This window comes from Hypanus sabinus, chromosome 23 (assembly GCF_030144855.1).
Source record: "Hypanus sabinus isolate sHypSab1 chromosome 23, sHypSab1.hap1, whole genome shotgun sequence".
Lineage (NCBI taxonomy): Eukaryota > Metazoa > Chordata > Chondrichthyes > Myliobatiformes > Dasyatidae > Hypanus > Hypanus sabinus.
The window spans coordinates 38,859,600-39,147,957 of NC_082728.1; the positions used below are offsets into that span (position 1 = coordinate 38,859,600).

The 288,358-nt window shown below is 41.3% G+C and overlaps 2 protein-coding genes across 5 annotated transcripts; both read right to left on the bottom strand.

The window, feature by feature from the left end:
* Window positions 1-51,748: 51,748 nt before the first annotated feature.
* LOC132380141 (E3 ubiquitin/ISG15 ligase TRIM25-like) lies at window positions 51,749-142,141 on the bottom strand. Of its 3 annotated transcripts, XM_059948756.1 has the most exons (13): window positions 141,925-142,141; window positions 140,784-141,434; window positions 124,726-124,821; window positions 124,402-124,632; window positions 123,400-123,571; window positions 112,001-112,105; window positions 109,742-109,828; window positions 103,459-103,569; window positions 100,190-100,281; window positions 98,408-98,495; window positions 96,902-97,032; window positions 86,103-86,178; window positions 51,749-52,137 (listed from the first exon to the last, which is right to left on the bottom strand). In XM_059948756.1, exons 2-13 carry the CDS (start codon window positions 141,357-141,359, stop codon window positions 51,977-51,979), a joined length of 1,926 nt encoding a protein of 641 aa, XP_059804739.1. In that variant the 5' UTR covers window positions 141,360-141,434; window positions 141,925-142,141; the 3' UTR covers window positions 51,749-51,976. The 3 variants fall into 3 exon arrangements, with proteins under 3 accessions (XP_059804739.1, XP_059804737.1, XP_059804740.1); XM_059948754.1 differs by having other exon boundaries at window positions 140,784-142,141; XM_059948757.1 differs by lacking the exon at window positions 51,749-52,137 and adding an exon at window positions 69,351-69,412 and having other exon boundaries at window positions 140,784-142,141.
* Window positions 142,142-165,557: 23,416 nt separating this feature from the next.
* LOC132380325 (tripartite motif-containing protein 16-like protein) lies at window positions 165,558-186,640 on the bottom strand. 2 transcript variants are annotated; one of them, XM_059949074.1, is made up of 6 exons: window positions 185,873-186,640; window positions 181,666-181,761; window positions 180,430-180,663; window positions 178,411-178,582; window positions 174,097-174,192; window positions 165,558-169,778 (listed from the first exon to the last, which is right to left on the bottom strand). In XM_059949074.1, exons 1-6 carry the CDS (start codon window positions 186,638-186,640, stop codon window positions 169,216-169,218), a joined length of 1,929 nt encoding a protein of 642 aa, XP_059805057.1. In that variant the 3' UTR covers window positions 165,558-169,215. The 2 variants fall into 2 exon arrangements, with proteins under 2 accessions (XP_059805057.1, XP_059805058.1); XM_059949075.1 differs by lacking the exon at window positions 181,666-181,761 and having other exon boundaries at window positions 185,873-186,248.
* Window positions 186,641-288,358: the final 101,718 nt, after the last annotated feature.

Consider the following 288,358-nt stretch of genomic DNA (forward strand, 5'->3'; position numbering starts at 1 on the left):
AGCACTGAGGGAGGTAATAGGCAGGCGAGGAGATAGGTCAGAGAGGGAAATGGGAATGGGGAACAGTGAAGGAGGGGAGTAATTACTAGAAAAGTAGTGCGGGTAGGAGATGTAGGGGCAGGTCTTCTCCTATCCCATTCCTCCTTCTCTAATTCTTTATCTCTTTCACTGTTTGATATCCCAGCTCCTTACTTCACCCCTCCTCGTTTCACTTGCCATCTACTATCTTTTACTTCTTCCTTCCTCACCATACCTTTTTACTCAGACTTCTTTATTTTTTTTTCCAGTCCTGATGAGGGATTTTGGCCCGCATTGCCAACTGTTTACTCTTTTCCATAGATGCTGCCTGGCCTGCTGAGTTCCTCCAACATTTTATGTGTGTTGCTTTGATTTCCAGCATCTGCAGATCTTCTCTCGTTTGTGACGGATTCCATTAGCGGGTTGAAAATTTATTTCTGCAGATATGGCTCAACAGGTGACAAAAGTGTTGTTGGGCCCAAGTTTGACTGGGATCCCCTGTATCTTACAGAAGCAGGACGAATGCTGGTATAGAAATCACAGTTCTGTCACTACGTAATGTAATGTCTGTCGTTGACTCTACAGACTTCCACACATCTCTCAATTGTCAGACTTTTAAATAATCAGTCACCAGTGGAAAATGTTGGAAATACACAGCAGGTTTAAAGGTTCAAAAATGTTCTAAGATTCATTTATTATCGAAGTAAGTATGTAGTATACAACTCTGAGATTCTTCTTCTCCAGATAGCCATGAAACAATGAAAAACGATGGAAATCAGATCAGGCAGCATCTGTGAAAAGAGAACAGAGTTAATGTTTCAATTCATCTAAAACATTGATTCTATTTCTTTATCTTTCTGAATATTCAAGTACCTACTGTTTTAATTTTAGATTTCAATAATTATTAGGATTTTTATTTAAATATTTTTCAGTTGTCTCCAGGGTTCTTAATGAAACCTTTATTATCTTGCTTCAATTGCCTCCTCCACTAATGTCACTTCCTTACCCTGTTGCAACAAATAGACATTCAAAATAAGAATTATGCAAAAAGTGATAGTAAATGCACTTATGTGAGAACCAACAAGGAACTTAAATACCCTAAACTACCAATCCCTGGGGTTCTGGAGATGTATGAAGGTGGTCAAAGGTTACCTGTAGTTAACTGATTAATTGTTCCCGTAATAGAACCAGAACCATGACAATATTGGGCATCACCCTTTCACCTCATTGTCAGTTAAACTCCATATTGACTTCAGCCAGCACTATCAAGATAAAAGCAATAAACCACAGCCCTGTTAGTCTGGCTCACCCATGATGGCCTGGTTTTAAATCTAGCTTTGAAAAAGGACACATGTGTTTTCTCACAGATATGTGTAACAACTAGTGGACGAGTTCTTCCACAACATTAAATCACTTATTGAAATGTATTGTGTCTGCAGCTTTTACCTGTCAGTGCTTTGCCTGGAATAGGAATGGCGATAAAAGATCTGCTGCAGAGGGCATTTGAACCTTGTCTGCAATTGCTTAGTCTTATCCTGATGTGAGACCATCCAATAGTCACAATTAGAACCCAGAGGAGAAATCCAGTCCTCAATGTAGCTATGCTTCATGCAGTGAACATTACAAGGGAATAAAAAGATTACCATGGACAGAACCTGGAGGACTCACACCACCCGGTTCAGGAACAGGTATTAACCCCTCAGCCATCAGGCTCCTGAACCAAAGGGGATAATTTCACTCAGCTTCACCTGCCCCATTACTGAAATGTTCCCACAACCAATGCATCCACTTTCAAGGGCTCCTTATCTCACGTTATTGATATTCATTGCTTATTTATTGATTACTATTATTTCTCTCTTTTTGTATTTGCAGTTTGTTGTCTTTTGCACACTGGTTGAAGGCTCAAATTGGTGTGCTTTTTCATTGATTCTGTTAGGGTTATTATTCTATAGAATTATTGAGTATGTTTGGAAGGAAATTAATCTCAGGGTTGTATATGGTGACATATATGTGCTTTGCTGATAAATTTACTTTGAACTTTTTGAACTTTGAGATGCCATTAGTATAAGGGAAAAATAAAGAATCTTAATAAATGAAGAAGGAAACTATTATGTTGCTTTCAATTAACTGCCAAACATTTGGGTATAATAACATGTTTATACTTTGTTACTGATTCTTGTTAAAAAGCAGCTGTAAAATTACAGTGCACTTTCACATATTACATGCACAACTGAAATTCATTTACATTTTGATGAAAACTTTCATTTAGCATCTTACCTTCCATGTATATTTCTATGACATGTATCTAAAGTTAATCTAGGAAAAAAGAAACTGGCAAAATGCTATCTTATTTACCCAAAAACAAAGTCTCATTATCCATTTAAGACAGGGTTTACCCTTGGAATGTCATCAAACTGATGAGAACTTTTAGTTGCATAATCTTAAGCAGTTCTGTGTATTATTTAGATTTAAGACTTCTTTGCAGGTCTACTCAGATAAGCCTCAATACTCCAAGTCATTAATCTTCAGTAAGTACTATTTCTGGTTTAAGATTGCACAGGTGAATCTCAGTGGCTTCTGGGTGGTTGCTGATGAATCAAGGTAAACAACTAAATACTTTGTTAATCACTCTCTCTGGCAAACAATTATTGCAAGCAATAGTCTGTCACTTCACCTTGGACTTGGAGATGTTTGGACTGGTGTTGTTTGGGAGAGTGCGAGAGGGCGAGGAAAAGATTTGGTCTGTAGCATCCTTTTGTTCTGTTTTAAATTTTCAATGTAGCGGTTTATATAACCTTACAGGGGCTGCAAAGGATTTTTTTCTGGTCTATCCCTTGCTTTGGGCGACCAGTTTTTTCATCTTTGCATAAGCAGTGTACTAGCACTCACGGAAAAAGAGGCACTTTGCGTGTTTTCAACAAGAAAGCTAGCCGATAATTAGACAGTGGTGAAGTTGTGGGCCGAATGAGGTGGGACCAAAGTCACTTTGAGTTATAGTTTACCAGTGCAGAAAGTGAATTGATCAGAAAACGCAAATCTAGAAACTCCAGCAAAGTTTCAAGCACACGTTAGACATTAAGCGTTACCTGGTATATTGGGAGCAAAGCAGGGATAGTAGTATAAATAGTAGTTTACTTTTAAGAATTTAAATAAATACAATCACATAATCTTGAATAGTTCAGTAATTCTTCCCCCCCTAAAAGTATAATAATGCAGCCTCTGCAATGTGAGTCTTATTTGTTGAAAACAGACTACCAAGATTCAGGAAGAAAGTTGAGAAGCAGGACCTCAAAAGGTAGTAATCTCAGGATTACTGTCTGTGCCACGTGACAGTGAGTATAGGAGTAGAGTGAGGTGGAGGACAAATGTATGGCTGAGGGATTGGAGCAGCGGGCAGGGATTCAGATTTCTGGATCTTTGGGACCTCTTTTGGGGCAGGAGTGACCTGTACAAAAAGGGTGGGTTTCACTTGAATCCCAGGGGGACCAATATCCTGGCGGGAAGGTTTGCTAAGGCTATGGAGTAGAGTTTAAACTAGAATTGCTGGGGGGTGGGAACCGAACTGAAGAGATGGAGGAAGAGGCGGTTGGCTCACAAATAGAGAAAGCTTGGAGACAGTGCGAGAGGGAGGATAGGCAGGTGATAGAGAAGGGATGTGCTCAGACCGATGTTTGAGATGTGTCTGTTTTAGTGCAAGAAGCATCATGAACAAAGCAGATGAGCTTAGAGCGTGGATCAGGACTTGGAGCTATGATGTTATGACCATCACAGAGGCTTGGATGGCTCAGGGGCAGGAAGAGCTACTTCAAGCACCAGGCTTTAGATGTTTCAGAAAAGACAGGGATGGAAGCAAAAGAGACAGGGGCATAGCATAGAGGGATCAGAGATAGTGTCACGGCTGCAGAAAAGGAGGAAGTCATGGAGGGATTGTCTACCGATTCTCTGTGGGTGGTAGTTAGGAACAGGAAGGGGTCAATAATTCTACTGGGTGTTTTTTATAGACCACCCAATAGTAACAGGGACATTGAGGAGCAGATAGGGAGACAGATTCTGGAAAGGTGTAATAATAACGTGGTGGGAGATTTTAATTTCCCAAATATTGATTGGTATCTCTCTAGAGCAAGGGGTTTAGATGGAGTGGAGTTTGTTAGGTGTATTCAGGAAAATTTCCTGACACAATATGTAGATAAGCCTACAAGAGGAGAGGCTGTACTTGATCTGGTATTGGGAAATGAACCTGGTCAGGTGTTGGATCTGTCAGTGGGAGAGCATTTTGAAGATAATGATGACAATTCTATCTCCTTTACCATAGCATTGGAGAGGGATAGGAACAGACAAGTCAGGAAAGCGTTTAATTGGAGTAAGGGGAAATATGAAGCTATCAAGCAGGAACTTGGAAGCATAAATTGGGAACAGATGTTCTCTGGGAAATGTGCGGCAGAAATGTGGCAAATGTTCAGGGCATATTTGCATGTTGTTCTGCATTGGTATGTTCCACTGAGACAAGGAAAGGACGGTAGGGTACAGGAACTGTGGTGTACAAAGGCTGTTGAAAATCTAGTCAAGAAGGAAAGAAAAGCTTACAAAACGTTGAAAAAAATAAGGTAATGATAGAGATCTAGAAGATTATAAGGCTAGCAGGAAGGAGCTTAAGAATGAAATTAGGAGAGCCAGAAGGGGCCATGAGAAGGCTTTGGTGAGCAGGATTAAGGAAAACCTCAAGGCATTCTACAAGTATGTGAAGAGCAAGAGGATAAGACATGAGAGAATAAGACCAATCAAGTATGACAGAGAAGTATGTATGGAACGGGAAGAGATAGCAGAGGTACTTATTGAATTTTGCTTCAGTGCTCACTATGGAAAAGGATTTTGGCAATTGTAGGGATGACTTACAGTGGATTGAAAAGCTTGAACATATAGACTTTAAGAAGAGGATGTGCTGAAGCTTTTGGAAAGCATCAAGTTGGATAAGTCACCGGGACCAGACGAGATGTACCCTAGATGACTGTGGAAGGCGAAGGAGGAGACTGCTGAGCCTCTGGCAATGATATTTGCATCATCAATGGGGAAAGGAGAGGTTCCAGAGGATTGGAGGGTTGCAGATGTTGTTCCCTTCTTCAAGAAAGGGAGGAGAGATAGCTTGGGAAATTACAGACCAGTGAGTCTTACTTCAGTGGTTGGTAAACTGATGGAAAAGATCCTGAGAGGTAGGATTTATGAACATTTGGAGAGGCATAATATGATTAGGAATAGTCAGCATGGCTTTGTCAAAGGCAACTTGTGCCTTACGAGCCTGATTGAATATTTTGAAGATGTGACTAACCACATTGATCAAGGTAGAGCAGTAGTGTATATGGATTTCAGCAAGGCATTTGATGAGGTACCCCATGCAAGGCTTATTGAGAGAGTAAGGAGGCATGGGATCCATGGGGACATTGCTCTGTGGATTCAGAAGGCAAAGAGCGGTTGTAGACAGGTCATATTCTGCATGGAGGTCGGTGACCAGTGGTGTGCCTCATGGATCTGTTCTGGGACCCCTTCTCTTTGTGATTTTTTTAAATGACCTGGATGAGGAAGTGGTGGAATGGGTTAGTAAATTTGCTGATGACGTAAAGGTTGGAGGTGTTGTGAATAGTGCGGAGGGCTGTCAAAGGTTACAGTGAGACATTGATAGCAAAAATGGGCTGAGAAGTGGTAGATGGTTCACCCCAGATAAGTGTGAAGTGGTTCATTTTGGTAAGTCAAATATCATGGCAGAATATAGAATTAATGTCAAGACTCTTGGCAGTGTGGAGGATCAGAGGGATCTTGGGGTCCGTGTCCATAGGACACTCAAAGCTACTGCGCATGTTGACTCTGTGGTTAGGAAGGCATATGGTGCATTGGCCTTCATCAAGTATTGGAATTGAGTTTAAGAACCAAAAGGTAATGTTACAACTGTGTAGGACCCTGGCTGGACCCCACTTGGAGTATTGTGCTCAGTTCTGGTCACCTCACTACAGGAAGGATGTGGAAGCTATAGAAAGGGTGCAGAGGAGATTTACAAAGATGTTGCCTGGATTGGGGAGCATGCCTTATGAGAATAGGTTGAGTGAACTTGGCCTTTTCTGCTTGGAGTGACAGAGGATGAGAGGTGTATAAGATGATGAGAGGCATTGACCATGTGGATAGTCTGAGGGTTTTTCCCAGGGCTGAAATGGCTAGAGTGCATAGAATAGGCTGCCATTGACAGTGGTGGAGGAGGATACAATAGGGTCTTTTAAGAGACCCCTGAACAGGTACATGGAGCTCAGAAAAATAGAGGGATATGGGTAACCCTAGGTAATTTCCAAAGTAAGCATGTGTTTGGCACAGCATTGTGGGCTGAAAGACTTGTATTGCGCTGTAGGTTTTCTATGTTTCTATATTTTATATTCAGATTCATGGAAACTTGCTCCCTGGAGAGTTCATATGCGAGAAATTCCAGCTAATCCAACTCCACAGAAACAAGGTGGCTGACCTTGAAGAGGAGATAGCTGACCTGCAATGTTGTGGAGAATTGCCAGATGTCCTTTACAGAGACAGTGTGCACCCTCAGAGAGCCACAGGTTAATACTCCAGACCAGAAAGGAAGAAACAGGTGGGTAACTGTAGGAAGGAAACACAGGGTAAGAGGCTCACACTTTCCAGGAGCATCAACCCCAGAGTTCTGAGTGTCTAGCAATGTTCGACAATGACCGTGAAAGTTCTGAAGTGGTAGGCAGAAGAGAAGAGTCCCACAGGACCCTCTCTAATCCTAAACTTAAACCCCATAAAAAGGAAGTAGCGATAGTAGAGGACTCAATTATCAGGGGAGTTGAGGATAATGCATGTAAGGACAAGGAGATTCATACGGTGTGTTACCTACCAGGAACACCTCCCTGGACAAGTAGATAAGCTCCTGACCAGAGCTGGGGTGGATCCAGTAGTCACTGCCCACATTGGAACAAATGACCTAGGTATGGGCAGGCATTCAGTTCTGCAAGACAAATTTAAAGAGTTACGTGGAAAGTTTAGGGCATAACTGACAAAGTGGTCTTATTGGAAGTTCTGCCTGTGCCACATGCCAGTCCAGGTAAGGTGGAGGAAATTAGAAGATATAATGCGTGGCTCAAATCACGGTGTAGGTTAGACGGGCATAGGTTTGTGGGGCATTGGGGTGCCTGCTGGGGCAGATGAATCTGTACTGCCAGGATGGGTTGCATTTGAACCAGAGGGGCACCGGTGTACTGGGCAGGCATATGAATCAATTAGTTGAGGACTGTTTGAACCAGGGAATGGGGGGAGGGGCAGGGGTCAGGGAACTTAGAATAGGTTGGGCCCAACTGTTTGAACACCTTAATAGTGAATAACATATTAGGACATAAAGTGATTATAGGCTTCAAAAATATAGAAGTAGGAATAGGATGAAAAACATCAGTAATAGACTAAGCATGGCCTGTGTAAATGCAAGTATTGAGAATAAACTAAACCAGTTGGAATTATATGCAAGTGCATGTAACATGATATAATAGCGATAACAGAAATCTGGCTGGCCTCAAAGGATGGTGATGAATATAGGATTAAAGGATATACTTTACTTAGGAAAGATAGACAAGATTGTAAAGCTGGATGAGTGGTCATATACACGAGAGAATGTAAATGTGAGGTTGCTTATGGAAAGGATGAATCGAGACTTAGTGAAGAAATCTGGGTGAGAATCAAAAGCTATAAGGATAAAGGAATAATCTGGGTGTGTGTTATAGACCCCACCCCCACCCCCCATGCTGATAGTGATTTTATCGAACAACTCTATCAGAATATCTAAAAAAGCAAGTTCTGAGGGTTATGTTATAGTTATGGGTGACTTTACTTACCCAAATATTGAGTGGGAGAACCCAGTGACTAATGGTTACAGGAAAGTGAATTCACTGAGTGATTGAGTAATTGTTTTTTGACTCAGTGTGTTAATGCACCAACAAGAGAAGAGGCCTGTCTAGATCTGATAGTCTTCAACAATCAGGACAGAATTTTGAGTACAGAAATTGTTGAGCCTTTAGGAACAAGTGATCATAACATTGCTAGTCTCAGTTTTTTTTTGGGAGAGTATGTCAGTAAAAAACTGAATTTGAATTGAATCTCAGAAAGGCAAAGTTTGTGCAGATGTGCCAAAGACCTCAGCAGGTAAACTGGAAGTAACTACTTGACGTTGAATCAATTGAGGAACAATAGGGTCAATTAAGGAGGTAATACACTGAGTGCAGGAATTGTTCATACCCAAGGTTGGAAGAAGCAATAAAAAATCGATCAACTGCATGGATGAAGGAACATATACATAAAAACATTGCAGAAAAGACAGCTATATAAGGAATACAGAAGAAATAGTAATGATGTTAACCACATAGCATATGAAAATATAAGAGCTATAGTCAAGAGGGAAATTCAGATTGCCAAAAGGCAGGTTGGGAAGGATTTTGCTGATGATGCTAAGATTTCAATATTTTAGAGATAAAAGAAAAAGTCAAGGAGGAAGTTAAGTGTATTAGGAATAATAATGTGGGGTTAAATTATGCAGAGAAGGACATAGCAGACACTCTTAACTCATATTTTGCTTAACTGTTCACCTGCGAAGATGCTAGCAAAATGCCAGTAAGTGTAGAGAAAAAAAAAGTTGTTTTAAGTGACTTAGAGATCTAAGAAAGTGAAGTCCTGCTTCAGCTGAAAAGACTGAAAGTTAATAAATCTCCAGGGCCAGACAATATATATCCAAGAGTACTTAAAGAGGTCTGTGATTATATATACAAAGCTCTAACATGTTATTTTCAAAAGTCCGTGAAGACTAGTGAAATCCCTAAGGACTGGAAATGGGTTAATGTTGTCCAAGTATATAAAATGGTTGACAGTACTAATCCTGCTAACTCTAGATCAGTAAGCTTAACATGTATCGTAGGCAAGATGATGGAAACAATAACAAAAACTGAGATGTTAATGTAGATGATAAGAACAAGCCTGTTTTCAGAAAGCCAGCATGGGTTCAGAAAGGAGAAATCATGTTTTACTAATATGCTGGAGTCCTGTGAAGAGGCAACTAAAATTTATGATAACAATAGAGCGGTTGATAACATTTACTTGGACTTTCAGAAGGCTTTTGACAAGATACCCCACTAGAGACTAATAACTAAATTACAGGAGATGTGCAAATGGGCGCTGAATTAGCTCAAAAACAGAAAATAAGTCATGGTGGGAGGATTATTTTCACACCTAGAAGATGTTAAAAGTGGGGTTCTGCAGGGATCGGTTTTGGGGCCACTATTGTTTTTAATTTACATTAATGATTTGGATAAGCACATAACAAATAAACTAGTAAGTTTGCTGATGACACAAAATAGGCGGGGGGCAGACTAATAGCATTCAGGCAGCAGAATCAATACAATTAATCTAAACAAAATCCAGATGTGGGCAGATAAATGGCAGACGTACAGTATTTAAATCTAATATTTCTACTTCCTATGTGTAAAGTATACACTGGGGTCTTGAGCTACAAAGTGCACTGTGTGAGAAGGGTTTGGGTGTCCTGCTGGATGCATCACTATCAACATCCAGGCAATGCACGGAAGTGATTAGGAAGGCTAATAGAATGTTGGGCTATATAATACACTCAGTAAAGTTCACATCAAGAACTCCTTAAGCTGTATAATGCACTTGTGAGGCCTCACCTTGAATACCATGTGCGATTTTCATCTCCATATTTTGTGTGGGATGCAAAGGCACTGGAGCAAGTCCAGTGAAGGAATTAGACTCAATTCAGGTCTGCAGGGTATGAGCTATGGAGAAAGATTGAAGGAATTAAACCTTTTTAGCTTAAGTAGACATAGAATGAGAGGAGACATGAAAGAAGTGTTCAAAATCATTAAGGATATAAGTAAAGCGGATGCCAGATGCTACTTCAAAGTTAATCCATCATCAAGGACATGGGGCCATAGGTGGAGACTGGTTAAAAGATTTCAGACTAACATCAGGAAGCAATTCTTTACACAGCAAGTTATGGTCACATGGAACAAACTACCTAGTTGTGTAGTTGAGAATAGTACCTTACAGACTTTCAAATCTAAACTAGATAGTTACTTCAATACACTATGTGAATAGGAATTAACAAGCTTTGTTGAGCTGAATGGCCTGTTCTTGTCAATAACTTTCTAAGGTTCTAATCCGATGTGGCAGAACCGAGACAAGGCGAGGCAGCGGGCCCATTGACGAGAGTGAAGAAGACTGGAAGTTCAATCAATTTAAATGCGAGAGGTCAAATTGAGATAGTGGGGTCCAGGAGCAAGGTGAATCGAAGCGACTGAACCCAACGTTTGGATGGTGATTTGGGCACTGGCTGAGATTGGAAAGGACAGGATGTTGAGGCCTGAGGCAGGAGAAGGCCGGTTCAGCTCACTACACTGTGACATTTCCTCAGCTCTTCGCTGAACCATGGACCTCACTCAGACTCTGTTTGTGGACTTCAGTTCAGAACACAGTTTGCTTGTAGTTATTGTTTGCATGATTTATTCTTTTTTTTCTTTCCTCTACGCATTAGGGTGTTTGACAGACTTTTTTTACGGGTTCTTTTGGGTTTCTTTGCCTTATGGCTGCTCTTAGGAGACAAATCTCAAGGTTCATAATGTATACATACTTTGATAACAAATTTACTTCGGAATTTTTCCTCTCCATTAACATAAATTGGGTTAATTTGGTGACTTTATCAAATAAAAACTATACTGTAACTATGATCAAAGGTAGTTCAATAAAAAGTCATATATATGAGGTCAGCACATTTTGCCCCTCGTTAATTGAGAAGACAGTGTTCTTCTTGAATGAAGGCACCTTCTTGAACAGTTGCCTTCTTTCTGATGAAGATACTCCTACAGTATTGAGGGGCAGATCATTCCAGGATTTAGACCCAGAGACAATGAAGGATTAATGATACACTTCCAAGTCAGAATGGTGTGTGGAATTGGAAGAGAATCTGTAGATGAAGATGTTACTATGCACATGTTACCTTCATCTCTTTCTTTGGTAGAAGTCATGGGCTTGGGATGTGCTGCTGGAATGAACTAGATAAGAAACCGTTCTGCCATTTCTGTGGTTTAGAGGATGAATGTTGGGGATATTGGGTGAGATACCACTTAAGCAAACTGCTTTGTTCTGGATGGTGACAAACTCCTCGACAGTCACGGCGCTCATGACGACAATGAAAGATATTCTATCACGTTGTTCACAGTGACTTGTAAAGTTAGAAAGGCATAAGGGCATCAGGAGATGAGCCACTTGCCACAGGATACCCAGCCTCTGACCTGTTCTTATCGAAGGACACATTTAACTGAGAGAAGAAATTTGGTGCCAACCCTCTACCTATATTTTGCAGTTACAGAGTGCTCAAAATGAACAAGGTTGCAAACAAAATGAAACTAAATTCTCAAATATACACACTGATAGCCCTAATATTTCTCATGGCTTATTGGAGAATTACAACAAAAAGAAAAGAAAAATTTGCATTAATATAGCAATTTCCATCTTGCTTTCAGAACATCCCGAAGCACTTTCCAACCAATTATAATCATCAATAGTATTCAAAGATTCATTTATTATCAAAGCATGTATCCATATACAACTCTGAAATGTTTATTTTTCCAGATGCCCACGAAACAGAGAAAGAACATGAAATACGTTCAAAGAGAAACATCAAAACCAACCCCCCAGATGACCCCCCCCGGTCATCAACCCTCCCCAAAATCCCCCCTATGCAAAACGAACAGGAAAATAGGCCCCCCAAAAAAAACCCTCCCCCGCACAAAAAGTAACAGAACATCAACCCCCAAACACTCTTCCCCTTGCACAATTTATAATTCTTATAAGTGACTTGGATAGATGCAAAGCTTAGAAAAATAGAAGGCAATGGGTAACCCTAGGTAATTTCTAAAGTACGTACATGTTCGACACAGCATTGTGGGCCAAAGGGCCTGTATTGTGCTGTAGATTTTCTATGTTTCTATGTTAACAAAACAGAAAAGGAACGGGCGATAAGAAAACAGAATATAAAAACCAAAGGACTGAAAAAGTCCAGAACATAAACACAGGAACATCCTACAATATCATAGAGATTCATCGAAAGAGAGGGTTACCACACAAGGCAGAGAGGCCTACCCACGAACCACACAGCATTAGACCACTTACGGACTCCTCCGGCAACGATCTAAAGAAAGCCAGTCAGCACTGAAGCTCTCACCTCGATGGTTTAATTGGCAATTCATGGACGCTTTAAGCAGCGAAATGGAGTCAAACATTGGCTTGCATCGCGGCTTGAAATTTCTTTGCATTGAGGTCATCCAAGTATGCGGTCACTTCCCGGAATCTTCCAGGAGACAGCAAAGTGCTGAATCCCTCAAAAAATCTCCAAACCATAAACTGCAGGCTCTAACAGTCCCAGGAACACATTTAAGGTGAAAATCAGATGAAAAAGAAGTGATAAAGACACTTTCATAACCTATCTGGAAGATATCGACTGAGGGAGCATTGTACGCTGCCAGCATCTTGACCGGAAATTTTTATGGTTGGAACAAATCTAGCTTTGTATGCTATTTGAAAGGGCTAACATAAGAGAAGATCATTTTAAGGTGATTGGAGAACTGACTGTGGGGGATGTCAGAAGTAAGTTCTTTTCACAGAGTGGTGGGTGCGTGGGATGATCTACCAGGGGTGGTGATAGAGGCAGATATAATAGGGGCATTTAAGAAACTCTTAGATAGATGCAAGTCTGATAGAAAACTGGAGGATTATGTAAGAAAGAATGGATATATTGATATTCGAGTAGGCTATAAGGTCGACACAACATTGTGGGCTGAAGGGCCTGTCCTGTGCTGTACTGTTGTACGTTTTATGAACTCCAGTAAAAGTGAGCAGTTTCTAGATTTGTCATAATTTTGGGTGGAAGTGAACCAAATCACAAGCACTGAAGTGTGGTGAGATAGAATTTTCACATGATGATGTGGATCCTGAACTGACAGAACATACTAGGACATGCTGTCTACCCTTAAGGTTTAATTGGATAGAGTTTCAGGTTGCTTCTGTAAGGAATGGTAAACTAGTCCTCCACATTATTGTCACTGGTCTGCATAATAGATCTCTGCTCGTTATGTAAGAAATGCCAGTTCAGGATATCACATTTACCCTCAAAACTGACACTGCCTTCAATATGCTGACATTAGAGACAGGCCAAAAGAGATTCTTACTGAAAACTGGTCATCCTGCCCTGAGTAGCTAAGACATTGGATCTATTTTTTTGAGAGTTTAGAAGACGGAGGGATGATCTTATTTAAACAAGATTGTGGGGGTGGAACAAGATAAGGTATATCTTCAGATGTTCCTACCTATTGGAGAATTTTCAGAGAAAAAATGACACGGTTTCAAGATTAGGTAGCAGGCAATTGAAACTGACATGCATAGGAACAAATTCTCACAAGGATGCTGAATGTCTGGAATTCTGTAACCTCCTTGTCGAAGCTGAATCATTGGCAGTATTTAAAGTGAAAGCAGATACATTTTGAAAAATCAGGAAATTGGGTTCTTTGGCACAGAAGAAGAGATAGAGACAGGGTCAAACAAGATCATAATTAATGGCAGGGAAAGCTTGAGGAGCTGGGGAGCTCACTCCTTTTCTATTTGCTAATGTTCGTTCAAGTTACTGTATTTTCAGACCGTTCATTATTTCCTCACACAACTTGCCAACTGCTTTAATTCCAGTCTGGTGTTTCTTTAAAACCCAAATCAGATGTTTTGCAACACCTTAAGAGACCACCTAATAACACCTCAAGGAACCACATATTTTTCTCCGAGGCAAAGAGTTTTGAAAAGATAAACATGGCAGCCATTTTGGACAATTCCAGATTACCTAAGCAGCCCTGAGTTAATTAACCTGTTTTTATCAAGTAAACAAGATTCTTAAACTCACTCCACTTGACTATTATCATCAACATCCTTAACACTAAAGAGCAAGCAACCAATACAGATCCTTGTCCTTGGATGGAATCTGCAGCATTACAATACAGACACTGCTTCTGTTCTACACACAGGAATCAGCCTAGATTTTGCATTTAAACCTCGGAATGCAATGAAACCACAACATCAGATTAAGAGTTGAGTATGATCCAGACTTACATAATAAAAGCACTCATTTAAGCATTAGCCTCAGTTTTATGTGAAAATAATGGCATTTGTCCTAGAACTTGCTGGCCTAGATTTAGGAGCTCTTGTGTGAGTGTACAAATCCTAAAAGCTAATTTATACTTGTGCATCACATCTACACCGTAGGCACCATGTACCCTACGCCATACCTACACTGCGCCCTTTCGCCGTAGGGTGATGTGCACCTCTCCAAAAAAGTTACTTATCCATGGCGGCAATGCAGACCACAACAATTGTGATTGGTCCACTTGTTAGCATTGCAATTCCTCCTACGCATTTCCAGTTGCTTCTTCTCCGCCATGTTTGCAGGCTGTGAGTACATGGATGCGAAATAGACGAACCAAATCGTCAAACCTACCTGCCGACATGTGCAAATGTTTGAAATGCATTGCCTCATCCATGTCTCTCATGAAGAAACTCAACACAGTGGCATAGAAACCCCACCGCCAACTGGCGTTTTGGCGCACATCAACGCATGCTCGTTACGTTGTAGAGCAACGAAGAAGTGAAAATCAAAGCTACAGCGTAGGCTGCGGTGTAGCCCATACATACAGGTATAAATCAGCCTTAAAGCTACTATCAGCTATTAGTGGTTTGTTTCACAGATGCATTCTAATATTGGGCTGCTGAAGGAATCCAAGAAGCATGATGTGGAGCCTGTTCCTCATCCCTAAGTCAAGGGTTCAAAGTGATCATTTTGCACCTGGCAAGAAATGGCATAGATGAGTTTGCCCATTGATTTCAATCGAGGAGAATGGCAGCAAGAACAAGATTAGTTAAACTCATTGATGTTTTGAGAACTTTCCCGGTCCTTTCTAAGTACTGAAAGAACTAATCACTTTTCATACTTTTTAAATGTTTCAAAAACATTCGGAGATTTGACAGCTTTAACTAACTGGGCCTAACATTGCCCCATCTGTGCCAGTTGTCAATTCTTCTCTCTGGCAATCTTGTTCTCCTCCAAACAAGTGATCCTCATATTTCACCAAGGATTTGGGTGCAAGACAAAGGCCTCGCTGCTGGCTGTTTGAGTCAGCTGCAGTCTACATTTTCCTAAGTGGGTGAAGTGCAATAGGAAATTCTGAAACCTCTTTGGAACTTTGCAACAAGGGAAAGCTGCTCAGATCAGACCAAATAGTCTTTGACTCTGCCTCATGGATTCTCAGTGCAAAAATATGCCTGGAAACTGACTTCAGTTAAGATTCTAAGAAAGCTGTAGTCACCCCAGTGCACTAGAGCTGCTAAAAAAAACATTCCACTCAAGCAGGATAATGAATGCTTTAGAACACTTTCAGCAATTTGGTAGGTATTTTATAATATGTTTTTATAAGCGCACTATTTGCAATAAAACTACACTTACCTCAACAGTGAATGAAAAGTTAATGCAGCAATATATTTCCTCTTAATACACTGAAGTTATGGAAAGCTTCTTCATGCAACTATTAACCTAGCAGTCTTTTAAAAGCACAGATGTCCCTGTCAGTATAATACTTCGACAGAGCCTTGAATCAATCTTGTTTATTCAACATCAAGACTGAATTACATTGGAAAATTGCAAGTTTAATTTTAGCATTCCAAACCTTAAATAATATTCCCGATCTTCCAGTTGAAGTTCTTGTTTTAGTGGAGAGTTCCATAGCATAACTCATATTCCTCACCTCTAGCTCGGTGTCATGTTCATAGTTTGTTAACAATTAGAACTGGAGTCAATTCACTAATTTACTCAATGAGAAACTAACCCGTAGTTTTTGTTGGCCTATCAGATCCATCATAAGTACATTGAAGATGATATTGTTCTACGCTGCGGGGGTTAACATTTGTCGGACTACTCTGTTTCGAAGTAGAGGGGAGTCCCTTGAACTGGAGGGAGTGGAGGTCCTGAAATATATTGAATTAGGATACGTGTAGAGCAAAACAAATGGCCTTCTGTTTATGATACCCAGCAGAAACAAGATATCTTTCTCAGTTGGTTTTTCGATAAATGCAGTTACTTGTTCAGTATTAATCAATCTCCCACTCTCCTCTTCCACCCCCACCCCAGCCTTCCAGATCTAAATGAACATTAATCCAAACAAAACTGAAGCCAGCTTTATTCTGAATTTTTTTTGCTAATTTAAAAAAGGTGTTTAACCACAACATTCAGGGACACTTAGTTGGTGTTCAGTACATTTCTGAAGCTGGACTCATTCTCAGGGAATAATTGCTTCAGCTTTGGCAAAGACTTTCCATGAACCAAGTTCACTGTTTATCCATGAGGAAACATCAGCTGAAATAAAGTATATAGGTGCAGTCAAACTGTTGGACACTGGGCACATGACACATCCTCAGCTATTCTGGAAAAGGTACACCTCCTAAAATAGGAAACCAACTTGCTTTTTTTCAGTCCTGACAAATTCCTAGCCTGAACTTGATTATCCCTTCCTGTTCTGCCTCCATTTTGTAGCCAAGACCATAAATTAATACACTTTAGCACCACTGACGAGTGCAGGTCTATGCTTTTGCAGCCATAAGGGAATTGGTTGATGCCGTGTGAATGATAGTGCCTGGGTGAAAGATTTACTGGAGGCCATGTTGCTCAGAGATTTAGAAAATATATGTGCTAATTATAGAATGGAAGGAAATTGTTGAAGCAAATGTCTATGGATAGGTTTCTTTTCTCCACTTCAGTGAACACTTCAATGGAAATAAAAAAATGATTTTCTCAAGTATAAAATGTGCAAAATGAGGAAGCATTTATTAACTAATTATTACTTGCTGCTTCATTGTTCCCTCTTCAGACACTAGAAAATGACCCAATGAGAAAGAAGAGCCTTCAGCAGGAGAAAATCCTAATATTTATATGGAGACACAATGGTCATTGAAATAACAGAACCAGGTATCTTGTGGTTTGATGGCTTTCCTTTAAATTGCACAGTAATAAAATCATTTTCTTAAAGATCCTGGTATTAAATTATATGTCAAATAGGCATGATTGAAATGTAATATCTCCTCGGCCTAGTTCACCAGCATTGTTGCTTAAGATTTGCAAAGGTATTAGTGGCTAGCCAAAGTGATGAGCAGCCTTCAGTTTAGGAACTCCAGTCTGATGCAATCCCCCTGTTTCAGAATAATCCAGCCTGACTCCCACATCAGTCCCAAAATGAATTTCCAGACGAGCTGGGGGGAATATAGGAGGGCAAAGGAAAATGTAGTGGGAACATACTTTCAGTTTTATTTTTGGCAGATCCTTAAGCAATCTCTTACAGCTGTTCCAAATGGGACCCTTGTTTTGTGTTTGGTCTGGTGACGACAATGGGGTTTTTCATGACCCCTGCACCCATCCCTTCTTCAACTCCCTCAACTACCACAGTGTTGAGCGTGAAGGTCACACGCCAACAGATTGAGAGAATCTATGTGAATAGCTAAAGAAAATCTGGATCCACTTTACAGGAAACTTCATCAAGTGCAGCAAAAATCTTGGATGCACTTGCATTTTTTACTGGCATTGTTGCTGCTATTGAAAGCAGAAAGCCAACACAATGTTTTGAATAAAGGTGGTTTAGTCTACTTCAGCGGGTTAAGTGCCTGATGGAATTCATACTCTGTCATATTGTTTCTTTGGTCAGAAAAATTACTAAATCCAAAATTCAAAGTTGGAACAATTCAATGTGATCTGTGAATAGACTTCTATTTCTCCCCAGAAAAATATGCTTATGAACGCAAATGAATCTGCAGATGCTGGAAATCCAGAGCAGCCGCACAAAATGCTGGAAGAACCCAGCAAGTCATGCAGATTTACGGGAATGAATAAACTGTCCACGTTTTGAGCTGAGACCCTTCATCAGGATTGGAAAGGAAGGGGGAAAGTGCCAGAATAAAAAGATAGGGGAGGGGAAGGAGATCAAACTAGATGGTGATAGGTGAGGCAAGTTGGGTGGGAAAGGTGAAAGTCTGGAGAAGAATGAATCTGATAGGAAAAGAGAGCAGACTATGGGAGAAAGGAAGAAGGAGGGAGGTGATAAGCAGGTGACGAGAACAGGTATGAGGCCAGACTAGGGAACAGAAGAAGAGAGAAGGGGAGGGGAAAGAATAAAAAAGAAGAAAAAGAAGAAAATAAATTACCAGAAGGTGAAATTGATGTTCATGCCATCGAGTTGGAGGCCAGGTAGAAGATGACATTTTGCTCCTCCACCCTGAGAGTGGCTTCATTGTGGCAGAGGAGGAAGACCTGGATTGGCATGCCACAACGGGATTGGGAATAGGATTTAAAATGGTTGGACATTGGTACATTCTGCTTTTGGTGGATGGAGCGAAGGTACCTGTGGTGAACTACATATACCTGTCTGGACACGCCCCCCGCCCCCGCTGACTGCTCCTGTGGCTCCTCCCACAGACCCCGGTATAAAGGCGATTGAGGCCTGAGCCTGGCCTCTCAGTCTCCAGGATGTAGTATGGTGGTCAACCGCTGCTTGTTCCTTCTTCCAGTCAATAAAAGCCTATATCTCGCCTCACGTCTCAGAGTTATTGATGGTGCATCAGTATCCCACAAAGTGGTCCTTCGATTTACATCGGGTCTCACCAATATGGAAGAGGCTGCATCGGGAGCACTGGTGACCTCAGCTGATTGAAAAGTGAAAAGTTGCCTCACCAAGAAGAACAGCTTGGGGCCATGAATGGAAGTGAGGGAGGAAGTGAATGGGAAGGTGTAACATTTCCGTTACTTGCAGGAATATGGGTCAGGAGAGTGATTAGTGGGAAAGGACTAATGGACAAGGGAATCACAGAGGGAGCAATCCTTGCAGAAAGCAGAGAATGCAGAGGGGGAGGTAAAGGCTTGCTTGGTGGTAGGATCCCGTTGAAGAAGGTGGAAGTTGTGAAGAATGATGTGTTGGGTTCAGAAGCTCATGGAATGGTAGGTGAGGAGAAGAAGAATTCTACCCCTGGGAAAGCAGCAGGAAGATGGGGTGAATGAGGATATTGGATGAGTGCAGTTATCTGGGAAATGGAGGAGAAGCAGGGAAGAGCAGCATCGAAGATAGAGGAAGAATTAGATCATCTCTGATGTCCCATAAGTGATAGCCCCACCCTCACCAGATGTGGTGGAGACAAAGGAATAGGATTTTTACAAGAGGCAGGGTGAGAAGAGATATACTAGTCAAGATAGCCCTGGGAATCAGTAGGTTTATAAATGACATCAGTAGAAAGTTTGTCTCCAGAGATGGAGACAGAGAAATCAAGAAAGGGGAGAGAGGTGTCCCCAAGTAAACCAATGGATCAAGTGAATTTAAAGGCAGGGTGGAAGTTGGAGGTAAATTGATTACATTAATGAGTTCAGCATGGGCATATGAAGCTGTACCAATGCAGTCATCGATGCAGCTCAGAAAGAGTTAAGGAACGTTACCAGGAAAGCTTGCAACATGGACTGTTCCACTTAGCCAATGAAAAGGCAGGCAGAGCTGGAACCCATGCGGGTGCCTATAACAGCCCTTTGAGTTTGGAGAAAGTGGGAGGATCTGAAGAAGGAATTGTTGAAGGCGAGGACCAGTTCTGCCTAATGGAGGAGGGTGGTGATGGAGGGGAACTGACTGGATATTTTTCAAGAAAGAAGCAGATAACTTTAAGGCATTCCTGATTGCAGATAGAAGTGTATGGGGACTGGACATCCACTGTGAAAATGAGGCTATCAGGGCCAGGGATTTCAAAGTTGTTGAGGAAATCGAGAGCATGTGAAGTTTCACCAATGTGGGCGGGAAGGAACTGGACCAAGGGGAATAGAATGGAGTCGAGGTAAGTGGACATGAGTTCAAAGGGGCCAGAGCAGGCAGAGATAATGGCCCTAACCAAACAGTCAGGTTTGTGGATCTTGGGTAGGAGGTAGAAGTGAGCAGTGCAGGGTAAGGGAACTATGATGTTGGTAGCAGAGGATGGGAGATCTCCAGAGCTCATGGGGTTAGTGATGACATGGGAGACAGTGGTCTGATGGTTCAGACTAGGGTGCTTTTCAAGGGGTAAGCAGGATGAGCTGTCTGAGAGTTGCCATCTGGCCTCAGCAATGTAAAGGTCAGTCCGCCACACTACAATAGCACCCCCTTTGTCTGTAGGTTTGAAGGTAAGTTTGAGATTGGTGCAGAGAGATTGGAAGGCACTGCACTTAGATTTGATATGGTTCAAGGAAGAGAGAGAGAGGCGTAGTGAAGTTGAGCCAGTTGATGTCTTGACAGCAATTAGAGATGAAAAAATCCAAAGCAGGCAGATAACCAGAGTGGGCTGCTGAAGAAGAGGAGGTGGGTTGGAAATGGGATTAAGAGTCATCGGTGCGGGGTTGGAGAATTCTTGACCCACAAGCAATTCTTGCCCCATAATCAATATGTTTATTACCACAGCTAACTCCATAAAAATGTGGTTTAGATATACAGCATACATTGAATTTTCACTTAATGTAAGTTCAGAGAATTACATCCTGATGTAGGAGAATTAAATATACATCTGAGGATATTCTTCTAAAACAGTGCATATTATATGACTGTTCTCTTTCTAATAATCTTAAGTGAATTCGTCAATAGAAACATTTGGTTGATCATTTCTTTACTGAATGAATTGTGAGATTTTGGATTTTGTTGCTCCAAAGGGCTGAAAATGTTCTATGGGTAAGTGTTTGATAAGATCAGCACTAATCATAAGATACATGAGCAGAATTAGGCCATTTAGTCCATTGATTCTGCTTTGTTATTCCATCATGTCTGATTTATTACTCTTTTCAATTTCATTCTCCTGCCTTCTCCCCATAACCTTTGATACCCTAACAAATCAAGAACCTATCAACATCCACTTTAAATATGATCTGATGGAAATTAATTTACAATCTGATCAACCGTAATCATATTGAAGAGCTTACCAGGTTTGTGAGTCTAGCAGCTAATCATGTTCTTAATTTGCATGTTTGAATGTACTTTCAATGATAGATTTTTGAGCATTAAGAGAAACAAAGGATATGTTAACCTACTGAGAAACTTTATTTGTAGGGCAATATCAGTTTAAAGGTGGAAGCAGGCTGGGGGACTTGATAGCCCACACTTCTTCTTATGAAATATTTTGGCCTAAAAATACTCCCAGACCAATATGTATGCGCTAACAATACAGGGTGAGAGCTCCAATGTCACTTTTGTCTGAGGCTCAGAATTATAACAGTCCAGAATGCACTCAATTCTTGTGGTGCCCATGAGTCCCAGAAAGCCTTCATTGTAACCAGAGATACCTCGTGCTTCTTCTCCTGGGTCACCTTGGCATCGATATAACCCTGGAAGAAGGGTTAATTTTAAATTATTGACAGTAAGTAGCATGAATAGTGGAATACAATAGTGGTGTAATAATATGATGGTGTAAGCACTGAATAAACTTCCTCTGGAAAAGGGAAAAACAGAAAAAAAAACAAGAATTCTTCCATTCATGAGACCCATGTAATGACAGATTGACCATGTTCACGTATATGCATACAAACATTCTTTTCCTGCCACCTTCCCCATTGTGGAACCAACGTGGAAGGTTGAGGTTAAGAGGATAAAGCCTGTAACTGGATGATCAGTGACAGAGGGAGATACCAAAAGAAAAGAATGAATGTCAGACATGAGATCAAGCAGCTTTAAGGATGGAGAATAGGTAGGAGACATGAGCAAACCAATGAGGTGACCAGGACAGATGGACAAATGATTGGGCTCACAGAAGACAAGAGGGAAACCTGAGAGGAAAAATGGTGTGTACAGACATTTAAAAAATATGTTTAAACATGAACGTTTCAACAAGTTTTCCACTGCATCAAAACAAGCTAGTTTATCGTTACCTAGTGCCAAAGGAGAGCTCCATTCCAGTAACTGTTAGTTTCAGCAGGAATGGCCTTACCATTCATCAATGTCAATACAAAAAAAAAACAACACTCTGCCCTTTGATAACTATGCCATGTATGAAGATCTGAAAATAAATTTTCAAAGGAGTATTATACATGCACCACAGACTTTGTGCAACTTAACATCAAGTTTCAAATAAAATTCTTCATGACCTTCACAAAATTACGTATGTTAAATGCTTCTTGATTGAATAATTTAAGAACATATGAAAAGGGGACTGAATAGGCTGCCCCTCTAACTTACCTTGTCCTTCTTCAGAAATCATAGCTATTCCTCTTGCTCAACACCACTTTCCAGCACTACCCCTATATCATTTGATTCCTTTAATACTCTGAAAACTATCACCTCTTATTTTGACTGGACTTAGCGGCTGAGAGTTCCAAGACCACCAATCTTTGCATGATTTTTGTGTCAATCCTGAATGGCATACACCTCTCCCTGCAACAGCCTGTTGGTCTGTCTTTGAATTCTGTAAGTTTTGGTAAGATCTCTGCTTGTTCTTCTAAATTCCAGAGCATAAAGGAATAGTCTACTCAATTTCTCCCCACATACCACAACCATCATCTGAATATTCAATTACCTCTATGATGTATTTCTCTTTTTTAGGTAAAGAAACCAAACCTATGCACAAAAATCTACATGCAGCCAATGCTGGATATAATTATAGTTAAATCTCTTTACTACTTTAGTCAAGTTCTCTCTTAATAAAAATCAACAGACTATTTGCATTCCTAATCATTGGCACATTGGCTTTCAGTGATACCTAAATTGCTTTAAACATCAACTATACCAATTATATCACCATTTAAAAATAGCTCTGCTTCTCTGTTTTGTACATCAAGCTGCATAATTTCACATTTCTCCACATTATATTCTTGGCTACTTACTCAGATTGCCTATCCTTTGAAGCTCTTTAACATTATCTTCCCAAGTCACAGTCCCATGTGACTTTGTGTCATGAGCAAACATGGAATTATGACATTTGGTCACCTCAGCTAAATGAACAGCTGGTTCCTGTGGTACTCCACTGGTCACAGCTGACGAGCCTGTGGAAGATCTACAGTATATACAATATTTCTGTTCTATTTCTTTTACATCTATTAACCAACTTTCAGTTCATTTCAGTATGGTTACTCCAAATTTAAGTGCACAAATCTTCGTGACTAACCTCTGGCATGGTTGTCTACGTATCCATTTGGAAGTTACGTCCCAAAGCATGCAAGCAGGTGACCTAAATGTAAATTTCCTAAGATATAGTCAGTGCTGATTTTGCTCATTTTCAGATTTTCTCATTTTAGATATTTAGCTAACAGGTCAACAGTTCCCTGTTACATCTGCCTTTTAAAAAGAAATGAAGGGTCAAATTTGCTGCCCTTCAATCCACAGAACCATTTCCAGAATTGATAGAATTTTAGAAGCTGATAACCACTTTCTTTAGAAGTCTTTCAAAACACTGAAGTAGGATTCGATGTAGGTAATCAAATCCTTGGGATATGTTAGTTTATAGCCTTACCAACTTTGGACGAAGTAGCATTTAGCAAGATCACAAATTACATGGGAATTCATTTTACAAAACTCCACATCAAAACTGATTATTTTCCATGACTTAATTGAGGAGTAACATGCATTATTTTGCAGTAGCAAAATTATGACCTTAATCCTTCAGTGGAGGCATTATCCGTTTGACAGTGTGTAGAACATATAGCGACAGGTGCTGGTATTCATGTGGAGACCCCTTAAAATAATGAAACACATCATAAATGTCAAAGAAGTAGAGAATGCACTGATACCCTGTTTGATACCACTCCACAGATCCATTACAGTACTTGGCTTTACAGTACTCAAAATTATTTTACTTAAAAAATGTCAGTCAGGAAAAAAATTAAAACCTTATAAATCACCAGTTTGCCAAATGCATCCAAGCAGTTTACTGAGTATTGCCATTTTGCTCATACTTGCTTGGCCAGTGAGAGAGCTTTACATCACCATTGCTCAGCCAATGAGAATGCAGTTTGAAATAACACCTTAGGAGGCTTGCTACAAATAGAAATAAAAATCAAAAATAACTGAGATGCTGGAAATCTGAAATGAAAGCCAATAATGCTAGTAAGACTCAGATCAGTTAGATCAGATCTGTGGAAAGAGGAATGGTCTATGGTCTTTTATCATAATTCGAAAAGAAAACAGGTCAGTTTTAATCAAAGAGAAAGAAGAGCAGGGATGGATAGAATGATGAGAGTATCTAATACTGGAGGAAAATTTATTATTTTGAACTTAAAAGTGTTGCACTAAATGTCTATCTCATTAAGTCTAATAATGCAAGATTCTTTTACGTTTGCTCTAAATCCTGACATAGGTTATAATCTCAAAGTCATTAGTTGAACTGAAACCCACAATCTTCTAACACCGAAGACATTAAGCAATAATAATAAAACTTCACTGAATGACCAGCTTTACTTTCACATCACTATGTAGTAATTCAGTTCTTTTATTTTCTTTTATACTTGCTATTTGACATCAGAGATTTCAAACATTTTGATTGTTACTTTCTTATTTAGGGAAAAAAACAATCATTGTTAGGTTCCCACACAAAATGCTGGTGGAACCCAGCAGGCCAGGCAGCATCTATAGGAAGAAGCGCGGTCGACGTCTCAGCCCGAAATGTCGACAACGCTTCTCCCTATAGATGCTGTCTGGCCTGCTGTGTTCAACCAGCATTTTGTGTGTGTTGCTTGAATTTCCAGCATCTGCAGATTTCCTTGTGTCTGCATTGTTAGGTTCTCCTGATTTAATTCTTTTTTCAGAAAACCTAAGCAATTACTCACTGGCCGCTTTCCATTTTCCATTCTATACTGTTCTGAGTACCTTCAGTTAGTCAACAGAGTACAAGCAAATCCGTGACGCCACGAGGTAAGTGGGGTGACCATGAGTGGTAGCTGGTTCCAAAGCCATCAGACCCGAAGACCAAGAGACATTGAAGCAGAACTAGACCATCGAGTCTGCTCCGTCCTTCCATCATGGCTGATTCATTATCCCTCTCAACCCCATTCTCCTGCTTTCTCTCTGTAACATTTGATGCCCTAACTGATCCAGAACCTATCAACCTGGACTTGGATATAATCAGTGACTTGGACTCCACAGCCATCCATCGCAATAAATTTCATAGACTCACCACACTCTGGTTAAAGAAATTCCTCTTCACCTCTGTTCTAAATGGACATCCCTCAATTCTGAGGCTGTGCGTTCTGGTCCTGGACATACCAACTATAGGAAATACCCTCTCCACATCCACTCTCTCTAGGGCTTTCAATATTTGATATGATTATTTTTTTATAATTTATTTTTTATTGAAGTTCATCATCAAACACTTCCATAAGGTTTATTTCAGATACTATACATATATATCATATAGTCATATTTGCCACAAATCTCCACTTAATATTTATCTGAGGTATACACCTATAGAAAAGAGAGGAAAGAAAAAACAAGGAAAAGGAAAGAACTATGCACAAGTAGGGAGTGATCTTTATTTTACAACATATTCATTGATTTGTGAGAATAAAATCAGGCCTATGTATTATGTAAATAAACCGTTTTTCCCAGTATGAATCAAATCATTACAACTTATGGTTAACAAATGCTATTATCTTCTCCATTTTGTAAATGTCCATTGTAATTTCCATCCATGTATTTAAAGTTGGGCTCGCCTGTGATAAACATTTCCTGGTAAGAGTCTTTTACCAGCCACCAACGGGAGATTCATTAAATATTTATCTCTTTTCAACCTTTCTTGAAGTACATATCCAAAATATACAGTCGTACTTTCTAAGGGTATTTCACAGTTAAAGATGTCTTGTAGGGCATTATGTATCCAACTCCAATAGTCTTTGATAACGGTTTGCATTTTGACTTCCACAACTTCTCCGGCAAGCAGGGTTACTATAATAATGGGATTTCTGAGAGGGTGTAATAAAATATCTTATCAAGTTTTTCCATCCAAACTCCCTTCATTTCTGTGAACTGATACACTTCCATTGATACCTCCATATTGCTATCCATTCTTCCTCAGATATAATTATCCCTCCTTTCCTCTCCCGTTTTGTTTTATTGTATGAAGTTAAATGTGTTGTGAGATTTGACAAACTCTTATACACCCTTGAAATAGATCCCAATGCCCAGAATGACAGATGACAGAGCTGCTGTAATATTGGTCAGGATATCCTCTTCTGTTTGACAAAATCAAGAGCAATATTGGCTAAAAAAAATTATAATTTCATATCTCCTTTTATTTAAATGGCACAAAATGTAATTTACATATTAGTAGAGACTATGCATGGGATTCACATCAGCTGTTAAACCAAACATAATTTTTGTATTCTCTAATTGATTTCATAGCCTCCTATTTGTCCCTGAAATTATTCTGAATGGTATCTTAAAAATTCTGCTAAAATGAATATGAGCAATGGAAGATGCTTGGCAGATAGATGATCTATGACATTTAAAATAAATTGACAAACAAATATGGTTAGATGTAACAACAGTTTAACCAAGCCGAAGAACTGACACATCCATCAGGGATGGGCTTTTGCTTTAATTTAGGGAAGGCAGAATTTATTATTTATACTTTCGATACAATCAACCACAATAGGAACAAATATCAGTGCAGTGACCTATTGAAAGATGGCTCCTATGTCATAATTGTAGATTTAATAAGCACAGCATCAAACATAACAAGATATCAGAGGACATGCAGATCAGCAATTACACGTGATTATATTTCTTGTACAATAATGTCATTAAGTTATATACATAACTCATTTACATTTATACATAATTCATGACATACCCAATCTGCTGAAATGGAAGATAGATCTAAAGCTCTCTGGTATTGCTTTTTGACCTTGTGACAACAAAATCAGACAAATTTGCTCTTTCTATCCTCTTTCCATGAGTAGGACATCTCTATTGTTAACCAGGAATAAAGGAGGGGAGAAATATTTTAGGAGCAACTTTGATGGGCAGCCAAAGAAAGACAGATGCAACTGTGACCTTCTTACTGCGATCTCCGCTACCAGGTACCTTGGATACACAGGGGGGAAAACAGACCGAATTTAGGCCCAAGCAAGGTCTATGCAATTGTGTTTTTACAGTAAAAGAATATTTTATGTAAAGGTACTGTTCAGGCTATTCAAAAGGCATATCCTCCTGTAGCTGATTCCAGGCCAGGGTTGCAAGTGTTGAATTTTCCAGATCTTGTCTATTCGTAATCAAGAACAGAAATGAATGGGTATTTGGCTCAGATGGTGAATGGGGTGTAGGACGTGGTTTTCTCAAATATTAGAACTAACCAGATCGAATGCATATTCCTATGTAATTCAATCCATCCATTACCCAACTATATACCAGGATCAACTCAAAGTCCTTAGCTTTCATGGTATTTTAAAGATTAGATAAATGCATAAAGCATGAGTTTCATACATCTTAGCTGTATAATATTGCAGGTTAATGACAAACCAGATGAGAATTATTAGCCCCCTTCATCACATGATGCTCACACAATAAGAAGCATAATGGAATGTACAATGCTGTGCATTTAAAGAGACTTGGATATTTTGTTTGAAATTATGTTGATTTGGTTGAAAACTGATCCAACCATTCATTTGAATACTTACTTTATAAAATAATTTAGAGAATGAAAATTAATCTTCCAGTCTGCTTGAAAGATAGATGTTTACAAAAATTTTCAGACTATATCTATTTCTAACAGTTGTTCATATATTCATAGCATGTTACATGCAATGTATTTGGTGGAATGTACAACACATATATCGGAAAGTTATGTTGTAAAATATCCCATTTTGTATCATTAAAGCATCTTCAAAACTGAGTCATAATAGAATATGTTAAGGTATAATCTTAATCAAAGACTACGATTTAATTAATATCTTAAAGGAGGCAAATGAAGCAGAGAGGTGAAGATTTGGGTAAGGGAATCTACAGCTTTTGATCTCAATGTGATTGTCAAAAGATGTTGCAATTAAATTCATGAATGTTCAAAATGTCAGAATGGGAATAACTTAGGGTATATATTTTTCCCTGTAGAATAGTTAGTTGTTGTTGGCAGGAATTTGAGAAGTAATGTTGTTATGGTTCTTTGGAAAAACTAAGAGTGAGTTCATTATTCTACAATAATCGTGGCAAACTATTATTTCTCGCTGAGTCAAACAAACGTGCTGTAATATTTTTAATGCGTGAATTTACTATATATTGTGTAAAATATATATGTTTCACTTTTGTCCTTATACAGTAAAGAACAGTATCAAGAAAATTATTTGAAAGAAATATATGGAAAAGTTAAACATTAGGCTGAATGTATGCTGGCTTTTCCCCTCAGGTTTGATGAGACTAGAACCAAACGTCATAGGTTTAGAGTAAAAAGTGAACTACTTAAGAGGAATCTTGGGGGCTGGGGGGGAGAACTTCTTCACTCAGAGGATGGAGCAAGTGTGGAACATTAACATTAAGAGAAGTTTAGATACTCTAGGTACATAGATGAGGGAGTTATGGAGAGCCATGGTCCAGGTTCAAGTGGATGGACGAGATAGAAGAATGGTAAGCATGGACTCCATAGGCCAAAGAGTCTGTGCTGTGGTACATTATGATTCTATGACTCTACAATATAGCTCAACTTATTGGATTTATCATATCTCCAGAAATACTCAGAATGCTGTGTAAAGAAGCTTTAAATTTATTACTTTTTAAACAGCAAAACAATTATTAATATTAGATTTTTTCATTTATAATCTTCTACAACAGGTATTTATTCTACAAGATGTCAATTCAGTAAAGAACAATGGATAATGACTCTCATAGAAACTATACAGGTCCTCCCTAGATTATGAACTCCCAATTTATGGACACACCATACATATGAATATTATTAAATTCAAACGAGAACCAATCTTGGAAAAAATTTATTTAGATATAACCTCCCCACTATATTCAGATACCATTAACTCATAAGAAGAGCACAGGCCGCCAGTTTCATTGGAGGAGGCTACATAAGAGAGTTGCTTTGGATATTGACAATTAAATGATACTTGTGCAATGATACTCCTTTATCAATATAACAGTCGCAAAAGCTTCAAGCCCATCAAAGCTAGCCACTGAGTGTGGGACATCCTGATTCTGTACCATGGTAACTAGGCAGGAGAAGTTGATAAATAAATACTTAGGTTAATTGTCTCCCAACAACGCAATTCCTTATTAACTATAAAGGCTTGGTTACCATAGGGAGTGATTATGTGTATTTTCTAATTATGGACAACTGCAATAATGGAACCAGTTGCAAATATCATTAGTTCCTTGATTCATGGAAGATCTCTACCATGGTTTTAGTTTTGGGTTGAGGAGTCTGATCCCAGAACCACAGGCTTGCCCACACTAGATACAGACATCTCCTCGCTGGTGAGCTGCCTGCTAGTAGACTTTCTTTCCAATACCTTGTTCTTCCCTGTCTTTTCACTTTCAAAGGCAGAGTGCTTCACTTCCATATGGCCCACAGCCTGAGGATGAAGTACCTTGAGGTAATTTAATGCCAGCACCTCCCATCCTGTGATAATGATATCTGTTTCCCTCCAGCCTGCTATTGTCATTTATTTTTTCTCCTCTCTTATGGTGAGCTGACAGTAGAGGGGACTTGTTCAGAGGGATAAAGCTGTGAAAGCAATATCCAATCTCATCGTCTAGGGGCATGGGGAATTTTATCTCCTGGTTGATGACATTGGTTTTAGTACGGAGGCTGGCATCAGAGTGGTGACATCTCCACATGTCCCTGATTACTACACCTATAAGAAGTGCATCCGGCTTCAGCACCTTACAGACTGTGTTAGTAAACTGGAACTGAAGCTGGATGATCTATGATGAGGACAATGAGGAGTTGTCCTCATTGAGCCGGCTGGTGGCATAGGCATCGGCGCTGGACTTCGGAGCGTGAAGTCCCGAGTTCGAATCTGGCCGACTCCCTTGCACGCTCTCCATCCGTGCCTGGGTTGAGTGTCGAGCTAGCAATTTGACCTCGTAAAAAAAAAACCTGGAGAGGGATGGGCTCCACCAGTTTTCAGATGCCCAAGATATGCCGTACAATGAGCATTCACCAAAAAGATCTGTGCAAGAAGCTTGTCAGGATGGTGCCCTGACGACTCCACCAGGAGTTAAGGGCACGCACACACAATGAGGAGTTGATAGACAAGAGCTACAGAGAGGCAGTCACACCTGAATTGCAGGAGGTAGGTAGCTAGGTTACTGTCAAGAGAGGGAAAGGGAACAGGCAGATAGTGCAGAATACTTCTGTGGTATTCCCCACATATCAGGTATACATACCACTCTGGATACTGTTGGGAGGGAAGGGGGGAATGACCTACCAGGGTTAACCACAGGGAGAAAATGGCAGAGTGATGGTGATAGTGGATTCAATAGTTCAAGGAACAGACAGGAGATTCTGTGGATGTGAAAGAGACTCTCAGGTAGTGTGTTGCCTCCCAGGTGGCAGAGTCAGGGACGTCTCAGATCAGGTCCAAGCATTCTCAAGGGGGAGAGTGAGCAGCCAGAAGACATGGTACATATAGGTACGGAAGGGGTTGAGGTCCTGAAGAATAAATAATAAGGCAGTGAGGAAGGAATCTAGAAAGAAGGGTAGTAATCTCTGGATTGCTGCCTATACCAAGCACCAGTGAGGATAAGAATAGGGTGATATGTCCCATGAACGTGTATCTGAAGAGTGGGTGCAATGGGCAGGGTTTCTGTGTGTTTTCTGTCTCGTTTTTTAATTCAACTGTCTCCGTCTTCTCTTGCAAAGAAACAAAATGTGCTACATTTTTTTTACTTGATTGTTGTGCTGTGCTTTTCTTAAAAATCTCAAAAATGTCACTACACTTCACCAGGTAGGTATTTATCTCAAATTCATTTAAAACTCTTCGTTGCAACTGTTATGTTTTGTAGCTTCAAAACATAGAATTAATTTAAAAGAAAAGTCTAACTGAAAGAAAAATGGGAATAGCATGTGTACTGTAGTTTCATTTTTATTTTAGTGAGGCACGTACATATGACATGTTGGTGTAACAATGTATGTAACAATATATTACTCAAATATTATCAAAATATTAAATACATAACAAAGATAGCAGAGTCTTCAGTTTGCTGATGCTCAGTCATGTGTTCCTTGAAGACTATTCCTCGTGTGTGGATGCTGGGATTAAGGAGCCATTCATCCATTCTGCACCGAGGTCAATTCCAATGGGAAGCAATCTTTAAAAAGACACGGAGTAACTCCTATGAGAACAGGACTGGGACAGTAACAGAACCTTGCTTAACCCCCGTTTGGGGGATGGAGTGTCTGCATCCCAGCCAAATGGTCACAGTTATAGACAATAGACAATAGGTGCAGAAGTAGACCATTCGGCCCCTCGAGTCTGTGCAGAAGCTGGAGGGCTGTGATAAATTTTGTCATACAGCCAGATCCGGCTAGTTCCTTCCACTCCACAATTGAAGACACCACAAACCTTGTCAGATCTGTGAATCCTGCATACAGGCCCTGGTCACTTCAGTTGTTCTCTGGAAGTTCCTGGGCGTCAAGATCTCTGAGGATCTAACCTGGTCCCAACATATCAATGTAGTTATAAAGAAGGCAAGATAGCGGCTATACTTTATTAGGAGATTGAAGAGATCTGGCATGTAAACAAATACACTCAAAATCTTCTATAGTTTTACTGAGGAGAGTATTCTGACAGGCTGCATCACTGTCTGGTATGCAGAGGATACTGCACAGAACTGAAAGAATGTTGTAAATCTAGTCAGCTCCATCTAGGAGACTAGCTTATATGGTACCCAGGACATCTTCAGGGACCGGTGTCTCAGAAAGGCAAAGTCCATTATTAAGGACCTCCAGCACCCAGGGTATGCCTTTTTCTCACTGTTACCATCAGGTAGGAGGTACAGAAGCCTGAAGGCACACACTCAGCGATTCAGGAACAGCTTCTTCCCCTCCGCCATCTGATTCCTAAATGGACATTGAATCTTCGGACACTACCTCACTTTTTTTAAAAATATACAGTATTTCTGTTTATGCATTTTTTAAAATCTATTCAATATATATAATTGATTTGCTTGTTTATTTATAATTTTTAATGTATTTTTTTTCTCTGCTAGATTATGTATTTCATTGAACTGCTGCTAAGTTAACAAATTTCACGTCACATGCCGGTGATAATAAACCTGAATAGTCTGAATCTATGGTGAGATTTGGGCAGAATGTCCTTTAATTTGAAGCATACAGGGAGGGATTGTCCCTGCTGGGAAGGGCAAAGCAATATCAAAGCAAAGTCAATAACTTACACTTCCTACTGTCCTTTTGTTCCCGGTTTTACTGGTGCATCTTACTTCAAGGATGGGAGGCTGAATCAACAAGGAATTCTTGGATTCTTGGTTTCATCCTCATTGAAAAGAATGTTGCCTACGTCAAGACAATAATCCTCATGCACCTGGTCTGACGGACTGGAAATACCCAGGATTGAACCTGGGTAACAGGAGCTGAGACAGATGATCTACCAGTTGCTGCCAGAATGTACGGCATAAGAGAAGCAGCACCCACCATCTCTTCTCATACCCACCATCATCTGTTTGAGTCACAAATAACTTTAGCAAAACTGGTGAAGGAAAGAATATATATTCTCCCAAGGTAGAAAGTTAGTGTTCAGATGTGGTTGGCATCAAAGCATCAAACCACAGCCTGGGTGTAATGCTAGGACATGTTTAATGGTCTTACCAGGATTGTTAAGATAAGACTGCTAGAACCTATCTCACAATACTCTCTGCTCAGTCCTCCTTACACTTTTGCTCCTTACAATTATAAACCTTTCTTCCCAATGAGAACTCTCTCTAGTAAGCAATATACCGTATTATCCGGCCTCCTCTGCTCCAATTGCCACATTCTACTGCAGCTGCTCACCTTAATTTTATTACCTTGACCTTATCCATGTTTTACACAGCAGCACTAGTATACTTGGAAGCATAACAAAGCAAATACTTCTCATGATCACAGATGAGCCAATTTCTTTACCAGTATAGGGTGCTATCATGCATTAAATTTAAGAATCAAATCAGAATGCTTATTATCATGGCTTCTATTAAATATATGTTTAATAACAATTCCTGCCTCTTTTTTCCCCCTAACAAGTCATGTAACAGAACTGGAACTCTTCAATTAGCCAAATATGCCTGCTTTTGATCTCAGTCAGGTCCTGGTGGATAGGTGTGATAGTTTGCTATTTTTCTCAATGTTTGTGGCACAGTTTTGCTCTCCTACTTCTTGGGAACCTGTTCTGAACTTAAAACTTTATGGGTATCAAGTTTCATCCGCAGCATTGCTAAGTAGTTAATAAATTTAACTAGCATTTTTAAAACCAGAAAGTCACAAGCTTTTTTAACTTTGGGTTGTTTTTGTGTGATTAGAAACTCTATATGGCTGTGCTAGAAACAAACACAGAATCTGTCATTTTCATTGAATCCTTACTGAATTCTTCTTATATCAGCAAATTTCTCAACAGCTATTTTTTCCTGAAGGCATTAATTTACTGTTAACAAGAAGATAAAACAAGACTGTTTCTTTATACCATACTTCTTTTCAGAAGCCCAATAAGATGTTCTTGCACACAGTGAATAACTTCGAAATGCGAAGCCTGTTATTATGCAATCTAAACATTGTTTCATCAATTCTCTTCCTTCCCTTTTTGAGACATGTGATTCCATGGGTCTCAAACAATGTCTAGATATTTACCAATAAATCCTGGATAAGCAATGACAAGAAGTCAGCATAATTCCAGTAAGGGGGAACATTCAATCCAGCCCTGAATCTGTCCTCACTCAACATACACACACATATACATTCAGTTGCGACTTTACTATGTACCTCCTGTTCCTAATCAAGTGGCGACCGAGCGTATGCTGATGATCTTCTACTGCTGTAGCTTAGCGACTTCAAAGTTTGACGTGTTGTGCATTCACAGATGCTTTTGTGCACACTATTGTTGTAACGCGTGGTTATTTGAGTTACTAACACCTTCCTGTCAGCTTGAATCAGTCTGACCATTGAACTCTCTCATTTCAAGGCATTTTCACCCAAAGAACTGCTGCTCAAGGGATGCTTTTTGTTTCTTGCACCATCCTTTGTAAACTGTGGAGGCTCTTGGGTGTGAAAATCCTGGGAGATCAGCAGTTTCTGAGATACTCAAACTTGGCATCTACAGCCTAAGTCATTCAGATCATATTTCTTCTCCATTCTGATGTTTGGCCTGAAAAATAACTGAAGCTCTTGACCATGCTTTGCTTTGAGTTGCTGCCACATGATTGGCTGATTAGATATTTGCATTAATAAGCAGGTGTACAGGTTCACTAAATAAAGTGAACACTGAGTGTAGACTTTAACAATGGTTGGTCTTCTCTTCAATAATCCTCACAGAAAAAAATGGCAGCCCACAGCTATGCCAGTAGAGCTCAGTCTACCTACCCAGCAATGGAACCGCAAAAAAAACGCACTGACTTCTTCACAAATTTCAAAAATACTAAGTTCAAAGGTCTGCTGTGTATCGGGCACAATGATTTAGCCAGCATTAACCACCAAAATACCTTCTTATGTGAGATTTAGTAGTTCCATTTAGTCAGTCTGGTATAAGAAAAGAGAGATGGAGGAACTCAAACACAAGAGATTCTGCAGGTGTTGGAGATCCAGAGTACCACACGAAAAGTGCTGGAGGAACTCAGCAAGTCAGGCATTATCTATGGAGAGGAATAAACAGTCTTTATCAGGACTGACCTGCTGAGCTCATTTGTGTGTGTAATGGAGAAAAGAAGAATATTCTTTTTAGATAATGAGAGACAGAAAGATGTAAATGTTCAGAGTAAGCTTGTTGCCCACGATGTGAATCATTGGAAGTTCATAAGCAGGTACAGCAAGCAATTTGGGGTGGCACGGCACAGAGGTTAGTGCAACACTTTACAGTACCAGTGACTTGGGATCAAATCACACTGCTGCCTATAGGGACGTTTTATGTTGTCCCCGTGACCACATGGGTTTGCTCCATGTGCTCCAGTTTCCTCCCACAGTCCAAAGATCTACCTGTTAGTAGGTTAATTGATCATTGCAAATCAAATCGCACGTTGCTTGCTGGCGCAGCTCGAATGGCCAGAAGGGTCTACTCTACATTATATCTCAATAGGTAAAAATAAATTAATATGTCAAGGAGTACGTCGCCTTTGCTGTAAGAGATTAATCACAACAATCAACTGAGTACATGGTTAGGAAAGGGTTGTTCCCATGATAAAGATCCCCTTGCTGAGGCCACATGTGAAATATTGTGAATCGGTTAGTCTCTCTCAGAAGGATAGAGAGAATACAGTGAATCTCCACTTGGCTGATTCCCAGAACGGTGGTATTGACATATGAGGAGAGATTAAACAGACTCACTCTGTATTCTCTTGGGTTTAGGAAAATTATCTAATTGAAACATCCAACACTCTTACAGGATGTGACATGTACAATGTGTTGATTTTTACCCTGATTGGGCCTTCACGACCCAGTGGATCAGCAGTTCAGGACAGAGATGGGAACATATGACTTCATTCAGAGGATAGTTAATCTTTGGAATTCTCTACCCAAGATTGCTGTAATGTCTGAGCATATTCAAGACAAAGATACTTAGATGTTAAGGGAAAGAGGGTTAGTGCTGTGGTAAAAGATCAGCCATGATCTTATTGTGTGGTGAAGCAAGGCATATTCCAGCTTCTAGTTCATAAGTTCACCTTCAAAAAATATCCTGAGTGCAAAGGGCACATTCTTGCCATGACCTAAGCCATTTTTTCCCAATATAACAGAATTTTTGGTAACAATGGAGACCAAGCATTTCAAGTACAATAAGTTCAATCTAGCTGACCATTCCACCTACCCAAAAATGCTGCTTTCGGTCTGCTACACCTGCGCTTCCTGATCCAGATGTGGAGGGTCAAGCTCTCTGGCTTGAAGTGCCATGGTATCCGGGGGTGTGGTTTAACCAACAACTGGTCTCTGATTGGGCAGTGAATAAGTCTAAGGCTAAAAACCTTTGACATTCAAAGACTTTTAAAAGCAATTCACATTGAATAAATTGATTGTCACAGTTTTAGGAAAAACTAAAGGACTTAGACATAAATCATTTTAAAGGACATAAATAGTGTGATCTAGATTGAGGACATATTGTGTCATTTACACCTGGAGCTTCATTCTAACTATATGAACATCATCTTGATCTTGACCTATTGGGTACAGACATAGCACTGAGAGGACTTGCTGTCACAGTAACAATCCGAATCACTCTTTGCTGAATGCTAATGCTGACCATATGTTACATTAATCATATTGTTAAAATGGATCTGATTCCTGCTTTTTGAGCCCATGTTTATACAGACAGTATATACATACTGTACATCAAGCTCTCTCAAGGCATGTTAGTTGGTTACAATGCATAAAACGGTTAGGAAAATGAACAATTGATCTCCACACATTATGCTCTATATTTCTTAAGCAATAAAAGATTTAAATTGAACTCTGTTGTTTTAAAGGGAATGTTGCTCAATGCTGAACATAACGTTAAAGATATTGATGTCTCTATTTAACTGCTCTTGATTTTCTGTGTGGGCTTCAGTAATCACTGCTGAAACAACAGACTACAGGAATAATTTGGATTATGAAGCACCATTTCATATCACTTAGTACGTGACAGGTAAATGAAATTGGATATCCCCCAGCAGATTAACTGATCTTCCTGTCCAATTACTGTGAGGCTGAACCTGTCAAATTTACCCTGCAAAACAACAAAAATTAAGTTTAAAAGTAATTATTAGACCATTAAGGCCACTGGGAAATGTCCTGAAAATATGGAAAGTATCTTTAAATTCAATTCCTTTGCTATATTAAGAAGAATAGCCAACCATGACTAATTTCTGTAAACTCACTGGCATTTTGAGGTATGTTTTCTTCTCACCAAAAATATAAATTTATCCTTTTTATTTAATTGATAACCCAGGATATGAGACAGCAAATTTCAACACCTATGTTCAGTTAATTGGACATTCTTATCTACATACTTTGTGCATTTTGCTTTTGAAGCAGGAGCTGCTGCTCACATGAAGATAATTCAAAGATTAATTTTTTTCTGGGAAGATTAAATTACCCAACTTTGCAAATTATGAAAGTTAGTAAATACCTACAAGGTAAGACAAAACAATATGTTAAGGTGAATCCCAGAAATTAACACAAATGACTATCATGATAATTTTTCATAGATCTTTCATGTTTTCTGGGTATATTGAAGGGAAATTGGAAAACAACTGATGCAGAATTTCAAATCTGATTACATAAAGGTTATCAAGCATAACAACAAGTACAAAAGATTACCTAAAGAAAAACTTAAGACTAAAAGTTTTAGATACAGATGCTGAAATCCAGAATGCAAAACTTTTCTAACTTAATTTCTGATTCATTCATTCATTGTGATTCATTCACTTTTTCACTGTTATATTGAGTTTTGTTATGTATAAGAAAGAAAACCACATTGATCTGTGATTGGCCTTTTAAAAAATGCATTTCAGGGTGGGCTAAAGGCAAGCCTTCTTACAACTTGCAGCATGACAAAAGATAAAAGACATCAACCAGAACAGAATGTCTGAAAATGAATTATTGGTAACACTTTGTACGAGCAGCAGTAAAACTACATAAACGTGTGGAAATAGAATGGGTTGGCCAACTATTTTCAAGTGAGATACAAGCCGTATTGGTCCTCCAGGGCTGGAGGTTCAGTTCAGGGCTAATAGCCTCGACTGGTAAAGCAAAACTGTTACGGAAATAGCAATGAAGGATCCTTCTACATCTGAGTGTGACAGTTCTCCTGAGTCTCCACTGGGATGTAAATGACTGACAGTAGTGAATGAGAAGCTACTAACACAAAGAAGGAAGCTCTGCACACTGCCAGAGATGGAGAATCTTCATTGCTGCCCTAAATCCCAGCGGTATAACGGGCAGTAAGTACAAGCTACACAATGCACATAATCAAATCTCTCAAGTAGGTTTGAAGCAGTGTGTCAATTCCCATTCCAGAAAGTAAGGCAAAGGTAGAGTAGACCGGGAGTATCTTCCTCCAAGGTAAAAGTGTCTAATACTAGGGGGCATGCATTGAAGGTGAGAGGGGATAGGTTCAAAAGGGATGTGATGGTTTTTACTCAGAGAGTTGTGGATGCCTGGACTGCACTGTCCGGTATGATGGTAGAGGTAAACACTTCTGAGGCTCTTAAGTGGTGTTTAGGCAGGTACATGAACATGAGGAAGATGGAAGGACATGAATCATGTAGGTAGGAGGGATTCGTATTTTGGAGTTTATTGATATATTTTTTAGTTGGTTTGTGCTGTACCCCTCTATATTCTATGTTCTGTTCACAGTGGATGCAGTGAGAGACTTAATCTGCCTCATCTCTTCAGAGGAACAACATTTAGCTTAGAAACATAAAAGAATCAAAGTTTTGGCGTACCAGTAAACCTTAGTTTCTGTATTTTATTACTTCAATAAGCTTCAGAAAGCTTTAAAGTCATGTTAGGTTCCACAGTTCAATGGTTATTTCTTAATATATAAGAGCCACAAGGATTATAAATGTAATATTGTGATGTGTAATTCTACTTATAATCCTAATTCCCGTGGCAACTGTGACAAAAGGCAATAACCAGTGAATTAAATAGTGTTTTTTTGTTGTTTGTTTTTAAATAATGAAAGGTTACATTATAATATTTTTTGAATTTTGTAGTCAGAAAATCCCAAATACGTCTTGAATTGAAGTTGACAGAATAATTCGAACACATTTTCTATGATTTTGTAATTTCCTTCTAATTATTTCCTGCTAGTTTCTAAATAGCATTTTTTAAATTGCCTTAAAAAATTCAATATATCTATTGGCTCCAAAGTAATAGTTTTTCCAATGTCTTAGCGAACCTTAGATTTACAATCAGCTGCAGGGGAAATCCTGTCTTATTTATCTATGTATTTTAGGTTCCTAGATAATCAGGAAGTTTCGGTGATAAGATTATTAAAAAGTATTGGAATTGATTTAATTAATGTACAGTAATACCAATTTGCAAAATAAAAAACAAAAAAATATTAACACTACTTACAAATGTGCCTTATCACTGTTTAACTGACATTCATTTTTAAGTTCACAATGGTTTACTTTCTTCTATCACTTTGGGTAACGGAATCTCTAAGTAAAAATTTAGGGCGATTTTATTGTCCAGCTAGTGACAGATCTGTAAATTGACATGCCAGATTCACAGTCCAACTTTTGACATAAAAATTGGATCCAAACCCAAGATCATCAGAGTTGACAACCTTTGCAGTTTAATGGTCTCTACATCAGGAAGTTCTTTCACAGTGCTTGCCAGTTTATATATGGATTGGTTTCCTAACATTTTCAAAGGGTTACCAGTTCAAACAAATTAGATTGTCAGATAAACATCAGCACTTTTGTCTTTTAACCTCTCTACAGCTCTTGCTTTTCTCTAATTGTTACAAATAATTAGAACGTTAAATATTAAATTGACTGGGAGGGGCTGCAGGGTTGACAGAGCACAGGAGATAAATTAACATCAGCAGAAACAGACTGGATAACAGATAATGCTTCAGGGATTGTGGTTGCTTCAAATACATATGCTAATTCTCCTTCCTTGCACAGTCAACTCCATACATCTCCCCAATTAGTCCCCCCAGCAATATATCATCAGCGACTAATATTGAGGCAAATTATTATTTCAGAAGAGAATTATTTTAAATCACAATCTCCAGGAGGGTTACTAACAAAAAAGACAATTCTTAAAGCTAAGTGTAGTCCACATAAGGCAATGGTGTGAATATTATTGGTATGTCAGAAAAAGGCTGAGCAACATTAATATTGCAGACTGCCACATTTGTTATGGCATTCTCACTTCCGAGACATGCACATCAATGCTCCTAGCCTCAGGGGAGTTTAATTAACTCTAGCACTAACATAGTAGTAGCTGTGAAAGAGCTCCTTTTCTATTTTTGTACTTGAGCACAATTTCCTATTTATTAGTCTTCACATCACAAAAAAACCATTAACTCGTAAACAAGATCCATAATTGTGCCAGGTGATGTACGATTACAGCAGGCAAGTGTGACACACAAATATCAGTATACATCTTTTTGGCTAGTTAAACAATCCATTCCTCTGCTGTCAACCCCATAGAACTTTCTGAATGAAGAGTCACTGGGGATTATAAAGCAACGAAGAGGATGAGACTTGAGCTAAGGAAAGGGAGTTTATGAGTTTCTTTATTGGCAAGGTTATTACAAATATGTTTTCTGAACTGGTTGCTAGAGATTATTCAAAGAAAACTCCACATAGAGTGGCAACCCCAAATGTCTGGGGTCACTGAGAACTGCCAACAGTTCCATGTCTGTCACTGCAAGAGTGTCACATGAACATGGTGGTCACTAATCTGCGGGCCAAATTTCACTGAAGTATTGTCAACTGCAGATCTCTTGGAGACCCAAGTTCGAGTATAGGTGCAGCCTCTTCTCAATACTTACATTTGGGGAATTGGCACACTGAACTTCTTCAGCAGAAATACTTCTGTCATATGAGGGGTTCCATTATGAGGAACAAAGGAACATTATAGGTGAATTACATTTTCAATTTATTAGTTTACTTGAATGGTTTAATTAATTTTTTGTAGATTTTACGTGTTAATAATTTTACTTGTCCTCAAAATGTTACAAATATATATAATAGTTTTTGAAAACAAGAACCCTCAGAAACATCAAAAATAATCTCACAGGTTTGCATAATGGAAGACGATGCTTGGCCATTGCTAAGATTATTCTTGGCTTCCTCATGTGACTGTACTATTCTACTGGGATAAGAAAGGCACTTACCAGCTGGATGGTATTAGCTGTCCTATCAAAGCAAAACGAGAATGGTCATGCTGGTGAGCAGCAACTGTGGGTGGCTTCTCATTGGCAGTGAATTCTGGCCCAAAAATATTCTCAAAGGGCCTTAGGATGAAAGGTTGAAAGATAAGCAGCTGAAAGGGAAGTCACTGAGGAATATCCATCAGAATTGTGTTGATAATGTTAGAACCAAATTAGCACTTTGTTTCAGTAGTTTCCATAGTAAATTATTTCAGGATGTAACTATCAGATTTTGTTTGAATAAATACACTGCAAAATTGTCTGAATTGATACACTCCAGTCTGTTTAAGGTGGCATCTCAAACCAACCCATAAAGATCTGAAGGAATAATGTCCCTTGGAACTTAAGGTTTGCTTTTAAGAACTTGGCAGTATCTGCTCATTATTGAAATCAGCTATTTAAAATAAACAAAACAAAACACAACTTCACATAAATGTATTTTTGACTAACTTTGCCAATATTTATAATAGTATTAAAATAATTTTTCATAACTTTGATAAATATTTTATAGATATTAATTTAATGTTAGTATGAGAATGTTGTCATAAACATGTTGCTTCTTGCTCTGCAGAATTCTAAATGTTTCCATTACTACTGACAGAAGTTTTTAAAAAGAGCTTTTCTTTCCCTTTGCTCTTGAGAGCATTGTACTTAAAATGTTTCAGTCATCTTTTTGTGCAAAATCCATGTGAACAAGTAAGGAAAAGAGTATCCCCAGTACATTTATAATTAAGTCCAGTCATATTCTCCTTTGAAACTTAGACAAGTCTCACAAGATAGAGATCAAGAACTTGGTCTTGATTTCTTCTATTTAAGCGAATGGCAATTGGACTGATTGCTCTGTAAACTAAAGATTAAATCAGGAATTATATACATCTGCCTGATGCAAATACTCACTAGATATATTCATTGATCTATTAACAGTGTACTCTTCTGACTTGAGAACACCATGTTTTGTAAGTTCCTGTTCTCAGGCTTAACCAGGCCTTTGATTTCTGGAATAAAGTTTCCGAAAATAGAGTATTCTCCAGAGCACACTTCATTATTACATATCCATTCAAGGAATACATTAAAATCCATTGATTTCAGATCTTTTGTTCGTGTAAACTGCCATCTGTAAACTGGCCTTTTAAGAAATGTTTTGCTCACACAGAAGCAATGAAATACTTGGATTATTTTACAAGACTCCTTTATGTTCATAGAAAATATTGTGCACTATTTTCTGGCAATGAATTCTCCTATCCCCTTAACTTCCAAGTTCTCTGGGTTGGCAGATACTATGTATGAAACAGGTGACCTGTATTTTAGTAAGTAAGGTTAAGGCATGATATTTCTCTTCAGCACTATACTCTGAAAGATTTATTCCATTAGGGGTGTAAGCAAGGTAAAATGTTTCCATTTAAATTTGATGCTGGTCAGAAGTTTTATGCTAGAACAGGGATTCCCTGAGGTCCACAGGCCTCAATGGTAGGTGTCCATAGCATAAAAAAGTTGGAAACACCTGTGCTAGAAGAAAAGAGATATCGTTACTATTTCTATCTAAAAGGATTGATGTTTTTAAAGTTTTAAAATTAAATTTCGAAACACAATCCCCTGAAGAGTAAGTAGCTTAGTTTGGAAATCTTCCTATGTAATCTGGAAGTACTAAAAACATCAGATTCATTTTTATGTCTTATCTAAAATGGATAAGACGGCATAGGCAGGGTGATTAATGTGGCTGCATCTCCAGAGTATATATGTCACACCCAATTAGTTCTCAACCACAATCAGCACCTTGTGTCTGCCTTCCTTTTATTTGGTTTGCAAGTGCAGAGAGGCTGGTAGTTCACCCAATGTGTACTTAAACCCAATTCTGAAAAACTGCTGGATTTGAGATGGAAGTATTAGAAGAGGGAGGGGTAAAGCAGAAGTCTGATGTTGAATCTTAAAATCCTATTTAATATTTCAAAAAACAAAAGGAAAATCAAAGTAAAAGAACAATATTTCTATGTCTCTTGCAGACAAGAATTACCAATAACAACATTAACTATCTTTAAATACAGGCAGGTTCACTTTAAAATTTCACAGAATAAATGGAGGCTAGAAATATCACTTGGGCCATATTTGACAGCAACCACACAGCGTTAAATGTTTTCATTTTGGATACTACAACTGATTCCACCATGGTTGGCATTCTGATCTGGTCCCTCTAAAACAAAATTTTTGGTCATTTTCACCATTGGTGTGGAGAACTCATCTACTAATTTAATACTTAACCCTATCAACAATCTTTACAGGGAAGGGAGGTTACAATCTGCAGAATTTTTAAAAAATAATCAGCTATAACTACTTAATCCAATGTCAATACAATAAATGTCTTTGCTGTCTTATAAGGCAGTAAAAATAACTAATCAACTTAAATACTGAATTTAATTTCAACCTAGAATTTACCATTCATCTCATACCTGTGTATGTCTAATGGCCACTCTAATTTTACCTGTAAACATGTCCAGAGAACAACATTATATATTTCCTCTTCATGACACAGTCCATGGAAAATAAACAAACAGTCATAGTGACCTTCCCCGCGGATGACACAACCTTGGACCCATTTCAGATGCATGCATTCTCTGGGAAAATATTAACTTGAACCCTTGTTTTCAGAAGGCTCAATTGATTTCAATTTTGCTGGCAATAAAGTGCCAGGGATAGCCTGGAGTAGTAACAAGAATGATGAATAAGACCCCATACTCCTGGCTGATGCACAGTAACTTGTTGGAAATTGAACAGGTTGGTGAAAATATAGACCCACTCTGCTATGTGTCCTGATGTGTCCCAATAAACATTCTCCCAATGTTTAATTATATCAAATAGCCAAATGGGCAAGGATTTGTAGAATGCTGACTACAGGAAGCTTGTTGTAAGCATGATCTAACATTTTCAGAAGACAAGTGAGTTGAATCGAGATGCTAAGACAATGCAGAAAATACAATTGTTATTAGTTTCCCTGATACATTTCTCTGGATAAAACCCTAGCAACCTGAAAAAGAATAATTGCAGGAAAGATGGAGCCCATTTTATTGATGTTACTGATTCTACAAATTCCTCTCAAGTTTAAGCATTCCTTCTCCCTTGATGGGAGAAAGCAGTGTGAGACTTTTCACTAATACAAATTTGTTTCTTGGCAGTCTTTGAGTTCAAAGATATAGAGTGTGTGAAGTCATCCCACTGGTGTAATATAATGTGTTACTTATGATGTCAAGTTTCTGTTTAAATTGTCAGGGGAGGACTGTTTTCCATTTCAAGTGCACAGATCTGATCCAACTATATGAAAAGAATATTCAATTTCCTAGCATTCCCATCAATAAGCATTATTTGCATAGCAAAGCATTGTTAAACAATATAAAATTTGGGCTGGCTCACCTTGATTTTAAAGTTTTCAATAAACACAAATGTTTCATTTTATTACATCCAGAAAAAGTATATCTGCTCAGACCCTACACCTTATTATTTACTGCAAGGCTTAAGATGTCACTCTTCTGGTTTTTGTCTACTTTTAAATTATCAGACCATTTTTCAAATGTTCAGCATTGAGAAACTAGTAAAGCAGATCAGAGGCTCTGAACTACAGCCCACGGATATCCTCTCCATAAATTAATTTTATTTTATTAGATGGAGAAGGCATTACAGTCACTGGGGCCAGGAGTTGGGGAGGGTTGAATTGTGTGTAAAGGCTCCAGCAGAGAAATAAGCATCAGAAACATTGGTGTGGATGAACATTGTTACTTCGTTGGATTACGTTTGGACTCTGGGGTATATTTATGCAGGGTCATCACATGGCACATGAAATGAATGGGCTGATAGTCAGGAGACATTAGAGAGATTTCTGTGGAAGATGAAGCTATTTTTTGGATAAATAGCCTCCATTTTTTTCTGTGCTTCCTGATATCATCAATCCAAAAAGTCCACATGGAATACCAGCAACAAAGCTTCACAAGCTCTCTTCCAGACCTCTCAATGGGAACTCTTCCTCAATTCTACAGGAATTCAGAAGGAGGATTAAGCATTACATGTGGCATCAAACATGAGCACTAGGACCATGCAAAGAGTCCAGTCTTACCTCTGCTATTCTAAAACAATTACCCAGAGTCTCTGATGCTCTTAGTAACAATCAGGATCAACGCTTCAGTTCAAATTTGCTGTGTTCAAATTCTGCCCCACATAAATATTTAAAGTTATGAAATATGAATACAGATCTTCAGCCGAAGAATGAAGCCTTTTTTCGTTTTAACTGAGCTAATCACATTTTTTTCCATTTAGAATGAGCTGAACAATCGGCATTGACAGAATTTTTCTTCCTCATAATTCTCCTCTGCTCACTCATGCTTCAGTTTCAATCTCAGCTCTGCCTCTTGTAGAATGGAAGTGGCTTGCTAAATAAAATTATAGTGAGAGATTAAAGATTAAACATTAGTTTTATTTTGTCACATGCACATTGAAAAATCGAAACATATATCGAAATGCATTGTTTACATCAAAGACCTATGCAGTCCGAGGATGTGCTGGGATCAGCCCAAGGAGCATTCCCACAGCTTACTACCTAACCCTCACATCTTTGGAATGCAGAAGGAAACCAGAACATCCGGAGGAATCCCACATGGTCATGGGAGAAAATACCAACTCCTTACAGACTGCAGCAGGAACTAGTGCTGTAAAGTGTTGTGCTAACTACCCCATTATTGTGCTGCCCAACAAGCTCTTCTCAAGCACTATATTTTTGTGTTCTCTGTATTCTTGCTTCTAGGAATAATAAAATACCCATTTAAGATTGAATGTCTGAGACTGCATGGATCGTGAATTCCAGGACATTTGTTTTGGCTCTGCGCAGGACCAGCACTCAGGAAGAGTGTGGACACTTGCCAAGAGGCACAGAGGTGTGAAACACACTCTTTGGAAGCCAGCACTATAATTTTCAATGCCATCTGTGAGCCATTCACGCAGAAGTCATTCTTCATAGTGCTTGTTAAGGGTGAATTACTGAGGCCTCTCTGAGCAGATTACTGTTGGGAAACTTTCTCCACTTCTCCTCACTCCAGCCCCCATTTTAGCAAGGTACTTCTTCATCCAAGCATGTGTACTTCACCCAGAACCCAATCCAATGATCTTCCACCTAGAGTAACCCAACGTAATCCCTACACTAACGCCCCCTCACACTGTCCCACCCCATCCCTTAAAAAATGACCATACCTTGTCAACAGCAAACCCTAACTAATAGCCTGTCCAGAGTAACCCACCATCACTGGCAGTCACACACCCTGTATCCCACCACCATTTGTTGGAGCCAGCCCTCACTCTAACTTCACAAACACAAGGAAATCTGCCAGATGCTGGAAATTCAAGCAACACACTCAAAATACTGGTGGAACGCAGCAGGCCAGGCAACATCTATAGGAAGAAGTACAGTTGACACTTCAGGCCAAGACCCTTCGTCAGAATATGAAGACGGAGGGTCTCAGCCCAAAACTTGGGGCAATTTAATCGGCCAATTAAAGCACCAGTCAACATGTCTCTTGCAATTGGGAGGGAACCCATAGTGTCCCAGGGGAAACGTGCGAACTCCACACAGAGGACACTGGGCATTAGTTTTGAATCGGGGCTTTTGGAGCTATGAGATCCGGCTGCTTTGTTGGTGTGGCATTTGCAGAAGTGAAAATGTTAAAGATGCAAGGTTTCAAGCCAATACATCGACAGCTCCTTTTCTTCCCACAGATGCTAAGGTCCAACATATTCCTCCATCAGAGCATTCGCTGCTCCAGTATGTTAAAACTGGGCATCCGAAAGCAAGGACAAGGCGTTCTCTCTGTCACAGGGTGAATGTGCTGTTGGAGGGAATCATTACTGAGGGAGAAAGTAGATGAGGCTCTGAAGCTTCCTGTGTGCTCAGGAGAGAAGTCCTTTCATTCTTGGGCCAGAGCAAAATAAAGCCAAAACTAATTACCTCATTTCCACTTATCCCGACTGCTGTTCATGGGGTGGCCACATCAACTCCATCCATAGGTGGGTGTTGCATAGATGATGTCATATTCAAAGAGAGCTCCACCATTTCATGACCATGGGTAGTTAAGTTGCCTATTCAGTTCTAACATAGTTTCCCCATGCCCGCACCAAAATTTCTCCAGCTTTTTTCTCCAGGACCCCCCAACCATTAAAATAAAATCTTTTCACATATTTTTGTGATTTGTTTTTCTCTCTTTCCCACTATTATCCACCTCCACCCTAAATGCAAGTCCAATAACTCTTTCCTCCTTAGTCTCTCCCCTATCTGGTGAAAGTTAAAATGAAGCATGATGTAACCATATAATAATCACAGCACGGAAACAGGCCATCTCGGCCCTCCTAGTCCATGCCGAACTCTTAATCTCACCTAGTCCCACCTACCCGCACTCAGCCCATAACCCTCCACTCCTTTCCTGTCCATATACCTATCCAATTTTACCTTAAATGACACAACTGAACTGGCCTCTACTACTTCTACAGGAAGCTCATTCCACACAGCTATCACTCTCTGAGTAAAGAAATACCCTTAAACTTCTGCCCCCTAACTCTCAAATCATGTCCTCTCATTTGAATCTCCCCTATTCTCAATGGAAACAGCCTATTCACGTCAACTCTATCTATCCCTCTCAAAATTTTAAATACCTCAATCAAATCCCCCCTCAACCTTCTACGCTCCAATGAATAGAGACCTAACTTGTTCAACCTTTCTCTGTAAGTTAAGTGCTGAAACCCAGGTAACATCCTAGTAAATCGTCTCTGCACTCTCTCTAATTTATTGATATCTTTCCTATAATTCGGTGACCAGAACTGTACACAATATTCCAAATTTGGCCTTACCAATGCCTTGTACAATTTTAACATTACATCCCAACTTCTGTACTCAATGCTTTGATATAAAAAGGCCAGCATTCCAAAAGCCTTCTTCACCACCCTATCTACATGACACTCCACCTTCAGGGAACTATGCACTGTTATTCCTAGATCTCTCTGTTCCTCTGCATTCCTCAATGCCCTACCATTTACCCTGTATGTTCTATTTGGATTATTCCTGCCAAAATGTAGAACCTCACACTTCTCAGCATTAAACTCCATCTGCCAACGTTCAGCCCATTCTTCTAACTGGCATAAATCTCCCTGCAAGCTTTGAAAACCCACCTCATTATCCACAACACCTGCTACCTTAGTATCATCGGCATACTTACTAATCCAATTTACCACCCCATCATCCAGATCATTTATGTATATTACAAACAACATTGGGCCCAAAACAGATCCCTGAGGCACCCCGCTAGTCACCGGCCTCCATCCCGATAAACAATTATCCACCACTACTCTCTGGCATCTCCCATCTAGCCACTGCTAAATCCATTTTATTACTCCAGCATTAATACCTAACGACTGAACCTTCTTAACTAACCTTCCATGTGGAACTTTGTCAAAGGCCTTGCTGAAGTCCATATAGACTACATCCACTGCCTTACCCTCATCAACATTCCTCGTAACTTCTTCAAAAAATTCAATAAGGTTTGTCAAACATGACCTTCTACGCACAAATCCATGCTGGCTACTCCTAATCAGATCCTGTCTATCCAGATAATTATTAATACTATCTCTAAGAATACTTTCCATTAATTTACCCACCACTGATGTCAAACTGACAGGTCTATAATTGCTAGGCTTACTTCTAGAACCCTTTTTAAACAATGGAACCACATGAGCAATACGTCAATCCTCCGGCACAATCCCTGTTTCTAATGACATCTTAAAGATCTCCGTCAGAGCTCCTGCTATTTCTACACAAACTTCCCTCAAGGTCCTGGGGAATATCCTGTCAGGATCCGGAGATTTATCCACTTTTAAATTTCTTAAAAGCGCCAGTACTTCCACCTCTTTAATTGTCATAGGTTCCTTACTTGTTTCCCACACCTTACACAATTCAATATCCTTCTCCTTAGTGAATACCGAAGAGAAGAAATCGTTCAAAATCTCTCCCATCTCCCTCAGCTCCACACATAGCTGACCACTCTGATTCTCTAAGGGGCCAATTTTATCCCTCACTATCCTCTTGCTTTTAATATAACTGTAGAAATCTTTTGGATTTACTTTCACCTTATTTGCCAAACCAACCTCGTATCTTCTTTTAGCTTTTCTAATCTCTTTCTTAAGATTCCTTTTATATTCTTTATATTCCTCGAGCAATTCCTTTACTCCATGCTGCCTATATCTATTGTAGACATCCCTCTTTTTCCAAACCAAATTTCTAATATCCCTTGAAAACCATGGTGCTTTCAAACCTTTAACCTTTCCTTTCAACCTAACAGGAACATAAAGATTCTGTACCCTCATAATTTCACCCTTAAATGACCTCCATTTCTCTATTACATCCTTCCCATAAAACAACTTGACCCAATCCACTCTCTCTAAATCCCTTCGCATCTCCTCAAAGTTAGCCTTTCTCCAATCAAAAATCTCAACTCTAGGTCCTGTCCTGTCCTTCTCCATAATTATATTGAAGCTAATGCTATTGTGATCACTGGACCCAAAGTGCTCCCCAACACATACATCTGTCAGCTGACCTATCGCATTCCCTAACAGGAGATCCAACACTGCCCCATCTCTAGTCGGTACTTCTATGTATTGTTGCAAAAAACTATCCTGCACACATTTCACAAACTCTAAACCATCCAGTCCTTTTACAGAATGAGCTTCCCAGTCTATGTGTGGAAAATTAAAATCTCCCACAATCACCACCTTGTGTTTACTACAAATATCTGCTATCTCCTTACACATTTGCTCTTCCAACTCACGCTCCCCATTAGGTGGCCTATAATACACTCCTATCAGTGTTACTACACCTTTCCCATTCCTCAATTCCACCCAAATAGTCTCCCTAGAGGAGCTCTCTAATCTATCCTTCCAAAGCACTGCCATAAGATTTTCTCGGACAAGCAATGCAACACCTCCTCCTCTGGCCCCTCCTACTCTATCACACCTGAAGCAACTAAATCCAGGAATATTTAGTTGCCAATCACACCCTTCCTGCAACCATGTTTCACTAATAGCTACAACATCATAACTTCCAGGTATCAATCCACGCTTTAAGCTCATCCACCTTTCTTACAATGCTCCTAGCATTAAAATAGATACATTTAAGATACTCTCCACCTCCTCCTCTCTTTTCATCCCTAACAATGCATTTAAGTTTATTATCCTTTTCTTTCTTCTCCCCTACATCTTCGGGCTGAGCGCATCCCTTCTCCATCACCTGCCTTTCCTCCCTCACACACTGTCTACTTACTTGCTCTACTGGTGAACTAACCTCCTCTCCCATAGTTTCCTCAAATTGATTCCCGCCCCCCCCCCACCTTACTAGTTTAAAGTCTGCCCTGTAGCCCTAGCAAACCTCCCCGCTAGGATATTGGTCCCCCCAGGATTCAAGTGTAACCCGTCCTTCTTGAACAGGTCACGCCTGCCCTAGAAGAGGTCCCAATGATCCAGAAACTTGAATCCCTGCCCCCTGCTCCAATCCCACAGCCACACATTCATCCTCCACCTAATTCCATTCCTACTCTCACTGTCGCGTGGCACAGGCAGTAATCCCAAGATTACTACCTTTGCGGTCTTTCTTCTTAACTGCCTTTCTAACTCCCTATACTCTCGTTTCAGGACCTCTTCCCCTTTCCTACCTATGTCATTGGTACCTACATGTACCACGACCTCTGGCTCCTCACCCTCCCACTTTAGGATATCTTGGACATGATCAGAAACTCGCAGTACTCAGAGGAGTACTGCAATCAAAGCACAGATTTTGTTCTATCAGTAGTAATTGTTTTCTCTTGCTATAATTACCCTTCTTATACCCAGAATTGAGGTTATTTCATTTATTGTTGATGCAATAAAATGTCTCCAGAAAACACTGCACAGACCCATTCCACACATAAAACTTATCTCTGTAATTGCTCGAGGGAAAGGTGCATCCCATGCAGATTTATCAAAGAGCTTCCACTCTCTTCAGTTCTTCATATCAGCACCGATAAATTGGAAGCTGCCTAGGAAAAATAATTACTTCGTTTGCAGATAAATGTTAAACTCCCACCTTCTGGTGATAGTGCTGTTCGTATTAACTACTTTCATTTCAGGCAACAACAAAAAAGACGAAGAGCACACAGCACGTTAAAATCCATGAACAGTATTATCATTAACAGAGTGTATCATACTGTCCCAGCTGAAGAATGGGTGCTCAATGAATTTACTTCACCTTTCTTCAAATGGGAAATACGTAGACAAATCATACTTTTATTCCACCTTTGACCACAGTTTTTGTCTTGCAGAAAATCACCTCAAATTTCAGAGTGAGAAAAGTATCTGTAGTTCTGAGTGTATCTGTAAAGAATCATCAAACAAGTATCCCAGAGAATGAGTATTTTAATGTTAAATAGTCCTCCATCTATACTTTGTGTGTCTGCAAAATTTCATTATGGAAGTGTAACGCTCACTCAATCGGCTGGGGAAATTCCGTCCACCCGCCAAACCATGTCTCCCGTATACGTGGATGCTGTGAAATGCACATTAGCAAGCTCTCACACACACAATATCTAACCACATACCAGGTACGTTTACGGAATACACTTTACATATCTCACTAGAACTAAGTGATTAATAGTGAGACAATATATATGAAAGAAAAGGCGCCAGCACTTATCAGGGTTCAGTCAATTAGTGCACAATCGTTGGAGCTCAACCATCGAAGTCTTCGGTCCACTATTTGATCTTCTCCGACCTCCATGACCCACGCACCTGGGACCACCCACAGTGATTGACCACAGCTCCTCCAGCACTGTCCACCTTCCTTGCGATCTCCTCTCCAACCCTCCAAAAGTCCACGAAACCACAGCTCACAGACCCGCAAGAAAGAAAAACATCTATCCCAATTGGTTAACAAATGAATACAATTCCCATTATCAGTAACTAGAACCCAAACAAGCTGTGAGAGAAAACGCTCTCTCTCTCTGCAGTTACATAACAAAGAAGCATTCCTACTGTTAACATAACAAAGAAGCCATTTTCATTAACATACGCAGTAACATACAAAACCCTCTACAGACGCATTCCGTTTCCAAGAATTCTTGTGCATCATTAATTTAGTGGACAGGAGGAATTATAATTGTTTCATCTTTTTCTTTTCCATTTCTCTGCCAGGGAAAAACATGCATAAAAATTGGATCCATCTCAGTTACATGAAACGATTGAATTGTTGCTTGGCTTCGCCCTCTTCAATTATGCCATAGGACTGAGTTGGAAACACCCTCAGCAACTAACAAGATGCTGGAGGTACTCAATGGCTCAGACAGCGTCTTTGGAGGAAAATGGACAATTAGCATTTTGGGTCTTGATTACTTAATTATTTAGATATTATCTTTGGAAGAACAGATCCAGCAACCAGACTGTACCAAAGTCTCTGACCTTAGCTAAGGAAGTCATGAGAATCAGAATCAAGTTTAATATCATTAACATGTCGTGAAATTTGTTGTTTTGTGGAAGCTGTTCAATACAACACACAAAAGTTATGTATGTATGTGTATGTATATATATATATATCGGGTTGGTTCACTGTCCATTTAGAAATCTTATGGTACAAGGAAGAATATGTTACTAAAACATTGCGTGTGCTTCTTCAGGCTCCTGTCCCTCCTCCCCAATGAGAAGAAGGCATGTTATTATGATAGATGCCACCTTTTTTGACATATTTTTGAAGATATCCTTGACGCTGGGGAGACGAGTGTCAATGATGGAGCTGTCTGAATATGGAACTCACTACAATTGTTTCCAATCCTGTGCAATGGCCCCTCCATATCAGTAAGTGATTCAACCAGGTGCATGCTCTCTGTGGTATAGTACATATGCAGAAATATGCACTCTTTTGTTTTCATTCCATGTCTCCTCAATCTCCTAATAGAATATAGCCGCTGATGTGCCTTCTTTGTAACTGAATCAATTTACTAGGCACAGGATAATTCTTCAGCGACATTGAAACCCAGGAACTTGAACATACTCATCCTTTCCACTGCTGATTCCTCATTGACTAGTATGTGTTCCCTCAACTTCCCCTTCCTGAAGTCCACAATCAGTTCCTTGGTCTTACTGTTGTTGAGTGCAAGGTTGTTGTTCCAATGCCACTCAACCAACTGATCTAACTCACTATGAGTTGTTACATTTAGCACTGTTATTACTGGAATGTGATATTGGCATGGAGGAAGACAACACGACAAATCACATCTCATCCCTGATAACAATTCATTGATGTCTACTTACAAAATCATGCAGCTTTCAGTAGGAGACAAAATTGGACTGGGTTTGATGTGCCGAGGCTACTGTGTTAGTTATTTGTGATCAGAATGAAGCTAAGAGAATCTGGAGAGGATGTTTAAGATAGTACAGTCAAAAGGGAGAATATCCTGGTAAGAAATTATTTGAATTTCAAAGGCAACATGGGCTTCGGCCCGAAACGTCATCACTACCTCCTCCCATAGATGCTGTCTGGCCTGCTGAGTTCTGCCAGCATTTTGTGTTTTTATTTGAATTTCAATCTGTTTTAAATCATATTTGAATTTAAGGCTTGGGTTGCAAACACCTTTGTTTGATCAGTGTTGAAGAACATCTATTTGGATTTTAAACCAATTTTACAAATGATGCAATCGCATTTGTTAATTCCAAAACCCTTAATGGAAAACTAAAATAATTCTCAAATCCCATCCAACATTTCGTATTGTAGATGGTACAACTTAAATTATATCATCATAATGATGAAACTAGTATCCAGAATCTTGGATGAGAATCTGGAAGCATTAACTCAAATCCTACTATGGCAGATAAAGAATTTAAAATTTAAAAAAAAGATAAATCTACATTTAGAAGCCATTTAATGGGAATTATGGCCTTGAAAATAGCATTTTGTTGTGAAGACACAAGAAGCTTAGTCTTCATAAACAGAATCAGAATCAGAATCCAGTTTAATGTCATCAGCATACGTCGTGAAATTTGTTAACTGGGCGGCAACAGTACAATAAAATACATAATAATATAGGGGACAAAAAGTAAATCAATTACAGTAAGTGTGTGTGTATATATAGTTTTAATATGTGTGTGTATTAAATAGTTATATTAAAAATAGTGCAAAAACAAAATAAAAAAGTAATGAGTTTGCGTTCGTGGGTTTAATGTCCATTTAGGAATTGGATAGCAGAAGGGATGAAATTGTTCCTGAATCACTGAGTGTGTACTTTCCAGCTTCTGTACATCCTTCCTGATGGTAACAATGAGAAGAGGCATGTCTTGAGTAATGGGGGAAAAGGAAAATTTCAAACTTTTCTCAGATGTTCTCTGTATGACGCCAGACCCACAACAATGTAACTAAAGCTTAATTGCCTTCAAAGTGGATTAACAATCCATTTAAATTCAGGGCAATGAGGAGTTTACAAGAAATACTGACCAGCCAATCTAGTCCACATGCTATGAATGAATGAATGAATAAAGTCTTTCTATTGTTGACTCTCTTTGTCAATAAAGTAAATTCATCAATCAAATTCCCTTCTTTTAGTAACACGTTCACAGTCTCAGCAAGTTCAATTTTCCATGGAAAAGTATTACGCAGCTCTGAAATCATTGCTTTTAATTCCATAAACAGTACAGGAGGGACGGGCAGTCTGTGAAGTTTACAACTTCAAAACCACATTGACTCAAACTCTGTTATTTACTTTCCCAATATTTCCCAATATTATTGAGATTTCTGTTATTTTACTATTAAATGGGGCCCTGTATAATATTATGATGAAAGTACAGTTGATTTGAGTCTACTCATACTTTGTACTTCACAATACTCCAAAGATTAATAAATCTTCAATGAATTGAAATTATTTAAACTTGTAATTCAATATTTTATCCCTTTTATGATTTCAATCTAAGAATATACCAAACAAGCACATGGTATGTTTATATAGAACTGTTACATTATTGCCCAAGTAATAATGCAAACTCCCAGTGCTGGCCTGGAAATTTGTACTCTGAAACATTCAACAGTGTTGGAGAAACTAATCATCAGCTGTTTATGTGCAATTACAAGTAACTTGTTGGAGCAAAAAGTCCAACTGGGTTCTATTTCTTTTCACATTATTAACAAATGTAGGTATTTGCTCTCAGCTTCTGCTTGGGTGTGCTACCAAGAGGTCCATGGTCCAATACTTGCAGTACTCATCAGTGCACTGTGCAATATTATTCTTCAGTCAACGTCATAAAAACAGGTTATTTGAACATGAACATATTGCTATTTTAAGGGACTTGCTGTGGGAAAACTTGCAGCTGGATTTCCTTCACTATAACAGTTTTTAACTTCCTTTGTTGTGAACTGTTTGATGTTTATTGACGTGAATGGCCTGCATTAACGCAACCTCCTCCTTTCTTTCAATATGCTGAAATCCTGGTGAGGGGAATAAAATGATGAAAGAGATTCCCTGCAGTTTTAAAATGTATAAATATTGTCCTAAGGCTCAAATGGTCAACATGATGCTTTGGCAAGCCTATCAAAATGAGAAAATAATGATTTATCCTAGGTGATTATGGAGTTATTGAAATAAGTAGAGGCATAACCATAGTTCCAATAACTTCCTTTATGCAGTCATCTCAGCCAAGGTCCTTTCATACACTCGGGGAAATGAGATTCTATAATCAACATGAAAATGATTTGAATAATAAAAGCTACAAATGTTTTCAGCACTAAACCTCGTCGTTATCCGTACTAGTTTTTCATTAAAATTTCCTGTACAAGTTCAGATCCTCAAAGGAACAACAAAACCTAGAACGTGTTCCTCATCCAGTCTAGTCCAGCATCACTGGCTATACCTTTTAAATCAGAAATAATTAAATCAGTCTGTCAAAAGGATTGTCTGAGAATACAGCTTCATTTTATGCTTTGATTATCTCAATCATACAGTGCCACGTGCCTGTGCCTGCTTCTAGGAACTTTATTTTGTTTATTCACAGAACGTTGTCACCACTAGCAATGACAACATCTATTGTCTATCTTTCAGGGCGTCTGAACTGGGAGCAGAATTAAGAGTCAATCACACTGATGAGCTTAGAATCACAAGTAGACTGGAACACCTATGGATTTCCTTCTCCGAAGGGTATTTGTGAACCAGTAGCTTTTTTTAAAAAAATTTCAGTATTGCTTCATATCTTTTACTAAATGAGACAAGTGCTTTAAAAAAGCTACAATTATGCTTAATTATTTTAATTTAAATTCTTATGTTGCCATGGTGGGATTCAAACATAGGTTTTTGGAATAATGGTCCAAAACTCTAGTTATTAGCCCAGTAGCTAAACTATATCTTTTTTCTGAATTGTCCTACTTGCCTGTCTTACAAATCGTATTCTGAAACCAATCCAAGGCATGCAAACTTCCTCCTCATTTCCATTGCCAGATCTTTCAATTTAATTATGAGTTCCATTGGACTAGAGTCATGTCCGACCACATTGTTGCATTCTTGGTATTTTTTAAATGTTTCTTGGCCTGGGAAGATATGATAGTTTTATTTAAATGGCTTCAAATAACTGGAACAGGCCAGATAATACCGTGAAATGAGCACCACTTCTTTGACTTGACTGTTACCCTTTGTAGCTACAGTTCGGTGCCATTGCATACACCATGGCTTTATTCAAGTCTCACTCCCAATGCAGAACACAGGTCATTTTTCACTGAACCTCCTCAGAAAAGAAAGGTTTTTTCTTTTGGCCAGGAACTTCATACACATAAATTTTGCCGACCTCAATGACATAAAACTGTTAGTACCCACTGGATGCTGATAAAACACAATTAATTGCCAGAAAAAAAATGCTACAGTGAACAACCTTTAATGTTAATCTTTTTTTAAACACACAGTAAACTTTACTCCAAGCTTCTCAGCTTTGCTTATGTTCAACATCTGCTTATGCAATTTACTGAGCTCTTTCTTTCAAGTATTTTATTTAAGCTAAAGCTTAAATTACAACAAGGATCTACCATCATTCCACATTTTATAAAGAAAACACCACACTTTATATTTCTAAGCAGAATCAACTTGCCTGTATATCTGAATATAGTGCCTGTAAGAACAGGGAATGAAGAAACTGTATTTGACATTGAACTATACAGATAGATTTTGCGATCATCAACAAAATGCTGCTTTACAGAAAATCCAAAAAAAAACTACAGATCCTAGAAGTCTGAACTAAAGACATAAAAATGCTAGAAGAATTTCGCAAATAAGACAGTATTTTTTTTAATTTTTTTTATTAGTTTTTCAAAACATTTTACAAATTAAAAACCCCAAATCCCAATGAGGAACATTAAAACAGTGCAAAATTAAGCATACAATAACAATATGCTACAAAGGAAGAGAATTTAGCAAAAAAAAAGCACCTGAATTAAAGACAAGTAAGCTTAGTGTCCTCCCCAAGCCCCACAACAAAAGAAAAAACAACAACAACTCCAGACCAACCACAACCAATATAGAGAGTATAAGTCAGGACAGCCAAACTCCCAGACTGTGAATACACTCAGCAACAGAGGGTAATAATGCCTTCTACCAGAAAAAAAGGGAGCTGAAAGCAAGGGACCGAAAAGAAAAAAAAACCCTAGTCAAGAGGAACGTTATGAAAGTACTTGATAAAAGGTCCCCAGACCTTATGGAACTTTAGATCCGAATTGAGAACTGAATAATGAATTTTTTCGAGGTCCAAACAGGCCATGATGTCGTTAAGCCATTGAGCATGAGTGGGCGGGGCAACATCTCTCCATCTGAGGAGGATCAAGCGTCTAGCCAGGAGAGAGGCAAAGGATAATATTCGGCATTTGGTCGGACCCAGACATAAATCTGTCTCGCCCCAAAAACCGAACCAAGCAATTAAGGGGTTTGGTTCTAGGTGCTGATTCTGAATACACGATAACATAGTGAAGACATCTTTCCAGAATTTCTCCAAGCTAGGACAGAACCAGTACATATGGATGAGAGAGGCCACGCCCCTCTTGCATTTATCACAGAGCGGACTAACACTAGGGTAGAATCGAGATAGTTTAGATTTAGACAAATGGGCTCTATGAACAATCTTAAACTGTAAAAGGCAGTGGCGAGCACAAAGAGAGGTTGAGTTAACCGATTTGAGAACTGAATCCCAGCTCTCCTCAGATAAGGAGATATTTAAATCCTGTTCCCAGGCCATTTTGATTTTATCCATGGGGGCCCGTCGTAAGGCTGCTAGTTTATCTCGGATGATTGATATTAAGCCTTTACCTAGTGGATTCATGGAAAGAAATAGGTCCATAGCATTTTTCGCAGGCACTTCAGGAAAGTTAGGAATTAAAGGAGCAATTAAGTGTCGGATTTGGAGATATCTGAAAAAATGAGCATTGGGCAGATTGAACTTAACAGAGAGCTGCTGAAAAGAAGCGAAGCGATTATCAATGAAAAGATCTTCAAAATGTCTAATGCCCTTCCTGTACCAAACCTGGAATGCTGAATCGTATGTAGTAGGTAGAAAAAGGTGATTATGAGCAATAGGGCTGGAAACGGAAAACCCCTGGAAACCATAGCATTTCCTGATCTGAGCCCATATACGCAAAGTGTGTCTAACAAGAGGATTAGCTATTGATCTGGGCAGACTACTCGGGAGTGCAGAGCCAAGAAGTGCAGAGATAGATAATTCTTTAGTGGAGCTCAGCTCCATCGCCACCCAGTTAGGGCACTCGGGTTGGCCATGGAAGAAAGACCAGAAGGTAGCACAATGTATATTAGCTGCCCAATAATATAAACGAAAGTTAGGTAAAGCCATGCCACCTTCTTTTTTAGATTTTTGGAGATGGATTTTATTAATTCTAGAGCACTTATTCTGCCACAGATATGACAAAATAATAGAGTCTAAGGAATCAAAAAAAGATTTAGGAATAAAAATTGGGATAGATTGAAATAGGTATAAATATCTAGGGAGAACATACATTTTAACAACATTAATACGACCTACCAAAGACATAGATAGAGGTGACCATTGTACCAGACTCTGTTTTATAGCATATGAGAGATTGGCAAAGTTTTCACGAAAGAGATCTTTAAACTTCCTTGTGACTATAATTCCAAGATAAGTAAATTGATTATGGACTACTTTAAAAGGGAGATCATGAAATGTTAGTTCTTGTGCTTCTTTATTAATTGGGAGAAGTTCACTCTTATGTCAATTAAGTTTATAGCCAGAGATCTGGCTAAACTGGTCAAGAAGTGAAAACATTAGAGATAAGGATGTAGACGGATTTGAGAGAAAGAGTAATAAGTCATCAGCATAGAGAGAAACTTTATGCTCAACACCCCCTCTCTAAATCTCAGTCAATTCAGGGCAGTTTCGAAATGCTATCGCCAGAGGTTCCATAGCCAAATCAAAGAGAAAGGGACTTAAGGGGCATCCCTGGCGGGTGCCACGTTTGAGATTAAATACTTGGGATTTCTGAAAATTGGTTAAAACAGAGGCAGTAGGACACAGGTACAGCAATTGGATCCAAGAGATGAAACTTTGGCCAAGGTCAAATTTTTCTAAAGCTGCAAAAAGGTAGTTCCACTCTATACGATCAAATGCTTTCTCCACATCGAGGGAAATAACACATTCAGGAATCCCAGTTGGAGGTGAGTATAAGATATTAAATAAACGCCGAATGTTAAAAAAGGGGAAACGGTTTTTAATAAAGCCTGTTTGGTCATCAGAGATAATGGAGGGAATGACAGTTTCTAATCTATGAGCCAAAATTTTGGCTAAGATCTTTACATCAACATTGAGCAGAGAGATCGGCCTATACGAGGAACACTCTGTTGGGTCTTTGCCCTTTTTTAAAAGAAGAATAATAGATGCCTCACTGAAAGAGGGTGGCAATTTGCCATAATTAAACGAGTCAGATAATACTGAAAGTAACTGAGGAGAAAGAAGAGAAGAGAATGATTTATAAAATTCTACAGGGAACCCATCAGGTCCAGGAGATTTCCCTGAGGACAGTGCAGAAATTGCAGTAGATATTTCTTCTAGTGACATAGGCGCATTGAGTTTGGCTTTGAAATCAGATGAAAGTGAGGGGATATTCAGATTCTGTAAAAATTGATCAACAGAGATATTGTCATTCAGAGATTCAGAGGAATAAAGCCGAGAATAAAAATTTTTAAATGCGTCATTAATTTCTAAATGATCCGATGTAAAGTCTCCGTTCTCCTTCCGGATCTTTGTAATATGTTGTTTGGCTTTGGAATGCCTCAGCTGATTGGCTAGGAATTTACCAGACTTATCCCCATGAATGTAAAAGCGACTCTTGCTTTCAAGAAGTTGGCATTCGACAGGTTGAGTGGACAGAAGGTTAAATTTAGTTTGGAGTTCAACACGCTTCTTGTATAATTCAGGGTTCTTATTTTGGGCATATATTTGATCCAATCCTTTAATCTGGTTAATGAGGTCTAATCGATCTGCACGGGATCTTCTGTTGAGATTTGCTATGTAAGAGATTATTTGCCCTCTCAGATATGCTTTCATGGCATCCCAGACAAACTGGGATGGCACTTCAGGTGATGTATTAGTGTTAAAATAAAAGGTTATCTGATCCTTAATAAATTTTTAAAAATCATCATCCGATAGTAAAGTTGAATCAAACCGCCAGTGTTTATTCCTCTGAGGGAGACCAGGCAAATTCAGAGAGAGAGTAATTGGGGCATGGTCAGAGATCAGTATACTCTGATAGTCACAAGAGTGGGCAAATGGAATAAGTTGGTTATCGAGTAAGAAATAATCAATTCTAGTGAAGGTATGGTGAACATGTGAGAAAAAAGAATAATCTCTCTCCGTAGGATGGAGGAAACGCCATATATCAGAGATACCATAATTAGAGAGAAACGATTGGATAGCTAAGGCAGATTTAGAAGGTGGTCTAGTAACAGAGGACGATTGATCCAAATTGAGATCTAACGCAAATAAGACAGTATGTGTAGAAAATGATTCTGAAATCAGAAGAGCAAAAGGGTGCTAGTGCAGGACTCCCTGAAGGTTAGCTTGCATGTTGAGTTGCAAATATAATGTTAGCATTCATTTTAAGAGGACAATACTGTATGAGTATACTGTATACTGTAAGAGCAAGGATGTAACTAATCTATTAGAGTTTTTCAAGGATGTAACCAGGAAGTTAGACAAGGGAGATCCAGTGGATGTAGTGTACCTCGATTTTCAGAAGGCATTTGATAAGGTCCCACCTAGGAGATTAGTGGATAAAATCAGAGCTCATGGCATCAGGGGGAAGATATTGACATGGATAGAAAACCAGTTGGCAGATAGAAAGCAAAGGGTAACGGTGAATGGGTGTTTCTCAGAATGGCAGGTGGTGACTAGTGGGGTGCCACAGGGCTCGGTATTGGGACCACAGCTGTTTATGATTTACATCAACGATTTAGATGAAGGCATTGAGAATAACATCAGCAAGTTTGCTGATGATACTAAGCTGGGTGGCAGTGTGACATGTGATGAGGATGTTAGGAGAATTCAGGGTGACTTGGATAGGCTAAGTGTGTGGGCAGATACTTGGCAGATGACGTTTAATGTGAATAAGTGTGAGGTTATCCACTTTGGGAGTAAGAACAGGAAGGCAGATTATTATCTGAATTGTGTAGAGTTAGGTAAGGGAGAAATACAAAGAGATCTGGGGGTCCTTGTTCATCAGTCACTGAAGGTGAATGTGCAAGTGCAGCAGGCAGTGAAGAAGGCTAATGGAATGTTGACCTTTATTACAAAGGGAATTGTGTACAAGAGCAAGGAAATTCTTCTGCATTTGTACAGGGCCCTGGTGAGACCATACCTGGAGTATTGTGTATAGTTTCGGTCTCCAGGGTTAAGGACATCCTGGCGATAGAGGAAGTGCAGCGTAGATTCACGAGGTTAATCCCTGGGATGTCCGGACTGTCTTATGCAGAGAGGTTAGAGAGACTGGGCTTGTACACACTGGAATTAAGGAGATTGAGAGGGGATCTGATTGCAACATATAAGATTATTAAGGGATTGGACAAGATAGAGGCAGGAAATATGATCTAGATGCTGGGAGAGTCCAGTACCAGACGGCATGGTTTGAGAATAAGGGGTAGGTCATTTAGGGCAGAGTTAAGGAAAAACTTCTTCTCCCAGAGAGTTGTGGGGGTCTGGAATGCACTGCCTCGGAAGGCAGTGGAGGCCAATTCTCTGGATGCTTTCAAGAAGGAGCTAGATAGGTATCTTATGGATAGGGGAATCAAGGGATATGGGGACAAGGCAGGAACTGGGTATTGATAGTAGTTGATCAGCCATTATCTCAAAATGGCGGTGCAGGCTCAAAGGGCCAAATGGTCTACTTCTGCACCTATTGTCTATTGTAATGCTGAGGCTTTATAAGGTGTTGGTCAGATGACAGTTAGAGTATTGTGAGCTGTTTTGGTCCTCATACCTAGGAACAGATATGCTGACACTGGAGAGGTTTACGAGAGTGATCACAACTATGTAAGGGTTACATATGGGGAGCATTTGACGGCTCAGGGTTTGTGCTCACTGGAGTTTAGAAGGATGGGGGTGTGGGGGAGGGGGGGAAATCTCATTGAAGCCTACCGAAATACTGAAAGGTCCAGATTGTGTGGATGTGGAGAGGATGTTTCCGGTAGTGGGAGAGTCGAGAACCAGAAGGTACAGAGGTAAGGATGAATTTCTTTAGCCAGAGAGTGGTGAAGCTAAGAAATATATTGTCACAGAGGCTGTAGAGGTCAATTCATTGGATATATTTAAAGCAGAGTTTGATAGATTCTTGATTAGTAAGGGCATCAAAAATGACAGGGAGGTGGCAGGAGATTGAAGTTGAGAAGGAAAATACTTGATGGGCTGAATGGCCTAATTCTGCTCCTATATTTAATGGTCTTTGGTCTTAAAAGAAACTGAGTTAAAGTTTCTGATCAAAGACACTCATTTTAAATTGAGAAAGAGAGGAAACAAATTGGTTTTAAGTTACAGTGAGTGCTAGGGGTGGATGAGAAGAGATGGATAAAACATTGAGAACGTCTCAGATAAGGTGAGCCCATGGTTGTGAAAATTGACAACACCCCGTCAACAGGTTAACAAAATACAAGAGACTTCTGATGCTGGAATCTGGAGCATCATATAAAACTCCAGAGGGTTGTCAATTTCCCTCCATAGATGGTGCCTGGCCCACTAAATTCCTCCAGGGTTTTGAGTGGTGTAATGGGTTAATGAGGGCAGTTGGAGAAAGAGAACATAGCAGGGCTGTAGTACATATCCAGTTGTTCAGTCTGTGGTGACGGAGAAAGGAAAACTGAATCAATTACACAGGAGGACTAGCCAATTCAGAGAGAGGCAGAGAAAGCAAGATTAGTATAGTCTAACATCCTGGTCATGTGCAATGCAGATAAACCGATCAGTTCAAATACAAAGCAAGATTAGCATAGTCTGACCTGCTGGACATAACTTACACCTCTGCATTTCACAACTTTTACATTACTTCACTTCTGTTCTTGCCTTTTGAAACCTTGACTTTATTGCTTATAGTTTCCTTTACTCAACCCCTTTTCTCTCTTTCCCAATTCTAATGAAAGGTCTTTGACCAGAATCACTTTTCTCTTTCCACAGATACTATCTAACACACTGAGAGTTTCCAGCATTTTCTAATTTTATTCATTTTTTTAAAAAGTAAAAAAAAATCAATTGCAATGTGAGTGAGGTGTAGAAGCAAGGAGAGGTCCAAGGAGAGAATAACGTTGATTGTGATTCTGCGGAACGAAAGTTTAGTTGTTAATGGTGGAGCAGACTTAACCAGAATGTAGAAAAAGATAAACCCAGAGATTTTGACAGGATATCAATTCTTGCAGAGTTCTAAAAATGGAGAAGGATAAACTTGTGGGATTTGATGGAAGTTTTTACACGATCTGAAAGGTACTCAGTTTACCATCTCGCCTGACAGAGCATTATTCCCTCACCAGTTTCCTGCATTGCATGCTTAAGTCACTGCAGCAGGACTTCAGGCAATAACCTTTTGAGGAGGGTGATATCAATAAGCTTACACTATGCTGCAGAAGGTCCAGGGGCACCTAATATTTTCCAAGTAAAACACTCCTCACCCATTAGAGGAATGGATGTTCTATTTTGAAGGAACTTTACACCTAGTGAGAAGTTTTATAATAACCCCAGTCTCCAGGATTATCAATGTAGGTCTCAGCCTTTTGCCCATAACACAGCCCCAACATACTGGTTTTCATATCCACTGGAGTGCCTAATGTTCACCGGGCCACTACCTGATTTTTCACCAACTTGCGCAAGATCTTAGAATATTTATATAAATCAGTACTGAAAGCATCAACGTGTCTGAAGTATTTCAGTTTTTGTTAGATCTAAAACCACCTGTTAGAATACTACAACCACATAAAATAACTGCATCTTTAAAGAGGAAACATATCCACACCACAGCCTCTGCCATTTTATACTCAAAACATAGAGTTTGTACTTGAAGGATGCTGTGAGTTTGAAAGGCCCACCCCTGTCCCTCACCTCTAAACCTGTCTGCTATTCCTAAAGCAGTAAATTAGACCAATTTTCCTAAACAAAATTGCATTTAGTTCTATAGATTGCAATCAGGACATTAATGACACTTCAACGATTTATTGTATCATAAATACACATCATAAAAATAAAAATTGTTGGAGTGTTGTCACTCCCGATTTATTTATTGTCTCATTAGGTTTGGATGCCTTTGTTCTTGACATTGCTCTCTGGATCTTGTGGAAATCTGATAGTTCTCACCCGTCACTTAACCATATAAATGCTTTTGAATAAAATAAGTGCCACCCGCTGTGTAGGAGGTGATTTCAGATATCAGTTCAATGTGTTGTTTCTATTCACTGTGCAAGGTGTCCCCACTTAAAAAGAATCACCGCATGAGGTAGAGTTCAGCTATCAAGAAAACATCCAGTTCTAGTTGACACTGGTAGCTGCTCTGTGCTTGTCTCCTGAATTACTAAAGCTGCAACTAATCCTTCTTTCTTAGAAATTGTAAATCTGACTCTTGTGACAGTGGAAGTTACTGGAAACCTCCAATCAACAGTCTACCTGGCACTAGTGGTCACTTGCTAATTCTATGTCCAGGGTAATTTGCTTCTGAACCTTCAAGCTCTCTTGTCAATAATGTATGTCACACCTTCTATATTCACTTACTGTAAGCCAGATCCATTTGGAAGCAATTTTACTTCCGACTCAGGAGACACAAGAGACTGTAGATGCTGAAATATGGAGCAAAATCTATCTTTCAATCCAGATCTCGACCCAAAATGTCGACAGTCCATCTTTCTCCACAGATGCTGCCTGACCAGCTGAGTTCCTCCAACTGGTATTTTGTATTTCCGGCAGACTGCTTCAGACCTCAGAGAAGAAAAACTCATGTTAAAGCCAAAATAAAAAAAACAGCACAATGTCTATAATGGTGGATCTATGAACAGATTAGTGTGGTTCCAAGCGTTCTACACACTTCTTCTCTGCTCCAGTCAGCACCTGTCCACTCGATTCATTATCATCATTATTTGATATGTCCTAAGATGAGAGCAATCACGGTCTTCCATCTGTCTTTAATCTGAGGTTCTAATAAAATCTTCAAACATTTTGCCTGTCCAACCCTTAATGCAACTCATGAATATGCACCGTCCACTGTGACTTTTTCTTTCATCAGTTTTTCCCATCACAGCAAAGTGTTCAAGCTTCTCTTTTCTCAGTACATGTCCCAGAAATTCCAGCCGCCTTTTGCTGATTGATATCAGCTCTCTACTTATTCTGGATTTTCACAACACTTCCTCATTTGTTACCGTCCTTCCAGATATTTGCAACATTCTTCTCAAAAGACACATTTCTGCAGTTTCGAGTCTTCCTTCATTTTGCTTTGATATTGTCCAACATTTGCTCCCATATATTGGTGTGGCATGAACGTAGCACCCCAACACTCTGTGTTTCGTACGCACAGTAATGGCGTTATTCATTAATATCTTAATCAAATGCTCATGTATTCATCAATCCTGATCCTTCTATTTTCATCATTAACCCCACCGTCAGATGTTATCGTGCACCCTGAGTAATTGAACTTCATTGCCTACTTTCAGTTTGCATTTTGGTATTTCTTTTGTCTTTCTGATAACCATACATTCGGTGTTTTTGGAGTTGATGGTCAATCCTCTCTTTGCACTTTCTTTGATGACTTTATCTAGTATTTCCTGGAGCATCTAAGTAGAAGTAGCTATCCGCACTGTTTTCTGCATATCGTAGGTTATTCAAATTGTATCCACCAATTATCATGCCAAAAATATTGCTAATTTCTCTTAGAATCTTCTCGCGATAAAGATTGAATAGGTCGGACGAGAGAACACCGCCCTGTCTGACTCCCCTCTTAATCTGGCCACTCTATTACCATGTACAAAATATACTGATCAAGGGGCATTAATGAAGCATTGGAAAGCTACATCAAGGTGGAGTCACTCTTTTGCACTGTGTAACTGTGGGCCAGGCTTTGATACCTTACTTTCGGTTTTGCATGCTGTTTGTCTTAACCAAAAAAAAAACAATCATTTCCAACATGTGCTACGACATGAGCATACATAGTCAGTCTCAAGGCATGAGAACTGCAGAGGCAAAAGGACTTGCATCCACAGATTCTGCTTGACCCAATGAGTTTTTCCAACATTCTACTTTCAGTGTCAAGGCTTTAATTCAAGGTTGATGCAAACCATTAGAATGTTAACTCCACCTCCCCTTGGCTACTTCTTTACTGCCCCAATCTTGGGATTCTCCATTCCTAACTTTATTTAAGTTTACTTACAATTGTGAACTGAACACATATGCAGCCAAATTAATGGTAGGGTACTCGGGGCTTCAGGATCCTTTCAGAAAACAGGGCAAGAAACAGATGTTTCATCAACTCAAAGAGTAAAGCCAATTACTAAGTCAGCTAAGCCTTGAGACTGGATTAAATTCAAACCTGATATGCACTTTGATACGGTTTACATCTTTGGAATTCAGCTCTTTCATTACCACTGCTAATCACTACCATTATGCCTGTTATGTTCTCTTATGCAGTTGTGTGGTAGCTGGCAATAATAGACGCACAATGCAACATGCTGCAAGGTACAACAAACAGGGTCAGATGCCAAGAAGGCGGAGTGGATGGGGGATGGGAGGGTGGGGGCTGGTGACTGGTGTTGGCCTTGCCTGAAAAATAATTAATTTTTTTCCAAAGATCTCTGCATTGCTTATAACCCTGCAGCCAAGAAGGGATTCAAATATAGCAGATTATTTGTGTTTTCAAACAACGTGGATCCAGTTTTCTTTTTTCTTTTTTTTTGGCTTTTAAAGTTACAAAGAAAAGAAGACTTTAACCTTGCTATTAATGCTGTAAATACAGTTGCAACGATCATAAAAGGTAACTTAATGACAAGAGCAGCTCTGGTAGCTAGAAAAAAAATCTGGCGGTGTTACAAGACAGCTGTCATCTTAAACCCAAGCTAATCCTGCAGTGTTGGCCGAGTGCTGACTACACTGGAAAGAGCGCTGAACGCCACATGGAGCAACTGCGCCACCTACAGGTAATGGCTGTGAAGGAGGAATAAAATGTCTAACCAACAGGAATAACAATGCATCATAATGCTGAAGGGAAAAGAAAACAGGAGGGGTGGGGGGGAATATACATAAAAAGGAAGATAAATAATGGCTGTATTAAAAAGACAATGATTATGCTCAGAAGTGGGAGAAGTAATTGCTATATCAAAACACCGGATGAGATAACCCCAGCCCCAACCCCAATTGTTCTGGGAACATAAGAGACCACAGATGTTGGATTTTGGACCTACAAACAATCTGCTGGAAGAACTCAATGGTTCGGACAGCATCTGGGGAGGAAATGAATTGTCAACATTTCAGATCAAAACTGTGAATCAATCCTTTGCTCCCACAAATGCTGCCCGGCCTACTGGGATTCTCCAGCAGATTGTTTGCTACTCTATCAAGTACTCCAATCATTTTGTGAATTATGCATTTCAACTTGATCAAAAAACAGTCATGATACGTGTATAGCTAATGGAAATCAGGAAGTATGTCAAAGGTGCACTGTATTTACAACATACATGTAGACAGAAGATGCCAGGCGTGTATACTGTCAATACATGTGCAGCTGGTATGAGCCAGAATGTAATTGACAGGGTTGATTTGACAGTAGTCTAAAGAATTGCAATCTTATCTGGCCTGCTGAGGAATCTCATCAGTTCCTTCCTGATTTTCTCAGTTCACAACCAGCAACTCCATCAGCATTTAAAGTCCCCAGCCAACACTCCCACCACAGTGGTCTTCCCAGCCAATCTCTACCCCTGTTCTGGACCCTGAACCTATTCGGCAACCTAATTCAGCACTGCTAACACACCACGCCACCCAAACCTCTTAGCACAATACCAAAATTTGATCAGTCGTCAAGACACCCGGCCCCACTAATGTTCATTTCTCTGCCAATGCCCCACTTCAGTCCACTCAGTGAACCCTTCAACTCCCTCCCCCATTCTTCCCCTCCCCCAGCTGACATGGAGCTCAGTTTGTTTTCCTCCTTTGGGTTTGGACTGGGAGAGATGGTGAAGGAAGGGCCTTTGTAAGCTCAGAAGCTGCAGAACCCATTCCTTAATAGCTGATTTCTTCAACTTCTTATCTGATTTAGCCTGTCCAGGGCAGTCACACAAAAGTGACAGAGGCCTCCTTATGTGTTCAGGCATTGTACAGTTCCCAGCCTGCTGAATGTTGTTTCCCTTTCTGAGAAAGGGAAGGAAAAAGATGTAAAAAAATCTGAAACACAAAAAGTAAAAGGCTGGAACAAGGTCTACAAAATCTGAAAGGCACATTCAAACTCCCAGAGGAGCTTATAAACAACCTGATGGTCCATGACAGCCACGTTGCCAATATAACATACAAGTGCAGCAACTAACACAAAACAGATCACTCACTTCATAATACCTGTATCACTCCTAGGTCTTCAACTCTTGCACTGTATTTTAGTCCAAACCCCTCAAATTTTTCCATTAAATTTACAGGCCAATTTCCAAACAGATTTTCCTGGGGAAAGGAAACATTAGCTGAGATCTCTCAGGTTCACAACCCATGATTTTTCCAAATATTTCAATTAATCAACGGAAAATTAAGTTACTTGGGCTGACAATATCCTAAAATAGGGCTTACTTATATGTACCACTCCGTAGTGCAAGCAGCCAATCAGAAATCAATGTTACATTCTTCTCTTTTTCCAAAGCCGAGTGAACTCAATTTGAAGTTATGTTTTTGACCTGGGATTTGCTGGCAGGGGCAAAGGCATTCTGTTACAAACTGCCAGCATTTACCCACATTAACAATGAAGTTTGAGACTTCAAAGTATATGTGGCTTAATACAAAAGTCCTGAACTTCTGACAGATTGCTGTCAGATTGCTGTTGGACAAATAGTTTATTGCAATTAAAGTTCAAAGATCAGAGTAAACTTATTATCAGAGAACATATATGTCACAGCGTACAACCCTGAGATTCTTTCTCCTGCAGGCATACTCAGCAAATCTATAGAATAGTAGCTGTAACAGGATCAATGAAAGATCAATTAGAGCATAGAAGAAAACAAACTTTGCAAATGCAAATATAAATAAATAGCAATAAACAACCAGAGCAAGAAGTAACAAAATAAGGAGTCCTTAAGTGATGTTCCTACAAGCAGATCATTTGTTGTGAGAACATCTCAATAGATGGGCAAGTGAGTGAGTGTAGTTATCTGCCTTTGTTCAGGAGCTTGATGGTTGAGGGGTAGTAATTTTTCTTGAACCTGGTGGGATGAGTCCTGAGGCTCTTGTGCCTTTGACCTGACAGCAGCAGTGAGAAAAGAAAATTGCCTGGGTGGTCAGGATCTTTGATAATGGATGCTACTCTCCCACAGCAATGTTTCATGTAGATGTGTTCAGTGGTTGGGAGGGCTTTACCCGTGATGTACTGGGCTGAATCCACTACCTTGTGTAGGATTTTCTGTTCAAAGACATTAGTGTTTAAATGCCAGGCTGTGATGCAGCCAGTCAATATACTCTCCACCACACATCTATAGAAGTTTATCAAAGTTTTTGATGTTATGCCAAACATCTGCAGACTCCTAAGGAAGTAGAGGCGCTGTTGAGCTTTCTTTGCAATTATATTATATGATGGGTCTAGAACAGATCTTCTGAGATAGTAACTCCCAGGAATTTAAAGTTACTGATCCTCTCCAACTCCGATCCTCCGATGATTTCTGGCTCATAGACCTCTGGTTTCCCTCTCCTGAAGCCTGCAATCAGTTCCTCAGTCTTACTGACAACGAGTGAGAGGTTGTTGTTATGATACCACTCAGCCAAATTTTCAACCTCCCACCTGTATGGTCATTCATCATCACCTTAAATACATGGATTTGTGAAAGGAAAATCAAGTTTGATACAGTTCCCGGATAGAAGTACAGGGTTGATAGAAGGGAACCTGTAGACATTGTCCACTTAGGTTTCCAGAAGGCATTTGATAAGGTAGCTCATAAAAGACTGTTGCAAAAGAGCCCATGCTATCAGTGACGATTGTTAACATAATTGAAGACTTGTTATCATGCAGATGACTCAGAATAAAAGGGTCATCTTCAGACTGTTAAAAACTGGCTAGTAGAGTGCCACTTTGATTGTCAATTATTAAATAACCATATTTACTGATGAGGAAGAGGAAGTTCATGATAATACCAAAATAAATGAGAGGGGGCATACTGCTTTGAGGAAATTTGGGCACACATCAAGGTGTAAGTAGGTTGAGTGGAAAAGGTTTTGGCAAAAGGAACTTAATGTAGGAAAGTGTGAGGTCATGCATTTTGGTAAGAGAAATCAGAAATCTATTATCTAAATGGAGATATATTGCAGAGGTATGGAGTGCAGATGGATCTAAGTGTTCTTACGCATGAAGCACTAAACATTAGCAGGCAGATACAGCAGGAAATTAAGAATGCAAATTTCAAATCGGCCTTTATCACTAGGGGCTGGATTATAAAATTAGAGGAGTATTGCTACAATTACATGGTACATTGTGTGGTCACATTTGGAGTCTGTGAAGAAAATATATACTAGCATTGGAGGCAGTCTGAAAGATTTTTGAGTAATTTCTGAGAGGATTATCTTACCGTAAATGGCTTTAAAAGTACTATCTATATTCTATGGGTTCGTTCCTCAGGGTTGTTATAGCTGGAAGTGCTTGTGGGGACAAGCTCCCACTACCTTTTAAATGCTGCCAATGGCGTGAACCTCAAATAGCCTCTGACAATCAAGTCCAGCTCCTGGCCTTCACGTGTGGCTTAGCTACTAAGCCCGGCGGAACCGTTTCAATTGACAGAAAGATGGGTTACTGGCACCTTAAAACCAGTCACCTGGAGCAGATGGAACTCGTCAGCTGTGGTTGGCAGCTCATCTAGAAGGGAAGCTCTGATCCCAAACCTCCGCTGCCTTGAGCCTATACCCAAACATGGGGAAGGCTGCAGGAGTACACCCCAAGGGAAAAATTCAGAGTTGGTGTGTCTAAAGCAGTCTTACACTGAGTGCAATGCTGACGGGCAACTCCCGCAACGCTGCTGCTCACAAACTGTATTGGTGTCTGCCATTCCTTTGGGTTCATCAGATGCATGGAGAGGGGGAGAATGCTACACAGGCAACAGCTTGCTCTCCGTATCGTACTGCCTAGGTTTACATATCTAGACAGCTAGCATGCAATATCCACGATCAAATCTGACCGATAGAGGCAGTTATATTCTATGGATTTCAGAAAAAAAAATTAAGAATGATTCAGAAATTATAAATAATTCTCAGAGGACACGAGAGAGCGGATGTTATGGTGATTCATTCATGAAAAGTTACTCAAAGAAGGGGCATAGTTGCAAAGTCAATATTGTAAAAAAATCAAATGGGAATTTTTCTCAGTGGGTAGTGAATCTCTGAAATGTTCTGCATTACTAGGTTGTGAGGTATATAAAAGGGAAAATATGTTTTTGAAAAATGTGAGAATTGAGAACTACATGGAATAAGCATGTAGAGGAAGAGGAATTGCAATATGGGACATATTGAATGGCAGGATGAACTTGAGAAAGTCAGATGGTCTGGTCCTGCTCTGATCTTCATGTGTACACTCAACAATGGAGTCCAGCAGGGAAGAATAAACCTGTTGAAAATTCCCAGGAATTTGACTGGGAATTTCTGTCACGTTAGACCAGGCTCAGAAACTACAATTCAATTTTTTTTTGTTTAATTGCAGGCTACTTTCCCATTTGACTTTTATGCCATAATCAAAAATGTAACTCAGGAGCCATCAGGGCAGGCCTTCATTTATTTCCTTTTGAAGCCATTCATCTCTCATAGATTTCTGCACTAATGGACAAAATGCAAAACCCACAAATAGGTGCAGTGTCCTCATCCTCCAGTGGAAGGCAGGTTAAAAGTTGTGGGCCATTCTGTCTCTCTCTGCAGGTTTCAGGTGTTGCAATGCTGCCCTGTTTCATTATGTCAGAGCAACAGCAAAGGTACAAAACTGATTTAGGTTTTCCAGGTGATAATTTTACCTCCATTCATGCAGGAAGCTGCTTGTCAAAAAGCAAACATCTACAGACACTGGAAATCTAAAGTAAAAACCAAAAATGGTGGAACTACATAACAGCTCATCTCCACACTGACCACACCATCAAGGATGGTACACTGTGTCTGTTGTAGTCCTTCTGGGTGGTCATGGTGGCAGTACTGTGTGTCTGTGTTTTCATTGAGATGCAGCATTTTCAGTGCTTACTGCTTGGTTGGTCACAACTCCCCAGCTGTTGGTGATACTCTTCTGGCAAAGACATAGTCAATGATGTTTGTATCTATTTATTCATTGAGATAACTGCACAGAATAGGCCATTTCAGCCCTTCGAGCCACACTGCCCAGCAATCTCCCAATTTAATCCCAGGCGAATCATGGAACAATTTACAATGACCAACAAGTACATCTTTGGACTGTGGGAGGAAACCTGGAGAAAAGCCACACTGTCACGTGAAGATGTACATACTCCTTACAGACAGCAGTGGGAATGAACTCAGATCACCTATGCTGTAAAGCATTGTGCTAACCACTATGCTACCTTAAGCGATACATAATGTGAAGGCTGTTAAAGATTGGGTTTCCAAAATCAAGATAAAATTTAACTTCAGAGTTCCAGAAGAAAATAATCGAGGAAATGAAATCTCACATCTGCAGAAGGTAAATTACACCAGAAGATTAAAAAAAAACACTAACATTTCCTGACCTTATTTAACTCAATAAATAACTTGATTATACCTTCCTTGCCATTCATTCATATTTTTCTCTCTCTCCATATGGGCTGCAAATTTAAGCGATCAATTAATGAATCCGATGTCGCTGAGCTCCTATACATTCTGTCTTTGAGTTACACTTCCAACAAAGTTTAGAACAAACAATGCAATCTAAATAATGAGGGGAAGAAAATCAAACCTAAAGAATTCCACCAAATCCCCATTCACTTCAACAAATTCCAAGCCAGTGCTAAGAAATTTATGTTCCCAATATGGAGACACAAAAACTATCTTCTTCTTCCTTTGGATATTTAAACTGAGGTCCTGGCAGATGTCTAAGGTCATTGTATATGATGGCGTTCCACAGTTTCAAAGAAGAGCTGGAAAGTTGTCACTGGTATCCTTGTCAATGATTATTGCCCAACTAACATTATCTAAACTATTATTGAGACCTTATTGCAGTCAGTGAGAGTCTTCCCTGCAGAGACTGTTTGTGGATTTTCCTACACTATAATAGTAGCTACAATTCATAAGTACAAAATTGATCATAGAACCTTTAAAGATAATATGAAAGGGATGTCAACGGTGATAAATAATTACATGCTTTCTTCCTTGATGCACCATCAATAACTCTCTCTGAGACGTAAAGGCGAGATATCGGCTTTTATTGACTAGAAGAAGCAGTGGTTGACCACCATACTACATCCTGGAGACAGAGAGGCCGGGCTCAGACCTCAATCGCCTTTATACTGGGGTCTGTGGGAGGAGCCACAGGAGCAGTCAGCAGGGGGTGTGTCCAGACAGGTATATGCACTTCACCACATTCCTTCCCCTCCCAACTTCCCTAATCATCTTTCAATAAGCAAGCTAAAAACTCTCAATCACTGAACCTGGCAGCCCCAAGGGTTTAAAAAAATATAAAATGAGATCATTACATTCCAAATGACAAATACATTTTTGTTTGTTTAGAGCAGCACTTACTGAAAAGTAGTTGGGATATAAGAGGTGGAAGAGTTGTTTAATTTCAAATCATTGGACTGGAGCCAAAACAAATTGATTGGCTCAAAACCATCAACAGAAAAATTCAACTGCCAAAAATTTGAATGTTTTGAACATATAATATTAATAAATTCTGTATTTACTTTCAATTAACCTGATAAAAGGTTCTGTGTCTTAAACTGTAAATCAAGGATATGGTAGTAAACAAGGACTGGGGATTTCTATCCAACTTTTCCTGTGGAGTTGCCTATTGAGATAGTCAAGCCAAGTCCTGAAGTCATCGCACAAGAAAGATGAATGTCTTGCACAGGTTAATAATAACAGACCTGCCAGGAAGAAATTATGTTACATAATATTTGACTCAAAGTAAAGTATATCGAACAATGTGCAGTTGAAACATGAAGAGGATTGAAGTTTAATTGAATGCAAATAAGAAGCCTGGCCCAAATGTATTGCCAGATCAAAATGAGGCTATAAACTGTCACTTTCTGTTCAGTCTGTCTATTTGCACTCTGATTTATATCATGGTGGTTACAACATGTGTTAGCACTTACCCTAAATAAATCATTCCAGGGAGCAAACTGTATTTACTAGCCTGCTCCCAAAACTGGGATATTTTTCACCTACAACCTGCCAAGTTTTTTTTAAATTTGATGTTTTGTCTTCCAACTATCTTACATTATTGAGACCACGCAGGCATTTTGTGTGAGCAAAAAGGAAAATGACCGATTGCAAAACAAGTTGTTTGCTTGTGACTTCATGTGAATTCCAGTCAGCTTTCCACACTTCAACGGCATTGAAGTTGCAATTGCAAAGGCTAACTGTGGATTCATAAGTTTATGTGACTTCAGGTGGCCAAGCATCGCATTGAGGACCTGGTCAGTGAGATGGCATTTGACTTCATCCAACTCACTGAACCTCCTGAGGGACAGTAACAGAGCAGGGAAGCGAGGTGTGGCAGCTCAGCCAGGCAAGGAACTGGAATCAAGGAGTATTGAGGTGGAATTCATTCAAAATGGGTGCAATTGGGCAGTACAGGCTCATTGAGCTGGAAGGAACTGTAACCATGCTGTACCTCTAAATAAAAATTAAGACTAGCTATGTTAGTGCAAAACAACCAACGACAGAGTACACAGAGGCCACCACTGATGGCTGAAGCTGATATTCTGCTGCTTGTACTATCATTTTTTAGTCTAGATTCATGTTGGCAGGAACCTCCAGAATGCTTATTTTTAAGCTCTTTTCTTAATGTTATTCATAAAATACCATTATATGCACACAACATGGGGTTAACTTCATTCACTGTGCCAAGCATATCATGAGATTCATGTACAATATATCAACATGCCTAATGTACCAATCCCAAACATTCCACCAGCTTTAAGTTTCCAAGATTATTTCCCAGGATCCAGTCTCTCAGCACTGTTTGGCAGGACTCTTCAATATTGCCTTCCCCATGGAAACCTTGTGATGGCTGCAATGAGCTTCAGTAGAAGGGTACCAATCGGCAGCATTCAGTTACAAACAACTGAACAACTGGAAGACTAAAATCCATTCTTTGTCGAGCTGATCATCTTCCAGCAGCAAATGTTTGTTTCAGTCTGTATCACTAGGAACAGCCCACAGAACCATGTTACTCAGCTGCTTGTTATGAACAAGCAAGGCTCTTTGCACCTCTTTTCAGTCTACAAAGAGATTGACGAACGCAAGGTATTCTGCAGATGCTGGAAACCCAGCGCAAGATACAAAATGCTGGAGGAACTCAGGTCAGGCAGCTCCTACAAAGGAGAACAAACAATCAATGTTTTGGGCCAAGACACTTCGGCAGGACTAGAACAGAAGGCGGAAGAAGCCAGAAAAAGATTGTGGGAGAAAGAGGAGTACAAACTGCCAGGTGATAGGTGAAGCCAGGTAAGAGGGAAGGATGGTGAATGGGAGCAGGGGGTGAAATGAGAAGTTGGGAGGTGATAGGTGGAAGAGGTAAAGGGCTGAAGAAAAAATATGACAGGATAGAGGAGTGGACCATGAGTGAAAAAAGAAGGGACACCAGAGAGAGGAGATTGGCTGATGAGAAGAGGAGGGGTAAGCAGGGAGCTAGAATGGGGAATTGAAAATGAGAGAAAAGGAAGAAGAAAAAATTACCAGAAATTAGAGAAATTAATGGTCATGCACTCATGTTAAAGGTTATCCCGCACACTTTGAGGTGTTTTTCCTCCAACTTGAGAGTGGCCTCATTATGGCAGTAGAGGAGGCCATGGATCGAATGGGAATGGGAAGAATTAAAATGGGTGGCAACAGGACAATTTTTCCTATTGTGACAGAGTGAAGGTTTCTTGACGAAGCCATCTCGCAATCTACGATAGGTGTCACTAATGTAGAGGAGTATTGAATATAGTAGGTGACCCTAACAACCTCACAGGTGAAGTGTTGCTTCACCTGAAGGAACATTTTGGAGCCCTGAATGTGGTCAGGGAGGAGGTGTAGGGGCAGGTGCAGATCTTGTCTTGCTTGCTAGGATAAATGGCAGGAGAGAGATTGGTAGGGAGGAGCCATATGGATAAGGGAGTCATGAAGACAGCAATCCCTGCAGAAAGTGGTATGTTGGTGGGGGAAGAGGGGCAGGGAAAGATGTGTTTAGTGGTAGGATCCTGTTGAAGATAGCAGAAGTTACAGAGAATGATATGCTAGATGCAGAGTTTCATGGAGTGATAGGTAAGGACAAGAGAAACTCAATCCCCTGTTGGAACCTCAGGGAGATGGGGTGGGGGCAGGTATCTGGGAAGAGATTGATGACTGTTTTATCGACATCACAGTCACTTCAAGGGCAGCATGTAATGAAAATTCCATCTATGCAAAAGATTTGAAATGGACTGTCCTTCTGCCCAACAGACAAGTCAGATCTTAGTGCTTGTTTGAAAGTTTAGTGGCATTCTACCAAATAACTTCAGTAAGTTGCTTAAAGAACCACCTGGCAGAATCCTATCCCTTTGGTTCTTGAGAAAGTTCTGTACAGACCACTGACAAACTGGCATGTGGGAAAAGGGCCACCATTTCTACAAGGGGCAGATGATAGGGCACAGTAGAACTGAATGGAATACTTGTTGTGGTATGGACCTCAGCATGTAGGAATGTTTGGTGTTCATGTATACAGACTTCAGGTATACGATCATACACCAAAAGGTGGCCGTCATAATGATGGTGACCCTGCATATATTTTTCCCTCCATTCTCTGGAGTTGAAAGGATGGGTGGGGGATACTATAGAACCATAAGACGTAGGAGCAGAAATGGATGCTGGACACTTACCCTAGACAAGGGCCCTTTCCTAGTCACAAAACTAGAACCAGCTTTTAGGGAGGAACCTTTTGGATACAACTGCTCTACATGGTCATCAGTTATGCAGAACAAATTAATGTGAGGAAATGGAAAACCTCCTGATCCAATCTGATACGGGTGAAGGCCCCTGTATTGGTTGTGTGCTGCGTTAGGCCTTTTGCCTAGTCCATCAGGAAGACATGGGCACAACAGGATGTCATTGTGGGAGTCTGTCCTGACATTCAAATTCTAGAAATATTCCTCCTTAAAGTTAGAACTCCATTCACTGTGGAAATGTCACAAGTAGCCTTTTGCAACACTAATCAGCAATGAAGAAACACACAATACTAACTCTGATAAATAGAACACATGCTCACATTAACTAGTTTCAATCAAAAGACTATAAATCCTGCAAAAAGAAACTTACATGGACCCTCAAGGCACAAATCCGCACTAAAATGGTGCTAAAATGAGGCACATGTTTGATTTATTTATTAATGATCACAGGAGTCCATTATATTTATTAAAGTCCATTCCCCCCATAGTGAGAATCAACTTAATAAAGTGCAGTTTCTCAGCCTTAAAGATGCACCTCCAAATGAGGCTGACAGACCCATAGAAGTTCAGGGACTTCTTAAAATAACCAGACACAAAGGTGACCAAATTTCTGATGGCCTAGTGTACCATTAAACACGAACAGGATCAACAGCTGGATTGCATCAGGAGGAGCCCTTGAATCCACTTCACAAAAGGGGACGCTCCTTCAACTGTTTCTTGAGGAAACAATTCAGTACTAATCCCACCCATGTGTTTTGTGGCTGAAATAGTCCACTCTTCAAAAAAACTTTTCACTTGATGAGTAAAATGGAAAATTAATCAATGATATTACTTTTAATAAGAGACAATCAGCACCTACACCCCAAGTTTCACTAAAGACTAGAATCTTAATTGGAATAGTTGGCAATGTGACAGCAGCTTCCGGGACTTCCAGGACCGGGTCACTTCCTAAAAGATTGTCACGTACAATACACAATAAAGTCCACTGCTCTACTTTCTCTACAACCATGACTCTGTGGCTAGGCACTGCTCAAAAGCCATCTATAGATTTGCTGATAATGTAACTTCTGTTGGCAGAATTTCAGATAGTGATGAGAGGGCCCACAGAAGTAAGATAAATCAGCTAGTTGAGTGGTGTTGGAAGACTCAACATCAGCAAGATCAAAGAACTGACTGTGGACTTCAGAAAGGGTAAGATGAGGGAGCACACAGCAGTCCTCATAGAAGGATCAGAAGTGAAAAGTGTAAGTAATTTCAAGTTTCTGGGTGTTAATATCCCTGTGGATTGATCCTGGGCCCAAAATATCAATGGAACTACAAAGGCAGCTATACTCTGTAGTATACTAAGCTATACTTCAATACAAATTTGAGGAGATTTGGTAAGTCACCAAAGACACTAATTTCTAGATGTACTGTACAGAGAATTTTAACTGGCAGCATCACCATCTGGTATGGAAGGGCTACTGCACAGGATCAAAATAAGCTACACAGAGTTGGAAACTTAGTCAGCTCCATCATGGGCACTAGTGTTCATAGTATCCAGGACACCTTCAATGAGCAATGCTTCTAAGAGGCAGCTTCCATCATTAATAGTTGCAGTTCCTTGGCCTTAACATGCACCTCAGAATAATGGCTACAGACGAAGTTAGATTCCTCAATAGTGAAATCATAATCAGTCCACTTGGCCAATGGTGGTCATCCTCAGTATCCAACAATGACAGGAAACCTGTGCACATCTTAAAAGCAGAAAAGCCATTGCACAGGGGCAGTTCCACTCTCTTAACCCTGGAAATCCAAGTCCAGTGGTATGGGTAGCCATCACAAACTGGAGTCTTCCTTGGTTGCTGTGGATGGCCATGATTTCTTCTGTATCTCATCGTGCCCTTCACTCTCCAAAGAACATTGTAGAGCTGCTTTCCAGGCCATGGTACCTCACTATTGAGCTGCTTAGGCAGTATTCTATCCAGATCAATAATTGGATTCTACATTTCAGTGGTATGCAGTTAAACAAGTTGCTTCAGCAGCACCTCTTAAACCTATAGGTAAGAGCACCAAATTCTCTACCAAGTTATGCACTAATCCAACTTAATTATACATTACCATTCCCCCTTTGCCAAAGGATCAAAGTCCTGGAGTTCTCTACCTGAAGCTTTGTTCGGGTGTTTTCACCACATGGACTGCAGTGGTACAAGATGGCTCATTTGGCTCTTTGTCACCTATCTTATAAAATTCCATAATCTGCAGCTCATATGTCACCCCATCAACTCCCAGAATCTGTAGGCATCTCCACCCTTCCTTCCCCACCTGACTGTACTTATCAAACACTCTCCTGGCTCCGCCCATCACTTGCCAGCTATTTCCACCACCCCCACCTACCTTTTCATGCTGGCTATCTCTCCTTTGTAAAGATGAAGCATCTCAACATAAAACATTGTCTGTCCATTTCCTTCCACAGATGCTGCCTGATTTTCCATGTTCCTCCAGCAGCTCGCTTATGTTTGCACGCAGGAAGATGGCTCAGTTCAACTTCTCCAAGTATACAGACATTAACCAGCTTTACAATGACAAAATCCTCAGAATAGCTGGGGCTAAAGGGATGAAGTGTTATGCCTTGTAATTGGAAGTTATCCTCTCAGCTTATAGTAAATGACAACTTGAAATTTTAAAACGCAGATTTAATTTCAAATTAAATGACAATTCATATAAACACCCCACAACAGACAATTTACAATTAAATAAACACAGTTTGCTTTATGATTTTCCCTATCATTAGCCCTTTCCCTGACCATACCATTGTACAAATTTTTATGGTTCAAGTTGGTTACTGAAACTTCCCTTTACTAGAAAGATTTTGTCTGATATTTTAAGTGAAGGTAAGAGACATAGTAATAGCATACAAAAATTTCAAACATTCTTTTAAAAATGAACTATTCCATGTTTTTGTAAAGATAATAAATGATGGCTTATTATTCAAAACTATAAAGTGTCAAGTCAATAAGTGAGTTGCATGTTGCAGTCACCCAGAAGAGTCAATGGAATGATAGACTGCTTATCTGGAACTCATGAAACAGAGTTACGAGACTTCCATTAAGTTCTTAGTCCACGTACAGATATTCACAAAAAAAAGCATTTACAGATGTCCTGCACGAAAAAGCAGATAAGGTGCCTGATACAAGGAAATATCCAAATGAAATTGGGTGAGTTTGTTTTTAAAAATGGAAATCAGAAAATGAACAATTCTTACAGCTCCCACCTTCACTCCATATCAGAGTTGTTGAGAACTGAACTGGCAGTGATGCAGGACGCAAAACTCAAATGGAAAAAGCCGAGATTCTTACCCAAGGCTAATCTATAAAATATCTTGAAGTCATAATATTGTAGCTGAGGTAGCAGAGTTACAAGTAGTTCACTTATGTTTCTAATTCACATTAGCAAACAGATTCAGAAGTAATGAATAGGCAAAATGATAAAAGTTAGAACTTGTGCGAGTTAACTTTAACAAGTACAGCACCAAGGGAAAGGAAACACATAGTATTATTATTCAATAGATCTCATAACAGCTGAACATTACTCAAAATACAATTTTGAGATGTTAGAAATTCTCAGCATATTAGACAGCAATAGAATTAACACTTCTGGTCAATAGGGTAGAGACTAGGATAAACTAATGACTATGTGAACAGATCAAATCTAATTAACAATCCTTCACGCCCTCTTTGAGAAACCACCACCAAATTTTCTTCCTAAAAGGTTGCTAGCTGTGCTACCAGTTGTGTCAGGATAGAGGGACCTATAGAATGTGTCAGTAATTAAATTCTAGAGCAAGCATAGCCTATAAACTCTGTGGACTATGTACTGTGATCAGTCTTCAGTACTTTTAGAAGCTACCTAGTCATGTTTTCAGAATGTGTTGCTTTAGATAATGTTAAAAGTGCTATGTATTCCTTTTGCACAGATTAGCCAATTGAAGCATGGGTGAGGGAGAAAATGAGTATTGTATGACAAGTACCATACTGGACGTGCATCTGATACTGGAAAATGACTAGTGGATCAACACAATTGGATACTAATGTGCCTTGGACAGTTTACCTGGAAATAAGCTTCAATACAACTTAGACTGTGTTAAATAGACTGTTCCATGGTCTCTGCTTAAAAATAGCATTAAATCAATTTGTAAGCTTCTGTGTACTGCAGAGTGATACAATCAATTAAGCCAACAGTTTAAAATAAATAATTTGTCTTACAGTTTTCAAAAACTATGTACAGGTCCCATTTTGAAAATAGATTCCTTGGAGAGATGAATGCCAATATGGGGAAATATAAAAGATGTTGGTTTATTTTTTATTAAATTCCAACAGCGGCCTTGCTCTCTTCTCGCTGCTGCCATCAGGACTCACAGGACCAGAATCAAGAACAGTTACTACCCCTCAACCATCGTGCTCTTGAATAAAAGGGGACAACTACACTCACCTGTCCCATCATTACCAATCACTTTAAGGACTCTTTTTTGCATTAACTGATGTTTCATTATTTATTGCTATTTATTTATATTTGCATTTGCACAGTTTGCTGTATTCTGCATTCTGGTTGATCTTTCATTGATCCTGTTATAGCTACTACTCCATAGATTTGCCGAGTAAGCTCACAGGAAAGTGAATCTCGGGTTTGTACTGTATATGGTGACATATATACTTAGACAGTAACATTGAATTTTGAACGATTCTATTTTAATGCTCTAAATAAGAATGAAGGTTTTTTAAAAACCCTCCTCTGAGCCACATTAATTGTCAAGAATGACCCTGGTGTGTTGCCTGCCAGGTGCCAGGGTCAGAGATGTCTCAGATCAGACCCACGGCATTCTGAAGGGGAAGTGTGAGCAGACTGAAGTTTTGGTAAATATTGGCACCGATCACAATCTCCTGAAGGGAGATTTTAGGAAGCAAGGAAAAACATGAATAGCAATACCTCCAAAGTAGTAATCTATGGATAGCTGCCTGTGTCACGTGCCAACAAGGGTAAGAATAGGATGATCAGGCACATGAATACGTGGCTGAGGAACTGGTGTAGGGGACAAGGGTTCAGATTTCTGAATGATTGGGATCACTTCTGGGAAAAGTATAAACTGTACAAAAGGGATAGATTACACCTGAACCTGAGGATGACCAATATCCTTGTGGACAGGTTTGCTAGAGCTATTCGCGAAGGTTTAAACTAATTTGTCAGGGAAATTGGAACTAGTGATAAGGCTGAGGATGGGGTAGTTGGTTTACAAACAGAAGAAGTGTGTAGTGAGACTGCTAGCAAGGGGAGGCTGATGATAGGGCAAAATTGCAGTCAATGGGATGAGCTGCAATGCAAAAGGGGGACAAAATCCAAAAAGCGTGATGAATATAGCACTGAAGGTATTATAGCTGAATGCACACAGAATACAGAATAAGGTACATGAACTTGTAGCACAGTTACAGATTGGTATGTATGACATTGTGGGTGTCACTGAATCATGGCTGAAAGTAGATTATAGCTAGGAGCTTAACATCCATGGATACATATTGTATCAAACAGACAGGCAGGTAGGCAGAGGGAATTGAGTGGCTCTGTTGGTAAAAAGAAATCAAATCCTTAGGAAGAGGTGACGTAGGATCAGAAGGTGCAAAATTGTTGTAGGTAGAGTTAAGAAGTTGCAAGAGTAAAAAGACCCTGATGTGAGATATATAGACCTCTGAATAGTAGCAAAGATATGGTCTACAAATTACAACAGAAGATAGAAAATGCATGTCAAAAGGGCAATGTTATGATAACCATGTTGGGATTTCAATATGCAGGTATATTGTGAAAATCAGGTTAGTGGGATCCCAAGAAGGGGAATTTGTAGAATGCCTGCAGGAATTTTGGAATAGGTGTTGTGCAAGGAACTGGAATTAATTATAGAGCTTAAGGTAAAGGAACTCTTAGAGGCCAGTGATAGAACTTACCTTGCAATTTCAGAAGCAGCAGCTAAAATCAGATATATCAGTATTACAGTGGAGTAAAGGAAATTACAGAATTGAGAGAGTAGCTATTTAAAGTTGATTATAAGGGGACACTAGCAGTAATGATGGCAGAGCAACATGACTGGAATTTTTTGGAAACAATTCGGAAGCCACAGGATTGATACATCTTAACAAAGAATTCTAAATGCAGGATGATGCAACCGTGGCCGACAAGGTAAGTCAAAGCCAGCATAAAAACCAAAAAAGAGGGCATATAAAGGAGCAAATATTTGTGAGAAGTTAGAGGATTGGGAAGCTTTTAAAAATCAACAGAAGGCAACTAAAAAGTCATAAAGAGGCAAACAAGAATATCAAAAGATTTTTCAGATTTATGAAGTGTAAAAGAAAGGCGAGAATAGATATAAATTGTAAATGTCACACCACACTTCAAGAAGGGAGAGAGGCAGAAGAAAGTAAAATATAGGCCAACTAGTCTGACCTCAGTGGTTGGGAAGGTGTTGGACTCGATTGCTTAGGGTGTTGTTTCGGGGTACTTGGAGGCACATGATAAAATAGGCTAAAGTTACATGGCTTCCTTAAGAGAAAATCTTGCCTGACAAATCTGTTAGAATTCTTTAAAGTAATAATAAGGATAGACAAATCAGAATCGATGGATGTTGTGTATTTGGATTTTCAGAAGGCCTTTGCAAAGGTGCCACACATGAGGCTGCTTAACACGTTAAGGGCTTATGGTATTACAGGACAGATACCAACATGGATAGAGCATTGGCTGATTGGCAGGAGGCAAAGTTGTGGAATAAAGGGAGCTTTTTCTGGTTGGCTGCTGGTGACCAGCGGTGTTCCATGGGGCACGGTGTTGGGATTGTTTCTTTTTACATTATGTCAATGATTTGGATGGTGGAATAGATGGCTCTGTGGCCAGATTTACAGGTGATATGAAGATAGGTGGAGGGGCAAGCAGTGCTGAAGAAGTAGACAGGCAACAGAAGGACTTAAAACAGATTAGGAGAATGGGCAAAGAAGTGGCAGTTGGAATACGGACTCCGGAAGTGTATGGTCATGCACCTTGGCAGAAGAAATAAAAACATAGACTATTCTCTAAGTGGAGAGAAGATTCAAAAATCTGAATTGCAAAGGGAGTTGGGAATCCTTGTGCAGGATCCCTTAAAGGTTAATTTGCAGGTTGAATTGGTGGTGAGGCAGGCAAATGTAATGTTAGCATTCATTTCAAGAGGACTTGAATATAAGAGCAAGACTGCAATGTTGAGGCTCTATAAGGCACTGGTGAGGCCTTACTTGGAGTACTGTGAATAGTTTTAAGTCCTTGCCTGAGAATAGATGTGCTGACATTAGAGACTGTTTAAAGGAGGTTCACAAAAATGATGCCAGGATTGAAAGGGTTATCATATGAGGAGCATTTGATGGCTCTGGGCCTGTACTCACTGGAATTCAGAAAAATGAGGGGGGGTCTCATTGAGGGAATTCTTTAGCCAGAGAGTGGTGAATCTGTGGAATTTGTTGCCACAGGCAGCTGTGAAGGCCGTCATTGAGTATACTTAAGGCAGAGGTTGACAGATTCTTGACTAATCAGAGTATGAAGGGATACAGGGAGAAGGCAGGAGATTGGGGCTGAGAGAAATGAACAGCCATGATGAAATGTCAGAACAGGCTCAATGGGCCAAATGGCCTAATTTTTCTCCTATGTTTTATTGCCTTATGAATAGGAGATCCAGAAAATAAATACTCGCTGGTGCATCACATCAACAATTCCATTATAAGTCCTTCTTGCAGTTTTTTCTCTGCACGAAACAGTTCTAGACTATGGGCAACTTTTGTTGGAGTGCTGGCCAAAATCATCTGGCTTCAGACTTCACTTAAACCCTCCCTGAACTATCCAGTATCTGTCCATGCTGGTTTCAAAATGAGTCCTAGCAATAAACCACCAATGTGATCATCAATTCTTTCATGCAGACCTTACTGCAAACTGAACAGACAGCAGCTATTTGATACAGATTGGGCCACTGTAATTGGTGATGTAAGTCCCGTCTGCTGCTTCTTACTTCTTCTGATTTGTGGTACCTTTAACCATTCTTTTTTTCTGAAGGAAGTCCTTCCGAGCCTGATGTCTCTGTAGAACAGCTATAGCTTCATCAACCTATTTAGAGCCAGAGACCACAGAGAAAGTAAATAAGGCGAGCACAGCAATAAACTGATCGCAGTTACATAATTTTCACTTAAGTACTTCAATCATTACAGCATGTATCTATCTGTGCATAAATATAAAAATCTGAATACAATAATTTCAAAAAACCTGAGTGCACAGCCAGCTGGCAGGACACTAACCACTACGTTTAGCAACACTACCACCACATTGATCACTTTGCACTACATGGCACTCTTTTGTTCTATTTGTCTTCCTTCTTGTAAAAAGAAGCATATAATTTATGGTTAATTGATGACTGTTCTGCAAGCACTGCTTTTATTACTCTGACTCTGTAATGCTGATGCAAGTAACCTTTTCACATGTGCATATGACAATAAATTCAACTTTGATCATCACTGCTGATCTTCAAAAAGAGTTAACATACTCTGAAGTTCTTGGAGTCTCCTGGAGTTTACTTCAGCTCTACAACAGTGATTCACAGCTCACTTCCCAATAAACTGCAAATGTTGACCAAACTTTGGGCAACAAAGATCTTGCTTTCTGAATACTTTTGGGTGTATCTTATGGATTTTGGACTGCTGATCATGAAAATCGCTATGAAATTTCCCTATCACACACCACTTTTTTGAAATCACCTAAATTTGTTATTTCAATTCATAATTCAAGTAAGAATAACTGATGCCAGGATTAAGGAAGACATTTTTGTTGGTCTACAAATCACCCAATTCATCATCAACAGGTGATTAGAAGAACTTCTAGTGGGAATGAAGAAGTTCATGTGGAAGGCACTCAAGGATTTTGTTGGCAACTACAGAGCATCAAACTATGTGCAGATTGTTAACAACATGCTTCAAGCATGTTAGAACCATGAAATCACTAAAGATTCATTTTCTGCATTCCCATTTAGGCTTTTTCCTTGAAAGTCTTGGCATTGTCAGTGGTGAGCATGGTGAAAAATTTCTCTAGGACATTGTGGTCATGGAAAAATGGTATCAAGGCAACTGGAATCCATTAATGCTGGCTGATTATTGTTGGACACTTCAGCAAGGAGCCACAGGCACTAAGAACAAATGAAAATAATCAGCACGAGGAAATCTGCAGTTGCTGGAAATTTAAGCAACACACACAAAATGCCAGTGGAATGCAGCAGGCTAGGCAGCATCTACAGGGAGAAGCACTGTCGACGTTTCGGGCCGATACCCTTCGTCAGGACTAACTGAAAGGAAAGATAGTAAGAGATTTGAAAGTAGGAGGGGGAGGGGGAAATGTGAAATGATAGGAGAAGACCAGAGAGGGTGGGGTGAAGCTGAGAGCTGGAAAGGTGATTGGCAAAAGGGATACAGAGCTAGAGAAGGGAAAGGATCATGAGACACGAGGCCTAGGGAGAAAGAAAGAGGGAAGGGAGCACCAGAGGGAGATGGAAAATAGCCAGAGTGAAGGGCAGAGAGAGAACAAAAAGGGGAGGGGGGAAATAAATAAATCAGGGATGGGATAAGAAGGGGACGAGGGGCATTAATGGAAGTTAGAGAAGTCAATGTTCATGCCATCAGGTTGGAGGCTACCCATCTGGTATTTAAGGTGTTCCTCCAACCAGAGTGTGGCTTCATCTCGATAGTAGAGGAGGCAATGGATAGACATATCAGAATGGGAATGGGACGTAGAATTAAAATGTGTGGCCACTGGGAGATCCTGCTTTCTCTGGTGGATAGAGTGTAGGTGTTCAGCGAAACGGTCTCCCAGTCTGCGTCGGGTCTCACCAATATATAAAAGGCCGCACCGGGAGCACCGTACGCAGTATACCACAGCAGCCGACTCACAGGTGAAGTGTCACCTCACCTGGAAGGACTGTCTGGGGCCCTGAATGGTGGTGAGGGAGGAAGCGTAAGGGCAGGTGTAATACTTGTTCTGCTTACAAGGATAAGTGCCAGGAGGGAGATCGGTGGGAAGGAATGGGGAGAAGGAATGGACAAGGGAGTCGCGTAGGGCACAATCCCTGCAGAAAGCAGAAAGAGGGAGGAGGGAAAGATGTGCTTGGTAGTGGGATCCCATTGGAGGTGGCGGAAGTTACGGAGAATTATACATTGGACCTAGAGCCTAGTGGGGTGGTAGGTGAGGACAAGGGGAACCCTATCCCAAGCAGGGTGGCAGGAGGATGGGGTGAGGGCAGATGCGTTTGAGAGCAGAGTTGATGGTGGAAGAATTTTCTTCGGCAGTTTAAAGGGGGCACGAGTGTGCAAGCGCGTGTAAGTCGGACTGTGAGGCAGCGGGAGTATTTAAAGAGAGCAGTTAGATGGAGCGGGTGACGGAGTAGAGGGAGACAGAGTAGGAAGGCTTTGTCTCGAGAGGTTTCGGCCAGCAGTGGCTGAGGATGAGCTTCACTCCAAGTGAGGTAAGGCCGGGTAAGTTCTTTAAAAGGAGAATGTTTCAAAAGTTGAGGCAACGTATTGGGTAGGTCATGGCAGCTGAGATTGGCCCCGTGGTTTGTTCATCCTGTAGCATGTGGGAAATCAGGGATACTTCCAGTGACCCTAACCACTATGTGTGCAGGAAGTGTGTCGGGCTGCAGCTTCTGGCAGACCGCATTGAGCAGCTGAAGCTGCGATTGGATTCATACTGGAGCATCCGCGATGCTGAGTAAGTCGTGAATAGCACGTTCAGTGAGTTGGCCACACCGCAGGTAAAGGCTACACAGGCAGAAAGGGAATGGGTGGCCACTAGACAGCATAGCAGTAGGCAGGTAGTGCAGGAGTCCCCTGAGGTCATCTCCCTCCTAAACAGATACACTGTTTTGGATCCTGTTGGGGGAGATGTCTCATCAGGGGAAGACAGCAGCAGCCAAGTTCATGGCACCATGGGTGGCTCTGTGGCACAGGAGGGAAGGAAAAGGAGTGGGAGAGCTATAGTGATAGAGGATTCAATTGTAAAGGGAATAGATAGGCATTTCTGCGGCGCAAATGAGACTCCAGGAGGGTATGTTGCCTCCCTGGTGCAAGGGTCAAGGTTGTCTTTGAGCAGCTGCAGGATATTCTGGAATGGGAGGGTGAACAGCCAGTGGTCGTGGTGCACGTAGGTACCAACGATATAGGTAAAAAACAGGATGAGGTCCTACAAGGTGAATTTAGGGAGTTAGGAGATAAACTAAAAAGTAGGACCACAAAGGTAATAATCTCTAGATTACTACCAGTGCCACGTGCTAGTCAGAGCAGAAATAGGAGGATATTTCAGATGAATACGTGGCTGGAAAAATGGTGCAAGGGGGAGGGATTCAAATTTCTGGGGCATTGGAACCAGTTCTGGGGGAGCTGGGACCGGTACGAACAGGACAGTCTGCCCCTGGGCTGGACTGGAACTAATGTCCTAGGGGGAGCGTTTGCTACTGCTGTTCAGGAGGATTTAAACTAAAGCGGCAGGGGGATGGGAACAAGTGCAGAGAGACAGAGAGGTGTAAAATGAGGGTAGAAGCAAAAAGTAGTAAGGTGAAAAGTAAAAGTGGCAGGCAGGCAAATCCAGGGCAAAAGTCAAACAGGGCCACTTTTCAACATAATTGTATAAGGGCTAAGAGCGTTGTAAAAAAAAAACCTGAAGGCTTTGTGTGCCAATGCGAGGAGTATTCGTAACAAGGTGGATGAATTGAATGTGCAGATAGTTATTAATGAATATGATATAGTTGGGATCACAGAGACATGGCTCCAGGATGAGCAAGGATGGGAGCTCAACATCCAGGGATATTCAATATCCAGGAGGGATAGACAGGAAAGAAAAGGAGGTGGGGTAGCATTGCTGATTAGAGGGTAGGTTCATGCAATAGAAAGGAAGGACATTTGCCTGGAGGATGTGCAATCGATATGGGTAGAGCTGCATAACACTAAGGGGCAGAAAACGCTGGTGGGAGTTGTGTACAGGCCACCTAACAGTAGTAGTGAGGTTGGGGATGACATTAAACAGGAAATTAGAAATGCATGCAATAAAGGACCAGTAGTTATAATGGGTGACTTCAATCTACATACAGATTGGGTGAACCAAATTGGTAAGGGTGTTGAGGAAGAGGATTTCTTGGAATGCCTTTTTGCGAAGGCTGAGGAAAGTCCATCTCCCACCCACCATCCTCATCACATTCTACAGGGGTTGTATTGAGAGCATCCTGAGCAGCTGCATCACTGCCTGGTTCAGAAATTGCACCATCTCGGATCGCAAGACCCTGCAGCGGATAGTGAGGTCAGCTGAGAAGATCAGTAGGGTCTCTCTTCCCACCATCACGGACATTTACACTGCACACTGCATCCGCAAAGGAAACAGCATTATGAAGGACACCATGCACCCCTCATACAATCTCTTCTCCCTTCTGCCACCTGGGAAAAGACTCTGAAGCATTCGGGCTCTCACGACCAGACTATGTAACAGTTTCTTCCCCCAAGCGATCAGACTCCTCAATACCCGAAGCCTGGACTGACACCTTGCCCTACTGTCCTGTTTATTATTTATTGTAATGCCTGCGCTGTTTTTGTGCACTTTATGCAGTCCAGTGTAGGTCTGTAGTCGAGTATAGCTTTCTCTGTATTTTTTTTTATTACGTAGTTCAGTCTAGTTTTTAGACTACACTGTGTCATGTAAACCATGGTCTTGAAAAACGTTGTCTCATTTTTACTATGCACTGTACCAGCAGTTATGGTCGAAAATGACAATAAAAGTTGACTTGACTTGAATGTGGGATGGTTTTCTGAACCAACATGTCGAGGAACCAACTAGAGAGCAGGCTATTCTAGATTGGGTATTGAGCAATGAGGAAGGGTTAGTTAGCAATCTTGTCGTGCGAGGCCCCTTCGGTAAGAGTGACCATAATATGGTGGAATTCATTAAGATGGAGAGTGACATAGTTAATTCAGAAACAAAGGTGCTGAACTTAAAGAAGAGTAACTTTGAAGGTATGAGACGTGAACTAGCTAAGATAGACTGGCAAATGATACTTAAGGGGTTGACGGTGGATATGCAATGGCAAGCATTTAAAGATCGCATGGATGAACCACAACAATTGTTCATCTCAGTTTGGCAAAAGAATAAACCAGGGAAGGTAGTGCACCCATGGCTGACAAGGGAAATTAGGGATAGTATCAAGTCCAAAGAAAAAACATACAAATTAGCCAGAAAAAGCTGCACACCAGAGGACTGGGAGAAATTCAGAGACCAGCAGAGGAGGACAAAGGGCTTAATTAGGAAAGGGAAAAAAGATTATGAGAGAAAGCTGGCAGGGAACATAAAAACTGACTGTAAAAGCTTTTATAGATATATGAAAAGAAAAAGATTGGTTAAGACAAATGTAGGTCCCTTACAGTCAGAAACAGGTGAATTGATCACGGGGAACAAGGACATGGCAGACCAATTGAATAACTACCTTGGTTCTGTCTTCATTGAGGAGGACATAAATAATCTTCTGGAAATAGTAGGGGACTGAGGATCTAGTGAGATGGAGGAACTGAGGGAAATACATGTTAGTAGGGAAGTGGTGTTAGGTAAATTGAAGGGATTAAAGGCAGATAAATCCCCAGGGTCAGATGGTCTGCATCCCAGAGTGCTTAAGGAAGTAGCCCAAGAAATAGTGGATGCATTAGTGATCATTTTTCAAAACTCCTTAGATTCTGGATTAGTTCCTGAGGATTGGAGGGTGGCTAATGTATCCCCACTTTCTAAAAAAGGAGGGAGAGAGAAACCGGGGAATTGTAGACCAGTTAGTCTGACATCGGTGGTGGGGAAAATGTTTGAGTCGGTTATCAAAGATGTGATAACAGCACATTTGGAAAGCGGTGAAATCATCGGACAAAGTCAGCATAGATTTGTGAAAGGAAAATCATGTCTGACAAAGTGAAGATGTAACGAGTAGAGTGGATAGGGGAGAGCCAGTGGATGTGGTATATTTGGATTTTCAAAAGGCTTTTGACAAGGTCCCACACAGGAGATTAGTGTGCAAACTTAAAGCACATGGTATTGGGGGCATGGTATTGATGTGGATAGAGAATTGGTTGGCAGACAGGAAGCAAAGAGTGGGAGTTAACGGGACCTTTTCAGAATGGCAGGCAGTGACTAGTGGGGTACCACAAGGCTCAGTGCTGGGACCCCACTTGTTTACAATATATATTAATGATTTAGACGAGAGAATTAAATGCAGCATCTCCAAATTTGTGGATGACATGAAGCTGGGCGGCAGTGTTAGCTTTGAGGAGGATGCTAAGAGGATACAGGGTGACTTGGATAGGTTAGTGAGTGGGCAAATTCATGGCAGATGCAACTTAATGTGGATAAATGTGAGGTTATCCACTTTGGTGGCAAGAATAGGAAAACAGATTATCTGAATGGTGGCCGATTAGGAAAAGGGGAGGTACAACGAGACCTGGATGTCATTGTACACCAGTCATTGAAGGTGGGCATGCAGGTACAGCAGGTGGTGAAAAAGGCAAATGGTATGTTGGCATTCATAGCAAAAGGATTTGAGTACAGGAGCAGAGAGGTTCTACTGCAGCGGTACAAGGCCTTAGTGAGACTTCACCTAGAGTATTAGACAGACTGACAGACAGACATACTTTGCTGATCCCAAGGGAAATTGGATTTCGTTACAGCTGCACCAACCAAGAATAGTGAAGAAATATAGCAATATAAAATCATAAATAGTTAAATAATAATAGTTTAATCATGCCGTGGAAATAAGTCCAGAACTAGCCTATTGGCTCAGGGTGTCTAACACTCCAAGGGAGGAGCTTTAAAGTTTGATGGCCACAGGTAGGAATTGTGTGCAGTTTTTGTCCCCTAATCTGAGGAAAGACATTCTTGCCATAGAGGGAGTACAAAGAAGGTTCACCAGATTGATTCCTGAGATGGCAGGACTTTCATATGAAGAAAGACTGGATCAACTAGGCTTATACTCACTGGAATTTAGAAGATTGAGGGGGGATCTTATTGAAACGTATAAAATTCTAAAGGGATTGGACAGGCTAGATGCAGGAAGATTGTTTCCGATGTTGGGGAAGTCCAGAACGAGGGGTCACAGTTTAAAGATAAAGGGGAAGCCTTTTAGGACCGAGATGAGGAAAAACTTCTTCACACAGAGAGTGGTGAATCTGTGGAATTCTCTGCCACAGGAAACAGTTGAGGCCAGTTCATTGGCTATACTTAAGAGGAAGTTAGATATGGCCCTTTTGGCTAAAGGGATTGGGAGTATGGAGAGAAAGCAGGTACAGGATTCTGAGTTGGATGATCAGCCATGATCATACTGAATGGCGGTGCAGGCTTGAAGGGCTGAATGGCCTACTCCTGCACCTATTTTCTATGTTTGTAAGAAGGGAAGCCCCTTTGTTTAAAAAAGGAAGACATCTCGTTCATCCTGGAATGAAAAGCCTCATCCTGAGAGCAGATGCGGCAGAGACGGAGAAATTGTGAGAAGGGGATAGCATTTATGCAAGAGACAAGGAGGGAAGAGGAATAGTCCAGGTAGCTGTGAGAGTCAGTGGGCTTATAGTAGATATCAGTAGATAAGCTGTCTCCAGAGATGGAGACAGAAAGAGCAAGAGAGAGTAGGGAGGTGTCGGAAATGGACCAGGTAAATTTGAGGGCAGGATGAAAGTTGGAGGCAAAGTTAATGAAGTCAACAAGCTCAGCATGTGTGCAGGAAGCAGCGACAATGCAGTCGTTGATGTATGTAGTGAAGGAAAAGAGGGCTTGGAACATGGACTGTTCCACAAAGCCAACAAAAAGGCAGACATAGCTGGGACCCATACGGGTGCCCATGGCTACACCTTTGGTTTGGAGGAAATGGGAAGAGCCAAAGGAGAAATTATTGAGAGTAAGAACTAATTCCGCTAGACAGAGGAGAGTGGTGGTAGAGGGGAATTGGTTAGATCTGGAATCCAAAAAGAAGCGGAGAGCTTTGAGACCTAAGCCTGCCTTTTTGGCCTCCTCTACTGTCAAGATGAAGCCACACTCAGGTTGGAGGAACAACACCTTATATACCGTCTGAGTAGCCTCCAACCTGATGGCATAAACATTGACTTCTCTAACTTCAGTTAATGCCCCTCCTCCCCTTCTTACCCCATCCCTGATTTATTTATTTTTCCCTCCCCTTTTTGTTCTCTCTCTGCCCTTCACTCTGCCTGTTCTCCATCTCCCTCTGGTGCTCACCTCCCCTTTTCTTTCTCCCTAGGCCTCCCGTCTCATGATCCTTTCCCTTCTCCAGCTCTGTATCCCTTTTGCCAATCACCTTTCCAGCTCTTAGCTTTACCCCATCGCCTTCGGTCTTCTCCTATCATTTCACATTTCCCCCTCCCACTCCTACTTTCAAATCTCTTACTATCTTTTCTTTCAGTTAGTCCTGACGAAGGGTTTCAGCTGGAAACGTCGACAGTGCTTCTTCCTATACATGCTGCCTGGCCTGCTGTGTGCGTGTTGCTTGAAAATCATCAGCACCGTTTTGCAATTAAATGCATTATATTCACTAAATTTAATTTCTTGTTCTCCAAATTCCTATGAGACACAAGTAGTCTGAAATATTATTTGTATTCAGCTTCAGGTAGTCTATCATAAACAAAAAAAATTCCTGAGGCAGCAACACTTTAGAAAAAAAATGTCCAGTGTAATCAATAAAATAATCAAAATGTTCTTCCCAATAAGGTTCTTAAGCCAGGCTAAATATTCACTTCATCACTAAATATTCATATATAAATTTCCTTCATTTGAAACATTATAATGTGCATTGAGCCTATCAAAGTTCATTTTTTCACATGCCATATTATGTATATTTAAGCATACCTGTGTATATTAAAAGTAAAATTACCATGGTAACCAATGCTGAAGTAGGTTTAATGGTTTTTAATATTTAAGATGCAACTTGGCTGAAAATCTCAAACAATCTATTGCACAGGTTATTTTTCCCCCTATCAAAGTACTTTATGCTTTAAATGAGGTCTTGGGCTAGACATTATATTAAAATTCTTATGCTGGGAGTCAAGGTACATACACTTAGTGGCCAATTTATTAGGCGCCCATTGTACCTAATAAAGTGACCACTGAGTGTACACTCATGGTCTTCAGCTGCTATGGCCCATCCACTTCAGTTCAGCGTGTTGTACATTCAGAGATGCTCTTCTGTACATTATTTCAGTTAGTGAAGTTATATATTCATAGTTATATTCATGAAGTTATTATATATAGCTGATAAGAACATTTTCTAGTTTCTGCTTCCCTAATTTTTTTTAAGAATGCTTTTAATGCAGATACAAGTATGTGATGGAAGCAATAAGAAATTTCTTTATCCAGGCATCTAAATGGAAAGAGAAGGAAATCCGAAGCTTGAGAGTTCTTGGTTCAGGATTCCCTGAAAAGTTAGCTTGCAGATTAAATTGGTAGTGAGAAAGGCAAATGCAATGTTAGCATTCTTTTTGAGAGGACTAAAATATAAAAGAGCTCTGCAGTGCAAGAGTGATAGATCCGTGATTGGTAATGGGATTGAGGGTTACAGGCAGAAGCCAAGAGAATAGAATTGAAAAACTCTGCTGTGATGAAATGGTAGAGGAAATGGATGCATTTTAGCTATGACAGGGTTTGCAAACATTTACTTCCTGTAAGGTGAAACCTAACATCATTAATGATTATGGTGCTTCACTCCCCGATGAGCTGAATGCCTTTTAAGCAAACATAGGAAAGGAGAACAAAAATATACCCGTGCAGCGGACAGAAAATGAACCCGGGTCACCTGCACTAACCACCTTGCTACCGTGCCACCCCACCTTGACAAAGAGGGAGAGAGAGAGAGGAATAAGAAAGACAAAAATTGGCATGTTGGGAAATTGGAAAACTTGTCTCTTCATCAACTCCTTGGGAAAGCATTTTATAAGATACAGGACCAGAATTATTCCATTTGGCCCAAAGAGTCTGCTTCAGTTCAAGTCTGAAATACTTAATGATACTTTCTTCAAACTGCAGGATTGGCATTTATCCACTGTAATATACTAGAACAATAAATGATGTTAAGTTTATTGGAGAAGTGAACCAACAATCATTGATTTTTAAAAAAACAAGTCACAGAACTGAGTCAAGACATCGCCTCCAGATCAATCCGAAACATAGACCAAGACGGAGTAAAAAAAGGTTCAAGTGTCTCAAAGTAAGCAGTTACTGATGGAACCTGTAATACCCGTGGACCTCCGCATACATGTAAAACAGTCCTTCAAAGAGGGAACCCAGTTTGGTGTACGATGTTACCAGACTTCAATAAAGAGATTATACATAATTTGTAGCTGCTGCTGTTTCAGAGTTTATTTACTATAAATTCACAAACCAGCTTTGGGTCATTTGGGCACAATGGGCCTAGAAATACTTACACTAGAAAATCTGCAAATACTGGTTGCTATAATATACTTACCTCGTTTAGTCTTAAATCCTAAGATTATTATTCCTGTCATCCTACTCTAAAACATGCTAAGAATCACATGCTTTATAACATGCTCTCAAGTTGGCTACAAGTTCATTTCATTATCATTCTTAAAATAAAATATTTCTTTGCTTTGAAATGTTATTTTCTGTATCTTCAAGTCCAAATTTGATTTTCTCATACAATGTTGCACAAAATTACTAACAATTTCTTTATTTTGGTAATACTTTCTCGATTGCAGATTCTGAGTAAAAGGATTTTGCCTTTTAGATTTCAAGTTTTAAAAATCCATTCCAGCATTACCTTTGAGCGGAGAGAATCTGAGCTTTCCAAGTAATGCAGCAGTTCTAAGTTACCCATCTCCAACAACATCCCAGTGAGCTTTCCCGCCAGGGAAGGGTGCATAACATGGATTAACTTGTAAAGCCGTTCGCCTGAAAATAAATGCACAGAAAAGAATGCTAAAGGATGTTAGCTTAAACAAGTTAGACTGTCCAAAGGGCAAATAACTTGCTCGTTTTCACATAAGAGTTCTATCAGCTGATAATTAACAAATAAGGGTGCATGGTGTTAAGGTAAAACGAGGCAGAATTCAGATTTGGAAGCAGCTGAAGACAGTTGATCTAGGTCAATATGGCAAGGAACTCTTGCAACAATATCAAAAGGCTGAGATAACTGATCCCCGACATTTACCAACAGACATTTTCCTCATGAAAGACACAACTCCAACTCATGTTTATCAACATTAGTTCTACTAGGGCTTCCTGGCACTAGATCCAGTCAAATGCTCCCTTGGTAAAGAACAGTTACTCTAACCTCATTCAAAGAATTCATTTCTTTGCTCCATGTTTGGAGAAAAAAACTGAAATGAAAACTAAAACCAAGTGTCTTGTAAAATCCAAGCTAAACATTAGTGGGAAGATTTTGATGAGTGGATTCAATGAGCCGAATGGCCTAATTCTATTCCTGTGTCTTATAGACAATAGACAATAGACAATAGGTGCAGAAGTAGACCATTCAGCCCCTCGAGTCTGCACCGCCATTCTGAGATCATGGCTGATCATTCACTATCAATACCCAGTCCCTGCCTTGTCTTATGAGTAAGTTGATGGTCCTGTCTATAACACTGGGACCAGGTTGAATCTGACCTTTTCATAGAATGAGCAATATTTCATCCTGTTGGATACATTTTCATATCATAACTGTAGTGTAAAACCTTGGCTGGAGATATTATTAAAATTTAAGCTTAGGTCTTCAGTGTTACAGAGTATTCTGGAGATATTCAATATAGCACATATTAATTTCAACAGCAACCACTCTTCAGATCTGCATATGGATTGTAGGATGAATTTAAAATGCAACTCAGCACAATGATCTTCCTGAAGCTGCATTTTAGAGTAAACTGCAGAGCAGGAAACAGCCAATTAGCTGAAATGTCTGCATATGCATGAATGTAATCAACACCCATTGACCAAAGATTCTGTACAGACATGAACAAAATTTGGAGACAACAATTAACAATACTTTTGGATGTGTTGGTGGGAAAACCCAGATATCTGAAAAATTACATGCAACTGAAAAGAAGAATTATGAAGGCATTGTAACTACAGAAATTGTCTTGCTACTTTGTTTTTTTTAACAGAGGAAAATGTGCTGTAATGTTGGATCATTTTCCCTCTGGTATAGTCTAAAGTTTAGTGAGGTTAGGGGATAAACTGACATGGAGGTTAATGGCATAGGACCTATCTAAATGATATTTTTTTGTCTTATAAACAAAGCTTAATCTATGAATAACAAAATTTCACATACCCAAGAGTTGCTTCTGTTCCTTCATGGGAAGTCCTGAAAGCATTGTGGCTGTGAGAGGCTCATCTTCCTTAGCAGACGTGCTTGGATACTGTGTGAAAATTCAGTGAGAAAATACAGTTGAAGTTAGAAGTTTATATACACTTAGGTTGAAGTCATTAAAACTCATTGTTTAACCACTCCACAGATTTCATATTAGCAAACTACAGTTTTGGCAAGACATTGAGGACATCTACTTTGTGCATGACACGAGTAATTTTTCCAACAATTGTTTACAGACAGATTATTTCACTTTTAATTGACTATATCACAATTACAGTGGGTCAGAAGTTTACAAACAAAATCAAAAGAAATCAGCCAAGACCTCAGAGAGAAAAAATATTGTGGACCTCCACAGGTCTGGTTCATCCTTGGGAGCAATTTCCATACGCCTGAAGGTACCACGTTCATCTGTACAAACAATAGTATGCAAGTATAAACACAATGGGACTACACAGCCGTCATACCCCTCAGGAAGGAGATGCATTCTGTCTCCTAGAGATGAATGTACTTTGACACGAAAAGTGCAAATCAATCCCAGAACAACTAATTGACCTAAGACAGGGTATGTTTTCTAGGATTAAATGTCAGGAATTGTGAAAAACTGAGTTTAAATGTATTTGGCTAAGGTGTATGTAAACTTCTGACTTCAACTGTACAAGCAATAGAAATCTGGGGTTATGGACCCACTCCACAACAGAGATCTTTCCTTTAGCAAATACCCTTTGTGTGGGGATGCACCTTCATCAAAAAGCAAGATGTTTTTTTTCTTTAAGTAACACTTTTTGGAACATATTTAACAACAGGTGATACATCTTGTTAATGTATAACACTCCGTAGTATCCAGGGAATCTTCACGGAGCAATGCCTCAAAAGGTGGTGTCCATCATTAAGGACCCCCAATACCCAGGTCATGCATTGTTCTCATTGTACCATCAGGAAGGAGGTACAGAAGCCTGAAGGCACACACTTGATGATTCAGGAACAGCTTCTTCCCCTCTGCCATCCGATTTCTGAATGGACATTGAACCAATGAACACTACCTCACTACATTATAATTTCCATTTCTGTACTACTTAACTATTTAATATCTATATTAACTCCGATTCTGAATTGGATTCTTCTTGTGTCTGTAAAGACACTGTTTATCAACAAAGACCCATTTCTTGTTATAATGTTTCTATGTGCTACCCTAAACTCAAATGTATGTTTACAACATTGTCATGTATAACATTATGCTGTAATACACCCTCTACCAGGAGCAGACTGTACCACTTCAATTTGTTTAACTCTGTAGTTCTTCAGATTACATTGTTAGACATACCAAAGTAATTGTTGTGTTTATCACGTAGATAAAGTAGTAAAATTAGGGTTAAATGAACCAATTTTAAAAGGTGCTGGAAAAACCCTAATCAACAATGGCCTTAATAAAATGTTTAAAGGTGACTCTCCTTTTTAGAACTGGTGATCGATCAGCAATGAGGGGAAATAAAAGGTACACCTTAAGAGCTTGTATCATTGCCGGCAGTTTGACCCATCATAGATATCCTAGATTATATGGCAATTTCTTACTGACATAAATCCACGTTGCACCATTGGTCAACAAACTAATTTCAAAACAAAGGCAAATGGGAGCACTCAAGGACTGCAGTTCCAAGTAAAGAAGTTAATAACTATTATGGTAATAGTAGAATAAAACTAAAATATTTGTATTTCAGTAGCATGCTTAAAAGATACTGTTCATACCTGATATCTAACCCGATTTAATGCTGGCATTGATGGTATAATTGGAGGAGCACCGCATGGAGCAATGGCACATCGGCTACCCATTGTGACACCTGAAATTTCAAATGTTTGCACTATTATATTCTATTTAACTAATTTTTTTTCTTTTTATGATTCATGGGACTATTTCTGAGAGTTATTAATACTTGCTTAATTTTATATCTTGCGTCACTAAGCATGGCATGAACTTCAAGCATAAATAACGTTTTCAGAGATCTATTTACATCACTGGATAATACCTGACTGCCAAATGCAATGTTCCTTTAATTTTCAGGTACAAGCAGACTGTCCCACGTGTGACTATTCTTCAGAAAAGTTAGGTATTTACACTCAGTGGCCACTTTATTAGATATACCTAATATCTGTTCGTTAATGCAAATATCTAATCAGCCAATCATGTGGCAGCAACTTAATGCATAAAAGCATGCAGACATGGTCAAGAGGTTCAGTTGTTGCTCAGACCAACAATAGTCTGAGAATGGAGAAGAAATGTGATCGAAGTGACTTCGTCTGTGGATTGATTCTTAGTGCAAATGGGGTAGTTTGAGTATCTCAGAAACTACTGATCATCTGAGATTTTCATGCACAACAGTCCCTAGAGTTTACAGAGAATGGTGTGAGAATCAACAAAACATCCAGTGAGCGGCAGTTCTGTGGGCAAAAACGTCTTGTTAATGAGAGAGGTCAGAGAAGAATGGCCAGACTGGTTCAGGCTGACAGAAAGGCAACAGTAACTCAAACAACCACCTGTTAACTAAAATAACCATGTTACAACAGTGGATGAGCTACACCAGCAGAAGACCATGAACATATAGAAGGTACATAATAAATTTGCCACTGAGTGTATTTTTATGGCAAGTATTCCCCTAAACAATTCAAGCACATACTTGCAACGAAGTTCATCAAAGCCTGAGAAATATTGTGAATTGATATAACATCATTAGCATAAGAACTTCTGCAAGGTGCTTCATGTGATTTAAGAAAGGGCAAATTTTCTGAAACCCAAAAATTATTAGCCATTTGCCTCAGTGTCAATAGTGTCTCTACAGCCCAGCTACACTGGAGTACAGGCAGAAGGTTTGTCACCCAGTATGAGTGGATAGCCAGGTTCTCAACATTCAGGCTCGTTTGCTGTCATTGTAATTTAATGTTTGTAAATGCCTAACATTTACAAAGGACCTGGCAAAATATTAATGTTAAGATATATAAAATATTCTGAATATCAATTTACAACACTGAAAATAATTAAGTGACAACGTTATTGTTCTGCTGGCATGGACTTCATCAATCTATACGAATTGAGGTTGCTTTGTTTCAGCTAGATTTAACTAGAATTCAGACAGCCACAACAGAGGGGAGAGCAGTTAATATTTCAGGTATGGGCCTCTTTCTCAGCTCTGATGGAGGGCCCCAGACCCGAAACATTAACTGTTTCTCCTCCCAAAGATGTTGTCTGGCCTGCTGAGTTTTTTCCCAATGTTTTATATTTATTTCAGCATTTGTATTTTTGCTCACTTTTTATAGAAGTTGGTCATTTATTCTAGCCATATTTTTTTCCATTAGATATTTATGAAATTCAAATTCCCCTTCAAAGCTTACTATTTAATCCGACATGTTGTCAGACTATAGATTTCAACTTATAATCACTCTTCTTAAAAAAAAAAATTCCCTTCATTTTGATTCTGATTCTTTACCAATCATCTTAAAAATCTGCTAATTTCAGCCCCACAGCTTTGGTATCTTGAAAGACCACGCTTAGCAAGTAGAGGAATTCTAAATCAAGCAGTTGCTGCAATCTTGTTCCAAGATTCTATTCTTTAGTATTAGAGCTAAACATGAGTTTTGAAATGTTTGCTAAAGAATCACTAGGATGTTCCATTAGCAAAATAGTCAACTGCAGTTGCACCACAGCTCCACAGTGAAATAAACCCTGTACAAATTCACTGAACAATGTAGCAGATGCCAGTCAGCCCATGGTTCCCCTAGCACTGCTCACTAAGGAAACTACTCAATGCTCTGGCATCATTTCCCTACCCTGCCCCCAAGGTCTTGCAAACATTGACTTTCAAATAGTTATCCAGTTTAGCTCTAGACCTGATGGCATTACTCTGATGCACAGTACATTCCACATCAAAACAACCTCTTAGGCAAAACTACTCTCTTCATCTTGCCCCTGTACAGTACTTCAATTTTCTCTCATTAGATCTTCCCATCAATTGAATTAATTCCATTCATCTGAAGGTTTTCAATGCTCTGCAAGATTTTGAATACCTCTATGAATTCTCCTTTCTCTGCTCTGGAAGAGCAGCTCCATAGTTAAGGACATGTGAAGAGAAGTACATTGGGAACATACAAAAAGAAACAACTTCAATGCAAGGATCTCAGTGGGTTGGGGAGATCTTCAGAAATAGAGATGGGTACTTTTCAGTCACATATACTTTCCATTTAATTTTTTTCCTATTAGATTTTTTTTTCCTCTTGTCAGCAAGGACAACATGACAAGGTGACATTTGTACCTCAAGAAGATTTTGAGTTTTAATCCGACTCAAGATACTTAAGGACATAAACTGATAACTCAATGCAATACTGAAAAGGATCAGCACTGCAGAAAGTATTAATTTTACATGAATATTTAAAATCAAAGCTGCAACTCTTATGTGTATGCAAAAAACCATAGGACCACCACTTCAAGGAATAGCAGAGAAGGACCAATCAGCCACCATCCCTCTAACCTCACTATGATCAGATTAGCTTATTATCACATACTCAGGTGCAATTAAATATCTTGCTCACTTGAAGCTTACAGAGTAAATGGGATACTGCATGTGGTAATGATAAACACAGAGACGAGCGAAGAACAGATTGGTGGATAGGAATGCAATCTGTCGTAGTGCAAAAAAAACCTCCAAGTAATTACAATAGAAGAGGTAAAACTAAGAATTGAAGAAAGCAGGGAGGAGATGTGAAAGCGATGATACCAGTTGGAAAAAAGCTGTTCCTGAGTCTGAGTTGGGGGTCCTCACCATTACAGGAATTATCAATAATATTTATATGGTCATTAAATGGGAGTACAAATGGGTTGCTGTCATTCTTGAGTTATATAAGCAACTACATTTTAGTAGTATTTCATTAGGGTGTTTAAGATGTTGAGAAAGGTGTTATATAAATGCAAGTCTTTCATTGTGTGTTCGTTGTGCTTCACTCCCCACACCAAACACTTCCACCCTTACCCTTTTGCTGATTGGCCGAGAGTCCTCTGAGACCGAAAACGTTTGTAGCCAAGGCTGGAGGTGGCCAAGACATGAGCCTGTCAGCATTGTTTGGCAAGGGCTGGAAAGATGCTGAGAAACGAAAAACATGTACTATTAGCAATGCTTCCCTTAAATAATTTAGAGACAAAAATAATTTTCAACATTGGCAAAGTATAGTCAAGTACATTTAAGAAAAAAAATACAAGAAGTGGTTAAAATCTGTTAATCAAGCTTCCTCATCAACAGTAGCAAACACTCCTTGATATCTGTCAAAACGATGGAAAATACTGTTCACTGCATTCTAGTTCTTTAGAATTGCAAAGCAACTTTGACAGATATGTGCTTGTGTAATTTCCAAAAAAATTATACCAAAATGCTGCATTTCACATTAAAACAACTTTGTCTCCCAGGAGAATGTCAATTTGCTGTATTTACATAAGTGCTAGGCAGGTTATAAATCTGTATGTAAAATTTTCAACCCAAAGCACATTTCTGGCCGTGTATGGAGATTTTAAGGCTTTTTTCTCCATTTACAAAGAAGAGAAAATCTGCAAGTGCTGGAAATCCGAGCAAAACAAAGAAAATGCTGGAGGAACTTGGCATTCACTGGAAAAAGAGACAGAAGGCCACGGAAGAAAGAAAAAGGGGAAAGGAGCACCAGAGAGAGAGCATGGGCAGGCAAGGAGATAAGGTGGCCACCCATTTTAATTCCACTTCCCATTCCCATTCTGATAAGTCCATCCATGGCCTTCTCTACTGTCATGATGAGGCCACATTTAGGTTGGAGGAACAACACCTTATATTCTGTTTGGGTAGCCTCCAACCTGATGGCATGAATATCGATTTCTCAAACTTCCAGTAATGCTCCCCAACCATACCCTCTCCATTTCCCATCCCCTTTTCCCTCTCTCACCTCATCTCCTTGCCCTACCACCCATTACCTCCCTCTGGTGCTCCTTCCCTCTTTCCCTTTCTTCCATGGCCTTCTGTCACTTTCACCAATCAACTTCCTAGCTCTTCATCCCTACCCCTGCAGGTTTCACCCACCACCTAGTGGTTCTCTCTCCCATCCTCCACCTTTTAAATCTACTCCTCAGTTTCTTTTCTCCAGCCCTGCCGAAGGGTTTCGGCACGAAACGACTGCATTTTTTCCACAGATGCTGCCTGGCCTGCAGAGTTCCTCCAGCATTTTGTGTTTTCAGTTCCCTTTATTAGGAATTGCACTGTAGCTTTGGTAAGTTGATAAATTTATTGCATCAGAGTACACGACTTGATAGATGAAAACCTGTAGCAATTTCAATCAAATATTCTGAAATGCGTGTTTAGATGGTTTAACGTTTGTTTGTTTATTTAGATACAGCACTGCACAGGCCCTTACGGCCCTTTGAGCCATGCCACCCAGCAATCCCCAATCACAGGACAGTTTACAATGACCAATTAACCTACCAACTGGAACGTCTTTGGGCTGTGGGAGGAAACCAGAGTACCCAGAGGAAACCCATGTGGTCACGAAGAGAACATACAAACTCCTTACAGGCAGCGGTGGGAAATGAACCAGTGTCGCCTGCACTGTAAAGCGTTGTGCTAACCCCTATGTTACCACACCAAGATTTTAAGTAATCCTCAGGTATAAAGTACTCGATGGTTGAAAAAGTACATTTTAAAAACACGCAATATATGGAAGCCAGGTTATTAGTTATACTTAAGGCAGAGGTTGATAGGTTCTTGATGAGTCAGGGCATGAAGGGGTATGGGGAGAAGGCAGGAGATTAGGGCTGATAGGAAAAGTGGATCAGCCATGAAGTAATAGCAGAGTAGTCTTGATGGGCCAAATGGCCTAATTCTGTTCCTCTATCTTCTGGTCATATATCCACTTTCAAAGTAGGGTCCAGGTTCAAAAGTTTGTCCATCTTAAAGGTACAGTGAATTCTGGTTAATTGGGCCATTGTTAATCAGGGCAGCCACTTATTTAGAGAAACCCCTGAAGAACAAAAACTAATTAAGAAAACAGCCAGGATTGAAGGTAGCCAGATGAGGGTAGTGCAGTGGATGTGATCTACATGGATTTTAGTAAGGCATTTGACAAGGTTCCACACGGTAGGCTTATTCAGAAAGTCAGAAGGCATGGGATCCAGGGAAGAATCTGTTCTGGGACCTCTACTTTTTGTGATTTTTATTAACGACCTGGATGTGGGGGTAGAAGGGTGGGTTGGCAAGTTTGCAGACGACACAAAGGTTGGTGGTGTTGTAGATAGTGTAGAGGATTGTCCAAGATTGCAGAGACATTGATAGGATGCAGAAGTGGGCTGAGAAGTGGCAGATGGGAGTTCAACCCGGAGAAGTGTGAGGTGGTACACTTTGGAAGGACAAACTCCAAGGCAGAGTACAAAGTAAATGGCAGGATACCTGGTAGCATGGAGGAGCAGAGGGATCTGGGGGTACATGTCCACAGATCCCTGAAAGTTGCCTCACGGGTAGATAGGATAGTTAAGAAAGCTTATGGAGTGTTAGCTTTCATAAGTCGAGGGACAGAGTTTAAGAGACGTGATGTAATGATGCAGCTCTATAAAACTCTAGTTAGGCCACACTTGGAGTACTGTGTCCAGTTCTGGTCACTTCAGTATAGGAAGGATGTGGAAGCATTGGAAAGGGTACAGAGGAGATTTACCAGGATGCCACCTGATTTAGAGAGTATGCATCAGGATCAGAGATTAAGGGAGCTAGGGCTTTACTCTTTGGAGAGAAGGAGGATGAGAGGAGACATGATAGAGCTGTACAAGATATTAAGAGGAACAGACAGAGCGGACAGCCAGTACCTCTCCCCAGGGCACCACTGCTCAGTACAAGAGGACGTGGCTTTAAGGTAAGGGGAGGGAAGTTCAAGGGGGATATTAAAGGAAGGTTTTTCACTCAGAGAGTGGTTGGTGCGTGGAATGCACTGCCTGAGTCAGTGGTGGAGGCAGATACACTAGTGAAGTTTAAGAGACTACTAGACAGGTATATGGAGGAATTTAAGGTGGGGGGTTATATGGGAGGCAGGGTTTGAGGGTAGCACAACATTGTGGGCCAAAGGGCCTGTAATGTGCTGTACTATTCTATGTTCTATTCCCTTTGTTTATTTAGGACAATGCTTAATTGGAACAGGAGATTATTGACGAACAGATTCTAACTAGAGTCAATCCTGTACACTTGGGCATGGCCATTAGACACAGCACCACGCTTCAAGCAAACAGTTTTTAAATACCATATGTTTGTGTTCAAAAAGCAGGGATTCGTGTCATTGATTGTTGGTGAGAAATAAACAGTAAGACAATTTAGAACTGTTTTGCTCACTGTAGTTTCAAGCATTCATTCTTGAAAATGCCAGAAATGGCCGGGAACGAAAAGAAAACAATTTCACTACTTCAACAAGTTAGAAACTATGAAGGTATCGAAAATCGTCTTGAATGTAACAATGAAAGTGAAGATTTGGAGGATGCGATCATTGACAGCTTTGTTTGATAGCAACCCATTATCTGCACTAGGTGTCTGTACTGATTTTGTTCATTTACAGTCAAAAGAACACAACATGGATGAATTCCTTTTGTTGATACCTCTTAGGAACTAATGCACAGTTTTATGGTCCTGGTAGTGCTCTAATTTGTTCTGTATTTTATTTAAATGCATAATCTGTTACTCTGTTTCTCTTTTTTATACCCTCTTAACTATTTCCATGAAATGTTGACTAATTGGGGCAGCCACTTAATTAGCCAAAATATACTAGTTCCTTTGTGTCTCAGTTAACCGGAAACCACTATATATCCCCATAACACACTATCATTGATTGAACAGGGGGCAGTATTCTTTTTCAATCAAGGGATGTAGGCTTCGCAGGCTGAGCCACTATTTAATTGCCCTATCCTAGTTGCCCTTAAGGAGGTGGTGGTGAGCTGCCTCCTTGAAAAGCTGCAGTGCTTGAGTTGTGTGTGCTGTATGCCTACAATACAGTTAGCGAGTTCCAAGATTTTGGTAATAACCATGAAGGAACAGCAAGTTATAAACAAGTGAGATACAGTGTAGCTTGGATGACTACATCAACGTGAATGTGGGAATGTGGGTATTTAAAGGAAAACCAGTACTGATATCCAGATCAAGACCCGGTGTCTGATGGTGGTGTCTGAAAAGGGGATGCTGTCCAAGTTGCATGCCATCTTGGACAATGTCTCCCATCCACTCCATAATGTACTGGTTAGGCACAGGAGTACATTCAGCCAGAGACTCATTCCACCGAGATGCAATACTGAGCGTCATAGGAAGTCATTCTTGCCTGTGGCCATCAAATTTACAACACCCTGAGTCAATAGGCTGGTCCTGGACTTATTTCCACTTGGCATAATTTACTTGTTATTATTTAATTATTTATGGGTTTTATTGCTATATTTCTACGCTATTCTTGGTTGGTGTGACTGTAATGAAACCCAATTTCCCTCAGGATCAATAAAGTATGTCTATCTGTAATTCAAAAATAATTCAAAGGTTTTTTTTAAAAATACCATGATAGAAAGCTATTGTGCCAAATCTGCTAGATAGCAAATTTTAAGGATGATATATTGTTAGAAACAGGGAGAATTAACAACTTTTAGAACTCAGGTTCAATATAAATCATATTATTGCATTGTTTCAATAATTACATTTATTTTATAAAAATAAAGCTAATTATTTAATTGAAATGACACCTTTCAGTCTCTACACAAACAAGAGAGAAGGTACTTGAACAATTACAGAATACTTTCTTTCTTCATTTGATACTGTATGTCATGCTCCCCCTTAAGACTCATTCTTTCCAAGCTAAATCTCTCTTCAGGTTCTAACGGGAACAGTGATACACGGGAGCTATTAAGCACTCTCTGAAATCTGAAAAACTCATTATAAAGCTGCATTTAAATTCTCTTATGAGGTTCCATATGAAAAGCATTGGACACATTGGTGTTGTTTGTGTATGAACCCACTATGCAATGATGTATGTTATGTCCAATACCTCATACAATAACATCACATAAAGTGATGGAAAGAATAATTCTTCCCTGCTCCTTGGGATCATATATCAACATTTTTAATCAATACTTTAACACTTCGGTGTTATTGTGCAGAAAGTCACAAGTGACAGTAGATAAACAAATGAGAGTATAAAATAAGTGTGTACTGCTGCATAAAATGAAAAATTCAAGTAAATTATTAATCTTTTGATTTTGATATGTAAACTTTTTTATTTGAATATATTATGCTTTAATTGGGTTCTATATTCAGCAATATTGTTTGCAGATTTGTAAATAAAGGTACATTTTATTGAAGAGAATAGAGTATGTAACCGTAAACCATCAGATAAATCATGTCTGTAGTAAATAGTTAAGAGACAATATGCTATATTGGAGGCAGGACAGAAAAGTGTCATAACTTTGGTTCCCAGGTTGTCTTATGAGGAAAGATTAAGCATGTTGGGTCAATACCTGTTGAAGTTTAAAACACGGAAGGTGATCTTACTGAAATGTAAAAATTTCTGATGGGTGTTGACAGGATAGTGCTGAGAAAATGCTTCCCTCATAGCAGAAAGTGAAAATGGAGGACAGTGCTGCAAAATAAAAAGATGACCACTGAATATAGAGACAAGGAAGAATTTCTTCATAGAGGGTTAATGAATCATTGGAATTCTGTACCCAGAGAGCTGTGGCAACTGTAAGTCTCTATCTAATTAAGACTGAGATGAAGAGATGCTTTACCCATTGGGGTGGAAAAGGATGGTTCACAGGATAGGAAAAATCTCCTGAATAGGACAAGAGGACAAATGACCACACCTGTTTTTCATTTTAAGTTTATATGCCTTGATGTTTTTATACAATTAGCTCCTTTCATTTTCTGTTTCACTATTGCTCTCAAAGTAAAGCTAAATGCCAATTTGACATTTTCCACACTAACAATTATGTTGTCCATGACAGTGAGCCAATTTAATTCAGAAATAAAAATGGTTGTTCAAGTATAAATTTCATACTCATCAGGGAATAAACCAAGATTACTGAAAATCAAATGAGATTGAGATTGCAATAATGAAAGCAAACTTCGTATTCACCGTGATAATTTGGATTCAAACCCACTTCCCATAAGAGAAAGGCTAACATTTTGCTGTTAGCATGACTCAGGATCATCCATCTCCACACTTGCTCCATAACTTTGCTAACAGGATACATGTATTTAATTTACACCCAATAATAAATGAAGACTTTCTTACCATTTAGCTGTGAAGTGCCCACTGCCCAAAGATCTGGTGAGAGCATTAATGACTGTTGAATAGGATTCACCAAGGACTGGAAATCAGCTACAACAGAGAAAGATATCCCTGTCTATTACTGCTTATAAGGCTTCAAACAAAAATCTTCACATTCAATTTAAAAGAAACATAATTCTTGAATCAGTGATGAGGAATACAGCAGTTTGGTTTTTAAGTATTTTAATGTTATACCTGCAAGTTCTCAACAAGTTTTTGGCCACTGGGATTTGCTATTTACTAGTTTTGGCACTCCAGTGAAGGATGAAGAAACAAGATTTATTGAAGCAGTTCACTGCAGGTGGAATGAAGGCAGCATTTTAAATCCATAAATTATGGACTTACAGTCTACTATCTATCTCGAATACTATGACAAAATTGACATGGTATGAAAAATGAAGCTGAAATATTGATGCTCCATATTGCAAGTCAAGAGGTCAGTAGATATAAAACTAAGTTGATACACTACCATTACACTATGAAAGGTAATCATTGTTTGATTGCTTCAATCTAATGGAAGGTAAACATCTGAAGTTCTTTCATACTTTTTTGGATGCTGGCAGCACACAATCGTTTCTATCGCGTCCTGTTTTAGTGCCATTTACCTGCTGGTGACCGGTCTCTCCCTCACTGCTCCAGAGGATGGTGCCTGCATTTGATCGGCCTTACTCTCCCTCTCGCTCATTGCTGCCAGGGTGTTGGGCTTAGGGCAAGGGTTAAGTGATGCGGTTTGTGGACTGAACTCTGTAATTCATGCTATGGTTCATTTCTGGTTTCGGGTGGCTCCTTTTTTACTTGCTATTTTGTTTGATTTTGATCAGAGCAGAAAGGCTCTGCGGACTGCAATCAACCAACAATAGTGTCGGATTGAACTGAACTGAGCTGAAGCTGAACATTCCTGGACTCTTTCACTGACTTTATGGTTTGATGTTTTATATTCTGTGTTTTGTGCTTTTGTTGCCATTTGCGTGATCTGCTCTTTTTTTTGCACATTGGGGGTTTCAAGTTTTCCTCTGAACAGGTTCCATGGCTTTCTTTGCTTCATGGCTGTCTGTGGGAAGGCGAATCTCAGGGTTGTATACTGCATACATACTCTGATAATAAATGTTCTTTGAATCTTGAATTTTTTAACTCCTTGTTACATCATCACCAAGAGGTACAATAAATGGGCTATGACATAGTAACTGGAAAAAAAAGGAAAACTAAAAACAAAATTAAGGAAAAGCCAAGGAATTGATTGTAGACTTCAGGGAGGGTAAGTCGAGAGAATCCACACCAGACCACTCAACATTTTAGGAGCAGCTTCATCCCCTCTGCCATCTAGTTTCTGAATGGACAATGAACCCATGTACACTACCTCAATAATTATTTTCAGATCCTTTTTGCTCTCCTTTTGCACTTAGTTAACTTTTTAAAAGTATAATTCTTATTGTAACTTATACTTTTTCTTAATTATTATGTATTACAATGTGTGTGTGTAGGCCTCCATTAGTCTCGATAGACCACGGATTTGCACCTTGGAAAGTTTCCAGGGCGCCAGCCTAGGCAAGGTTTTTTTTTTAATGGAAGACCGGCACTTGCCCAAGCTGCAAGTCTCCCCTCTCCACGCCACCAATGTTGTCCAAGCGAAGGGCATTAGGACCCATACAGCTTGACACCAGTGTTGTCGCATAGCAATGTGTGATTAAGTGCCTTGCTCAAGGACACACACACAAGCCTCAGCCAAGGCTCAAAGTAGTGACCTTCAGATAACCAGACAAATGCCTTAACCACTTGGCCACACACCAACACGTTACAATGTACTGCTGCAACAAAATGACAAACTTCACGACATAAACCAGTAATATTAAACCTGATTCATATTCTGAGTAATTTCACAAGCTGTGATAAATAAATTTCTAAAATCATCCACAACAATAAGGCAGAGAGATCATTAAAGTTGGATGGGTTTGTTGAACATAGGTGCACTTTTGAAATAAACGAAATGGCATATCCACCACATAAAAGACAAATATTACTCTCAATAGTTCAAACCAGTAAAACAATACACTTTTAACAACCTGCTGAGTTCTTCCAGCACTTTGTCTGTTGCTTCACACTTTTACGAAACAGTGTGTTGCTTCACACTGCTAAGAAGTAGACGTGCACATGTTCTCACGATATTCATCCTCTTGTATAATATTGTGCTATTCAGTGTCACATATTCCATAATAGCTTTCTTACCAGTTATTAAGGAGTTCGGAATTGGACAAAAGCTCTGAGGACAAGATGACATTAGAGGTTGAGAAGTGCTGCAAGGGGTAGCAGTTGGCATCGACTGAAGATCAACTGGAACAGGAAATATGAGTTAAATGGGAAACAGGCAAATTATTATTTTACATAAAAAATACTCCAAAATAGCACAGAATACCTATTAAATGCCAGTAAGTTGGAAAACACTGTACTCTGGCTCCTCAGTGGGCAGGCCCATGAACTGGCATGAATTAAAACTTCATACTTGAACTGAATGATATCGTGCAAGCTTGAAAGCCCACAATATATGCATTATGCTGGAGGAACTCAGCAGGCCAGCAGCATCTATGGAAAAAAAGTACAGCTGAGCTTTGAAAAGTCGACTGACCTTTTTTTCCATAGATGCTGCCTGGCCTAATGTGTTCCTCCAACATTTCCAGCATCTACAGATTCTCTCGTTTGTGATTTGAATACACTCATTATGTTGCTGGTAAATGGAAACAGCTCCACATATGTACTGAATATTACTGATCAGAAGATCACTACAGATAAAGGAAACTAATTTGCTCAATACCATTTAATTAAACAATCAAGAATAAAAGAGAAGATCCACCATTTTGTAGCGCATGGTGTAAGACATGTTTTACAGCAGCTCCACTTTTCTTTATATTTTACGTCCCACTGACAGATTCCTTTTAAGTTCGATGATTTATTACTTCTGCTGAAGGATTTACGATTTAATTACGATGGCAGGAAGTCAATCTGGTATTGAATTGAGAAGTGGCAAGACTTTTCTTGAAACGGAGCAAATTGAACAAATAAAGAAATCAGAGGAACCTGTTACTTTAGCAGGAATATTTTCTTCAATACAAGATATGAAGTTTGAATTTGGATCACTCAATACTAAGATTGATAAGCTGATGGATACCAACGGGAAGCTTAAAAAAATCTATCTTTAATGTCCAAGAATCTCTGAAGAATTTGGACTTTCAATTTCAGATGCTTAAGCAGACTACAAATCGAATTGAGAACGAACATGAACAATTCAGGCAAACTATGAAAGAACAAGGAGTGAAGATGTCTTCGATGGAAAAGAAAATTAATGAAAATACCTCAGAACTACTTAAAACGAAGAAAAAAATGATTGATTTACAAACCCCATTTCCAGAAAAGTTGGGATATTTTCCCAAATGCAATACAAAACAAAAATCTGTGATATGTTAATTCACATGAACCTTTATTTAACTGACAAAAGTACAAAGAAAAGATTTTCAATAGTTTTACTGACCAACTTAATTGTATTTTGTAAATATACACAAATTTAGAATTTGCTGGCTGCAACACACTCAACAAAAGTTGGGACAGAGTTCAAATAAGATTGAAAAGTGCACAGAATATTCAAGTAACACTGGTTTGGAAGACTCCACATTAAGCAAGCTAATTGGCACCAGGTGAGGTATCATGACTGGGTATAAAAGTAGTGTCCATCAAAGGCTCAGACTTTGCAAGCAAGGATGGGTCGTGGCTCACCCCTTTGTGCCAAAATTCATGAGAGAATTATTAGTCAGTTCAAAAGGAACATTTCCCAATGCAAGATTGCAGAGAATTTAGGTCTTTCAACATCTACAGTACATAATATTGTGAAAAGATTCAGAGAATTCAGAGACATCTCAGTGCATAAAGGGCAAGGTCAAAAACCACTGTTGAATGCGTGTGATCTTCGAGCTCTCAGGCGGCACTGCCTAAGAAACCGTCATGCTACTGTGACAATTATAGCCACCTGGGCTCGGGAGTACTTTGGAAAACCATTGTCACTAACACAGTCCGTCGCTGCATCCAGAAATGCAACTTGAAACTGTATTACGCAAGGAGGAAACCAACATCAACTCTCTGCAGAAACGCCGGCGAGTTCTCTGGGCCCTGAGCTCATCTCAGATGGACCGAAAGACTGTGGGACCATGTGCTGTGGTCAGATGAGTCCACATTTCAGCTAGTTTTCGGAAAAAAACGGGCATCGAGTTCTCCGTGCCAAAGATGAAAACGACCATCCTGATTGTTATCAGCAAAAGGTGCAAAAGCCAGCATCAGTGATGGTATGGGGGCGCATCAGTGCCCACGGCATGGGTGAGTTGCATGTATGTGAAGGTACCATTGACTCTGAGGCGTATATTAGGATTTTAGAGAGACATATGTTGCCATGAAGGCGACGTCTCTTCCTGGGACATCCATGCTTATTTCAGCAGGACAATACCAGACCACATTCTGCATGGGCTACAACAGCGTGGCTTTGTAGACACAGTGCGTGTGTTTGACTGGCCTGTTGCCAGTCCAGATCTATCTATTATTGAAAATGTATGGCGCATCATGAAGAGGAGAATCAGACAACGGAGACCAGACTGTTGAGCAGCTGAAGTCTTATATCAAGCAAGAATGGACAAAATTTCCAATTGCAAATCTACTACAATTAGTATCCTCAGTTCCAAAACGATTAAAAAGAATTATTAAAAGGAAAGGTGATGTAACACAATGGTAAACATGCCTCTGTCCCAACTTTTGTTGACTGTGTTGCAGCCATCAAATTCTAAATTTGTGTATATTTACAAAATACAATTAAGTTAGTCAGTAAAACTATTGAAAATCTTTTCTTTGTACTTTTGTCAGTTAAATAAAGGTTCACGTGAATTAACATATCACAAATTTTTGTTTTTATTGCATTTTGGAAATATCCCAATTTTTCTGGAAATGGGGTTTGTAGATAGTAAAGCACGTCGGAGGAATTTGCGTATACTAGGATTGCCTGAAAATACTGAAGCTGGTGATCTGTTAAAGTTCTTCTCAGATATGCTGTATTCACTTTTTAATGAGACCCTGGAAGCTAGCCCTTTACTCAATAGAGTCCATAGAGTTCCAAGGTTTCAGCGTTCATCTGAACTACACCCTCGGCCAATCGTACTTTGTTTGCGTTATTATACAACCAAAGAAGCCATACTTCGAGAGGCCAGAAGGAAGCGAAAGATAATCTTCAAATCAACAGAGATTCGTATAGTCGAAGATTTTCCTCCTAAGATTTTTGCCGAAAGAAGGAAATACCAAGAGGTCATGAGCGAGATGTATAAGCTAAATTTACATCCATCTCTTCAGTATCCAGTGCGGCTGATAATCTTTCCTGCGGGGTCTCAGTCACAGAATCTACTCCCGACAGGAAGGATGGGAGTACATTAAAAATCTTAAAGTTAAGCCGATTGCTGAATAGGTAATTCTGATGTATGAGATGTTTATAGATACCCTGAGTAATGTTTATTCTATGCTTTTTGAATCTCTGGTATGGGATGTGGCAGATTAATTTTTTTTTACTCATTAATAATTAGTATATACTTATCATTGTTTTGTAGGGAACTCTTATACTATAGAGGTCCGTATAGGACCTGCCGTGAACTACTCTTTTTATTTTTTTGTTTGTTTCAACATTAATATAGTTTTAGGTTTATTATATATATATTCATTTATTTTGTTCTTTTTGAAAGAAAGAACTTCAGTTGCAGTATTATTTGCTTGGATTTACTTTTCTTTGAATATGTGATTAATATACTTCAGATGAATTTAAGATGGCCATCATCACCAGTTATGTTTTTATTACTGTTAGACATAACATTGCAGTATTTCAAATTTGTTTGCCCCTTTTATTATGGCTAAATTGGATGGGATTAATATTTTAATTTTAATATATGCAGCTGCAAATTAGAGGATAGGGTCAAGGATCACTAGGTTAGCATGTGACCAGCTTATTGGTTGCTGTTTTTCTGGCTTTGTGGGGGGGAGGGGCCTATTAGAATAGGTTTTCTTTCTCGACTGGGCAGTTCTTTTGATGGATATTTTATTTGTAAATACGTCATTCCTTCTAGTCATATCCGTACTTTTAGATTAATCTGTGCTTGTGCAATAGTTTTCTTCATAAAATATTAAATTAAATTTTAAACATGGATGTTAATAAAATTAATATAATCTCTTGGAATCGGAATGGTGTGAATCATCCTATTAAGCATAAAAAAATTTATTTTTATGCTTAATTATGTTTCATTTTTAAGAAATTAAAAACACTTAATGCAGATATTATTTTTGCACAAGAAAATCATATATGGAGACAGGATGAGGACTGTTTTTTTCAAATTTTGGGAAGAACCTTTATTTCATTCTTTATAGACTAATAAAGTTAGAAGGGTATCTATTTTTGTTAACTCCAAAATCCCTTTTGTACATTTTAATACTATTACTGATTCAATTGGAAGATATTTAATTGTTACTGGTTTATTATGCAATCAAAAGGTAGCCTTGGTGTGTGAATACGCACCTAATGTAGATAGTCCTGAATTTTTTAAGAAGTTTTTTTTCTGAGCTACCGAATTTGAATGAATATAAGTTGATCATGGGCGGTGACTTTAATTGTTGTCTGAACCTGGCAATTGACAGGTCATCAACCAATCCGTCACTTCCTAATAAAGCAGTGGCTTCTATTAATTCTTTTCTACTAGAATATGGCCTGGTCAATATCTGGAGATATAAACACCCTAACAACAAAGATTTTTCTTTTTTTTCCCTACACGTTCATCATAAATACTCTAGAATTGATTACTTTTTTCTAGACACACATTTGTTACACTCCGTTGTTGAGTGTGCATATGACATCATTGTGTTGTCGGATCACGCGTCGTTGAAAGTAACTCTGAAGCTTTCTGATAGCTTTTTGAAAATGTCACAGTGGAGATTGAATGCCGTATTGTTACAGGATCCAGCTTTTGGTTTCAGTTTCGTAGATTTTTTGAATTAAATAACTTTGTGCTCTCTAGTAATATCTATTCTAATTTTTTCTTTAAACCATCAAGTCTGGATAAGGCTTTTTTAATATGGAAAACTAAGGGAATAAAAACTTTTTCAGATTTGTTTTCAGAGGATTGTTTAATGTCTTTTTCACAGCTAATGGATAAGTATCTAGCACACATTTTTTTAGATATTTACAAGTTAGGAATTTTTTACGTGATTTTTTAAACGAAATATCCATTGGCTTATTCACCAAATTTGGTTTATGCTATTTTCCAGCTTAAACCATTTCAAAAACGATTAATAACTATTATATATAAACAGTTAATGAATGCACGTATGAAGCCTAATGATAAGGTTAAACGTACTTGGGAAATAGAACTTCAACATTCACTTTCAGGTGATCAATGGAGTACACTTTATTCTAGTTAATAATTCATCTATCTGTGCACATCACTCCCTAAATCAGTTTAAGATAGTGCATAGGGCCCATATGTTAAAGATAAAATAGCGCATATTTTTTCTAATATAAGCCCCACCTGTGACAGATGCAACGCTGAGGTGGCTACTTTAACTCATATGTTTTGGTCCTGTGTAAAGTTAAATAATTTGAGGGATGTGTTTAGAATATTACCAAAAGTTATAGGTGTGGATTTACAACCCAATTCACTTACGGCAATCTTTGGAATTATTTCAGAGGAAACAGGTAGAGTTCCTGTTTCCACTCAACATGTGATAGCCTTTTCAACTTTACTGGACAGGAGAGCTATCTTGTTATACTGGAAAGATTCTAATCCACCTACTGTTTTTAACTGGCTCTCCTCCATTATGTCCTGTTTAAGTTTGAAGAAAATTAGAAGCCAGACATTTGACACATCTTTTAACTTTGAGCAAGTCTGGCGACCCTTTATTCAATATTTTCATATGATTTAATTTTTTTAAAAAATTTTTTTAAGGGATTTTTTTTTTTCTTTTTTTTGTTCCTCCTTATCCGCGAAGGTTCGGAGATGACTGGAGGGATGTTTTCTTTCTTCTTTTTTTCTAATTTTATCCTCAAATGAACTGCCCATTCTTTTTTTTTGTTTGTTTTAGGTTCGTTTAGCGGGGTTTTTTTCCTCCTTATTAATAAAATATCCAATTTTTTTTTCTCTTTACGATTTGTCAAGAGGAGTTGTGGTTTCTTGTTTATATACTATATACAACAGCTTAACATTATATTTAATTGACCTCGACAGTATTTTTTTTATTTCTACGTTTTTTGTGTTATGTGTTTGCTAAAACTTCTCCTCTGATTTGTATTTTTTTCTCTGTTGAAAAATTAATTTAAAAAATTGAAAATGAAACTAAAAGAATAAAAGATGATTACTTAGGTTCCTTTAATATCAGAGAATGTATACTGTATACATCCTGAAACTCATACTCTTCATAAACATCCATGACTCAAGAGATCCATAAAATGAACGCTAGAACATCGAAACCATGAATCCCACTTCCATTACCCTAATTATGAAACTAATATCCTATCTGGTACAGCAATCATCCTTCAGAAAAATCTAGTACCTTTACCCTGTTTGTCCTTTATCAATCTAGGCCAACATTAATTTGGTTGACTCAAAACTGCCCTCTAAAATGACCTAGCAAGTCAGCATGACAAATATAACAGGATTTTAACCACAAGGACAATAGTTCAATGCAATGGTTTATTTCCACGTACTCAAAGTCTAATTAGATAATAAATAACTGGATTTCAAATAAACACTCAATTCAATCAACGTACTGAAATTCACCACTTAAATTATTTTTTCTCTTAAATGATACCAATGTTTTGCCTTTTTATTTTCTGTTTTATCTGACCTACTCTATCTCAGCTTCCACCTGCTAGCTTGCCAGCTTGTACTCCTTCCTGTCTCTCCACCTTCTTTTTCTGGCTTCTGCCCCCTTCCTTTCTAGCTCCGATGAAGGGTCTCAGCCCAACACGTCAGCTCTCAATGTTAAGTATTTACATATATGAACTTCCAATATTTCAATTCTCATTTAAACCCTTGTCCAAACAAAAATGGGGTGGGGGGGGGGGGGAATCTCATTGAAACCTGTTGAATATTGAAAGGCCTAGATAGAGTGAATTCGAAGAGGTTGCTTCCTGTGGTGGGGAGTCCAGGACCAGAGGGCACAGCCTCAGAACAGAAAGACATCCAATTAGAAAAGAGATGAGGAGGAATTTCTTTAGTCAAAGGATGCTAAATCTGCATTGCCACCGATAGCTGTGGAAGCCAAGTCATTGAGCATATTTAAAGCAGAGGTTGATTGGTTCTTGATTAGTAAGGATGTCAAAGGTTAGGAAGAGAAGGTGGAAGAATGGGTTTTAGAGGGATAATAAATCAGCCATATCGGAATGGCAGAGCACACTCAACTGGTAGAATGACCTAATTCTATTCTCAATCCTTATGGTTCTTCTGCCTTTCCTTTTGATTTAAACCCTGATAAATGTGAGGTGGTTCATTTTGGTAGGTCAATTACAATAACAGAATATAGTCATTACAGAATATAGTATTCTATATAGTAATATAGTCATCACAGAATATAGTATTAATGGCAAGACTCTTGGCAGAGTGGAGGATCAGAGGGATCTTTGGGGTCTGAGTCCATAGGACTCTCAAGCCTGCTGCACAAGGTGACTCTGTGGTTAAGAAAGCATATGGTGCATTGGCCTTCATCAATCATGAGATTGAGCTTAGGAGCTGAGAGGTAATGTTACAGCTATATAGGACCCTGGTCAGACCTCACTTGGGAGTGCCATGCTCAGTTCTGGTCACCTCACTACAGGAAGGATGTGGAAGCCATAGAAAGGGTGCAGAGAAGATTTACAAGGATGTTGCCTGGATTGGGGAGCATGCCTTATGAGAATAGGTTGAGTGAACTCGACCTTTTATTCTTGGAGCAACAGAGGATGAGAGGTGATCTGATAGAGGTGTATAAAATGATGACAGGCATTGATTGGGTGGATAGTCAGAGGCTTTTTCCAGGGCTGAAATGACTAGCACAAGAGGGCACAGTTTTAAGGTGCTTGAAAGTAGGTACAGAGGAGATGTCGGGGTAAGTTTTTTTTATGCGGAGTAGTGAGTGCGTGGAATGGGCTGCCGGCAACGGTGGTGGAGGCGGATACAATGGGGTCTTTTAAGAGACTCCTGGACAGGTACATGGAGCTCAGAAAAATAGAGGGCTATGGGTAACCCTAGGTAATTTCTCAGGTAAGGACATGTTTGGCATAGCTTTGTGGGCCGAAGGGCCTGTATTGTGCTGTAGGTTTTCTATGTTTCTATTCTATGTTAATGTCATATCCAGTTTATGATTTCCATAAACCAGCCTCTTGCAAATTTTTCACAACAGCCCCATGAGTCCTAATGGAATGAAAATATGAGTCTATTGTTGCTTTTGCTATATTGCCATCATTGTTCAGTACACTTGTTTAGTACAGATTTTTTCCTGTACTTTTGGGGGCACTAAACGGTGAAATCACCGCTCTATAGACTACTCAAAAAAAGTCATTGAAAGTGCACTTTCCATCTTACAACCATTACTGAAATCAGGTTATTATCATAATTCTCTATACTGCAGATCAACTAATTTCTCTTCTCTGCTCTTCTGTTTGTGCACAAACGTTGCAATCCTTTCTCAGAATTAGGACTGGTAGCATAGGTGACTGAGCTGACTGCTGCACTTGATCTCTTCAATAAATGTAACATGACTAGATCAATAATTGTGGTAGAGCCAGATACCATAAACCCATGTAACTATTAAATTTATGGAACTATTTCCAATTAGGTTTTGAAATTGACTAATTCAGTCATCAGAAATCCCAATGCACATTAACAGAGATAAATCACTAGTTACTAAACCTGCCAAGAACTACCTAATAAATATTAGCCATTTAACACTCAAGAGATTTTAATGACTTAAGACAAAGCTAACACTTTCAAAATTCTTCCATTCATTTTTCAATGTCCTTTTCATTACTTTGTATCTAAATGACTTCAGTTGTATCCCAGGCCCCTTCATTGAATTGAAATTAAAAATCTCATCAAGCGCAATTGAGACAGGATACTGGTCTGTAAACCAGCCAAAAATTAAACATATAGTTTCTATTCAATTCAATTTTGTGCACCAGTGTTGCTTGTCAATGAGGAGACGTTATTTCTGATCTGCACTGACTGCAGTTTCCTGATGAGAAAGTCAGTTGCAGAGAGAGATACAGAAACCCAGGTTTTAGAGCATGCTGATTAGTACTGAGGATATGACGGTGTTGAGCACGGAGTTGTAATCAACAAACTGCAGCATGCCGTAGGAATTGTGATTGTCCAGGTGATTCAAGGCCAGTGAGATCTGCTGTAGACCTATTCAAGGTTCTTTTGAAAAACCTGACTTGGAGTTACACTCTGACTTCGGGAATGGGACCCAGTCTCAGGGCCTCACAACTGGCCGCATTTTGATATCCCAAGGACGAGACCTGGAAGGCAAGCATGTCTTCAGGGTTCTGGATTTTCGTGGTTCTGAAGACGTTCTGATTCTAGGCCGGTGCCCCTGACTGAAATGTTGTGGGTGGACACAGAACATCAGGAGCAGCGGGTTAGCTGCTGGGGGTTGTGTGTCCGGACAGCTGTGCCTTTCTGGTGCCGTCTCTCTGGGTGCAGAACTCGGAAAAAGTGATGAAACAGACTTTTAACATCATAAATCAGCGAGTTGTTTGTTATGTCTCCCCTCTCACTGTGAAACGGGGACACCTCTCTTTCCCATTTTAGGGAGAGAGAGAGAGAGCTGTGGTATGTCAAGTTATCAGGTGATAGACTCAGTTGCAGAGGGAGATACAGAAACCCAGGTTTTAGAGCATGCTGATTAGTACCGAGGATATGACGGTGTTGAGCACGGAGTTGTAATCAATAAACAGCAGCATGCCGTAGGAATTGTGATTGTCCAGGTGATTCAAGGCCAGTGAGATCTGCTGTAGACCTATTCAAGGTTCTTTTGAAAAACCTGACCTGGAGTTACACTCTGACTTCGGGAATGGGACCCAGTCTTGAGTACTTCTTGGGGTACTGCAAGTCAGTGTCTTTATTGATGCTTGCTGCATACTTGAATGCTCAGTGGAGGGTGCAGATGCTTTCTTGCTGGTGGGGTGGGGGAGGCATTGCCTTGCTGCTGGTTGTGCGTGGGAGGGGGAAGCTTTGGGGTTCTTACGTTTTAACTGTCATTCATTCTTTGGGCCACTCCTCTTTTTATAGATGCAAAGAAGAATTATTTCAGGATGTATATTGTATACATTTCTCTGACATTAAATGTATCTGTTGACCTATTGTGATAGGCAAATTGCACATCCTTGAGCACGCAGGAACTGATTGTGGCTTCGACCAACCTCTCAGAGCACTTCATCACAGTAGATGCGACTGTAACTGGGCAAAAGTCATTGCGGTCGCTCACGTTGTTCTTCCTACACAGTGGTATGATTGTCGTCCTTTTGAGGCAGATGAGAAACTCGGCTACAGCAGTGAGATTGAAAATGTCCTTGAACACTACCACCAGTTGGCCAGCGCAGATTTTCAGTGCCCTACCAGGTACACCATCAGGCCCTAACATCTTGCAAGGGTTCACTCTCATGAAAAATATTCTGATGTGATAGAGATCACAGGGTCACCAGACGTTGCAGGAACTCACACAGGTGTAGTTTTATTCTCCTTTTCAAAGAATGCATAAAAGGTGCTTAGCTCATCTAGGAGTGAGGCATCACAACCATTCTTGATGTTAGATTTCATACTTTATATGAAGTAACGGTCTGTAAACCCTGCCAGAGTTGCTGTGCATCCGATTCCATCTCTCACTTCAATCAGAATTGTTTTCTCACTCTTAAAAAAGCCTTTCGAAGGTTGTATCTGGATTTCTTGTATAGTTCTGGATCACCTGTCTTGAATGCTACAGATCTAGCCCTCAGCAGACTACAAATCTCCTGACTCATACACGGCTTTTGTTGTGGGTCCGTCCAAAATATTCTGGAAGCCTCACACTCATCCACATAGGTCTTAATGAAGTTGGTGATAACTGTGGCGTATTAATTCAGATTAGAGACGAATCTCTGAATATTGTCTAGTCCACTAACTCAAAGCAGTACTGTTGTACTCCTTTGCCTCCCTTGACCATACCTTCTTGGTCCTCACTACTGGTGCTGTGGTCTTTAACATATTAAAGCAAGACATCTGCCTTGTTTGATCTGTTGGCACCAATTCCCAATTGATGGGATGAGTAAATGTTCACAACAGTTTTATCCCACTACAATGATTTAATTTTTAAAACACTTTAGAACGCACCAGAATTTCCAGACAGACACCTTCAGGAATAATATACAAGAGAAGGAGAGAGGTTCCAAGGGTGCGGGATTGAAAGATCACTGGGAACAAAATCAGATTTGACTGTAATCTGCCAAGATTCAACATGAGGACTGATCATCCTTATTGGAAGGCTCATGGAATGCCATCAACACCTTCCGAGTAGAAAGAGATTGGGAAAATATGAGAATAAAAAGGTAATACCATTTTCTTTACTTGCAGGCAGCTTCTCATGACAGGCTCTGTGCAGTTGTGCCATAATATCTTTAGTCAGCTCGACAATTATGCACTTTAAATTGGAGAGCTGTTTATCAATATCAGTGTCCAACGTGGGTAAAACCTGATCTGTCTCCATTTCTTCCAGAGTTTGAAACTCCTACAAAGCAAAGCATCACAAGATTTAGGACATCACTTACTCTTATATAAATTGCACAATTTACAGTTGTGAATAATGAATGCTTCTTTTTCTCCACAGATTCATTACCAACTAAAAGTGATCACCACATGGGCTAACTGGTTTGTCTTGTTGCTCCACTCATTTTCCCATCCATGATGATAGAAAGTGGACCTCCCATTAATGAGAGGTGTGGACGCTAGCTCAATAAATCAGTAGTAACATTATTGCATATGCTGCCTGGACAGAATTCCTTAAAGCACAAGATTTTCCAATCATAGGAGAATTCTAGATGACAATTAAAGGGTATTTTCTAACAGACAGACAGGAACAACTTGATTCAGGATCGAAGGGCATGCAACAAACATCTACTTAATCAGAAATAAGACTCACTTCTCTCTCAACACACATAAAATGCTGTAGGATCTCAACAGGTTAGGCAGCATAGTTAACATTTGGTTACACAAGATGACATCCAACCAAATTCCATTATGTGATCTAATGAGACCAACAGAGCAAACTTCCTGAATATGGAGTGGGGGAAGGAACTTTGTATGAGGAGTTCCAGCAATCTATAAGTGCTTTGTAACTTAAGAGGCTAGAAGGTATCCAAGCTTCTATAAAGCCATCTGGAAATCAGGGAATGAACATAATACACAAGAAGCTTCCCCATCAGACTAGTGATACAGGCATGCACTCAAATGCATGCCCTTCAAAAAGGCATTTGCCTTCAGATTCCTTAGGGCTTTCAGTCACTGACATTCATTTCAGATCATTGTTACACAATATTCATTGTTCAGGATTTTGCCTACCTTTAAGAGTTGAATGCCATCAGATTTCAAGAGCTGGTCTATTTCATCAGTTTTCCGCTTTAGTCCAATGCATCTCCGGCTCAGCCAGCTCTGGATGCTGTCAGTTTGTGCCAAGGCAACAGCCTCCTCACTGTCGATGATGTTTGTTACAATGTTCTGCGACTCTTTAATGCAGTTGATCAGATCATCAAAGTGTTTATCAATGTCAGATCTCACCTGACACGTTGTTTCCTGATTAAGGAAGGGAAGATTGCAAATACAAACACTCAGAACAGAACTACTACTATACTTCTAAAAACACATAAAGGTAGGATTGATACTCACTTTGATAGAAGTGATATTGTCCTTTAATTTAAGAATTGCTATATTAATATCTTCAATTTGGTTTAGCCTTCTTAGTTTTTCTTCCTGAAGAAGATTCTGAATAGAGAACATAATCACATTTTTAGTATTTATCCAAACGCAATAAATGTGCCAAAAGATGTCAATTTAAATATATTAGTCTTAAATCACAATGAACTTCTACATATAAGAGCTGCAATCACCCTTTGTTTTTCTTTTGAACCATGCAGCTTTCAATGATCTAATTACCAAATGAGTCACACAAAGTGCATGGAAACTGTCATTTGAAGGAAACATCGGTCAAAATTCTTACTGTACTGGGTTAGGCCATTTGCTCACTCAGTGAAGGGCTTTAAGTGACTAAGCACTGTACTTTTTTGCTAGTGAAAATTAGTGATCCAAACCTGTTTTCAAGGCTGGTATTAGGATGCTGGAGACATGAGCAGCTGCAGATGCTGGAAACTGAAGCAAAAACAAAGTGGTGGAAGAACTCAGAGAAGCAAGCAGCAGAACGGATAACCTATACCACAGGTTGAGACCCTGCATCAAGGCCTCCTCTCCGAGGCACGATACCCAGAATATACAAGTGAGAAGTAGTGCTGAGAAAGAGACTCATAGTGGATAACTAGAAATAAAAGAGAGGAAAAAACTAGGCAAACAGAGCTGAGTTAGGGAAAGGGAAGGGTAGAGAGAGGGTGCTTGGTGATAAGGGAAGGCTAATGGGCAATGGAGCCAGCTCAGAGAGGTGTTAGGAGAGTGGCATCTGCAGGTCCAAAGAAGCCTCTGTTGTAGCCAGGAGAAGGGAGTGGTGGAGGAGTCAGAGCTCAGAAGGTAGGGATGTAGAATGGATGAAAGCAAATAGCTTATGATGGTGGAGACACAGAAAGAGACATGAATGAGGAACACAAATGGTCACAGACGTCCATGTTGTGTGTGTATTTCTTTAATGGCAAAGGAAGCCACTAAGCCCATCAAATCTACATTAGCTCTGAGCAATCTCATCTTTATGTAGTTTTTCATAAACTCTGTTGTATTTCTTTATCTGTAAATACTTATGTATGTCGATAATAAATTTTACTTTTACTTTTACCAATCTAATTCCCCACCAATTTCTCTGTAACCTAGAGTGTCTATAAAAAGTATTAACCCCCCGGAAGTTTTCATTTTTTATTGTTTTACAACACTGAATCATGGTGGATTTAATTTGGCTTTTTTGACACTACTCAACAGAAATGACTGTTTTGTATCAAAGTGAAAACAAATTTCTACAAATAGATCTAAATTACAATTAATAAACACAAAATAATTGATTGCTTAATTACTTACCCCCTTCAAGTCAGGATTTAGTAGATGCACCTTTGGCAGCAATTACAGCCTTGAGTCTGTGTGAATAGGTCTCTATCAGCTTTGCACATCTGGACACTGCAATTTTTCCCCATTCTTCTTTACAAAACTGCTCAAGCTCTGTCAGATTGCATGGGGATCATGAGTGAATGGTCATTTTCAAGTCCAGCCACAAATTCTCAATTGGATTGAGGTCTGGACTCTGACTTGGCCATTCCAGGATATTACTTTTTTAAGCCATTCCTGTGTAGCTTTGGCTTTATGCTTGGAGTCATTGTCTTGCTGGAAAACAAGTTTTCTCTGAACTTGCAGTTCTCTTGCAGACTGCATCAGGTTTTCCTCCAGGATTTCCCTGTATTTTCCTCTATTTATTTTACCTTCTACCTTCACATACTTTGCAGAGCCTGCTGCAGTGAAACATCCCCACAGTATGATGTAGCCACCGCCATACTTCACAATAGAGATGTTGTATTTTTGATGACGTGCGGTGCTTGGCTTACATCAAACATAGCGTTTAGTTTGATGGCTAAAAAGCTCAATTTTGGCTTCATCAAACCATAGATCCTTCTTCCAGCTGACTTCAGAGTCTCCCGCATGCCTTCTGGCAAACGCTAGCCAAGATTTCATGTGAGTTTCTTTCAATAGTGGCTTTCTCCTTCCCACTTTCCCCATAAAGCTGTGACTGGTGAAGCACCTGAGCAACAGTAGTTGTATGCGCAGTCTCTCCCATCTCAGCCACTGAAGCTTGTCATAGGTCTCCTGATGGACTACCTCACTATTCCCCTTCTTGCACATTCATTCAGTTTTTTGAGGCTGGCTTGCTCTAGGCAATCAATTATTTTGTGTTCTATGTTTGTAATTAATTCAGATCACTTTGTAGGGATCTGTTTTCACTTAATACAAAAGTCTTTTTCTGATTAGTGACAAAAATAGACATTAAATCCACTGTCTTTTTTTTAATCTTTTTATTGATTTTCAAACAAACAGAAGAAAAACAGCAAATACAGAGAGCTTGAGAGTACATAGTTAATAAGGTTGGAATGCAAATACAAACAGTCAATAACACAAATATAATAACCTCCCAAACTCATACTGTATTACAAAAGTAAACCCCCCCCCAAAAAAAAACCAACTAACTTAACCAACATGGGCTATTGTATCATATCAGGTATACACAGTACAGTCAATAACTCCACACCTCTATCCAAATAACTAAAGATGATAAAAAAAAGGTTCGGGAAAGGTCAGTTTAGTTCATATGAAAATGTTGAATAAATGATCTCCAGGTTTCTTCAAATCTGACCGAAGGGTCAAGAATGACACTTCTGATTTTGTCTAAACTCAGACAAGATATAGTTTGGGAAAACCATTGAAATGTAGTCGGGGGATTAATTTCTTTCCAGTTCAGTAGAATGGATCTTCTAGCCATTAGTGTGACAAACGCAATCATCCGCCGAGCTGAGGGGGATAAGTAACTGTTATCCACCCTTGGTAAGCCAAAAATTGCAGTAATAGGATGAGGTTGCAAATTAAAACTCAGAACTGTTGAAATGATACCAAAAATATCTTTCCAGTATTTTTGCAAGCAAAGGCAAGACCAAAACATGTGGGTCAAAGAGGCTACTTCAGAATGGCATCTATCACAGATTGGATTAACGTGAGAATAAAATCGAGCAAGTTTGTCCTTAGACTATGTACCACCTTGAATTGTATTAGAACATGTTTGGCACAAATAGGAGTTAACTAACTGTAAAATTTTCTCCCATTGCTCTGTAGGTAAGGGACATTGAAGTTCTTTTTCCAATTCATTCTTAATTTTATCTGACAACCCTGACTGTATTTTCATGATCATATTATAAATGATGGCTGTTAAACCCTTCTGATAGGGATTTAAACCTAGAATTTTTTCTGTAATGTCAATTGGGCATGAATTCGGAAAGGACTGCAACATATTATTCAAGAAGTTCCTAATTTGTAAATATCTAAAGAAATGGGCTCTAAGCAAATTATATTTATTAGACAGCTGTTTAAAGGACATGAAACAATTATCTAAGAATAAGTCATGAAAACATGTTATACCCCTCATTTTCCATGGCACAAAGGCTTGGTCCATAACAGAGGGCTGAAAAAGAAAGTTAGATATAATACAGCTTGATAAGATGAACTTATTCAAACCAAAAAATTTACGGAATTGAAACCACATTCATAGTATATATTTAACTATGGGGTTAGTCATTTGTTTATTCGGTTAAGAAAAGACAAAGGGGAGTGAAGATCCTAAGATAGAGACCAATGAAAAACCTTGTATAGATTTACACTCCAGATTTACCCATTGAAGGCTTTGTATTGCCAACAAGTCCTGTGTCCAAAATATTAAATATCAGGTATTAACTGCCCAATAATAAAGTCTTAGGTCTGGCAAAGCCAAACCACCTTCTTTCTTTCTTAGACTTCTGTAAATATTTTTTACTTAATCTAGGATTTTTATTCTGCCATACATATGAAGATATTTTAGAGTCAATAATATCAAAAAAGGATTTAGGAGTAAAAATTGGTAATGCTTGAAATAAGTATAAAAATTTAGGTAAAACTATCATCTTAATAGCATTGATTCGACCAACCAATGACAAAGACAATGGGGACCATCTAGTAATGATTTGCTTAATCTGGTCAATTAAAGGTAAAAAATTAACTTTAAGTAAATCCTTATGTTTCTTGGTAATTTTAATATCCAAATAGATAAAGTTATCTGTAACTACTTTAAATGGTAGAGGTTTATAAATTGAAATTTGCGTATTTAATGGGAATAATTCACTCTTATTAAGATTCAGTTTATGGCCAGAAAAGCTACTAAACTGAGCAAGCAAAGATAAAACAGGAATAGATTTCTCAGGATCAGAGATATATAGTAACAAATCATCGGCATATAATGATAGCTTATATGTCCCTTCCCCATGGGTAATACCAAAAATGTTAGGTGAATCACGAATAGCAATAGCTGAGGGTTCCAAAGCAATATCAAATAGTAGAGGGCTTAAAGGGCAGCCTTGCCTCATGCCACGAAACAACTGAAAAAAGGGAGAACTTTGATTACTGGTAAGAACCGAAACCAAAGGCTTATAATATATTAATTTAATCCACGATATAAATGTCGGGCTAAAATTAAAATTCTGAAGCGTATTAAATAAATACGGCCATTCAACTCTGTCAAACGCTTTCTCAGCATCTAAGGAAATGACACATTCTGGGATTCTAGATGGAGTATAAGCTATATTAATTAATTTTCTAATGTTAAAAGATGAATAACGATTTTTAATAAATCCGGTCTGGTCCTCAAATGATTTGAGGTAGCATGTTTTCCAATCTGGGTGGCCAAAATTTTGATGAAAAAATCCACTGTTATTCAATGTAGTAAAACAATAAAACTCGAAAACTTTTAAGGAAGATGAATACTTTTTATAAGCACTGTGTTCACTTACATATCTCTATAAATGCCTTGTAATTCCCTGGCACCCACCATCACTGAGAATAATTTACAGTCACCTGTTAATTTAACAAAGGGCATATTTCTGGGTTATGGAAGGAGATGGAGAGAGTTCCTAGTGGACTTTACAGGCCAGTTTTAAAAAGCACTTGGGGCCTGTTGGGACATTCTGCGGACTGGGAGATTGCAGAGAGTTGGAGACAGTTCCTTGTGGGCTTTGTGCGTCAATTTTAAAAAGCAAGCACGGCTTCTCGATACCTTCTGCAAAGCAGGAGATAGGGAATGTGCTGGAGCCAGTTCTTTTTGGATTTTACACAATGGTTTTAAAAAGCAAGGTGGACATGCCGGGACTTTCTGTGCAGCAGCAGATTGCTTGGGTTATTAGTAACTCAGCAAGGCTCAATAGACAGTACTTAGGATTAAACAGTTCAACTATTGTGGAAATGGCAATTGCTGAAATGGAAGGCTTTGGCTCAACAGGCAAGAACAGTCGGAGGCTAAAGGTGCTGAGTTGTCTGGAATCATGTATTTGATTGAAAAACTTCTACTTGAAAAGTTAGAACCAAAGGTTCTTTTAGGAACCAAAGCTCGGAGAGAAAAAGCTGAGAAAGTGACCTAGGTCAGTGGTTATCAATTGGGCCCCAGGGAGCCATGACAGATTTCGTAAGGGCCATGGGAACTAATGAATGGGCCATAAGTTTACAGTTTTAATGAAATGTTACTGAAATATACAAGAAATAAATGAACAAATTTAATTTAGTTGGAACCCTGAATGAAACGAATGGGAAAATATGCTAGATGATGTTAAAGGCAGAAAAACAGCTTAGCCTATGTATGTGGGGGAGGGGTGGTGCATGTCAACTGTTATCTCTGCACCTACTTGACCAGACAAATCACCACTCACACCCTCCAGAATAGCTTACCGAGACCCGCTCCACATCCACCCCCACATCACTGATTAGACAGTGAACAGCCAGGCGTGACCCAACAGGACAACCCGTAACGTACTTCATCAGCTCGTGATTATGATTACTTTGTTATAGATAACTACATCCACGTCTAATTTCAACTGAAAAGATGTCAGAAGTTACCATGTTTCCATATCAAAGACTTTATCAGAAGGGATTATACGGAAAGCCTGGCATGGCCCATGCTGTAGTTTTAATCTAATTAAAACCATTATGAATATCATAAAAAGACTGAAGGTCGGGCAAGGTCAATCAGCAAGTGTGCAGCAGGAGGCTGGTTCTGTCTGCCTTCCACTGACCCATGCATGTTAAGACTTACAAAACGCGAAGGCTACAGTTACTGCAGTGGGGTTACTGCCAGAAATGGCTAGGCTGTAGAGGTGAGAACCCAATACAACTTCTATTAAATCCCTGATATTTATCATATTTTGAAGGGAGTTCAATTCACAGTACTTGGTGAGTACACACTCTTTATGGTGGCCACATAGAATTCATAGATTCTAAGTACATTTATTATCAAAGAATGTAAAAATTATACAACTTTGAGTCTTGACTCTTATAGGCAGCTACAAAGGAAAAAACCTAAAAGAACCTAATAAAAAAAATAAAGTCCAAACCCCAATGCACAGAGAAAGAGGGGGAAAAAAAGCACAAAACATGCAAACAACAGAAGCAAGTACTTGCAGTGTTCCAAACCAAATTGAATAGATCCAGATTCCCGGAGCAGCCTGGACTAGGCCCAAAGCCTCACATACTGGCAGGGCAAATCGCCAGAAAGTTTGCAGACACAAACCACAGCAGCCGGGTCCAGTCTCACAGCATCAACATCATGAAGAGAGGAGCCCCCAGTCTATCCACGCCAGAGCTTAAATTGTCCGAACAGTAAATCATACCTCGTGTCAAGACCTGTGCGTCACCATGGCAAATCTCTCCAAGCCTAGAGTACACTGCCCAGCAATTTGCTTCAGGCCTAGATTTCGCTGCCAAAGAAACCATTCTCCAAATCAGCTTGGTGCCTAGAGTGGTCCAACCTCACTCAGCTCTTAACGCCCTGTCTTTCCAATCTATCTGGGCCAGTGTTTACATTTGCATATATAATATTTTTTTTAAACAGATTTTTTTTTAACATTTATGACATGTATCTAAGAGCTACCTAAAAAGGTAGTTTTATTTTCACATGCATATTCAATACAGATATATTTTCACGTGAGATTGCACTTATTACAATTCTTAAATGTTTACTAGGTTTCGGTACTCACGTAATTGTGTTGTTGTTACTATGTATGTATACACACATGCGCACAAACATTTTTTTAATATCAGATTACTCATGGATACTCCAGCAAAGAAAAATATTGGCAATATTCCATTGATCACCTTACCCATGGTTTTATTCCATCCCCACAGGACAAAAGGATGCTACTGTGTCTGATTTGTATGACTGCACTTTCAAATGAAAGCATGCAGTCATGTAAACTGAGGAAGCACATAAGCTCAAGAAAGACAACTTCAAAAAACCACTTGATAATTTTCAATCAAGGCTGACGGTAAAGCAAATGTTTAGTGAAAATGCAGCCAAGATAGAGGTTTACTTGCATCCGATGAGATTTCAAACAGAATTGCGAAAGCTGGCAATCCACATAATATAAATATATAATATCATATAAGTAATCAATATATTGATTCTGCCTGCAGCCTCTGTTGTAATTTCTACTGTTAGGAATCTGAGCACAAATCAAACTATGCAAGCTGCCCCTTTGAGCAACTCATCAGTATCGAGGAGTATTGATAAAATGTCAGATTGGAGAAACAATGTGGAGAAACAACTAGTTACACAACTGTAAGAAGTTTGCCCTGCAAATTGACAAAATCACATAACGTGATACTGAAACCTGACTGAGGCTAAGTCGCAGCAAGAGGCAGAGAGGGAAGAGGTAAAAGAAGCTCAGAGAGAAGCTGTTTTTTTTTAAAAACTGATCGCAGCAAAGTCTAGACTGCGCAGGCGTGTAACATAGCGTGCCAAAGGTTTAAAAAGAAAGACCACCATATACAGCGGCCAACATCGTAGCGGCCATCGTCGGAGTGGACTGAGGCAGTGTGGGATGGCTTTGGCTCAATCGGGCTTCAGTGAGAACAGGCAGAGGCGAGGTTTGAATGGGGCACAACTGCGGAAGCGCGTGAGGCAGCGGGAGAATTTAAATAGCAAGCAGAGGCTGAGTACGAGCTTCACTCCAGGTGAGGTAAGGCCGGGTAAGCTCCTTTAATCAATCTAATTAGCTTAGGAGTAGGTAATGGAGGCAGCAGTTAGGGCAGTTGAGTGCTCCATTTGCAGTATGTGGGAATTCAGGGCGAGCACAGCTGTCCCTGATGACTACACCTGCAAAAGGTGCATCCAGCTGCAGCTCCTGACAAACCGTGTTAGGGAACTGGAGCTGGAGCTGGATGAACTTCAGAACATTCCGGAGGCAGAGGCAGAAATGGACAGGAGTTTCATGGAGATAGTCACCCCTACGAGCCAGGAGACAGGTAATTGGCTGACTGTCAGGAGAGGGAAGGGGAATAGACAGGAAGAGCAGAGCACCCCTGTGGCCGTTCCCATCAACAATAAGCATACAGTTTTGGATACTGTTGGTGGGGACGACCTACCAGGGACAAGTTGCAGTGGTTGTGTCTCTGGCACCGAGACTGGACCCTCTGCTCAGAAGGGAAGGAGCGAAAAGAGGAGAGCAGTAGTGATAGGGGATTTGATAGTTAGGGGGACAGATAGGAGGTTCTGTGGAAGAGATCAAGAATCCTGGATGGTCTGTTGCCTCCCTGGTGCCAGGGTCCATGATATCTCGGATCGACTTCTCAGTATTCTCAAGAGGGAAGGTGAGCAGCCAGATGTCATGGTCCATGTAGGGACCAATGACGGGAGTAGGAAGAGTGAGGAGGTCCAGAAAGGTGAGTTTAAAGGACAGGACCTATAGGATAGCAATCTCAGGATTGCTACCAGTGCCACGTGCAGGTGGGTTTAGAAATAGTAAGATAGTGCAGATCAACACGTGGCTGAAGACATGGTGCAGGAGGGAGGGCTTCAGATTTATAGATAATTGGGCAGTTTTCCAGGGAAGTTGGGACCTGTTCCGGCGGGACGGTTTACATCTGAACTGGAGGGGGACAAATATTCTTGCAGGTAGGTTTGCTAGAGAGGCTCCGGTGGATTTAAACTAGATATGAGGGGGGAGGGGAACCAGAGTGTAGGAACAGATGTCTGGGAGAAGGAAGAAAAAGAAGACAGTAAAGTTCTTTGTAATGTTCGAGATAAACAGAGAGGAGGAGGTGGAGAATTTCTTAAATGCATTTATTTTAATGCTAGGAGCATTGTAAGAAAGGTGGATGAGCTTAGAGCATGGATTGATACCTGGAAATATGATGTTGTAGCTATTAGTGAAACATGATTGCAGGAGGGGTATGATTGGCAACTAAATATTCCTGGATTTCATTGCTTCAGGTTTGATAGAATCGGAGGGACATGAGGGGTAGGTGTTGCATTGCTTGTCAGAGAAAATATTACAGCGGTGCTCTGGCAGGATAGATTAGAGGACTTGTCTAGGGAGACTATTTGGGTGGAATTGAGGAAAGGGAAAGGTGTAGTAACACTTACAGGGGTGTATTACAGACCACCTAATGGGGAGCGAGAATTGGAGGAGCAAATTTGCAAGGAGACAGCAGATAGTTGTAGTAAGTACATGATTGTGATCGTGGGAGATTTTAATTTTCCATACATAGACTGGGAAGCCTATACTGTAAAAGGGATGGATGGTTTGGAGTTTGTAAATGTGTGCAGGATAGTTTTTTGCAGCAATACATAGAGGTACCAACTAGAGAAGGGGCATTGGTGAATCTTCTGTTAGGGAATGAAATAGGTCAGGTGACGGAGGGAGCACTTCGGGTCCAGTGATCACAATGCCATTAGTTTCAATATAATTATGGAGGATAGGACTGGACCCAGGGTTGAGATTTTTGATTGGAGAAAGGCTAACTTTGAGGCAATGCGAAAGGATTTAGGAGGAGTGGATTGGGACAATTTGTTTTATGGGAAGGATGTAATAGAAAAATGGCGATAATTTAAAGGTGAAATTTTGAGGGTACAGAATCTTTATGTTCCTGTTAGGTTGAAAGGAAAGATTTAAAGTTTGAGAGAGCTATGGTTTTCAAGAGATAGTGGAAACTTGGTTAGAAAAAAGAGAGATATCTGCAATAAATATAGGCAGCATGGAATTAATGAGATACTCGAGGAATATAAAGAATGTAAGAAGAATCTTAAGAAAGAAATTAGAAAAGCTAAAAGAAGATACGAGGTTGCTTTGGCAAGTAAGGTGAAAATAAATCCAAAGGGGTTCTACAGTTATATTAATAGCAAAAGGATAGTGAGGGATAAAATTGGTCCCTTAGAGAATCAGAGTGGACAGCTATGTGTGGAGCCGAAAGAGATGGGGGCAATTTTGAACAATTTCTTTTCTTCGTTATTCACAAAGGAGAAGGATATTGAATTGTGTAAGGTAAGGGAAACAAGTAGGAAAGTTATGGAAACTACGACGATTAAAGAGAAGGAAGTATTGGCGCTTTTAAGGAATATAAAAGTGGATAAATCTCCAGGTCCTGACAGGATATTCCCTGGGACCTTGAGGGAGGTTAGTGTAGAAATAGCAGGGGCTCTGACAGAAATATTTCAAATGTCATTAGAAACGGGGATGGTGCCGGAGGATTGGCGTATTGCTCATGTGGTTCCATTGTTTAAAAAGGGTTCTACGAGTAAACCTAGCAATTATAGGCCTGTCAGTTTGACGTCAGTGGTGGGTAAATTAATGGAAAGTATTCTTAGAGTTGGTATATATAATTATCTGGATAGACAGGGTCTGATTAGGAACAGTCAACATGGATTTGTGCGTGGAAGGTCATGTTTGACAACTCGTATTGAATTTTTTAAGAGGTTACGAGGAAAGTTGATGAGGGTAAAGCAGTGGATGTTGTCTATATGGACCTCAGTAAGGCCTTTGACAAGGTTCCGCATGGAAGGTTAGTTAGGAAGATTCAATCGTTAGGTATTAATATTGAAGTAGTAAAATGGATTCAACAGTGGCTGGATGGGAGATACCAGAGAGTAGTGGTGGATAACTATTTGTCAGGTTGGAGGCTGGTGACTAGTGGTGTGCCTCAGGGATCTGTACTGGGTCCAATATTGTTTGTCATATACATTATTGATCTGGATGATGGGGTGGTAAATTCGATTAGTAAGTATGCAGATGATACTAAGGTAGGTGGCGTTGTGGATAATGAAGTAGGTTTTCAAAGTTTGCAGAGATTTAGCCCAGTTAGAAGAGTGGGCTGAGCGATGGCAGATGGAGTTTAATACTGATAAGTGTGAAGTGCTACATTTTGGTAGGAATAATCCAAATAGGACATGCATGGTAAATGGTAGGGCATTGAAGAATACAGTAGAACAGAGTGATCTAGGAATAAAGGTGCATAGTTCCCTGAAGGTGGAATCTCATGTGGATAGGGTGGTGAAGAAAGCTTTTGGTACGTTGGCCTTTATAAATCACAACATTAAGCACAGGAGTTGGGATGTAATGTTGAAATTGTACAAGGCATTGGTAAGGCCGAATTTGAAGTATTGTGTACAGTTCTGGTCACCGGATTATAGGAAAGATGTCAACAAAATAGAGAGAGTACAGAGAAGATTTACTAAAATGTTACCTGGGTTTCAGCACCTAAGTTACAGGGAAAGATTGAACGAGTTATTCTTTGGAGCGTAGAAGGTTGAGGGGGGACTTGATTGATAGAGGTATTTAAAATTATGAGGGGGATAGATAGAGTTGACGTGGATAGGCTTTTTCCACTGAGAGTAGGGGAAATTCAAACAAGAGGACATGAGTTAAGATTTAGGGAGCAGAAGTTTAAGGGTAATATGAGGGGGAATTTCTTTACTCAGAGAGTGGTAGCTATGTGGAACGAGCTTCCAGTAGAAGTGGTAGAGGCAGGTTCGGTATTGTCATTTAGAGCAAAATTGGATAGGTATATGGACAGGAAAGGAATGGAGGGTTATGGGCTGAGTGAGGGTCAGTGGGACTAGGTGAGAGTAAGCGTTCGGCATGGACTAGAAGGGCCGAAATGGCCTGTTTCCATGCTGTAATTGTTATATGGTTATATGATGACTTATGTTCAGCTTCTGAATGATGATCTGGCCAGTGAGGAAATGCCTTTAACCTTAAAGCTTAAGACAGATACCAAAGGTCTAAAGATTTTTGAAGAAATCAAGAGCTATTTCTCAGAAAACAATATTCTGCTGGAAAATATAACAGCTTGTTGAAGGAAGGAGAGCAGTCAGTGCAGGGTTCCCCTATGTCGGTTCCCCTCAGCAGAAAGTATACCCCTTTGGATACTGCTGGGGGGGGAGGGTAGATGACCAATGAGCACACAGCAACAGCAGCCAGCCCTGTGGCACTATGGCCGACTCTTGAGGCTCAGCAGGGTTGGGTAAAGTCAAGCAGAGCAATATTAATAGGAGACTTGATAGTAACAGGGACGGTCAATAGATCCCGTGGCCACAAAAGAGAAGCCAGATTGGTGTATTGCCTCCCATGTGCAAGGGTCCAGGATGCCTCAGAGCGGCTGCAAAAGATTCTCAAGAAGAAAGATGAGCAGCCAGAAGTCATGGTGCACATTGGCAGTAATGACAATAGGTAGAAAGAGGGAAGAGGTCCTGTGCAGTAAGAGTTGGGAGCTAGCAAAGAGGTCAAACAGCAGGACCTTCAAGGTAGTAATCTCTGGATTATTTCCTTGGCACGTGCTAGTCAGGGCAGGAACAGGATGACAATACAGATGAATGAGTGGCTGAGGGACTGGTACAGGGGACAGGGTTTCAGGTTCTCGGATCATTGAAACCTCCTCTCGTGCAGGGAGGCCTATACAAGAAGGACGGGTTAAACCTGAACTGGAGAGGAACCAATATCCAGGAAGGTTCGCAGTGCTACTCAGGAAGGTTTAAACTAGTTTGGCAGGGGGATGGGACCAGAGCATCAGGTCAGAAAGTGGAGGGATGGAGAGGAAGGTAGATGTCAGGACCAGTAAAAACAGGCAGGAGCAAAGTAATAGATAAGATGAGATGGATAGCTTATAGTTTGTCTATTTTAATGCTAGGAGTTTTATGGATAAAGGTAATGAACTTATGAGCATGGATCAGTACGCAGAACTATGATGTTGTGGCCATTAAGAGACTTGGTTGAGGGCGACAGGAATGGGTCCCAGGGTTTTAATGTTTTAGAAAAGACAGAGGGGCAGGTAAAAGGAATGGGGGGATAGAATTACACTACTAATCAGGAACAACATCACAGCTGAACTCAGAGGGGACATACCATTAAGTCTGCAAAAATTTAACTTATTAGGAAGAGCGCAATCACTCTGTTGGGATTGTACTACAGATCCTAACCCCCCACCACCACCTCCCGATAGCCACAGGGACATTGAGGAAGAGATGTGCAGGCAGATTAAGGGAAGGTTTAAAAAAAGTGTACTTGTCATGGAGCACTTCAATTTCTCTACAATAAACTGGAATCTTCTTAGTGCAAGAGGTTGAGATGGGGCAGAATTTGTTAGATGCATCAAAGAGGGTTTCTTAAATTAGTGTAGATAGTCCAACAAGACGAGGGCTGTACTGGACCTGGTCCTGGGTAATAAGCCTGGCCAGCTGACTAACAGCTCAGTGGCTGAACAGTTAGGGAATAGTGACCACACTCCTTGAGGTTTAAGAAAGCTATAGATGAGGATAAGTATAGATCTTGTGGGATAGTATTAAATTGGAGCAGGGCAAATTACAAGAGCATTAGGCAGTAAGTAGGGAGAGTTAACTGGGATCAGCTTATTTTGGGCAAGTCCACATGTGACATGTGGAGGGCGTTTGAAGACCAGATGCAGAGTGCAGGACAGGTATGTTCCAAACAGAAGGAAGAACAAGGATGGCAATGTAAGAGAACTCTGGATGTCGAGAGAGGTGATGAATTTAATCAAGGGAAAGGAAAACTATGTAAAACATGAATGATGTTGTAGGCATCACTGAATCGTGGCTGAAAGACTATTATAGCTGCAAATCAATGTCCAAGGATACATACTGTGTTGAAAAGACAGACAGGAAGGCAGAGGGGGTAGTGTTGTTCTGTTGGTGAAAAAGTGAAATCAAATCATTAGAAATAAGTGACATGGGGTCAGAAGATATTGAATCATTGTGGTTAGAGCTAAGAAACTGCAGAGGTAAAAAGACCTGATGGGAGTTATATACAAACCCTCAAACAGTAGTAAGGATATAGCCTACAAATTACAGGAGAGAAAATACATGCAATGTTTCAATAGTCATGGAGGACTTCAATATGAAGGTGAATTGGGAAAATCAGGTTGGTGCTGGATTCCAAGAGCAAGGATCTCTGGAACGCCTACCAGCTGGCTTTTCAGAGCAGCTTGTGGTTGAGCCCAGGAGAGAATCAGTGATTCTAGATTGGATGTTGTGCAATGAACCAGAATTGATTAGACAGCTGAATTTAAAAGAAGCCTTAGGGGAAAGGGATCATAATATTATTGAATTCACCATGCAATTTGAAGAGAAGCTGAAGACAGACGTATCAGTAAAACAGTGGAGTAAAAGGGATTACAGAGACATAAGGAAGAAATTGGCCAGGTTGACTGGAAAAGAACACTGTCAGGGATGATGGCAAAGCAGCAATGGCTAGAATTTCTGGAAGTAATTCAGAAGGCACAGGATATATACATTCCAAAGAGGAAGTATTCTAAAGGCAATATGACACAACTGTGGCCAACATAAAAGCCAGAGGGGGCATTTAATAAGGCAAAAATTGTGAAAAGTTAGAGGATTGCGAAGCTTTTAAAAACAAAAGAGAACGAAAAAATTCATTAAGGTAAAGATGGAATACAAAAGTAAGCTAGCCAGTAACATTAAAGAAGATGCCAAAAGTTGGAGATAGCAAAAGTTTCTTCAGATACGTAAAATGTATAAAAGAGGCAAGAGTTGATACTGAACCGCTGGAAAACAAAGATGGAGATGTAGTAATGGGGGACAAGAAAATGGTGGACAAAATGAATAAGTATTTTGCATCAGTCTTCAATGTGGAAGACACTAGCAGCATGGTGAAAGTTCCAGGTCTCAAGGGTCATGAAATGTGTGAAGTTACCATTATTAGAGAGAAGATTCTTGGGAAACTGCAAGGTCTGAATGTAGATAAGTCACCTGGACCAGATGGTATACATCCCAAAGTTCTGAAAGAGATGACTGAAGAGATCTTGGAGGCATTAGTAATGATCTTTCAAGAATCACTAGAATCTCAAATGGTTTCGGAAGACTGCAAATGTCACTCCACGCTTCAAGAGCGGACAGAGGCAGAAGAAAGGAAACTATAGGCCAATTAGTCTGAGCTCAGTGGCTGGGAAGATGCTGGGAGTCGATAGTTAAGGATGTGGTTTCGGGGTACCTGGAGGCACACATTAAAATAGCCCATGGTTTCCTCAAGGGAAAATCTTGCCTGACAAATCTTTTTGAATTCTTTGAAAGAATAACTTTTAGGATTGACAAAGGAGAGTTAGTTGATGGTGTGTACTTGGATTTTCTGAAGGCCTTTGATAGTCCAAAGACTTTGCCTGTTTACATTTCATGATCCAATCCTCATTATTTCTTGAGACAAACCTTTTTATTTATTTATTGAGATAAAGCGTGGAACAGGCCCTTCAAGCCACACTAGTGAGCAACCCTCTATTTAATCCTGGCCTAATCACAGGACAATTTACAATGATCAATTAACCTAACAACTATTTGGACTGTGGGAGGAAACTGGAGCACCCAGGGGAAACCTATGCAGTCACGATAGTGTACAAAGTCCTTACAGGCAGTGGTGAGAATTGAACCTAGGTCAGCAGTACTGTAAAGTGCTTGCCACTACACTACCACACTGTCCTAACCCTGTTTGACTTATTGGTCTTTCAGCATTACAGGATCATGTTAGTCTTAAACTTTTTCGCTTTTTTTTTGGCAGCATCCCTGTATATGGATGAAAGGAAATGGGAAGGTTATGGGCTGTGTAGGAGAGAGGGGTTAGATCGATCATGGAGAAGATTTATATAGGTCAGCACAATATCATGGGCTGAAGGGCCCATAATATACTGTTCTACATATTAAATGGGGTATAAGTGGGGCTTACCTTTTTCTCACTGGTCTCCTCTTCCAGGGTAACAATTTTGTGATCCCGATGTGCATGCAGGATGCAAAGACTACAGATGCACATCTGATCAGTCTTGCAGAAGAACTCAAGGAACTTTGAGTGCATTTTGCATTTTCTCTTGTCCAAATCCCTGACCGGGTCAGTGAGCTGGTGGTCCCGAAGGGCTTTATCCTCAAGATGTGGCCTGAGATGAACCTCACAAAATGTAGACAAGCAGACTAAACAGGACTTTGCTGCCTTGGACCCGTTGAGGCAAGAATCACATGGGATGTCCTCCACCAAGGTCAGCCTGGCTGCTTTCTGGCCCATCTTGTGGAACTCATCCACAATCCCACATAGGACAATGTTTTTCTGCAGATTGGGCCTGGTGGTGAAGGCAGCCCGGCATTGTGGGCACAAGTTGACCAAGCCAATGGGATTCTGATCCCAAGTTTTCTGGATGCAGTCCAGGCAAAATGTGTGTCCACATGGAAGATTGACAGGATTGCTGAAGATCTCCAGGCAGATGGAGCAGGACAGCTGTTGCTCCAGGGAGAAGAGGTTTGCTACAGCCATGGTGTGGCCAGACTAGGGCTGAGGCCAAAGGTTCTCAGCTTGACTCCCAGCCCATTCTTGGCTGCAGGTTGTCCCCTGCCCAAAAGAAAAGACAGCAATTACCACCTCCTGTCCCTCAAACACCCGGATCTGCTCTCCTCAACCGTCAATCCGAGATCTCTCCCTCAAACACCAGTGTTTGCTCTGTCCTCAGCACCTGGATCCTTTCTCAGTTCAAACACCAGGACCGGCACACACCCGGTCCCCCGGCACCGGGACCGGCACACACCCGGTCACCCTTGGCCCACTGACACCAGGATTTGCAGCCCCTCGCCACTCGGACACCAGAATCAATCCTCCAAGAAAAAAACAAACACCAGGCTTTCCTGCAACGCCCGCCCCTCAGACACCCGGCTATCTCTCCCCTCAGACACCGGGATATCTCTCCCCTCAAACACCGGGATATCTCTCCCCTCAAACACCAGGATATCTCCCCCCTCAGATACCGGGATACCTCTCCCCTCAGACACCGGGATATCTCTCCCCTCAAACACCAGGATATCTCCCCCCTCAGATACCGGGATACCTCTCCCCTCAGACACCAAGATGTCTCTCCCGTCGGACGCCGGAATAATCCTCAGACACCGGGATATTTCAGGGATGCTGGGATCCGTAAAAACCGGTGTGTCTCGCTTGTCGGGTGCCGGAATCCTCGGCCTCTCGCCCGGCAGGAACCTTGACCCCTTGATTCACGAAAACGCCAACTCTTTCTCTGTGAAGTTTAATGGCGGTTGACAGGCCGGCATTGGGAGCATTACCGCCACCTACTGAGGTGGAGTACGGAGCAAGGAGACTGAACTTCCCCCCGACAAAAGAACTCAAACGATATCAAAAAGTCCAATGCTTTTCAGATAATCATTATATATACATTACGATACGATTTGTAAATGGAGATTGAACTCACGTTACACACAAAATGCTGGAGGAACTCAGCAGGCCAGGCAGCATCTATGGAAAAGAGTGCAGCTGACGCTTCAGGCTGAGACCCTTCATCGGGACTGGAGAGAAAAAAAACTTCCAGTAATACCCCCCCCCCTCACCATTCCTCTCTCCCACCCCATCCCTGTACCCGCCCATTACCTCCCTCAGGTGCTGCTCCCACCTCCTCAGTCCTGCATCCCCCTCAGTTTTCCACCCCATATCTCCCCCCCCCCCCCCCAGCCCCACATGCCACCCCGTGCCTCGTCCTCCCCACTCTTCTCCTCAGTCCAGCCTTCATGATTGGTCTAGGCTGGGGATTTTGACTCCATAGGTCACAGTTTCCCAATCTTTTTTTTATGTCATGGACCCTTAATATTAGCCAAGGGTTCTGTGGGCCCCAGGTTGGGAAGCCCTTGACACAGATGCTGCCTGACCTGCTGAGTTCCTCCAGCATTTTGTGTCAGGGGTTCCCAACCTGGGATCCACAGAACCCTTCTTGGTTAATCCAGGATTGCCAGCATCTGCAGAGTCTCAGCAGGCCAGGCAGCATCCATAGAGGGTCGTGTAGTCAATATTTCAGGCCGGGATACTACATCGGCACTGAGGAGGAGAGGATGGGGAGTCAGAGTTGGAGAGGGATGGGGAGGAAAAAGCATGGGGTGGTGGGTGGGGCCTGGGGGGAGGGGTGGGGTAGAGAGCTGGGGAGGGAGATGCAGGGCTGGAGGAGGGGGGAGTCTGATTGGTGGGGGAGAGATCGGAGGTCTGGGGGAGTGAGCACAGGAGGGAGGTAATAGGCAGTTACAGGAATGGGGTGGGGGGGGGGGGGAGAAGCATTACCAGGTTTTTTGTTCTCCTGGCCTGATAAAGGGTCTCAGCCCGAAACGTCAACTGTACTCATCTCCATAGATGCTGCCCGGCCTGCTGAGTTCCTCCAGCATTTTGTGTGTGTCACTTGGATTTCCATCGTCTGCAAGTTTCCTCTTGTTTCTGATCGTACCCATGCACACAATCTCATATTTATATATATTATGCTCTTTTGGTCTTAAAATTTCTGTTTTGCTCTATTATAATCTAACTATTTAATATACATATATATGTATGTACATATATGTGTGTGTGTGTATTTACTGTAACTGATTTACAGTACAGTACTTATTTTTTTCTTTCCATATTATCATGTATTGCATTGTACTGTACTGCTGCTAAGTTAACAAATTTCACAACACATACTGGTGATAATAAACCTGATTCTGATATCCCAGCAAACTTTCCATGTTAAACTGTGTCTTCCCCGAAGATCTCAGGCTACATCCACACTAGACTGGTTAGTTTTGAAAACGCCGGTTTCGCGTAAAAACGATAGGCGTCCACACTATGCATTTTTTAAAATATCTCTATCCACATTGAAATGGAGATTTCGTCAAATCTCTTCCTACTGCGCATGCACAGGACACACCTACCGAAAACAAGCAACATGTTTGGTGTTGAATCTCGCTGTGAAAGACGGTGTGTGTTTGTTCAGTTACAGACTAGAAAAACTTAAACGACGGGCAGCTGTTGGCTCCCACGCAGGAAGATTTAAATGTAAAACAAAACAAATACTGAAGCGTACAAAGGCAACCGACAGGGAGTTCACGGACAGATTGACCCGGCTGACAACGAACATTGAAAAACTGACTAACTCTGTTGCATTAGTAAAGCACCTTGTTAAATGTGTAAAACATGTCAGCATCAGTATTATCTTGTATTTCCATACAATGTTACATTAAGTGTTACACATCTATTGTCAGAGAAGTACTTGCATAAATAGGTAAACCACCTTCATACGAGCAAGAACAGAAAACAGGGCAAAGTGAGCACAGTATACTTATTTATTCAGTAAGTTATGGGTCAAAGTATTTGTTGAGTACATTTCTAACTCTTCCGGCTTCACTCTCATTGCCGTCTGTTTTGAAATTGTTAGGTTGTGTTCAGGAAAACAATGAAATGGTGCGCTGCCATCTAATAACGTTTTCAGAAGTCTCCAGTCACCCCGTCCACACTGATCTGCCCGAGCAGCGTTTTCAAAAATACCCACCCTGGAAAGCATTTCTGAAAAGCTCTGGTTTTGGGGGATGAAAACACCGTTTTAGTGTGGATGGAGGGTAAAAGAGAAGAGAAAGAGCTTCGGTTACGGATTTTTCTGGTGTAGTGTGGACATAGCCTCAATTTAGCAATTGGATCACAAACAAGAGAAAATCTACAGATGCTGGATATCGAAGCAACAGTACAAAATGCTGGATGAACTCAGCAGGCAGACAGCACCTACGGGAAAAAGTACAGTCGACGTTTTGGGCCGACACCCTTCAGCAGGATTGGAGATAAAAAGCTGAGCAGTAGATTTAAAAGGTGGGAAGAAAGGAGAGAGAAACACAAAGAGATAGGTGAAACCAGGAGGGGGTGGGTGAAGTGAAGAGCTGGGAAGTTGATTGGTGAAAAAGATACAAGGTTGGAGAAGGGGGAGTCTGATTGGAGAGAACAGAAAGCCATGGGAAAAAGAAAAGAGGGGGAGGAGTGCCAGAAGGAGGCGATGGGCAGGCAAGGAGATAAGGTGAGAGAGGGAAATGGCATGGGGAATAGTGAGGGGGGGCATTACTGGAAATTCGAAAAATCATTGTTCATGCCATCAGGTTGGAGGCTACCCAGCGGAATGTAAGGTGTTGTTCCTCCAACTTGAGTGTGGCCTCATCGTGGCAGTAGAGGAGGCCATGGATTAACATCTCAGAATGGGAATGGGAAGTTAAATTAAAATGGGTTGCCACAGGGTGATCCCACTTACAATTTTTTTTGTAATATGCATATTATGAATATTGAAAAATCACATACTTTGATTTTATTTATTAACTGAAGGGTACAATAAAATACAGCACAAATGAAAATCTTAGACATTTTCCAACGATGCAAAAAAATTGAGTTCCTCAAATTCTTCATTTCTAAGCACACATGTAGTTCAACATAACACTCAGCCACTAAATTGAACCAGTCTTAACTTTCTCAGAAAAGACAAATTTGACATCACAGTATTGTTACGATGTTTTAAGGCAACGCTTTTGTTATAGTTTGTAATAGTAGTTGAGTATTTTTTGTCAGTCATACAAAGTTCTCATTTCCTAATTCAGAATTGGTTGCATTCACAATAACAACAGGGTCAAAAGCTTGCCATTCTATAAACTTGTCATCAGGAAATCTATTATCAAAATGATTACACACATTTTGAATGAATTGAATAATAGATGCGGTATCTTATGTCAGAACTTAAGAAATGTCAGCAGATCTTTCAATTCGTCACCCCAGTGTTAAACATGTTAAACATGGGACTTCATCCTGGCCTGGCTAAAGTGGCTAGACCACTGCTCAGTGCAGATCTCATGTGTGCCCAAGGACTGTTCGTTTATCTTAAGAACTGCTGGCTTGTGGATGTCAAGAGCTTTGGGTCATTCCCCTACTCCCCTAGTAAGTTTCCACAATGACTGTCAAGCACATGCACCTCTGCATGTGATTTGACTCGACCGCTGGGCGAATTCTCAAACCTCATTAACCCCACATTTTCCACTGCAGATTAAAAACATGGGGTTGAGCACCACGTTCCCACAACTGGCCCACCAGTCCATGCCCGCATGCATAGACTGGACAGAGAAAAGCTGGCAACCGTGAAGGCTGAGTTTGCCAACATAGATACCCGTCCATATTGTCCCTTAGTCTGATGGAGGATGTCGCCCATGTGGTGATTACTGACGTCTTATTGAAGCTACCACCCCCAAGACCATAAGACATAGGAGCAGAATTAGACCATTTGACCCATCAAGTCTCCTCCTCAACCCCACTCCCCAGCCTTCTACTCGTAACCTTATGAGTCCAGTCAAGGACCTATCATCTTTTCTTTTTCAATCTTTTTATTAATATCAACATGATAAGATTAATACATAGATAATGGGATTACAGACTTACAAAATTAAAATGAACATAAAAGGATACACAAGCAATAAGTACAATATAGGTAAGTCTTCCCAAATCATGAATGATACAAATATCATATAAACAAAACAAACAACAAAAAAATACTACGTATATCATGTTGGAAAAAAACAGAAAAGAGAAAAAAGAGAAAATAAATATTAATACCCTAAGAAAAACTAATCTAACAAACTGATCACTAACTAATAAAGAGAAAAAAAGGAAAAGAAGAAGAAGGGGGAAAAAGGGCTGTTTATAATATCTATAAAAAGATACAAAATCATCAGTGTCCCCAACTCCGATCCTCTCAATATATATATAATCAAAACCGGAAGAACAAATAGAATTGCAACAGGGTCAAATTACATCATGTGAAAATATTGAATAAATGGCCTCCAAATCTTTTCAAATTTAATAGAAGGGTCATATACGACCCTTCTAATTTTTTCCAAATTTAGACATAACATAGTTTGAGAAAACCAATGGAATATGATAAGGGGATTAATTTCTTTCCAATTCAACAAAACAGATCTTCTAGCCATTAATGTAAGAAATGCAATCATCCGACAAGCAGAAGAAGATAAATGAATTGACTTCAGCATTGGTAAATCAAAGATTGCAGTAATAGGATGAGGTTGTAAATCAATGTTCAATACCGTGGAAATAATATTGAAAATATCTTTCCAATATTTTTTTTAAAAGTGGACATGACCAAAACATATGAGTTAAAGAAGCTATCTCAAAATGACATCTGTCACATATAGGATTTATATGGGAATAAAAACGAGCCAATTTATCCTTGGACATGTGAGTCCTGTGCACAACTTTAAACTGTATCAATGAATGTTTTGCACATAGAGGATAAATTAACTAATTGAAGAATTTTATCCCAATTCTCAATAGGGATAGTAAGGTTAAGTTCTCTTTCCCAATCATTTTTAATCTTATAAAAGGCCTCTGAACGTATTTTCATAATTATATTGTAAACATTTGATATTACACCTTTCTGAAAAGGATTTAATTCTAACAATTTCTCCAAAATACCCAAAGAATCAAGATTTGGAAAGATAGGAAGTACAGTGTTTAAAAAATTCCTAATCTGTAAATATCTAAAAAAAATTAGATCTAGGCAAATTATATTTATTAGATAATTGTTCAAAAGACATGAAACAATTATGCAAAAATAAATCAGAAAATCGTAGTATACCTTTAGTCTTCCAAGCTGAATAAGCTTGGTCCATAATAGAGGGATGAAAAAAGAAATTGGATACAATAGGAATAGTTAAAACAAATTGGTTCAACCCAAAGAATTTCCGAAATTGAAACCATATACGTAAAGTGTGTTTGACTATCGGATTGTCAATTCGTTTATGCAATTTAGAAAGAGAAAAGGGAAGAGAAGTCCCTAAAATACAAACCAATGAAAATCCTTGTACAGATTTAGTTTCCAGTGTTACGAAGGTGAAGCAACTCTGAGAGCTCAAAGGGTACAAAGTCGCCCCCTCCTATGTGAGAATCGCAAGATCGCTATTATTTCGGGTCTGGGACCCAGGAAATGAGCGAGAGACACCTAGAATACACAACCAGGTGGAATGTCCCCTGACATCAGTGAAACGGAACCACTGACTACTGCTATTGTCTCTTGGAGAAGGAATTGTGTATTGAGTACTGTACTATTCATTGAAACCCCTCAGGGGACAACCAGAGTGGTCTGGTTGAGGGATTGCATCATCCCAACCTGATTGATATCTGAGACCCCGTGAGTAAGGATAAAAGAGGGGTCTGGGGAACACCCCTTCAGACACACCAGGAGAAACGCTAGAAATCCCGTGATAGCGTTTTATAGCAAAAGCCGGTGAGAGCTCGTGTGCATCCTCCCTTGCCGGGGTGACGGCTCATCACAGAAGAACGGTTTAGCTAAAGGAAAGGTCACACTCAAACGGCCACGACAATGAGACCCCTGATGGATCGAAATCCTAAAGGAAAGCCGGCAAGTTTTTCTCTTTCTCTCTCTCTCTCCAACAATTGCAACACAGTGACAACCAAAAGACGGCAGCTTGTGGAACTGCAGTGAACTTTATATTTCCATCGGACAATACATTATCCCCTAGACAACGATAGAGCTTATTTCTTATTGATTATTATTATACCCGCACTTTTAGGTTTAGTATTGACAACATATATTATCTGTATATTTGCATTGATATTATTTTTACTAATAAATACTTTTTAAAATAGTACTGTGGCGACCCATTTCCTGGCACATCCGAACCAGCTCACAATTAGATAGCCTACGGGGGTTTGCGAGCACAGAGCTTTGGAGCCTCTGCGCCACAGGGGGCAGGTTGAGGGAGGCTTAAAAGTGAGGCTGAGGATTTTGAATAAAGTTTTTTTCCTTCGACTGCAGTTACCGACTCCGTGTCGTAATTTTAGCGCTGCGTGTAGCACACCGCTACAATTGGTGACCCCGAAGGTCCAAACGATTTTTGGACCAGAAATGACCAACGCCGCCTCTGTTCATGCGGTTTCATTGAAACTGCTGGGTTTCTGGACACAGCGACCGAACCTATGGTTCCAGCAAGCCGAAGCCCAGCCCAGGTCACGGAGTTCGTACAGTCGCCCCCGGCAGACGACAAGTACACAGAATTCAAAGCCCTGCTCCTCAGGACTTTCAGACTCTCACGGCGCGAGCGGGCTGCCCGTTTACTGCACCTGGATGGCTTGGGCAACAGACCTTCTTCGGCTTTAATGAATGAGATGTTGTCTCTGGCCGACGGACACACACCCTGCCTCATGTTTGAGCAGGCATTCCTGGAGCAGCTGCCCGAGGACATACGCCTGCTGCTGTCCGACACGGATTTCAGTGACCCCCGGAAGGTGGCAGCCCGGGCGGACTTGCTGTGGAACGCCAAAAAGGTGAGCGGGGCATCCATCGCACAGATCTCCCAGCCACGCTCCCAGCAGCAAACCAGTCCAGGCCCGGCCGCAGAGCCCGCCAACCCTCGGCCCAATGAACACTGGTGCTTCTACCACCAGCGGTGGGGCGCAGAGGCCCGCCGTTGTCGCCCGCCCTGCAAGTTCCCGGGAAACGCCAGGGCCAGCCGCCGCTGATGGCTACGGCGGCTGGCCATCGGGATAGCCGCCTGTATGTGTGGGACAGAGGATCGGGACGCCGGTTTTTGGTCGACACTGGTGCCGAGATCAGCATTTTACCTCCGACGAGTTACGACACCCGCAGCAGGGCGCCGGGGCCCCCCCTGAGGGCCCTGAACGGCAGCACAGTAAGGACCTATGGCACCCGTCAGGTGCAGCTACAGTTCGGCTCCAGCCAGTTCACGTGGGACTTTACACTGGCCGCCGTAACCCAACTGCTTCTGGGTGCGGATTTTTTGCGAGCTCACAGCCTACTGGTCAACCTGCCCAGGAAGAGACTGGTACACGCCAAGACCTTTCAGACGTTCTCCCTGGGTGCAGCCCAGTTGCCAGCCCCTCACCTCGGCTCCATCACGCTGTCCGACAACGACTTCACCAGGGTCCTGGCGGATTTCCCATCGGTTCTGGCACCGCAGTTCACAGCGGCCATGCCCCGATACGGCGTACAGCACCACATCCCGACCCAGGGACCACCCCTCCACGCCCGCGCTCGGCGGCTTCCCCCGGACAAGCTCTGGCTGGCGAAGGAGGAGTTCCAGAGGATGGAGGAATTGGGGACCATCCGGCGGTCCGACAGCCCATGGGCCTCCCCCCTGCACATGGTGCCCAAAGCGACGGGAGGCTGGAGACCATGCGGCGACTACCGCAGGCTGAACGAGGCCACCACACCGGACCGCTACCCTGTGCCGCACATTCAGGACTTTGCAGCAAACCTGCACGGTGCACGGATCTTCTCCAAGGTAGACCTCGTCTGAGGGTACCATCAAATCCCGATGCATCCTGACGACGTCCCCAAAACGGCTCTCATCACCCCGTTTGGCCTTTTCGAGTTCCTCCGCATGCCGTTCGGCCTGAAGAATGCCGCACAGATGTTCCAGCGGCTAATGGACGCGGTGGGACGGGACCTGGACCTGTTCATCTATTTGGACGACATCCTCATAGCCAGCAGCAGTCGTCAGGAGCATCTGTCCCACCTCCGTCAACTCTGCGCCCGACTGAGTGAGTACGGTCTTACAATCAACCCCGCCAAATGCCAGTTCGGACTCGATACCATTGACTTCCTGGGCCACAGGATTACTAAAGACGGGGCAACCCCTCTGCCCGCTAAGGTAGATGCGGTCCGCCACTTCCCCCAACCCACCACGATCAAAGGCCTTCAGGAATTCGTAGGTATGGTCAATTTCTACCACCGCTTCCTCCCTTCAGCTGCCCGGATCATGCGCCCCCTGTTCGCCCTGATGTCGGGTCCGAGCAAGGACATTACCTGGGACGAGGAGTCCGCCGCCGCTTTCGTTCAAACGAAGGAAGCTTTGGCGAACGCCCCAATGCTAGTACATCCCAGAATGGACGCCCCTACCGCCCTCACAGTGGACGCATCTAACATGGCAGTCGGTGGGGTGCTGGAGCAACTCATCGCTGGTCGCTGGCAACCCCTGGCGTTCTTCAGCAAACACCTGCGGCCACCTGAGCTCAAGTACAGTGCTTTCGACCGGGAACTGTTGGCGCTCTACCTGGCAATCCGGCATTTCAGGTACTTCCTAGAGGGTCGGCCCTTCACCGCGTTTACGGACCACAAACCGCTTACCTTTGCATTTACGAAAGCGTCCGACCCCTGGTCGTCCCACCAGCAACGCCACCTGTCCTACATCTCTGAATACACGACAGATGTCCGGCACGTCTCGGGTAAGGACAATGTCGTGGCGGATGCTCTCTCTCTCGCCCTACCGTTCATGCCCTTTCCCAAGGGGTAGACTTTGAGGCACTGGCAGAGGCACAGCAGACAGATAAGGAGATTCCGAGTTACAGAACCGCAGTCTCCGGTTTGCAGCTCCAGGACCTCCCCGTAGGCCGGGTGAGAGGACCCTACTCTGTGACGTCGCCACCGGCCAGCCCCGTCCCGTCGTCCCGACAGCCTGGCGGCGCCGTGTTTTCGACTCCATTCATAACTTGGCGCATCCCTCCATCCGGACGCCTGTCTGGATGGTTTCCAGCAGGTTCGTTTGGCACGGACTCCGCAAACAGGTCAGTGAATGGGCCAAAACGTGCATGCACTGCCAGACGGCCAAGGTGCAGCGGCACACCAAAGCCCCACCACAGCAGTTCCATCCCACCCACCGGCATTTTGACCACATTCATGTGGATATCGTGGGCCCCCTGCCAGTGTCGCACGGAGCGCGGCACCTCCTGACTATCGTGGATCGGTTCACAAGATGGCCAGAGGTGGTCCCGCTCACTGACACCACCTCCGAATCTTGCGCCCGAGCCCTGATCACCACCTGGATATGTCGCTTTGGTGTACCGGCCCACATTACCTCTGACAGAGGCGCCCAGTTCACCTCCAGCCTGTGGTCAGCTATGGCCAGCCTTTTGGGGACTCAGCTGCACCACACAACTGCCTACCACCCACAGTCGAACGGGCTAGTGGAGCGTTTCCACCGTCACCTGATGTCGGCCCTCATGGCCCGCCTGCGAGGAGCCAACTAGGCGGACGAGCTTCCCTGGGTCCTACTCGGCATCCGCACAGCGCCCAAGGACGACCTGCACACCTTGTCGGCCGAGTTGGTATACGGTGCGCCCCTGGTCGTCCCCGGGGAGTTCCTACCAGCCCCACGGGGGCAAGAGGAAGATCCCACAGCAGTCCTGGGCAGACTACGTGAGAAGCTCGGTAACCTGGCCCCCATACCCACTTCACAGCACGGGCGGAACCCAACCTGCGTACCCAAAGACCTGCAGAACTGTAAGTTTGTGTTTGTACGAAGGGGCGGGCATCGGCCACCGCTGCAGCGGCCATACGAGGGGCCGTTTATGGTGCTCCGGAACAACGGGTCCACGTTCGTGCTGGACGTTGGGGGGAAGAGGAGGTTTTCACGGTGGACCGCCTCAAACCGGCCCATGTGAACCTGGCGCAACCGGCCGAGTTTCCGGCACCTCGGAGCAGAGGCCGACCTCCCAAGCAGGTTCCGGCCCAGACTGTGGACATTGGGGGGTGTATCGCCGGTTCTGGGGTGGGGTTATGTGGCAACCCATTTCCTGGCACATCCGAACCGGCTCACAATTAGATAGCCTATGGGGGTTTGCGAGCACAGAGCTTTGGAGCCTCTGCGCCACGGGGGGCAGGTTGAGGGAGGCTTAAAAGTGAGGCTGAGGATTTCGAATAAAGTTTTTTCCTTCGACTGCAGTTACCGACTCCGTGTCATAATTTTAGCGCTGCATGTAGCACACCACTACAGTATCATCAGACCTCAATGGACGTCTCTATCTTTGCTGGTAAGTCACCCAGTTATGGGGTTCGTAACACCAGATTTACCCAATGAGAGCTAGGAGATAAATCCCAATCCCTTAACCAACATTTCAAATATCAAATATTAATTGCCCAATAATAAAATCTAAAATTAGGCAATGCCAATCCACCTTCCTTCCTTGCCTTCTGTAGATATCTTTTACCTAATCTAGGATTTTTATTCTGCCATATATATGAGGAAATTTTTGAATCAACATTGTCAAAAAAGGATTTTGGAATAAAAATTGGTACCGCTTGAAATATATATAAGAACTTGGGTAAAATAATCATCTTAATAGCATTAATCCGACCTATCAGAGATAAAGACAATGATGACCATTTAGTGAACAAACAGTTAATCTGATCAACTAAGGGTAAAAAATTAACCTTGAATAACTCCTTATGATTTTTTTTGTAATTTTAATCCCTAAGTATATAAAAAAGTCATTAACTAATTTAAAAGGTAAATTTCCATAAATTGGAACCTGTCTATTTAAGGGGAACAATTCACTCTTATTAAGATTCAATTTATACCCAGAAAAGTTACTAAACTGAGCCAACAATGATATAACTGCAGGAATGGATTTCTCAGGATCAGAAATGTATAATAACAAATCATCTGCGTATAATGATAACTTGCGTATATCCATCCCGCAAGTAATGCCAAAAATGTTAGGTGATTCTCTAATAGCAATTGCCAAAGATTCCAAAGCAATATCAAATAATAATGGACGAAGAGGACAGCCTTGCCTGGTACCCTGAAATAAACAAAAAAAAGGGAGATCTTTGATTGTTAGTAAAAACCGAGGCTACTGGAGTATAATATAACAATTTAATCCAGGATATAAATGTCGGACTAAAATTAAACTTCTCAAGCACAGTAAATAAATATGGCCATTCAACTCTATCAAATACTTTCTCCGCATCTAATGAAATGACACATTCTGAGGCGCTGCATGAAGGAATATAAACAATATTCAATAATCTAATTTTGAAAAAAGAATAGTGATTTTTAATAAAACCAGTTTGATCCTCTGAGATAATTTGAGGTAATACCTTCTCCAGCCTGGTTGCCAGTAACTTGGAAAAGATCTTGGAATCTACATTCAATAAGGATATTGGTCTATAGGATGCACAGTCAGTAGGGTTTTTATCTTTCTTAAATATTAAAGAAATGGAAGCTCTATCAGAAGGTTATGGTAATTCACCTAGTCTAATTGCTTCTTCAAAAACCCTGCATAACCAAGGAGAAAGAGTAGAGGAAAAAAACTTTAAAAATTCTGCTGTATACCCATCTGGACCCGGTGCTTTCCCCGAATTCATAGAGGAAATAACACCTTTAATTTCTACATCACTAATAGGAGTTTCTAATATTAAAAGATCTTTTGATGATAATTTTGGAAAATTCAATTTCCCAAAAAAATCATGCATGGTATTATGATCATGAGGAAATTCAGAAAGATACAGGGAGGTATAAAAATCTTGAAAAGATTTGTTTATCTCATCATGATTAACTGTCAGTTCACCATTCTGTTGGCAAATCTTAATAATTTGATGTTTAACCGAAGCATTCTTCAATTGATTAGCTAACAGTTTACCCGATTTATCATTATGTATATAAAAATCACTTCTGTTTTTTGATTAATTGATTTTCAATCGAAGATGTAAGTAATAAACTGTGTTCCATTTGAAGCTCAACCCTTTGTTTGTAAAGCTCCTTACTAGGAGCAATCAAATATTTCTTGTCAATTTCTTTAATCTTATCAACCAATAAAAGAGTTTCCTTCTTAATACATTTTCTCAAACCAACAGAATAGGAGATAATCTGTCCACGTATATATGCTTTAAAAGTGTCCCAAAGTGTTCCGCAGGAAACTTCATCCATGGAATTAGTTGAAGAGAAGAAATCAATCTGTTCCTTCATAAATTTAATGAAATCCAGATCTTGCAGTAAGGTAGAATCAAATCGCCATTGCTTAGTACTAGAAGCTGTGTCCATTAATTTAATAGAAAGTTTCATTGGAGCATGATCAGAGATGGCTATAATGTCATAATTAAAACCAATTACAGATGGAATAAAACGAGAGTCAATGAAAGAATAGTCAATTCTTGAGTAAGAATGATAAACATGTAAGTGATGTAATTGATGTAAGTGGCCAACTTATTTGGTAAAGTCTGAATGGATATAGATCTATCCAGCAAAGGATTTAAACAGCAGTTGAAGTCACCAGCCATTATTAACATATATTCATTTAGATTAGATAGAGAAGTAAATAAAGACTTAAAGAAATCAGGATAATCCACATTTGGAGCATAAACATTAACCATAGCAACCTTCTTATTAAAAAGTAACCCAGTAATTAACAAAAATCTACCATTCGGATCTGAAATAATATCGTTTTGAACAAATATAATAGAGGAGTCAATAAAAATTGAAACTCCTTTTACTTTGGCATTTGAATTCGAATGGAACTGTTGACTCCCTCCAAAATCATAAAAAACATTGATTTTCCTCTTTCCCCACATGAGTTTCTTGTGCAAAAATAATATGCACGTTCAGTCTTTGGAATACTTTAAAAATCTTTTTCCGTTTAATTGGATGGTTTAAGCCATTAGTATTCCAAGAGACAAAATTAATGGTTTTAGCCATATTTCTAGAATCAACCCTTTGGTATATAAAGAGTTAACCAAAGTATGAACTCATGCACCTGGAGGAGGAACAAAAATAAGGGGAGGACCCAGAAATGACAACACAGTGGACATTTTAGTATTTTGAAATCAGCCCAAATGAAAAAACTGGAAAAACTAATAAAAAGACCAAAAGAATTAGAAAGGATTAGAAAGGACCTATCAATCTCTGCCTTAAACACACCCGATGATCTGGCCTCCACAGCTGCCTGTGCTAATAAATCCCACAAAGTGGCCACCCTCTGGCTAAAGAAATTTCTGTTTTAAATGGAGGCCTCTCTATCCTGAGGCTGTGCCCTCTCATCCTAGACTCCCCCCACCATGGAAAACATCCTTTCCACATGTACTCTGTCTAGGCCTTCCAACGTTTGAAAGGCTTCAGTGAGATACCCCCAATCCTTCTAAATTCCAGTATGTACAGACCCAGAGCTATCAAATGTTCCTTGTGTGATAACCCTTTCATTCCCAGAAGCATCCTTGTGAACTTGCTCTGAACCGTCACCAATATCAACACATCCTTTCTTAGATGAGGAGCCCAAAACTGTTCACAATACTCAAGGTGAGGCCTCACCAGTGCCTTATACAGCCACAGCATCACATCCCTGCTCTTGTATTCTAACCTCTTGAAATGAATGCTAACTTTGCATTTGCTTTCCTCACTACTGACTCTACCTACATGTTAATCTTCTGGTTGTTCTGCACAAGGACTCTCTATTTTCTATGCATCTCAGATTTTTGGATTTTCTCCCCGTTTAGAAAATGGTCCGCACATTTACTTTTACTACTAAAGTGCATGAACATGCATTTTCCAACATTGTATTTTATTTGTCACTCTCTAGCCCATTTTCCTAATGTGTCTAAGTTCTTCTGGAGCCTACCTGTTTCCTCAACACGATCTGCTCTTCCACCAATCTTTGTATCATTTGCAAATTTGGCAACAAAGCCATCTATTCCATCATCTAAATCATTGATATACAGCATAAAAAAGAAATGGTCCCAACACCGACCCCTGTAGGACACCACTGGTAGCCAACCAGAAAAGGATCCTTTTATTCCCACTCGCTGCCTCCTACCAGTCAGCCAACGCTTTAACCATGCCAGTAACTCCTGTAATACCATGGGCTCTAACTTGGTAAGCAGCCTCATGTGTGGCACCTTGTCAAAGACCTTCTGAAAGTCCAAATATGCAAAATCTACTACATCCCCTTTATCTATCCTACTTGCAATCTCTTCAAAGAATTCTAACAGATTGTTCAGACAAGAATTTCCCTTAAGGAAGCCATGATACTTTGTCCTATTTTGTCCTTAAAAATTGACTCCAACATCTGAGGTCAGGCTAACTAGTCTATAATTCCCTTTCTGCTGCCTTGCTCCTTTCTTAAAGAATGGAGCGACATTTTCAATTTTCCAGTCCTCTGGCACCATGCTAGAGTCAAATGATTTTTGAAAGATCATACTAATGCCCCCACAATCCCTACCGTTACTTCTTTCAGAACCCTGGGGTACAGTTAACCTGGTCCGGGTGACTTATCTGCCCTTAGGTCTTTCCGTTTTCCGAGCACCTTCTCCTTTTAAACAGTAACTGCACTCACTTCTCTTCCCTCATACCCTTCAACACCTGACGTACTGTGAGTGTCTTCCACAGTGAAGGCAGATGCAAAATACTAATTTAGTTCATCTGCCATCTCCTTGTCTCCCGTTATTATTTCTCTTGCCTCATTTTCTAGTGGTCCTGTATCCACTCTCATCTCTCTTTTATTTTTTACATACTTGAAAAAGCTTTCACTGTCCACTTTGATGTTGTTTGCTAGCTTGCTTTCATATTTCATCTTCCCCCCCCCCCCCAATGATTCTTTTAGTTTCAATCCTTTCCCAAAGTCGATCTAGTTATTTACTATCAGGTGCTGGTGTATTTGGAGGGTATTCCCAAAACAGCAGTGATAATCCCGTCTGGCCTTTTTGAGTTTTTGTGCATGACATTTGGACTGAAAAATGCAACACGGACTTTCCAAAGGCTAAATGACTCCATATTAAAAGACTTAGATTTTCCTTTTGTTTACCTGGTTGACATACTTGTCTCCAGCACGTCCAAATCCAAACGTGTACCTCATCTCCACATGCTTTTCAAGCACTTACGCCAACAGGGATTGATTATTAACCCTGCTAAATGCCAGTTTGGGTTGTCAGCATTGAATTTCTCAGCTGTGACATTTCTGCTGAGGGTGCGAAACCCCTCCTATGAAATGTAGCTGCTATTATGGATTTCCCACCAACCTGCACTACTAAAAAACTACATGAGTTTTTAGGCATAATGTATTTCTATCACCTCTTCATTCTGCAAACTGCTGCACTATGCTCCCCACTGTATAGTACACTTAAAGGCAATGCCCTTGATCAAGTGCTTGACTGTTCGCGGACACGACCAGAGCATTTGATGATACCAGACGAGATCTTTCTAACACGACCCTACCGGTGCACCCATTCCCCAGCTGTGCATGAACAGCTGGGCAGAGCCCTGTGCTCTCCTTCTTCAGTCGTCAACTCTGTACCCCCAAAAGCAAGTACAGCACGCTTGACCGCGAACTTCTCAGTCTCCATCTGGCAGTCTGCCATTCTGGTTTTCTCCTAGGTGGGTCGCCATTTTGCAGCGTTCGTTGACCTCAAACCCCACGTGCATTCCATAACCAAAATATCAGACCCTTAGTCTGCCTGACAGCAACACCACCTGGCTTACATATCCGAGTTCATAACGGATATACAACATATCAAGGGGGAAAATAATGCAGCGGCCGATTGCGTCTCACAGCAGTTGAGGCCGTACACATAGGGATTGATGTGCCGGTATGTTACTGACCCAGAGGCCCAGGCTTACCGAACAGCAGTCATTGGCTTGCGGTTAGCTGACATTAAGTTTTGGGAAGGTAGGTTTTCTCTCCTGAGCAATGTCTCAAACAGTCGCCCTTTCCCCATCGTGCCCACAAACTGGAGATGGACTGTTTTCGATTCCATACATGTCTTCTTGCATCCAGGCTGGAAGGCCTCACAGAAACTGGTTGCAGCGAAGTTTGTTTGGCACAGTCTCAGAAAAGGCACACGCGATTGACTGCAGCTTGTGTGGTGTGCCAGTGGGCACAAATTAACCATGGTGTTCAGGCTCCACCGGCACATTCTGAGGCCCCTGAGTGATGGTTTGACCGTGTCAATGTGGACCTTGTTTGTTCTCTTCCTCCCTTCCGTGATTTCACGCACCTCCTTACCATGGTGGAGCATACCACCAGGTGACCAGAGGTCATTCCCCTAGCATCGACAATGGCTGAGGACGTGGCTCAGGCACTCATCAGCACCTGGGTTCCTCAGTTTGGCACCCCATCTGATATTTCCTCTGACTACAGTCCTCAATTCATTTCAGACTGTAAGGATACATCACATCTATGTGAGCGGTCTCACCACTCCTCAAAGGCTGCTCTGACGGCTTCCCTGACCGATGAGTGTGTTGGCATGATTATCTCCTGTGGGCCTGCTGGGGCTCAGAGCAGCTCCAAAGGAGGAACTGCAGTCATCCACGGCTGAGCTGGTGTATGGGCAGCCATTACGAGTGCCAGGTGATTCCACTCCTGATGCCATGACCCCCTGGTCAGCCTTTCAGCAGCGTTCCATCCTCCTCAATAAATTCAATTCCTTTTCACCTATTCCAACCTCCATTATGGTGTACAGCACTCTTCTGTACCTGTTGACCTCCATTCTGCCTCATTTGTTTTCATCCACCATGACACATACCAACATCCTCGTTTAGGCCCCCATACGATGGCTCATTCTGTGTTTTTGAATGGGGAGAAAAGACTCTTACCATAGATAAGAAGAGTAAACAGGAGTGTATTTTGGTAGATCACCTTAAGCCGGCCCACCAAGATTTGGAGTATTCTGCTGCCAGGCCACTGGCGTCACAACATGATCATGAGTGTGTCAACGCATGTCTGGATGAACCTGAGGCTCCTGCAGCTCCTCCATCCATGAAACACAGGACTCAAGCTGGGCAGCTCTCTGAGCTCCAGACAGGCACACAATGCTCTGAAACCCCTTTTTACCGGGCGTTTCTGGAAATGCAGCTAGTTAGCCCATCCTTAACAGCCATGGGACTCCGCAGTGAGGAAACTGCCTTTCTCAGGCTCCGTACGTCTAGGGTATACATGTCTTTGGTCCTTCCAAAACCCGTGAGGTTGGGAAGTCTCACCCATCCAAACCCCAGTTTGTGTGAAGGCTGTGTGATTTACTGCCCCCCTGCAATTGCCCGTCGGCAGGAAATAACAGATTGTACACTGCATATAAAGGAAGTATATTTCTGACCAAAGGGTTATTAAAGAAAGAAAAGAAAAAAAACAAAAAAAAGCCCATTATAATTAAAGAGTCAAGTGTGCAAATAAGTTGGAGCTCACCTTGAAGCTGCCTGTAACTCATGCGGTGGACCCTCACACCACGTTCCGAATGTTGCTCGAAGTCCATTTCGACAAAAGGGCTCTCCCACAGGAGTATTGGTCCTTCCTCCTTGAAGCCTTTCGTCTTCACAAAGCACCTCGTGCAAAAGGGATGGCACCTTCCTTCCTGTCTTCTCCCAGCTCCCGCCAAGAAAAGACTTCAACCCACACCAGTGTCTCTCACAAAAGCTGCACCCCCCCCCCCCATTCTCTAGGACCTTCTCCCAATTCCACCATCCTGACTGGCTGACACCACATTCCTAAGTTGAAGGACAAAGGCCATTTCCTTAGCTCAAACTCGAACAGGCTAGTAGCAGAAAAGACCGCTTTTACAGAACTGCTGGAATGAAATACCTGCAGCATGACAGTAAAAATTTTAATCCGGGCGTTACAGCTGGTTTTAGTGAATTTGGGGGGAGGGGAAGAGGGGTTGTTGTGCAGGGTAACGTAGTTGAGAGAGATGGACATAATACACAACCACCGACATTGAGTTGGGGTTTCGCTTTAAGAGGCTGGGCTGACATGGTGACATTACTACGTAAAAGGTTTTTTAGCACCTTTTTGTTGTGTATCTGCCATTTCTCAGCCCATATCTGCAAATGATCTATATCAAGTTGTATTCTTTGCCAGTCTTCTATACTATCCACAAATCTATCAATCTTGGTATCATCCACTAAATTACTAACCCACCCATCTATATTTTCATCCAGATTATTTAAATACATTACAAACAGCCTAGGTCCCAGCACAGATTCCTGCAGAACTCCACTAATCACAGACCTCCTGCTCGAATAAGTCCCTTCAACCACTACCCTCTGGTTTTCATGCACAAGCTGGTTCTGAATCCAAACAGCCAATTCACTGTGGATCCCATGCATCTTAATCTTCTGGATTAGCCTGCCATGAGGGACTTTGTCAAACGCCTTACTAAAATCCATGTAGACAACATCCAACGCCTACTCTCATCACCTTGTCAAAAAACTCAGTCAGGTTGGTAAGGCACAACCTGCTACACACAAAGCCATGCTGGCTCTCCCTAATAAGGACATGGGCATCCAAATGCTGATATATCCTATCCCTAAGAAATTTCTCCAGCAATTTCCCTACAACTGATGTGAAACTATAGTTTCCAAGATTTTACCTTGTTTCCTTCTTAAGTAGAGGTACAACGTTGGCCTCTCAACAGTCCTTCAGGACCTCACCTGTGGCTATAGAGGACACAAAGATACTGGTCAAGGACTCAGCAATCTCATCTCTTGCCTCCTTCAATAACCTAGGGTAAATCCCATCAGGTCCTGGAGACTTATCCACCTTTATACTCATCAAGAGGCCCAACAATTCCTCTGCTTTGGCTTCTAAACACTCTAATGCATTTATACACTCAGCTCTGATCTCCTGGTCCTCCATATCCTTTTCCTTGGTAAATACTGAAGCAAAGTGCTCATTAAGTACCTCACTCACATTCTCTGTATCCAAGCAAATGTTCCTCCCCCCTTTATCCTTGAGTGGTCCCACCATTTCCTTAGTTATCCTCTCACTCTTTTGCATGTATATACCAGTAAATGGTGTTATGTATGTCTCTCCCAATTACATTACCCTACAAGGTGAATGCAGGAATAAGTGGCAGGATGGAAATTAGTGAAGAGGGATGAATGGACAAGGGATCCATGGAGGGAGTAATCTCAGTGGATAGTGCAGAATGGGGTGGAGCTAATGATGTGTTTGGTGATGGGGTACCGTTGAAATTTTTTTTAAACAAAATATACTTTTTTCAAAAATAAAATTTTATACAATAAACCATTCAATGACTCTCAGTCCTTTACAAATGTTTCCGTTACAGTCTTTACATTTCCACACTTTTTGCCACCCACATGGCACTCTGTTATTCCATATTTACATACCCTTGTTGAGGGGTATACACCCTGCCCCCCCCCACCCCTCAACTCCTGCGGGAGAAGAACCCTAGACTGTGGGCCTTCCCCACCGGGCCCTTGCGGCGGCTGCACCGAGTTTGAGTGCGTCCCTCAGCACGTACTCCTGCGGCCGAGAATGTGCCAATCGGCAGCATTCCCCCACGGACTTGTTCTGGTAGACCATCAAGTTTCGGGCTGACCAAAGAGCATCTTTCACCGAGTTGATGATCTGCCAGCAGCACTGGATGTTGGTCTCGGTGTGCATCCCCAGGAACAGCCCGTAGATCAGAGAGTCCTCTGTTACACAGCTGCTGGGGATGAATCTTGACACTGTCCCCTCCATCCTCCTCCACACCTTCTCCACGAACCCTCAGTGTGCAAAGAGGTGAGTCACCTCTGTGGTGGTGGAAGTTGGTGGCGGTGAAAAATGGTGGAAGTTGCGGACATTAATGTGCCAGATGCAGAAGCTCCTGGGGTGGTAGGGGAGGACAAGAGGAACTCTATCCCTATTAAGGCAATGGGAAGATAGGACAAGGTCTGTGAAGATAGGTGAGTTTAACTTTCTACATATTGACTGGGACCCCCACACTGCAAAAGGCCTGGATGGGATAGAGTTTATCTAAAGTGTTCAGGAAATTTCCCTTATCGGTACATAGAGGTCCCAACTAGAAAGAGTGTGGAGTGTGGACTAGTTCTCCCATTAGGGAATGACGTAGCATAGGTGACAGTAGTTTGTTTAGAAACACTTTGCATCTAGTGATCATATTACCATTAACTTCAAGATAGAGATGGTGAAGATCCTCGGGTTGAGATTCTAAGTTGGAGAAAGGCTAATTTTGATGATACCAGAAAGGATCGGGTTAGTGTGGATTGGGACAGGTTTTGTATGATCCTGTCAGGATAAAAGGCAAGTGTAACAGGTTTAGGGATCCTTGGTTTTCACGAGATATTGAAGCCCTAGTTAACAAAAAGAAGGAGATGACCGGAAGGAGCAAATGAAGTATTTCAGGAAGACAAAAAGAAGGCATGAGGTTACTCTAGTAGATACCGTGAAGGAGAATCCCAAGGTTGGGGTGACACATATATTATGAGAAAGAGGATAGCAAGGTATAAAATTGATACTCTGAAAGATCAGATCTATGCATGGAGCCAAAAGAGAGAAGGGAGAATTTAAACCTATTATTTGCAGCTGGATTTTCTCAGGAGATAGACACAGTCTAGAAATGAGACGAAGCAGGAGTGAGTTCATCGATCATATACAGATTATAGAGGAGGAGGTGAGGCAAGACAGGGTGGATAAATTCCCAAGGCATGACAAGGCGTTCCCTTGGTTCCTGTGGGAGGTTATTACAGGGACCCTCGCAAAGATACTTCAAATGTCCTTAGCCACAGGTGAGGTGCCGGAGGATAGATAATGTTGTTCCGTTGTTTAAGAAAGGCTCTATGAATAAACCAAGAAATCATAGTCAGTGAGCCTGACATCAGTGCTGAATAAGTTATGGGCAGGTATTCTGAGGGACCAGATATATAAGTATTCAGATAGTCAGCGGCTGATTAAGTATAGTCAATGTCATGTTGTGTGTGTTGTAGGTCATGTCTAATCAATCTTATAGAGTTTTTACAAGGAAGTTATCAGGAAAGTTGATGAATGTTGTCCACATGGGCTTTAGCAAAGCCTTTGCAAGGTTCTGCATGGGAGGTCAGTCAAAAAGGTTCAGTTACTTTGCATTCAAGATGAGGTAGTAAATTCGATTACACATTGGTTCATGGGAGAAGCCAAAGAGCAGTAATAGATGGTGGCCTTTCTGACTGGAGGCCTGTGACCAGTGGTGTGCCACAGGGATCAGTCTGGTATCTGTTTTGTTTGTCATTTATATCAACCATCTGAATGGTAATCTGGTTAACTGGATCAGCAAATTTGCAGATGACAACAAGATTATGGGTGTAGAGGACAGTGACGAAGACTATCAAAGCTTGCAGCGGGATCTGGACCACCTAGAAAAAAGAGCTGAAAAATGGCAGATGGAATTTAATGCAGTCAAGGGAGTGGTGATGCACTTTGGGAGGATAAACCAGGGTAGGACTTGCATGGTGAGTAGTAGGGCATTGAAGAGTTAGGTCGAACAGAGGGATCTGGGAATACACTTCCATAATTCCTTGAAAGTGACAATACAGGTAGGTAGATTTGTAAAGAAAGCTTTTGGCACATTGGCCTTCAGAAATCCAAGTATTGAGTACAAGAGTTGGGATTTTATGTTGAAGTTGCATAAGATATTGAAGAGGCCTAATGTGGAGTATTGTGTGTAGTTTTGGTCACCTACCTACAGGAAAGATGTAAATCAAATTGAAGGAGAGCAGACGAAAATTTACAAGGATTTTGCCGTGTCTTGAGGACCTGAGCTATAGGGAAAGGTTGAACATGTTGTGAATTTATTCCCTAGACTGTTGAACATACTGGGAGATTTGTTAGAGATCTACAAAATTATAATGGGTATAGAAAGGGTAAATGCAAGCAGACTCTTTCCATTGAGGCTGGGTGAGACTAGAACTGGGCGTCATGGGTTAAGGGTAAAAGGTGAAATGTTTAAGGAAATCATTAGGGGAAATTTATTCACTCACAGGGTGGTGAGAACAAGCTGGTAGTGCAAGTTGTAGATGTGGGTTTGATTTCAACATTTAAGGGAAATTTGGATCGCTATATGAATGGGAGAGATGTGGAGGGCTATGTTCTAGGTGCAGGTCAATGGGACTAGGCAGATTAATTGTTTGGCATGTACTAGATGGGCTGAAGGGCTTTTTTCTGTGTTGTAGCGCTCTTTAACTCTATGACTCTTAAGTTATGCTGGTTTAGGAGCCAGGTGGCTGAAGGGTAATAACTGTTACTGAACCTGACGGTTCTTTCAGTAGTCAGCTCAGGATATCAGTCACCTCAAAGACTGTGTTCAGCCTCTGCTCAAACCAAAAGGCTGCAGGTTAACTGATCTAAAAAAAATGATCTCAATGATCTGGCGGCGGTGGTGGAGGCGGAAACGATAGGGTCTTTTAAGAGACCCCTGGATGGTACATGGAGCTTAGGAAAGTAGAGGGCTATGGGTAAAGCCTAGGCAGTTCTAAGGTAGGGACATGTTCAGCACAGTTTTGTGTGTCGAAGGGCCCGTATTGTGCTGTATGTTTTCTATGTTTCTATGTTTCTAATCCAGATTGAGGGGGAGAAATCTGCTAGAATCTCATTGAAATAGAATTAGGACAGGGTCAGGCTGTGACGTCTGACGGGGTGAGATGGGGGTACAGGCTCTCACTGTCCAGGACCTTGTATGAAGACCTTGGGAATAGATAGTGATGTAACATTGGAATATATTGAAGCCGCATCCAAAGTAAAATTACTACACAGAGATAAAAGCTGTCAATGTGAATTAATGAAAGCATACAGTTTGGTTGTGTTCGGTCCAGTCCCACTGGCTGAACTGCCTCACATCTCCATCTAGATCACTGGCTGTCTGCAGCCAGTCCTGAGGTGATAGAATGCACATTGCTCCCCCCCCACCCCACCCTCAAACCTGATGGGGCTTTCACAGCCAACAAAGGTAGGCCAAGCCGTCATTGATTTTAATGACTTTTTAATGTCTCTAACTTCCATTTAAAAGCTATCAACAATGAAATAATATTATTAATTAGAATTAAATGATTCAAGATAAATAATTATATAAAAAGGTTTAAAGTATTAAATTAAATCCCTTGCCTTTGAGTTCACAGGTTAGAATCCTCATTGAGCTCTGTGGGTCAGGCAGTATAATGCTGGTTCAATGTCAGAAAGTTGATTCGTTTCCAGTAAGCACAGGTTCACCTTTGGGTAGCATGACCGAGGGCACAACGCCATCATGTGGTGAATCCCTGAATTCCGGCCGGAGAAGCACACGAGTAAAATGCTGGGACTTCTGGGTGTTTAAACACCAGCAAAGCTCAATGATATTGCCCCATCTCTTTTTAGAGTACTTTTAAATTCCAAAATACTCATTTATCAGACAGGTTTATGTGATGAAAATTACTCAGTGAATATAGTTGTTAAATAATCAGATAAATAACTGTCAGTTAAGAGCTGATTCTTCTTAAAGTTCAATAAAACTTTAAATTTCATGTTGTAACATTCTACGTGGAATTTGGTCTGGAACGATGTGAATATCAACTATGCAGTACACATGCACTTAAAAGAACAACATTCATTTGAGTAGACAGCAGCATATGGGTATGAACTTAGAATTTTGAAATTTCAGGTATCCCACATCAACTGCGTTATTTTCCCATCCTTCTGACCCACTGAGGTTCTTTCTCCCATTATTCACCTTTCCAATTTCCATCTGGCCATCATCCACATGGGTTTCTTCTCCCCCACCTACCATTCCTAACTCTTCCCCCATCTAGTTCCAATCTGCCCATTATTCCTCTCCTGACTGTTTTCACTTGGCATTTTCCAGCTCTATTTTCCACACCAACCCCACCTCCTTCCCACCTCCCAACCACCTGACTCTGTCTGCTAACTCTTTTTCTTATCTGTCTACTCCTATCACCAGTCTCTAAACTACCCCCAACTACCTATCTCCATCTACCCATCATCTCCCACATCACCGTGTTTCACTTATTATCTACCCACAACCGTCTCACCCCCCCATTCTCAAAAATTCAGAAGTTCATTTATTATCAAAGTATACAACTCTGAAATTCTTCTTCTCCAGATAGCCATGAAACCAAGAAAGAAAAGTACGGCAGTGTGATCACTAACACCCTCCCCGAATCCCTTTTCCATGCACAAAAAAAATTAACAAAAACAGAGCAGGCACATCAACCCCCAAATCCCCTCTCCCGCACAAAAGAAACTTGAAAGATCGGTGGGGGGGGGGGAGGGAATCAGAGTATAAAAACTATAATCCTGAAAAAGAAACTCTAGAGTCCAAGTCCACATCCAAAACGCAGAAAACCTGGCTAACATTCTCAAGGCCCAGTGGCAGCCTCTCCTCTCTCCGATAGCAGAGCCATCTCCCAGCAATCAAAAGGTGGATGCTCACCTTCCACGTTCACCTCTCTGTTTCAATTTCACCTTGTCGCCTCTGTATCATCTCTGTTTCAATCTCACCTCAGTATACTGGCTATCTTCCCTCTTTGTTCTCAGTACTAATGTTGGGTTATGACCTGAAATGTCAACCATCCCTTTATGTCTATAGATGCTGCTTGACACACCAAGTTTCTCCAGCAATTTAATTGTTTGCATGCAGTGCACATAGTTACCCTTCAAGAAATCATAATTATTTTAAGCAGGATAACAATCTAAAGATAGTCTTTAACAAGCAAACCTTACAGTTACTGATTTTAATTGTGTTGTTATCTTAGTTAAAGGAGAAAGGAATCTGGGGAGAAAGATGTTGATATCCAGTGGTTTAAATTCATTACCACCATGTTTTGATGCTGATCGTACTGTTAGTTCAAAGGCTGCTTCTATGCAGGGTTTAAATCTGCTAATTAAAAGCATTCCTTGACTTTTATTTCTCCACAATTTATTATTCAGCCCTTTTTCCTATCTGTTTGTCAAAAAAGATAATTTATCAAAAATGCCAGATTTTACAGCCTCAGCAAACCCACATGTGCTTCTCATTTGGGGGTCGATGAGTTCTGAAAGGCTTCCTTCCTGATTTTGATGGTTGAAAGATTGATAAGAAGTTCACTGAGTGATTGAGGAAACAAAATCAAAGATGAGATTAACATTACCTAACTCAGCTTTCCCACCCCAATCATGCATCAAATTAGCACAAGCTTACTGGGACATTTGAGGACAGATCATTTTACAAAAAATATTAGACATTTTATAAAATTTCAACAAGGATTCATTTGCATGTACCAATGCCTCCAATAGTTATTGTACTTATCCAGCAAGTATTCAGTGGATATCGGGGCTGCTACAGTGGTCCTGCTTTCCCTAGGCTGTAGATTGGAAGGTCACCCAGGTTTTAAGCACCACAGTGGTATATAGTGAATCCTGCTGAATGAACTGATACATTATGTATCACCAGAGCTAACTTGTTTTTTTTTGTGCTTTCTACATTTGATAAATAGAAAAGCAAAATATTGATGAAGAAACTGGGAAAAATCATTATGTTGATGTTAGACTGTCTAACTATTTCAAAATTATCATTATAAAACTGCTGAGACAAAGCAAACTGTATCTCCAAGTAAGAAAATGGAAACACTGATTTGACAAGTATCAAGTGCTGTGTTTCTTTATCAATATTTTCTTTTCTATGAATCAAAAGTAGAAAGTGTTGTGTATTTAATATTTCAGTAATATTTGAGTAATATTGTAAATATGCTGTTGATTAAGCTTTCATTATTTGTTAAGCTAATTCATTATGGGTTATATGTAAAAATAACATGGATTGCATGCATCATGATGCTGTCAGAACCACTCCAGTAGTCCCAGAGTCAACTCTGACAACCACCACAAGGAGGCCCTAGAATCTGAGATTGTTTCCTAGCCACAAAGCAAAGTTGTATCCCTTGTCAAGAAATGCGTTATCCCACAAGAGTAAGAAAGCCTCCACAGCATTTAAATCTTTAGACCTGAATGTGACAATTTAAAGACTTACTAAGCTGTGAATGTCTGTATGGTGGTTATATTAGATAGCATACTATATATATAGTTGAGATGCATTCTGCATTGAGTTGGAGTTTATAACTAAGCAGGGAGGAGTGTTGTATATTTAATATTTCAGTAATATTTGAGTAATGTAAGTATGCTGTTGATTAAGCATTCCTTATTTGTTCATGTAATTTATTATGGATTATACGTAAAAATACGTGAATTGCGTAATGACGTTACCACATGACTTGTGCATGCCTAAAGTAAAAACTTAAAAGTAAAAACTAAGTTAGGTTCGCATTTCAGAATCTCTGTCTTTTCCTTTTAAATTAGTTTAATGTTTTGGAGTTACAAACCATAACAAAAAGCACAAAAATCAAGTTAGCCCTGGTGGTACATAACATATCAGCTGATGCAGCATTAAGGTTAGGGTTAAATATATAGAACTGAGGTGTTTTATGAAGATGATGCATCAGGCAGAACAGCCTCAAAGTGTGAGTGGCCTACTACTGCTTCCTATTCAATTTATCTTACCTTCAGACTTTCATGTTTCATGTTAAACAAAAAAAAACCAGATCATCAGGGGCCCAAGTATCAAGAATGTGTTTTCATACCTGTCATTTGTGGCAAACTGACTTGATGGCCTTTTACACTTCCCCATCACTCATCACACTTATTAGGTGAATGAGAACCTTCAACATGGACTTGAACACAGCCTGTAATATCACCAATAAACAGCACTACAGTGTTCCATACAGTCTCAAAGATGATCTTATTCAGTTTCAATTTTCAATGCATCTTCTTCAAGTACACCCAGAGAAACTGATGCTTCTTTCTTGGGAAGATAAAATGCAGGATATAGTGGTTCTGTGAATGAAGATTCAAATTTATGTATCAAGACCATGGTGTCTGCCACTCCATAAAATGACAGAACCCTGTTTTGATAGTCCAGATATACTCCTATCCGGCTAAACTTCTCAGCCTTCCCTGGCACTTCCACGTCACCATGCCAAACTGAGAATTCCTTGCCCGTCCACTGTATGCACCAGGAAAAGTCATTCCCTGTGATGCAGCCATTGCTCTCAGCTCCTTTCCTGTCAATGCTTTTGTAAGTCATGCCAATGTAAGTTCCTTCTGCGTGGATCTCCACTTCCCAGTAGCATCGGACCATGTAAAAGCTCTCTGTGCACAACACCTGCCGCCAGTGTTCAAACCTCTCTGGGTGGTCGGGGTAGGGCTGGAGCCATGGGCAGGTGTTGGAGACTTTGCAGTTGTTGTTCACCAAGCGAAGATACCTGTGAGCCGTATTTGGGTCAAACACCAGTGTTGCAGCATCTGGAAATTAAAAGAGATATTCACAAGGAGGAAGGAATCATTTTTCCCCTTAAGTTAGTTCCACAGTTTTGCAAGACAAAGTAACATCCTTGGCACTTCTCCACATGAAGGTAAGGAAATTAAATACTTTAGTCATCATCCCCTGATGCGGTGATATTTTAGTTACATTGCCAAGTAATAAATCTAGAGATTCAAGTTCAAATTCCATCTTCCCAGGTTTTTGTTTTTCATTTCAAGGGATCTGGGGTGTTACTGGTAAACCCAGCATTTCTTGCTCATCCCTAAATGCCCCTTGGAAAATGCTGGGGAGCCATCTTCATGAACCACTGTAGTCATGGTGGCTCAGGTGCTCCAAAATTTTAGAAGCACTGACGATGGAGAGTGGCAACACGGTTTGTTTCCAAGTCAGAATGGTATGCGGTTGGAAAGGAATCTGTAGCTGGTGGAGTTCACGTCCACCTGCTGCTTTTGTCCTGTGTGGTACAGACTACGATCAGAATAAACTAGTTGAGTCTCTCTGGTACATGCTGTGATGGTGCGTGCTGCCTGTGCTTTGTTGGTGGAGAGAATGAATGTTTATGTAAGTTAATGTATGGGGCACCAATTAAGCAGGCTGCTTGTCCTGAATGGCATTAACTTCCTTGACTGTTGTTCAGCCAGTGGGGTAGTATTTCATCATGCTCCTTATAGATGGTGGAAAAACTTAGGTGTGTGACGATGTCAAATGTTAATCTGTGCTTATAACCAAAACATTTATGTGATCAGTGGTGCCCCCTATTCTATAACCCACCCACCTCACCACCACCAAAATGTTGATGGTGAGGTACTTGGAGATGTTACTGCCTGTGACAGAGAGGTGTCAGTGCACGAAGGAAGTATGCACTCCAACAGCAACTGATCGTCTTAGTCACTTTTCTCATGGTCATGTTGGACATTGATGGTGTGTAATGCAAGTCCAATTCATTGGTTTATTAGCGAACGGCAGGGGAGCTGCAGCGTCTCAGTTGTAAGGAGGACTAGGCTTCAGGCCGCGATACTGCCTGTTTGCAGACGCCCAAGCAGAGTTGTCAGAGTCAGGCGTTCCTCCGGAGTGCAGCGTCCATACTGGAGTCAGTGCTGCCCCCAGTGTTCATTTAGCAGAAGACAAACTGTATTGTGTTCGACTGTAGACTACTGCAACATTCATGGACTCAGGGATTTGGGCTACTTTCTTCCATGACTAATTTTGCTGATATCCAATATGTGCTATATGTGCCTTGTACTGTTGTACTGTGTGATTTGGTACTGTGGTTTGTGCCTTGGCCCCACTGCCAGAAAGAGAAAAAGAAATGCTTTTGGTTGCAATACATTTAAATTCAGGTCCAAGAATTGTTAATATATACCAAGTTAGAATTCAAAATTTTGCTCATGTTTGACAACACTGAACTTGCTGCCTGATAAATCTGGTCGACTAATAACCTCACTCACTAAGAATGGGAAGGAGATAGTGTCCCAATTTCCTGCATCATAAAGAAAGCTTGTTTGATTCTTCTAAACTTGGCTGACAGTACAAAAGAGAAATACATAAATGATGTGGACATACACAGCCTGTTTGATTTTATCCAAGCACAGAAATTAAGATTTAAAATAATAAATCTCAGGGGAGATGACAGTTACATTGGTCAATATGAAACAGACCTCTAGGAAAATCAATGGATGATGTATTCATGCTAAGAAAAGGGGAACAGAATAATATCCAATCTCCTTCAGTCATAGCTCTACTTTTCTTGTACATATTTCACAGGTCCTTAAATCTCCCTATTAGTAGATCAATACTAATTAGTAGTCGATGTTCAAATAATACTGTCTGCTTTTTCATGATTGCAAAATAGTTTTACACATCAGAATTAATTAGTTTACACTCAGACTGTGATGAATAACCATGTGTCAGGCTGCAAAACAGCTCATTCAGATGAGTCAGTTGATATATCTTTGGAGTGCTCCAGTAGAAGACAATATGGATTAAAGGAATGAACTGACCAAATTTATAATATTGCAATGTTCATGCACCCTCAGTAGGACGATAAGCATTTCTAATAAGCAAGTATGTATATAGGAAGAAGAATTATTTTTGAGCCATGAACACCAAACACATGTGAGTCAATGTTATTTGCTTTCTGTTCATTTTAACACCACCAAAGGCAATGGAACATGACCTCTCTATGAGGTACAATCAGTGGTCAAAATTCTCACACACATTTAGCTCTAGTGACAAAAATAATCTTAACCAATTTCAAATCCTGTTTTCTCAGATTCATTGATCTAATCAACCTAAGCACCAAAGTGTAGAGTCAAGAAAATTTCCCCATTTCCTAGCAAACTCATATCGCCCATCCCTAAAAAGGTAATTTCTAAAGTAAGTACATATTCGGCTCTGCATTGTGGGCTGAAGGGTTGACATTTTTGCTGTAGATTTTCCATGTTTCTATGTTTCTTTGACGTCACCTCTCCTGCTAACAAACATTATAAATCATACTGTTATTAGTACACCTTAAAAGGAAAGTACTAATTTCAAAAAGCTGCTGCATTTTGGAGAATTCACCCAATGAGCAGTACTGTTATGTAAGTTTAAGCAGTGAAACTGCAACTGAGCTAAACACGTTAGTGTAAGTAATGATTGGCATGAAATGCACAAAACATCAAAAGTAATCTAAGATTAATGTATCAATAATGGACTGATACTTCCAAAGTATTTAATTCTGGTTTATCCTAAAGATCAAGAATTGTAACCATTTTTTTCAAAACAAAGATTCAGAGACAAAAAATCAGAACGTTGGAAGAACTCACAGGTCAAGTAGTTTCTGTGGAGGCAGAATGTGTAAGTCGATGAAGAGAGAAGGAAAGCTAGTTACTACATGTCTGTATGAAGAGTGGGCTGGATAGAGGCAGATGGGTGATAGGCAGATTGGGAGGGGATTAGGAACTACAATATATGCAGGGAGGGAGAAAGCACCAGTGAACAAAGGGAGGAAGACTGATGGACAGGTAAGTGGACGTGGGATGAGAGCACAGAGTGCATAGATTACCTGAAATTGTAAAGTTCAATATTCACAGTTGAAATATTATTCTTCCAGTTTGCATTTGGTCTTTCCATAACAATATGCAAACAAGTGGGATTGGGAGTGTGAAGGAGAGTTAAAATGAAATCAAACCAGAAGCTCAAGATAGCCTCTACTGGCTGACTGGTGGGAAGATATAACTAGTGGTGGGATCATATTGAAACTAGTGAAAAATGGAGAAGGATTTTGGGTTTGGTGGCTGATTGGGTAAAAGGTGAGGACCAAGAACTTCTGAATGTCCTTTGCAAGGAATTTTCCAGATAGCCACCTAAAAATCAAATGTAGCTAACATCATTGTGAGTGTCCATTGATGCTTCTTTGATCTGCAGAAAGTGGAAGGATCATAAGTGAATGTGTTGAGGATAAAGACAAGTTCTTCCAGGTGGATGAAAATGTTAATGGAGGGGAACTGGTTGCTTTTGATCAATAAAGAAACAGAGGACTGTAGGACTTTCCTGATACGGGATGGAGGTGTACACAGACTGGTTAAGATGGTTCATTTGGGACTAGGGAATTGAGAGTTAATTGAAATGGTGGAGACCATGAAATGGTGGAGAGTATGAGAGATGTCTGAGGTGTGGGAAAAGATTGGATAAGGGGAGACAGAATAGAGTCCAGATATGAAGAGATAAGCTCAGGAGGCCAAAAGCAGCAAAAATAATGAGGCAGAAAGGGCAGTCTTAGGTTAGAAATAGAAGCGGGCAGCATATTGTTAGGACAATAAGAGGTTGGGGGCTGTGAAGAGGAGATGTTGTATATAATGAGATCTGTAATAGCTGAAGGGATGATGGCCTGAACTTCATTAGTGGGGGTCAAGGTCCAGAGGAATGTATGAGGAGATGTCATCACCCACCTGCCTATGTCCCACACTTTTCCCACACCTGACTCCAATTGTCCATCATCCTCTCCCCATTTGGTTCAATTTATTACCCAACATCCTCTATACCATCATTCCCATCCCTGATAATGATGCATACTGACTATCATTTCTCTTCCCTCCCAGTGCTGATCCAGGGTTTTACTGGTGACTTGCACCCTTTATTTCCACAAATATTGCCTGCCCCATTGTGTTCTTCCAGCATTCTGGCATTTTGTTCCAGATTCCAGCATCTTTGTTTTCAGTGATATCCCCTCCAATCAGCATTATGTTGTAAACAACTTTTAAAACAAGAAGAGCCAACTATTTGGTGAAAAAGCAAAGTCAAGTTTAAGGTTCTTACATTTTAGAAATTCATTTCTTGTTTTTGGTTGTTTTTTTGTAAGGCAGCGTTTTGAACCACGAATCACAGCAACTGTTGTTTTAAATCCCAGTTTATCTGAAAGGACAAAATAGAATAACCACATGGAACTTTCATGATTATTTGAAATTTCCCAATTAGATTTTCAATTCCACTGTTTGATGTTATAATTTTGCAGTTATATGAAAGCACTGTTGGTCCTAAAGCATGGCTAACGGAGAGACCGAAGCATTCAGACACAAAACCAAGAGGCTAAAGGGAATGATCTAAATAGAGATTAATTCCTACTGAGCAAAACAGTCTTTGATGACAGCTGAAAAATGAACTCATTACCAACAACCTGATCCAAAGTTTCACATCTCAATATCCGTATGCATGCCCCAAATATAAACCCCAGGTCTGACATATATCTGTACTTTTGTAAGATATAAAATAGTCTTAGAAATTCATTTACATGGTGATTATTTTTCATTGTGTTATATGAACAAAAATTGATTTGAACTAAATGATATACTGTATGTGATTGTTTTTCAGTCATATAATTCCGTATGGAAATTTCAACAAGACAAGTATGGGCATCAGTCCCCTTTCAGCTCAATCCAATTTCTGTGTCATTTCTGACATCATAGAGCATAGTACATAGAACAGTATAGCATAGTACCGTCCTTTTGGCCCACCATGTTGTGACAACATTCTAACCAACTCCAAGATCATTCTAATGCTTCCCTCCTATGTTGCCCTCCATTTTAATTTCATCCATCCTATCTAAGTGTATCTCAAATGACCCTAAAGTATCTGCCTCTTCAACCATCCCTGGTGGTGCATCCACCGCTCTGTGTAAAAAAAAAAATTACCTCTGACAACTCCCTATACTTTTCTTCAATCACACAGTAGTCGTTCCCACCTTGGGAAAAAGATGCTGGATGACCACTCTATCAATGCTTCTTATCAGCTTATACACCCTATAAGTCACTTTTCCTCTTTCACTCCAAAGAGAAAATTCCTAGTTTACTCAACCTTTAACCATGTGATATGCTCACTAGTACATACAACATCCTGGTAAATCTCCTCTGCACCCTCTCTAAAGTTCACACATCCCTCCTAAAATGAGGCAACTAAACTCCAAATGTGGTCTAACAGAGTTTTATAGAGCTATAATATTACCTTTTAGTTCTTGATCTCAATCCTCCAGCTACTGAAGGCCAACATACATACACCTTCTTAACCACACTATCAACTTGCATGGCAACTTCAAAGGATCTATAGACATGAACCCCAAGATCCTTCTGTTCCTCCACACTACTAAGAATCCTGCCATTAACCCTGTAATCTGTCTTCAAGTTCAACTAGCTAAAGTGAATTACTTAACACTTTTCCGGATTGAACTCCATCTGCCACTTCTTAAGTCACTCTGCGTCCTATCAATGTCCCATTGTAACCTACAACAACCTTCTACACTATCCATACAACCATCAACTTTTGTGTCATCTGCACCTTTCTCCTCCTCATCCAGATCATTTATAAAAATCGCAAAGAGCAGGGGTCCAAGAACAGATCCCTTTGGAACACTACTGGTCACTGACTCCAGGCAGAAAATGCTCCATCTTTTGCTGCCCTCTGGTTTCTGTGGACAAAACAATTCTGAATCCATAAAGCCAAGTTTGCCTAGCTCCTATGCTTCCTGACTTTCTGTAGGAGCATCACATATGGAACCTTGTTGAATGGCTGACTAAAATCCATGTACACCACATCAGTGTGTTTTGTCTCTTCCTTGAAGAGTTCAGTCAGGCTTTTGAAGCACAATGTGACCCTCGCAAAGTCATGCTGACTAATTTTAATGAGCCTATCCTTCCCCAAATGTTCATTAATGCTGTCTTTAAGAATAGTTTGACCACCACTGATAGTCTATAATTCCCAGGATTATCCCTATTATCTTTCTTGAAAAAGGAATGACATTTGTCACCTTCCAATTTTTTGGTGCTACTCCTGTGGCCACTGAGGATGCAAAGATCTTCTCCAAAGTCACAGCAATCTCTTCCCTCGCTTTCCATAGTAACCTGGGGTATATCCATCTGGCCCAACGGTTTATCTGTCCTAAAATTTCCAGTACATCTTTTTTAATATCAGCATGTTCCAGCATATCAGCCTGTTCTACACTGTCCTCACTTTTGTCAAAATCCCTTCCACTGGTGAATACTGAGGCAATGTATTCATTAAGAAACTTGCCAACCTTCTCTGACAACAAGCACAAGTTTCTTTTTTTATCTTTAATCACTCCTGTCATCCTCCTGTTATTCTTATATGTGTAGTACTCCTTTGTGTTCTCATTAATCATTTTTGTCAAGGCCTTCTTATGCCCCCTTCTAGATCACCTAAGTCGCTTCTTAAGGTCCTTCCTGGTTACATTATAGCTCTTCAAAGCTCTCTCTGATCCTTGCTTCCTAAACTGTAAGCATGCTCCATAGTTCCTCTTGACTAGATGTTCCATATCGCTTGTCATCACAGTTCATTCAGCCCACCATCCTTTCCTTGTCTTAATGGGACAAACCTATTTGTAACCTTATGCAAGTGCTCCCTAAACAACCTCCAGATTTCAGTTGTGCACTTCCCTGAGTACATCTATTCCCTACATCAACCCCCTTGCAATCTTTCCCTGATCGGCAGTGATTCTGCTGGCCCAATACCCACAGGACAACCTGTAATGATATCCTAACCATAGCCTCAATGAGAATACCAAGTCGGTTATTCTTGATCAAGTGCTGCACCAAATAACTTGCTACAAGTCCTTCGGGGGTATTGCTGTTCTAACATAATTTGACGGCACCCTTTGGGTTACACTGGAAATAAAACATAATGGTCTGCAATGATTCTAGACAGTAATGTATCATTAAAGAAAGCTTTATAAACATGAAAATCCTGTATGAGTTTACAAAACAAATTGTGCAAAAAAGATTACCATGAAAATTGGGCACATCCTGTGACAATGTTATTTTTCTATGAGTCCCAATAGTAAATGGCTATTGACTCCTTGCTTGTGTAAAGGAGGGAGGCCAGCTTGTCCTCTGCAACTTATGCCCAGGGCATCCTCAGTATTACCTTATCTGAGAAATTCCCTCTCTCCTAATCATCCCTTCACACCTAGCCTCTCTATGTAACTTAAAACAAACCTCAGCAACACACACAAAATGCTGCAGGAACTCAGCAAGCCAGGCAGCATCTATAGAAAGAAAGTGCTATCAACACTTCAGGTCAAAACCCTTCAGCAGGATTTCGACAGGACTTTGGGCCGAAACCAATCCTGCCGAAGGGTTTTGGCCCAAAACGTCAATTGTACTTTTTTCCATAGATTCTGCCTGGCCTGCTGAATTCCTGCAGCATTTTGTGTGTGTTACTCAGATTTCCAGCATCTGCAGATTTTCTCTTGTTTGTAGTTAAAACAAACCTATATTTTTTCTTGTTCCCAATTCTTATGAGGGTTCTCAGAGTTTGAATAGTTCCCAGGTACAATAAGGTAGGCTCTTGATCTCACAATCTACAGTACTTCATTACGATCTTGTGTTTTATTGTCTACCTTTCTAGACGTACAAAAACGGATGCCTTCTGACCTGCTGTGTTCATCCAGCTTTTTTGTACGCCTTGATTTGACCACAGCATCTGCAGTGTACTTTGTGTCTATTTTCCTAGCTGTTAAACTTTATGCTGCATTCTGTTATTGTTTTGCTTTGCACTACCTCAATGCACATAGTAATGAATTGATCTGTAGCAAAAGTATAGAAGACAAACATTTCACTGTATCTCAGTAGATCTAACAAAAATAGGGCAATTGCAAGTCCAATTCCAATTCTGTTTCTCTTTCTATGGATTCTGCCTGACCTGTTAAATGTTTCCGGCAATTTTTGTTTTTGTTTCAAGAGGAAGAACCTGATTTAGATAGGAAAGAGTGAGGGCTTTTATGGTTGGCAACTAATCTCACCCAAAGAGACAAGAGGGGTGCGGGACTTTGGTGGAGGGATGGGCTGCCAATCAATAGCTGTAGCTATAACTCTAAGAAGCCAAAGTATCAAGAGCCAAACGCTTCAGCCTAATGATGTACGATAAAGTCTAAACCTGAGATGTCCAGATCCAGCAATTTCCAGCCCATTGCTAGTGAAAGTAATTATTTATCTACTTATGACATAAATTTCATTCAGTGCTTCTTGGGTGGGGGGATTGGGAAAGAGAGTAATTTGCACACTGAGCAGTGTGGAGCAAGAAAAATATTACATGTAGCCAAAAGCAAAAGAAATAGTGACTGACCTTCTCTTGCAAATTCCTTTAGTTTCTCTTTGTAGGAGGTCTGTAGCAACTCTAAGATGGTCTCTGTCGATTCTGAAACAGCCGCACTAATTCCAGCAAGTTTGTCTATCAGTCCAATGTATACACTAGGCAGCTTATCATCTGGCACATCTTTCTTCCATTCACAAAATTCCTAAAATGAATCATTTCCACAGAACACTGAAAAAATCTTAAATATGTTAAATGCAATGAATATACAGAGAATTGTGTGATGAAGTTCAGCTGGTTTCTTTAAGGATTTTGATGTGCTTGGACTGGGAGAATCCTTGTGCTTTTTATCTGCATCTCCATGGATTTCATCAATTAGGAAGAGAGCTGTTGTACCTGACTATCTCTTATCACAGAAACATGCAAGGTGACAAGATTCCCTGCTAATTTATAAAGATGTTCTCCACAAATACTTAGCTATCACTGAAATATTGGTTTCTCCATTGTCAACAATAATTTGTCTGATGTCATCTTCAGTAGGTTTGCAGTATTCAGTCAATATGATCTCATCAAACAGACTGAGCTGCCGATCAAACTTAAGAAGTCTCTCTAATAGCGAAATAGATAAGAAAATACTCTAATTTTTATTTATGTTACCAAAGGTGACATAAAATTTAGGCCAAACCCATGAGTATCAGTTACAAGGTGAACCAATCTTACAATAAATAAAGTTCTCTTTCTAAGGTATTTTTGAATCAAGGGCCTGAAACTTATGTTAGGATGACACAGCACTGAGTACAGTTTAGTTTCATATAAGGCCGTGAGCGAGTTAGTTCAACAAGCAGGTAATCTGCTGCATGAGCACATCCTCCCACTATTGTAGTCACCAACAGCTGGTTTAGAACAGATTTGGTAGCTGAGTGACGATATTGAATACAATGATATTCTTTGATGTATATAGGCACATAGGGCAGGAACTATTGTGGTCAGAATACCCCACAAAGAGGGGTGGGAGTTGTCTTTAAAGAAGGAAAGCAGCCTGATCATCCATAAAAATCCCGTAGTCTTTCTCTCTTTGAGTCCCTGAGAGCAACTCTGTCGAGATAAGTTCTGTGAATCACTCTGCAGCTGGCCTTAGTATTTTAATCATAGTCAATTTCTCAGACTGAGGCTGATGCCTTTCACTAGGCATGCATCTGTTCTAGAGTATTGTATCAACAATATCAACCGTGCATTGGATAAGCATGGACGTGGAGGGGTCTTGGGCCAGAAGGTATGGCCTTGGAATTTAGGGACATCTCAACAGAGCTGATGAGGATTCATTTCATTAGTCAACGGTTGGGAATCTGTGGAATTCATTGCCGCAGATGGCTGTGGAGGCCAAGTCGTTGGGTATATTTAGAGCAGAGTTTGGTTGGCTCTTGATTAGAAAGGGTGTTAAAGGTTAGGGGGAGAAGGCAAGAGAATGGGGTTGAGAGGGATAATAAATCAGCTGAGAATAAATGGTGGAGACCATTTCATCACAGTTGATTTGTTTTCCCACTTGATTCCACTCTCTGATTCGATGAGCTGATTCTGCTCCTATGTTTTATATGGTCATTGCTTGACAAAAAACATATTTGCAGAAGTTGTTATAAGTTTCACTGTGTGATAGCAGTGAATTTTGGCAGTTCTGCAAACAATAGAATTATGTTGCATTTAATAATAAATAGTTTTTTACATTGAACAATAATTTTAGATTATTACTTCACGAATGACAAAAAAAAAACATTTCAGCACAGGAGCAAGACTCTTGGTTCAAAATATCATTGTTAGTGTTTAAGCAAATATATTTTATTTTTAATTGAGATGGAGAATTAACTTCATATTTCTATCCTGCCTTTCTAAATAACTGACTCATCTTTATCTACTAATGATGATTGTAGGCTATTTTTCTTCTGGTATCTCAAAGCAGGAAGAGTTAACAGCAAGTATCAGAGTGTAATAAGTGTGCAGACATAATTGCCATTGTGAATCCATGCTGACCACGAGTCTGGGCCCCCCCCCCCTCACCTGTAAAAACTGCACTGTGTTCCTCTGCTTCATCAGTGCTTCAACCTGGTCCTTTGTCCTTTGCAGCTCAGCACACTTCTGTTCCAGGTGAACGCGAATTCCATCTGCCTGCTTCAGCGAAGCACACTGCTCGTTCTCCAAAAATTTGAGCACCTCTTTCTGAGCATTTTGGACAGCTTCCATGAGGTCACTGAACTGTCTTTCAATGTTGGGTTTCACCTCTGACACTGAATTCTAGAACAGATAATGCATTTAAACAAATAAAAGATCAAAGCATTAAAATCAAGTATTGTTAACTTGCCTCATAGAATATGCCTATTCTGCACTAGAACATGAGATTTGAAAGATGGGTGCCTATTTCAAATGGACAAACAGGCTAAAATAGACCTTTAAAAAAGTTCTGCCTGTGACATGATTAGGAGAAATACCCTGCACACATTATAAATCCAAAATAAAATCTTATATTGCTGGAAACTCTCAGCAGGTGAGCTGAAACATGAATTTATTTGTCCTCTATGCTTGTGGACCAGTGATTTTATGTCACAATTAGCAGGCATTTGTCCTGATGACATTGCTCGCTGTAATTCGGTACAGAGTGGCAGGTTTTCTATGAGACAGGAATGAAACTGGTTATTATCATAATGTGAAACTGCAGTATCATCATATTAGTGTCATAAGCAGCACTCACGAGAGCATCAGGATAGCGACGGACAGAGGACACGGGCCTTGTCCTTTGATAGGATGATAGTGTTATGTGTGGCTGTAATGTTCCTAGATCAGAATGGACAGAGCGGAATTGCACATGATAAAGAAACAAACTGAGTTCCCATCCCGAACTTCTGCTTAAAGCTCTCTGCTTGGAGCTGTATATGGGTGAATATGGAGCATGAAGGGAATAAGGCTAGGCATTGTTGCTATGTAATATTCATCTTCTTAGGTCATACATGGGTCTTTGTTGAAGAATAGGGGTCAACTTGCATGTGTGCCATTCCACCACAGTAGATAACTGCACCTTTAGGAAAGGAGTTCAGAGAAAGCCCAGAAGGAAATGTGTAGATATTAATCTGGTATCTGGTAATATGGTTAAATCATTCTCAGCATTTAATGTTGGGATGGTTCTCTCTCCCTGTGAAATGAACACTTCACCACAAATGTTAATCTCCTATTATGTGCTGATGGTTAATGTCAAGTGCAGATGGTGTGAGTTATGAGATGGGAGAAAGTTTCTTGACTTACTACAATGGAGGAGGAGTTATTCTGTAGTTTCTCAATTGCATTCTTTGCAACATTAATTTTCTTGTCAATTTTAAGTTTTGCTTCCCGGAGTTCATTCTGGAATAACAATATGAGAAATAAGAAGTTATAATATGTGACAAAGGACACGGAAGACAAGGGGCATCTTAATGGGAATTTATAGCACCTAATCATATCAAATTTTTGACTAATCTGTGATTGAATTATCATATTTGGTGGGTTTTCCTACTCCACTCTTTAGACATGGCCAGCATGTAATGTCAGGGACAAAGCTCCCAAAGCATTTGGCTTCAAAGAGTGGATTTTGTCTAAGTACTATATTAAATGAAATAGCATAATATCTGTGGTTAGTAATACAAGAAAGTCAGCACAAACTATGTATCAATAATTAATCTATCCTATGTTACACAGCAGCAAGCCAACAATACCTGCCTAATTGTATGTTGTTGTGACAAAGATTCCAGAACCAGTATGGCTGACTACAGATTTCAAAATGCCTTTTTCTCGAGATTCAGCAAACAGGTTAAGAATTATGGACATCTCATGTACATTGCAGACCATGTAAGTTCTACTTATGTTCCTACCTGAAATTTTGGATGAATGAGTTTTGAATCCAAATCAGTGCAAGATGGTGATTACTCTAAAATCCAGCTAAAGTCATGGAGAGTGGGAGAAAGTGAGCAGGAAATAGTAATCTTCAGAGCAGATAATGGAGGTGATGAACAAATGAAGAATGCTATTATTGGTTAGAGTGATATAAGCTCTGAACCAATGGAGAGAGCAGAGTGGGATTGAAGTGTGAATCAATAGGTCGAGAGACAGCCAAGAGGCCTGGGCCAATAGGAAAAGGGAGAGTCAAAGGAAACGTGGTCAGTCCCTAGTTTGAATATCTAAACCAATTGAAAAGCAGTAAAGTGGGCAAATGGAAAAGTGGTTGGTTGTGGATACATAGTCATATGGCCAAACCACAACACAGCCACATTGAGATAAGGCAATATATTTTTGGCTCTTTTGAAAGGGAGATCTGCAGGCCTGGTCTGAGAAATGCCATAAGCATGAGAATTCATTTAAATTACCTCATCTATACAGAGTTGTTCTAATACTGTAATATTCCAGGGGAATAACTTAATATCTACTGAAACAGGGATCATGAAAACACTTACATGCCTATTACAAAGATTTTTCACAGAAAACTAAGATTTAATTTAATTAATGAAAATGGGCTTAAATTTATTCGCTGTCTTATGGAATTAATAATCATGAGTTTTCACTAAGATGCTTCCCGTCTTGCTTCTACACATCAGGATAATCTACTAGGTAAACCCAAGATCTTTATATTTCCTTGTCTGCATACAGTAATTAAATGCAAAATAACAACAGAATTGAAGGTGGGCATGCAAGTACAGCAGGAAGGGAAAAAGACAAATGGTATGTTGGCATTCATAGCAAAAGGATTTGAGTACAGGAGCAGGGAGGTTCTACTGCAGTTGTACAAGGCCTTGGTGAGACCGCACCTAGAATATTGTGTGCAGTTTTGGTCCCCTAATCTGAGGAAAGACATTCTTGCCATAGAGGGAGTACAAAGAAGTTTCACCAGATTGATTCCTGGGATGGCAGGACTTTCGTATGAAGAAAGACTGGATCGACTAGGCTTATACTCACTGGAATTTAGAAGATTGAGGGGCGATCTTATTGAAACATATAAAATTCTAAAGGGATTGGACAGGCTAGATGTAGGAAGATTGTTCCTGATGTTGGGGAAGTCCAGAACGAGGGGTTTAAGGATTAAGGTTTAAGGATAAAGGGGAAGCCTTTTAGGACCGAGATGAGGAAAAACTTCTTCACGTAGAGAGTGGTGAATCTGTGGAATTTGCTGCCACAGGAAACAGTTGAGGCCAGTTCATTGGCTATATTTAAGAGGAAGTTAGATATGGCCCTTGTGGCTAAAGGGATCAGTGGGTATGGAGAGAAAACAGGTACAGGGTTCTGAGTTGGATGATCAGCCATGATCATACTGAATGGCGGTGCAGGCTTGAAGGGCCGAATGGCCGACTCCTGCACCTATTTTCTATGTTTCTATGTTTCCATAGATGCTACCTGGCCTGAAATTATTGTTTAAATTTCCAGCATCTACAGTTTTTTTTTCATCTCAAGTCCAGTCAAGTCAAGTCACTTTTACCTACCTTACTGCACTTGGGTACTAAACTCTTCAGTTCAGAGACATTCCAATCATTATATGAAGCAGTTCTCTGCCCCAATAGGATTAACAGTGTGTTTGAAATCTCCCAATGATTTATGTTTGCTTTTTGTCAATACCAACATCTGCTTTAGGTGTTTTGAAATTTTGAAGGTTTAGAGCATAAGATCATGAGCAGAATTAGGCCATTCAGCCCATCAAGTCTTCTCCAATATTCCACCATGGCTGATTTATTATTCTGCTCAATTCCATTCTCCTGCTTTCTCCACATAACTTTTGACACCCTGTTCAATCAAGAATCGATCAACCTCCACTTTAAGTATACCCAATGACTTGGTCTCCACATGCGATGCCCTCTAGTCCTAGATGCACCCATTATAGAAGCATCCTATCCATATCCACTCTATCTAGGCCTTTCAATATTCAATAGGGTTCAATATGATCCCCCCCTTCCTTCTTCTGAAGTCCAGTGAGTACAGCCCCAGAACCACCAAATACTCCTCATATGTTAACCCGTTTATTCCCAGAATCATTCTCGTGAACCTGCTCTTGATCCTCTCCAATGCCAGCGCAGATTTTCTGAGATAAGGGGCGCAAAACTGCTCACAATACACCAAATGCCATCTGACCAATGCCTTATAAAGCCTCAGCATTACATCATTGCTCATAAATTCCAGTCCCCTCAGAATGATGCTAACACTGTATTTGCCTATCTTACCACTGCCTTAACTTGCAAGTTAACCTTTAGGGAATCCAGCACAAGGACTCCCAGGTCTCTTTGCACCTTTGGTATTTGAATTTTCTCCCCATTTAGAAAATACTCTACTCCATTATTCCTTCTACCAAACTGCCTGACCATACACTTCCCTGCACTATATTCCATCTGCCAATATCGTCTAGAGAAGTGTAGCATTAATTTAGCCGAAATTCACTCGGTGTTTTCTGAAGACAATTCCTTTGTCGAAGTGTCAAAAAGAATTCCAATGTATCTGATCTTTCTTAAGCATTTTTAAGTTCTTGTCAGCAAAATGTGGGACTTCGTAAAATATCTATTCAGAAGGTTAAACCTATTTATGTTTCAAACACATTGCTTCTAAGGCAGAAAGAAAATAGCTCATATTTCAAGTCCAGGCCCTTATTCAAAACAAGAAGAAACAAACCCTCCCACTGCCTTAGGTCAGATGTCCCTTAGCCCTCAGAAAATGAGGTTATAACTTGTTTTAATCAGCCCTCTTTCATTACTGTAGGACACCCCAAACTGTTTTCTGGCTGACAGTGTGCGTCACTGTTGTAGCGTTGGAGTCTTAATCGTTATTTGCATAAAATAAGTTCACTTAAAGAATAGTAAGAAAATGATAAATTATTTTTAAGGGGATTTGTGATGATTATCGGCCAAGATGGCAGAGGAATTGTCCCTTTTAAGTGGTGCGTTTGGATCTTTTGCCTCTACTGAGTTTAGCAGTCAAGCTGGAAAAAAATGGAGAAGGGAGGATGTTGGAATTAACTGATTTATATCTCCCCCACAAAATGTATTCAGCATAAACCTGTCAGATGTACATAACTTGTGTTCTAAGTCATGCCCAAACAAATACCATTAAAAAGGAAGTATTTACAAAAAATAAGAAATGAAACCTCCGGCTTCTGAATTACCATCCCAGAAACCATTGGTAAAGGAAACAACACATTTCACTGTGATCTTATTGACCGTTTAAATCCTGGTTTGATTTTGATTCAGTTCTAGATCTAGATTTCAAGTTAAATTCTTAATTAAAATTCCTTTTTATCCAACACTACAACAGGAACCTTGTGATGAGTTTGTATTGAAGTTTAAATTAAACTCATACAGAGTGTGTGTAAAAAGGCTCACTGTTAATTGATTAAATTCTTATGAAGGAGCTCATTTGCTGCGTTTTCAGTTTTCAGAAAACTGAGACGGATTAGTTTGTTCATTCCCCCTGTCCTCACTACCCTTCAAGAGTTTCTCACACTGACCTCTTTTTCGGCCTTTGCCCTTGCAACAGGAATTATTTCGTGATATGCATGCTTGTCCAGCGTGCATTCCTTACAGACACAGCTCTGATCATTTTTACAGAAGAACTCCAAATACTGGTCATGCAGACAGCATTTTCCCTGTTCGATGTCTTTCATGGGGTTGATCAGCTTGTGATTCTTGAAGGCAGTGTTTTCAAGGTGAGGTCTCAGATGAGCTTCGCAGTATGAAACCATACAGGTCAGACAAGACTTTGCAGCTTTTAATTTCTTGTCAATGCAGGAATCGCAGAGAACTTCATCAGGATCAACGAGAGGATTGTCTGCTTGCTCGTCTTTGATTGTGTTCTCACTTTCTAACTCAGCGTTTCTTCTCTCCTCATTTTCCTCCTGCGGTTTACAAGCCAACTCTTGTTGACAGCCCTCACCTCGTCGCAGTTCAGCCTGCTTCTCCTCGCACCCCGTCTGGCAGTTTTGTTTCTCGTCGGTTTCTTGTTCAGCTTTGCACTCAGTTTTCTGTGTCTCTGTGATGTCCTTTTTCCACTTTTCCACTAAGCCATTTAAAGCCGCGTTCTTCTGCAGAGGTAGATCCGGGTCGAAGGTTTCTCTACATTGCGGGCAGCTGTGAATATGGATCATTTCCCAAAAATGCTCAAGGCAGTCTTTACAAAAGTTATGTCCACAAGATGTAGTCACTGGAGATCTGAACAAATCCAAACAGATAGAGCAAGTGAGCTGCTCTTCGATTGTTGAGCAAGCGGGATCAGCCATTGAAAAGCAGTTTATGCGTCCCGTAACCTGAAAAATGTGAACCACACCTGGAATATTGTACGCAAGAAACAGAACGTCAGGACACAGTTAACTCTTTCCATTCTGGTGACTTCTTTATAAATACAGAAAATAGCTCCATCTGAATGCCTGAAATCCTGGGGGGGGGATGAAGCTTAAAAATAATAGGCACATACAAAGTAAAACTTAGGCCCCTGGTCTTTAGTACCTAGTACCCAAAGTAAGAGTTGTGTTTCTCTGACAGATTAACAGAAATAAATTAATTATTTTGTTCTGTTTCCTGAATGCATTCACATTTAGAGTTGTAAATAAAAGTAATGTTTCAAATTCAAAGCTATGATGAATACAGTGATACCCTCACTACTCTGAGGTTAGAATCCATCACTGTGCAGATAAAGAAATGGAAAGATATTGAGAAGATTGTAGACCCATCTTTCTCCTTTTCACTTTTTTGTGTGGCTCCACTTGGCTTTTCTTATTAATATTGGCATCGAAATGGTGACCTGATAGCTAGTTCTCCCCACCCCCCGCTCTCTCTCCCTCTCTCTCTCTCTCTCTCTCTCTCTCTCTCTCTCTCTCTCTCTCTCTCTCTCTCTCTCTCTCTCTCCACACACACTCTATCAACATTTCAGACTAAATTGCATTGTTAGAGTTGTAACACATTAAAATCATTTGTTTTGAATTATAACAGTAAATTTCCAGGCTCTGCTCACAAAAGAGTGCTGTGCTCGATTGGAAAGTAGACTGAAGATTCAAACTGATGTGATGTTTATTGTTTAAGCATCAAACAATCCACAGCTTTTAAAACACTCTTTTTCACTCACTCTAGGGGTTAAGCTTCATATGGTAACATTATCACCAATAATTTTGACTGAAGGCTCATGTTTTGAAGGTGGCCAAAGCTGAGATAGGAGGTATTCTGCAGGGAAACCTGTCACTACTCCCTCACACCTGGATTGCTCTCTCCACGGATGGCAATGTCGCATTGACTCTAAAGTTTCATGCCGTAGAATCTTTCCAAGTGGCTACAGAGGACCTCTCAATTTGATGCTCATCAATCGATCAGAAACATCACCCCCAGGCTCCATGTTCACAGAAAAATTAATTAATTGACGTTAATTTCAGTGAGGAACAGGTAGCATCTTTGGCACCAAAATTTTCTAAAATCAAGAAAGATTGCGGCATTAAAGCAGGTCACTCAGCCTGTCAACTTGATACTGGCTCTTTGGTGCATCTAGTCCCACTCTAATGCATTTTACCTGTCACTCTGCAAGTTTTTTTATCTACATCCCTTTTGTATTCTACATCAGAATCTGCCTCCTCTCACAGCAGGCCCTAGGCCCTTACCACAGGCAGTGTCAAAAAAGTGTTCCCTTATGTCATCTTTAATTCCTTTTTTAAATGATTTATTTATATAGAGATAGAGCATGGTGCCAGGCTCTTCTGCCCAACGATCCCATGCTGCCCCATTACACCATGTGACCAATTAACCTATTAACCCTTCTGTACATCTTTTGGAACGTGAAAGGAAACAGCGCACCTGGAGGAATCTCACACGGTTACAGGGAGAAGTACAAGCTCCTTACTGACAGTGGCAGGAATTGAACCTGCCACCGTCCCCTTTAGGGTGGTGCTATCCTCTATGCTACCATGCCACCCCTTTTCCTAATTATCTCTGTCCTATTTTCTTGATCTTTCCACCAATACAGAGTTTCTCTCCATCAACTCTGCCTTTCTCATCATGATCGCAAATACACCTATCAAACTTCCTACTTGTTCTGCTTCGAGCTGAACAACTTCCCCTTCTCCAGAGTCTATCTCCACAACTCTATTCTCTCATCCCTGGATTAATTTTAGCAACTACTCATGTCAACTCCTCCCTGCAACCTTTTTAATTAAACAGTCTCTAAACTTCTACGTCTTTTCTTGACACAGTATAGTTGATTTGAACTGTATTTTATAAATGTTCACTATGAGTTCTAAACACAAGAGATTCTACAGATGCTGGAAATCTTAAGCAATGCACACAAAATGGAGGAACTCACCAAGGCAGGCAGCATCTATGGAGGGGAATAAATAGTCAAAGTAGTCTCCACCCTAATGGCATAAACATCGACATCTCTACCCTGGTAACTTCTCTCATTTCCCAACTTCCCTCGCTTCCCCCCTCTATTTTTCCATTCCTCATTCTGGTTATCCTCTCTCCCCTTCTCTTCTCCTCACCTGCCCATCACTTCCTATGATCCACTGTCCTCTCCTGTTAGATTTCTTCCTCTTCAGCCCTTTACTTCTTCCACCTGTCTACTCCCAGATTCTTACTTCATCCCCATCCACCTTCCTCTTCACCTGGACTCACCTATCACCTACTAGCTTCCCTCCTCCCAAATCCTCATTCTGACTGCTGCCCTCTTCCTTTCCAACCCTGGTGAAGTGTCCTGGCCTGAAACATCGACTATGCATTCCCCTCCATGAATGCTACCAAACCGCTTAAGTTCCTCCAGAATTTTGTGTGTGTTGCACTATGATTTTTTCAGTCTAATACTCTTTGGTTTTGTCAATAAGGCTGAGGGTTCCCAAAACTTTTAACCACTCCCTCAACTGGTCCTGCTCCTTTCACTAAAACATGTACAAATTTCCTAGATCTCCTGATTCTTGCACCAAAACCATATTCTGTATTGTTAGCAGGACTCCTTTACCCCTAGTACCTTTTACACACCATGACTCTATTCCCACTCTTCAATTAAACTCTGCAGGATTTTGCTTCCCTGGCTGCCTTATATAGCTGGGCCATGTTTTTTGTGTTCCTTAATTCGCTGATTTTCCCTGATCCCTCTTAAGCTCACCAGATTCTCTCACTCCTTTTAAACTCGCAGCGCACCTTTGTCTACTCATCTTTTACTTACGAGTCCCTAGTCCAGGCACCTATTTAACACTTAGAGTCCCGCAGTCATAGAGCATGACAGCACAGAAACTGGCCCTTTGGCCCATCTAGTCCCATGCCAAACTGTTTTTTTTGCCTGGACTATGTATAGGTAAACGTACGGGTGAGATGTGTGGATCTGAAAAATGGATGCAGCAAGGAAATGGTTAACAATTAGGAATTTGTGGGTCTGTCCTGTTTTGAAGGTCTACCTGTCTGTTGGGAAAATTGACCCTTGATACTAAATAAGGGGAGAAACAATGTGACTCTGGTCTATCTGATTAAATGGCCTGAAAGCAAACCAAAAGTGCTGATTTGCATAAAAGTAATTAAACACCTTGTCTCTAAAGTATATTTTTTTTTACATTGTTTGGATGTAAAAATAATAGAACGCATTGTCCCTGAGGAGGCAGAGGCCAACTGCTGAAGGTCACCCAAGAGTTTAGGGTCGTGTAAACGTCGGACTGGATGCCTTCCCCCTATAGCTGGACTGGGAGGTGGCGATAGGGCTATAAAAGGTGGGCAAGTTCTTTCTTGGGCAGACCACTCGCCTGGATCCCACCTTCGGGCCGAGCAGCTGATCCGGCCCCAAGGACCTCCACCCTAGCCAGTCCACAGTCGATTGCCTGCCTCAGGGACCGTGCAGACATTGCTAAATATACTCGGCAGTGTAACTACTAGGGGTTGCCGAAGTTAGCCCTACCTATTAGTGGTGTAGGTAGTGTATAGTATAAAGCATTTCTCACAAATCTCTATTTTTCTTCTCTGTATTAACAACAAAGTGAGTCTCAGAGGAAATACCGAGTCTGGGTCCATTTGTTCGAGCGAAACCAAATTGTTGTAGCATCCACTTGTTACGGTTACACTTATTTGGGTATCAGTTTTTGTGAACAGTCTGATATACCTGTACCCAGACAATAGCCCTCTAGTCCTCCATACCCTACTTATCCATGTAACAATCCAAACTTCTCTCAAACGTTGTGACTGAGCTCACAGCCATCATTACCGCTGGCTGTTTATCCAAATACATATCATGTCCCTTAGAGTATCTTTCAATAACTTACCCATGAGTGATCACAGCCTCAGTGACCTGCAACTGACTGGGAATAGGTAATGACATTACTGTAATCATGTAACACAGCTAATAACAGGCTAGCCAGCTCCGTTCTACCTCCGGTAATTTACTTTCATGTCAGTGGGAAGAGATTAATGATCAGCCATTACCTGGCCATCACTCTCTTTCCATTATTAAGCTGTAAGGGACCATATTCATCCACCTTCCCCCCTCCATCCCCACCATCAGGTCAGTGATGCCCATACAGATTGCCACATATTTGCGAGGTTGCATCTGTGGGGAAATGTGCACAGAAGCAAGTGGCAAAATCTCAAAGACCAAGGGGTTGCACCAAGAAACAGTAAACTCCAAAAAGAAGTCAGATTTCAGTTCATATACTGTCTTTCTACGTTTCCTTCGGGACAACCCGATGAACCCTGAAATGAAACTGCATGTTGCAATGTAAAATACAGGGCAATTAACTTGCATAACAAATTAACGCAAGGAGCATTGTGGTAAAGGCCAATTAATATTATTTTAAAATAACGTTGGAGGAGAAATACACTTGGTGACTACAGGAGGAAAACCTTGTGCGGTTTTCTGTTGCTGTGAACCATTTGCTTCAAAGTTCGAGGAGCTGTGCATTCAGTTATGTTCTTCTGCACAGCATTTAGTTATTAGAGTTACTGTCACCATCTGTCATATGGGGGGGGGGGGCGCGTTGTGACTGGACCCAAATGCAGGGTGCAGACACTGAAGTACCAGTAACAGGACAGGACAAAACTAAAGGACGGGGCATGTCGCGGACAGGGCTGGGGAAGCAGGACTGGGACGAGGGACTGGGAACAAGAAGCCAAGGGTGGACTCCGAGCTCGAGACTGAACACGGACCCAGAGCCTGGGCCTTGACTCAGGCTCGGACCCCCAAACCAGGCAAAGACATGACAAGGCCTGGGTACTAGGAGTCAAAGACTTGGAGACTGGAGGGCTTGGGGTCCTTGGAGGCTAGCCTCCTGGGCAGAACGCGAGACACAACCCGACGGAGGCAAGGGACGGGAAGGGACAGAACCAACCGCAGGGTAACGGCAAACCGGACTGGAAAAGAAGAGGACAGAAGCAGAATGACTAGGTAGGGAGAGGAGGAGCAGCACGAGCCGGCAGGCTATGGGTGAATCTAGGTGAGAGGGGGAAGGTGAGCAAATGATACAAGAAGCTGGAACGTGATAATTGGAAGGGGCAAAGGGCTGAAGAAGAAGAAATCAGATGAGAAACGATAGTAGACATTAGAATCGAGGGATGAGGTAGAGATTTCTCCTCTTCCCCCTCCCTCTCCCCCTTTTATTCTGGCTTCTGTCCCCTTCCTTTCCAGTCCTGCTGAAAGGTTTTGGCTCAGAACTTTGACTGTTCATTTCCCTTCGTAGATGCCTGACCTGCCGAATTCCTCCAGCACTTCCTGTGCATAACTTCAGATCTCTAATTGAAGGCCATGTTACCACTGACCTACTGTAAATAAGACGATCTCCTCGTTTGCTTTGTGCTTGAACTGGTTTGCCTTATCCAGCGTTCAATGAGCCAGATATTCCACCACCGTCAGGTCAGCGATGCCCATACAGATTGCCACATATTGTTCCTGTGGGGGAAATGTACACCGAAACGAGTGACAAAATCTCAAAAACCATGGGGGGCGGTGGGGGGGGGGGGGACAGCAAATCAGAGCCAGGTGAATTTAAATGTTAAATTTAACTTAAGTGTGTAAGATCCACAGATTTCATGGTTATTACACATCTGCTGATTGGGCTGGAGATATTTTCTGCTATTGAGGCATGATAATGCAAGCTGATGATTGCACATGGACCCAGAGCCAAACCCCAGCCATAACTGATCGTCTGACTGCCAGGAGAAGGGGTCAAAGCAAAGAGCTGAGACCATCTCTGCCCTCTGCAAAACTTAATACAGTGTTTGTGAAGCTCTCTTGTGCTTTACTGGCTGAGGCTAATTCCAGATATGTGAATCATCAGTTCTGAGCATTGTTTTATTAATTTAATCTGTTCTGTCTTGTCACAGATTTAATGCAAATTCCAAAATTTTCTTCAGACTAAGAATTGCTACTTTCCTCCTGATTTACATTTATAAATCATTTATTGAGACTCCAAACAGACCTCTGAAAGTTATTTAAAGACTATTTTGAGATGGTCTGAGGTTTTGATTTGATGTATTATGACATCTTACAGCACTTCCTAGCCAGCTATATATAAAAATGCATTTGAAGCAATAACTCCATATATTATGTATTATGTGCGGGGACATTCACCAAGGGAATAAAATGGTTACTATGCAGAGCCATAGTGCCCTTCCCTTCCCCCACAATAATCTGAGAAGTTAATAGATGAAAGGGAGCCTTTTTCACTCAAGGAATGGTGAGCACTCAGTGTGCATGGCTAGAGAGATTGAGTCACTGACAGCCCTTAAGAACTATCTAGATAAGCACTTAAGTCACAGTTACAGAAGACGATGAGCCAAATGCTGGCAGATGGGCTCACTACGGATGAACATCCGCTGGTGGTGTGCAGGGACTCGAATGGTCCGACTCCATGTGTATGACCCTATGTGCACACCTTCCACCTGAACATTTTAAGGATGTGCATGATTATCCACCATAAGCCCGACACACATCCAACAGCATAGTCTGATGGAAATTCAGAATTTTGGATCATGGTGCAGCATGGGTACAGTGTGTGGTACCAGGAGGGAGCAAGGTATCAAGCAGACACAGACTGGTGACTGGACCATAATGCATCATTATGATCTGTGAAGCCTATGCCCACATATAAGTGTACTGTATTTGGTTTCTCGGGAACAGAAAATAAACAACCAACCACAGGAAACAAGAAGAATCACTGGAATCTAAATGCTTTAGAAGACTCAATAATCAAGGGGCAACAGAAAACACAGGTTCAAAGCATCAGAGAATCATGATGTAATGCCAATGGGAACGTGTTTTAGGAATGGAATATCTGCACATATTTCAAGATGGAAATAATCCCGAAAGTGTGTAGTCGGGTGGTTGATGGTTGGGTTGAGCCGTTCTCCAATCTTAGCAACCCAATGATATTTCAAGATTCCTAAAGTTTCATCCTACTCACCATGCTGCATTCAACTGAAGTAAGTCACCTGAAAAATGTGGAATAGTTCGCTTCAGCATAGGAATATCAAACAAATCTTTAATCCCTAGCACTGTCATGATAAAAGGACTTTGTAGTTTATAATGGTAGCCTGCAGAGGCCGGAACCTAGAAAAAACAAAGAAGCTGCTGGAGGAAGTCAACAGGTCAGGCAGCATCTGTGCAGGGAGATGGACTACTAAAGCTTTGGACCGTACCCCTTCATCTGGACTGAAAGATTAGAGGGGAAATGGCCTGGGTAAAGAGGTGAAATGAATCAGAATCGGGTTTATTATCACCAGCGTATGTTGTGAGGTGTGTTTCTGCTGCTGATTCCTCGATGGAGACTGATGTGTGTTCCCTTGACATCCCCCTCCTGAAGTCCACAGTCAAATCTTTGGTCTTACTGATGTTGAGAGCAAGGTTTTTGTTGTGGCACCACTCTCCCAGCTGACCTTTCTCACTCCTTCATCTCCATCTAAAACGATAGAGTTATAGATGGGTTTGAGCTGTGCCTAGCCATTCAGGCATGGGTGCAGAGAGAGTAGATCAGTGCGCTAAACACACACCCTTGAGTTGTGCCAGTGTCGACTGTTAGGAAGGAGGCAGTGTTACTTCTGATCTGTACTGAATGTAGTCTCATAGGTGGATGTAGTGATAGGTGGATCCAGTGGAGGAAGGGATTAAAGTTCAAAGTGCACTTATTATCAAGTATATATACTTTATACAACCTTGAGATTCATCTCCTCACAGACAGCCACAAAACAAAGAAACCCAATAGAACCCATTATAAACCACCTTTTGTATTTAGATTGGCAGGTGGAGTCAGGTTGCAAGTGAAGGTTAGAGATAGCTGGGAGGTGATAGGTGGAGACAACAAAGGAACGCAGATAATGGAATCTAATGGGAAAGGAATTTAAATAATGCTGTGACACACCATTCTGAGAAACAAAAATCAAATCAAAGCAGCTCCACCTTCCTTTGCTCTCATTTCCATCATTTGCTTTCCCCATCCTCTTCCCCACCTGTCTTCACCCTTCATCACCTGGACCTACCTGGCACTTGCCCCTCCCTTGCTCTTTATGTCCAGCTATCTTCCATCTACTCTTTCTGTCCAAATGAAAGGTTTCAATCCAAAATGGCAGCTGTCCAGTTTCCTCCACAGATGCTGCCTGACCTGATGAGTTCCTCTAGCAGGTTTTGTAATCCTGCTAATAAAGTAGGTCACGTTTCGAAACGCCTGGGGCTCATGCAATGCGCTCATATAGCATTTCCATTAAGAGGTGAATATTTCAAAGGAGGATTACCATCCTGCCAATCACCAGCTGAGCCAGACGTTCACTTGAGCACGAGTATCAGGAAGTTACAGAGCTACACCTGTCATAGGGCAGGGTTCACACATCTTACAATCGAAATCTGGAATAAACCTTCAAAGTGTTCATAATCAAATATGTGCAGATGCTGTAAATTTGAAATAAAGACAGAAAATGCTGAAAACATTCAGAATCAGAATCAGATTTAATATCACCGGTATACATTGTAAAATTTGTTAACTTTGTGATAGCGGTTCAATGCAATACATGATAAATACAGAAAAAAACTGAAATACCGTAATTATATACAGTATATGTATATTAAATAGGTAAGTTAAAATAAGTAGGGCAAAAACAGAAATAAAAGAAATTTAAACAAATTATTAAGGTGGTGTTCATGGGTTCAATGTCCATTTAGGAATCTGATGGCAGAGGGGAAGAAGCTGTTCCTGAATCTCCCAGTACGTGCCTCCAGACTCCTGTACCTTCTTCCTGATGGTAACAGTGAGAAAATGGCATGTCCTAGGTGGTGGGGTACTTAATGATGGATACCGTCTTCCTGAGGCATTTCTCTTGAAGATGATTTGGATACTACAGAGGCTAGTACCCGTGACGGTGCTCATTAATTTTACAACTTTCTGCAGCTTACTACAATCCTGTGCAGTAGCTCCCCCCACTCACCCATACCAAACAGTGAGACAGCCGGTCAGAATGCTCTCAACAGTACATCTGTAGTTTTCGAGTGGTCAGCAAATCAGCCAGCTTTAGATCTAATTATCCCAAGAATGAAAAGTAGTCACAATCTCATAGGTTAGTTTTTTGTTTTATTGTCATATACACTAGGGTTCAATGAAATTCTTTGCTCACATGAAGTGAGCAAAGTAAATAATGCACGTGATAATAATAAATACAGCCACGTTCATGTTAAATAATGTAGTGCGCTGTAAGGTTTCACTGCTGATGTAATGGTTTCTCTGTAGCAGCAATGTTTGGGTTATGATTGGAGATAACGGGGCTTTGGAATGTGGGGCTATCCAATGAGAGGGATGTTGTTCTTTCTTGTGGGTCTGGGAGCAGGGTTTTTGTGGTTTTTGCTGGGGAGAGATGAGGGGAGAAGATGCCAATGGAGAGAGCTGGTAGACAGCCGGACAGAGTGGACTGAAGGTCAGTGATGCTTGAAGGAGGGTGATAGTGGATGAACTGCCTTATCAGTGAGCTCCAACATTGCGCATTAGACTGTTTCACAAGAATGGCCCTTTTCTTTTGTTTCTTTACTAACCATATAGTCAAATTAAGAATTATACAGTTCAATTGTTTAATTGTATGTTGTGTACTGTCTGTTATTTCGGGGTATTAATTTGTAACAGAGGACACATCATGCAGGGGACACAAGATTTCTAAAGTTCAGCCGGGCCAAGGGCTGTCTTCCCCTAGATTAAGCCGCCAGCCAAAGCGAGAGTTACAAGAACAGAAAAGCTTTTCATCTGCTTCCACCTGCTTCTGTCTTCTAATTCCACCCCTTTCCCTCCCTCCCTCAGCTGGCTCCTTCTGTTTGTTATCCTTCACTCTGTCACAGTCCACCAATCACCCAATGGGCCCTGTCTCATCCGCCTCTCCTCTTTAGACCAGCTACGTTCCCGCTCCACTCAGTCCTGATACGTGTTCCTGACCAAAAACATCAACAGTTCCCTTCCCCCTACAGACACCTATGTGTGTGTGAATTCCCCCAGTAGTCTGGTGCTCCTGGAAGCAGACTGTTGTGGGATATGAGATCCGAAGCAGGTTTTATATCACTATGATATACCATGGAACTTGCTGCTTTGCGACAACAGTACCTGGCAATTCATAATAATTAAGAATACTATAAATTATGATAAGTTAAAAATAAGTCAAGCAAAAAGAGAACAAAAAAATAGTGAGGTAGCGTACATGGGTTTACTGTCCATTCAGAAATCTGATGGTGACAGGGAAATAAACTGTTCCTAAAACACTGAGTGTGTTTCTTCAAGCTCCTGTGCCTCCTCCTCGATGGTAACATCGAGAAGAGGGCAGGTCCTGGGTGACAGGGCTCCTTAATGACGGATGCCATCTTTTTGAGGCCTCACCATTTGAAGATGTTCGTGATGCTGGGGAAGGTGAGTGCCCATAATGGAGCTGGCTGAGTTTACAGCCTTCGGTAGCTTTTTCTGATCTTGTGCTGTGGATCCTCCATACCAGGTGGTGATTTAACCAGTTAAAATGCTTCCCATGGGAACCAGTAGAAATCTGTCAGTCTTTGGTGACGTATCCCATACTCAAGTCAAGTCAAGTCAAGTCAAGTCACGAGTCAAGTCAACTTCTATTGTCATTTCAACCATAACTGCTCGTACAGTGCATAGTAAAAATGAGACCATGTTTTTCAGGACCATGGTTTACACGACACAGTACAAAAAACTAGATTGAACTACGTAATTTTAAAAAAAACACAGAGAAAGCTATACTAGACTACAGAACTACACTGGACTGCATAAAGTGCACAAAAACAGTGCAGGCATTACAATAAATAATAAACAGGACAGTAGGGCAAGGTGTCAGTTCAGGCTTCGGGTATTGAGGAGTCTGATAGCTTGGGGGAAGAAACTGTTACATAGTCTGGTCGTGAGAGCCCGAATGCTTTGGAGCCTTTTCCCAGACGGCAGGAGGGAGAAGAGATTGTACGAGGGGTGCATGGGGTCCTTCATAATGCTGTTTCCTTTGCGGATGCAGTGTGTAGTGTAAATGTCCATGATGGTGGGAAGAGAGACCCCGATGATCTTCTCAGCTGACCTCACTATCCCCTGCAGGGTCTTGCAATCCGAGATGGTGCAATTTCCGAACCAGGCAGTGATGCAGCTGCTCAGGATGCTCTCAATACAACCCCTGTAGAATGTGATGAGGATGGGGGGTGGGAGATGGACTTTCCTCAGCCTTCGCAACAAGTAGAGACACTGCTGGGCTTTCTTTGCTATGGAGTTGGTGTTAAGGGACCAGGTGAGATTCTCCGTCAGGTGAACACTAAGAAATTTGGTGCTCTTTACGATCTCTACCAAGGAGCCGTCGATGTTCAGCATTAAGAGACAGGTTGTTGGCTCTGCACCAGTCCGTTAGCCACTGCACCTCCTCTCTGTAAGCTGACTTGTCATTCTTGCTGATGAGACCCACCATGGTCGTGTCATTGGCAAACTTGATGATATGGTTCGAGCTGTGTGTTACAGCACAGTCGTGGGTCAGCAGAGTGAACAGCAGTGGACTGAGCAGTGGGGAGCCCCGGTGCTCAGTGTGATGGTGTTGGAGATGCTGCTCCCGATCTGGACTGACTGAGGTCTCCCAGTCGGGAAGTCTAGTATCCAGTTGCAGAGGGAGGTGTTCAGGCCCAGTAGGCTCAGCTTTCCAACCAGTTTCTGAGGGATGATTGTGTTGAATGCTGAACTGAAGTCTATGAACAGCATTCAAACGTATGTGTCTTTTCTGGGTTAGGGCCAGGTGGTGGTGGCAATGGCGTCATCTGCTGAGCGGTTGGGACGGTACGCAAACTGCAGGGGGTCCAGTGAGGAGGGCAGCAGGGTCTTGATGTGCCTCATGACAAGCCCCTCGAAACACTTCATGATGATGGATGTAAGTGCAATGAGACGGTAGTCATTTAGGCAGGACACTGAAGACTTCTTCGGCACGGGGACGATGGTGGCGGCCTTGAAGCACGTTGGAATGGTGGCGCTGCTCAGGGAGATGTTGAAGATGTCAGTGAGAACATCTGCTAGCTGGTCTGCACATCCTCTGAGCACTCTACCAGGAATGTTGTCTGGTCCAGCAGCCTTCAGTGGGTTGACCCTGCACAGGGTTCTTCTCACATCGGCCACGGAGAGACACAGCACCTGGTCATATGCAGGAGGGGTGGACTTCCTCACTGCCATGTCATTTTCTGCCTCAAACCGGGCGTAGAAGTTATTCAGCACATTTGGGAGGGAGGCATCACCCGCACAGTCAGGTGATGTTGTCTTGTAATTGCTGATGTCCTGGATGCCCTTCCACTTGTGCTGCGTGTCGCCGCTGTCCTGGAAGTGACTGTGGATTAGCTGGGCGTGTGCACACTTTGCCCCTCTGATGGCTCGGGGCAGTTTGGCCCTTGCTGTTGTTAAAGCTGCCTTGTCGCCTGCTCTGAAGTCGGAATCGCGGGTCCTCAGCAGCGCACGCACCTTTGCGGTCATCCACGGCTTCTGGTTGGTACGTATAGTGATGATCTTGGACAGAGTAACATCATCAATGCACTTGCTGATGTAGCTGGTCACTGATGCTGTGTACTCCTCTAAGTTGGTAGAGTCACCATCGGTTGCAGCCTCCCTGAACATGTGCCAGTCAGTGTGCTCAAAGCAGTCTTGAAGAGCAGAGATGGCTCCTGCTGGCCAGGTTTTCACCTGCTTCTGAACTGGTCTGGAGTGCCTGACGAGCGGTCTGTATGCTGGGATTAACATAACAGAGATTTGGTCTGAGTATCCGAGGTGGGGGCGGGGCTCTGCCCCCCCACACGTCGGGAATGTTTGTGTAAACCAGATCCAATGCGTTCTCCCCCCTCATTGCAAAGCCCACATACTGATGGAATCTGGGGAGCACAGACTTAAGGTTCGCGTGGTTAAAATCACCGGCGACAATAAACATTCCATCAGGGTGTGTGTTCTGCAGTTCGCTAATAGCCCCGTACAGTTCACAGAGCACCTCCACATTAGCACTGGGGGGAATGTAGACACTGAATATAAGGAGAGAGGTGAATACCCCTGGCAAATAAGATGGTCTGCATTGAACTGCCACAAACTCCACTAACGATGAGCAGTGTCTGGAAACCAGCACAGAGTTCCTACACCATTCCGCGTCGATGTAAACAAAGACACTGCCACTCCGAATGAAATGTAGCTGCTGTCCTGCCTTCTGTGTAATTGCATCCATATGTTGGGCCCAGGATAGACCTTCAGAGATGTTGACACCCAATAACTTGAAACTGCTCTCCCTCTCCACTCCTGATTCCTCTATGAAGACTGGCTTGTATTCCTTCAACTTCCCCTTCCAGAAGTCCGCTATCAATTTCTTGGTCTTATTGACGATGAGTACAAGGTTAGTGTGACACACCACTCTACCAGCTGATCGATCTCACTCCTGAACACCTTCTCATCCTATCTCTGATCAATGCTGCAGTCCAAAGCAAGTATAAGCACAAGAATGCAAGAAATAGAAAGAAGAAATGTATTTAGACAGCCAAGCCTAATTCTCCATTCAATAATATAATGACTGGTCTGATCTTTGCTTCCCATTACCCTTAATTCCCTTAAAATCTAAAATATGTGTCTGCCACCATCTCAAATCTAATTAACATTGACTTTCAAAGAATCTCAATTATGATAGGTGACAAAGGAGTGAACATGTGATATGTCAACTGTTCCAGAAAGTCAATTTGAGTGACAATAACAAGTGGATAAACATTTGAAACAGAAAATAATCAGACATTTGTTTTAAATTCATTTGATGTTCATCTGTGGGTTTATGTGCACTTTGAATAAAGTCCAAATCTATTCTGGAATAACAGATACAAAGTAGATTTCCTTTACTTTTCAGTTCTACTACCTTGTTAGTTTCTATCCCTATCTACTTTTCTCAGGTGCAAAGTGCTTGGTTCTGAACAAGGAGAGCTGCCAATCCATTAACTCTGATGATTGTGCTTTTTATCAGTTTTATAATCTTATTTATTCAATCACAGAAGCAAATTGCCTGACATTTTATTCATTTTATTTTCCCTGAAAATTCAATCACTTTAATGGCTGACAAACGTAATCAAGTTGTCTCATTGAATTGGAAATAAACTTTCTGATTTCTTTTCCCCGGCAGTTTTCAACTTATTGCAGATGGGTTTATCTTCAAGGTGCAATAACACAATCAGCAGGTGTTGGGAAAGATCCTCAAAAGGTATGGCATCATTAAGTGAACCTAGCACCATCCTGTGGCAATCTGCTGCTATTGCTCTGGATTTTTGTCCATCAGCAAGAGGAGAACAGAAGCAAAAACTGAATCAGACTTCTAGTCACAGGTTAGAACCTTGATATATTCCCCAAATGCCTCCACTCCTCAGTGGAGAAGATGGAAAGTAGGATATCCATCATTCCATTCAGATCTCACAGAGTGAATTCTCCACATAAATGCTTTCACTAAATAGCAATATGTTTCCAAAGGCTTGGTGAAACCTGACAGTTGAAACATATTCTAATGGTTTCCCTGGACACAACTGTGTATGAGGAATTGAACAAACCTGCACCAACCCAGAACAGCTTTTGATATGTTTGTAAATCCCAGACTCCAGACTCCAGACAGTCCAGTATGTCAGACAGACAGACTCAGGCTCAGCCTCTTCACCTAGCTTGCAGAATTGTTGTTTATAGGCTTTGGTCTGTTTGGCAAATATTTTTGTAAACAGATTTAAAGTTTGTTTATTGTCATCTGACTGTACATATATAGAACCAAGCGAAACTATTTCCCTCCAGAATACAGTACACCTAACAAACATATATCACACACAGCACTTCAGACAAAATATTACAATAAATAAGTTAGTAAGTCAGAATTCAAAAGGCATATAGTATGCAGCACAGGTAAACAGTAAACAATAAACAGCTCACTGTCCCTGTGACGAGACCTAAGTGGGGGCAGGGTATTCATTAGTCTCACAGCCTGAGGAAAGAAGCTGTTACCCAGTCTGACAGTCCTAGTCTTAATACTTCTGTCAGCAACAATCACAAAATGCTGGTGGAACACAGCAGGCCAGGCAGCATCTATAGGGAGAAGTGCTATCGACGTTTCGGGCCGAGACCCTTCGTCAGGACTAACCGAAAGGAAAGATAGTAAGAGGTTTGAAAGCGGTGGGGGGAAGGGGAAATGTGAAATGATAGGAGAAGACCGGAGGAGGTGGGATGAAGCTAAGAACTGGAAAGGTGATTGGCGAAAGTGATACAGAGCTAGAGAAGGGAAAGGATCATGGGACGGGAGGCCTCAGGAGAAAGAAAGGAGTGGGGGAGCACCAGAGGGAGATGGAGAACAGGCAAACAACTAAATATGTCAGGGATGGGGTAAGAAGGGGAGGAGGGGCATTAACGGGAGTTAGAGAAGTCAATGTTCATGCCATCAGGTTGGAGGCTACCCAGCCGGTATATAAGGTGTTGTTCCTCCAACCAGAGTTTGGATTCATTTTGACAGTAGAGGAGGCCATGGATAGACATATCTGAATGGAAATGGGACGTGGAATTAAAATGTGTGGCCACTGGGAGATCCTGCTTTTTCTGGAGGACCGAGCGTAGGTGCCAGAAAAAGCAGGACAGATGGTTTTTCATCATAGCCACCCACAAAGGGTTTTACAAGTGTCCCCTGCTATCTGAAAGTAGAGCGTTCCTATGAAACCTTTCTTAAGCCAAAATGGCATAAAGCGAAGAAGCAATTACCGTTAATTGATATGGAAAAATACTTTTGAGCATTCCCAGACCCAAAAAAAAACCTACCAAATCATACCAAATAACACATAAAACCTAAAATAACACGAACATATAGTAAAAGCAGGAATTATATGATAAATTAACAGCCTATATAAAGTAGAAATAACGTATGTACAGTGTAGTTTCACTTACCAGAGTTGGGAAGACAGCGAGCACACTGGAAGGTTGAGAGGTGGTGGTGATGGCGATGATGGCGGTGATTACTGGATGCCGACTAAAAGAGACCACTTTGCTACCAGCAGAACCAATAGTAACGTCGGCAGCTTTCAAGATTCTTTCTCTCTGCGTGTAAATATTACGAATGGTGGACGCAGGCAAGTTCAACACACACACTATGTCTTTATTTCGTTCACCACAATCGAAACACTTAATTACGGCCTGTTTTACGCTAAGCGTAACATCCTTACGAGCTCTCTTAGGCTTTTCTGATACCTTTTCGGACACATCCTGCTAACAGATGCACAAAATAAATCGAGATAAAGCACAGATGCTCACAGACACAGTTCAAAGCCATGGCAGCTTAATGCTGAGTGTAGTTCCCGGGGATGGCACTTGGTGGCGCCACACTCGCTGCTCAGGGTGCGCGTTGCCTCTATAACAGCTCGCTACAAAACAAACGCTGAACGCTATTTTCACTTTTCGCCTTTTTTCGTAAAAGCGAAAATCCTCCGGATTTCTTTCGGTTAGCGAAAACAGGTACTAATGTAGGTCTTTCGTAAAAGCGAAGTGGCGTAAAGCAAACTTTCGAAAAGCGGGGGATACCTGTATCACTATAATAAGCTTATTTTTTGGATCAGCATCTGTACCTGCACTCTGGCAGAAAGCTATGGAACAGGCATTGCAAGGCTGCCCGGGCACTCAGAGTTACCTCAGTGTCCTTACCAGTAATGATGTCCAAAATCTCCAAAAGATCTCCGAAATCTCAAGCCTGTGTTAAAAAGATTAGATTTTGGTCTCAGAGCATGACCCAAGAAGTGTGATTCCTTTAAAACAAGTATCACTTACTGTGGTCACACCATCAACACACAAGAATTACACAAGTGCCTTAAGACAATTCAAGCAATGGTGAATGCCCCAAGGCCAAAGGACATGTCACAGTTGCGGTACTTTTTAGGGTTTGTCAATTACTGTAACAGGTTCCTACCAAACCTGGCTACTGTGCTCCACCCCTTGAACTTATTACTACAGATCAGGATGAAATGGCAAAGGACAAAGCAGTGTGAGGTGGCTTTCAGAAAGGTAAAGGAAATGATGACATTAGACACGTTACTCACACGTTATGATCCACACCATCCACTGAAGCTTGGCAGTGACGGCTCACCCTATGGTAAAGGTGCAGTCATGTCACAGACTATGAGCGATGGAAATGAACTCCCCATAGCCTTGGCATCGTGTTCCCGTACCACTGCAGGGAAAATTTATGCACAGATTGGCAGAGGCCTTGAGTCTGGTTTGGGAGGTAAAACGCTTCAACCTGTTCCTGTATGAGAGAGTTTACCGTCATTATTGATCATCAACCATTGGGTCTATTTTCAATCCACGGAAGGGTGTTCCACTGACAGCAGCAACATGAATGCACAGATGGGCTCTGTTTCTCAGAGGAGACAATTACGAGATCAAATTCAAGAAGACAACTAATCATGTAAATGCTGATGGATTGTATGTTTACACTCGGAAAAGGAAATACTTGAAAAATTTACAAAAGCAGGTGTACTCTCCCGAATGCAATTTGTAAGTCTCCCTATTACGTCAGAGATGATCCAAAGGGAAACCATAACAGTCACCTCACTGTCTCAGGTCTACGTGGCAACTCAAAATGGAACGTACAGCAGAAATCCCAGTACCCCCATTTTTACCAGCCTCAATGGAGATTGCATCTGATATTATCTGGAAATGACACATTGACCATTGAGAGCAGAGTTCATTGTTAGAAAAGAAAGGTGACCAGAGCTGTCAGAACCACTTCCCACAGTCCCAGTGTCAACCCCTACAACCACTATGGAAGAGGCCTCAGAACCTGAGATTGTTTCATGGCCGCAAGTCTCACCTGCCAAGCAGAACCATTACCAGCCGCTCAAAGCACTTCATGATAGTTGAGGTCCGTGCCACTGGGCGGCAATCAGTTAGGACAATTATCATCACTCTCTTTGGCACTGGAATAATGATAGTTGCCTTGACCCCTGTTACAAAGAGATGTTAACGATGCCTGTTACCTGGCTGCACAATCCCTCAGCACCCGGCGGGGTATGTTGTCTGGCACTGCAGCTTTGCATGGGTTTACTCTGGCTAGGATCCTCCTCACCTTGGCTACAGCCAGACAGGGTGCCTGGTCCTCAGGGGGGGAGAGGGCTTTCCTCGATGCCACATCGTTCATTCCAGCAAATCGTGCAGAGAAGGCATTCAGTGTATCAGGGAGAGAGGCATCGCTGTTGTTGACGTGCAGGGTAGACTTCAATCTGTCGTGCCATGTGTCCCTGGTGTCACAAAGGTGTCTGTAAATATTCTGTGAGTACTCTTGTTTTGCGTTCCTGATGGCACAGGAGAGTGTGGCTGTTGTTGAACTTAGAGTCGGCTTATCCCCCAATGTGAAAGTAACGTCCCTAAGCAGTGCATGAACCTCTGCAGTCAGCCAGGGTTTCTGGTTTGCCCTGACAGTGTAGGGTTTTAAAGTGGTGATGCCCTCAAAGTATTTTCCTTTGTAGCCAGTCACCAATACCTCATACTCATCAATGTTGACATGATGATCATTGGTAGCTGCATTTCTGAACTGTTCCAGTCCGTACGTTCGATACAGTCCTGCAGCACTGAGGTTGCACATTCTGGCCAGGTCCTGATCTTCCTTTAAAATGCTTTTCCTCATTTAACCAGTGAAGAATTAGCAAAATGGATATGCGGTTTAGTATCCGAGGTGAGGGCTGGGGGTAGCCTTGATGGTTCCACAAACATTGGTACACACCAGGTCTAATATATCCTCCACTCAGGTTGTGAACTTGATCTGTTGGTAGAACTTTGGCAGGATTGTTTTTAAGTTGACAAGATTGAAGTCACCAGCACCATCAGGGTGAGTGGCTCCGAGGTCACAGGCGGTACTGTAGAGTTCCCGCAGCTCTTCCCCAACACGAGCACAAGGAGGGACGTGAGCAGCAACGTTCACAATGACCGTGAGCTCCGTCAGTAAATAGAAGGGCCTGCACTTCACCATTGAAAACTCACTCTGTGAGGAGTAGTGAGCTGTCGCTACCAAGGCAATCACACACCAGTACGGACACATGGACCTCCTCCATGGGTCTTACCGGAGATCGCAGAATTTCTGTCTGCTCAAGAGGAGATTAGGACTTCTTGTCACAACCACGGACTCTGCCAAGGGCGTCTGTGCACCCTTGCAGTTGGGCTGTTTAACGGGTTCGACAAACATGCTTGTGAGTATGCATGTTCCAGCCAATTAGTGCTTCAGTGTGGTGGTACTTAACTCCCTTCCTCTCGATTCAGTCTTATTGAGACTTGACCAAGAGCACAGCAACGTCAGTGCTCCCTGCTTACTGTTGTCCTGATTCCATTCAGAATGATGCTGTTAAGGATTGGTATTTAATTAGTATTAGATTACTACTGCTGAACCAACGTATTGACATTGGCTTCAGTTTGAAAGTTCTAGTTAATGGCCTGTTGCCCTTGCGTTTATTGTTTTGTTTATTTCTGCACAATTCCTATTAAGCTCAGTGAACTCGCACTGGCCATAATGAGCACCTCGTGATGCTTTGGTCTGACCGACAGCCCCAGTGTTCTACAGGCTCTGCTCAACGATCTGATCCAGGACACGTAGAATCAACTTGTCTTCATACATTCTGATCTATTCCTGCTCTCTCCAGGAACATGTCCTGTATGTTGGAGGATTGTCAGATGGCTTCCCGAGAATAAACTTTACTCCAAGCCTGAGAAGTGTGAGTTCCATAAAGAGCAGGAGTCATTTCTGGGCAACATCCTCACCCCTTCCAGTGTTTGGACCCGTTCAAGCTGTTAAAAGTTCAACCAGTCACACTGTGGCCCGCAGCTTACATCCTATTTTTGGAAGGCCTTCTGTTCTCTTGTGGGAGCCACACACAGTCTCTCATCTGGTTTCCGTCCCCAATCTAACAGCCAGACTGAGAGAGTGAATCAGGAGCTGGAGACAACCCGGTGTCGCCATGCCTCATCCAACCCCAGGTCCCAGAGCTCCCAACGGGCTTGGGCCAAGATCGCCCACAATCACCTCCAGTTGTCCTCCACCGGTACGTCCCCCTTTGAATGCCGGCAGGGATTCCAGCCCCCACTCGGAGAATGATACGGGAATTCCTGCTGCGGAACAGTTGGGCCCATGCAACAGTGCACGTGGAGACTGCCCAGAGCTTCTCTGCTGTGTGCTCAGAAACAATGTGCCCGGCTGGCTGATCGGCTCCTTCGACAGGTGAGGCCCCTCAAGCCAGGTGTGAGCGTCTGGCTGGTTCCTAGGCATCTTCCCTTGAAAGCTGCTATTTAGCCCCACACTCTTCTCCTTGGAGCAACAGAGGATGAGAGGTGATCTGATAGAGGTGTATAAGATGATGAGAGGCACTGATCGTGTGGTTAGTGAGAGGCTTTTTCCCAGGACTGAAATGGCTAGCACGAGAGGGCACAGTTTTAAGGTGCATGAAAGTAGGTACAAAGGAGATGTCAGGGGTAAGTTTTTTACGCAGAGAGTGGTGAGTGTGTGGAATGGGCTGCCGGCAACGATGGTGGAGACGGATACGATAGGGTCTTTTAGAGACTTTTGGATAGGTACATGGAGCTTAGAAAAATAGAGGGCTATGTGTAACCCTAGTAATTTCCAAGATAGGGAAAGGTTCAGCACAATTTTGTGGGCCGAAGGGCCTGTAATGTTCTGTAGGTTTTCTATGTTTGTATGTCTCATAGATTTTGCCTACCATCATCAATAAAGATTTACCCACTGTTGCATGTTTCCCAGCTCAAGCCAAAGACTACTTCTCCCTTGCTCCAGCTACACCTCCCACTACTCCCCACTTGGTGGATGGGTCCCTGCTCTGTACTGTGTGGAGCATCCCGGCATCTTGCTGCGTGTGGCACAGAGGCCAGTATCTCGTGGATTGTGAGGAGTATGGCCCTGGAGGAACGTCCCTAGGTTCCGGCCCATGGCATGGTGGACGAGGCTCTCATCTGCGACTTCCAGCGGGCACAGGACTCTGTCGCAGTGAGAGGCAGGCCCTGTCACAACCACGGACTCTACTGCAGGGTCTGCATGCCTTTGCAGAAGGGCCGCAGAACAGGCTCGGCAACTATGCTCGTACGTTCCACCCGATTACTGCTTCATTGTGGTGGTATATAACTCCCTTCCGCTCATTTCAGTTTTGTCAAGTCTTGAGGAAAAGCACAGCAACATGAATGCTCCCTGCTTACCATTGTCCTGTTTCCAGGAAAGGAGACTACTATTTAGATTGACGCTGTTAAGGAAAGGTATATATTTAGTGTTAAGCTATTGCTGCCGAGCCATTGTATTGGCATTGGCTTTAGTCTGAAAGTTCTAGTTAATGGCCGGTTGGCCTAGCATTTATTGTTTTCCCTTTATTTCTGCAGGGTCCCTTTTAAAGTCAGTGAATTATTGATCTGCTCCAGTTTCTCTCGCTGTTGGCATTTAGGTCATAACCGCATACCTCATGTCACTTCTAGCTGGATCGCTGAGTCTGGAGTGGTGTCCTGGAGCCGACTTTCCATCAGGACGAGTGCCCCTCATCTCCCGCCGGTTCAAATGCCGACACAGGTAATCCAGCTTATATTCTAGCGGTAGGATGTTAGTGAGTAGAATTGTTGTGAGCGTGGGCCTACAGGGATCCACTTGAAGTCTCACCCAAACACCAGTATGCTTACCGCGTTTCTGTGTCCTCATGCAGCTCTTCCAATGTCCGCTTCCCCTAGCTGCAATAGGCTGCGACACCAAAATGGAGAAATGTCAGCTCATAATAAGCCAAGTTACTTCACCTCAACATGATGAGCTGTTACGAATTTAAAGAAAGGATTGTATATCTTCTACCAATAGCATAGTCATTCACACACAACAAGAACACAGCTGGGAAACAGGTTCTATCACAAGCCATTAGCAAGCATCCGGCAGCATATCAAACATCCTGAATAAAGATCTATGCTAATGATTGACTGATTTGTCCTGCTTGAAGATTTCGGGCCGAAACATCAGCTACTCTTTTCCATAGATGCTGCCTCGTCTGCTGAGTTTCTCCAGCATTTTGTGTGTGTTGCTTGGATTTTTTTCTGCATATATTGTTGAAATACTATAAACTTATTTTACATGATTTTCACACCCCAACTACCACTGAATCAAAAACTTATTATGGATTTTTCCCCACATTTTTGCTCCCGTTGCTTCCTTTATGTTGTTTTTTGCTTCAGTGTTTATGCAGTGTATCTGGTAATGTTGTACACCCCTCCCCATATCCTGTGTATTTTACGGTCATGTTTCTTTTCCATTCTCTCCGAGGATCTGGGCATCACTGAGAAAGCCAATACTGAATGTCCATCTCTGATTGCTTTTGTGACATGATAGCAGGCTGCCTTCTGGAATGGCTACAATCTGCATGGTGAAGCTGAACTGACTATGCTTTCATACCTGGCAGTAATGAAGGACCAGCATCAAATTTCCAATTCAGGACAATGTGTGGCACATTCTGAAGATAATGGGAGAGGAAAGATTTAAAAGGAACATGAGGGGTAACATTTTCCACACAGAGTTTGGTTGGTTTATGGAATAAGCTGCCAGAGGAAGATACATTTATTACATATCGAAGACATTTGGATGGATAACCGGATCGAAAAGGCTTAGAGTAATACAGACCAAATGCAGGTAAACGGCACTAGCTCAGATAACCATTTCAGCCGGTATGAAGGGGTTGTTTCACAGCCATGTAACTCTATGATGGTATCCCCAGGCACTTGCACACCTGCTGGGTGGCAAAGGTCACATCTTTAAGAAAGGGGTGAAAGAACCTTCGGCAAGTTGTCACAATGCCTTCTGTAAATGGCACACAGCATTCAGTATGCCAGTAGTGTAGTGGATGGGATTTCTAATCAAGTGAGCTTCTTCATTAAGCCTTTTGAGCACAAATGGGGCCCACATTCATCAAGGCAAGTGGAGAGTATTCCAGTATAATTCTAACATGCCTACATCCAGGAAACATCTTGGCGTATCAAGAAGTGCTTCACTAGCCACAGGCCATCTAGTTTTTGGCTTATTCATGTTACCACAGTATTTATGTGGTCGGTCCGGTGATGTATTGGGATAGTGAAGCAGTTGCCTAAACTGTCACATGGAGAATGGCCACGTGGAAGTGACCATACCTGGCACTGGTATGTCACTTTACCAATTTGCAGGATGCAGAATCACTGTCAGGCCATTCATTGCCCATTCCTAATTGTCCCCAGGCGTAGAAGGAAAGTTCAAAGAGCAATTACAAGTCAATCATATTTTTGGGTTTGAAGTCACAGGTAGATCAAACACAGAGGTATGGATGGCAGATGTCCTTCCCTGAATGTAGGTGGGTTTTTACACAGATTCATAGTTACCATTACTGACAGCAAGTCTTTTTACTTTCCACCGATTTCCATATTGCAAGCTTTCCAGAATTTGCTGTTTTTATACAGAGATTAATATACAATCTAAGGAAATGCAAACAGAATGGACCAAATTCAGCTTTCTGTAATTACCAGGAGGCATCCCCACAGATCAAGCAGTTAAACATTACTGTGCTGAGGAATTCCTGCAGCAGCAACAGCTCAGAGCTAAGGTCACATCCATAATTATTTTTCCTTGTGTGGGGTATGATTCTAGTTATGGAATGTTTCCATCAGATTCCCACCCACTTTATTAGAGGTAAGTGATATCTAATCTGTATGTCAAAAACAGTCACACCCACTTCTCTAACCATGCCTAGAACCATGATCTAAAGTCAAGAGGAGGCATTTGGGGTGGGCAGAGAGGGGATCCTGGCAAGGCTAAACTTCTATTACTTTGCAAATGACTGAGTTTGGCTAGAAACTCTGCTGGCTGTGTGTCTTATATTCAACACGTGAGCACATGTTATAGGCATCCGTTGTCAATGAATAAAGGTGGCTGAGAAAGGGGTTCTGTGATGGACAGGAGTCCTGGAGGAGGTGAAGATAGATCGTTGACTCTGCACCTCTGGATGAAGATCTAAATCATATCAGTCCTATCTACGCCACGAGGTGCTGGTTACATGGATACTCATGGAGCCTCCTCCAGTTCCCAGCTGCACAGTTGTGAATGATTATGAGGCCTCCTTGCTCTGCCTGAAACGTTCTGATTCCATTCATTAGTGTGTATGCATGAGTAATTTCATATTTTAAATACAAGAGATCCTGCAAATGCTATAAATCTTGAGCAAAACACACACAATACCGGGGGAACTCAGCATCAATGGAGGGGAATGAACAGTCGAGGTTTGGACAAAGACCCTTCATCAGGACTGCCAAGGAAGGGGTCAGAAGCAAGAATACGAAGGGAGCAGAGAAGGAGAAGGAGAACAAGCTGGCGGGAGATAGGTGAGACTACATAAGGGAGGAGGTGGGTGGGAGGGAGAGTGGAGACTAAGTAAGAAGCTGGCTGGGATAAGTGTAAGAGATAAAGGCCTGAGGAGCTGATGGGAGACAGTGCACCATGGAAGAAGGGGAAGGAAGAAGGGACCAGAGGGAGGTGATGTGCAGGTGAGGAGAAGAGAAGGACTGAGAGGGTAATGAGAATGCGGAGTAGAAAAAAGAGAGAATGGGGGTCGGGGGGGGTGAACTTACCTCAAGTTAGAGAAATTGATGTTCATGCCATTAGCTTGGAGGGTTCCCAGGCAGAATATGAGGTGTTGTTCCTCAAACCTTGAAGATGGCTTCATCATAGCAGTAGAAGAGGCCATGGACAGAAATGCCAGAATGGGAACGGGAAGTCAAATTCAAGCAGGTAGCCACCGCGAGGTAAGTTCACCAAGTTGCCAACATATTGTAGCTGTAACTAATGTGGCCCATCTACATCAGCTTTTATTGGACACCTGTATATATTGTGTCTTCTTTTTATCTCCGTTTATCTTTATGGTACTGTTTTTGTTATTATGGTATTCCTGTTTGTTGTATCCGCAATACAGGAGAATCAAAGTCAAGGTCAAAGAGAACAACAGAGTTAGGCCACTGGGCCTGTGAGGCCTACCCTAATATTTAACGTCATCACTTCTACTTCATCTTTAAATAGCTCCATTGATCCAGCTCTTCACATTTGTAATTTCTTTACAATGTTCTTACATCGTTTTCCTGAAATTTGGAACTGCTATGTATTCCAGATTTCCTACCATTTGTGGACATACTTCTAACTACCTGGATTTCGAATCCGCCACCCTAAACCTCTGCATTTGCTCTTCTGGAGTCCTTGATGATATATGCCTTAAAACTCACCTTGTTCCTATCCCAGTATCTGCGGAATAACTTGGTACAAATACAGGAGCTTGTCTTTTACCTGGTACATTTCTACCAACATGAGGTGCAAGCAAGTCCTTTCAGATGAAGCAGTGATTTACGTGAGCTTCTTTCAACTCGGTATATTGCATTCAGTGCTCACAATGTAGACCTCTCTCCACTACAAAATCTAAGCACAGACTGAGTGATCATTTTGCAGAACACCACTGAGAGATTCTGAGCCTCAGGCCTACCTGTGAAGAACGGCTCTCATCAGCAATTTCACAGCTTTTATATGTCCCATTCATTGTTTTCTTTCTTTCTGACTATTCTCATTGATTTATGAATCACTCTGCTCCATGAACAGTGGATTCACCTCAGCAACCCATTTGTCTTCAGAGCTCTTTGATCTGTTTCCCTTCAGGCACTGCCTAATCTGTTGAGTGTTTCTAGAATTGTCTGCTTTTATTTTAGATTCATCCTTGCACCTGCAATTCTTTAAGTGTCAAATTTTGCTAGTGTTTCTATTCAAGTGCTTTATGATGTTTCCATTACAGTACATTTTTTAAAAGCTCTAAATAAATACAAATAGCTATTGTGAATGCTTTATTCCTTCTTGTATTGTTATTTTTGTATAAATGGAATGCTTACAATTCTCACAAAGGAAAGCAGTGCTCTAGTGCAGGGGTTCCCAACCTTTTCATGCCATGGGTTCCGACCATTAATCGAGGGAGACCATAGACCCCTGCTTGGGAATCTCTGCTCCTGTGAACCATGTTGAAGTGTCAGGTCTGCACATGCAGGCTCCTCCTATTCTGCACATAGCTAACAGGAGTCACCTGCTGCTTGTGTCCAAACTCATCACCTGCAGCCTGTTTAAACCCAGCTTTCATCCACAATCCTTGTCCACTCATACGAACCAACCGAAGCTCTTAGTCTTCAGTTACCATGTTGCTTCACTGTGTTAAGCATCTGTTCTCTTTTGCATTGCGGCCATGTGTGGCTTGCTATTCTGCAGTTTATTAGTCAAATATAATTTACTGTTAAATTGTCTCCACTGTTTTGTGTTTGGGGTAAGCCTCCTCGACATTTCTTGACTAGATAAGTGAACCAATGACTGACACAGCAGACTTTGCTCACCCAAAGGAAGTTGTCACTTAATAGCAGCACAACATTCCAAAGCATCAGGAAGCCATTAGCCATCTGCTCACCACTCTCAACCAACTCTCCGTCTCGGTAGAGCAACCCCGCGCTTGTCAACCTTCTCCCTCAGAGCCCCAGATTCCGGCGCTCAAAAACTTCAATAGATCCCTAACCTGATGCCGCAGTTCCCAGTCCCAGGTGCATCGTAGGCCTCAGGCTCCAGCCGTCACTATTCCATGAGCCAAGTTTGCCCTCACCATTTCTCACCTGACTGGGTGAGCTCTGACCTGGGCCCTGAGAAGCACCGTTTGCAACAAATATGAAGGATTTACTACTGAACTGCACTGGATTTTCCAGGAAATCAAAGGGAGGGGGAGCAGATCGAATACTTTGCCTGCTTCAGGGCTGGCGCTCGGTGCTGGATTACACTGTGGAATTCAGTGGAGTGTGGCTGGAATGCAGAGGCACTGCGGCCCCATTACCATTACGGCCTCTCAGAGCATTTGAAAGACGAACTGTCCACCTGGGAGATGCCCGCCGTCCTCAAAAGCTTCATCATTCTGCCCTCCAAATTGTTAAGCATTTTATGGAACGACCCCCCAGATCATCAACTAGAACTTTAGCTCTGTTCCCAGAACCATTTCAGCCTGCAGGAGCCTCATCATCAATGTGACCAGAACCCACGCAGGTACGGAGAGCTCCTTTGACCAACACCCATCCTCGCCCATCACCCAGGAGCATCAGTGGAGAAACATCCTGTGCACTTTCTACGGAGCACCCACAAGTCGCATGCTCATTGTGTCTGGAAAATCAACACCACCCAGTAAAGATGAGGGGCTTTCTATCCCACCGCCTCTCATTCCAGCATCATAGCCCAGCTCACTGGTATCCTCCCCGGGCGAGGTCTGGATAGGAGGACACACACTCAAGCAAGCTGTTGTGTTGTTGTGAGAAGAACCTCGAACACCAGATTCTACACAGTGTTGTTTTGGAGTAAGAGACAGAGAGTTAATCAGTATTAACTACACCTTGGAGGAATGGAGACATTGGCTGATGGGAAACATCAAGCCCTTCCTGATCTGGACAGACCACCAGAACCTCGTATCCATACAGCAGACCTGCCGCTCAACCCACGTCAATCTCGCTGGACCTTGCCACTTGCTTTCAAGCTCATCACCTGTAGTCTATTTAAACCAAGCTCTTATCCACAGTTCAACTTCATCTCCTACCAACCCAGCTCCAAGAACACCGAGGCGGATATCCTGTCCGTGACAGTTCGGCCCAGTTGAAACAGATTAACTCTCAGCCCATCATTCCATCCTCACCGATCCGTACCCCAATCATCTGGGATCTTGGGAACCAGATCCGCCAGGCCCCACAGCATGAGCCTGCACCGGCCAACACACCAAACAATCACATGTACACACTCGCGGCTGTGCACTCTGAGGCAGTTCAGTGAACCCACTCCTCACCCCTCTCTGGCCATTTAGGCGCACAATGGATTTTCTATGGTGCTGGTTCTGGTGGCCCACCATGATTACAGACCTAGGTCAGTTCATCACTGCAGTCTGAGCAGTTCGATTCCTCCAGACAGTGGTACCCTGGGCTCCTGATGCCCTTCCTGGTCCATCTGGTTCCACGCTGTTGTGGATTTCATCACAGGTTTGCCACCTTCCAGTGAGGCCATGATGACCATCACAATATTGGACAGTTCTTCAAGGTGGCCCAATTCATTGCCCTCCCCAAGCTTCCATCAGCCACTGAGATGACAGACCTGGTTCTGAAACATGAAATTCATCACTGCATTTCCCACAGGACATTGTGTCCGGCCAGGGCCCATAATTCATCTCTTGCTGCTGACAAACTCTGCTCCTTGCTCCACACCTCAGTGAGTTTGTCCTCTGACTATCATCTGCAGACCAAAGGTCAATCGGAGAGAGCCAATCAGCAAGTGCAGAAGTTTCTGCTTTGGGCTGAACTGTCCTACAATCTTCTCACCTCCTCTGCCACAAGTATGTGTCCCCTTGAAGAGCTTCATGGTTTCCCCACGGAGGAGCCATCGGTGGAGACCCTGTCCGCCAGGTTCCTGGATCACCGTTGCTGGAATACTTGGAAATGGGCATGGAGGACCATCCTAGCTACCAACCATGCCCACTGGGGCCAGGCTAACCATCTTCAGTGCTCAGCCAGAGTACTCCAGCCTGGCAACCATGTCTGGCTAACCATCTGAGACCTCTTCCTACGCATCAACTCCCGCAAGCTCTCACCCCAGTTCATGGGTCCCTTTAATAAGATTACCCATCACATCAGTACAGTCCTTTACCACCTCCAGCTGCCACCGTCCCTCAGGATCACACCTAACTTCCACACGTCCTGTCTCAATCCTCTAATCCATGGACCTCTCAACCCACCTGCGGAATCAGAGATGGTCAAAGGTGGTCCAGTGTACACGGTTTGCTGATTGAGAGGTTCATGTCATCGGGCATGGGGTATGCAGTACCTGCTCGAATGGGATGTGGCTGGCCCAGAGGAGAGATCTTTGGTGCCGTCCAGTTACGTCTTGGATTCATCGCTCGATGAGATGTTCCACCAGATCCATCTGGATCATCCTGGGCCATTTGGGGAGGGGGGAACCTTCTGTCAGGCCTGCACATGCAGTGCATGCAGTGTCCTCCCAGTCTCCCCCCAGCTAACAGGAGTCACCCACCACTAGCTTTCAAATTCATCACCTGTAGTCTATTTAAACGCAGCTCTTATCCGCAATCCTCATTCACTCATACAAACCAGCCAGCCTCAACCAGTTGCTCCTAGCCTTCAGGTACTTTGTTGCCTTGCCGTGTTAAGTATCTGTTCTCTCTTCTTTTGTAGCCCCTTATGGCTAGTTATTTTGCAATTTATTAATAAAGTCTTGTTTACTGCTGAATCATCTCCACTGCCCTGCTTTTGGGTCAGGCCTCCTTTACATTTCTCCTCATGAAACTTAAGACATGCTTTAAAAATACATTTTATTTGAGAAGGATTGCTAGTTGTGGAGCTCACTCTGAAACTCCATACTTTTGAAAATTTTGACCAATATATTCCTAGAAATGCATTTCCATTTACACCTCAAACATACTGCTCTGGAAATGTCAACACACTGAATTTCAACAACAGAACTCACTTGTTTGGTTAATTTGGCTTTAATAGTCCAAAAAGCTCTTAAAGCACAAATGATTTAATAAACTATTCTGTGCAAAATATTTCCTACTTTAGTGTGTAGATAACAGAGCAACTCTCTCTTTAAGGCAAGGGAGCAGGAAGGGGGAATTTGACAGCACCTGTGTTCTGGCAAATATGTAAAAATAATTCCTTAGAGAAATGCAAGCTGTTCAAGGAAGGCCACAGCCAAATAGTAGGAAATAGTTCAAAGCTAAAGAAACAAAAGGTTACTTGTCATAAAGTGATGTATTTTGCCAAATTTGCACATTTTACCCTAACCCATATATTTATTTTCCTCTATGTGCATGGGTGGCACTTCAAAAAAGCCTTCAAGGAAATTTTGTGGCCATTCTATATCTTTCCAATTTGCCTCATTTCCCAGTGAATAATATATTTGGCATCGTGTATGCTGAAATCACAGCAAATCTTCTTTCTGATGAATGGAAGTTTTCCCTCGAGGACTTCAGGGGCAGATTGCGATTGGTGCAAAACGAGTGTGATGTTTGGGCTAAAGAATTGACACTTGAGGCTCTCTTCACAACACAAAAGCTGGCGATACCTGCACAAAATGATCAAACACATATTTTAGGCTTCGTCATCACTGATTGACAGGCCTGGCTCTTTAATTCTCCCCTTTTACTGTTCATTAGTTCGACAGCATGTCATTGAATCCGACAGAACAACAATCATCAGATCTCTGGGTGTAAGAGTCTGGTTTGTGAATTCACAATGATTTCCCAGTCAATGCATACCAGAACTGACCTGAATTCTCCCCAGAGTAGGGCTATATTGGCCCACATAGGCTAGGCTTATTTGGATTATGTCTGATCAAAGGCTTTTGAGACATTACAGGCTTAAACCAGATTAGTTCAGATATATGGTAGACTTGAAAGGCTTGCAATCAATAATTTCACTAAATCCTTTCAACCCAGTCAGACTTCATCAGAATTAACAATTTATAATGGTGGCCTCTTCAACACATTGGACCTTCCAAAACAACAAAGGGTTAGTTGATTCAGTAGGTTTATTGCATTCGTGGTTGCTAACCAACAGGGCATTGCACTCTCTTTTTTTGACATTTTGGATGAACTCTGGTCAGTGTAAGATCCTTGCAACTACAACTTTTCAAAGAATTGGAAACTATTTGCAATGTCCCTACAAGTAGAAGGCTTAAATGTAGTAATTTATTCCACACTGGAGCTAATTTCTCACATCTTTTTTGCTTTATTAAATCAATAGCAACTTGGTCAGTTAGACCATTTCTGGATCGATGCTCTGCTATCTAACTTGTGAGTTAACAGCGTTTATTTCAGAACACTTTTAACAAGCACTAACCACCTTGTAAAATATTTGATAACACCCTGTCAAAACTCCAAAATAAAACTTTAACAGGAATATAAAATATTACCTAAGCACAGTCATTCAAACCAGATCCAAAAACTTGATTGAATGGAAGCAATTTCTTTTATTATCAAATTGCCATTTTTTATTTGATTCTTCTGGAAATGACATCACTCAGATTACATGGAGCTAACAACAGGCTATGTTTTACTGGGGGACAACAATTTCAAAATGAAACAGAAGTGTTTGGTACAGTACTGTATCATGTCACACCATGAGGTACACAAGTTTTTAAAGTACATTATTTACATACAATTAAAAGCAGTAATGGGCCTTTGAAAACCATAAACTACCTACATATATTAAGTAATGCTGACAATATGAAATTATACAAGTTTTTGTATCCATACACAGTTACAAAATAAAGCAAATATAAATTTACTGTTTTTTAAGTCTTCCAGAGTACTAAACTTTTCATTCTGGGCTGTTCCTATCTCTCCAGCATATCGACTTTGGGCTCTATTAGTTTCAGTAAATCTGATTAAATGGATCTTAAATATTTAGTCTGGCATCCTTCTCTGTAATTGCTCAATTACCATAATTACTGAATCCCCATTTTGTTAAATACACTGCTTGTAGTATAAATCTCATCACGAATATCTAATTACGTTACCTAAAACTACCACACATAAACAATGTGTGGTACTAAATATCATGAACCCAATGGTAGCAGTCTTTACTTTGCAAACACGAGGAAATCTGCAGATGCTGGAAATTCAAACAACAACACACACAAAATGCCGGTGGAACACAGCAGGCCAGGCAGCATCTATAGGACAAGCACTGTCGACGTTTCGGGCTGAGACCCTTCGTCAGGACTAACCGAAAGGAAAGATAGTAAGAGATTTGAAAGTAGTGGGGGGGAGGGGGAAATGTGAAATGATAGGAGAAGACCGGAGGGGGTGGGATGAAGCTAAGAGCTGGAAAGGTGATTGGCGAAAGTGATACAAATTAAAATGCGTAGCCACTGGGAGATCCTGATTTTTCTGGCAGACCAAGTGTAGGTGTTCAGCGAAATGGTCTCCCAGTCTGCGTCGGGTCTCACCAATATATAAAAGGCCATACCGAGAGCACTGGACACAGTATACCACACCAGCCGACTCACAGGTGAAGTGTCGCCTCGCTGGGAGACCGTTTCGCTGAACACCTACACTCGGTCCGCCAGAAAAAGCAGGATCTCCCAGTGGCCACACATTTTAATTCCACGTCCCATTCCCATTCTGATATGTCTATCCATGGCCTCCTCTACTGTCAAGGTGAAGCCACACTCAGGTTGGAGGAACAACACCTTATATACCGGCTGGGTAGCCTCCAACCTGATGGCATGAACATTGACTTCTCTAACTTCCGTTAATGCCCCTCTTCCCCTTCTTACCCCATCCCTGACATATTTAGTTGTTTGCCTGTTCTCCATCTCCCTCTGGTGTTCCCCTCCTTTCTTTCTCCTGAGGCTTCCCGTCCCATGATCCTTTCCCTTCTTCAGCTCTGTATCACTTTCGCCAATCACCTTTCCAGCTCTTAGCTTCATCCCACCCCCTCCGGTCTTCTCCTATCATTTTGCATTTCCCCCTCCCCCCACAGCTTTCAAACCTCTTACTATCTTTCCTTTCGGTTAGTCCTGACGAAGGGTCTTGGCCCGAAACATCAACAGTGCTTCTTCCTATAGATGCTGCCTGGCCTGCTGTGTTCCACCAGCATTTTGTGTGAGTCTTTACTTTGGTTACTTTTTAGCATTGCTCTAAAAGAAATAGATGCATACATTACACTTCCTCCCTCTTTAGATTAATGCAACTGTATATGTACAAAACATTCAACTTCCCTTTCATAAACTCATATTCCAAACAAACATGCTTTCACAGTACCAGTCCAAACCAGCTTCACAGTTCTAAAGGTTCAGTCTCTTGGGTGGTGCTCTGTTGCTTTCAGGAGAGAGCCTCTGGGACTGTGGAGTGGCATCAGGTTTGGTAGGTGTCTTTTGTAAGACGACGTTCTCAGTTTCCGGTGTCACATTGCTGTCAGTGACGTGATCATCGCTGAGAGGTGAGTCTGTTGACTGTAATGTGTGTGACTTGTCGGATGAAATCAACTCCGGCGTGTTCTTCGGTTGAGCATCCAGTTTCTGGCCCAGGTGGCGTCTCCGTGCCTGATCTCCAACATCCACTGTGAACATCAGTGGCCCAGTTCTAGTAGCAGTCCTTCTGGGAATCCACCTGTCTCCTCAGTAATCACACTAGGACTTCCCGTCCAATCTCGAAGCTCCTTGCTGCCTCTCTTGGCAACTGGTTGCATTTCCCTCTGTAGATCGGTTTTCGGGGGGCTTTATGCGAAATCTCGGATTCCTGTTCACGAACAGCATTACAGGCGCTTGATCTGTCATCACATGAACAGAGTTCCACTACGCAGAAAGGAAGTTGTCCACCTTGTGTTGCAGAGCAGTGTCTTCCTTGTCCATCGCTTCAGTGGACTTCCCTGAAGATTTGGAGAAACCTTTCAGTTAACCCATTCATGGCTGGGTGGTGAAATGTCTGATACCATTTCTCTTCATGAGCAATCAGAATTCTTTTGACATGTATTGTGGCCCATTGCCACTCACAATTTGTTCTGGTAAGCCATTTCTGGTGAAGGTAGTCTTCAGAGCAGAGACAGTCATTGCTGAGGTGGTTGACTCCATTGGTATATCCTCTAGCCACTTTGAATGAGCAATCTGAAACATGGAGTGCATGACTGGCCCAGCAAGGTCAATATGTACTCTCTGCCATGGTGATGACGGCCACTCCCCTGGGTGTAATCGTGCCGGTGGGTGTGTATTTTGTACTTTTTGGCATCCTGAACAGCTTTTGGCCAAGTCTTCAATCTGTTTATCTGTTACTGGCCGCCACACGTAGCTCCGGGCGAGACTTCATCTTGACTGTACCCAGGTGTCCTTCATGCAGATCTTCCAGCACTCTGATGCGCAGTTTAGAGGGAACCACAACACGAAATCCACACATCAATGTTCTTTGACATATCAACAGTTGATCTGGTCTCGTTGAGAACTCTGGAAACATAGGGTTACCGTGAGCTGGCCATCATTACATAGACTTCTGACAATATCAAGTCATTCCTTGTTTTGGAATTTGTTACCAGCAACTGGTCTACCAATGCAGTGTGGAACACTTCTGCTGGGACATAGTACGAAGACTTCTCTTCTTCAGTTACCGATAGCAGAAAACGTGACAAGCCATCAGCTTTATGCTGCTTGATACCTTGAACTCTAGGCCAAAAGAGTGGGCTCCGAAGAATAGTGCCTGACGTTGTAGTCAGGTAGCAGTCATCACTGCAATCCCCTTTTTGGGATTAAAAGTGGACACACAGAGCTGGTGATCTGTCACTAGTGTAAATCATTGCCCATAGAGGCAGTGGTGAAAGTTCTTTATTTCCCTTACTAGACTAAGGGCCTCCCAGTCGATCTGTGTATAGTTAGGTTTTGCGCTCGTCAGTGATCTTGACGCCAATGCAATCAGGCATTCAGATCCATCTTTCACAATATGTGACAAAACAGCTCCAATGCTGTAGGGGACACATCACACTCCTAATGGGCAAGGATGTGTCTAATGGGTGAGCAGTTCATCGGATGTTATTAATACCTTAGTTTCCTTGAAAGCTTTTTCACAACTTTCTGACCATTCCCACTTTGCTCCTGTCTGTAACAGTGCATTCAATGGATGCGACACTGTAGCAATGTTCGGGAGAAACCAGTGCTAGTAGTTTACAAGGTCCAAGTATGACCCCAGTTGTGACACATCTTCTGGTTTGGGTACCTGGGGTGCTGCTTCAATCTTCTCTTGTGAGCCGGAGAGCTGAGGCAGGATTATAAAATGAAAACAATTCCGTGAGGTTCTCTGGTCCCAGACATTTAGGAGCTTTGAAAATGAGTAAGAGAACTTTCAAATCAATGCTAAAAGATACAGAAAGCCAATGCAGAGCGATGCGTTCCCTCATTCTCACTCAATACACTCAGTGGCCATTTTATTAGGTACCTGTCACCTTCCTGTCAGCTTTACCCAGCCTGGCCAAACTTCTTTGACCTCTCACACTAAAAAGGAATAACAGCAGTACCCACAGAACTACCACTCTCTGGATTTTTTTTTTGTTTTTCACACCATTCTCTGTAAACTCTAGAGACTACTGTGAGTGAAATCCCCAGGAGATTAGTACTTCCTAAGATATTCAGAAGACCCTACCTGGCATGAACAATCATTCCACAGTCAAAGTCACAGATCATATTTCCTCCCTGTTCTGATGTTTGGTCTGAACAACTGACCATGTCAGCATGTGCATATGCATTGAGTTGCCGCCACATAATTGGCTGATTAGATATTGAATTAACAAGCTGGTACCTAATAAAGTGGCCACCGAGTCGATGTTGCTGCTCTTTCATTATTGCCAAGTCTAAATCATGGAACTATTTTCCCAAGTGCACTGCATGAGTATCTTCACCTAAAGGACGCCAGTAGTTCAGAGAAGATAACTCACTACGAACTTCTCAAGGGCAATTAAGGAAGGGCAACAGATCTCGTTAGCACCACCTGCATTCTGAAAATTTAATAATAGAAAGAAGTTAAGAAGGAACATGTTAGCATTTCAGTTTAAGGAGACAGAGAGATATTCAATAGAAAATCCAGGACTTGGGGCCTAGGGAACCAAAGGAATTGCCATCATTGGTTGAGCATTGAAGATGCACAGGAGAGATGAGGGAAAAGAAGAGCACAGAGTAAGAGGAGGCAAGAAGAAATTCGATGAAAAACCTCGGAATCATCTGCTTTCCTTTTCTCTTAAATTCTGGCGGACTTCTTGAAAAGGCCCAACATTTCAATTCTAAATACTAAAGATCCGAAGTTGCTTTCAATATTTTACTCCAGAGAGTATTTTCTGCACTGTATTAATTGTGGCAACCGTTGTATAAACCCTTCTATTTCTCAATTGACTATAATACAAATGTGGCCACAGGTGATAGATGCTTGGAAGGTGACGAAGGCACACAGCCGCATACTGCCCTGCAGTTCATGACATAATTCACCAATAAGTAAATGATGCTCATAAATTCTCCATTCAACAGAAGAGGGGGAGAAAAAAACTTTTTCATTAAATATGCCAGCAGGACACTCATAATCATATAAACAGTTTCAGAAATTTCCAAAGCAAGGGTCATTAGTGAACACAATAGCTCAAATCCAGCTGGGCCCGTTAGTCACAGACATTGATATTGCCATTCGAGACAGAAACAATGTTGGCAGGCTGAGGAATATCAAGAAACAAGGCAACAGAAAGTGATGGAATCTCCATTTATAAGCTCCTCACACAGCTGCTTGAACTATGTTTATTCTTTGGAAATCAGAGAGATTGCCCACAGATTGAAAAAGATGTATTCTCTCTTTCCTCGTTATGTTCTTATTTTATGCCAAGTTTATGGGTCACATCACTGATTAGACTTTGCCAAAGATTTTTTTTGGTTGCTTGTTTGGAAAGAGTCAAGGAAGTGTAAGAGTGTAACTTTAATAACGCAAACTAAGTTTCTGGCCTCAGGCCATGTACGGCCCAGACCCTCCTGCCTCGCAGCTGGTTGAGAAAGAAGTCTCAAATTTCCAAGTTCCTGCTGCAGCTTTCTTAAAATTTTTGATTTAAAGCAAATCTCTGACAACGTCTGTTGATTACTGCTGTCCGTTCTTTCCTCATGAAAGCCTTTTTGCCTCTGAGTCAACGTGATGTGGATGGTAAACACTCATTTGGTCTTTCAGGATGAAGCCTAGGCTGATATTTCAGTCCATTCTGAAAGGATGCCATTTTGTCAGAAGTGCCACATGACAATGAACTTCTGCTTGCTGTTGAGAAGGATCCACAGCCTGTCTGAAGAACTGCAGGGAGTTCATCAATGCCTTAGCCAACATTCCTCCCACAACAAAAAGCAACTTAATTGGTCATTGACCTCACTGACATTTGTTTGAATTTGCAATTGTGTTTCCCCATACACAACAATCACTGCAGTATGTACGTTAGTTTATTTGAAATGCTTCCAGTGTTTCTGAGATACATTTGAATGAAAACAATCAGATTTTTTGTCAAAAGTAAAATGCTTAGCAAAAAAAAATGCAATTAACATACATGGTAGCCGAAGGAACAGATCGTTGAAGCTTAATATAGACACATAATGCAGACAATTAGTGGGCTGCTTCATTCACAAGATAAGAATAGTTGAGAGGTAGATGCAGTAGGATGGAAATAGAAAGAAGTCTGTAGGATATTGCTAAACATAATTAGGACCATGAAGTTGGAACATGGATTCCATGAAGATAGGACTCCCTTTCTGGAGTAGAGAATATAATTATTTGCTCATAAGTCCTGGTGTATCCTAAATGCCTGAGGTGGAGGTAGAGATAAATTCTAATGCAGGTAAATAGTATAGATCAGTACATTGGTTGGCATGGCAATTGTGGGCAAAAGGGCCTGATTCTATGACCAATGAATGGGCTAAATGGGAGCAGTAGTGGAACACCAGAGATGGCTCTCTGCCAAAAACTTCAGTTTCATGTACTTGGCCCACAGGAGATATATCAATGAGCTTGAAGGAGTGCAGAGAAAACTAACAAGTATTTTGTTGAGATTTGAGGACCTGAGTTATAGGAAAAAGATGACTAGGTTCACAAGATGCTGGAGGAACTCAGCAGGACAGATAGCATCTATGGAGAGAAATAAACAGTCAACGTTTGGGCCAAGACAGTTCATGAGGACTTGGTTTAGTATTTTACTCCTTGGAGCATAGGAGAATGAGGGGGGAGATCTTATAGATGTATACAAAATTATGAGTCATACAGACAAGATATAGCATTTTCCCCCTGAAGTTAGGTGAGACCAGAACTCGAGGTCATAGTTTAGGGTGAAAGGTGAAATATTTAAGGGTAACCTGAAGGAGAACTTCTTCACTTAGAGGATGGCAGGAGTGTGGAACGAGCTGCCAACAGGCATGGTGGATGCAGGTTCAACTGCAACATTTAGAAGAAGCTTAGATAGATACATGGATTAGAGGGGTTTTGAAGAGATATGGTCCAGATACAGTTAGATATAGCCAGGCAGAAAAAAAACAAGTCAGCACAGACTGGGTGGACCAAATTGCTTGTTTCTCTGCTGTAGTATTCTATGATTCCATGACCAGAACTCTGAGGTTTCAGGCAGAACTGATCAGTACTGTTTATCTCCAACTCTCAACTATCACAGACCGGTTTATGTCTGCATACAGAGGAGATGGGCACTTGAGACCCCAGGTGTTAGGGTTAAGGGAGAAGTTGGTGTGGCCACGGAAGGGGGGATGGAACTTGGCAGCATAGGGGAGGAGTGGGCCTGGAGACAGTCAGAGAATCATTTGTATGACAGGACTTTTGTCTGGTGGAACACAGAGAAGACCAGGTTATTCAGCCATGTTCTATGTAGGACAACGTGGTCCAGGTTCCTCTGCAATCTTCCAAGAACAGTCCCTTCAACGTCCCATGTACGCCGACACATACACCAACACAGTCCTTCAAGGGTCAACTCACATCCAAAAGTACCTGGTCAAATTTCCACAGTGACATAAAAGAATTCTCAAATACATTTTACCATGCAGGAAAAGGCAATGTTCTAGGTTCATAACACTGAAAACTAGTGTTATGTAACAGAATTTCCAGAAACTGTTTATGAACTTGTGCGGATTTCTGCTTCTGAGAAGGGCTGAGCATTAGCATTCCTGTAATTCCTCTGGTGAAAGGGGCTTTAAGAGAGCTGCTCTAATCCCGCAGCGTTTGCAACCGAAGTAGTGCTGACACAAAAATTTTTAAAGCAGTATCAGCATGCTTTAATTAGATACTTTACAGAGTTCAATCAACGTACGTTGCTGGGGCGAATTTTAAACTGCAGCATCAGACATTATTAACATTGTTGATAGCATTATTAACATTTGAGTGGGACTGAGTGTTGAAGCCGTGAGCGCTGCCAATTCATTTTATTTGTAACTTCTAACACACACGCAGAAGTCAGTGCTCACTTGGGAATTTACATACACTGCTCTATTCCGCAGTATGTTTCAGTTTAGCATAGAGTCCTCCACTCCCTATTGGTGCAGGCTTGTCTTCAAGTGCGGATAAGGAGTTCATTGTTCTTTTATGAGATCTTAATCATGAATATAATCACTACTGAAACAAAAAGTTATTTAACACCAACTCTTCAAATACCTCTGGAAAAGAAATCACTGAAGAAGGGTCTCGGACTGAAACGTCAACTGGTTTATTCATTTCCATAGATGCTGCCTGACCTGCTGTTCCTGCGGTGTTTAAGTGTATTGCACTGAAGTGTCTTACTTCCTCTCTCTCGTGCTAAGCAAAGCAACCGTAAGGCTAACGCAATGGTTGCTATGACAAGGAGTCCAGAAACTCTGGTCAGCTGAATTTGAACTAGATTCTATCTAATATTGCTTTCCTATTCAGTTCCATGTCAATGGAGGACTCGTGTATTGGTTTCCAGATGATGGGAAGGTAGGAGCAAGAAATCCATGATGGGCACAAAGTCTCCTTCGCGTGGTCCTGAGGGGTTCCAGGCAGATAGCGAACATCCGAGCCATCCCACCAGAGATGAGACGAATGCATCCTTGGATCACCACTTTACTGGATCGACTCCTCAGGAAGGCTCTGAGAAAGGAGGAAGGTCCAGCATTGACGTGTGGTCAGGAGAAGGCCAAACAAGAGATGCCAATGGTTTGTGGATTTGGAGTTGACTCAGAAGGACGATAAGCAACATGCAGGTATAAACGCACACAAATCCGATGCATGGGGATAGCGCCACCACCAGGTCAAAGGCAATATTACTGTAGAAATGTATTGCCGGCCATTCATCAGGACTATGTCTAAATTCGGAAACCCTCGCTGGCAGCAATGCAGATGTACCTTCACCGGAAGAAATGGTGTTGTTCAGGAAAGCAGTTCATTGCCTCCTCTTCATGGTCAATTAGGGATAAACAATAAACCCCAGCCTTAATTTGAAAGAATAGATAAATACATAAATCCAAAGGCAGCATCATGAAAACTTCATTAGATTCAAAATGACATTGCATCTTGATCAGAACCAATGCATAAATAGTCCAGATTTTCCAAATAGTACAGTACTTCAAAATAACCCCATTTCGGTTAAATCAATGCCTGTTCAAAGAACACACTTCATGTGCATTTTCTTTCTGTTAGCAATTCCCTGCCTCTTCTTGTTTTCCTGTCTCAATTCCACTTCATCTGCTTTGGTTAATTAGTTTAACGCTCCATCTACTCCACCGCACCCCCCCTCCCGGCTCCACCCCCACCCATCCTACTTGTTCTTCCACCACAATTGTAGCCGGATGACTGGAGGTCATCAGCCCTATCCTTAAAATTGTTTAATCAGCTTGTTCATCTGTAAATCAGACCTTTGTAAAGCAAGACACACACAAAATGCTGGAGGATTTCCAGCATCTGCAGATTTTCTCTTGTTTGTAAAGCTAGGAAGGCCTATATTCACCTCTAGCATTCAAGTGCTGACCTTCAATCTTCATTGGGAGGGATTGGATTTCTCTGAACACCACTTCCCCACTCATCTATCTCCTACCCCATCTATCCCCTACCCCATCCCCTACCGAAAGAACTCACAGTAAGAAAAAGCCAGTGATAGGATATCCTAACAAATCAGAACTATACGGCTGCAATATACACCCCTTTAAAACATTCAAAGATCAAAAACTCACAAGCTAATGCAAGGAATTATCTCCAAAATCTCTTTAAAGTTTCACTGTTGGGGGGTCTCTTCAAATAAGATTCGAAGTGGCTGCCTCAGGCAGGCAGTGGGAGGAAATGTTATTGGTCAAGTGGATAATTCAGAAAATGACATCTGCATCTGCATTGACCCTAATCTGAGTTTATTCATGAGGCTCCAACTCATGAATAGGTAGAATCTCAGGTCATCAGGATTAATAGCCTTCATTAAATACAACCAACTGTTTAACACCAGTGTGTGTAAGCAGTCTCCTTACTCACCAAAAAACACACCTTCTTTTCTCTTCCAGAACAGTTTGAAGAGCATTACAGCTAAAGGACCTTTAATCACACAAAGTGCTGGTGGAACACAGCAGGCCAGGCAAGAAGAACTGTCGATGTTTCGGGCTGAGACCCTTCATCAGGACTAATTGAAAGAAGAGATAGTAAGAGATTTGAAAGTGGGAGGGGAAGGGCAGATCCAAAAAAATAGGAGAAGACTGGAGGGGGGAGAAATGAAGCTAAGAGCTGGAAAGTTGATTGGTAAAAGGGACACAGCTGGAGAAGGAAGAGGATCATGGGATGGGAGGCCTAGGGAGAAAGAAAGGGGGAGGACAGCACCAGAGGGAGACGGAGAACAGGCAAGGTTGTGAGAGGGACAGAAGAGAAAAAAGGGAAAAAAATAGATAATTAAATAAGGGGTGGAGTAAGAAGGGGAGGAGGGGCATTAACGGAAGTTAAAGAAGTCAATGTTCATGCCATCAGGTTGGGGGCTACCCAGACAGTATATAAGGTGTTGTTCCTCCAACCTGAGCGTGGCTTCATCTTGGCAATAGAGGAGGCCATGGATAGACATATCAGAATGGGAATGGGACGTGGAATTAAAATGTATGGCCACTGGGAGATCCTGCTTTCTCTGACGGACCGAGCGCAGGTGTTCAGCGAAACGGTCTCCCAGTCTGCGTCAGGTCTCACCAATATATAAAAGGCCACACAGGCAGCACCGGACGCAGTATACCACACCAGCTGACTCACAGGTGAAGTGTCGCCTCACCTGGAAGGACTGTCTGGGGCCCTGAATGGTGGTGAGGGAGGAAGTGTAAGGGCAGGTGTAGCACTTGTTCCGTTTACAAGGGTAAGTGCCAGGAGGGAGATCGGTGGGAAGGGATGGCAATCCATGGCCTCCTCTACTGTCAAGGTGAAGCCACACTCAGGTTGGAGGAACAACACCTTATATACCGGCTGGGTAGCCTCCAACCTGATGGCATGAACGTTGATTTCTCTAACTTCCGTTAATGTCCCTCCTCTCTATCTTACCCCATCCCTTATTTATTTATCTATTTTCCCCCTTTCTCTCTCTCTGTCCCTCTCACAATCACTCCTTGCCTGTTCTCTATCTTCCTCTGGTGCTCCCCTCCGCTTTTCTTTCTCCCCAGGCCTCCCGTCCCATGATCTTCCCGCTTCTCCAGCTCCGTGTCCCCTTTGCCAATCAACTTTCCAGCTCTAAGCTTCATCCCTCCCCCTCCTGTCTTCTCCTATCATTTTAGATCTCCCCTTCCCCCTCCCCCTCCCACTTTCAAATCTCTTACTATCTCTTCTTTCAGTTAGTCCTGACAAAGGGTCTCGGCCCGAAACGTCGACTGTACTTCTTCCTATAGATGCTGCCTGGCCTGTTGTGTTCTACCAGCATTTTGTGTGTGTTGCTTGAACTTCCAGCATCTGCAGATTTCCTCGTGTTTTAACTTTTAATCGCCATCATAATGCAGCCACTAATTTGCATTTGGCAAACTCGAAAACAGCGAAGTGACATTGAGCGAAGAACCTGGTTTAGAAACGTTGATTAAGTTGGGATAATGTCCCCACTCCACTTCAAATCAGTGCCATTGACTGTCAGAGGTGCTTCATCTTGGTTGAAAAGTTACACCCTCTATCCTCATTGAAAACAGAGACTAAAGAAAAAAGCGCCATCACCTGAATTTATAAAACTCCTTTTCCCACCTTTTGGGAAAAGACTTTTCTAAAAATAAAGAGCCCTGATGAAGGATCTTGGCTGGAAGGTGTCGACTGTTATTCACTTATTGTCTGATCTGAGTTTCTCCCCTGTGGTAGTGGGGTCCAGGCCTACAGTTTATTGGATCAACTTGGCCTGGGTTCTAGAGCAGGGGCTGATTCAGTGTTTGGACAATTTAAATGCTGGGCCAGATTGACAGAAAAGGGAGGGTGTAGGTCATGCCCGTTCTGTCCGCTGGTCCATGACGTTTACTCTGCTCTCCACGGCACGGAGGCTGAGGTTGTGTGGGCTCCAACCTCCGTGACAATTTGCTCTGCAGTGTGAGGGACAGAGGCCCTGCTCCAGGCTTCGGGTTTATGCACTCTCTTTCATTCCAAATGCTGTCGCTTGCTTCTATGCTTTGCAGGATTTGTGTTTTTCTTTCTCTCTGCGCATTAGATGTTGGTCTTTTTTTTAAATGGGCTCTTTTGTGTTTGTTGTTTTGTTGGTGCCTGTTAGGAGACGATCTAGGTACATACTCTGATAATAAATGTACTTTGAACTTCGAACTATTATTATCTATGGCAGGGGTCAGCAACCTTTACCACTGAAAGAGCCACTTGGACCCGTTTCCCACAGAAAAGAAAACACTAGGAGCCGCAAAACCCGTTTGACATTTAAACTGAAATAACACTGCATACAACGTTTTGTTTTGCCTTTATGCTATGTATAAACAAACTATAATGTGTTGCATTTATGAAATTGATGAACTCCTGCAGAGAAAACGAAATTACATTTCTGCATGCAACAAAAACATTTTGAACTCCAAAAAAAAGACGTTGGGTTGAAGGTTACTTTTAAGTAAAATACTCAACGTCTATTTGAGTCCTTCTTGTATTTATGAAAAACGCCAAACTTAAATTTGCCGCCAGCAGCAAACCAAAAATAATGTCAGCCAGCTGTCAACCTGAAAAATAAAAGGACTATTTCACTGAACAATGAAAACATATGAATATACGTAAAATAATAGGCAATTATAATATTTATCATACTTGTTCAGGTTGACTCACACCTGACAATGCAGTCGTATTCAGTGGGATGGATTGATGCTTAGGGGAGTGACCGGGAAGGATAATGTGTTTTTTACCTCTCTGAACTCACAGAAGCGTTTCCCAAACGATGTTTGCATTGCGATGATTGCAGAATGTAAATACTCCGAATTTATCATGTCGTGACCTTGTTTGAACTCTCTCAAATTGGGGAAGTGAGACAATGTGCCTTTCTGTAAATCTCTGGCAAGCAACGTCAACTTGCGCTCGAATGCCAAAATATCCTCCAACATGTGCAGGGCTGTACGTCCTTACCCCGTTGAAGAGCTGTGTTCAGCGTGTTCAGGTGCGCTGTCATGTCTACCATGAAGTGTAGCTTTTCCAGCCACTCTGGCTGTTCCAGCTCAGGAAAGTTGAGCCCTTTGCTGCCCAGGAAAGTTTTCACTTCTTCCAGACACGCGACAAAGCGTTTCAGCACCTCCCCTCTGGACAGCCAGCGATAAAAACACGTTGTAGCGGTGTGCTACACGCAGTCAGTAAACTGCAGTCAAAGATAGCTTTATTCGAACTAAACAGCCTTGCTTTTAAGCCTCCCTCAACCCGCCCCCCATGGGCGCGGATGCTGCAAAAGACACGTACTCACAAACCCCCGTAGGCTATCTCCCTTAGCCTGAACGCTGGCTAATTGTGAGCCGGTTCGGATGTGTCAGGAAATGGGTCGCCACAACGTCTTATTTAGATTGTACAAGATCACCATAATCTTCAAATTTAGATTTACATTTCAAAAACTAACAAACTAACATAAAATACATTTTAATTAAATACTGACCATGTAGCGGTGTGCTACACGCAGCGCTAAAATTACGACACAGAGTCGGTAACTGCAGTCGAAGGAAAAAACTTTATTCGAAATCTTCAGCCTCACTTTTAAGCCTCCCTCAACCTGCCCCCCATGGCGCAGAGGCTCCAAAGCTCTGTGCTCGCAAACCCCCGTAGGCTATCTAATTTTGAGTCGGTTCGGATGTGCCAGGAAAAGGGTCGCCACAACCAATTATTTCCCAAAGCAACAGGGAGCCGCAGCACAGATTTAAAAGAGCCACATGTGGCTCCGGAGCCGCGGGTTGCCGACCCCCGATCTATGGCATTACAGTACCCTAGATATCATATTCCAGCATCCTCTGTAAGTCGTTTTTTATGTTTCTTCTCTTGTTTACGTGGGTTTCCTCCAAGTGCTTCAGCTTCCTCCCACAGTCCAAAGACTTAAGGGTTAGTAGGTTAACTGGTCATTGTAAATTGTCCTGCAATTAGGCTAGGGTTAAATCGGTGGGTTGCTGGGCAACACGACTCAAAGGACTGGAAGGGCCTGTTCCTTGCTGTATAGCTAAGTAAAATAAACATTTGTTCAGCAATGTTTAAATTCAAGGAATTATATAGCTTAAAAACAGGCCTTTTAACTGAGTCCACACCAACCATCAAGCACTCATTTACACTAATTCCATATAATTCTCCCCTCATTCCCTTCAATTCTCTCCCACCCACCCCACAAATACTGCCACTCACCTATACACCAGTCAATTCATCTACTGACCCAAATGTCTTTAGGATGTGGGAGAAAACTAAAATGCCTTGAAGAAAGGCAGACAGAGTGAACAAGAAAACTCCACAGAGAGAGCACCATAAACTAGGCTTGAACCAGGTCTCTCAAGCTGTGACGCAGCAACTTTCTTAGCTGTGCCACCGTCCAACGATTTAGCTTAGTTCTCCAGTCTAAATCAGGAATAGGTTTCTCTAGCATCTAATTGGAGTAGCAGGGTGGAGATATGTCTCTACTAAAGGAGGTGTAAGGTGCTCCTTCCCTCTGCTAGCCTGCAGGTCACCCTTGGGCAAGGTGTAGCAACCTGCTCAGCCCCCTGATCAGGGAGACAGGTCTTACAAGCTGCTGGAGCATATCACAAGTCCTGGTTATGTGACCACTGATGCCAGGCAGACAATTTCTGAAGAATAATGATAAGGTACCAGTAAAGACAACCCACAAAAGCAATGTGGTGTACAGGATCACCTGTGGAGACTGCAACAAGAACTATGTCGGCCAAACAGGACGTAAACTCTTGAACTCGTTTATGGGAACACAAACTGATGGTAAAGAGGCATGATCCACTCTCTGATCTTGGTACATGAAGACCAAGACCTGGTGCATGATCGTGATCCTGATCGCCTACATCATATGTCAGGGCACATAACGACCGAGTATCCATTTGAATTTCAGTTTTGACTTTGAAATTCAGCTACGGACATTGAAGTATGCTCCACACAGTTTTGTTCTGGTTACTTGAGGTGCAGAACAATCTAACCAATGAATAAGGGTGCTGGAGCCACATGGAATTATTACCTTTTTTTTTGGTTTTCCACCCAGGATAGACAGGAATATTCTTTCTTGCTCCTCTGGATGTTTTTTGGCGTGTTGCTGACACAGCCAAGCTTCCCCTTCTCTTGCTACTCACAGCCTGCAGACCGGCTCCATTTCAGAGCCAATCTCCCTGCTCTAATGATGAACCAAGGCCTGGAGTCCACTTGGTGCCCGTGACTTGGCAGCTGCGCTCTGATGGGACCTGAAGCCAGTGAACTATGCTGCCATCACTCCATTGAGTCAAATTTCAATCAAAGCAAAATCAACAGCACTGCAAAAAAAGTGGTTGAACCAGGATGAGTAATCCACCCGAACACGTACAAGAATATTGAATGCAAATCACTCTTTTCATCCCATTGATCTTGCTGGATGATTAGATTTGTGTGCACTATTAGCACTTACAAACACCTTAACTTCTCCACCCATTCTTCTCTTTCAGTCCTTCAAAAGCTACTTTTCAATAAATCTTGCCATCTCATGGGCTAACAATGCTGTGTTGGAGTAAATGATAGCTCTGCCTTTGCCACATGCTCAAGCAGTCTAACATCATGGAACAAACAGAAAGCGCTGGAGGAACTCAACAGGACAGGCAGCAGTTCATGCCGAGTTCCTCCAACATCTGAGTCTCTCCGGTGAGTCCAACTTCATGAGGTCTTTTGCAACACACCATAGAACATAACTAGACCAGGTAAACATTGTATGTGAATTCACAAGCCTTAAAAACTTAACACCCTCATTTCGTATTTATTCACCGCTGGGACAGCAACACTCAAAAGGAATAAGCGAACAAAATTCAAATCAGTGAATAAGGAATTATATTTTTAAAGTTTATTTGTTGATATACAGTCTGCCTCCCAGCAATCCTCTGATTTAATCCTAGCTTAATCACAGAACTATTTATGATGACCAGTTAATCTACCAACTGGTAGGTCTTTGGACTGTGGCAGGAAACCAGAGACAGCCCATGTGGTCACGGGGAGAACGCATGAATCCTTACAGGCGGTGGCAGGAACTGAACCCAAGTCGCTGGTACTGTAAGGCATTGTGCTAACCACTACACTACCATGCCACCAAATAGTCACCAAGTAGGAGTGAATGACCTGTGTTTGGCACATCAAGTTGCTGCGGTTAGGAATACACGTGACTGGCAGGTTCTGTTTTGGCCAGCTTGAGAAATCTAGAGAGACAGGTCATAGATGAAAAAGAGACGCACAGAACAGAGAGGGGTGAAACTATTTTACACAGATGATTATGAGACAGTGGAATGCAGTGACCAAAGGAGAGAGGGCGTCATTATTTAAGTATGTTAGAACAGAGGCTGAAGGAAAGGGGAAAAGAAATATGAGACAATAGGGGATGAAAGTAACTGCAACTACTGCTCATAAACAGCAGTAAAGTCTGGTTAAATCCAATTCTTTCAGATCTTCTATCACTTTTCTCTTGATGGCTTCAAGACTTCTGATAGAAAAACATTGGCCATAAACTACAGACTTTGTAGAGCCTTACAGTAATGTGTTAGGAATTAAACAAGTTTATTGCCGTAATAAATTTAAATAGTCTCTTGAGATTCCTTGCACAGTATTGTGCTTCCACTAGGTGGCAGCAAGCACCCAGTCTAGATCCACAACTCACACTGTGCGGATGAAGATTCCACCGCGGGACCAAAACTTGATTGCCCCACACGCAGGTCACATGAAGCCAGTCAGGTCATGGATGAATTTGAAGCAGGCAGAGAGAGCCAAGGACACGGTTCGGTTGGGTGACTGCACAATCCAGCAAACCCTGGAAAGCTGCAAGTCCCTTATTTTGTGCCTGTGGCCCAGCAAGGACCAATCTACGTTGCCATTCCCCTTCTTTTCCCCCTCAGATGTTCTCTGTAAAATTGGCACAAAAGCCTCAGGAGGATTTAAAACAAGTTAAAGCTGACTTGACCATAGCCAACCAAAATCTGCTCTAAACAGTGTATTTCATTTTTCTCCCCCCAAACCATTGTTACTGATAAATTAGTCTCAAGAAGGCCATTTTATATTGGAGGGTGAACACCAACTATTAATCAACAACAAAAGGCACAAATGGTATTAACGTGCTGATCATCATCTGGGGGATAATGTATGGAGCAAGGCAGATAGAACACAGCAGAATACAGCTCCAATGTTTTATCAGAGAATGTGCCAGATTATCCAGCAGCACACATGTAGAGTCAGGTCCTACAAGGGCCAGGTTCAATGATGGTCAGATTACGCATTTCAAAACAGACGTTAACTAATCTGGACCACTGTTCCAAGTAGTAGTAGAATTGTGATGAATTGAGTTGAGCAGGACATTCTGCAAAGGAATTGTGTGTTGGTGGCTCCTCAAGAATCTGCAGAGCCCAACCTGGGATCGATGTAACTGGGATGTTAGGGTGGATCCCCTGAATGGGGAATGCCTGTGCATGACTTTGTTTAACATGAGGAGGCTGATGCATGAACAGTCACCACGTTGTCATTGACAGATGGGGCTCAGGTCCAGTGGCTTGGAGCACAGGACAGCTGGGGAGCCTTCACTGCTGCAGCCTTCTTCTACCTTCCCTGACGGTGTGAGGTGTCATCAATGTGGTGAACTACATATACCTGTCTGGACACGCCCCCTGCTGACTGCTCCTGTGGCCCCGCCCACTGACCGTGGCTCCTCCCACAGACCCCGGTATAATTACATAGAACATAGTACAGTACTGTGGTGAACTACATATACCTGTCTGGACATGCCCCCCTGCTGACTGCCCCTGTGGCCCCGCCCACAGACCCCGGTATAAAGGCGATTGAGGTCTGAGCCTGGCCTCTCAGTCTCCAGGATGTAGTATAGTGGTCACTCACTGCTTGTCCTTCTTCCAGTCAATAAAAGCCGATATCTCGCCTTACGTCTCAGAGAGAGTTACTGATGGTGCATCAATCACCTTCAGCCAACTCCACACCATTCAGGTCTTGGTTGGATTGGTCTTTTTCTGGAACCTCCCCCTGACACTTACCACCCTGGGTGACTTTACCAGGAGCTAAGCGCCAGATGGCACCATCACTCTCCGGTCTCAGGAATTCACAAGCCTGTCCACCACGTCAAGGTGAGGATCCTCAGAGAAGATTGCTCCTAGTGTTGCAGGACCAGGGCACAGTGCTGCCCAAGCTCTGTCTGACCACGTGGATAGTCCACTCTCTCACTTTTCACGCGACCCCGCGAGTTTCTTTGTGGCACATTTGTATCAGCTGAGCGTAGACTCATGCACCACATGGTTAGTGCATGACCTCAGGTCCAGAAGCCACTCACTGATTGGTCACGGTGGCTCAAACAGCACGAGCATTGCGGACTACCACAGATTTAAGGCAACTTGACTGCTCTCACAATGGGCACTGGTCAGTCTGATTTGTGTTATATACCAGCAGGATGCGAGCGAAATCTGTTTCTGTTTCTGGCCAAACAACATGCAATGTGACAATGGTTCTGCACACCACAGGGAAGTTTACAACCAACTTGAAGCTGCATTTCAACGTAAGCTGTTTTTAAAAAGAGAATGACTGTGATCTCCGTTACATTTAGCCAGTAACATACAATTTTTTTTGCCATTGTCACTTTGGCAGTCCTTGGCCCACTTTGAGGTTTCTGGTGCAAATTTCCCTGAACACACCTTGACTGAAGTTCAGATAACTCCTCCCTTACTCCCACTAAGATTTAGGATGGAGAATTGCACCCACAGCTGGTATTGCACTCTTAGATCATAAGACCCTACGACACACTGTGGGAGCAGAATTGGGCCATTCAGCCCATTGTGTCTGCTCTGTCATTCAATCATGGCTGATTTATTTTCTCTCTCCATCTTATTCTTCTATCTTCTCCCCATAAACATTGAAGTCTTTACGAATCAAGAACCTATCTACCTCCACTTTAAATATACCCAATGACTTGGCCTCCACAGTCAACGGTTACAATGAATTACACAATTTCTCCATCATCTGGCTAAAGAAATTCTTCCTCATCTCTGTTCTAAGGGGTTGTCCTTTTACTGTGCCCTCTGGTCCTCGAATCTGTTCTTTTCCTTCCTCTCTGACTACCCATTCTGGGTAGACTCTTCTTTTTCTGCCTGTCACGCTACACCGTGAGGGGTTCCACAAGTCCAAAAGCAACTCGCATTATGCAGAATTTTTGAAGACCAGATAATGTCCTTCAGTACCTCCCTACTGAACTTAGACATCTTAAGGAACCATAGAATATTTCAACCTCTTGCACCGTCATAGCAATATCCTATTGTAAGAGCCAGTATCCTTAAAGTGGTTAATTCCCCCTTTTAAAAAAACTCTGAAGTTGCTCTTTGAGCTGAATGCATGCTTAGCAACACTTGATTGAGAAGGGGTGTTGGCCAGAGTATTGCACGCTAATTGATGCCATGCTCTGCATACACTGCATGCTTCTGGCGGGTGTTAGCTGCTCACAAGCCAAAGTTAACATAGTGTTCAGCATGTCTTGCCTCACGAGTGAGTGTCTGCATATCAAATACCATTCCAAAAATAAAATGCCAATGGCAACCCAAAATGACCAAAACACAGTCTGAAAATATGCCGATGATGTTAAAAATATCCGTATAGTAAAAGAGTAACTCTCTGATAAATTCCTCAGATACTTCAAGTATGATTCTGCTGTATTCGTAGAGGAAAGGAGGGAAAAGATGTGGCACACTCGATTCAGATTGAAAGCTGTCTTGTCCACCCAGACACATAAGGCCATTCTACACATTTCATCCAGGAAAACATTTCCTCCTCATTACGTCACAATTTCAGAGATATGAAATAACATCTGTACAGGAAAGGCAGACTGGGCAATCTTGTCTGAGTTGACTGAAGTCTGACCCACTGTTCGGCCAAGAGGAAATTCCTGTCGTCAGAAGTACATTTGACTTCTATCTGGAGGAATTCATTCCCCCTTTGACCGCCCATCAAATAGGACCACACATCCATTTTTCTATGAACATTTCACTGCTGCACGTATGGAGTTTGCACGTTCTCCCCGCGACTGTTTCCTCCAGCTGCTTCAGCTTCCTCCCATGTTCCAAAGATTAGTAGGTTAATTGTTCACGTGGGTGCAATTGGGTGGCACGGGCTTATTTGGCCAGAAGGGCCTGTAACCGTGTTGTATCTCTAGATTTAAAAAAAAATTGTTTGGCAGGAAGGTCACACCCCTTACTGTGCTGTTTGTCAAAGCTATCATGATTTTTAGAAACATTTATTATCCCTGATATTCACCAATAGTTCAAAACTATTAAATATGAAGGAAACAATTAGAAAATACAATTAAGTGCTTAAATCCAAGTTAAATACTGTAACTCAAACACAAGTAATTAAATGATCCTAACTTACCTTATTCTTATACTTCTGCCTCATATAAAATTTGTGTTGTGGGCCTTGTCAGGTCTCTGCAAGTTCCTTCTTCACCACTAAACTCTGTGTGATGTCCACAGACAAATCCTTTGGCTGGGAAGTTTGGAACTTCTGTATGTGGGATGCATATTTGCAACTAAGTCCCAAAATAGACAACATTTACCAGCTCGGCTCAGGCTTTCAACTTTCTTCTTTTCTCTGTATGATGCAAGATCTGTGTAGAATCTCCTGCAATTTCTGTTCTAATTTCAGATTTCCAGCATCTTTTGCAGTGTTATTTTATTTTTGTGTGTGTACCAGCATTCATATAGCACAGAAAGAAACCCTTCCCTCACCATCTGCATGATATTTCCCTGCACTGTTTTCTCAAATGTTAGGAGAAACCTCCCCCCAGGCAGTTTCAGCTCCCCTACGGGACTGGGAGTTCCTTCTTAATTTACTGAATGGATTGGTTAAAGTTGCTGCAAGTAGACCACGAGGACCCCAGGAGAAATCAAGTAGCTGATTTATTTTTACTAATCCGGAATACGAGGCCATATTTGCAGCTTAACCATAGCACTTGTTAGATGTACGTATGACTCCAGTCTGTCAGGAACTTTCTGAAATGGCCCTGAAAGCCACTCATTTCGAAAGATGATCAGCAATGATAATAGATGTTAGGCTGTTGTCATCGGTAGCATACCATTATCCCAGACAATATACTTAAACTTCTGAAGGTCACAGAGAATGAAAGAGTATCAAAGACCAAACATTGCCGCGGTTTGTATTTAATATCTCTGGTCTATTTTAATTCAGACAGAAGCAACAGACAAAACAAATCCTGCTTCCAGGTCAAAGGCCCCTGCCGACACACCTTCATGTGATTTTACAGAGTTTAGCCCTCAGCAAGATTATGTCAGAGCATTTGAAAGAATTCTGCTTGGTCAGCCCCTCTCTAATAGTACTAAGAAACAGGCGATTGGTTCGTTGCCTGCAGCTGAGAGTGATGTCAGAGGGGGCACCTGGGAGCCTAAACGAGCAATGTGTCAGCAGCCATCATCTGCCCTTCGCCTGACAATGTTAAATCCAACAGCCACTGGTTTGCCCACTCCTGGATCAGGGAGAAGCAATGAAGTCAGCGCAGTGTTGGAACAATAGGTTTTGTTATTCAGAGAGCACAAGAGCCAGAGGGTGTGGGCGGTCACCTTTCTACAGGTGCACACTTTGTCAGCCCAGACCGCAGGTCTGACGAAACAATTCAACAGGTGCATGCTGCCACTTATCTTCAAAAGCAAAAAAAAAGTCCCTTTTGCCTAAGGTCAAAAAAAACTTCAGCACATTGATTAAACCAAATATAAAGCATCTTTTCAATTTGACCCCATGCTGGGTTTGGCTAAAGGGCTTGCCTCCAGAACACGAGGTCATGGGTTCAAGTCCCAGTGCTGCTTAAAACTCTAATCATGCTTAGGCAATTATAATGGGTTCTTGTTCTGGGTGCTTTGTGGAGAGCTGAGCAATGAGGGAAGCTCAGAGTACAGGAGAAAACTGAATACGTCCCTTCACATGGACCTGAAGTCCGGCACTGACAGGATCTGCAACTCCTTATATTCTACATAGCTAGACACGAGAGACCTCTTACTCATAGAAAATGACACACATTAATATCTAAATGTTGCTGTTTTATATTAAAGTCGCCATTACAATAGTACCAAGATCTGTCAGGTCGAAGCTAATAGTCTGCTTTGATAAATTGCAGATATATCATGAACTCTAAAATAACAATAAATCCTTCATTAAGAGGCTGTTCGCTGCTGAAAAAATACCACTTTGTCAATCTCATAACTATAATGTGTAATACAGTCAATGGCTTCAACACAACCCTGGTATACCCAGGCTTTATGTAGATTAATTAGGGAGAAAAGAGCAGGAGAGAGACAAAAAAGCGAATGATCATTTGCACTATCGCTCACCACAAAGTTACATTGGCAACAGCAATAAGTTTATCCAGACACTAGAGGGAAACTGTCAGAACAATTTTGGTAAAAAATTATAGAAAAAGGACGTTGCCAACGCAGGGAGCAACACAAGAGGTTGAATGATCGATGTGGAATAACAGTCAACATTGAAGTCTGGGAGTGGGGGGGTGGTGGAAAGGCATTCATTTGGTCAATGTTTTCTAGAACTTAAAGGAAGTTGTAACTTTCAAAAGTGAATTAAAAATGTTTTATGGAAAAAAGGTTATAAGTTTTTAATGCGTCACCCAACAACACTGATAATTTTTTTGGAGGAGGGAAAAAGATTTTTTCCTGATTATCGAGAAGCAGAGGTGTTCGCACAAAAACTCCCATCTCTTTGCTAATTAAACGTAGAGACTTTTAAATGTAATGGTTAAAGATGAAGACAGAGATAGCGAATGGAACTGATGGACATATAAGGATGATATAAGGGAGAAAAGTAAAATTTTAGAAATAATAACTGAGAATAGTATGTTTTTTTTATATATATACTTTTTATGTTGCGGGGGGGCTGGGGAGCTTTGAATCGGTTACTACGGGATTCATGTGTATAATCATGGCGATTGCCATGACCCGTACAATAGAGGGGGGTAATGTTGTGTTTTTTTTCTTTCACAACATTAGTAGGGGGGTATTTTGTTTTTTTCTTTATTTTCTATTTTTCTTCTATTCTTTTGCCTGGATGATTGGTGGGGACACACATAGCAACATGGAGACATCTAAAAAGATTTCCCAGGATACAATGAAAGTTGAAAGATTAGGTATTATTATAGATTGGAGTAACATAATTAAAAATAATGACTAATCTATTGAATTTTTTAAGTTTTAATGTTAATGGGTTTAATGGACCAATAAAAAGAAAAAGAATTTTAACATACATTAAAAAAATGAAAATAGATATAGCTTTCTTAAAAGAAACTCATTTAACGAATATAGAACATCAGAAATTAAAAAGAGACTGGGCTGGAAATGTTATTGCAGCTTCATTTAACTCAAAGGCGAGAGGAGTTGCAATTTTGGTTAATAAAAATTTACCAATTAAAATACAAAATGTATTAACTGATTCGGCAGGAAGATATTTAATTATACATTGTCAAATTTTTTCAGAACTATGGACTCTTATGAATATTTATGCACCAAATGAAAATGATGTAAAATTTATACAGGAGGTCTTTTTGAATTTGGCTAACGCACATGATAAAATATTAATAGGTGGAGATTTTAATTTTTGTTTAGATCCAGTTTTAGATAGATTAACAAAGGCTATTACAAAATCAAAAGTAGCAAAATTAACTCTATCATTGATGAAAGATTTAAATTTGATTGATATATGGAGAAGAATCAATCCAAAAGAAAGGGATTATTCATTCTATTCAAATAGACATAAAACATACTCAAGGATAGATTTTTTCCTATTATCAACAAATACTCAAGATAGAGTGAAAAATGTGGAATATAAAGCAAGAATATTGTCTGATCACTCTCCTTTAATAATGACAATGATAATGATAGATAAAGAGGAATCAATTTATAGATGGAGATTTAATTCAATTCTACTAAAACGTCAAGATTTTTGTGATTTTATGAAAAAGCAGATTCAGTTCTTTTTAGATACAAATTTACATTCAGTTGATGATAAATTTATATTGTGGGAAGCAATGAAAGCATATTTGAGAGGCCAGATAATAAGTTATACTTCTAAAATTAAGAAGGAATATATGATAGAAATAGATCAATTGGAAAAAGAGATTATAAAATTAGAAAAAGAATCTCAAAGAAATATGACAGAAGAAAAATGAAGACAACTTATTAATAAGAAGTTAAAATATAATACACTCCAGACATATCAAACAGAAAAAGCAATTATGAGAACTAAACAGAGATATTATGAACTAGGTGAAAGATCACATAAAGTTCTTGCATGGCAGTTAAAAACAGATCAGATTTCCAAAACAATAAATGCAATTCGAACAAAAGTGAATGAAATTACTTATAAGCCTCTAGAAATTAATGAGGCTTTTAAGAATTTTTATTCTGAGTTGTATAAATCAGAATCAAAGAATGATGATGTTAAGATAGAAGAATTTTTATCACAAATAACTCTTTTCCAAAATTAAATACAGAAGAACAGAAGGGATTAGATACGCCTTTTACATTGAAGGAAGTTGAGGAAGCTTTGGGATCACTTCAAAGTAATAAATCTCCAGGAGAAGATGGTTTTCTACCTGAATTTTATAAAAAGTTTAAAGATTTATTAATTCCTCCTTTTATGGAGTTAATATATCAAGCAGAAAGAATGCATAAACTTCCAGAATCTTTTTCAACAGCTATTTTAATAGTATTGCCAAAAAAAGATAGAGACCTTTTAAAACCAGCATCATATAGACCTATTTCTTTATTAAACACCGATTATAAAATAATAGCAAAAATCTTATCTAATAGATTATCTAAATGCTTACCAAAATTAGTGCACATGGATCAAACAGGATTTATCAAAAATAGACAATCGGCAGATAATGTAACCCGGTTATTTAGTGTAATCCATTTAGCGCAAAAGAGGGAGGAAATGAGTGTGGCAGTTGCTTTAGATGCAGAAAAAGCATTTGATAGATTGGAATGGGATTTTTTTATTTAAGGTATTGGAAAAATATGGATTAGGAACATCATTTATAAAATGGATTAAAACCTTAAATACTAATCCCAAAGCTAAAGTAGTGACAAATGGTCAAATTTCAACATCATTTCAGTTAACAAGATCAACTAGGCAAGGTTGCCCATTATCAACTGCTTTGTTTGTGTTGGCAATAGAACCATTAGCTGAATTAATTAGAATGGACCCAGATATTAAGGGTTTCAGAGTTAATCAGGAAGAATACAAGATTAATTTATTTGCTGATGATGTTCTACTTTATTTAACAGATCCATTACATTCACTACGCAAATTATCTTATAGATTAGAAGAATATGGGAAAATATCGGGTTATAAAATAAATTGGGAAAAAAGTGAAATTTTACCTCTTACTAAAGGAGATTATAATCAATGTCGATTAATAACTCAATTTAGATGGCCAGCAAATGGTATAAAATATTTAGGTATAAGAGTTGATAATGACATAAAAAACTTATACAAATTAAATTATTTACCACTTTTGAAAAAAATTCAGGAAGATCTTGATAAATGGATGGCATTACCAATAACATTAGTAGGTAGAGTAAATACTATAAAAATGAATATATTCCCTAGACTACAATATTTATTTCAATCACTACCAATACAATTACCCCAGAAGTTTTTTCAAGAGTTAAACAAATATGTGAGGAAATTCCTCTGGAAAGGTAAGATGTCAACAATATCGTTGGAAAAATTGACATGGAAATTTGATCTAGGAGGATTACAACTTCCAAATTTTAAGAATTATTATAAAGCAAATCCACTTAGATTTATTGCATCTTTTTTCGAGAAAGATAAACCAGCATGGTTTAGAATAGAACTAGATAAAATAGGAGAAAACGTACCAGAAGATTTTATATGTAAATGGGAATCTAAATGGATACGGGAAAAGAAAGAATCTCCTATATTAAAATATTTGATTGATTTATGGAATAAGATAAATGTTGATGATGAGACAAAAAAATCTTTATTAGCAAAGAGATCTTTAATTCAAAATAGACTTATTCCTTTCACAGTGGACAATCAACTTTTATATAATTGGATTCAAAAAGGGATTAGATATATAGGGAATTGTTTTGAAGGAAGTATATTAATGTCATTTGATCAATTAAAGAATAAATATAAAGTATTAAATAACACTTTATTTTGTTACTTTCAATTAAGGGCTTATTTAAGAGAAAAATTAGGTCAAACAATGTTATTGCCGAAACCTAATGAAATAGAAATTTTAATTCAAAAAGGAAATATTAAAAAATTTATATCTTGTATGTATAATTTGATTCAAAAACAGGCAATTAAACAAGGAGTCCATAAGTCAAGTCAAAAATGGGAAAGTGATTTGAATATTAAAATTGAAGAACCAAATTGGTCAAGACTATGTCTTGATAGTATGACAAATACAATAAATGTTCGGTTAAGATTAGTGCAGTATAATTTTCTACATCAATTATATATTACACCACAAAAAATAAATAAATTAAATCCAAACTTATCGGATCAGTGTTTCCGATGTAACCAGGAAACTGGTACTTTTTTACATTCTACATGGTCTTGTTCTAAAATTCAACCTTTTTGGACAAATTTAAGACTTTTACTGGAACAAATTACAGGAACACAATTTCCTCATAATCCAATATATTACTCTTATTAGGTGATATTGAAGGGATAAAACCAAAACTCAAACTAAATAAATACCAGAAAGAATTTATAAAAATTGCACTGGCAGTAGCCAAAAAAGCTATTGCAGTTACTTGGAAATCGGATACATATTTAAGTATAGACTCTTGGAAGAAAGAAATCTATGGTTGTATTCCATTAGAAAAAATTACTTATAATTTAAGAGATAAATATGAAACATTTCTGAAAATTTGGAGCCATTTACAAAAGACAGGATTGAATCTATAGATGTTCTGAAGATGAAACATTTGGTTATTTGGGGAAAGAAATAAATATACATATTAAAGTTATTACGAATTCCATGGAGCATGTGGAGATCTTCCAACAACCAGGCAATCTTTCTTTCTTTTTTTTTCTCTTTTTCTTTTTTTTCTATAGGGCAATTAGGGGGGAGGGGTTAAGGGGGGGGAAGGGTTATATACATTTTTTTTTTCCATACTTCATTTTGTAACTACTTAAAAATGCAATAAAAAAAATTTTCAAAAAAAAAGTGAATTGACTATGGATTCAAAAATGAGAATGGTTCATAGTCATGGGAAATAATATTAGAATGGAAGTGAGTAAAGAACTTGCTTAAATAAAAGTTATGAGGGTTGCCAGAAGCCACTGTTACGTGGCTCATAAAGATAGAGATAAAGTGATCTTTTTGCTCTCTCAGGGAATTGTCAATCTTTGGAATTCTCTTCCTCAGAGACTGGTGGAAGCTATCTTGGAAGACAGAGGGACACAGAGATACATAGATAAATAAGGCCACCATGAGTAAACAGCCATGCAAAACTGAATTTGCAAACACATCACATGAGACCTTATGAGACCTTACGGATCTGGGGTTGAGAGGGTGAACAGCTTTAAGTTCCTCAGTATAAACATCACCGAGGATTTCAGGTGGTCTGTACACACCAGCTGTGTGGCGAAAAAGGCACAACAGCACCTCTTTCACCTCAGACGGTTGAAGAAGTTTGGTATGGGCCCCCAAATCCTAAGAACTTTCTACAGAGGCACAATTGAGAGCATCCTGACTGGCTGCATCACAACCTGGTATGGGAACTGTACTTCCCTCAATTTCAGGACTCTGCAGAGAGTGGTGCAGACAGCCCAGCACATCTGTAGATGTGAACTTCCCACTATTCAGGACATTTACAAAGACAGGTGTGTAAAAAGGGCCCGAAGATGATTGGGGACCCGAGTCACCCCAACCTCAAACTGTTCCAGCTGTTGCCATAGTACCACAGCATAAAAGCCAGGACCAACAGGCTCTGGGACAGCTTCATCCACCAGGCCATTAGACAATTTAATTCATGCTGATGCAACTGTATTTTTATGCTATATTGACTATCCTGTTGTACATAATATTTATCATAAATTACTATAAATTGCACATTGCACACTTAGACTGAGACGTGATGTAAAGATTTTTACTCCTTATGTATAGGAAAGATGGAAGCAATAAACACAATTCAATTCAATATTAAATGGCAAAGAAGCTTTAATGGACCAGATGGCCTACGTCTGTTCCTAATTTGTGTGTTTGTATGTGGGTCAAACATGGTTGGGCCAATTCAATGAGAATCGAACTATGGGGTTAACATTGCCTGAATTCTCTGAATTACTGCTGTAGTCCATAAAACAGCTATATTTTCAAAATGAGATTTAGTTACATTTGATTCAGATTATGATTCCCCCATCTGCTCGACCAAACTACATGTAGTTATGGCAGCAATGTGCTCCCCAACACCTGCTCAAATTTGAACAATCGTAGGGATAGTCCTGATGAAGTATACAGCAAAGAAATGGGCCCTTCAGCTCAATGAGTCCACATCCACCATTAACCAATTAGACTTACCAATCATACAACATTCCCACTTTTTATTCTCCCTCTTTCTCATGAACTCCTCTCAGATTCCATCACTATGGACAACATGATGGTGGCTTCTGTCGGTCTCGAGAGACCATGGATCTGCGCCTGGAGTTTCCAGGGCGCAGGCCTGGGCAGGGTTGTATGGGAGACCGGCAGTTGCCCAAGCTGCAGGCCTTCCGCTCTCCACGCCACCGATGTTGTCCAAGGGAAGGGCACTAGGACCCATGCAGCTTGGCACCGGTGACGTTGCAGAGCAATGTGTTGTTAAGTGCCTTGCTCAAGGACACAAACGCGCTGCCTCAGCTGAGGCTCGAACCAGTGACCTTCAGGTTACTAGTCTGATGCCTTGCCCACCAGGCCACGCGCCAACACTATGGACAACATACAGTGGCTAATTACCCTACCAAGCCCACTTGCCTTTGAAACGTGGGAGGAAATCAGAGCACATGGCGAAAACCCACACGGTCACAGAGAAAATGTGTGAGCTCCACCAACAGGAGCTGGAGTTCGGATTAAACCTGGGTCCCTGGCACAGCGAGGTAGCAGCCCTTCTAGATACACCACAGTTAAACTGATTTTCACCTGAGGCATTGTAATAAATAAACTCCAGGAAATAAATCCCTGTGGCCAAAAAAATTAGCCTGTAGCGATATGCTACACACAGCACTGAAATAACGACACGCAGTCAGTAAGTCGTTTCGAGACTAGTTTATTCAAACTTCGCGGCGCTGGCATTTAATTCCCAGCGCCCGCCCTCTCCGGGTGGAAATGACGTCAGAGCGTCTGTGCTGGAACGCTGGAACGTCTGTGTGGCATTCTTCAGGCCAAACGGCATTCGGAGGAACTCAAACAGGCCGAACAGGGTGATGAGTGCTGTTTTGGGGATGTCTTCAGGGTGCACCAGGATTTGATGGTATCCCCGGATGAGGTCTACTTTGGAAAAGATTCTTGCCCTGTGCAGGTTTGCTGCAAAGTCCTGTATGTGCGGCACGGGGTAGTGGTCTGGAGTTGTAGCCTCTTTCAGTCTGCGGTAGTTGCCGCATGGTCTCCAACCCCCCGGCTGCTTTGGGCACCATGTGCAGGGGGGAGGCCCATGGGCTGTTGGACCTCCGTATGATCCCCAATTCCTTCATCCTCTTGAACTCCTCCTTCACCAGGCGGAGCTTTTCCGGGGGGAGTCTTTGTGCACGGGTGTGGAGGGGTGGTCCCTGGTTCGGAATGTGGTGCTGTACCCCGTGTCTGGGCATGGCTGCCATGAACCGCGGTGCCAGAATCGATGGAAAGTCCGCCAGGATTCTGGTGAATTTGTTGTCCAACAGCATGATGGAGTCCAGGTGTGGGGCCGGCAACTTGGCTTCATCCAGGGATAATGTCTGGAAAGTCTCGGCATGTACCAGTCTTTTCCCTTGCAAGTCGACCAGCAGGCTGTGAGCTCGCAAGAAGTCCACCCCCAGGAGTGGTTGGGCCATGGCAGCCAGTGTGAAGTCCCACGTGAACCGGCTGGTGCTGAACTGCAGCTGCACTGTGCGGGTGCCATAGGTCCATATCGTGCTGCCGTTTGCTGCCCTCAGGGTGGGTCCTGGCTTCCTGTTGTGGGTGTCGTACCCCGTCGGGGGCAAGATGCTGATCTCCGCTCCGGTGTCAACCAAGAAGCGGTGCCCCGACTGTTTGTCCCAGACGTACAAGAGGCTGTCCTGGTGGCCAGCCGCCATAGACATTAGCGGCACCTGGCCCTGGCCCTGGCCCTTGCAGAGCGGGCAACAACGGCAGGCTTTTGTGCCCCACCGCTGGTGGTAGAAACACCACTGTTCACTGGCCTCCTCACTCCTGTCTCTGTGTTGTGTGCGCCCCCCTGCTGGGCCTGGTCTGGTCTGCTGTTGGGCATGTGGCCTGGTAACCTGACCGACGGACGCCACGCTCTCCCTCTTGGCTTTCCACAGCATGTCTGCCTGGGCCGCCACCTTCCGGGGGTCGCTGAAATCTGCGTCGGCCAGCAGCAGATGTATGTACTCGGGCAGTTGCTCTAGGAACACTTGCTCGAACATGAGGCAGGGCCAGCATCTCGTTCATCAATGCTGATGGCAGTCTGTCTCCCAAACCGTCCAGGTGAAACAAGCGGGCACATCGCTCACGCCGTGAGTGGCCAAAGGTCCCAATGAGCAGCACCTTGAATGCTGCATATTTGCCTTCTTCCGGGGGCAACTGTATGAAATCCGCAACCTGGGCGGCCGTCTCCTGGTCAAGGGTGCTCACCACGTGGTAGTAACACGTGGAATTAGAGGATATCTGCCGAATCTGGAACTGGGCTTCTGCTTGGCTAAACCACATGCGTGGTCGCAGCATCCAGAAAGTGGGCAGTTTTAGCGAAACTGCGTGAACAGATGAAGAGTTGGTCATCTTTGATCCAAATCCTGTTCGGACCGTCGGGGTCACCAATGTAGCGATGTGCTACACATAGCGCTGAACTATTGACACGCTGTCGGTAAGTCGTTTCGAGACTAGTTTATTCAAACTTCACGGCGCTGGCATTTAATCCCTAGCGTCCCGCCCACTCCGGGCGGAAATAACATCAGAGGTGCGTTACCAAGGTCTCCCCCCGCGCGCTGGCTATTTGTGAGTCAGTTCGCCTGCGCAGAAAGTGGGTCACCACAAGCCCATGTAAGAATATTCCTGCTGCAGCCTAAGATGAGACAGCAGGTTTTCAGACCGGTTTAATTTATACTGGCTACTCTTAACAGACCGAATCTGACTCAGTGACAATGTGCAGTTTGGCCAAGCTTGGCCAAGCACAGAACTATAGACAACATGGAGGTAGTTGCACACCAATGGAAAAAAGTAAGTGCAGTTACATATTCAAATTATTTTACTTGTTTTGCTTTATTTTAATATTTTATAACAATGTCTGTGTCTTTTTGATTTAGATATTTAGTTTCTTTTAAATTACTTAGACCTTTCAGAGACATTTTAAAAGCAGCTCTAAAGCCTTCAAAATGGTGAGCTGACAAAGCCCATCAGTGTGCTTCAGAAACAGGGCTGTGTGATGGGGTCTCTGAGGTCTGATTGCCGCTTGGAGCTAGCCCTGATTCACAGATGCCTTTAGGATGTAGAAACGCAGATTATTCAGCCACTCACTGTAATTTGTCCCTAGTGAGTGGTGGAATCTAAAAAGGAGAGGAGAATAAAAAGTGGGATTGTTGTGCAGACATCCAGAAAAGCTCAGTGTGATCAGGACAGCTGCCGTAAGCTGTGAGTCAGCACCAGAGCCAAGTACATTTGAACAGGCTTAAACCAGGTACAAGCTTGTTTCATGATTCATTTACCTTTTGATCCACCTATGATCCACCAGCAATATATCAAAGTTATAATGTATTCACACACACACACACACAAACACACACACACACACACACACACACACACACACACACACACACACACACACACACACACACACACACACACACACAGGGACTTGCGAAACTCTGGGAGGAATCTGCGGCCTCATCATTTATATTTTGTTCATGGACTGTAAAATGAACGTACCTAAACACAGAGCAAGAATTTGCCATCTTACTTCAACAAAAAAAGAAGAAAAACTTATTTCAAAAATTTGCATCAGAAAGTTCCCAGGTTCATGGCTGATGTACAAAGTGAACTGAGCAGAATTTCAAAACAAATGAGAAGTGAGTGCCAATTTTGTTGAGCGCATTGGGTGGAAAAGCATACAGTTTGCTTAGAAGTTTAATTGCTCCAATGAAACCAGCCAAAATTAGCTTTGCTGATATCATGAAATTAATGCAGGGACATTTAGAATCAAAACTGCTGTTGATTGCAGAACTCCTTAGGCTTTATAAGCAGAATCAAGAGGAAAGAGAGGCCATGTCAGCATATGTGGCTGAATTGAAGAGATTGTCTGAGCATTGTCAGGTCAGTGAGGGGCTTAATGATGCACTGAGAGATCGTTCAGTTTGTCAAAATTACAAGAAAGCATTCAAAAATGACTCCCACTTGAGGCACGACTCACATTTAAAAGACCAGTTGAAATTGTATCAATGGAAAGAGCAGGCAGAGATGCAATTGAGTTGCAGTTAGGAATGAGAGTGAACGTGAACAAAATTGCAATGTTGGGACAGAAAGCGGCCTGGCTGAACAAACTGTGTTACCGTTGTGGCAGAGGCTCACATACACCAGACCAATGCAGGTTTAAATGCAAAACTTACAAAAATGACAGCTAAAGAAAGACACATACAAAGAGCATGCAGGGCAGATAAAAACAAATGGATGCACAGGACAGAGAAAAAGATAGAATTCAAGATGCATTTACAAAAAGAGTATGATCAACAGGCTGTTGATAAAGTATTTGATGATGAGAGTGACACAGGACTATGTAGCCTTGAGATTTACATGGCGAAAACTAACAATAAACAAGCAATATTCCTTACACCAGAAGCAAACGACAAATTAATTAAAAATGAATTGGACACTGGTTCAGCTGTCTGTCAATCCACAAAATGAGTTTGAATGGCATTTGGCAACTCAACTGAAGCCTGCCGATATACAGCTAAGAACTTAACTGGAGAAAAGATAACTCTTGTGGAATGACATTCATAATAATGAAATACAACAGCCAACAAGCCATACTGGGCTCATACGCGATACATACAGGAGGGCCAACAATTCGGGAGCATGGTTGGCTGAGACAACTACAACTTGATTGGAGATCAATCCACCAATTGCATGCCACTTCCCTGGAAATAGAGTCAACTGAAAGTAAATTAAGGAAGGTACTGGATGATGCCACTGCACTGTTCAGGGATGGCATTGGAAAACCCAAGCATGTCAAGGGTAAAATAGAGTGAAATGAAATGCCACACCCAAGTTTTACAAAGCCTGTCTAGTGCCTTACAAAATCCATGAAGAAATAGTCAATGAGGTAGATCGCATTGTGGCTGTAGGAATTTTTTCCAGCCTTGAGTGGAGCCCATGGGCAATACCAGTAGTCCCAGTAGCCCAGAAGAAGGGACTTGTAGTGATTTTAAGGCACCATCAACCCAGTACTGAAAGTAGAACAATTCCCTCTGCCCAGGACAGAGCATATCTTTGCAAACCTTTCTGTAGGGTAACACTTCAGAAAAGCGGACAGCTGAGGCCTACCTACAGAGGGAGACGGAAGAGGAGACCAAAGTGTTTCTCACTATAAACTCTTACAAAGGGCTTTATTGCTATAATAAGCTTACTTTTGGAGTAGCATCTGCACCTGGACTCTGGCGGAAAGCTCTGGACCAGGTGCTGCGAGGTTGCCCAGGAACTCAGTCTTACCTGGATAACAGCGTTGTTAATGGTGAGGATGACATCTTCAAGATCTCAAGGTAGCATTGAAAATATTAGAAGATTATAGCTCAGAGCATGACACAACAAGTGTGAATTCTTTAAACTAAGTGTCACTTAGTGTGGTTGCACCATTGGTGCACAAGGATTACAGAGTACGCTGAGAAAGTTCAAGCAGTTGTGGATGCATCAAGGCCAAAGGACATGTCCTTCTTAGGGCTTGTGAATTACTACAACAGGTTTCTGCCAAACCTGGCTACTGTGCTCCACTCCTTGAACCCCGCTACTATAGTTTGGGAAGAAATAGCAAAAGGCAAAGCAGTGTGAGGTGGCTTTCAAAAAGGTAAAGGAAATGGTGACATCAGACACTGTACACACACATTGTGATCCACACCATCCAATGAAGGTTGCCCGTGATGCCCTGTCTTATTATATAGATGCCGTCTTGTCACATATTATGAACGAGGGAAGTGAATGCTCCATAGCCTTTGCAAAACATTCTCTAACTGCTGCAGAGAAAAATTTGCACAGATTGACAGAGAGGCCTATTTCATCATGGCTCATCCATTTTCCCTCTCAGCCCCAATTTCTTGCCTTCCCCCCATATCTGTTCATGTTCGGACCAATCAATAATCTACCAACTTTGCAAAAAAGCCATCAACTCTATCATCCAAATCATTGACATATAATGTAAAATGGATCAGTCCCAGCACAGGCCCCTATGGAACACCACTAGTCACCGACAGCCAATCAGAAAAGGTTTCCTTTATTCCCACTCTTTGTCTCTTACAAATCAGCCACTGCTTTATTCATGCTGGAATCTTCCGTGAAATACTATGTCTCATAGCTTGTTAAGCAGGCTCATATGTGGCAGCTTGTGAAAGGCCTTCTGAAAATTCAAGTACACAACATCAATCCATTCTCCTTTGTCTATGCTGCTTGTTATTTCTTCAAAGAATTCCAACAGATTTGTCACACAAGATTTTCCCTTGAAGAAACTATGCTGACTACCACCTATTTTATCATGTTCTTCCAACTACCTCAAAACCACATCCTTAACAATCAACTCCAACATCTAACCACTAAGGTTAAATTAACTGGCCTGTAGTTTCCTTTTTTCCACCTCTCTGCCTTCTTGAAAAGTGGAGAGACATTCTCAATTTCTCAGTATTCCAGAACCATTCCAGAATCTAGTGATTTTTGAAAGATCATTACTAATTCCTCCATGATCTCTTCAGCCACTTCTTTCAGAAACCTGGGGTGTACGTCATCTGTTTCAGGTGACAGGTGACTAACCCATTTTCATTCCCCTCAGATTCCTAAGGACCTTCTCTTTAGTTATGGTAACTTCACACACTTTATGACCCCTGACACCTGGAACTTCCACCATACTGCTAGCATCTTCCACAGTGAAGAATGATGCAAAATACTTATTCAGTTCATCCACCATTTCCTTGTCCCCCATTATAACCTTTCCAGAATCATTTTCCAGCGGTCCAATATCCACTCTTGTCTCTCTTTTACACATTATATATCTGAATTCGGGTGGATGGAGCTCGTCAGCCTGGGAAGGCAGTCCATCTAAGAGAAGGGAAAACTCTGATTTCAAACCTCCGCTGCCTTGCGGCCATACCCACTTATGGGAAAGGCTTCAGGAGTAAACCCTGAAGACAAATCCAGAGCTGGTCCAACGTTGCCTTCAATCTCATTCTGGCAACTCCTGCGACGTCACTGGTGCCAAGTTGTATCGGTCCTTGCCCTTCCCTTGGACAACATCAGTGGCGCGGAGAGGGGAGACTTGCTGCCTGGGCAACTGCCGGTCTTCCATACAACCTTGCCCAGGCCTGCGCCCTGGAAAGACTAAAGCAAGACTTTATAGGCACAGATCCATGGTCTCACGAGACTAACAGATGCCATCCATATCTGAAGAAACTTTTGATATCCTCTTTAATATTATTGGCTAGCTTATTTTCATATTCCATCTTTACCTTCTTAATGGCTTTTTTGGGCTGCCTCCTGTTAGTTTTAAAAAGCTTTGCAATCCCCTAACTTCCCACTGAATTTTTGCTCTGTTATATACTATCACTTTGGATTTTATGTTGGCTTTGACTTCTCTTGTTAGCCACGGTTGTGTCATCTTTCCTTTAGAATACTTCATCCTCCTTGGTATTGTATACATCCAGTACTTTCTGAATTGCTTCCAGAAATCCCAGCCTTTGCTGCTCTGCCATCATCCCTGCTGGTGTTCTTTTCCAGTCAATCTGGCCAACTCCTCTCTCTTGTCTCTGTAATTCCCTTTGCTCCACTGTTATACGTCTGACTTCAGGGTCTAAAAATCCATCTCGTAGGCACTCTAGAAACTCCCTTTACTGGAAACCAGCACCAACCTGATTTTATGAATCTACCTACATATTGAAGTCCCCCATGACATTGTCTTTTTGGCATGCATTTTCTATTTCCCGCTGTAATTTGTAGGACACATCCTTATGACTGATTTGGGTCTGTATACAACTCCCACCAGGGTCTTTTTACCGTTGCAGTTCCTTAACTCTATTGTTTGATTAAGTTCTATTTGTTGTTTACTGGGGTTCTTTTGCCACATATTACCATTTGATTTGAATTATTCTATACGGTTTCCTTCCAATTTTATTTTTTTTTAATATGAATTGGTGGTTGATGACTCATTTTCTTTATATATTTAGATGATGGTTAAATGTATTGCTCCAGGGGATTGATTCCTAATGGGGCTTTTTTTGTAGTTAGTGGTTTTGTTTTTAGTTAGATGGGGTTCTTATTTTTTCTTCTTTTTCTTATATATATATATTTTTAAAAGTTTCCATTTTTATATATTACGATCAGCTTTTTTTTCTTCAGCTTTGTTAATTGTATACATATTAATTTGTTGAACTTTTGTATCATTCTATAGCTGTAGAAGATTATGTACCAATAAAAAGATTCTAAAAATGAAATTTGTTTTTTACCAAATTCATTACAGTTTATATGTAAAAGTACATGAATGGCCTACATCATCACGCCATCACATCATATGCGCAATCTCACTGAAAGGAATAACAAAGTGTACACATTATTCCCGGCTCTGTGTTTTCTTTCAATTAGTTTTATATTGTGGAGTTACAAAACGTAGCAATTTTTGATTCAGAAAAAGTGATCTCTTCCATTCCTGTACATATCACTCACTGGCTGGTTTTGTTTTCTACATTCACATGCTGTTCAGAATCTCCCTGTTATATGAAAGCTTGATTTCTGTATAAGTTGCCTTTGGGAGGTTAAAGACTGTGGCTTCATTTGACCTGGCCAATTGCAATCTTGATCATTTCAGAGAGGAGTTCAAACCTGTCAACTTTATGTCTGCTCTCTCCAGTTGTACCCAGGTGTCCCAGGGTGCACTAATCCTTGCTGGAGCTGTCAGGGTTTAACACTCTCAAAGCTACTCAACTGGCCCAAAGCAACAATGCACACAAAGTTAACATTACACATTGATAACATAAAATCAAGAAGCTGCTGCTGTTATAGCTGATGAGACAGTACAGCAGAACAATTACATACCGATTTGCAACAAAAATGTCAAAATGCACACACGCAGATATAAATGCATAAATACAATCACAGACTAATGCGCACGCACACAGAAAGTACAGGTTAATACACACACATGCACAACATGAGCACACATTAAAACAGACATACACACATACATACTCACACACCTCCACAGAGACATACAGTCTAGTACATGTATGCACATGCATACACACATTTACACAAATAAATCATATCCACACACACATATACACAAGTACATCGACACACGTGTGTACAGTGATCCTGTCACACACATACATGCACACATATAACAAACTACATGCTTATATTTCCACAGAGCAATAAAATGTTTCAACATCAGTTATACTCATGTTTTACAAAGGAAGAATGAACTCTCCCCCCCCCCCACTTTTTTAAGTAAAAGTGATCTTTAAGAACAATAAAATACTTTTGATTATCATTTGTACATTTTTTGAACAGTATCCTTCAATCCACAAGGAAGTCTGCAAGGCAACTGCTTCTCCAATATCATGGTAGCCGCACTGTTAAAAATTGAGCTCCATAGTCATGTACAGCTTGGAAACTGGCCTTTCAGCCCATTCATTTTGTGCTGACCCATCAAACACCAATTTAAACTAATGGTATATTACTCCCCTTTTTAACCCTCTCCACATTCCCATCAACCTCCCCCCACTACTCGCCCCACACCTGAAACATTGTGGCCAAATAACCCCCGAACATGGACATTTTTGGGATGAGGGTGTACCCAGAAGAGACCCATGTAGTGGCAGTGAGAACAAGCAAACTTTACACATACAGCACCCAAGGTCAAAATTGAAACTGGGTCTCTGGTGCTGCTCCACTGAGTGGAAATCATTATTATGTCACATTTTCCCCCGAGACCTCATCACAGCGGCATGCTGAGCTTGTGTGTTCAATTACCCATGATGCATTCAACATTCAAACTTAACCATTGTATAGAGCATTTCACATAACTGAGTTTTAAAGCTTGTAAATAGAAAACTATTATGCACATATCATTCCACTATTTTAGTTCAAGTTCAAGTTTAATTGTCACCCAACTATACACATGTACACTGCTGAATGAAATAGCATACCTCCAGGGCCTAAGTGCAAAACACAGTTGACAATGTCATGCTCAGCGCACAGCACACAGCACATATAATTATGATAGCACACATAATCACAAAAAAACCATCAGCTGAAGTCCCTGAGTGGCATGGCCATGAAGGTGTAAGGCAGGGGTTCCCAACCTGGGGTTGACAGACCCTTGTTTAATGGCATTGATCCATGCCATAAAGATGGTTGGGAACCCCTGGTGTAAGGGATGTTTCCACATTTCCAAAGGAACAGGTACACAGCAGTTCTTCATCTTGCGCTGGTTCAGCCATAAGTAATGGCAGTGCACCCTATCTACCAGGAAACAAACACAACATATGAGAGAGAGAGAGAGAGAGAATCGCCTGAGTACAGGGGCTTTCTTCTGACAGCAGTACATGACTCCTGCTATCCCAATGTTTCAGTCCCCCACGACACTTCGGTCAGTGCCATCTGCAAGGAACCAGATCATCTACGGGGCTGCACCCCGAAGACAGACATCTTCCAGGCCATTTCTTGAGACACCAGGCTGTACGGCTAGCCCAAGAACCCCCCGCTCACAGAGAACCGTAGTTTCAGCTGCAGCTGTAGATCATGGACTCTGACAGGACCCCAGCCACCTTGAAAAGAAAAGCAAGACATAAGAAAAGAAGGATAAGATGAACTGGAAGTAGTCACCTGGGTCTACAGAAACCTCTTGCGCCATCTTTTCTAGCTCCTCCCAAAAAGTCAACATGATTTCCTTAAAGGTGAATCTTGCCTGACAAATTTATTGGAATTATTTAAGGAAATAACAGGCAGGATGGATATAGGAGAGTCTGTGTGTGTTATTTGCTCGGATTTTCAGAAGGCCTTTGACAAGGTGCTGTACATGAGGCTGATAAAAGAGAAGAGCCCATGGTATAACAGGAAAGATATTAGCATGGATTGGATGACTGGCTGGAGGCAAAGAGTGGGTATAAGGGGGCCTTTTCTGCATTGCTGCCAGTGACTACTGGGGTTCTGCAGACACTGAGTACAAAGTGTTGGTTACACGGTACTTGTGTGGAAGTCTGGTCACTTAGCTCAAGATTCAAATTTATTTATCACATGTACATCAAAATATCCGGTGAAATGAGTCACTTACATTAACAACCAACACCCTGAAGGGTGGGCTTGGGGGCAGCCCGCACACTCTGGCACTAGCTTAGCATGCCCACATCGCTTAGCAGAACAACACAGAACACAACAAAGCAGAACATAAACAACAAAACAGAAAAAATAGCAAAACAAGCTTTGTTCCTCCCTCGCACCCACCCTCCCATGCACATACACAGTCCTCCAAACACAGGACATTCCATCCTCACCCTCCAGCCTCAAGCAGACTCGGGTTCACACTCACAAACACTGCACTTCAGTTTTCGCAGAGGTTTGTAGCCTCCGGACTCCAGCCAGCGGGCCTCGATTCCTGGGCTTCTGATTGCCCCCGTGGGCCTCGAATTTTGTCATTGGTCATGGGACCTGCTAACACTAGGCTTCGAATCCAGATTTGCTGATGATGGGACCCCAAGTAGGCCTCAAACTTCCATCTGACTGATTCACATACCCAGGGGGTATGAACCTCATTCCTTCGGCCCACAGGGAAGTCCAAGTCAGAACCTACCAACAACTCAATGACCCTGGAAGGGCTCCAGCCCTCATCCACACTGGTCTGGAGCCTGACGTCTGACCACAAATGCCCCGTGCCCATGTTGCTGACCTTTAATGTGTAGTGGAGGCTTAGACTCCAGTCTAAATTCTAAGTCTCCCATATCCCTATCCCTGACCCCTAACCTGATTCCTGACTCCCCTCACTGCCCCCAAACCGTCCCTACAATGCTAAAAAACATTTTTAAACAGCTAAATCTGAGGCATGTTCGCTGTAGGAAGGCTTTCATGAAGTGAGAAATGGTGCGGAAAGGATTCACAAAGTTGTTGCTAGGACTAGAGGGCTTGAATTCTAGAGAGAGGCTGGATAGGTTGGGACATTTTCCTCTGCAGCACCGGAGTCTGAGGGGTGACCTATAGAGATAAACTCAATGGCCACATTATTAGGTACACACGTACACTTGCTTGTTAATGCAAATATCTAATCTGTCAATCATGTGGCAGTAACTCAATGCATAAAATCATCCAGCCATGGTCAAGAACTTCGATTGTTATTCAGACCAAACATCAGAAAGGGGAAAAACTGTGATCTAAGTGATATTGACTGTGGAATGAATTTTGGTGCCAGATGGGGTGGTTTGAGTATCTCAAAAACTGCTGGTCTCCTCAGATTTTCACACATAGCAGTTTCTAGAGTTTACAGAGAATGGTGTGAAAAAACAAAAAAAGACATCCAGTGAGTGAAAATACATTGGTAATGAGAGAGGTTAGAGGAAAATGGCCAAACTGGTACAAGCTGACAAGAATGCAACTTAAATAAGCACACATTACAACAGTGGTGTGTCAAAGAGCATCTCTGAACACACAACATGTCAAAGCTTGAAGTGGGTGGATTACAGTAATAGAAGACATTGAACATACACTCAATGGCTGCTTTATTGGGTGCAGGAGATACCTAGGTATCATAGGTAGGCACTGAGTGTATACAAGATCAAGAGGGACACATATAAAATGAATGGCTCCTTTTCCCAGGGTAAGGGAAATTAAAAGGCATAGATTTAAGGTGAGAAGGGCAAATTTAAAGGGGACTTGGGGGGCAACTGAGAGGTGCACTGAGCTGCCAGAGAAAGTGACAGAGGCATATACAAGCACGATGTTTAAAAGACATTGAGCAGGTACATACAGTATAGGAAAGGGTTGGGGTGGGGGGGAGGGAAGGTATGGACCAAACACAGATGGATGGAACCAGCTCAAATAGACAACTTGGTTGCTTGGACAAGTTGGGCCAAAGATGCCTGTTCATATTATATAACTGTGTAACTCAATGGGTTGATTGATATCCATTTAAAGCAACATACCATCAATGTCAGACCAGATTTCCAACAGTCCCACTGATGACCAGCTGCCACTAATGGTCCAGTGAATTGAGAGATGTAGAAATTTGATTCAGTCCTTGTTTGACAGGATTTGCCAAATGTTTGCTATGTTTCAGGTACGCAAAAGCAGCTTGAAATTCAGTGATCACAATAATGGTGGTGAACTGTGAGAATCTATTACACTTTCAGAGAAAGACATCAGTCCTCAAACATGACTCTGCAGCTCGAGAGTCTCAACATGGCAACCCACACTTACAAAGCACCTTAGCATAATAAGAGGTCAATGGGAATGTTACCAATCACTCTGCTACATAACGAGGTGTTAGGATGTGATGATCCCCTGGTTGTTACAAGGCGTTCCCAAGTGCGCCAGCTTCCGGGATTTAGACTCTCTAACTCTCTGGACTATGGATAGCCGGTGTAGCCCGTAAAAATTTCAGAATAGTCCTGCTAATTGGCAATTATGTTTTGGTGCCAAGAATTGAGTACTTAAAGAGCACCAAACTGAGTTCTGGTGCTCGGTTGTAAAGCCCTACTAGTGATATCATGTAGCACTTGATTTGTGCTTAGATCCAGTTTGATACAGTGTCTCAATCCTTACTTCAGATACTCCAGCATTTGGGTCCAAATGAGCCCTGTAAACATTTCAGCTGGGACAGTGACAGCAGAACTGTTAATGACTGAGATCTCTGGACAGTGGAAATCCAGCTAGGAATGGAAAAATATCAGAATAGTCAAGTCAACAGGCATGGATGTGATCAAGGGACTTGCTTTTTAGTGTTCTTACATTTTCTGGTACCTCCATTTTTTAAAAAAATGTCAGGCAATGAATGAGAGGAGCTTACTCCTACTATGGAGAATGGGATTGAGAGGGAAAATAAATCAGCTGTGATCAGATGGCAGAGCAGACTCAATGGGCTGAAAGGCCTAATTCTGCTACAATGACTGACGAGCTCAGCAACAATGAACTTAGGCAATTATAGAAACATGCGATGTTTTGGAGATGGAAGTCGTTTATAAGTGATGGGGTCCTTAGAGAGGAGAACAGGAGAAGATATATACAGGCCAATGGCAGACCACAGAAGATACTGCTGATCCCAGGTCAAGGTATGCTTAATTTTAAAATTAACTGTGGTCCCTTTAAGGATTTAAGATTAGGCTGCATCCTTAAAACAAAGCAGTGCAGGCCTGGGTCATACTCACAGGGATTTAATTACCCAGCTAGGTCATGAAATAATTCACATCTCTGAACCCAGCACCTCCAAGATGAACAAATATCACCCAGGCTAGTTTTGACAGTATTGCATGCATTCTTGGAGCATGAGAGATAACTTCTCAAAACCAGTGGTTTTAAACCCCTTTCAGTGCCTGGATACAGATTCCACAAGGAAGACCCAAATCCTAGGATCAAGGAGGCTGTATTTCATGCTTCAGCAAATGTGTGTCAGAGTCCTGACTGATCAGATCCTTGGGGTCGTCATTGACACAGCCCAAGACATGCTCACCCTACCTGTCAGTTGCTACAATATTTTGATTATATCCTTGCAAATCCAGGTTACTGTTTTTTTTCACAAGCGGTTGAGTTTTTTTTCCACAGGGATTAATGACCCATTTTGTTGTCTGTCTTCTTATATTCTTTTAATTCCTAGGCAGCTTCAACCCTCTTACAGACCAGCGTAGGAGTTGATTTCTAAGAAATGTTCACAATATATGCCACAGCTGCATTATATTTAGATAGGCTCAGTGACTGTGGGAGGCACAACAGCCATCGCCAAATAATTGCACTGTGTGACTGATTATACCAAGTACACAGTGTAATTTACACCTTGAGAACAACTTGCAAATCTTCTGTGGAATAATTCAATGGGTTGGCCTAACTAGCAAGCAAATAAGTGGAAAATTATTGTTGTGTTTTGGAAGTTAAACAAGGAAATACATTTTAATGGAATTGATTAAAAGGCAGAAGCAATACAGTAAAAACCTACATTACACCTTTGGTAAACTCTGGACTTGCAGGGCAGCTTTTTTTACAGAGAGTGCTGGGTGCTTGGAATATGCTGGTGAAGGTAGATTTGATGGAGGTATATAGGAAATTCTTATTTAGACACCTGAACATGCAGGGAGAGAGGGATACGGACCATGTGTAGGCTGAAGTTGTCAATATTTAATTAGTTCAGCACAACATCGCGGGCTGGAGAGCCTGTTCCTGTGCAGGTTCTGGTCTATGTTCCTTCACAGTTGCAGTCGCAATGTGAAGAACTTTTTCAATGTAGTTATTACAGGAAATTGAGCAGAGGTGTAGGGTAATGTAATTGATGGAAATGTAAATAAATCACAACACCGACATTGCATTGGGGTTCACTATAAGAGTATGTCTGACGTGAAGACGTAATTCTTCAATGTACTGTGCCTCGTGCTTAGTGTTTGGATAAATGAGTTGTTATGGTTTTTCATAAATATAAAACATACGCTGTTTTATTGGCAAAAACCGATACAGGTGCCCTCAATGTTCTGTGATGATTCCAGAGTTATTGAATATGTTGGCCAATGCAGTTGCTTTGAAACTGTCGGAGTTCTGGGTGAAAAATGCCATTGTTTGGTTTTTGTAAGCTGGGGCCCTGTTTGCGCTGTGGGAAATCACTACCCTTGACACTAAACTTATGAAGTTCTGATGGTGTCGTTTGGCATCTCCACGGCTGCAAGACTAGTGAGTCTTCTAGAACACCTGCCTGAACATGATAAATACCGATCACTGAAAGTCACCGTTTACAGACTTTTGGGCTATCGAAGTCTGGATACACCAAACAGTTGTTCTCTTTGCCCTGCTTCGATGATGCTAAGCCCTCAGAGCTAATGGACCACATGCTGTCTCTCCTGAGAAATCACCATCCTCATTTTATTTTTAAAGAACTCTCCATAAACCAAGTGCCCGATCAAGTTTGCATAGCCTTCACTGATGTACCCATGAAGAACTATAAGGAGCTTGCTAAAATGGCTGAAAGTCTACACTCAGCTAGGGAGCAGCACATCATTCATCCTCCTTTTCCTGCATCAATAAGCCCGGTCAGCAAGGCACTCAACATAAGGAGTCCCACAGCTGTGAAACAATGCCTGTGTTTTTACCATGTTTGCTTTGGTACGAATGCTAGGAAGTGCCAACCGCCTTGCAGCTTTGACAGTGCCAGCGCATTGGGACATCAGGGGTCTGTGAACACCGTGGGTTCCCGCTGCCAGGGATGTCTACTGTTCATTACAGACACCCTTTCAGAGCGACGCTTCCTGAGTGATAATGGTGCTCAACTGAGTGTGCTGCCAACATTGCCTATTAATCAGAAGGCAAGAAGTTGACTATGCCAGCATGGCAGCCGACCAAGCTGACCCAGAGGTCCAGGCTTACCAATCAGTAGTCACAGACTTGCGGTTACCTGACGTTAAGTTCAGGGAAGCTGGGGTTTCTCTCCTGTGCAAAGTCTCAACCAATCGCCCTCACTCCAGAGTGTCTGCAAACTAGAGGTGGACTGTTTTTGACTCTATACATAGCCTTTCACATCACAAACTGGTTGCACTAAAGTTTGTGTGGCACGGCCTTAGAAAGGATGTGCATGATTGGACTATTGCCTGTATGGAATGGCAGCAGGCAGATATTAATCGTCCTGTTCAGGTGCCATTGGCCCCTTTAGAGGTCCCTGATCGACAGTTTGACCATGTCAATGTGGACCTTGTTGGTTCTCTTCTCCCCTCCCACGTTTTCATACACCTTCTTACCTTCATGGATTCTTCCACCAGGCCAGATGTCATCCCTCTAATGGCTGCAGATGTGGCTCGGGCATTCATCAGCACCTGGGTTGCTCGGTTTGCACCCCATCTGATATTTCCTCTGACCGTGGTCCCCAATTCATATCAGGCCTCAGAACTGCAATAGCCCAGAACCTCAGCATTAGGCTTCATCACATCAAAGCATATCATCTGCAGTTCAATCGCATATGCGAATTCACCATCCCTTAAGGGCTGCTCTGAGGGCTTCCCTGATGGATGAGATTTGGCATGATTGTCAAAACAACTCCAAAGGTGACTTGCAGTCATCTGTGGCTGAGTTGGTATACAGACAACCATTGACCTGTTGACCTACATTCTGCCTCATTTGTTTTTGTCCACCATGATGCATGCCAATATCACCTTCAGCTCCTTTACGATGGCCCATTCTGAATTTTGGAACAGAGAGAAAAGTCTTTTTATTATAGATAAGATTAGATTAGATTAGATTCAACTTTATTGTCATTGTGCCAAGTACAGATACAAAGCCAAATGAAATGCAGTTAACATCTAACCAGAAATGCAAAGAATAGTGTTATTTACAAAACAACTGCGAATAAAGAGTAAGTGTTACAGCACACAAATATAAAAGTACGGAGAGAGTACAATATGGGTGCAATACTGCTTAGCCCTGCAATGTGAGTTTCAGCAGGGTCGCAGAAGAAGCTCTTCCTGTGCCTGCTGGTGTGGGAGCGGAGGCTCCTTTAGCGCCTACCAGATGGGAGGAGAGTGAAAAGTCCATGGTTAGGGTGAGATGCATCCTTGATAATGCTTTTCACCCCGCCCAGGCAGCACTTATGGTAGATGTTCTCAATGGTGGGCAATTGGGTGCCGATAATCCGCAGGGCCGTGTTCACCACCCGCTGGAGTGGAGCGGTAAACCTGAATGTACTTCAGTAGGATCACCTTAAACCGGCTCACCAAGATGTGGAGGAATCTGCTACCACACCCTTGCCATCAAGACATGCCCCCTAAGCATGTCAGCGCATCTCTGGACAAGCTCTGCTGCTCCTCCACCCATGGAACATAAACCTGAGCTGGGCAGCTCTTCCAAGCTCTGAACAGGCTCACAATGCCAGTTCTAGTGATTTTTTTTTTTTGGAGGGGGGCCTGTGCAGAGTCATATAGTTGGTAGAAACGTACATAATGCACAACCACTGACATTGAATCGGGGTTCGCTTTAAGAGGCTGGTTTGACATGATGACGTAATTACGTTAAGTACAGTTACCGTGATTTGTGCTCAGTGTTTGGAGTACAATAAATGAGTTGTTACGGTTTTTCTGAAAAATAAAACGCCTCGAGCTATTGTATTTGTGAAAACATACAGAATCTTTATAGCGCATTATAGGGCTGTACTGACAGTTCTGGGCCCTTTATCTAACAGAGGATGTGCTGACATTGGAAAGGGTCTAGAGAAGTTGTTACATCTTCTTTGTGATGGCACTTACATACTGGTTCTAGGACAGATCCAATGATTTTAACGTTACTGATCTCCACCTCAGATCCCCTAACGAGGTCCAGCTCATAAACCTCTGGCTTCTTCGTCTGGTAAGTAGCACTCAGCTCTTTGGTTTTGCTGACGTTGAGTGAGAGCTTCTTGTTATGGCACCATCAAATCAGATTTACAAACTTCCTCCTTTATTTCAATTTGCCATCACCCTTGATTTGACCATCAACAGTGGCGTCATCAGAAACTGTGGGTCAAAATTCCCGTTCCTGTGTTGTTCTGTTCTGTGTTCTATATTCCTGAACATTTCACCATCATAGAGGCTTGAAAATAAGAATTGTTACAATGTAGATACTACTACAGTATGTAGTTAAGCTGTAAGTACAGTCTAATTTTAGCTGATAGATGTGTGGACTGGGATAAGTTTGCCTTCTTAATCAGATGATGATGTTTTTCACTGAGCTAAGTTTAAAATCCTATTGCTAGTACATTTCTGAGGCACGTTAAGTACAGTATTGGTTTTAATAGGTTGAACAACCCAAAATTACATCTAGCCTTGAACAGGCTTAACCAAAGTCATAACTTCCGCTTCTTCCTGAATCTACTTATCTTTAAAGATGACATATCATCCTGGCATTATCTTAGTCAGTCTTGAGCTGTTATTTTTGGCACACTGCCTGTTGTTAATGTCAGCTTACCCTCACCATTGTCCATTCCACTTAATCACAGATCTTCAATATTGTAAACTCAGCCTCTCTCTCCATACAATCGGAATTAGATTTAGATTGTGTGGAGGGAGGCAGAGTGTACCTTGACCATACCTTGTGTTTCCGTTGTCCTAATACTCAGTATATAGACCTCACTCTAAACCAAAACGCACATTTCGAGATGTTAATCTATACTAAATTGCTGAGAAAATTAACTTTACATTGGGTTCAATTTAGGCTTAACAATCTTTGGGGGTTTTTTTTCAATTATTCAAGAAAGTATGGAAGAATTGTGTTAGAAAAATGTGCACCTCTTCTTGGTGCACAAATATATCAGTGCTGTCCCATTTCTGCTCACCAGACCTGGAATATCTTGCAGTTAAGTGCCATCCATTTTACCTACCATGAGAAGTTTCTGAGATCATTTGGGTAGTGGATATATTCCACCTCAGGCCAGTTTCAATCACGCTTTAGATGATCTGAGCAATGGGATCAACAAGCACGAAACAGTGCACCCTAATGTCTTCATCATCATTTTGGGGAATTTTAACCTGGCCAGTCTGAAAAAATCACTAAGCAATTCCCATCAACAGATCACTTGCAGTACCAGAGGAAACAACACACTGGACCACTGTTACACCACCATCAAGAATGCCTACCGTGCTATTCCACACCCTGACTTCAGGAAGTCTGATCACCTGGCTGTACTTCTATTCCCTGAGTACAGGCAGAGACTGAATATTGCAGCACCAGTAGTGAGGACCAAGAAGGTATGGACAAGAGAAGCACAGCAGCACCTACAGGACTGCTTTGAATCGGTGGACTGGACTGTATTCAGGGATTCTTCTTCGAACCTGGACGAGTATGCTGCAGTTGTTACTGACTTCATTAAAACCTGTGTGGATGAGTGTGTGCCTACAAAGACTTGCTGTACATTCCCAAACCGAAAGCCGAGGATGAACCAGGAGGTATGTCGTCAGCTGAAGGCTAGATCTGTGGCATTCAAGTCTTGTAACCCAGATCTGTACCAGAAAACCAGGTATGTTTGCAGAAGACTACTTCAAGGTCAAAGAGACAATTTCGAACAAGGTTGGAGGCGACATTGAATGTACAACAACTCTGGCAGGGTTTGCAATACATTCCTTCCTACAAAGCAAGACCCAATAGCATGAATGGCAGTGATGCTTCACTACCAGGTGAACCCAACACCTTCTAAAGTTTCTTTGAAAAGGAGAATATAACTACCTCTGTGAAGATCCCTGCTGCACCCAATGACCCTGTGACTTCTGTCTCAGAGGCCGATGTTAGGCGGCCTTTAAAGAGGGTGAACTCTCGCAAGGTGGAAGGTCCCGATGGAGTACCTGGTAAGGCTCTGTAAACTTATGCCAACCAATTGGCGGAAGTATTCAAGGACATTTTCAACCTCTCACTGTCATGGTCGGAAGTTCCCACTTGCTTCTGTTACGGATTCAAGCAACAATAAATATATGAGTTAGGCAGGGGTTTTTATAACAAGTAACATGTTTATTAAACACTGAAAACAAACCCCCCCCCAAAAGTAAATAAACCACTCACATAACCAGAAATCAGCTGCTGTGCGGCAGCTTAAACAGTTCTTAAAGCAATGAAGCTTAAACAGTTCTTCAAAGTAGTATTGCAAAAGTTCAAAATGCTCACAGTCCATTTAAGGGAGAGCCTTTTTTAAGACGATTTAAATTCTCTCTCACGTCGTGTTGCTTCGGTTCCCAAATCGAACTTTTCCCATGAAGAATTTACGTAGGTGGACAAATGGAACGGCTTAAAGGCACTGACCTTTCGTTTACAGAACTGTTCCCAATCCTTACTGCAATTTCACAGGGATTAACACGAGAACAGTCAATGAATTCCTTCCGAATGAGGATCAAACAAGGTCGAACCTGTTCAACCATCAAAATCGATTCTCCTCGATCTTTAACTCCTGAACTCCGATCTTCACTCTCCACTGACTCTCAACTAGCAGTATTATAAAGAAACTGCTGGCAATGACCTTTTAAACTTTAGGCATTAGATAAAACTTCATCTTTCAACTAAACTGCGTCATAACGTTAAATCACATAGTGGCATGAAGTCAACATGGCAAATCCAGCCACGAACTGCCCCTCCTCACAGGGAGGGGCCCTCCTTTTATACCCTGTAAAAAAAAACTGTCACATGACCTCTACTGGCAGGAAAATGATGTCACTCCACCATCACAAGACCATTACCTCAAGTCCAGTATAGCTTCAACGCCTATCACGTGACAAGTACACCACTGTCACGTGTCATGGGTACGTAACACCTCCCTCCAAAAAAAACATTTTTGGTCTGTCAAGAACAAAAATTTTAACAATTATTTACAAGAAAAACAAATGTATAAATTTTATAACATACACAATATACAATACAGTATCATCATGTAACATCTTACAATACAGTAGGAGTGTTACAATTGTAAAAAAAAACACTCCATAAAAAAATTACATTGTACATTCAACATCGAGATAGACAATCAGCAACCACAGTATCTTTACCTTTAATATGAGTTATCACAATATTGTACTCTTGTAACAACAAACTCCAATTTAATAATCTTCTGTTTTTGTTTTTCATCTTTCTCAGAAAAACTAACGGATTATGATCAGTGTAAACAATAAGTGGTTTTTGAGTTGTACCAGCATATACCTCAAAATATCCTAAAGCTAAAACAAGAGATAACAATTCCTTCTCTATTGTCAAATAGTTTCTTTGATGCTTATTAAATTTCTTAGAAAAGTAAGCTACTGGATGATCAACCTCATCACCCTCATTCCTTTGCATTAATATTGCTCCTGCAGCCTCATCACTAGCACCTACAGCTAATGAAAAAGGTTTTTCAAAGTCAGGTCCCTTAAGCACAGGTTGTTGGCATATCATTGTATTCAATTTTTCAAATTGACAAGGCATTGTTCACACAAACTTCATATTCTTCTGCAAAAGGTTAGCTAATGGAAGAGCAACATTAGCAAAATTCTTACAAAATTTTCGATAATATCCTACCATTCCCAAGAATCTTCTGAGAGTTTTTTTCCCCGTTGGAGTGGGAATCTCTAAAATTGCCCAAACTTTTGCCTGAACAGGAGCTACCTTACCTTGACCCACAACATAACCAAGGTAAGTCACAGTGGCATGTCCAAATTCACTCTTAGCTAAATTAATAATTAAGTTAGCTTTTGAAAGCCTTTCAAACAATTTCTCCACCGCAATAATGTGTGCTTCCCAAGTATCATTTCCTGTCACTAAATCATCAATATAAGCATCAGTATCTTTCAATCCCTGAATCACAGAGTTAATCATCCTCTGGAAAGTACCTGGGGCATTCTTCATCCCAAATGGAAGAACATTATATTCATATAGCCCAGATGGAGTTACAAATGCAGAAATCTCTCTACCTCTGTCCGTTAATGGAACACACCAATACCCTTTCAATAAATCAACCTTTGTAAGGAACTTTGCTTTTCCAACTTTATCTACACAATCATCTACTCTAGGAATTGGATATGCAACTGTTTTCATTACAGCATTCACCTTCCTATAGTCCGTACAAAACCTAATACTACCATCTGGTTTTGGCACCATAACACAGGGTGAACTCCAATTCGAGTTAGATCGTCTAATAATATTATTCTCTAACATATATTTAATTTCTTTCTCAGCAAGTTCACATTTTTCTATGTTCATCCTATATGGGTGTTGTTTAATAGGTTTGGCATCTCCAACATGTGAAGCTATGGTAGTCCTTCTCGGAACATCTGGAAACAAATCCTTATATTTAAAAATTAATTCCTTCATCTGTTGGTTCTGCTCTAGCTGTAAATGTACTAATTCCTCATCAATATTTTCCAGAATGGTTGAATTTGGTAACCTAACAGAAACAATGTTGGATTTTGAATGAAATTCAGATAAATCATCTATCATGTTCCTCGTTAAATCAAACTCATTCTCACTAACCACAACAATCACAGTATTAGATTGTTTCCCAAAATATGATTTTATCATATTTATATGGCAAAGCTGTGTTGACCTTCTACGATCTGGAGTTTTTATCACGTAATCCACATCATTGATTTTTGACACAATTTCATAAGGACCATGAAATCTAGCTTGTAAAGGATTCGTTTTCACTGGGAAAAGAACCAACACCTTATCTCCAGGCTTAAACATCCTCATCCTAGCTTCTTTATCATATCAAGTTTTCATTTTCTCCTGAGCCAATTTTAAATTCTCCTTGACTAAGCTACAAGCTTTATGTAACCTGTCCTTAAATTTCAAAACATAGTCCAACAAATTAGTGTGTATTTCCTTACTAATCCACTGTTCTTTTAATAAAGCTAAAGGTCCCCTAACTCTGTCCAAAAACAAGTTCAAATGGACTAAAACCTAAAGATTCTTGTACCGATTCCCTTACTGCAGATAAAAGTAGGTTTATACCCTCATCCCAATCACTTTCATTTTCCACACAATATGTCCTAATCATATTCTTGAGGGTAGAATGAAACCTCTCCAAGGCACCTTGCAATTCTGGATGGTATGCAGATGAAGTGATTTGCTTAGCTCCCAATTTATAAACTATCTGTTGGAACAATCCAGACATAAAATTACTGCCTTGATCAGTTTGTATTTCCCTAGGTCGGGGGTCGGCAACCCGCGGCTCCGGAGCCACATGTGGCTCTTTTACGTCTGTGCTGCAGCTCCCTGTTGCTTTGGGAAATAATTGGTTGTGGCGACCCTTTTCCTGGCACATCCGAACCGACTCACAATAAGATAGCCTACGGGGGTTTGCGAGCACAGAGCTTTGGAGCCTCTGCAGGTTGAGGCAGGCTTAAAAGTGAGGCTGAAGATTTCGAATAAAGTTTTTTTCCTTCGACTGCAGTTACCGACTCCGTGTCGTAATTTTAGCGCTGCGTGTAGCACACCGCTACATGATCAGTATTTAATTAATATGTATTTTATGTTAGTTTGTTAGTTTTTGAAATGTAAATCTAAATTTGAAGATTATGGTGATCTTGTACAATCTAAATAAGACGTTGTGGCGACCCATTTCCTGACACATCCGAACCGGCTCACAATTAGCCAGCGTTCAGGCTAAGGGAGATAGCCTACTGGGGTTTGTGAGTACGTGTCTTTTGCAGCATCCGCGCCCATGGGGGGCGGGTTGAGGGAGGCTTAAAAGCAAGGCTGTTTAGTTCGAATAAAGCTATCTTTGACTGCAGTTTACTGACTGCGTGTAGCAACCGCTACAACGTGTTTTTATCGCTGGCTGTCCAGAGGGGAGGTGCTGAAACGCTTTGTCGCGCGTCTGGAAGAAGTGAAAACTTTCCTGGGCAGCAAAGGGCTCAACTTTCCTGAGCTGGAACAGCCAGAGTGGCTGGAAAAGCTACACTTCATGGTAGACATGACAGCGCACCTGAACACGCTGAACACAGCTCTTCAACGGGGTAAGGACGTACAGCCCTGCACATGTTGGAGGATGTTTTGCATTCGAGCGCAAGTTGACGTTGCTTGCCAGAGATTTACAGAAAGGCACATTGTCTCACTTCCCCAATTTGAGAGAGTTCAAACAATGTCACGACATGATAAATTCGGAGTATTTACATTCTGCAATCATCGCAATGCAAACATCGTTTGGGAAACGCTTCTGTGAGTTCAGAGAGGAAAAAAACACATTATCCTTCCCGGTCACTCCCCTAAGCATCGATCCATCCCTACTGAATACGACTGCATTGTCAGGTGTGAGTCAACCTGAAGAAGTATGATAAATATTTTAATTGCGTATTATTTTACGTATATTCATATGTTTTCATTGTTCAGTGAAATAGTCCTTTTATTTTTCAGGTTGACAGCTGGCTGACGTTATTTTTGGTTTGCTGCTGGCGGCAAATTTAAGTTTGGCGTTTTTCATAAATACAAGAAGGACTCAAATAGACGTTGAGTATTTTACTTAAAAGTAACCTTCAACCCAACGTCTTTTTTTCGGAGTTCAAAATGTTTTTGTTGCATGCAGAAATGTAATTTCGTTTTCTCTGCAGGAGTTCATCAATTTCATAAATGCAACACATTATAGTTTATTTATACATAGCATAAAGGCAAAACAAAACGTTGTATGCAGTGTTATTTCATTTTAAATGTCAAACGGGTTTTGCGGCTCCCAGTGTTTTCTTTTCTGTGGGAAACGGGTCCAAGTGGCTCTTTCAGTGGTAAAGGTTGCTGACCCCTGCCCTAGGTAATCCAAAATAAGTAAAGAATTTTATAAGGGCCTTTGTCACAGTTTTAGCTTTTATATTCCTAAGTGGTACTGCCTCTGGAAACCTAGACGAAGTACACATGATAGTCAACAAATACTGATAACCAATTTTTGTCTTTGGTAATGGACCAACACAATCTACAATAACTTTAGAAAACGGTTCACCAAATGCTGGAATAGGTTGTAATGGAGCCACTGGTGTAACTTGATTTGGTTTACCCACAATTTGACAAGTATGGCATGTTTTACAAAACATCGCCACATCTTTTCTTAGACCAGGCCAGTAAAAATGTTTTAAAATCTTGTCCACAGTTTTCCTTAAATCTTGATGTCCACCTAAAGGCACACTATGAGCTAAAGTCAAAATCTCATTTCGATAAACTTTAGGGACAACTACTTGGTAAACAATATTCCATTCCTCACTTGCAGGAATTGTAGGTGATCTCCACTTCCTCATCAACACTTCTTTTTTCAAGTAATATCCTGCTGGCACCTTCTCAATTTCACTATCTAGTAGAGCTTGTTCTCTTAATTTTATAATCTCAGGGTCTCTATTCTGCTCTGCTATCATCTCCTTCTGAGACAGAGATAAGTCTTCATAGTCAGACTTACTCCAAGAATCTTGTTCAAACAACGAAGGTAAGAAAGTCTCTGACACATCCTCAAAACTCAAATCCTGAGTTGAACACTCATGAGTAACAACCTCATTCTACGCATCAATCTTTTTAGCCATAGCTCTAGTCACAACACAGGAAGAATCTGTGTTAGAATTCATCTCTGGTTCCTCTGACTCCATTGTCAAATGCACTTCAGGAAAAACTTGTCCACCTGCCAAGTCATTACCTAACAATAAAGAAATACCCTTCACAGGTAAGACAATAGACAATAGGTGCAGAAGTAGACCATTCGGCCCCTCGAGTCTGCACCGCCATTCTGAGATCATGGCTGATCATTCACTATCAATACCCAGTCCCTGCCTTGTCCCCATATCCCTTGATTCCCCTATCCATCAGATATCTATCCAGCTCCTTCTTGAAAGCATCCAGAGAATTGGCCTCCACCGTCTTCCGAGGCAGTGCATTCCACACCTCCACAACTCTCTGGGAGAAGAAGCTCTTCCTCAACTCTGTTTTAAATAACTGACCTCTTATTCTCAATCCATGCTGTAATCTATGCTGTAATCCTACTTTAACAAATCCTGTAACTAACCCTGACTTTAAATTTACTTTATGCAAATGTACAGGCATAAAATCACTCCCAACACCTCTTATATAATTTTCCTCACCAGTATCAGACTCTTCATTAAACTTCAATACACTGTCTAACATCAGTGATTGAGAAGCTCCAGTATCGCTAAGGATTTTTATTGGCACCAGAGTAGATCCTTCTTTCAAGGATAGAAACCCTTCAGTTATAAAATGATCATATCTCTTTCTAACTTGGTCAGACTCTAACAAAATCTCATTTCTGTTTATCAAACCCTGTAATTTTACAGGTGCTTCAGTATGTTGCACACAAGCATCTGGAACTGCTTCCTTCTCCTTCTTTTTCAATCTGAAACAGTTAGCTATTACATGGCCAGGCTTCCTACAATAGTTACAAATAAGACCAAACTGTCTTTCCTTCACAGGTTTTCCTTCCTGCTTACCTTTCTCATTAACTTCTGATTTAATTTCTGATTTACCTTGAATCTCAGTCTTATTTTTCCTCTTAAAAATTCTGCCCTGAGGAAATTTATTCTTATGGATTAAAACTTATTCATCAGCTAATCTAGCCCAGTCCTGCAATTTATCAGTATCCCTCTCATTTAAGTAGGTCCTTACTTCAACAGGGATGCATCTTTTAAATTCCTCCATTAAAATCTGCTCTTTCAATGAATCATAGTCCTCATTTACATTTTTAGAAGAAACCCATCTCTCAAAACACACAGCTTTATCATAGGCAAATTCCACATAAGTTTTTTCCACAGACTTCTTCAAACTTCTGAATCTTTCTCTATATGCTTCTGGGACTAATTCATATGATTTTAAAATATGCATTTTCACAATATCATAATCAAGTGCCTGCGCAGCAGTTAAAACTGTATAAACTTGTTGTGATTTACCTTTAATTACACTTGGTAACAACACTGACCATTTATCTTTTGGCCACTCTGAAATTGAGTAATCGTTTCAAAATGTTGGAAATATCTTTCCACTTCTGTTTCACTAAATGGTGGGACCAATTTAATTTCTTGACTAGCAACAAACCATTTTCTAGAACCAGAACACTGATTCCCAGACCTTAATTCCGTCATTGCATATTCAAAATCCCTTTTTTTCTGATCAGCTTCTAATCTACAATGCTCCAATCCTGCTTTACTTTGTTCCAACTTCATTTGTTTGATTTGCAACTGCATCTCCATATTACTTATTGGAAATGACTCTAAAATCGATTCATCAAAATCACCCGAATCCACATAGTGTGCCGCGATTTTTCTCTGTATTACAGCCTTTGATGTAGTCTTCAAAATACCTCTAAGTTGCAATCTACTAGCTATCTCCAACACCTCAGTTTTTTTTCGCCTTCGCCAATAACTCTGCGTCTGGCGAAGCCAGAAACTTATCAATATTCATTGTTGCTGAATACCACTCACAAGCCAATCAAACAAAAGAATCGAGTATTCCCCTTTTCCAAAACACCGATCCAAAAGTTAACAAGCATTTAAATTCAAACAATCCAATCCGGCCGCAGCCCCCATATTTATGTTACGGATTCAAGCAACAATAAATATATGAGTTAGGCAGGGGTTTTTACAACAAATAACACGTTTCTTAAACACTGAAAACAAACCCCCCAAAAGTAAACAAACCACTCACATAACCAGAAATCAGCTGCTGTGTGGCAGATTAAACAGTTCTTAAAGCAATGAAGCTTAAACAGTTCTTCAAAGTAGTATTGCAAAAGTTCAAAATGCTCACAGTCCATTTAAGGGAGAGACTTTTTTAGGACGATTTAAATTCCCTTTCACGTCGTGTTGCTTCAGTTCCCAAATTGATCTTTTCCCACGAAGAATTTACGTAGATAGACAAATGGAATGGCTTAAAGGCACTGACCTTTCCTTTACAGAACTGTTCCCAATCCTTTCTGTTATTTCACAGGGAATAACACGAGAACAGTCAACAAATTCTTTCCGAATGAGGATCAAACAAGGTCCAACCTGTTTCACCGTCGAAATCGATTCTCCTCGATCTTTTAACTCCCGAACTCCGATCTTCACTCTCCACTGATTCTCAACTAGCAGTATTATAAAGAAACTGCTGGCAATGACCTTTTAAACTTTAGGCATTAGATAAAACTTCATCTTTCAACTAAACTGCGTCATAACGTTAAATCATGCAGTGGCATGAAGTCAACATGGAAAATCCAGCCACGAACTGCCCCTCCTCACAGGGAGGGGTCCTCCTTTTATACCCTGTAAAAAAAAACCTGTTGCGTGACAAGTACACCACTGTCATGTGTCACGGGTACGTAACACTTCAAAAAGGCAACAATTATACCAGTGCCTAAGAAGAATAATGTGACTTAATAACTATCACCCAATAGCACTCATAACTACAGTGATGAAATGCTTTGAGAGGTTTTTTTTTGACTAGACTGAACTCCTGCGTCAACAAGGGCCTGGACCTGCTACAATTTGCCTATCACCAAAATAGGTCAATGGCAGATGCTATCTTAAAGGCTCTTCACACGGCTTTAGACCACCTCAATAACAAAAATGCCAATGATAGGATGCTGTTCATCGTCCATAGCTCAGCATTTAATACCATCATTCACACAGTCCTGATTGAGAAGTTACAGAACCTGGGCCTCTGTACCTCCCTCTGCAATTGGATCCTTGACTTCCTAACCGGAAGACCATAGTCTATGTGGATTGGTGATAATATCTCCTCCTCACTGATGATCAACACTGGTGCACCTCAGGGGTGTGTGCTTAGCCCACTGCTCTACTCTCTGTATGCACGACTGTGTGACTATGCATAGCTCAAACACCATCTATAAATTTGCTGATGGTACAGCCATTGTTGGTAGAATCTTAGATGGAAACAAAAGGGCGTACAGGAGTGAGATATGCCAAATAGTGGAGTGGTGTTGCCACAACAACCTTGCACACCACGTCAGTAAGACGAAAGAGCTGATTGTGGACTTCAGGAAGGGTAAGACGAAGGAATACATATCAATCCTCATAGAGGGATCAGAAGTTCAGAAGTGGAGAAAGTGAGCAGTTTCAAGTTCCTGGGTGTCAAGATCTCTGAGGTCCTAACCTGGTCCCAACATATCAATGCAGTTATAAAGAAGGCAAGACAGCAACTATACTTCATTAGGAGTTTGAAGAGATTTGGCATGTCAACAAATACACTCAAAAACTTTTATAGTTGTACTGTGGAGGGCATTCTGACAGGCTGCATCACTGTCTGGTGGGGGGGGGGGGTGGTGGTTTACTGCACAGGACTGAAAGAAGCTGCAGAGGGTTGTAAATGTAGTCGGCTCCATCTTGGGTACTAGCGTACAAAGTACCCAGGACATCTTCAAGGAGCAGTGTCTCAGAAAGGCAGCGTCCATTATTAAGGACCTCCAGCACCCAGGGCATGCCCTTTTCTCACTGTTACCATCAGGTAGGAGGTACAGAAGCCTGAAGGCACATACTCAGCGATTCAGGAACAGCTTCTTCCCCTCTGCCATCCAATTCCAAAATGGACATTGAACCCATGAACACGACCTCATTTTTTTTGTTTTTGGCATGATTTTTAATCTATTCAATATACGTATAAAGTAATTGATTTACTTTTTTTATTTAATTTTTTCTCTTCTTCTTCTATATTATATATTACATTGAACTGCTGTTGCTAAGTTAACAAATGTCATGACACATGCCGGTGATAACAAATCTGATTCTGATTCTGAAAATTAACAGAAGCTCCATTAGTCATTTAATGGTGGTGCCTAGATCTGGTTTAGTTTTTTCTCACCTTCAGTCATAACCTTTGCCCTCTAAAGCACCTTTCTCCATCTATTCCATTCCTCCTGTCTTGCTGCTGATCCAGTATTCCTCTCTCCTCAGAGACTCTCTCTAGTTCACATTGTCCTAACACCTCCTTCCTGCTCACTGAAGTCCCTTCAACATCCTTAAGTTCACCTAATCTTTACCCTTTTCATTTTTCCATAATCCTTCCATTCTCGTTGTCCCCCATTAAAGTAAAGCATTCCAAAATCTTTTTATTATGGAAATACAAGCTGCAGTTATTCAGCATAGATATTTCAAGATATTTAGTTATGACCTTTGTAATACTATTCTGCTTATATCAATGCCTGCAGCCATAATTTGATCATGATTAGATAGAAAACTCTGATTTTTTTTTTGTCTGCTTTGTAACAATTTAATATTGTCATCAACAATCTGGAGTATTCAGTCTGCAGCATTGGCTTGAAGATTTCACATGTAAACATATAAATGCACTGTGTCCAAATACATTAGTGAACATATTTTAATTTCTCTTTGTGTTCAAGGGAGAGCTGATTAATGCCAACCTTCTCTGCAATTTGTGTATCCTTATGTACAATGGTGTATTCAGTCTTAAGCTGAAGCAAGAACTACTACAAACTTCTATTGGAGTACAAATTTATTTACAACTTTGTTGTTTCTTATTTTAATTTCTTTGACCTACTTGTACTGTGCTTCAATCCAACTCAGCTATCCAGGTGTGAGATCATGCTGTTTGCATCATAACCACTTAATAAAATTAAATCTGGGCTTCTATAAGTATGCTAAAAGCATGAGACTGAAATGCTGAGCTCCTTTGTCCCTGGACAATGCTTCAGGAAAGTTCAGTTATTTTACCATGGAGACATCAATTTCAATAATACTGCTAGAATGCAGACTTTATTAGTTATTACAATCTGATCATTTGGAAGAAATGCCGAATTCATTTGGTATTTTCACTTTCCAGAAAAGAATGCCTTTCATAAACACCTCAAATATTTAGAAGTCTGACGCTGGACTGGAGTGCTAATCTCAAAACAGGTGCGTCTGTCGACCTTTCGAAATTTCTGATCTCAGCAAAGCCTGATAAGTTGCATCTCATCTTGCATCTCCTCAAGGCTTTCCAATGTACACAACATGTAATACAAGGCGCAACTGCAATGCCGTTTCCCCTTGTGTGTCAATTGTCACCTACGTAGGTTACCTGAACCTTCCAGCTCGGAAGCTGCAAGTACCTCATGAAACAATGCTGCTGTATGGAATAATATTCAATGGAAAATTTAATTGAAAACTTTTAAATAGAAATAAAATTAAGTATGAATTTTTCATCTTATTATTCACTTTACTTTCTTAATGAAGCATTAGAATATTTTAAAAAGAGTTCAAATGGTTCAGTTTAGTATCAGAGAATGCATACAATATACAACTTGAAATTCTTACTCTTTGCAAACACCCAGAAAACAGGGAAATAACCCAAAGAATGTATGACAGAAACGTAAGGACCCCAAAGCCCCCCTGCCCTTCCCACACAAAAACAGCAGCAAAAGCATCACCCTTCCCCACCTCCCCCTCACCCCTCTTGCTCCAGAAAAAGCACTGACCAACCCTCCCAGCACCACCCACCATGCAAGTCTACAAAGGACCATGATCCACAGTCCATCCCAACACACCAACACCTCAGACAGGCTCTCTCTCAGCAGCAAGAGATGCAACTCCTGCAGCAGACGAGAGCGGCGGACCAGCGGGTCATCATTTTGCCGCCGCAATCTGCCACGTTGCTTACCCGAGTCCCCTGTCTCGAGGACCAACAGGCGCTCACTCATCATCGAGAGAGAGAGAGAGAGAGAAAAATCGCTCAAGTGCAGGGGACTTCCAACAGCAGCGCCAACCGCCTGCGGTCTCGATGTTTCAAACTCCTGCAACGCTTAAGTCGGCGACATTGACGAGGAACTAAGTCGTCCATGGGGCCATTTTTATTATGTGGAGTGGTAATTATCACAAAATGAATTTGCAACACAGTTAAAGGAATTGTAGGGGGCAATGAAACATAAGTTATTTCCCTTTTTAGTATTCTCATTCATCGGATAGGAGTTACATATATAACTCATCTAAACTGAAAGTGGCTAAGAAATGAGGTTAATTGTGTAGAATTTCAAATCTTTGAATGGTTCTCTTTCTCTTACCTAACCTGTTTTAAAATTGGATGACAATCTTCCTTTCATGAAAAGAAAACAGACCTGGCCCTGCAGAACATCACCAAGGACTCTTTTTTTCACAACCTTGTGTAGCAGAACTGCTTCCTTTGACAGTGCAATTAAACTGGAAATGTAAACCTCTCCAAGAGTTACTCCAACAAAGCTGTTATTTCTGTTTGAAACATTTATGGCTCCTTCTTTAATCCAGTTCCCGCTGACTCCTTCGAGATTTCTATTCATAGCTTCATTACTCATTCATGGTTGGGGCAAGCATTTTCTATACTCCCTTGTTTTAGCTAACTGCAGTTTTCTTAAATTCCTGGAAGCCCTAACTGGGACCCTTTCTTTCCTTTCTTTTTTCTGTTCATATCCTGTGAAATGTTTGCAAGTTCATTATTTTGTTGGAGAGCTGATTAAGACTCAAGTGCTTTGGCAAGAGTTTGTGTGCCCTTTGTTGATGGGCACAAATGGATGACGTCCAGGCTCCACATAGCAAAGATGCCCTCAGGACTGACATCCAACCAATGTCATTTTAATGATTTGTCTAGTCAGACGTAAAATAATCAGAATTACAACGTTGTTGGTAAAACAAATGTGTGCAATAAATTGTGGAATAAATGTGTTTTGGAGCAAGTTTGTCACTAGGAAACCCTGGTCAGGAACAGTAATGTAAAGAGCCTTGATTGATCATTGGCCAAGAAATAGGAAGATAGAACATTCACACACTTTACATCACGTGACATCTTCCAGCTGAGTTGTAATGTTCTCAGACAAGGCATGCAACCATTTCATTTCAGTTTGTTTATCCTAATTCCGCATTAATTACTGCTTGGGCCAGCAGCTAGAGTATTGTGTCATGTTCTGGGTATGTTACTTCAGGAAGGGTACCAAGGCAACCATTAGGTTTCAGTAAGGCTTTACCAAGAAAGAGGGAGGGGCACTGGCACTGTTCTCCTTGAAATATAAAAGGTATAGAATAGAAAAGATCAAAATGATGAAGGAATTTGATCGAGTAATTTAGAAAATAACAGCAGAGAAACAAACATTCAGAGTCAGGCTGATGACCCTTGTCCAGCTGGACTCACCTAGGCCAGATGTCAATCCCTGCAACTCGGAGTTGTCCAGAGAGATGTAGGAAATCTCAATAGTAACCAGGCTTCTGGAGTCATTCTGCCACTGTCCAGAATACTCTGACAGGTAGAGCACACTAAAATCACAACCCCAGTCCAAGTTTCACACAAGTTGGACGGGGATGAAGATGATGCAGCAGAAATCTTAGGAATCCCAGCAAAATCAGACCTTGATATCCTTTGGTACTATCAGCCAATGGCAGCTTGGGACAGCCAAGAAAGGATGAACTCCAGTTCCAAGCTCTTCCCAATGCGAGGATAGTCAGGGCCACAGATTTAAGAAAACTGAAAAAAGAATTGGAGGACTATGTGGGAATACTTAGGTTGGTTTTTGGAGTAGATTAAAAGGTCGGCACAACATCGTGAGCCAAAGGGCCTGTACTGTGCTGTGCTGTTCTCTATTCTAAGAATTGAAGGAACGGGAGAAGCATTACACGTAGAGTTGTTGCTATTTTAAATAATTAGTTAGAAGGAGTGGTGGCACTAGATTCAATAATAACTTCCAAATAATTGATAAACAACTAAAAAGGAAGTTTTCTCAGGGAATAACAATCCAGGGCAGCAAGACCTCCTTCAAAGATGTCACACAGTTACAGAGGGCTGAAAGACATTCTTGATAAAGAAGCTTGATCTGCAATGAAAGCAAGTTCATATTGAAGGAAATTGGCTGAGCTGTTAGTTCCAAATATGGGGAGACTTTATCTGAAATTATGAAAGTTGAATTTTTCTGTGTGTTTGAAGGCGAATCCCTCCCATATTTTTGACAGTAATGCCTTGAAACTTCCCTCGGTTTGCGTTGTGGGAAATCTAATGCCCTTTCTTCTCCTTTTATGTAATTTGCTGAGGGTAATGGATGAAAGAGGAGCTGCAAATCAAATTTATAAGTACCAGACAGAGATGGGAGACTTTCCCTACCCCATACAGCCGTATCTAGGAGTCCAACAATAACTGCATTTGAAAGTTGCCTGTCAGCAGGGAGGTAGTGAAAAGCTGTGTCAGCTTATCTAGTGATAACATTCACATTAGGGAGGCGATGCTGTCAAGGTCACTGCAGCTGTGTCGTTTCCGCCTCAGGGTCATTCCAATTTATTACAAAGACATTTCAATCTTTCAGCCAACCACCCGGTGTTCTTCTCCCACACACACTCATCTGCCCATCTCGTTTCCTTCTGCCTTTGTTCTCCTCTCTCACCTTTTCACATCCCTTCCCTCCTCCCTAACTCCACCTGATTTCATCTGCCCATCACTCCCCTCCCATCTGGTTCGACCTATCACTTCCCAGCCTCTGTTTCACCCCTCCCACGCACGGCCGTGCACTGGCAATCTTCCCTCTAAGCCCTCCAACTCCACCCAAAATGTTGCCCATCACCTTTTTTTGCCTCCAACCGACCTTTGCTTGATCTGCTGAGCTCTTCCAGTGCTCCGCCTCCTGGCACAGCTCATCCTCTGGAGCACAAACAAATCAAGCAGCCTACTGATTCACTGATCACTGGAAAAGCGTCTTCACTTTCTCCTCAGAAAATTAGCAGAAGGATGCATGTGGAGGCTTTGTGGAGGATGCAGAAGAGGTCTACCATGCTGCTGCCTAGATGAGAAGGCATGTGCTAGAAATAGTTTGGTTATTTTTTCTGGAGCAGTGGAGGCTGAAGCGAGATCTGATAGAGGTTTGTTAGATTATGAGAGACTTAGCTAGTGTAGACAGCCGGGATCATAATGCCTAATACTAGAAGGCTTGCATTTAAGTTGAGATGGGCAAATTCAAAGGAGATGTGCTGGGCAAATTATTTTACACACAGGATGGGTGTGCCTGAAATGCGCTGCTGAAGGTGGTAGTGAAGGCAATACAGCAGAGGCATTTAAAAGGCTCTTAAACACATGCACGTGTGAGAATGAGGCCTAGCACACTGTGTAGACCCAAGGTGCAGGACATGGGAAATTGGGTGACAGCCAGGAAGGGGAAAGGAGCCAGTGCAGAGTACCCCTGGGGCAATACCCCTCAACAACAAGTATATCACTGTCAGGGGAGATGACCTAACAGAGGAAAGTCACAGTGGTGAGGGTCTCTGGCAGTGAGTCTGACTCTGTGACTCAGAGGGAAGGCGGTTAAAGAGGCACGCTATGGTGACAGGGGATTTGTTAGTTAGGGGAACAGACAGGAGGTTCTATGGGTGAGAACGAGATTCCCGGGTGGTATGTTGCCTCCTGAGTGCCATGGTCCGGGACAATTTGGACGGAGTCCTCAGCATTCTTTAGCGGGAGGGTGAACAACCAGAAATCATGGTTCATGTCGGAACCCACGCATAAGGAGTTTAGGGTGCTAAGTTAAAGGTCTGGACCTCCAGGGTTGTGATCTCAGGATTGCTACCCATGCCCAGTGCTAGTGAGGCTAGAACTAGGAAGATTATACAGTTTAATACGTGGCTAAGGAGATGGTGGAGGGGAGAGGGCATACGATTTCTGCATCATTGGGCTCTCTTCCAAGGAAGGTGGGACCTGTACAGAAGGGATGGTTTGCACTGAACTGGCGGGGGACTAATATGCTGTTTGCTAATGTTTCAGCTAGAGTTGCAGGGGGATGGGAACCAGTGAGCCAGTACAATTACTGGAGAGGTTGTGGAGGCAGATGTTGGTAAGACTTCAGACAAAGTTAGGATTCAAAGGGTTGAGGGTGGTGCGACCAGTGTCCTGAGCTGTGGATATTTCAATGCAAGGAGTATCATACGATAGGAGGATAATAGTGCAGAAGATGTTGTAGCTGGTTTACAAACAGGGGCAATGTGTAGTGAGGAGAGGCTGATTGATGATAGAGCATAATTGCAGTCAACTGGATGAGTTGCAACGTAAAATATGGACAAATCAAAAACGAGTAGTCTTTAGGGTACTGCTAGTCTGTGTCTTTATTGATGCTTTGCTGCAGACTTGAGTGCTTGCTGGAGGGCATTGATGTTTTTTTGCTGGTGGGGGGGGTGACATTACCTTGCTGCTGTTTGTGTATGGGGGGGGAGCTGGGGGAGGCTTTGGGATTCTAATGTTTAACTGTCATTCATTCTTTGGGGCACTCCTCTGTTTTCGTGGCTACTTAGAAACATAGAAAACCTACAGCATAATACAGGCTCTACAGCCCACAAAATTGTGTTGAACTTGTCCCTACATTAGAAATTACTAGGCTTACCCATAGCCCTCTATTTTTCTAAGCTCCGTGTACCTATCCAAAAGTCTCTTAAAAGACCCCATTGTATCTACCTCTACCACTGTTGCCAGGAGCCCATTCCACACACTCACCACTCTGAGTTAAAAACTTACCCCTGACATCTCCTCTGTACCTGCTCCCCAGCACCTTAAATCTGTGTCCTCTTGTGGCAACCATTTCAGCCCTGGGAAAATGCCTCTGACTAACCACATGATCAAAACCTCTCATCATCTTATACACCTCTATCAGGTCACCTCTCATCATCCATCACTCCAGGGAGAAAAGGCCGAGTCCACTCAACATATTTTCATAAAGCATGCTCCCCAATCTAGGCAACATCCTTGTAAATACCCTCTCCACCCTTTCTAGGGATTCTACATCTTTATAGTGAGGTGACCAGAACTGAGCACAGTACTCCAAGTGGGGTCTGACCAGGGTCCTATATAGCTGCAACATTACCTCTCAGCTCCTAAATTCAATTCCGTGATTGATGAAGGCCAATACAGCGTACGCCTTCTTAACCACAGAGTCAATCTGCGCAGCTGCTTTGAGCATCCTATGGACTCAGACCCCAAGATCCCTCTGATTCTCCACACTGCCAAGAGTCTTACTATTAATACTATATTCTGCCATCATATTTGACCTACCAAAATGAACCACTTCACACTTATTTGATTTGAACTCCATCTGCCACTTCTCAGCCCAGTTTTGCATCCTATCAATGACCCACTGTAACCTCTGTCAGCCCTCCACGCTATCCACAACACCTCCAACCTTAGTGTCATCAACAAACTTACTAACCCATTTTCCACTTCCTCATCCAGGTCATTTATAAAAATCACAAAGACTAGGGGTCCCAGAACAGATACCTGAGGCACTCCACTGGTGACCAACCTCCATGCAGAACATGACCCACCTACAACCACTCTTTGCCTTCTGTGGGCAAGCCAGTTCTGGATCCAGAAAGCAATATTCCCTTGGATACGATGCCTCTTTACTTTCTCAATGAGCCTTGCATAGGGTACCTTATCAAATGCCTTGCTGAAATCCATATACACTACATCTACTGCTCTTCTTTCATCAATGTGTTTATTCACATCCTCAAAAAATTCAATCAGGCTCGTAAGGCACGACCTGCCCTTGACAAAGCCATGCTGAATATTCCTAATCATATTACACCTCTCCAAATGTTCATAAATCCTGCCTCTCAGGATCTTCTCCATCAACTTACCAACCACTGAGGTAATGCTCACTCATCTATAATTTCCTGGGCTATCTCTACTCCCTTTCTTGAATGAAGGAACAACATTCGCAACCCTCCAATCCTCTGAAACCTCTCCCATCCTCATTGATGATGCAAAGATCATCGCCAGAGGCTCAGCTATCTCCTCCCTCACCACCCACAGTAGCCTGGGGTACATCTCATCTGGTCCTGGCGACTTATCCAACTTGATGCTTTCCAAAAGCTCCAGTACATCCTCTTTCTTAATGTCTACAATGCTCAAGCTTTTCAGTCTGCTGAAAGTCATCACTGCAATCACCAAGATCCTTTTCCATAGTGAATACTGAAGTAAAATATTAATTATCTCTGCTATTTCCTCCAGTTCCATACACACTTTTCCACTGTCACACTGTCATTCTTTCACATCTTATCCTCTTGCTCTTCACATACTTGTAGAATGCCTTGGGGTTTTCCTTAATCCTGCCCACGAAGGTCTTATTATGGCCCCTTCTGGCTCTCCTAATTTCCTTCTTAAGCTCCTTCCTATTAGCTTTATAATCTTCTGGATCTCAAACATTACCTAACTCTGAAACGTTTAAAAGCTTTTCTTTTCTTCTTGACTAGATTTATTACAGCCTTTGTACACCACAGTTCCTGTACCCTACCATAATTTCCCTGTCTCAATGAAACATACCTATGCAGAACTCCACACAAATATCCCCTGAACATTTGCCACATTTCTTCCGTACTTTTCCCTGAGAACATCTGCTTCCAATTTAAGCTTCCAGTCTCCTGCCTGGTAGCCTCATACTTCCCCTTACTCCAATTAAACGCTTTTCTAACTTGTCTGTTCCTATCTCTCTCCAAAGCTATTGTAAAGGAGACAGAATTATGATCACTATCTCCAAAATGCTCTCCCACTGAGAGATCTCAGAAAAAGATCTCATTTTGTGAAGAAAAAGAATTTCAGGATGGATATTGTATTCATCTCTTTGACATTAAATGTACATATTGAAACCTATTGAAAATGTGAATACGGGACTGAAGGTTTTGTATCTGAATGGGTGCTGTATACGGAATAAGGTAGATGAACTTGCAGCACAGTTGTAGATTGACAGGTATGATGTTGTAGCTGTCACTGAGTCATGGCAAAAAGATTATAGCTGGGAGCTTAATGTCCAAAGATGCATACTGTATTGGAAGGATAGGCAGGTAAGCAGAGGGGGTGGTGTTGCCCTGTTGGTAAAATATTTAATCAAATCATTAAAAAGAGGTGACATAGGATTGGAAGGTGTTGACTCATTATGGATAGAGCTAAGGAACTGCAAGCGGTAAGAAGACCCTGAAGGGAGTTGTATACAGACAGTAGTAAGGATGCGGCCTGCAAATCACAATGGGAGATAGAAAATGCATGTCAAAAGCGCAATGTTACAGTAGTCATGGAGGACTTTAATATGCAGGTAGATTTGGAAAATCAGGTTGGTGCTGGATTCCAGAAGGAGGATGATAGCAGAGCAGCAATGGCTGGGATTTCGGAAAGCAATTAGGAAGGTACAGAATATATATATCCGAAAGGGGAAGAAGTATTCTAAAGGAAAGATGACACAATCATTGCCAACAAGTAAAGTCAAAGTCAACATAAAAGCCAAAGAAAGGGCAAAGATTAATGGTAAATTAGAGGATTGGGAAGGTTATAAAAACCACCAGAGGGCAACTAAAAAAGTCATTAAGAAGTTGAAAATGGAATATGAAAGTAAGCTAGCCAATGATATTAAAGAGGATGCCAAAAGTTTTCTCGGATACATAAAGCGTAAAAGAGACGAGAGTGTATATCTGACCACTGGAAAACTATACTGGAGAGGCAGTAATGGGTGACAACAAAATAGCGGATGATCTGAATAAGTATTTTGCATCAATCTTCACTGTGGAGGACACTAGCAGCGTGGTGTAAGTTCCAGGTGTCGGGGGCATGAAGTGTGTGAATTCACCACAACTAGAGAGAAGGTTCTTGGGAAACTAAAAGGTCTGTAGGAAGATAAGTCACCTGGACCAGATGGTGTACACCCCAGAGTTATGAAAAAGCTATTTGAAGAGATAGAGGAGGCATTCGTAATGATCTTTCAAGAATCACTGGAATCTTGAATGGTTCCAGAAGACAAGAAAATTGCAAATGTCACTCCACTCTTCAAGAAGGGAGAAAAGCAGAAGAAAGGAAAATATAGGCCAGTTAGTCTAACCTCAGTGGTAGGGAAGATGTTGGAGTTGATTATTGAGGATGAGGTCTCAGGGTACTTGGAGACACATGATAAAATTGGTGGTAGTCAGCATGGTTTCCTCAAGGGAAAATCTTGCCTGGCAAAGCTGTTGGAATTCTTTGCAGAGCTAAGAAGCAAGATAGACGAAAGAGAATTGGTTGATGTTGTGTACTCAGATATACAGAAGGCCTTTGACAAGGTGCCACACATGAAGCTACTTAACAAGCTACACACCCATGGTATTACAGGAAAGATTCTACCATGTATAAAGTGGTGGCTGATTGGCAGGAGGCAAGGAGTGGGAATAAAGGGAGCCTTTCCTGACTGGTTGCTGGTGGCTAGTGGTGTTCCACTCGGGTCTGTGTGGTATTAATTCTTTTTACATTATATGTCAATGATTTGGATGCTGGAATTGAAGGTTTTGTTGCAAATTCTGCAGACAATATGAAGATAGGTGGAAGGGCAGCTAGTTTTGAGGAAGTAAAGAGACTGCTGAAGGACTTAGACAGACTAGGAGAATATGCCAAGAAATGGCAGATGGAATGCAGTGCCGGGAAGTGTGTGGTCATGCACTTTGGTAGAAGAAATGAAAGGGTTGACTGTTTTCAGGGTATTACAAAAAAACTGAGTTGCAAGGGACTTGGGAGTCCTTGTGCAGGATTCCCTAAAGATTAATTTGTAAGTTGAGTCTGTGGTGAGGAAGGCAGATGCGATGTTAGCATTCATTTCAAGAGGAGTAGAATATAAAAGAAAGGATGTAACGTTGAGAATTTATAAAGCACTGGTGAGCCCTCACCTGGAGTATGGTAAACAGCTTTGGGCCCCTTATCTTGAAAAGGATGTACTGAAACTGGAGAGGGTTCAAATTAGGTTCATGAAAATTATTTTAGGATTGAATGGCTTGTCAGGTGAAGAGCATTTGATGGCTCTGGGCCTGTATTCACTAGAATTCAGAAAAGTGAGGGGTTACCTCATTGAAACCTATCGAATGGTGAAAAGCCATGATAGAGTGGATGTGAAGAGAATGTTTCCTATGGTGGGAGAGTCCAAGACCAGAGGACACAGCCTCAGAATAGCAGGGCATCCTTTTAGAATGGAGATGAGGAGGAATTTCTTTAGCCAGAAGGTAGGCTATGAAATTCTTTGTCACAGGCAGCTGTGGAGATCAAGTCTTTATGTATATTTAAAGCAAAGGTTGATGGATTCTTGATTGGTCAGGGTATGAAGGGATATGGGGAAAAGTCAGGAAATTGGGGCTGAGAGGAAAATTGAATCATCCATGATGAAATGGCGGAGCAGACTCAATGGGCCAAATGGTCTAATTCTGTTTCTATATCTTATGTTGTTATGGTCTTATGAATTAG

What these genes read in the sequence shown, in the direction of transcription:
- LOC132380141 (XM_059948756.1), bottom strand. Translation starts at nt 141,359, where the DNA reads ATGGCTGTAGCAAACCTCTTCTCCCTGGAGCAACAGCTGTCCTGCTCC. An exon ending in AGGAGACCAGTGAGAAAAAG is followed by an intron (nt 124,822 to 140,783) that starts GTAAGCCCCACT and finishes TTCTCTATTCAG; the next exon opens with AATCTTCTTCAGGAAGAAAA. An exon ending in TAAATCGGGTTAGATATCAG is followed by an intron (nt 98,496 to 100,189) that starts GTATGAACAGTA and finishes ATTTTCACACAG; the next exon opens with TATCCAAGCACGTCTGCTAA.
- LOC132380325 (XM_059949074.1), bottom strand. Translation starts at nt 186,640, where the DNA reads ATGGCTGATCCCGCTTGCTCAACAATCGAAGAGCAGCTCACTTGCTCT. An exon ending in ACACAGTGCAGTTTTTACAG is followed by an intron (nt 178,583 to 180,429) that starts GTGAGGGGGGGG and finishes GATTCATTTTAG; the next exon opens with GAATTTTGTGAATGGAAGAA. An exon ending in AAAGGAATTTGCAAGAGAAG is followed by an intron (nt 174,193 to 178,410) that starts GTCAGTCACTAT and finishes TTGTCCTTTCAG; the next exon opens with ATAAACTGGGATTTAAAACA.